General features: G+C 40.3%; 3 protein-coding genes across 15 annotated transcripts; 1 reads left to right on the top strand and 2 right to left on the bottom strand.

The window, feature by feature from the left end:
* Positions 1-8,832: 8,832 nt before the first annotated feature.
* On the bottom strand, positions 8,833-26,854 carry tbc1d7 (TBC1 domain family, member 7). Of its 10 annotated transcripts, none has more exons than XM_073023883.1 (8): positions 26,604-26,854; positions 24,959-25,125; positions 23,342-23,422; positions 21,915-22,102; positions 20,783-20,920; positions 19,083-19,228; positions 12,198-12,327; positions 8,833-10,571 (listed from the first exon to the last, which is right to left on the bottom strand). In XM_073023883.1, the coding sequence occupies exons 2-8, from the start codon at positions 25,116-25,118 to the stop codon at positions 10,485-10,487; spliced, it is 930 nt and encodes a 309-aa protein (XP_072879984.1). In that variant the 5' UTR covers positions 25,119-25,125; positions 26,604-26,854; the 3' UTR covers positions 8,833-10,484. The 10 variants fall into 10 exon arrangements, with proteins under 10 accessions (XP_072879984.1, XP_072879985.1, XP_072879987.1 ...); XM_073023884.1 differs by having other exon boundaries at positions 24,959-25,122; XM_073023886.1 differs by having other exon boundaries at positions 25,007-25,125; positions 26,604-26,850.
* elovl2 (ELOVL fatty acid elongase 2) lies at positions 26,832-155,911 on the top strand. Of its 4 annotated transcripts, XM_073023894.1 has the most exons (10): positions 61,154-61,273; positions 69,963-70,011; positions 74,659-74,722; positions 96,032-96,219; positions 104,259-104,336; positions 112,513-112,684; positions 124,810-124,934; positions 129,122-129,232; positions 150,933-151,067; positions 155,293-155,911. In XM_073023894.1, exons 1-10 carry the CDS (start codon positions 61,158-61,160, stop codon positions 155,407-155,409), a joined length of 1,155 nt encoding a protein of 384 aa, XP_072879995.1. In that variant the 5' UTR covers positions 61,154-61,157; the 3' UTR covers positions 155,410-155,911. The 4 variants fall into 4 exon arrangements, with proteins under 4 accessions (XP_072879998.1, XP_072879997.1, XP_072879995.1 ...); XM_073023897.1 differs by lacking the exons at positions 61,154-61,273; positions 69,963-70,011 and adding an exon at positions 26,832-26,992; XM_073023896.1 differs by lacking the exons at positions 61,154-61,273; positions 69,963-70,011 and adding an exon at positions 50,972-51,057.
* Positions 155,912-161,339: 5,428 nt separating this feature from the next.
* LOC140714006 (synaptonemal complex protein 2-like) lies at positions 161,340-224,601 on the bottom strand. Its single transcript, XM_073024679.1, has 18 exons — positions 224,545-224,601; positions 216,158-216,277; positions 213,397-213,460; positions 213,251-213,320; positions 209,974-210,022; positions 197,406-197,470; positions 193,444-193,489; positions 188,373-188,523; positions 188,232-188,284; positions 182,403-182,526; positions 181,995-182,053; positions 172,175-172,253; positions 169,259-169,330; positions 168,778-168,899; positions 166,593-166,684; positions 165,889-165,985; positions 165,742-165,800; positions 161,340-161,406 (listed from the first exon to the last, which is right to left on the bottom strand). The coding sequence occupies exons 2-18, from the start codon at positions 216,275-216,277 to the stop codon at positions 161,340-161,342; spliced, it is 1,389 nt and encodes a 462-aa protein (XP_072880780.1). The 5' UTR covers positions 224,545-224,601.
* Positions 224,602-251,349: the final 26,748 nt, after the last annotated feature.

Below are 251,349 nucleotides of genomic sequence, written 5' to 3'. Positions count from 1 at the left end.
GTGATTCACTAATGATTCATGTAAGATCACTAATAATGCCAACACTATCTCTTCATCTACCTCTTTCAGACCCAGACACCCGGGGTGTAGTCTATTTGGTCTAGGTGGCTTATCTGCTTTCAGCTTCCCAAGCACCATCTCCTTAATTACAGTGACTACACTTGCCTCTGCCCCTGACATTCTCGAATTCCAGCATGCTACTGGTGTCTTCCCAGTGAAGACTGACACAAAATACTTAGTAAGTTTGTCCATTTCTTTTTAATCTATTACTGCCTCTCTGGCATCACTTTACAGCAGCCTGGTGTCCATTCTTGAGACGGCCTATCTACTGATATCTACTATAAACCTACAGACTCTCACAGCTACCTGGACTATTCCTCTTCCCACCCTGTCTCCTGCAAAAATGCTATCCCCTTCTCACAATTCCTCCGTCTCCGCCGCATCTGCTCTCAGGATGAGGCTTTTCTTTCTAGGACGAAGGAGATGGCTTCCTTTTTTAAGCAAAGGGGCTTCCCTTCGTCCACCATCCGCTCTGCTCTCAAACGCATCTCTCCCATTTCCCGCACGTCTGCCCTCACCCCATCCACCCACCACCCCATTCGGGATAGGGTTCCCCTTGTCCTTACCTACCACCCCACCAGCCTCCAGGTCCAACATATAATTCTCCGTAACTTCCACCACCTCCAACGGGATCCCACTACCAAACACATTTTTCCCTCCCCCCTCTTTCTGCTTTTCACAGGGATCGCTCCCTACGCGACTCCCTTGTCCACTCGTCCCCCCCCCATCCCTTTCCACCGATCTCCCTCCTGGCACTTATCCTTGTAAACGGAACAAGTACTACACCTGCCCTTACACTTCCTCCCTCACCACCATTCAGGGCCCCAGACAGTCCTTCCAGGTGAGGCGACACTTCACCTGTGAGTCAGCTGGTGTGGTATACTGCGTCCGGTGCTCCCGGTGTGGCCTTTCATATATTGGCCAGACCCAACGCAGACTGGGAGACCGTTTCGTGGAACACCTACGCTCGGTCCGCCAGGAAAAGCAGGATCTCCCAGTGGCCACACATTTTAATTCCACGTCCCATTCCCATTCGGATATGTCTATCCATGGCCTCCTCTATTGTCAAAATGAATCCAAACTCAGGTTGGAGGAACAACACCTTATATACCGGCTGGGTAGCCTCCAACCTGATGGCATGAACATTGACTTCTCTAACTTCCGTTAATGCCCCTCCTCCCCTTCTTACCCCATCCCTGACATATTTAGTTGTTTGCCTGTTCTCCATCTCCCTTTGGTGTTCCCCCCACCTTTCTTTCTCCTGAGGCCTCCCGTCCCATGATTCTTTCCCTTCTCCAGCTCTGTATCACTTTCGCCAATCACCTTTCCAGCTCTTAGCTTCATCCCACCCCCTCCGGTCTTCTCCTATCATTTCACATTTCCCCCTCCCCCCACTACTTTCAAATCTCTTAGTATCTTTCCTTTCGGTTAGTCCTGACGAAGGGTCTGGGCCCGAAACGTCGACATCGCTTCTCCCTATAGATGCTGCCTAGCCTGCTGTGTTCTACCAGCATTTTGTGTGTGTTGTTGTTTGAATTTCCAGCATCTGCAGATTTCCTCGTGTTTGTCCATTCTTGTCTCTCTTTTTATATATTTCAAAAAACGTTTGATATCCTTTTATATTATTGTCTAGCTGATCTTCTCTCCTTATTACTCTTTTAGTTGTCTCCTGGTGGTTTTTAAAAGCTTCCCACTAATTTTTGCTATTTTAGAAACATAGAAAACCTACAGCACAACAGGCCCTTCAGCCCACAATGCTGTGTTGAACATGTACCTACTTTAGAAATTACCTAGGGTTGCCCATAGCCCTCTATTTTTCTAAGCTCCATGTACCTATCCAGGAGTCTCTTAAAAGACCTTATTGTAACCACCTCTATAACCATTGCCAGCAGCCCATTCCACTCACTCAGCACTCTCTGCTTAAAAAAAATTACCACTGACATCCCTCTGCACCCATTTCCAAGCACCTTAAAACTGTGCCCTCTCATGTTAGCCATTTCAGCCTCCGACTATCCACACGATCAATGCCTCTCATCATCTTATACACCTCCATTAAGTCACCTCTCATCATCTGCCGCTCCAAGGAGAAAAGGCCAAGTTCAACCCATTCTTATAAGGCATGCTCCCCAATCCAAGCAACATCCTTGTAAAATTCCTCTGCTCCCTCCTATACTGAGGTGACCAGAACTGAGCACAGTACTCCAAGTGGGGTCTGACCAAGGTCCTATAGAGCTATAACATTACCTCTCAGCTCTTAAACTCAATCCCATAGTTGATGAAGGCCAATGCACCGTATGCCTTCTTAAGCACAGAGTCAACCTGCACAGTTGCTTTGAGCGTCCTATGGACTTGGACCCCAAAATCCATCTGACGCTCCACACTGCCAAAAGTCTTACCATTAATACTATATTCTGCCATCATATTTGACCTACCAAAATGAACCACCTCACACTTACCTGGGTTGAACTCCATCTGCTATTTCGCAGCCTAGTTTTGCATCCTACCGATATCCCGCTGTAAACTCTGACAGCCTTCCACACTATCCACAACACCCCCAACCTTTGTGTCATCAGCAAAATTACTAACCCATCCCTCCACTTCCTCATTCAGGTTATTTATAAAAATCACGATGGGGTACCAGAACAGATCCCCGAGGAACACCACTGGTCACCAACCTCCATGCAGAATATGACCCATCTACAGTCACTCTTTGCCTTCTGGGCAAGCCAATTCTGGGTCCACAAAGCAAGCTCCCCTTGGATCCCATGCCTCCTTACTTTCTCAATAAGCCTTGCATGGGGTACCATATCAAATGTCTTGCTGAAATCCATATACACTACATCTACTGCTCTACCTTCATCAATGTGTTTAGTCACATTCTCAAAAAATTCAATCAGGCTTGTAAGGCACGACTTGCCTTTGTCAAAGCCATGCTGACTACTCCTAATCATATTATGCCTCTCCAAATGTTCATAAATCCTGCCTCTCAGGATCTTTTCCATCAACGTACCAACCATTGAAGTAAGACTATAATTTCTTGGGCTATCTCTACTCCCTTTCTTGAATAAGGGAACAAAATCTGCAACTCTCCTGTCCCCATTAATGATGCAAAGATCATTATCAAAGACCCAGCAATCTCTTCCCTCTCCTCCCACATTAGTCTGTGGTACATCTCATCCAGTCCCGATGACTTATCCAACCTGATGCTTTCCAAATGCTCCAGTACATCTTCTTTCTTAATATCTACATGCTCAAGCTTTTCCACTGTCACACTTGATTGGTCCTATTTTCTCACATCTTATCCTCTTGCTCTTCACATACTTGTAAAATGCCTTGGGGTTTTCCTTAATCCTGTCCGCCAAGGCCTTCTCATGGCCCCTTCTGGCCCTCATAATTTCATTCTTAAGCTCCCTGCTAGCCTTATAATCTTCTAGATCTCTATCATTACCTAGTTTTTTGAACCTTTCATAAACTTTTCTTTTCTTCTTGACTAGATTTTCAACAGCTTTTGTACACCTCAGTTCCTGTACCCTACCATCCTTTCCCTGTCTCATTTGAACGTACCTATACAGAACGCCATACAAATATCCCCTGAACATTTGCCATATTTACCTGAGAACATCTGTTCCCAATTTATGCTTCCCTGCCTTATACCTTATTTCCTCTTACTCAAATTAAACACTTCCCTAACTTGTCTGTTCCTATCCCTCTCCAAAGGAGATAGAATTGTGATCATTATCTCCAAAATGCTCTCCCACTGACAGACCTGGCACCTTCCAGTTTAATTTCCCAATACCAGCTCAAGTACAGCCTCTCCTCTTGTAGGCTTAACTACATATTGCGTCAAGAAACCCTCCTGAACATACCTAACAAACTCCACCCCATCTAAACCCCTTGCTCTAGGGAAATGCCAATCAATATTTGGGAAATTAAAGTCTCCCACCACGCAGCACCTATTATCATTACACCTATCCAGAATTCATCTCCCTATCTGCTCCTCGATGTCCCTATTACAATGAGGTGGTCTAGAAAAAACACCCAGTAGAGTTATTGACCCGTTCCCATTTCTAACTTCCACTCAGCGACTCAGTAGACAACCCCTCCATGACTTCCTCCTTTTCTGCCGCCATGACACTATCCCTGATGAGCAGTGCCTCGACCTCATCTTTTGCCTCCCTCTCTGTCCCTTCTGAAACAGCTAAAACCTGGCATTCTAAGTAACTATTCCTGCCCCTGAGCAGTTCCAAGTCTCCGTAATGGCCACAACATCATAGCTCCAAGTACTGATCCATGCTCTAAGCTCATCCGCTTTGTTCATTATGCTTCTTGCATTAAAATAGACACATCTTAAACCATCAGTCTGAGCGCATCCCTTCTCTATCACCTGCCTCTCACACTGTCTCCAAGCTTTTACTTTTTGTGAGCCACAGTCCCTTCCTCCGTCTCTTCAGTTTGGTTCCCAGCCCCTAGCAATTCTAGTTTAAGTTCTCCGCAACAGCCATAACAAACCTCCCTGCCAGGATGTTGATCCCCTTTGGATTCCCCCTCCTTACCAGAAGAGAATATTTTGTATTCTCTCGCATCAGTTTTTTTTGCTTCTTTGACATCCTTAATCAGCCACAGTTGCCTCATCATCCTTTCAGAATGCTGCTTCTTCTTTGGAAAGAACTGATTCAGCATCTTTTGATTTACTCCCAGAAACTCTACTGTCAACCCTTGCAGTCAACTTTGGCCAGTTCCTCTCTCATGCCTTTAGTTACCTTTAATTAGCTGTAATACCAATACAACTGATTTTGTATTCTCCCTCTCAAACTGCAGGGTGAATTCCTTCATATTTTGATCACCCAAGTTCTAAGTGTTCCTTTACCTTAATCTCACTAATCAAATCTGGTTCATTACACACCGCATTCTAGAATTGTCTTTTCCCAAATGGGTGCGACCACAAACCATCTCATATGCATTTCACAAATTCCTTCTCTTAGAATTCAGCACCAACCAGGTTTTAAAAATCTATCTGCATATTGAAATCCTCCTTGACCATCATAGCATTCCTTTTTTACCTGCTATTTTTATCTTGCATTAACTTGTACCTCACATCCTGGCTATTGTTCAAAAGCCTGTACATGACTCCCATTAGATCTTTTGTTCTCGCAATTTCTCAACTCTATATATTGTCAGCCTTCATGAAACTTTGTATGCATGAGACCGTCAAACACTAAAAGAGAAACTTCATTACTTCAGGATAGGGATAGTGTGTTTCCATTCTGTCACCATAGAGCACTATTAGCTCTGAACAATAACATGTGAGACTTTAGCAGTTTCATTAGGCCTTAATAGTGCTAGTATAATAATACAAATGTTGAAAAGTCAATCACATTAGTGTATAATAAACTCCTGGGTGATTATTCCCACAACTATATATTTTCTTTTTGTAGATTACAAATGGTAAAGAGCTTTTAAAATTTGGAGATGCATGATCTACAATGACCTATTCCATTTGGTTGTCTTGGGTGACAAATATGCAACTTTTCCTTTAAGTTCCAGTTACAAACCATCACAACTAGCCGGCACCATGTTTAAAGTGCTGTTTACGCTGCATTCAAATCTGCATGTCCAAAAGGCGGTTATGGTCCTAGTGAATACAAACACTCTTCGCATCATGTTTTTCATACTTTTATTTATCAATCTTGACAGTCTGTCCATAGTATTGGCTGTGTTTTTCATTGCTCTGTACCACTTCCTTGTTGGTCTTCCTTGAAACCAGGGATGCAATAGCTTAATTCTATAACTGCTTCCTACATTTCTGTTCTGAAACCACTGTATTTTTGTTGAATCTGGAATATCAGCTGCCAATATGAACACTTCTACTAATTACTTGGACACTGTAAGTATAAATGTTTCACAATAAATATTTTAACATACAGTCGGCAATGTTCTATATTTTCATTCATCAGCTGTGCCTTTGCGTCATGAAGTTCAAACACATGCTAACAGTTCTCAACATTTACTTAAGCATTTTTGCTTAAGCTTAATAGTGGTTTCAGTCAGACAGACCATGCGGTGACTGGAACTGGTTGCAGTACTCTAGTCTGGCCCAATCAGACCTTAGCAAAGTTCAGCATAACTTCATTGTTTTTGCAATTAGTACCTCTATTTATGACACAAGATATTATTTGCTATTCTCAATGTCACGCAGTTTAAAAGACTGATCTTCCAAACTAGTGAAACAGTTTGCACTTTTGCATTAGAGCTTTAAGTACAGTATCCAGTATCAAATAGGAGTAGATAAATATCCGTTTTGTTCCCCTAGATTAGCTAAACCTTTTCAATACCTATGGAGGATCTAATTACAGCGTACTCAGCTTCTAAATAACATTCATCAACTGCTATAGGGACATTGACAAATTGTCAGTGCAATTAGATAAAAATCAGCTGTTTCTGTCAGATCTTCAAGTAATCATAAGGTCAGTTGCTTTTATGAATTATGTAATGGGGAATTAAAACAACATGCAAATAATATTTTCTCTTGAAGGTCATGAACAAAATATGTCATTGTCTTGGAAACATTAACTGCCTGAACTCTTGGCTTCAAATTTCTGATCTCACTTGAAAAGTTTTTCTGCAGTGTAACAGAACCACAATTTCTCTTCTGTGATTTAGCCTGGGTAAGCATTTCTTTTAAGTCAAAATACAACCACTATGCGGCCTGACTAGTGTCTTATAAAGCTTTCAGCATTATCTCCTTGCTTTTATATTCTATTCCCCTTGAAATGAATACCAACATCACATTTGCCTTCTTTACCACAGATTCAACCTGTGAATTAACCTTCTGGGAGTTTTGCACAGGAACTCCTAAGTCCCTTTACACCTCTGATGTTTGAATTTTTTTTACCATTTAGATAATAGACTGCACTATTGCTCCTATTACCAAAATGCATTATCATACATTTTGCCAACACTGTATTCCATCTGCCACTTTTTTGCCATTTCTTCCAATTTGTCCAAGTCCTGCTGCAATCGCATTGCTTCCTCAGCACCCCCCACCTATCTTTGTATCATCTGCAAACTTTGTCATAAAGCCATCAATTCTACTTAATCATTGACAAACAATGTGAGAAGTAGGGGTCCCAATACTGACCCCTGAGGAACACCACTAGTCTCTGGCAGCCAACCAGAAAAGGCCACTTTTTATTCCTACCTCCTATCCATGCCAGTATCTTTCCTGTAAGACCATAGGAGTTTATTTTGTTAAACAACCTCATGTGAGGCACCTTATCAAATGTCTTCTGAAAATCTAAGTAAATGACATCTATTTCCTCTCCTTTGTCCATGCTGCTTGTTACTTTCTTGAATAATTCTAACAGATTTGTTAAGCAAGATTTTCCTTTACAGAAACTATGCTGATTGACTTATTTTGTCATTAGTCTCCAAGTACCCTGAAACCTTGTCCTTATTAATAAACTCCAACATTGAGGTTAGGCTAAATGGTCTATTATTTCCTCTCTTTTGTCCTTCTTCCTTCTTAGAGAGTGGAGTGACATTTGCAATTTTCCAGTCCTCCAGGACCATGCCAGAATCAAGTGATTCTTGAAAGACCATGACCAATGCAACTGTTACCTCTTCAGCAACCTCTGCAGTGTAGTCTATCTGGTCCAGGTGACTTATCCACCTTAAGACCTTTCAGTTTGCCTAGCACTTTTTCCTTTGTAATAGCAATGGCACTCAATCCTGCTCCCTGACACTCACAGACCGCTGGCATGCAGCTTGTGTCTTCCATAGTAAAGACTGAAGCAAAGCACTTATTAGGTTCATCTGCCATTTCTTTGTCCCCTACTACTACCTCACCAGCATCATTTTCCAGTGGTCCAATATCAACTTTCATCTCCTTTTTATTCCTTATATAACTGAAAAACTTTTAGTATCCTGCTTTATATTATTGGCTAGTTTGCCTTCATATTTCACTTCCCTTCTTATAGCTTTTTAGTTGCCTTTTGTTGGATTTTAAGCTTCCCAAACATCCAATTTCCCACTCACTTGACCATGAGTTGTCAAGTCCTTGAAAGTGAGTCCAAAGGTTATGGAGTCAGTTCAATGTTGAAGTGAGATAAGTTATTCACTATTCACACTGGTTCAGAGGCCTGACGGCTACAGGGTAATAACTGTTCCTGAACCTGGTGGTGTGGTACCTAAGGCTCCTGTACCTCCTGCCCAAAGGTAGTTGTGAGAAGAGAGTGTGACCTGAATGATGGAGTCCTTGATGATGCATGCTACTTTCTTGTGGCAGCACTCCTTGTAGATATGTTCAATGATGGGGAAGGCTTTGCATGAGATGGACTGGGCTATACATACCCACACATTGTTCCATTGCTGAGCTTTGGTGTTTCCATAGCAGGCCATGACGCAACCAGTCAGAATACTCTCCAAACGCAAAAAAATCTGCAGATGCTGGAAATTCAAGCAAAACACACAAAATGCTGGTGGAACGCAGCAGGTCAGGCAGCATCTATAGGGAGAAGCGCTGTCGACGTCTCGGCCTGAAACGTCGACAGCGCTTCTCCCTATAGCATACTCTCCACTTAGCCTCTATAGAAGATTGTCAGTTTTAGATGACATACACAAACTTCTATGAACGTAGAGGCGCTATTGTGTTTTCTTTGTGATGGCACTTACATGCTGGTCCCAGAACAGATCCTCTGATGTAGCTTTACTGCCCTTGCAGTGCATATGTACAGCGAGTTAAACACCTTCTCAAAATACACCCAAGACAGAAACTTCCTTCAAGGTATTTAATCAGATCTTACTTGTGAAACTGCAGAAAGTTGAGTAAAATGTGTATTAAATTCAAAACAAAATCATAGCACATCTGAATATACTATCAATTATTCTCACAAATGTTGTTAACCAAGACAATACACATATGCAATACTCCGTAACTACACCATGTAAAGAACAGTAAACTCACGGCACAATATCTTAATAACAATAAACATAATACTTCCTTCAAAATCTATCTGCTAAATCTTCACTAATATTACCAAAAGATTCAGATATTGCTGTTTCAAAGGCAAATAAATACAGAATGGAGATAGATGTCTTTCACTGTGTGCTTTAAATTGAATCAGTTAACTTACACAGGAATTGGTATAAATAGCTGATGTAAAGGAAGTGATGTTCATACAAAACAAACTGCACCTCCAGAGGCCAGAACAATTGTAACACCAAGGAATTTAAAGTTACTGACCCTCTCCACCTCTGATCCCCTAAAGGATTGGCTCATGGACCTCCGGCTTCTTCACCCTGTGATCAATAATCAGGTCTGTACTTTTGCTGATGTTGTGAGAGGTTGTTGCTATGGCACTATACAATTTCCCTCCTATGTATTAATTTGTCACTAGTTCGACAACAGTGGTGTCATCAGCAAACTTAGACGTGGCACTAGAGTTGTACTTAGCCACACAATCATATGCATTAAGTAAGTAGAGAAGGGTGCTCAGCACACAGCTTTGTGGTGTACCTGTGCTGATTGTGATTCCTTGTGCCCCGCTAAAGACTTCTTATGTTTAAGATTACTTCAGCTCCTTTCTTTCCCACACCATTTTAGAAACTTCCAACACTACAAATAATGTCCTTCCATCTAGCATTCCCTATTACAACTGTAGAGTCATACAAGCACAGAATAGGCCATTCAGTCAGCTGGTCCATGCTGAACAAAACTTCTATCACATTTACAGTATTTGGGCATATTGCTTTAAACCTTTTTTTATTATGCACCTGTCCAAGTGTCTTTTAAATGTTAATGCACCCTCCTCAACCATTTCCTTTGGTAGCTCATTTTATACAATGACCTTGTCTCTGATGTTCCCATTAAATCTTTCCCCTCTCACCTTAAAACTAAGCCTTCTAATTCCTGTTTCCCAATGGTTGAAAAAAGACTGTGTGAATCAGGCCCCTTTTTTTATTCACCTCAATAAGATTACCCCTCAATTTCCTACATCAATGAATATTAATATTTATATTTATGCAGCAATCTGCCAACTAATGCCATACAATAAATATATTATCTATTTTTAATAATGTTCGATGTGGAATGATAAGTAATTACTGTTTCTAGTGAGAACTTTTAAACAGTGCCAATGATTTATTTGTTACCTCCATCTGGAAGTTTAAAGGGGGGTGTGAGACAGGGTCTTCATTTTCAGTTGTCAAGTAACTGCAGTATTACCAATATAAGTCTTCTTCAATAAGGTAGGAGTTAGATGTTGACATCCCAGAGTGGAACTCAAACCTACAAGCTTCTGTCTGAATTGTGAAGCGCTATAGCATTGTCTTGTATATTTAAAAGTCCGTTTTTCAAATTTTGAACAGTCATTTTAATAAATTACTGCATAGAAGAAAATAATCAATCTTTTTCATTCACATTTTAATTACACAGAGTGCACAGGAGTCCCAACATGTTTATGCCATAAATCAATGGCTTTGCTGATGATCGCATCTGTGTTCTCCTGTGGTATCTAAGCAAACACATAAATAGCACATCATTAATATGAGGAAAAGTAGTCATACTAACAGCATTGAATCATTATAGAATGGTCAACCCATGGGTCAAAATAAGGTATCTGAAGAAAAATCTGAACAATGTTCTTATTACACTTAATTATATTGTATAGTGACTAATGCAACATCTTCTGTTTATAACTGTAATAGGAAAGATTACAAATATAAAAAATGAGGTAAAAAATAAACAATTTAAATAAAGAAAATGATATAAGGGCAAGATATATTGATGCCTCCACCTGCCAAACATCAAACAAAAACTGAAGCAAAGCATAAATTGCCTCGCATTTGTTTTAGAACATCAGACAGAATAGACAAAATTCAAAGTAAATTTATTATCAACCTACATATATATTACCATATACAACCCTAAGATTCATTTATTGCGGGCATTCACAGTAACTACAAGGAACACAACAGAATCAATGAAAGACTGTACCCAATAGGATGGACAATAACCAATGTGCAAAAGACAACAAACTGTATGAATACAAAATGAGGGGGAAAAAACAAAATAATAAAAAATAAATATGCAATAAATATCAAGAAAATGAGTTACAGAGTCCTTGAAAGTGAGTCCATGGGATGTGGGAACAATTCAGTGATGGGGCAAGTGAAGTTATCTGCACTCGTTCAAGAGCCTGATGGTTGACGGGTAATAACTGTTCCTGAACCTTGTGGTGTGGGTCATGAGGCTCCTGCACCTGCTTCCTGATGGCAGCAGTGAGAAGAGCATCTGCATGGTGAGGTCCTTGATGATGGATACTGCTTTCAGTGATAGCACTCTATGCAGATTTGCTCAATGGTGGGGAGGACTTTACATGTGATATCCACTTTTCTAGGTTTCTCCATTTAAGGGCATTGGTGTTTCTATACCAGACTGTGATAGAATGAGTCAATATACTCTCTACCACACAGCTATGGAAATTTGTCAAATTTTTAGATAACATGCTTAAATCTTTGCAAACTTCTCAGAAAGTAGTGGCACTGCCATGCTTTCTTCATAATGGCACTTATGTGGTGGGCCCAGGACAGTTCATCTGAAATGATAACGCCAAAGAATTTAAAGTTGTTGACCTTCTCTACCTGATTCCCTGATGAGGATTGATTCATGAACCTCCACTTCCTTCCTCTTGAAGTCAATAATCAGCTCTTTAGTCTTGATGACATTGAGTGAGAGGTTGTTGTTGTGGCACCACTCTGATATGCCACTGTAAATTGATCCTAATATGCAGATGATTAGTGGAATCTTATAGTGAGTTGATCAGTATGTGGGGAGAGCAGGTTACAAGTAAAATTGTGGAGAATGAGATGGCTCAGAACCAGCACTATGTCATAAAATAATATACTAATACAAGCTTCTAAAATAACATATGGACCAATTAATTCAATAAATCAAAAACAAAATCAAATAACTGAGATCTCAAATAGAAATTAAATAACAAACAGTGCTAGTCAAAGGCATTTTTATTAAATAATAATATTCACAAAACAATAACTGCATCTAATTATAGATCTTTCATTACTGGGGAGGCAATTTTCTCAGGAAAATTAGCAAAATGTTTGCTGACAAGTGTACTTACATTAAGAAGGAACTGTGAAATATTTTCTGCTTTATTCATTGCCATTAATTTCATCTTAAAAGTTAATAAGATTTCCATGGCCACGAAGACCAGAATTCTGCATGATCCACTTATGACTTTGTCCCAAACCCTGAAAAGCAAAACGTTATCAAGATGAGAGAATCTTAATTAAAACCTGAAAAATATAATCATAATGCAAAGTACCATGATCCACTGTCCCCTCCCATCAGATTCTCTCATCTTCTGCCCTTTGACACTTTCATCTATCACCTCCCAGGTTCTGACATTATTCCCACTACCCCATCTCTTATTTGCTTATCACCTGCCAACTCTTGCTTCACACCTTTCTCTTCAAGTTTTTGTAAAGAGCTATATCCCCTTTCTTTCCAGATGAAGGGTCTCAATTTGAAATGTCGACTGTCCATTTCCCTCATAGATGCTGCCTGATCCACTGAGTTCCTCTAGCAACTTGTGTTTTACAGAAGAAAATGATTCATAAATTAACATCTCATAAAAAGGAACTGGTCCTGTTAATCTATTTTTGGTGATTGAATTTAGGAATATGTATGATGAACTCTCTCCCTCCCTCTCGCTCATTGCTCCCAAGGGAAGGCACCTGCGTTCTCTCTCTCCGTCAATGCTGTCGCAGGATGGTACCCAAGTTCTGCGTCTGCAGTTTGTGAATTGCACTGCAGTTCAACTAGACTCTTTCGGTTTTTGTGTTTTTATATTCTGTGTTTTTGTTTGTTCTTTCTTGCTGCCGTTCACATGATCTGTTTGTTTTTTGCATGAAGGTTGATGTCCTTGTTGCTGTTTGTACAGTTTGTTATTGCACATGCAGAAGGGTTGATGTTCATGTTGTCATGTGTGAGGTATGATTTTTAATGTGTGAGGGGTTTTGATGTGTTTTGTTTATGGGTTCTATTGTTTTTGTTGCTTCATAGCTGTCTGGAGAAGACAAATCTCAGTTGTGTACTGCATAGATACCTTGATAATAAATGTACTTTGAACTTTGAAAACTATAAACTTTGAAGGGAAAAACCTCCAGTCAGATTAGATTTGTTTATTGTCATGCACAGTAGGATATAATGAAATTCCACTTTTAGATGCAGCTCACAATGTAGAGTATACATGTATCCCTCAATGACTCACCATCAAATGTCCTATGCAGGAAACTGCATTCATGCTGATCTCAAATGAAAAGCTTTGTTTTGCTATCCACTTCAACACCTTCTTTTGACAAATGACTAAATGACTTGACACAAGCAATATCACGTGCCTTTGCATGGTAAGAATTTTAGCATCCAAGCAACCCAATCCGTGTTTGAATGGTATAAAGAAGCTACTTTTCAGAATGGCAAATAATAATTTAAGCAGACCTGCACTAAAGAGAGGCTGCAACTCTTAATATGATTATAACAGAAGGTGGACATTGTAGAAACCAAGAAAAGAGTCTTAAGCATACTGTACATATCCAGGTAGATTTCAGCAACTTTAAATGTCCAAAAAGTTCTGTACCATCATTCAATGAAGAAAAAAAAATACAAATTACCAAGCAATTAACCTCAGTGACATAACAGGTGCTGAATACTTAATTTTGCAGATGTTTTTAATATTTATCACTAGTTACTTTACTTGGTGTGTATAGTACCACTAAAATCATTTCCCCTTCTCAGGCTGAGAGCTATGAAACTTTATTACTGGGAAAGACAGGTTTCTTTGCCACAGTAGATGTTGAAACAGAGGTAGAAAGAAAGAAAATCAGTGGTTGAGGAAAACCTGAAATGGAGTCCCCAAATTCACAAGGCAAGGAGGGTGATACAAAGTGCACCTTATATATGTAAGATACACACATTTTATATCATACATCATAAGAATACACATTTTATGCACTTTTAACCATAGACTATTTCATCACCTTTCTATAGGTGTATATTAATTATCATCTAGCCCCCCAATCTCCATCCTACAGGATAAATGGCAGAAACGCAACAAGCTTCCTTCTGACTTCGCCATGACCATTTCCACAATAGCGTAGAAGACTAAGAACATCACGGAGACACCCTCATCTCCAAGGCCACCTCCAAGCCACGCCCCATCTTGATTTACAGATACCGTAAATTCTGGTGTATAAGCCGAGAATTTGGCCCTAAATTTTGATCCTAAAATTAGGGGGTCGGCTTATACAGAGGGTGCCAACTTTGGAAAAATGAATACACGGAAGACAGGTCATATTTATTGGCTGTTTTTGAGTCAAATTGGTTCTACTGTTGACACATGAATTCTTTGGTTTGTTTAAACTCACATCTAGTGGCTGGAGCACGGACATCAAACCACCGGGGATGACTGCAATGTCCATATTTTCAGCTTTCAATACTGCTTCAACCACCTGATAAGTGCGCTTTGAACATGTCCCAGACGAGTAGTGACTTTTCTTTCCTGACACCTTCGGGACATCGACACCACACCTCTTTAACCCACTTCAAGCAACCTGCTTCGTCCATCTAGCAGCGTTCTTGAATGTAAACAACACCGCACAGGAATTTTCTGAGCAATCTTTGTTTTTTTTTTGTCTCAACACAAGATCACATCTATTCATAAATCGGGTGCACCAAGTTTGCGTAGCTTTGAAATTTTCGCTGACCTCACGGTGTTTTTCATCGCATTTCAACGCTTGAACTCAAATCATTTCTCTGTTAACAATGTATCCAGACAATCGCTGGTGATTCATCCACTCTAAAACTTTTTCTTCCAGTTCTGGCCACTGGCATGTTTTCCCGCGGTTTGCACATTTCATCTTTGGCATTTCCCTCAGCGTGTCCTCTGCATTTCTCCACTCTCTCTCGTTTACACTAATCTTCTTAGCAGCTGCAGAATTGTTTGTTCCTTTAGCAAAATCAACAACCTTCAGCTTGAAGCCAGCATCATGTAAGTTTGACATCAGTGGTGGGTAAATTAATGGAAAGTATTCCTAGAGACGGTATATATAATTATCTGGATAGACAGGGTCTGATTAGGAACAGTCAACATGGATTTGTGCGTGGAAGGTCATGTTTAACAAATCTTACTGAATTTTTTGAAGAGGTTATTAGGAAAGTTGATTAGGGTAAAGCAGTGGATGTTGTCTATAAGGACATCAGTAAGGCCTGTGACAGGGTTCCACACAGAAGGTTAGTTAGGAAGGTTCAATCGTTAGGTATTAATATTGAAGTAGTAAAATGGATTCAACATTGGCTGGATGGGAGATGCCAGAGAGTAAAGGTGGATAACTGTTTGTCAGGTTGGAGGCCGGTGACTAGTGCTGTGCCTCAGGGATCTGTACTGGGTCCAATGTTGTTTGTCATATACATTAATGATCTGGATGATGGGGTGGTAAATTGGATTAGTAAGTATGCAGATGATACTAAGATAGGTGGCCTTGTGGATAATGAAGTAGGTTTTCAAAGCTTGCAGAGAGATTTAGGCCAGTTAGAAGAGTGGGCTGAAAGATGGCAGATGGAGTTTAATGCTGGTAAGTGTGAGGTGCTACATTTTGGTAGGAATAATCCAAATAGGACATACATGGTAAACGGTAGGTAGGGCATTGAAGAATGTAGTAGAACAGAGTGATCTAGGAATAATGGTGCATAGTTCCCTGAAGGTGGAATCTCATGTGGATAGGGTGGTGAAGAAAGCTTTTGGTATGCTGGCCATTATAAATCAGAGCATTGAGTATAGGAATTGGGATGTAATGTTAAAATTGTACAAGGCATTGGTGAGGCCAAATTTGGAGTACAGTTCTGGTCACCAAATTACAGGAAAGATGTCAACAAAATAGAGAGAATACAGAGGAGATTTACTAGAATGTTACCTGGGTTTCAGCACCGAAGTTACATAGAAAGGTTGAACAAGTTAGGTCTTTATTCTTTGGAGCATAGAAGGTTGAGTGGGGACTTGATAGAGGTATTTATAATTATGATGGGGATAGATAGAGTTGACATGGATAGGCTTTTTCCACTGAGAGTAGGGGAGATTCAAACAAGAGGACATGAGTTGAGAGTTAAGGGGCAAAAGTTTAGGGGTAACATGAGGGGGAACAACTTTACTCAGAGAGTGGTAGCTGTGTGGAACGAGTTTCCAGTAGAAGTGGTAGAGGCAGGTTTGATATTGTCAATTTTTTTAAAAATCGCATTTGTTTTAATCTTTTGTACATGATTAAGTCGCAAACTCAATACTGAGTACACATACTGATCCCACCACCCCGTGTTATGTTTTAACGAGATTACGATGGGCGCTAAATGGTTTCACGATTCTTTTCCATTGGAAACCTAATCCAAAATTTCTCTCCCTGAATTATTTATTAAGAATTCGCCTATAACGCTCTACAATGTGCAGGCCTGTTTTCTTAGCAGGTACTGGTTCACAAAATTTCCAGGGTCCGGATCCGGCAAAGCTACCGGCATGTGAGATCTTGTGATCTTTTCTGGTTAAATCAAAAACCTCTACAAAAGGGGTCTGCTTATACAAAGTTAACATGAATAAGTCACTTTTCTAACCTTGAAAATGGGGGTTGGCTTATATTCCGGAATATATGGTAAACATGCTCCTGGATTTTGATTCTGGGTATAAGAAAGTACTCTTGGATCAAAACCTAGGAATGCTTTCCTAGACACAACCCAGCTCAAGGATTGCAGCAATTCAGAAGACAGTTCACCAACATATTGTTTTAAAGCCAACTGCATACAGGCAACAGTTTCAGCATTGTTAATAACTATTCCTTCATTGTGGACAATAATGTGTGTTTTTATATCTAAATAGCAACTCAACTCTTAAATTTCCAAAGTCAATTATTCCTTCCTTCCTTTCTATCTTGCTCTGTTCTTCCATTCCTCAGCCTACATATATAATCAGCTGCAGATTTGTACTACATGATTAAACATAGATAACAAACAGGTACTAATGATCAATGACATAATGAGTTGAATGAACTAAACTGATCAACTGAAACAGAATTGGGTGTAGAAGAAATCAAACTTGAAGGACAACCAAACTAAAAGGAAAGGGTGTAGCAGATTTGACAGTTTAACCTTCAAATCATCAGTTCTCACACCATGGCAAGAGTGAGCATAGCAACAAAACACAAGGTGGTCATCCTGCATCAGCAAGGTCTCTCACAGGCAGAAATTTCATGGCAGACAGAAGCTTCAAAATGTGCTGTCGACCAGAAATGGTCAGCCACAGAAACTGAGTGTAGCAGACAAGAGACACATCAAGCTGACGTCCCTTCTAAATCGGAAGAAGTCCAACACAGCTATCAGCTCTGGACTCACAGAAACCACTTGAATCCAAGTACACTCCTCTATAGTCAGAAGTCCTATTAGAAGTGGTCTTCATGGAAGAGCTGATGCCAAAAAGCCATTCTTCCAAAATGGAAATAAAACCAAGAGACTCACCTACCCTCAATAACACAAGGACTGGGGTGCTGAATAATGGCAAGTGCTCTAAACTGATGGGATAAAATCTGAAATTTTTAGCTCTAACAAGAGGCAGTTTGTCTGCAGAAGACCGGGATGAGTGTCTGCAGCCAAAATTAAAGCATAGAATAGGTTCCCTGCAAGTTTGGGACTGCACTTCTACAACTGGAGTTGGTGATCTGGTCAGAATTAATGGAATCCTCAATGCTCAGATGTACAAGCAGATTCTCATCCATCAGCAATACCATCACGGAGGCATCTGATCACCCAACTTCATTCTGCAGCAGGACAATGACACCAAACACAGCCAAGGTCAAAAAGAACTATCTTCAAAAAAGAACAAGGAGTTCTGCAACAGATGGTATGTCCTCCACAGAGCCCTGAGCTCAACATCATCAAGGCTACTTGGGATTATCTGGAGAGACAGAAGCAAGAGAGAAACCCAAAGTCTGCAGAAGAAATGTAGCAAGTTCTCCAAGATGCTTGAAACAATCTATCAGCCAATTTTCTTGCAAACATGCATAACTGTGTACCAAAGAGAACTGATGCAGTTTTAAAGGAAAAGGGTGGTCACACCAAATATTGACTAGATTTAGTTTTTTTACTATTTACTACTCTTTACAGTTTTTTTTGATATTTAGAAACTTCTCATTTCATTATTCTGAGTCTTTTGCACAGTAGTGTGCCTCACTTTGTTAGTAGCATTCCAGCTATCTTTCCAGCAAGACGAAGAATGAACTATGCATGATACAATAATGGCATTAGCTGAAGCATTAAACATCTCAACTAAAGAGAATAAAAACTTCTCTTCTTTTGTGGGGGGAGGGGGATTTGGGAGCCAATGTGCCTGTTCCATTTTTGTTCTTTTTTTTGCGGGGAGGGTGGATTTGGGAGTTGATGATCATGCTGCCTTTAATTTCTTTTTCTTTCTTGGTCTCAAGGCTACCTGGAAAATTGAAGAATTTCAGAGATGTATACTTTGACAATAAATGAACTTTGATCTTAAAACTGAGTTCAACTTCTCTGCATGACTTTAATACGTACTCTAAGTGACATTTTAAATATAGAATTAAGGAAGATTATATGGCTCTCTCCATTAACACCACAAGAGGATTAATTTCTCACTCATCTGTGGATAGTCTTAGGATCTCACTATGCACAAATAGCTACAACAACTGACGGTCACTATTCTCCAATTTCTTCATCTAGAAATATAAATGTCCTATTCTTTATGAAAGCAAAACTGTATTTATTGAACAGCATATTAGTTAGCATTAAATGGATTTCACCATGAGCTTCTTGAAAATTACCTTATGAGCTCACAATCGACATTAAACACAGAAAACATCTGTAAAGTCAATATAATAATTATTTTGCTACATCTCTAATAAAGTAGTATAGGTATACTCTTATTACAAAATTGAGTGCCTACCTTTGAAGGCTTGACTCAGGTAAATAGCCTGCAAAACAGTGTGTGAACCACACATCATAGGGGAGCTTATTCATGGCTGAGCAGGTTTTAAGATGAGCAAGGAGTTTGCTGTCTTCTAGATTCAGGTACTTTTCAAGGCTCTTTGGCTGCACCATTGATTAAAAAAAATAGAAATTATCAATCATTAATTTTCTTCCATTAAGGTTAAAATTAAAGGGTTTAGTTCCCTATTTCTACAAAAGTAAAATACCCCTGGTAGTGGAGACACAAAATAAAAAAGAAAACGCTAATAATATACAGCAAAACTTGAAACACCTTTGGAGAGAAAGACCTAATACTTCAAACTGTTAAATTTGCATCAGAACTAGGAAACAGTCCTGCCTGTTACAAGCCATGCATGCTCACTGCTACAAATTTATATTTCTAAGGATATGTCAGAATTGATATGCTACCTCAAACTATCCCAACCAAATAGAATCACAACTGCAATACTGCACAGGAAAAGGCGATTCAGCCCACTAAGCCTGGGACAGTTTCTAGTAAAGCAATATCAATCCCAGGAGGCCTGTAAATTATTTTATTTCAGGTGCCTATTCAATTCCTTTCTGAATATCCACACTACTCTGATTTAGCTGGTGTCACCTAACAAAAGCCTATGTGCGTGTCTTAATATCCTGACATTGGGAAACATTCAAAGATATTTGAAAGAATTATACTGTTACAAAATTAATTTTAAAATACATTTCTTTTAAACAATTTAAAACTTTTAATGGAATTCAATGAATAAAAATATATAAATTACTCTTTTATTTATTTAGCTAAGTACCTGCTGTTCCTGTCCTTTCAAATGAACAGACCTTGTGATCACGTTTTAGCAGGCAGTACAACTGCTAGATAAATCGTGGATCTTGGAACGCCACAGGTGTATATTCTACTCTTAAAATTGAGTAGCAAGCAACTCTTGAATATTTCTGAGTTAGGAGGGCTCAAATATTACCTCAGCATGTGCAGATCTCCATCGCTCTATACTTAGAGAATATGAGGCAATATTCATTGCACTTCAGAAAGATGACCAGAGATCTGAACAAATCTGGTTGGTATTCCTAAAGCTAAAACCTGGTGTTAGCTGGATCTCACAATCCTAATTTGGTGGACTACATGATAAATCTCATTGTGTCAGAACTGTTGGCATATCACTCAAGAACTCCTCAAGGTTCTAGTGTAAGCACATAACATATACACAGCTGCACTATTTGGCAAGTAGTATAATCACATTAAAATATGTGCTTATAATTTGCAATTAAAAATGGAAGCAAATTGATACCTATGCTCCTTTCTCCAATTTCACAACTAATATTTCACAACGTTACTTTCACCTGACAGAATAATCAGGATCTTGATTAAACATCTCATCAGAAACTTCCAACAATGCCTTAGACACATTGCTTCCAACTATGACAATTATTGTGCTCAGTCATAAAGTTTAACAACATATTTATTAAAACAACAGCAATGTTTACTGACAAACAAAATCATCCCGTAAATTCTCCTTTTGCTTTTGGTTGTGAAAACAAAGATGCAAGCTCAAAATGCAATGCACTTTTCATCACTTTTCATTCTTAATCACTGCTGCTTATTTTATAGCATAAAGGCCATTCTCTGCTGTTATCAGCATTTACAGTGGTTATCATGTTACTTACCAAGTGAGGCAGTGAATCTCCATATTTATTATTAAATTGCTTCACAAAACATTTAATTAACCAATAGGCATCAACATCATTTTCCATCATCTCTTCCATTGCTTCTGCAATTGCAATTAACATTTTGTCCTCGGGTCCCTGAGATAAAAAAACAAGCTTACAAAAAGTATTCAAATATTATGTGAAAGGGATGCTTATTCTCATCACTGCAGGAAAATCAAGTTAACAAAATAGTATTTCTTTTATTTCCTGTCATGATATTCACAAAGCTAAAAAGCCTACATTTATAGTATATATGGTGACAACAATCCTGAGATCTACCTTGTAACTACTTATTTTTATAGCAGGATGCTCTCAGATTGAACTGAGTCAGAAGAATGACAAAACCTAGACCAGGGAGAAGGGACTGGCTTAGTTTTCTTAACATCACTTTGAGACACATAGATACCTGATATCTATTACCCAAGGTTAAAATGGCAAATACTAGAGGACATGCATTTAAGATGAGTGGGCTGAAAGGTTTCAATACAGCTCACTGCCACCTTTTACAGTGAAAATTAGGTAGGACAATAAGTACAGGCCTTGTGAGAGATGCCTAGATCTTGGATCAGTATTTGTATTGAAGCCCAATACCTTAGCAGCTGGCTACCTAAGGCTGTTTATGAAGCAGACTGAAATAATTATGCATAATTAATTTTTGATATTGAAAATATAATGCCAAAAGCTAGAAATTAAACAAAGTGTATCAGAATAAATATGTTAACAAATTTAACTTCCAACAAGATCATAGCTTTTTTTAATCAACTCTTTCTGCAAGACACATCACCAGCCTCCCAAAGCAACTAAAGTCATCCACCACTTCCCCTGAAATACATTTAGGAAAGGAACCTGTATAAGTTTGGGGTAATCTTTGAATAACACTTATAAGCACCATACAAACCATTTAAACAGAAACAATTATTTTTATATTCTATAAAACAAGAATGCTATATGACATAGATTTTAAACTTTATACTTTAAACTTTGTAAATATGAGTCAGTGAATCAACTGCTTAATTTTTAAAACTACCTTTCCTGACTTTTGCTGTCTCCAAAAACTAAATGTTATGTCAACAGTAGAAATACAACTGACCAGTGACTGAGATGGACAGCGTGGCAGAATTCCAGACTCTAACTGATACATTCGGAGGTAAACCCAAACTTGTGGTGTGGAATCCTGAACAAAACGGATAACTTGCAATGCTTGCAACAGGTCCTCATATTGTTCTTTCCGAAATGTTGCTACAGCAGCATGAGATTCATAGTGAGGAGGGAGAATACCTTTGAAGGCATGGGGTAAATATTAATTACAATGCTACAGATGAAAATATTCCCAATCCAATATTCACTTCTCACAGCTCAATGTTCTGTCTGTCACACAATAAAACAAGCCTCACTTTAACCAATTTATTCCATTGCATATTTAAAATAAAAATGGCTTTTATCATAGACGCAAACAGTTTTTCTTTTCTTCAGTAGACAAATGAAAAAAAATAAATGCTCTTTAATGCAATGCTGTCAGAATGCTTCAGTGATAGGACATTTGTCTTAAATTACAAGGCCGTGGATTCAAGCCACAATCTAGTAAACTAAGCGCATTATTTCGGATGATTAGTCACTGCAGAATTTTAGAAGTGCTACATCTTCTGGGGTGCTATGTTTCAGAATGAATCAAGGCCCTTTCTGGCCTCTCAAGTGGGTGAGAAACACATCTTGTCACTATTAATAAATGCAGTTTCTGGCAATATCTATCTCCCTGAGGCAAATGAGTCACATGAGGGAATCTCACTACCTATCCTTGATATTCAAGGACATTACCATCTCCAAATTGACCATCAACAACACCCAGGGGTCATCATTGATCAGAAGCACAAATGAACCTACCACTTAAATACCACGCCTAAAATAGAAGAGCAGAGGTTAGGTATCCTGCAACGTCTGAATGATCTCCTGACATCTCAAAGTTTTTCCATCACCTGCAAGGCACAAATCAGGAGCAGTGCTAACCAATCTTTTGTGCTGTAGGTTTTCTATGTTTCTATGAAGCAGCCCATATCAAACACCTTAACCAAACATTCCCTCTCACTGGCATAGAGCGGCTGCAAAATTCTGCAAAATGTACGGCTGCTTATCATCATAGCTTCTCAGCACCTTCCAATCGTTCAATCTCTATTATCATGAAGGGCAAGGGCAACAGGCCAGTGGGAGCACCAGATCGTGCAAATTTGCTCCACAACACAGAGTTGGAGTTGTAATACCTGTCCTTTGTCATCACTGTATCTAATTCCTGGAACTCCTAGCCCAAGCACTGAAGAAGTCTGTATATTAGAAAGACTGCATTGTTTCAAGAAGGTGGCTCAGCAGCACCTTCTCATGGGCAATTTAAAATGGGCAATAAATCCTAAGCTTGCCAGTGATAACCAGATCCTGAGAAATAAATTAATAAAACTTGACATCCTGAGTGATTATTAAAGATATAATCTTGCCATTACATCCTACAATAAGATTACTTAAACATACCAAGCAATACTTTCCACACAAGAGTGCGATACATGGTTGGGAGAGGATAGCGTTGAGCAAAAGTGCATAGCTTCTCAAGATCTGCAAAATCAATATGTAAAACTTCTTATTTTTAAATTTTAATGGAACCAACATACAAGTGTGTAAAGCTCTACTTGCTAACCCATAGATACATTATTAATTTCCGCTAACTTGCAACACATTACACTGGACAACAAATTTTTTCAAAAGTGTTGCTTCCTCAAATTTTTTTTTGTTTATGATTGACTGCTTGAAGATGAACACAAGTATAATTTCAGGCTACTTGTATTACGTAGGAATTTGGAGAAACAACAAATTAACTTTTTTTGAATATAATGTGTTTAATTGCATAATGGTGCTGATGCTTTTAAGTTAAGAATATTTTATTAATGATTTTCATTTGTACTCAGTATCTGAGGCTTCTCGCTTAAGTGTCCAACAATAATTCGCCAGCATTGATGGATTCCAGTTGCCCTGGTATCTTTTCTCCATGACTACAATGTCCTGGTGAAATCTTTCACCATGCTCGTCATTAACAGCACTAAGATTTGCAGGGAAGAAGTTTAAATGGGAATACAGAAAATGAATCTTTAGTGACATGTTGCATTTCATGGTTTTATATGCTTGAAGCATGCTTTCAACCAGCTGCATGTAGTTTGGTGCTCTGTAGATGCTGAGAAAAATTTCAACAACTTCCTTGAATGCCTTCTATGTGATTTTCTCCAGTCCCACTAGAAATTCTTCAAACTGCCTGTCATTGATGATGTTTGATTTGTGGACCAACAAAAATGCTTTTCTTAATCTTGGCATCAGTTATTCTGGGAAGCATCCGTCTCAAATATCAAAATCCTTCATAGAAATTTTTGTGTCTGGTGATAGCAAATTCCACCTTTACAGTCTTGAACCCAATAATTGTTACTAAAATCTGTCTTGTCATGCAGCAGCCGCGCCGCTTAAGCATGCCCAAGCACGCCTGGACAAGATAGGAAACTTTCCAGCTTACATAGTAGGCAACAATTTAATTGACTTGAATTGTGAATTGAAATAATAAACATAAGTTTGTTTTAAAAATGTTGCATGATAGGGAAATTTCATGGTGATTTTCATTATCAGTAACCCAAAATTCATAAGATATACCTATAAGTATTGAGGAAACAAAATCTTTGTTGTCCGGTGTTATCAGAACTATGAAAAATATTTCAGTCATTTCCATTTTTTTCAAAAACAGTTTTATAACTGTCCTGATAAAGGCCTCGGCCCCAAACAGCGACTATTTATTCCCATCCATGAATGCTGCCTGACCTGCTGAACTCCTCCAGCACATTGTGTATTACTCTAGATTTCCAGCATCTGCAGAACCTCTTGTGTTTATAATAGTTCCACTATATTCCTAGCAGTGAACTTATTTATTTTATAACCATTTCTCATGTACCAAGGGCGCACAACAGAATTAGTAAGTCAAAAAATCTACATTTCACACAAACTTTTCAATCAATTTCATACTTCATAAAGTAAATCTGACTGAATTAGACTTTGCAGTACCAACAATGCTTTCTGTTGTAAATTTTATTTCAGCATTTTGTTAATTACCAGTACCTAGAGTTAGCAGTGCAACAATGAATATTTTAAAGTCTCTTATTATACCCAATGGATCGTCCTTCAGCAGGATCTCAAGCGATTTCTTCTCTTCAACACCACGGAACCCAACCTTTTCATAATAGTGAGAACGGAAATTCCTCTGAGGATCCTCAGCCATTTTTCTACTGACAAAGAGACTAGAGTCATAGAAAAGTACAGCACAAAACTAGACCCTTTGGCCCATCCAGTCCATACCGAACCATTTAAACTGCCTTCTCCCATCGAACATGGGACTATGGTAATCAGAGCCAAAACTTTCTACCATTATCAAAACAGGGGGAGACAATGCATTTTCAATGAGAAATTTAACGTTACTTTTGTATATGGAAATGTATATGAAAATGTTAGTGCTGTATTTCCCAAATAAAATCTTCACAATGTCACCAAAATCTACTAAACAGGACATTTTATTGTTGAATAAATCATACAGGGATGCATTTAGAAGAGATAGCATGAGTCTCCCTGTAGAGTTAACTTTAATCCACCAAGAAAGACAAATAACTTAGAAGGAAAAATAATACTTGAACATTGTACAAGAGAGGAACTGATGGGCAAAGGTACATTGTTCCCTGAAATGGAGAGAATAAGGTGGTGAAAGTCATTGGTATTCCTGTCTTCATTAGTTAGGGCATTGAGTGCAAGAGTCAGGATATCATGTTATGGTTGTACAAGACATTGGTGGGACCACAGTTGGAATATTCTGGCTAAATCTGGTTGCCTGGATATAGAAAGGATAGCATTAAGCTGGAAAGGGTGCAAAGATTCACAACGATGTTACCAGGACTGGTGGGTTTGAGCTATGAGACACAGGATGGACTGGGTCTCTTTTCACTGGAGCACAGGAGAGGCTGAAGGGTGACCTTATAAAGACTTTTAAAATCATGAGAAGCATATTTAAGGTGAATGGTTAATCTTTTTTATTGGGGAGGGGAATCTAAAAATAGAGGTACCAGATTTAAAATGAAAAATCTTAAATCCAAGGAATAACTTCTTCCACACAAAAGGTGGTGGGTATACGAAACAAACTGCCAGCATAAGTGGTAGAAGTGGGTATGACATTTTTAGAAAGCTATCTACCAATGCAAGCAAATGGGTCGAGTGGGGTAGGCAACTTTGTCAGCATGGATGAACTGGGCTGTATGTTTCTATGGTTTTTATAACTTCATAAATTCTCAAAAATCTGAGAATAAATCAGAACGTGCTGTCAACCCAGTCAAAATCAGCCACTGAAAAGTACAGCAAACACACAGAGAATGGCTGAGTACACGGGTGCACAAACACTGACAGGTTCTGCATATACCCGCACACGCAGTGTAAGCAATAAAGAGGTTTGCATGGACACGCTCACATCACACAGCGAGATGGGAACTGCACACAGTGATGGAGTCATACGCGCAGACACTCAGTAAAAAAGGTTTTCTACATTCACACATACAGCGACAACGAAGTGGGGGGTGGACTGCGCACAGTGAAGTAGTCTAAACAGTGTCGAACCATCAGTAGCCTCCTACACTCGGTACAGACCCGTCAGTACGGCGATGCCCAGGGCAGTGTGTGCACCGCCCGTGCCACCTGAAAAGCACACGACCACCTCTCTACTCACACCGAGGACCCACCACTGTCTGCCACACCAGGCCGCAGTCCTTCGGCCTGACTCGGCGATCCAATCCCTCCCGCCGTTTCCCGGTCCACCGACGTCACCGAGTCTGGAGGAGTTCGGGCGCGCGCCGACCAGGAAACAAGGAGAATCGCGTGGAGCGGCGTGCGCGTGCACGAAATTGGCGGGTCGGCTAGGCTTCCTGGTAACGAGCCCGCGTTCGCGCGCGGAGAACCGCAAAGCGGGTGGTTCCAGGGCATGATCGGGTGCGTGCGCGACCGGAAGTTATTCGACACTGCTGCCTCGGGGGTTAAAATCTGCAGGAGGAAGGAAAGTAACACCGATGAATTATATAGAACGGCAGTGGCTTTGGGGAGTAATGAATAATTCGAATGGTACGTGTTTCGAGCTGGAGGAATGCAGAATCAAGCGGAGTTGGTTGGAGCAAGGACTGAGCCTGCTGTTGGGAGTTGCTCTCAAGCGGGGTTGGTGGTGCTAGAGGCAGGGAGTGAACGACAGATGATATTGGGTGATAGGAGTTTTACAGAGGAAAGTGACTGGCAAGCTTCTGGGAATCTGAAAAATAAACGACAAATCGAGGATTGTCATCCAGTGGTGAAGGCGGTAGACAGTGTTACGTTTTGCAATTCCAAAACATTAAATTAATTCGAAGGAAAACGTTGGTGTAGGTAAAGTTTACTTTAAGCGAGGCGCGCACGTATCACGTGGTAGCGCGATGGCGTTTGCAATTCACGTAATTTTACATATATCCCGTTATTAATTAACAGACAAGGAAAAGTTAATCATATTAGAATATTACTAAAATAGTATTTAAATATTAAATACACAACACTCCTACCTGTTGAGCTATAAACTCTAACTCAATATAGATTGCATCTCAACTATATGCATAGTATAATCTATAGTACAACCACCATATACGGCCATCCACAACATAGTAAATTTTAAATTGTCTCATTCAGGCTTAAAGATTTACTCGTAGAGAATTTCTTGCTCTTCTGGGATAACGTCTTTCCTGAAAGCGGGGGTGGGAGGTGCCGTAATACTGCTTGGCGTTGAAACTTGTGAATGAAATAATCTGGTTCTCTGGTCTCCTTGGTGGTTGTAGAAATTGACTGACACGGTATAAAGTGGTTCTGATCGCTGTAGCCAACTTTCTTCTCTATCAGTTGACATTCTGCTCTCCTCAACTGATTGATGTGGCGTCTCCAGGTGATATCAGACTCAATCTCCACTATGTAGGAGAGTGGTCCAGTTCTGTCCTTAATTATTCCACGTGCCCACTTTTGATCACCTCTGTAGTTCCTGGCCAGGACTTTGCCCAGGAGTAAAACTCCTTGTTTGAGGGGCCTCCAATTTGTCACAGCTGTTTGTCCTACATACTCCTGAGATTGGATTTGAGGAGATCCAAGCGTGAACGTGAGGGATGACCCAGAAACCGGCCTATGCAAGGAGGAAAATGGCAGACTTCTGCTTCAGTGTTGGTATAGTGTGCTCTGCTGACAGTGTGTTCTTTAGACTATGGACAAACCTTTCCACAAAGCCATTTGTAGCTGGGTGTTATGGTGCAGATATGTCTTATCCCATTCATTTTTAGGAATGATTGAAGCTGTTCTGTCACAATCTGTGGTCCGTTGTGTCACTAAGTGTTCCTGAGCACTAGTCCTTGTGAAGAGGCTTCTCAAGCAATCAAAAATGTCAGAGGCAATTGGGAACACTCCTGGCCACTTTGTAGCTGCTACCAAGAAGTTTGTGCCTGTGAACGGTCCTGCAAAATCCATGAACTCCTCTGCCAGGGCAATGCTGGCCATTCCCAGGGGTGGAGAGGTATTGCTCTTGGCATTTTCTGGACATGTTGCCATCCCCTACAGTACATGACAACCTGCTTGACTGCTGCCAGGCCATCAGCCAAAGTTTCAATCCAACACTTCCATTTTAACCACACCTAGATGACCAGCATGTAGCTCCTCCAACACTTTAACTCTTGGTGTGGATAGTACAACAACTCTTAATCCCACATAAGGCAATCCCCCACCCCCATCAAGGGCAATTCCATTCTGCTGCTGGTAAAATAGGAGAAGTGGGATTTCCGTTCCATATTCCAGCCATTTTGGGTGACTATGTAGGCCTGAGACAGTGGGGTGTTTTCTCGTTTCTCTTTGGATCTTCTGTGCCATAATAGGCAGACTTTTGATTTGCATTAGGGAGAATACATAAAGAGGAGTGTCTTTCTCAGTAAATTTTTCAGGTATTTCCATTTCCAAGGATAAACAAGACAATCCACCAGCATTTCCATTATTATTTATCCTCTTGAATTCTATCTTGTAACTGCGTCCGCCCAGAAACAGAACCCATCTCTGTATACATGCCACTGCTGTTAGTGGAACACCTTTCTGTGGATTGAAAATGGACAGTTGTGGTTGATGATCTGTAACAAGGGTAAACTTTCTCATACAAGTACTGGTTGAAACATTTCACACCCAAACCACACTCAAGGCCTCTCTGTCGATCTATGTAATTTTTCTCTGCAGTGGTAAGGGAACATGATGCAAAGGCAATGTGACATTACTGCACGTATATCATAAGGCCCCAATAATGCTGGTCCTTCTGTTTTTACAACATACGAGCTCAATGTGGCTTGTTGGTTGACGTGTTTCACTGTACCAGAGGAATTATCCAGTATGAGTTCTTTGTTGAATATCTACAGGCTTTGTTCAGTACCTTTGAAAAGCCATTCAAACTCATTTTGTGGAATGACTAACAGCTGAGCCAATCTCCAATCATTTTAATTAATTTGCTGTTCACTTCTAGCATAAGCTATATTGCTTGTCTATTGTTAATTTTGACAATGTTAATCTCAAGGCTACACAATTCTGCATGACTCTAGTCATTATCAGATTTTTCATTAGCAGAATGCAAATTAGTACTCTTTTTGAAACTGCCACTTGAACTTTTATCTTTTTCTCTTCCTTGTGCAGTCCATTTATTTTTGTCTGCCCAACATGCTGTTTGCATGTGTCCAATTTTATTCCATTTTCTGCAAATTTCACTTTACAATCTGCACTTGTTTGGCATATGTGAGCCCAAGCCACAATGGTTAACAAAATTTGTTCAGCCAGGCCAGTTTCTGTTTAGAGGATGCATTCTAGTTCACACTCACTTTCATTCCTGACTGTAACTCAATTGTGTTTCTGTATGTGGTTTCCATTCAAACAGCGATTTCCACTGCATGTTTGAATGTAAGCTACGCTTCAGTTAGGAGCCATTTTGGAATGCTTTATTTTAAGATTTCACAAACTAAACAGTTTCTCAGTGCATCATTAAGCCCATTTTTAAACTGACAATACTTAGACAATCTCTTCAATTCAGGCACATGCGCTGAAATGGACTTCCCTTCTTGTTGATTCCACTTATGAAACCTAAAGTGTTCTGCAATTAATAAAGGCTTTGTTTCTAAGTGCATTACTTTGACAATATCACCAAAGCTCATTGCTGCAGGTTTGATTGGAACAATCAGACTTCAAATCAAACTGCGTGCCTTTAAACCTAATGCACTTAACAAAATTAACACTCGCTTCTCATTGGTTATTTCATTTGCTGCAAAATATTGTTCCAATAGCTCAATATACATGAGCCAATTACCCGTTGTGTAATCAAACTCATCAATCTTTCAGATGTATCCAGCCATTTCTGAATTTTTTGATGATTATGATCACCCAGAAGTCAGTCTGTATGAACCTTGAGCTCTTCTGTTTACAGCTTTTTTCAAAAAAGAACTCGATCATGTCCTCCTTTCCGAAGATTGACTCTTTACATGCTGAGCTGTTTCTTTTAAATTCAAACTTTCTTACAGTATTTTATTTGAACATCTCGCTCTGCTTCAACAGGTCAGTAATTGTCTCAGGTTCACTTTAAAAAATCCTTGTCAACAATGTTATGTTTCATAACTTCAAAACTTTAAATCTACTTCAAAGGAAAACATGGGAGTCTGGGAATAGAGGTGTACTTCAAGTTCACTTTAAGTGTGGTGCACATGTATCACTTGGCAGCATAATGACATATGCAATTAATGTATTTTTACATGTAACCTGTAATTATTTAAATGAACAGGAAAGTTTAAACAATATGGATATATACAAGATTATAAAATACACAACAGGCAAAACCAAAGGAAGAAAGAGTTTGAGGTTTTGTTGAGTTTTGAATGTGGACCTGTTTCTAATATCAATCAAATTAGGTTAACAAAGGATTTGGGAAAAAAAAAGCAATAGGAGATATTGTGTTCACAAAACCTTTAAGAGATTTGTAAAGATAGTAAGCAATGTGACAAACCTTTGGTGTTAGAAGCTATGCAAGGAAGCTTTGGGGAGTAATCTCTGGAGTGCCTCTCGAATCTAGAATCTAGATGCATCCATGGACCAAGTTAAGAGTAATTTAATCAGGGGAAAAGTTGTAGACCTAAACATTTAAAAGGGTTTTGTGGTGGAGTAAGAACAAATAACTTAATAGTGTTGATTAAATTTTATGGGAAAGATGTGGCTAGATAGGGTTAATTTTAAGATATATGAGTTTGAGTTCCCCCCCCCCCCCCCTTCCACTGGGATGTTTCCTGTGCCAAAAGTTTAGCCATGTAACAGCTGCCTGTAAGGATAAAAAGTGGTGTGGTAGGTGTGAAGAAGAACATGATTATGGAAATTGTGGATAAAGTGTTAGGCTAACATGTAGTAACTCTGCAAGGTAACATATGTAGGTCTGTCTATACAGGGTGCCCTGTATACAAAAAAAAGCTGTAGAAGTGCATGCAGAGTGCTCAGGTGGAAATGGGCATATAATTTCTGTAGAAAATACCGAAGGCACCTATTAAATCGCAGAATACTGATAGATTAAGACCATAAGACAAAGGAGCAGAAGTCGGCCATTTGGCCCATCGAGTCTGCTCTGCCATTTTATCATGAGCTGATCCAGTCTCCCATTTAGTCCCACTCCCTCACCTTATCACCATAACCTTTGATGCCTTGGCTACTCAGATACCTATCAATCTCTGCCTTAAATACACCCAATGACTTGGCCTCCACTGCCGCTCGTGGCAACAAATTCCACAGATTCACCACCTTCTGGCTAAAAAAATTTCTTCGCATCTCTGTTCTAAATGGGCGTCCTTCAATCCTTAAGTCATGCCCTCTCGTACTTGACTCTCCCACCATGGGAAACAACTTTGCCACATTCATTCTGTCCATGCCGTTCAACAATCGAAATGTTTCTATGAGGTCCCCCCCTATTCTTCTAAACTCCAAGGTGTACAGTCCAAGATCAGTCAAACATTCTTCATATGTTAACCCTCTCATTCCTGGAATCATTCTAGTGAATCTTCTCTGAATCCTCTCCAATGTCAGCACATCCTTTCTTAAATAAGGAGTCCAAAACTGCACACAGTACGCCAAGTGAGGTCTTACCAGTACCTTATAGAGCCTCAACATCACATCCCTGCTCCTATATTCTATTCCTCTAGAAATGAATGCAAACATTGCATTCGTCTTCTTCACCACCGACTCAACCTGGAGGTTAACCTTAAGGGTATCCTGCACGAGGACTCCCAAGTCCCGTTGCATCTCAGAACTTTGAATTCTCTCTCCATTTAAATAATAGTCTGCCCATTTATTTCTTCTACCAAAGTGCATGACCATACACTTTCCAACATTGTATTTCATTTGCCACTTATTTGCCCATTCTCTCAATCTATCCAAGTCTCTCTGCAGGCTCTCTATTTCCTCAGCACTACTGGCCCCTCCACCTATCTTTGTATCATCAGCAAACTTAGCCACAAAGCCTTCTATTCCATAATCTAAATCGTTGATATACAATGTAAAAAGAAGCGGCCCCAACACGGACCCCTGTGGAACACCACTGGTAACCGGCAGCCAACCACTTTATTCCTACTCTCTGTTTCCTGCCAATCAACCAGCGCTCTATCCATGTATGTAACTTCCTTGTAATTCCATGGGCTGTTATCTTGTTTAGCAGCCTCATGTGCAGCACCTTGTCAAAGGCCTTCTGCAAATCCAAATACACAACATCCACTGCATCTCCCTTGTCTAGCCTACTTGTAATTTCCTCAAAAAATTGCATTAGTTTTGTCAGGCAGGAATTTGCTTTAAGGAAACCATGCTGAGTTCTGCCTATCTTGTCATATGCCTCCAGGTACTCCATAACCTCATCCTTGACAATCGACTCCAACAACTTCCCAACCACCGATGTCAAGCTAACAGGTCTATAATTTCCTTTTTGCTTCCTTGTCCCCTTCTTAAATAGCAGAGTGATATTCGCAATCTTCCAGCCCTCCGGAACCATGCGAAAACCTATTGACTTTTGAAAGATCATTGCTAATGCCTCCGCAATCTCCACAGCTAGTTCCTTTAGAACACGAGGGTGCATTCCATCTGGTCCAGCAGATTTATCTACCCTTAGAATATTCAGCTTCCTGAGTACTTTCTCAGTCGTAATTGTGACTGCGCACACTTCTCTTCCCTGACACCCTTGAGTGTCCTGCTGATGTCTTCCTCAGTGAAGACATCTTCTCAGACATCAACTGCTGATGTCTTCCTCAGTGAAGACTGATGCAAAGTACTCATTCAGTTCCTCCGCCATCTCTTTATCTCCCATTACAATTTCTCCAGCATCATTTTCTATCGGTCCTATATCTACTCTCACCTGTCTTTTACTCTTTATATACTTGGGAAAAGCTTTTAGTATCCTTTTTGATATTACAAACTTTGTATTTGCCAGCTTCCTTTCATAGTTCATCTTTTCCCTGTTAATGACCTTCTTAGTTTCCTTTTGTAAGCTTTTAAAAACTTCCCTTGTTGCATCTTGTCACGGTTGCATCCTTTTTCCATTCAAAATGTTCTTCTTTTTTGGAATATATCTGTCTTGCACCTTCCTCACTTCTCGCCTAAACTCCAGCCACTGCTGCTCTACCATCCTTCCCGCTAGTGTCCCTTTCCAGTCAACTTTGGCCAGTTCCTTTCTCATGCCACTGTAATTTCCTTTACTCCACTGAAATACCGACACATTGGATTTCGGCTTCTCTTTCTCAAATTTCACAGTGAACTCAATCATGTTATGATCACTGCCTCCTAAGGGTTCCTTCACCTCAATCTCTCTAATCACCTCTGGTTCATTACACAATACCCAATCCAATACAGCTGATCAACAACAAGCTGTTCTAAAAAGCCATCTTGTAGACACTCTGCAAATTCTCTTGCTTGAGATCCAGTGCTGACCTGATTTTCCCAATCCACTCGCATGTTAAAATCCCCCACAATTATCATAACACTGCCCTTCTAGCAAGCCTTTTCTATTTCCTGTTGTAATTTGTAGGCCACATCACTGCAACTGTTAGGAGGCCTGTATATAACTGCCATCAGGGTCTTTTTACGCCTGCAATTTCTTAGCTCAACCCATAAAGATTCTGCACCTTCCGATCCTATGTCACCTCTTTCTGATGATTTAATATCATTTCTTACCAATAAAGCCACGCCACCCCCTCTGCCGACCTGCCTATCCTTCCAATACACCGTGTGTCCTTGGACGTTCAGCTCCTAGAGACATGCATCCTTTAGCCACGTCTCAGTGATGGCCACAATATCATACCTGCCAATTTGTAGCTGTACAACAAGATCATGCACCTTATTCCTTATGCTGTGTGCATTTAAGTATAACAGCTTAAGTCCAGTATTTGGTACCTTTTGTTTTGATTGCACTGCAACTCATCCCAATGGCTGAAAATTTGCTCCATCGCCTGTCTGTCCTTCCTGACATCTTTACTGCTCACTATCTTAGATTTATTTCTGTTTTCCCCCTCCTCCACTCTATCATTCTGGTCCCCCTGCCAAATTAGTTTAAACCCTCCCTAACAGCTCTATTAAGCCTTCCTGCCAGGATATTGGTCCCCTTCAGGTTCAGATCTAGCCTGTCCTTTTTGAACAAGTCATACTCCCCCCAGAAGAGATCCCAATGATCCAAGAATCTGAAGCTCTGCCCCCGCACCAGTCTCTCAGCCACACATTCATCTGTCTGATCCTTCTATTCTTGCCCTAGCTAGCACATGGCACAGGTAGCAATCCTGAGATAACTACCCTGGAGGTCCTGCTTCTCAGCTTCCTTCCTAACTCCTCTCTTCAGGACCGCCTCCTATCCATGTCATTGGTACCAACTTGTACCAAGACAGCTGGCTGCTCGCCCTCTCCCTTCAGAATATTCTGGACCCGATCCAAGACATCACGTACCCTGGCACCTGGAAGGCAACACACCATGCGGGTATCTCTATCAGGCTCACAGAATCTCCTGTCTGTTCCCCTGACTATGGAATCCCCTATGACTACCGCATTCCTCTTCTCCCTCCTTCCCCCCTGCACAACATCGCCGGGCTCAGTGCCAGAGACCTGGTCACCGTGGCCGTCCCCTGTCAGGTCATCCCCCTCAACAGCATCCGAAACGATATACTTGTTGCTGAGGGGGGCAGCCACAGGGGTGCTCTCCACTATCCAGGCATTTTCCTTCCCTCTCCTGACAGTCACCCAGTTTTCTGACCCCTGTAGCCTAGGGATGACTACTTCCCTGTAGCTCCTGTCTATCACCTCTTTCCCTAATAAGCAGTAGGTCATCAAGCTGCAGCTCCAGATCCCTAACACGGTCTCTGAGGAGGTGCATCTCGGTGCACCTGGTACAGATGTGGCCATCAGGGAGGCTGGAGGTCTCCCAAGATTCCCACATCTGACACCCTGAACAAAGCACTAACCCTGCAGACATGTTACCTAATTCCACAGGAATGAAACAAGGAAAAATAAGTCTACTCACCCACTTACCTCATCAAACACACAAACTTTTAAACCGTTAGCTCGTACCGTTAGCTGTGTGAGCCCTGCTGTTCCTCCGTCTGTCCGGGCCGATTCACCAAGGGGAGAAAAAGACCAACTCCTAAGCTAATTAGATTAATTAAAGGACCTTACCCGGCCTTAACTGACTGGGAGCAAGCTCATCCTCAGCCTCTGCCCGCCAAAGCCCCGCAAGCCAAAGCCTTCCTACTCTGTCTTCCACTACTCCATCGCCCACTACTACATCACCCGCTCTGTTAATCTGTTCACTTTTTAAACTCTCCCGCTGCTTCAGAGGCCGACTTTCACGCACTTGCGCAGTCGTGCCCCGTTCAAACTGCCGAAGAAATGACTTTCCCCCTCTCAATCTGTTCGCTTTTTAAACTCTCCTGCTGCCTCAGAGGCCGCCCTTGACGCACTTGCGCAGACATGCCCTGTTCAAACTGCTGAAGAAATGACCTTCCCCCTCTCAGTAAGAGCGGTCAGTATGTAAAGTGCATGATTGTATAATAATGATTCGATAATTGTTGATAAACTGAAGTTTGTCACTCACACGCCAGATATGGTAAATCATACAGAACAAACTGAATCAAATTATATTAAAAGCTGCCGAAAAATATCTAGAGGAAATACTTAATTCTAAAATATATTAATGATGCTTTATAAAGAACAATGACACTTTACAAGTTAATAATGTTCAGGTTAAAAAGGAAAGTTCTTGATGGTTTTTCTAATTTTACAATAGAACACTAGAAGACTTGGCTAATGGTCATAAATTTCAGAAATTTATTGAAGATTTACCAAAAAAATCTGATGTTATATGAGTACGGGAAACAACACACACAAAATGCTGGTGGAACACAGCAGGCCAGGCAGCATCTATAGGGAGAAGCACCTCCCTATAGATGCTGCCTGGCCTGCTGTGTTCCACCAGCATTTTGTGTGTGTTGTTTGAATTTCCAGCATCTGCAGATTTCCTTGTGAGTACAGGAAACCTGGTTGAAATCTTGTCTAAGTTTTAAGGTACAAGTTTATGTTGATATAAGATGTGATCGGACAATGGGTAATGGAGGAGGAGTAGCTACCATTGGCAAGTAAACAATAGCACATAGTGGGAATAAAAGGGGCCTTTTTTGGTTGGCTGCCAGTGACTAATGGTGTTCCTCAGGGGTCCATATTGGGATGACTGCTTTTCACATTGTTTGTCAGTGATTTAGGTAATGGAATTGATGGTTTTGTGGCAAAGTTTGCATATGATACAAAGATAGATGGAGGGGCAGGTAGTGCTGAGGAAGCAATGTGATTACAGCAGGACTTGGACAAATTGGAAGAATGGGCAAAAAAGGGCCGATGGAATACACTGTTGGGAAATTTATGATAATGGATTTTGGTAAAAGGAACAATAGTGCGGACAATTATCTAAATGGGGGGAAGGTTCAAATATCAGAGGTGCAGAGAGACTTAGGAGTCCTCGTGCAAGACTCCCAGAAGGTTAATTTACAGTAAAGAAGGCAAATGGAAAGTTGGCATTTATTTCAAGGGGAGTAGAATATAAAAGCAAGGAGATAATGCTGAGCCTTTATAAGACACTAGTCAGGCTGCACTTAGAATGTTGTCAACAGTTTTCGGCCCCATGTCTCAGAAAGAATGTGCTCTCATTGGAAAGAGTCGAGAGCAGGTTCATGAGGATGATTCTGTGAATGAAGGAGTTAGGATCTGAGGAGTTTTGGTAGTTTTGGGCGTATGTTCATGAAGTTTAGAATAATGCAGGGGGATCTCATTGAAACCTATCAAATGTTGAAAGGGCTAGATAGGATGGATGTAGAGGGCAGGGCTGGATTCTCAATATTCCTGGAATTCAGTGCTTTAAAAGGGATAGAGGGGGGAAGGGGAGGAGGGGTGGCATTACTGGTCAGGGATAATATTACATCTACAGAAAGGGTGGGTAATGCAGCAGGATCCTCTTTTGAGTCAGTATGGGTGGAAGTCAGGAACAGGAAGGGAGCTGTTACTCTACTGGGGGTATTCTATAGGTCCCAGGTAGCAGCAGAGATACCAAGGAGCAGATTGGGAGGCAGATTTTGGAAAGGTGCAAAAATAACAGGGTTGTTATCATGGGTGACTTTAACTTCCCTAATATTGATTGGCACCTGATTAATTACAAGGGTTTAGATGGGACAGAGTTTGTTAAGTGTGTCCAGGATGGATTCTTGTCACAGTATGTTGACAGGCCGACTAGGGGCAATGCCATACTAGATCTAGTATTAGGTAACAAACCGGGTCAGGTCACAGATCTGTCAGCGGGTGAGCATCTGGGGGACAGTGATCACCACTCCCTGGCCTTTAGCATTATCATGGAAAAAAATAGAATCAGAGAGGACAGAAAAATTTTTAATTGGGGAAGGGCAAATTATGAGGCTATCAGGCTAGAACTTGCGGGTGTGAATTGGGATGATGTTTTTGCAGGGAAATGTACTATGGACATGTGGTCGATGTTTAAGGATCTCTTGCAGGATGTTAGGGATAAATTTGTCTTGGCGAGGAAGATAAACAGTGATAGGGTGAAGGAACCATGGGTGACAAGTGAAGTGGAAAATCTAGTCAGGTAGAAGAAGGCAGCATACATGAGGTTTAGGAAGCAAGGATCAGATGGGTCTATTGAGGAATATAGGGTAGCAAGAAAGGAGCTTAAGAAGGGGCTGAGAAGAGCAAGAAGGGGGCATGAGAAGGCCATGGCGAGTAGGGTAAAGGAAAACCCCAAGGCATTCTTCAATTATGTGAAGAACAAAAGGATAATGGGAGTGAAGGTAGGACCGATTAGAGATAAAAGTGGGAATATGTGCCTGGAGGCTGTGGAAGTGAGTGAGGTCCTCAATGAATACTTCTCTTCAGTATTCACCAATGAGAGAGAACTTGATGATGGTGAGGACAATATGAGTGCGGTTGATGTTCTGGAGCATGTTGATATTACGGGAGGGGAGGTGTTGGAGTTGTTAAAATGCATTAGGACGGATAAGTCCCCAGGCCCTGACGGAATATTCCCCAGGCTGCTCCACGAGGCAAGGGAAGAAATTGCTGAACCTCTGGCTAGGATCTTTATGTCCTCGTTGTCCACGGGAATGGTACTGGAGGATTGGAGGGAGGTGAATGTTGTCCCCTTGTTCAAAAAAGGTAGTAGGGATAGTCTGGGTAATTATAGACCAGTGAGCCTTACGTCTGTGGTGGGAAAGCTGTTAGAAAAGATTCTTAGAGATAGGATTTATGGGCATTTAGAGAATCATGGTCTGATCAGGGACAGTCAGCATGGCTTTGTGAAGGGCAGATCGTGTCTAACCTGTTCTTTGATAGAGTTCTTTGAGGAGGTGACCAGGCATATAGATGAGGGTAGTGCAGTGGATGTGATCTACATGGATTTTAGTAAGGCATTTGACAAGGTTCCACATGGTAGGCTTATTCAGAAAGTCAGAAGGCATGGGATGCAGGGAAGTTTGGCCAGGTGGATTCAGAATTGGCTTGCCTGCAGAAGGCAGAGGGTCGTGGTGGAGGGAGTACATTCAGATTGGAGGGTTGTGTCTAGTGGTGTCCCACAAGGATCTGTTCTGGGACCTCTACTTTTCGTGATTTTTATTAATGACCTAGATGTGGGGGTAGAAGGTTGGGTTGGCAAATTTGCAGACGACACAAAGGTTGGTGGTGGTGTAGATAGTGTAGAGGATTGTCAAAGATTGCAGAGAGACATTGATAGGATGCAGAAGTGGGCTGAGAAGTGGCAGATGGAGTTCAACCCGGAGAAGTGTGAGGTGGTACACTTAGGAAGGACAAGCTCCAAGGCAGAGTATAAAGTAAATGGTGGGATACTTGGTAGTGTGGAGGAGCAGAGGAATCTGGGGGTACATGTCCACAGATCCCTGAAAGTTGCCTCACAGTTAGATAGGGTAGTTAAGAAAGCTTATGGGGTGTTAGCTTTCATAAGTCGAGGAATAGAGTTTAAGAGATGTGATGTAATGATGTAGCTCTATAAAACTCTAGTTAGGCCACACTTGGAGTACCGTGTCCAGTTCTGGTCGCCTCACTATAGGAAGGAAGTGGAAGCATTGGAAAGATTTACCAGGATGCTGCCTGATTTAGAAAGTATGGATTATGATCAGAGATTAAGGGAGCTAGGGCTTTACTCTTTGGCGAGAAGGAGGATGAGAGGAGACATGATAGAGGTGTACAAGATATTAAGAGGGATAGACAGAGTGGACAGCCAGCGCCTCTTCCCCAGGCACCACTGCTCAGTACAAGAGGACATGGCTTTAAGGTAAGGGGAGGGAAGTTCAAGGGGGATATTAGAGGAAGGGTTTTCACTCAGAGAGTGGTTGGTGCATGGAATGCACTGCCTGAGTCAGTGGTGGAGACAGATACACTAGTGAAGTTTAAGAGACTACTAGACAGGTATATGGAGGAATTTAAGGTGGGGGATTATACAGGAGGCAGGGTTTGAGGTTCGGCACAACATTGTGGGCCGAAGGGCCTGTAATGTGCTGTACTATTCTATGTCTATGTCTATGTTTACTATGGTGAGGGTATTCAGAATAGATGCCACAGCCTCAAAATTGAGGGACAACCCTTTAAAGCAGAGGTAAAGAGGAATTTTTTTAGCCAGAGAGTAGCAACTCTGTGGATTGCTCTGCCACAAATTGCAGTGGAGGCCAAGTCTGTGTTTATATTTAAGATGGAAGTTGATCATTTCCTGATCTTTCAGGTGTATGGAGTTGAGTGAGATCCAGGATCAGCCATGATGGAGTGGTGAAGCAGACTCAATGGGCATAATTCTGCTGTTCTATGGTCTTATAGATCTAGGGAAATTTGAGTTGTTTATGGGTTAATTGTGGTTGAAGTTTAGGGAAAGAATAGATATTGCATTTTTAACACCTGGTATTGGAAAGTGTGAGTGGAAATGGGAACAATAAGGTGATTATGGTGTGGGTTTATAGTATAGGAAACAGATCCTGGAAAGGTGTAATGATAACAGGTTAGACGTTGAGTGCCAGGTTGTTGCTGTGGCACCATTCCACCAATTAGCGTATCTCACTCCTGTACGCCCCCTCATCACCACCCAAGATTCTACCAATAATGGTTGTATCATAAGCAAATTTATAAATAGTATTTGAGCTATGCCTAGCCACACAGTCATGTGTATATAGAGAGTAGTTTGTGAGGACAGCATTGGGAGACTTTCTGGAAGGAAATTGTTTGGTGTGCTTGATCGATGGTAGGAGTATAGGGATAATGTATTAAGTGTTTATAACTGGAAAGTGCATAATGACACAACAGTGGGGAGTGATCATTTTCCACTATTTGTGCAATGAGAATAGATGTGTAACTAAGGACAGGTTCTCATATCACCAGATGTAACTTTAAAAAGGCAGTTTGGGATGTATTTGATGATCTATGTGGAAGCAGATTTCCTGATCATTTGGTTTTTGAGGGTATCAACTTGTAACAACTCTCCCTCTCCCTCGTCCTCGTCCTCGTCCTCGTCCAGAGCTGCAAGGCAGGGTTAGGCTAGGTAGCAGCATTTTCAATTATGTGGGCATGACAGGCCGAAGAGTCACATTCTGTGTCAGAAATTTGATTCTATCACGCTATATTTTGGCCACAAGTCAAGCCAATTGCGATCCCTTTTCTGTATATATCCCTGCTTAAGACTACTATATTCTGCTTTATGTTAACAGTCAGTGAACCCCCACGTTCTTATTTTGCCCTCACTTTCTTTTATTCTTTCCCGACTTCCTTTTTATTCTTTCCCTTTCACCATTCTTTATTCTGCATTTTTCCGATTTATTTATTCGTTTTATTAACCTTCTTCCAAGAGTACCTCTCAGAATCAAGGATGCCCTGCTTTCATTCCATTTCTATGGGTGATTGATAATGCCAACGTGAGATCTGCAGACTCTACTGCATATTGAACTTAAGGTACTGGGGGAATTTGGGGCTTATTCTGTTATTCACACTGGCATTCTATGCCCCTTCCCTTTGTGTTTTCTTCATTTTGAACAGTCATGAGCTGGGGACTCCCATATATTGGTAAAAGTTCTAAAACTTTTTCAAGCAGGGCTTGACAATTCCTTACAGCATAAAAGGAGGATATTCAACCAAGTGAATCTCTTTTGGCTGTAAGAGATCCCATTCATAGAGTAACACCACATGCAAGCAGGCCCTTCAGCCCTGCATGTATACACTGACCAAGATTCCCAGTGTCACAAGAGACTGCAGATGCTGGAATCTGGAACAATAAACAATCTGTTGAAGGATCTCTTGTTTGAATTTGTTTGAAGGGCCTTGGCACGAAACATGGATGATTTACTCTTTTCCATAGATGCTGGCCTGTGGAGTTCCTCCAGTATTTTGTCTTTGTTGATCTGTTGAAGGAACTTGGCAGGTTAAGATCTCACTTCTCCATTTCTCAGTCCTAATGCTGATTTTTTTTTTAAACTGAAGAGTTAGTATTTTCTTTCCTCCCACACATGCTACTTGACTCACTGTGTTCCTTCTGCAAATTGTTGATCCATTGGACTGCATTCAGCCCACATCCCTCTAAATCTTTCCTATCCCACATACTTGTACAAATGTACTTTTACTATTGTTATTGCTCCTGTGTCAACCATTTTCTCTAGAACACATTCCATATACACACCACTCTGCTGGAAGTTGCCCCTCAGGACCCTTTTAAATCCATTCTCTCCCACCTTGTACTTATTTCCTCTCTCTCTCACCTTAAACCTATTCCTCCACGTATTTTCCTTTAACTCGCTGCACATCCCACCTTCCGATTGCTGCACACTTGGTGGAGCACTTTACAATGGGTAACCTGCTACCAATCTCTGCATCTCTGTGCTTTGGGGGAAAACTAGAGCATCCAGAAGAAATTCACAGTCAATGGAGAATGTGGAGAGTAGAGTGCACAAGGTGACTTCTGGAATAATGTGTAATGTAGTTATGTTGGCGTAGTTTTACAATAAATTTTTTGCTATTCAAGTGCCAAAAATAGAAGTACTCTCTTCACAGGTGATTCAAATTGGGTGTCTCCATGGTGAATACAATATTTTGCAGGTGGCATTGGAGCTCTATCACACTTCCTGAAGTCAATCCTGCTGATCTTGTGTTTGCCTTTGTAAGCTGTTGGATCAGGGACTTTCATGATGCTTCAAAATATCTGAGTTACCTCCATGTAGATACTACATACACTCAGTGGCCACTATAGCAGGTCCACCTGTATCTACAGTAATAAAGTGACCACTAAGTGTACATTCATGGTCTTCTGTTGCTGTAGCCCATCAGCTTCAAGGTTCATCATGTTGTCTGTTCAGTATGCTCTTCTGTTTGAACAAGTCTGGTCACCCTCCTCTGACCTCTCTCATTAACAAGGTATTTTTACCCATAGAACTGCCGCTTAACTGGATGTTTATTTTTTGTTTTTCACACCATTCTCTATAAACTCTAGAGAATGTTGTGGGTGAAAATTCCAGGAGATCAGCAGTTTTTGGGATACTCAAACCCCATCAGGCACCAATAGCCATTCCATAAGTCAGAGTCATTTAGATCACATTGAACCTCTTGACCACACCCGCATGCTTTTATGCATTGAGTTGCTGCCACATGATTAGTTGATTAGGTATTTTCATTAACCAGCAGGTGTACCTAATAAAGTGGCCACTGAGTGTATTTTCTCAGCCAAATAATTTTACAGAATCGTCAAACAATAGAACAACACTTTTTCACATGCAATGGTTAAAGCCCAAGTTACCTGTTCTGGTTTTGTTGTGGATTGTGATCGGATACACTGTACTTGGAGGAAAGAAAATGCAATCAGATTGTCTCGTTTTAATTAATTAAGTTGTAATCTGTAGATTCAGAAGTCCAATGAGCAGAAGATTTGGGCAAGAAGGCAAATGGGGAAGTGAGTTGAGTGTGTCAGAACTGACATGAATAAGGATCTGGGAGAGACTTGAAAGCAGATTTGATAAAGAGAGGTTGAAAAGAGGAAGACTGATAGGAAAATTATTGAAAGTTGAGTGTGAAAGATGAGGAGAATGGGGAATGCCTCCTTTTTCAGAGCTTGGAGTGTAACAGTGATGTGATGATTAGGAGCAATAGCATGAGAGGAGCAACTAATGAAGCAATAGGAATTTCATTGGAAAGCCCAAGGAAGGTTTTTGAACTGAAGACTAAAATTGGAGGACATTTCATCACCTGGTAGATGAGATTTAAATAAAAGAAAATAGCTTAATTGGTTGGATTGAGTTGTTCTTAGATCTTGGCAATTTGCTTGCAAACATTTCATCACTATGCAATGTGACATCATCAGCTGATGATTGTGGTGTGTCCTCTGAACGCTTGGCCTTTATATGGTTTTCAATCAATTGATTGGAAGTCATTTTGGAAACACTGTTGTGATGTGGGGAGAAACTCTCGTCACTCTTTGGCTGTGTGGTGAACTTCACACGTTGTGATCTGGAATTTTGCCTGCATTGGCTCATAAGTAGGATCAAGATCTACATGTTTGTTTACAGAATTGTTTGCGGAAAACCACATTTCTAGAAATTCTCTTTTATGCCCCATGTTTGCTTGCAGTAGACTTTCACCGATTACACCGTTGAATTTTTACCACTCTTGATCTTCATTGGCGGAGACTAAGGAAAGTTGGTCATGCTGCTTTACAGTCAGTTGATGCACCCAAATGCACATAAGAAGAGCTGTATCAAAACTTTGTTCCAAAGAGCAGAGACACAGCGGAACTAAAGATAAAGAGGAGAAACATCTCTTTAAAGTATTTGCACCAACCAAGAAGCAACCAAATGGGTTGTCCTTCCATACATTTGAAATATCTTGGAAATGACAACTCAACTGCTCCATGAACATAGATTTTCAGTCACACACAAACCAACAGCAATGTTGAGTAGAGTACTTTGCAGACTAAAAGAACTACCCAAGCTATAAGACAAGACTAATGTGGTCTACAAAATCCAATGTGGGGGCTGCAGTAAATATTACATCAGCAAACTGGGAGGAAACTATCTACAAGGATCCATGAACATCAACTGGCTGTTAAGTGGCATGATCAACTCTCCCTGGTCTCTGCCCATGGATCAACAGTGGCAATGTCTCCTTTTATGGTGACAAAACATTTGCAAGTAAAATGCCAAGACTGAAGAACAACTTAACCCAACTTTCAACTACCAGAGCAACACATCTTCTGAATTATTTCCATAGCATAAATTTTCAAAGCTGCTTAAAAGTAATGGGTTTGGAATGGCAGAGGTACAAATCCGAACATCCTTGCTCAGTGAACCTATCCTGACTCCCAGAGTAATTCTGTCATTCCCATTCTCCCATTTACTTCCTCTTAATCTATTTTATTTATTTATTTGTTTGTTTGTTTGATTGATTTAGCAGTACAGCACTGAATAGGCCCTTCCGGCCCTTCATTTCATGCTGTCCCAGCAACCCCACAACCCTGACTAACCCTAACCAAATCATGAGACAATTTACAATGACCAAATAGCCTATGTGATATGTGTTTTGACTGTGGGAGGAAAGCAGAGCACCCAGGGAAAACACACACATCCCATGGTGATGACATACAGAGACTCCTTAGAGAACAGCACCAGAAATAAACTCAGAACTTCAGGCCATAATAGCATCATGCTAACTGCTGAGTTACTGTGGCACCCAGTTGTCTTCCACTGCTCCAGCAATTCTCCTCTGATCAATAGGTATTTTATTGATCCCAAGGAAATTGTAGTGTCACAGTAGCATTACAAGTGCACAGATATACAAATATATAAATATTAGAAGAGAAGTAAGAAAGAATAAAAAATAAGTTACATCAAACAGTCTAACAGGAAGGGGTCATCACTTCCCCGCTGTAGGTTGACTCATTATAGAACCTAATGGCTAAGGGTAAGAATGACCTGGTATGGTGCTCTTTAGAGTAACACAGTTGTCTTAGTCTATTACTAAAAGTTCTCTGTTCAGCTAGCAGAGGGTGAGAAACTTTGTCCAGAATTGCTAGGATTTTCTATCACAGCCTCCAGTGTCCAGTTTTACTCCTATAACAGAGCCAGCCTTTATTGAGCCTGTTGGCATCACCTGTATTGATGCCATTTCCCAGCACACGACCACATAGAAAATTGTACTGGCGACAACATACTAGCAGAACATGTGAAGGAGAAGCCTGCATATTCCAAAAGATCTCAATCTTCTCAGGAAGTAGAGATGACTCTGGCCCTTCTTGTACACATCCTCTGTGTTGGTGCTCCATTCGAGTCTGTCATCCAGGTGCACCCCAAAGTACCTGTCGGACCTCGGCACATCCACGTCCTCACCATCAATAATAACACAGAGCAGTGCAGGCTTAGTTTTCCTAATGTCCATCACCATCTTATTTGTCTTGCTGATAATTCAGCTTGCACCATTTGACAAATTTCTCCACCAGGGCCCTGATATTCATCTTCCCATCCTCCCTTTATACACCCAACTCTTGCTGAATCATCAGAGAATTTCTGCAGATGATGTGACTCAGTGTTGTATCTAAAGTCCAAGGTATACAGGATAAACAGGAGGGGAGCCAATACAGCCCCCTGCGGGGCCCCAGTGCTGCAAATACCCATGTCTGACACACACAGCTCAGAAGCCTGTCATCCCACACCCCTCCTCCCCATCAGTTTACAGTAGCCAAATAAACTATCAACCAATATGTATTTGGGATGTGGAAGAAAATGGAAGCAGCTGGTGTAAGCATGGTCACATGGAAAATGTGCAAAAATCCACACAGGCAGTCCTGGAGATCAGCTCGAACTATGTGGCAGTACTAATCTCTACACCACCTAAATTGCTTATCCCCTTATATAAATTGCAGAAATTTTTTGGATACAGTTTCAGAGTGTATATGCAATTTAAAGATTGCTCATTGATGTTTTTCACCTATTCATGCCAGATATTTTAAAATTACCTGTGAAATTTTGTTAATTATTGGCAGAAATGGTTTAGTGTTCAGTTACTTTTGCAACTTGTATGCAAAGCTATTAGTTTCTAATAAATTAATGTAATTTTTGTTGTAATTGTGTTCCTTTGTTTTTCTTATGAATGCTGCTTATCTGATACTCTGATGCAGGTTCAGAAAGCCAGGTAATGTTAGAGATCTAGAAGATTATAAGGCTAACAGGAAGGAGCTTAAGAAGGAAGTTAGGAGAGCCAGAAGAGGCCATGAGAAGGCCTTGGCAAGCAGGATTAAGGAAAACCCCAAGGCATTCTACAAGTATGTGAAGAGCAAGAGGATAAGACGTGAAAGAATAGGACCTATCAAGTGTGACAGTGAGAGAGTGTGTATGGAACTTAATGAATACTTTGCTTAAGTATTTACTATGGAAAAGGATCTTAGTGATTGCAGTGAGGACTTTCAGCAGTCTGAAAAGCTTGAACATGTAGATATTAAGGAAGAGGATGTGCTGGAGCCTTTGGAAAGCAACAAGTTAGATAAGTCACCGGGACTAGATGAGATGTACCCCAGGCTACTGTGGGAGGTGAGGAAGGAGATTCCTGAGTCTCTGACGATGATCTTTGCATCATCAATGGGGACGGGAGAGGTTCTGGAAGATTGGAGGGTTGCGAATGTTGTTCCTTTATTCAAGAAAGGGAATAGAGATAGCCCAGGAAATTATAGAACTGTGAGTCTTACCTCAGTGATTGGTAAGTTGATGGAGAAGATCCTGAGAGGCAGGGTTTATGTACATTTGGAGAGGTATAATATGATTAGGAGTAGTCAGCATGGCTTTGTCAAGGGCAGGTCAAGCCTTATGAGCCTGATTGAATTTTTTGAGGATGTGACTAAACACATTGATGAAGGAAGAGCAGTAGATGTAGTGTATATGGATTTCAGCAAGGCATTTGATATGGTACCCCATGCAGGGCTTATTGAGAAAGTAAAGAGGTATTGGATCCAAGGGGACATTGCTTTGTGGACCCAGAACTGGCTTGCCCACAGAAGTCAAAGAGTGGTTGTAGACGGGTCATATTCTGCATAGAGGTCAGTCTCCAGTGGGGTGCCTCAGAGATCTGTTCTGGGACCCTTACTCTTTGTGATTTTTATAAATGACCTGGATGAGGAAGTGGAGGGATGAGTTAGTAAGTTTGCTGCTGACACAAAGGTTGGAGGTGTTGTGGATAGTGTTGAGGACTGTCAGAGGTTACAGCAGGACATTGATAGGATACACAACTGGGTTGAGAAGTGGCAGATGGAGTTCAACCCAGATAAGTGTGAGGTGGTTCATTTTGGTAGGTCAAATATGATGGCAGAATATAGTATTAATGGTAAGACTCTTGGCTGTGTGGAGGATCAGAGGGATCTTGGGGTCCGAGGCCATAGAATTCTCTAAGCAGCTGCACAGGTTGACTCTGTGGTTAAGAAGGAGTACTGTATATTGGCCTTCATTAATCATGGAATTGAATTTAGGAGCCGAGAGATAATGTTGCTGCTATATAGGACCCTGGTCAGACCCCACTTGGAGTACTGTGCTCAGTTCTGGTTGCCTCACTGCAGAAAGGATGTGGAAGCCATAGAAAGGAAGCCATAGAAAGGAAGCCATAGAAAGGAAATTTACAAAAATGTTGCCTGGATTGGGGAGCATGCCTTATGAGAATAGGTTGAGTGAACTCTGCCTTTTCTCCCTGGAGTGACGGAGGATGAGAGATGACCTGATAGAGGTGTATAAGATGATGAGAGGCATTGATCATGTGGATAGTCAGAGACTTTTTCCCAGGGTTGAAATGGTTGCCACAAGAGGACACAGGTTTAAGGTGCTGGGGAGTAGGTACAAAGGAGATGTCAGGAATAAGTTTTTTACTCAGAGAGTGGTGAGTGTGTGGAATGGGCTGCCAGCAATGGTGGTGAAGGCGGATATGATAGGGTCTTTTAAGAACGCTTTAGGTAGGTACATGGAGCTTAGTAGAATAGAAGGCTATAGGTAAGCCTAGTAATTACTAAGTTAGGGTCATGTTCGGCACAACTTTGTGGGCCGAAGGACCTGTATTGTGCTGTAGGTTTTCTATGTTTCTATGCTGCTGCAAGTAAGTTTTTTTCATTGGACTTGTGTATATGACAAACTCACCTTTGACTTTACCATTGGAATTAATGTTCCTTTTCTGTCTACATGTCCCATCTTTGCCTTCAGATTACCCTCTTCCCTTCTCTTGGGTCACATCCTATATAATATCTGGCATGAAAACTTCACAAACGATATATATTCAAAGCCAGTGGAGTCGATTCAGCCCATCAAGTGAATGCCAAATCCCAACAAAATGTGCAAATCAATCCTTTTCCTCCCCTTCTATTTCTGTACAATTATCTTCTCTCACTTACCTACCAATTCCTGTTTGATTGTTTTTCTTTTGCCAATTGCCTGCACCAGGGGTGAACTTACTGTAGGTAATTAGTTAACCAAATTGTTTTAAGCACAATGGAGGAATTCCTGCAGTCACAGGACTATCATGGAAATTTCATGTGTACAAGCTTTCCCTTGTTACGAGCACCCAAATTACGAATACCTCTACACATGAACGAGCTCCCATTATGTTATTACATTCAAAAAGCCAATGATCATTCCTATGAACAGCAAAACTAATTTTTCTTCTCTCTTCACTTTCAGAAATTGCTTATTATTATGTTGTGTTTTGATACCTTCATGACATACAATGGAGGTGTGATTACCATATTGAGTGATTTTGTGTATTTTCTGAACTACGGACAAATTTGTCTTATGGACATTAGTAAAAATGGAATCTGTTCATTACCCACAAATAGGCTACAAGTCATCCCTATTCCTGGTTCTTATGGTATAATCACTCGGATTGGGTAGTTTTTGTGTGTTTTCCCATTTATAGACAAATGGAACACATTTGTTGAGTAGGGATGGAGTATACAGCACCCAAGATTGGGACTGAACCCAAATGCCAGGAGCTAGCTGCACCACCCATCTGGACCCTAAGATATTAATGAACAACATAGTCATAGAGATTGTTGCACCATTTTCCACTTCAACAATGAGGAACATACTTTGATACTTATCGTAGCCTGACCTATTTTATTCTTCACACATTTCCATGAATTTCTCCCTCATCAACATACCACAGTCAATTTGCAAGGGCCCATTACCTTTGGGATGTGGGAAGATGTCTGTATGGTTAGGGGGAGAATGTGCAACCTCCACACAGACAGCACCAAAGGTCAGAATTGAACTAGGATCTCCTGAGTTCTGAGGCAGTGGCTCCACTAGTTGCATATAAATTAAACCTCCAGGAATGTTTCCTACTAGCTGACAATGCTGCCAATTTATGACTGAATAGTTTAGCAGTACATTGCTGTATCTATCTCTATTCATCCATTCTGTGTGGGCATTCCAAGAAATGGTACAATGTCGACTTGTACAGAATTGAAACAGGCCCTTCCATCCATCTGGTTCATGCTAAGAAGTCTATCCAAAAGAAGTTTATAGACCTAAGGCAACTCCATCATAGGCACAACCTTCCTCACCATTGAGGACACCTTCAAGAAGTGGTGCCTAAAGAAGGTGACATCCATCATTAAAGACCCTCACCGTAGGAGACGTGCCCTCAGTTTATTACCATCAGGGAGGAGGTACAGTGGAACAAAGACCCACACTCAACATATTGGGGACAGTTTCTTCCCCCTCCATCATCAGATTTCTGAACGGTCCAGGAACACTGCCTTGTTGGTTTTTTGTCTTATATCTTTGCAACATAGTTGCCCAAAACAACAAACTTCATATCATACAAGACAGTGATAATGAACTTGATTCTGTTATCCCTCTAAACCTTTCCTATGCTAAACCTGTCCAAATGTCTTTTAAGCAGTTTAACTGTGTATCTGACTGTACATACATGTATACAAAACAATTAAATATACGATTTTAGTGTTTGAGCAATATCGTCCCACATTTCCCATCTTTATTGCTTGTACATTGTGACAGAGACGCAACATAAAGAATTGTACTCTTTTGGATGTAAGAAATAAAATAAATACAAATAATTGTACCTGTTTCTTCAACTTCATCTGAAATTAAAACAGAAAATGTTTAAACTTCTTTAGAGAAGGATCTTAGCCTCTCTAAACTCTCTATATAGACGCTGCCTGACTTGCTGGGTGTTTGCAGTTTTTCAGAAATGACTGCAGCTGGGCTGACAAATCACCAAACACATTATTTATCTCTGATTCTTTGCTTTCCTATGCATGATACACTGAATGCATACTCAGCACCCATTACAAGCAGAGCCCGGAATCAGCGCCTTGCAGCCTCCCTGCTCCTTTGCGAGCCCTTGGCAGTGTGCGCGCGCGCATGTGTAGCGGACGCCACTCGTTGCCATGGAGAGAAAGGATGTCTTGACCAATAAGGAATTGGCCGCCCGGAATGCTGTCAATCACCTTGTCGGCTTGGTGGTCAGACGGAGAACCGGTGAGCTGTCCGGCGTGCATGCAAGGTAGCAAAATGATCCAAAGAATCCCGGTAAGACTTATATGGGTGCATCTTTACCAATGCACACGTTTTGGATCAGATTCGTTCATAACGAGTTGCTGTTGCATGTCCCTACTGTTCAAATAACGTATTATTTGGTGACAGCTTTTGTCTGAATGTTGGTAGTTTCCTCAGTTTCCCCAAGTAAAACCATGCTGGAATTTTCGGGATGTGACCTTTTATGCGCGATTTTGCCTCTATCGGCGCACTGGAAGTGAACTGAGCTTTGGTGGGTGAAATACACAAAGGAATCGACACCGTAAAGAAGCTTAGATTCGGAGCTTTACTGATCACACTGATCATAAAATTTAACAAATGTTATATCATGTTTGCTGACAGGCAAACGGTAGGTGTTTAATTGATGTTTGTTTCGCAGTGATACAATTCATAACGGGGGGAAATCCATCAGTGAAAAATAAATACAATTGTGTTTAACTGACGTATTAACTTGATACCGCCTCCACCCCCGTCTCTTATTCCTATTCATTGTGAGTTAAACATCTACGCCCATTGATTTTTCAGTTACCTCTGAATAAATTTTAAAGAAGGAAAAGCCAAATGAAATCTCAGAATGCAAAGCCGGGCACGTTTTAGTGTCAGCGCTTTGCCCAAATGAATAGAAGTATTTCGTCATAATCAATGCAGTAAGTGACCCACATTTCTAAAGGCGGACCGGGGACATCTGAGCGTCCAGCTGGCTGGCGTCTCTCTCACTATTGTTTTTTTTTTGTTTTGTAACCCTGTACCTAATCGGGATTCTAGTTACAGCATTGAGACCAGCCATGCATTGCAAATAGCGTAACATGGTATTCGCCCATTTGATTGATAAATACGAAATGACTTTCGTGCCAGCTGCAGAGCAGAAATGGATAGTGGTAGCAGGCAGCGCAGTTCAAAAATCAGAACTCTGAAAGAGCTCGGGGGCCGAGCAGTATCATATGCCCGATGACCGTTTGTAAATTGGGACCATCCCTATCAATTCGAGGACGATTGTCATAAATGTTTACATATATTTTACATCCACAGATTTTGCTCGACTCTTTGGTTCTAACAGCACTGTCGAGGTTCTAGTTTCTGCAGTCTCTTTCACTTTCATGCATCCGCACTATGGAACACACGGTTGCTGGGAAATAACTCAGTGCTACCTGACATAAATGGATTCAGCCCAGTTCATCACGGGTAAAGCTCTCACAACCAGTGAGCACATTTAGCTGAAACACTGTTGTAAGAAAGCAGCATTTAATATCAGAGATCCCTTCCACTCATGCTATGCTCTTTTATTGCCGGTGCTATCAGGTAGGAGGTACAAGAGCCTCAGGACTGGCACCAACATGTTCAAGAACAGTTTCTACCCCACAACCATCAAGCTCTTGAACAAATGGGTCTTGCCCTTCCATTGAGATGTTCCCACAATCAATTATCTTAATTTAAGGACTCTTAATCTCATTATTTCATATTCTTGTTATTACTGTATTGCTATTTATTTATACTTGCATGTGCACAGTTCATTGTCTTCTGCACTCTGGTTGATATTTCAATGAAAATGTTCTGATTACTATTCTATAAATTTGCAGATTATGCCCACGAGAAAATAAATCTCAGGGTTGTATATAGTGACATATATGTAATTTGATAATAAAATTTACTATGAATTTTGAGCAGTGTACAAATAATGAGAGCATCTTCTGAAGGCTACCATATGGTGCTTCCTCATTCCTTACTTGAAGCTTCTTTATTTTAATCTAACCCATCAAATCCCACTCACCAACACTTGAAATCCCACCTACTTGAGTGTCAAAGATGGAAGCAAGATATCTGATTTTTGTCTACTGAAAGCTTATGTTTCCTGAATCTCGAGCTCTGTTCTTATCCATACAAGTGAAGTAAATCCCATCTCAATAGTGGAAAGATTTTGGATGTCAGCATATCATGGTTTGTCTAACTAAATTTCTGGTTCTAGGATGTTGGTAGAACAGGATTTAGTGGTGGCAGGGCTGTTAAATGTCAAGGGGCATGATTAGAGATGGACAGTGCCTGACACCTGCTTGACAAAGACTTTTCTTCCACTTTTTAGCCAAAGCCTGAGTGTTGCTAACTTTTGTGAGTGAAAACATGTATCTGACCACTTGACAAATGGAACTCAACATGTACAATCCTTGAATGATGGTCCCTGTTTCGGACCTTATGCTGGAGAAAAAATTGTTGGTGGAGCAGCTGTTGATAATTGGAACTGTGACTTTGCTCTAATGATCTCCTGTAGGGATGCCATGAAGTTCAGGTGATTGACCTTACCCAACAATAGCACATTGTGTTGGGGATAACTTCAGCCATCGGAGAGATTTCCCTGATTCTTATTAAATTTAATTGACAGCAATGGCAATTATACTCAATTCAATACTGGCATGTGACTTTTTTGGCTGTAATTAGTGATGAAACCAGCTGTTCCTGGCAGCACCCAAATTGACAGGAGCAACCAAATATTGGTGAATTATATGCCTCTTAAAACTGACAACACCTTCTGTCACTTTCATGTCTGAAAGAAGCTTGCTGAGACTGAAACTTGTCAGATTGTTTTTTCCTTTCTTTATTGATGGGATGTACCTGGTCAATTTCCACATCGTTAGATGACTATCTGTGTTGTTGCATTGGAACAGAGGTATCATTTTATCAAGTGGATAGAAAGCATTCTTAAAAATATTAATGCAAGTACTATAGGAGCTGGGAGTAAATGCTGAACATACTTGGCAGATTAAGCAGCGTCTTTGGAAGGTATTCTAGCTGGATGAACTTTGATTGTTAGACCTTATTTGAAATGTGGTGCCCAGTTTTGCATACCTCATTATAGGAAGGATGTGGAAGCTTTAGAGCAGGTGCAGAGGAGGTTTACCAGGAAGCTGCCTGTTTCGGAGAGCAAGTTTTATGAAAATAGGTTGAGCTATGTAGAGCTTTTCTCTTTTGAGCAAAGGAGGTGAAGAGATGATGAGAGCCATAGATTTAGTGGACAGCCAGAGACTTTTTCCCTGCGTGGAAATGGCTAATACAAGGGGGCATTATTTTAAGTTGATTGGCGGGAAGTATAGGGGAGATGTTAGAAGTAAGCATTTTTTCACAGAGAGTGGAGAATGTGTGGAACACCCTGCCAGGGTTGGTGGAAGGGGCTTTTAAGAAACTCTTAGATAAACACATTGATGATAGAAAAATGGAGTTTTAAGTATGAGGGAAGGGTTCGATTGATTAAAAAGACAGCATAACATCATGGGTCAAAGGGCCTGTACTGTGCTTTAATTTTCTATGTTTTTTAAGTTAATCTCCCTACTCCAGAAGGCCAACACACCCCATTTTTCTTAACAACCCTATCAAATTGCATGGCAACTTTGAGGAATCAATGGATGTGGACCACAAGATCCTTCTGTTCCTCCACACTGCCAGGAATCCTACCATTAACCCTGTATTCTACCTTCAAATGAGGCTTTACAAAATGAATCTGTGTTCTATGAAATTTCATGCAGCAGAGACTGTGCACAGGCAATAATGTAATCTTCACAAAATTGAATCGAGTGTTCAATAACCTTAATAAAAATTGTCTTTCACATTAGTTCCTCAATCTGTGAATTCACATCGAAAGGTATTGTATAGCACCAAGCACGTTAATATTTGCAATATCATCTTGCAGAGCTTTGCTACTAATCCTGATTAATAAGACATGAATATCTCGTGATATGATAGCAACAGGTCATCTATCCATGGTGGATAGTGAATTCTGCCATTGGGGATGTCTAACCTAAAAAATAACATTACTCTCCTTGCTCTATGTGGAGTTTTTTGTTTATTACCATGTTAGTTATATTTTATTTTCCTTTGGACTTCTTACTACTGCATCAGAAAGATTGTAAGCCCATTCAGGTAGATATAGAAGGATTCCATGCTATTATTGGTAAAGTAGCAAGGAGTTCTTCCGATGTTTTGGCCAATTAGCTGCTCATTTGCCTTGCCTGCTATGAGTTGTTCCATGTTGTGCACAGTTTGGACCAGTCTTAATGCTTGGAGATTGTACTGAGCACTATGCTCACAAGCTCGGTAACCCATGCAGGGAGATTTTAAAGGTAAAAATAGCTCTTCATCCTCACAAAACCTGCCTTTAGCATTCATTGCAACACAAACAAAAAGTTGGAGAAGCTCAACAGATCAGGCAGCATTTATTGAACTGAATAAACAAGACTGGAAGGGGGAATATGCCAGAATAAAGAAAGTGATGGGAGGGGAAAGAGGATAGCTAGAAGGTGAAGCCAAGTGGGTGGTAAAGGGCTAAAGAAGAAGGAATCTAATAAGAGAGATAGCATCCTTTACCAAAGTCCTATGGTGAGAGATTTACGGGAACGTATAACTCATTAAGTGCAGGAGACTTCATTTCAGTTGCTCCTGAAAGCTTTAACCCTTGTCCACAATGAAATCTGCAGTAAGCTTCCATAAGGCTAATCATGGCCAATAACTTGCACTGAGCTGCAGTGCATTTCTTGAGCAACTCATTCGTAAGGCCAGTGATGTTGTGGGGGTGGAACTGGACTCTCTGATGGTGGTGTCTGAAAAGAGGATGCTGTCCAAGTTGCATGCCATCTTGGACAATGTTTCCCTAATGTACTAATGTACTCCATAATGTACTGGTTAGGCACAGGAGTACATTCAGCCAGAGACTCATTCCACGGAGATATAACACTGAGTGTCATAGGAAGTCATTCCTGCCTCTGGCCATCAAACTTTACAACTCCTCCCTCGGAGTGTCAGACACTCTGAGCCAATAGGCTGGTCCTGGACTTATTTCCACGGCATAATTTACCTATTATTATTTAATTATTTATGGTTTTTATATTGTTATATTTCTACACTATTCTTGGTTGATGCGACTGTAACGAAACCCAATTTCCCTCGGGATCAATAAAGTATGTCTGTCTGTCTGTCTGAAAATGCTGGAGAAACTCAGCAAGTCAGGCAACAACAATGGAAGGAAATAAACAGTCAACATTTTGGGCTGAAACCCTTCATCAGTACTGAGCCCAAAATGTTGACTGTTTATTCCCCTCCATAGCTGCTACTTGACTTGCTGAGTTCCTCCAGCACTCTGAGTCTGTTGCTCAAGATTTTCAGCATCTGCAAAATATCTTGTAGTTATAGTACATTCCTTGTTTGCCTGTGAACTATACACAAAACAAAGGTGATTTAATGAAAATGTTCTAAACTCAGAAAAAAATTCCCTGCTTCCTGGGATCATAGTGAACCATTAAGATGCACAGCATGGATACGAGCCCTTCAGCCCACTGACTTTGTGCTGACCTTCAAGTAACTATTTACAATAATTGTACTTTATTCTATTCTCTCTAATTCCCCATCAGCTTCCCAGAAACCCCCCTTCCCCTCATATTCCAGCACTAACCTACAGTGGTAGGTCAACTTACAGTGACTGACTACCATCCCACAGGTCTTTGGCATTTGGGTGCCAGCTGGAGCACCAAGAACATGTGGAGAACATGCAAACTCCACACAGACAGACAGAGGTCAAGATTGAACCCAGGTCTCTGACACTGAGGCAGGTGCTCTTCCACCTATGCCACTGTGACACCAACATTATATAATGGAAGTACAGTAGGTATTTAACATCTATCTTATCCTCAGCTTTCCCTCCTCAAATGTATCTACATATGCACTGCCTCAAGAAGGCAACATCTGCCAGCAAAGATCCTCACCATCCAGACCATGCCATCATCCTGCAACTTCCATCAGGCAGGAGGTACAGAACCCAGAACTCCCACACTACCAGGTTACTTTCCTTGAAACAATTTGCGCAACTGTAATCACTTCCTCAGTAGAACAATACTAAGACAATGCATTGTACATTGTTATTTTTGTTCCAATTGTGTACTTTCGTGGATAATTTTGTATAATTTATGTTTATTTGTGTTTTTCTTGTGAATGTCTGTCTAGTGCTATGTACTTTTGTTGCTAATGTAAGTTTTTCATTGCACCTGGAAATACATGTACTTGAGATTATGACAACAAACTTGACTTTGAATTTAACAGGGCCTTCAGTTTCAATTGCACTGTCAAGAGGAGGACCCATTTCTCCTGCCTGTGAGTGGAGGGGTCCCTCCAAGTTGTTACAATCATAAGAACTTTAGTCAAAGGATATGAAAAAGGTTTTTTTTTAACCAAAGTATTACAAGGAAGAACTTTTCTAGTTGACTTGTAGTGGATGTGTTTTGTTTGTGGACAGCATAGGGGAGTCTTATCAGAATCAGGTTGAACATCACTGGCATGTTGTGAAATTTGTTGTTATGCAGCAGTAGTACATTGTAATTTGCAGTTTTTATTATTATGTATTGCAATAAGAAATAGATTCAAAAAGAAGATTAAATTAAATGTCCTGAAGATAGGTCTAGCCCAAAACATCAACTCTTTATTGATTTCTGTTACTGCTGCTGAGTTCCTCCAGCATTTTGTGTGTGTTGTTTTAAATTAAATGTAGAGCACTCCCATGAACTTGAAACGCTCAGTCTTTCCACTTCTGATCCCTTGATGAAGACTGGTGTGTGTCTCTCTCGACTTCCCTTTCCTGAAGTCCACAATCAATTCCTTGGTTTTATTGATGATAAGTGCAAGGTTATTGCTGTGATCTATCTCACTCCTGTATGCCTCACACAATGATAGGGAAGGCATCAGGGTGCTGGTTTCATGCCTGTTGCTTATTGAAGTACACGTGGTTATAATTGTGGATTTCAGCTGTGGTAGTCCTTAATGGGAATATTTCATGATTTCCATCGTAGCTTCATGCAAACAGTAGCACTTTAATGGTGCCATTTCATTGTAGTTCAAAGTGTTAAAAATATAAGGTCAAGGATTTCTTTTGTTTGTCAATGCATCCAGCTGTGGGGATTTATTCCTGGAGGTCACCTCGGTTTTTTGCACTTCCTTTGCTCTGTGTGCCTCAACACTGGAATACAGCCCCCTTGCTCTCTACCTCATTTATAAGGACAGTGAGATCAAAATCAGAGAAAGGTCGTGGGAGAGGCGTTCAGACTGGTAGATGTTCCTTCCTTTAAAATGCCTCACTCTCTCAGTCATCCATACGATCACAACTGTACATTTGCTGCAGTGCTGTGCCCAGTAAAAGAACAGGTTAGAGCCCTGATACAATTCAGCACAGAAGTGGTGGCAGTAATTATCAAAATTTCCATTTATAGCTCTCCTAGGCAGAATCTGATACTCTAAGCATACCTATCGATTTGCACTAGGATTGCAATTGATCTAACTTCAATTCTGCAATAGGATGGATTAAATTCACAGCGTGGGATCAGCTGTCAACTGGAATTGATCCCATTTATGGCCAAATGAATTTTATAATGAAAGCACTTTACTTCTTGAAGGGTTTCTTTGTTATTTCATGATCCAGTTTTTCTTTTAAACTCTGTAAAATGCCTGGAACTTTGACCAAAGTTTGGGCTCTTTGCTTAATGCTTTGTTGATTGTCATTGTGATTTGCTACTCAGCATTTGAGAAAGCTTTCCTTCAGGCCAGTTGTACACACTCAGCGATTCATTGCTGGCCTCAAAACCCAGGTCATAATGTGATACTAAGGTTCCAAACTGCTGGAAACTAGCAAGCAATGCCTAAACATTGGAAGGTGACAGTAACTCAGATAACCACATGTTATAACAGTGGTGTGCAAAGGAGCGACTCTGAATGCACAATATGTTGAACCTTGAAGTAGGTGGACTACAGTAGCAGAAGACCACAAACATACACTCAGTGGCCACTTACCTCCTGTGCCTAATAAAGTAGCCATTGAGTGCATTTTGCATTAGGATGAACAGTTTACAAAGATATTTTAATTATGTTACGCTATCCCTTATTGACTTTTTCACTGCTACTCTCTATGAATCTTTTAGGTTTACCGCTATTTCAAAGCAGTTTGTTAGTCAGTAGATAATGTTTCTATGAGGAAGTGTTCTTTAGTAAGTCTATTTTTATGTCTTCTCATTGGTTATCCTGCCAATTTAAAATACTAAAGCCTGGCTTTATTTGTCACATGCACACCAAAACATACAGTGAAATGCTTCACCCACGGCAACAACCAACATAGTCAGAAATGAGCTGAGGACAGCCCACTTTAACCCATGGATTTTTTTCTGTAAACATTTCTAAATACCTATTAGGACAACACTTACCTGTTTTCTTCCGGATATGACCAGTGACCCAGATTGCTTCTGTTCCCATTTTCACATCATTTCCTCAGAAGTCCTCCCATGAACCAAACTTTTGAAAATCAGTCTAAAACTTTCATATTGGGCTCTGGAATCATTTTAGGTCTGATAATTGATGGTAGTGGTTAGCGCGATGCTATTACCACTCAGGCCATTGGAGTTCAGAGTTCAATCCCAATGTCCTCTGGAAGGAGTTTGTATGTTCTTCCTCGTGGAATGCATGAGTTTTCTCAGGGTGTACCGGTTTACTCCCACTGTCCAAATACATACCAGGTAGATTAATTGGTCATTACATCTCTAAATTCTGTGAAGGACTTGAGATGTTAGGAGTGAAAGGATTACCATATGAGGAATGTCTGACAGCACTTGGGCTGTATTCCCTGGAATTCAGGAAAATGAGGGGGGATCTCATTGAAACATTTCAAATGTTAAGAGGCCTGAATAGATTAGATATGACAAAGTTATTTCCCATGGTAGGGGAGTCTAGGACAAGAGGGCACGACTTCAGAATTGAAGAATGTCTATTTAGAACAGAGATGCAGAGAAATTACTTTAGTCAGAGGGTGGTAAACCTGTTGGATTTGTTGCCACGAGCGGCTGTGGAGGCCAAGTCATTGGGTGCAATTAAGGCAGAGGTGGATAGGTTCTTGATAAGCCAGGGCATCAAAGGGTATGGGGAGAAAGCAGAGGAGTGGGGATGACTGGAAGAATTGGATCAGCCCATGATTGAATGGGGAGCAGATTCGATGGGCCAAATGGCCTACTTCTGCTCCTGCATCTTATGGTCGGCTTAAGAAAAGAGTGCAACTAAATGACTGTAAACGAACAAAATCAACACAGGTCCCTAGTGCAGATAATGGATTGCCATCATACAATGCTTTCGATGATTGCATCCTCCAAATCTTCATTTTCATTGTAACATTCAAGATGATTGTTGACCCCTTCATAATTCTTAATTTCTTGAAGTAGTGAAATTGTTTCATTTTCACTCCCGGCCATTTCTGGCATCTCCAAGCCTGAATGCTTGAAACGGCAGTGACTAAAACAGTTCTGAATGATCTTCCTGCCTCACTGATTTTGAACACAAATACACATAACTGATGCTATTTAAAAACGGATATCTTTAAGCACAGTGTAGTGTCACACAAGTGCATGCAACTGACGCTGGACATTAGTTAGTTGATGTATGTTCGGCAACAACCTCCTGCCCCATTTAAGCGGTATATTGTCCCAATTAAACAAAGGAAATCCTTGCTATTTTCTCAATTTAGTTCTTGTTCTTTAATGATTGTCACAAATAAATGGCTGCCAAATAGTTTATTTGGGACAACTATGGCCAATTAACCATAATCCACTAACAAGAGAAAGTCTGAGATTCTGGAAATCAAAATAATACACACAAATTGCTGGAGGAACTCAGCAGCCCAGGTAGCATCTGTGAAAAAGAGTACACAGTAGACGTTTCAGGCTAAGACCCTTCATCAGCTTAAAACAAATATCATCTTCAGAGTCGAGGTGCAATAACCTTACTTGAGAGCAGAATATGTTGCAACTACACTTCAGAAGGACAAAAGTATATTTGCTAGAGTGCAGACAAGGGTGCAAAATGTAAAAAGGGGTCATCTATAAGGGACAGTTGGAGAATCTTAAGTTCAACCTTATAGAAAAAAAGACAAAATGGAACTCCTAAAATAGAAAGCCTTACTTTCTACTGATCTCTGTCAGCTGTGAACAGGTTGCATTTACAAGTTTGCTTAATTGCTTCCTCATGGTTATCATTCACCAAGCAATTCAAAGCTACCAATTACTGCTTGGTCCAATGTTTCCATTCCAGCTTGCATGTCAATGACAGAGAAATATATAATGCACCTGACTACTGCTGTATGGTCCCTCATCTCTAATGTACTCCACAGCAGGCATCTACATGCAGAACAAGCTACTGTTCCACAGCCCAGGTGAAGTGTGTTTTATATTCTTTTATATTCAGATATTCTCTGTGTGGAGTTTGCACATTCTCCATGTACTATATGGGTTTCCTCCTGCCTCTTGGTACCTTGTACCTGTTCCTGTACCCTCCCAAATCCAAAGGAATGCTGGTTTTTAAATTGCTTCTATTTTATAGGGAAGTAGTGGAATCTGGGAGGTTTTGATGGTAATGTGGGCTGAGTGGGATTTATGAATGGGTATGTGATGGTCAGTGTGCACTTGGGCTGAAGGACCTGTGTTGCTTTGTTTCTATGAAGAGTAATTGGAATGGATTCAAATTAGCCATAAAATCTCTTTACTTATAAACCAGCCTGACCTATCTATACCTATATTGGCTTCCTTACCCATATGCGTTAACCTCCACCTAACCAGCCTCCATACCCCCTTATTACCTGTGGTCTATGCTTCAACTTGGGCACCTCATTGGAAACCCACTTAATATCCCCCAATGAGAACCTCCTCAAAACAACTAATTTCCACCTGATCATGGCCTTGTGAAGTGTAAGGCCCCTCAGAGGCAAGTCTTACAGAAAGACCGAGTCGGCGAAACCACCACCTCTACCTGACCTCCTGGCCAACTTGTCTGTTGAAGAGAATGTTTTTGGATTTATCTGACATTTTAAGGGTAGAAACAGACTTAACATAATATTTTAAATAATTGGAAATATAAATCTAACATACTGGAAAACACTTTGAAATGATGTACTGATATTAAAGCACATAAATCAAAGAAATTGTTTGACACTCCCTCACAGGTTTTTCTCTCCACTGAAATAAATGGATTCACTGAAATGATTTTAGGTCTAACCTAATGTAGATTAAGCAGGCACCTTGTGTAGAGTCATATAGCACAGAACCAGGCCCTTTGACCAACTGTGCATCCATCAAATGCCCATCCGTACAAATCTCAGTTACCAGCACTTGGCAATTCAAGAGCTCATCCCAATACTAAAATGAATGTAAGAGTATCTTCCTGTATCCAGAATGTTTCACATTACAGCCACCTTCTGGGTGAGAAAAAGAATCTCAGATAACCTCCAGCCCTCTTCCCCTTTGCCCTTTGATCTTGGGCATTTCCATTATGAGGGAAATTTATCTCCCACTATCCATCTTATGTATGTCCTATATTATTTTGTATCCATCTATGAGCAACGTTTAGCCTCCCCTGTTCCAGTTAAAACAAACCCAACTTATCCAGTCTTTCTTCATAACTGAAATATTCCATAACTGTCAGCTCTGCCCAGATTGCACTTTTGGCCCAACACTGGGTGATTATGCTCAGCTAATGGACTGTACAGGACGTTCATCCTCAGACTGCAGGGTACTTGTGAGCAGTGATTATTTGTGCAGATTTTTGCATCTGCTGCGTTCTGCGTAGTAGTACTGACCATCCTCGTAGTTAGAGCACCAAATGCCAGCAGCATGCCCATCTCTCCTGAACTGTGATGTCTACACAGGTAAATGGATTATAAAGTTCAGCTTGGACTTCCACCCTTCTTTCTGATTAGTAACAGTTGTGGAGTTATACAACACAGAAAATGATTCTGTGGCCTTAACATGGCCATGGTGTCCACAATGTGCTTCCAAGCAATGTCCAAACAGAAACCTGCCTGGGCAAACAAATTGTGTTACTATTGCTCACATATACCAGACCAATGCAGGTTTAAAGGCGAACCTTGCACAAAATGCGTCAAAATAGGACACATACAAAGAGCTTGTCAGGCAGACAAAAATAATGGACTGCACAGGGAAGAGAAAAAGATAAAAAGTCAAGTTACAGTTTCAAAAACAAACACTGATCTGCATGCTGTTGATGAAAAATCTGATAATGATGAGAGTGACACAGGACTGGGTAGCCTTAATATTTACAGTATAAGAACTAACAGGAGACAAGTAATATGGCTTGCCCCAGAAGCAAACAGCAAATTAATAAAAATGGAAAAGACACTGGCTTCACTGTTCCAGTCATTCCACAAAATTCAAAAGTATTTCAAAGACACTGAAATTAAACCTGCAGATATCCAATTTATACTGGAGGAAAGATAACTCCTGTGGGAATGACATTTGTAACAGAAAAATACAACAACCAACAAGACGCGTTGAGCACATTGAGCTTGTATGTGGTAAAAACAGAAGGCTTTGATTGGCTGAGACAACTTCAACTTGATTGGAGATCCATCCATCCACCATTTGCATGCCACGTCCCCTGTAATAAAGTCAACTGAAAGCAAATTAAGAAAGTACTGGATGATGCCACAGGAGTGTTCAGGATGACATTGGAAAATTCAAACATATCAAGGGAAAATAGTGTTAATTGAAAATCCCACACCCAAATTTTTCAAAGGACATCCAGTTCCTTATACCGTCCTTGTTAAAATAGGCGGTGAACTAGATTGCATGGAGGCTGAAGGACTTCTTTCCAAAGTTGAATGGAGCACATGGACAACACCAGTGGTTTCAGTACCCAAGATGAATCGATTTGTTGGGATCTCTGGTGATTTTAAGGTCACCATCAGTCTAGTACTGAAAGTAGATCAATACTCTCTGCCCAGAATAGAGGATATCTTTGCAAACCTTTCTGAGGGAAAACACTTCAGAGGCCTATCTACAGATAGAGATGAAAGAATAGTCCAAGAGTGTTGCTCACCATGAACGTGAACTCTCACAAATAACTTTATCGCTGTCATAGTCTTATTTTTGGAGTAACACCTGCACCTGCACTCTGGCAGAAAGCTCTGCAAGCTTGCCCAGGTTACTCATTGTTACTTGGATGACATCATTGTTACAAGGGAGGATGACAAGGAACATCTCCAAAATCTCAAGACAGTATTAAAAAAGATGCAAAGATTATGGGCACATGGCAACAGGTGTAAATTCTTTAAACCAAGTATCTCTTACTGTGGTCACATCATTGACACACAAGATTTATGCAAGTGCGCTGAGAAAAATTCAATCAGTTGTGGATACCCCAAGGCCAAAGTGCATGTCATATCTGTTGTTCTTTACAGGATTTGTTAATTATTATAATAGGTTTCTGTCAAACCTGGCTACTCTGCTCTACCCCTTGAAGTCAGTACTGCAGATCAGGAAGAAATGGCAATGAACAAAAGAGTGTGATCTGGCTTTCAAAAAGGTAAAGGAAATGGTGACATCAGACATTATAACCATATAACCACATAACAATTACAGCACCGTAACAGGCCATCTTGACCCTTCTAGTCCGTGCCAAACGCTTACTCTCACCTAGTCCCACCAACCTGCACTCAGCCCATAACCGTCCGTCCCTTTCCTGTCCATATACCTGTCCAATTTTACTATAAATGACAATATCGAACCTGCCTCTACCACTTCTACTGGAAGCTGGTTCCACACAGCTACCACTCTCTGAGTACAGAAGTTCCCCCTCATATTACCCCTAAACTTTTGCCCCCTAACTCTCAACTCAGGTCCTCTTATTTGAATCTCTCCTACTCTCAATGGAAAAAGCCTATCCACGTCAACTCTATCTATCCCAATCATAATTTTAAATACCTCTATCAACTGCCCCCTCAACCTTCTACGCTCCAAAGAATAAAGACCTAACTTGTTCAACCTTTCTCTGTAACTTAGGTGCTGAAACCCAGGTAACATTCTAGTAAATCTTCTCTGTACTCTCTCTATTTTGTTGACATCTTTCCTATAATTCGGTGACCAGAACTGTACACAATACTCCAAATTTGGCCTTACCAATGCCTTGTACAATTTTAACATTACATCCCAACGCCTATACTCAATGCTCTGATTTACAAAGGCCAACATACCAAAAGCTTTCTTCACCACCCTATCCACATGAGATTCCACCTTCAGGGAACTATGCACCATTATTCCTAGATCACTCTGTTCTACTGCATTCTTCAATGCCCTACCATTCTTCCATACCATGTATGTCCTATTTTGATTATTCCTACCAAAATGTAGCACCTCACACTTATCAGCATTAAACTCCATCTGCCATCTTTCAGCCCACTCTTTCTAACTGGCCAAAATCTCTCTGCAAGCTTTGAAAACCTACTTTATTATCCACAATGCCACCTATCTTAGTATCACCTGCATACTTACTAATCCAATTTACCACCCCGTGATCCAGATCATTAATGTGCATGACAAACAACATTGGACCCAGTACAGATCCCTGAGGCACACCACTAGTCACCGGCCTCCAACCTGACAAACAGTTATCCACCACTACTCTCTGGCATCTCCCATCCAGCCACTGTTGAATCCATCTACTTCAATATTAATACCTAACGACTGAACCTTCCTAACTAACCTTCCGTGTGGAACTTTGTCAAAGGCCTTACTGAAGTCCATATAGACAACATCCACTGCTTTACCCTCGTCAACTTTCCTAGTAACCTCTTCAAGAAAATTAAATAAGATTTGTCGAATATGACCTTCCACGCACAAATCTTATGTTGACTGTTCCTAATCAGACCCTGTCTATCCAGATAATTATATATACCATCTATATATAATATATACCATTATATATGCAATGGAAAGTATACTTTACATTAATTTACCCACCACTGACGTCAAACTGACAGGCCTATAATTGCTAGGTTTACTCTTAGAACCCTTTTTAAACAATGGAACCACATGAGCAATACTCCAATCTTCCGGCACCATCCCCTTTCTAATGACATTTGAAATATTTCTGTCAGAGCCCCTGCTATTTCTACACTAACTTCCCTCAAGGTCCAGGTCTCAGGACCTGGAGATCTATCCACTTTTATATTCCTTAAAAGCGCCAGTACTTCCTCCTCTTTAATCATCATAGTTTCCATAACTTCCCTACTTGTTTCCCTTACCTTACACAATTCAAAATCTTTCTCCTTATTGAATACCGAAGAAGAGAAATTGTTCAAAATCTCCCCCATCTCTTTTGGCTCCGCACATAGCTGTCCACTCTGATTCTCTAAGGGACCAATTTTATCCCTCACTATCCTTTTGCTATTAATATAACTGTAGAAACCCCTTGGATTTATTTTCACCTTACTTGCCAAAGCAACCTCGTATCTTCTTTTATCTTTTCTAATTTCTTTCTTAAGATTCTTTTTGCATTCTTCATATTCCTCGAGCACCTCATTTACTCCACACTGCCTACATTTATTGTAGATATCTCTCTTTTTCCGAACCAAGTTTCCAATATCCCTTGAAAACCATGGCTCTCTCAAACTTTTAGCCTTTCCTTTCAACCTAACAGGAACATAAAGATTCTGTACCCTCAAAATTTCACCTTTAAATGACCTCTATTTCTCTATTACATCCTTCCCATAAAACAAATTGTCCCAATCCACTCCTTCTAAATCTTTTCGCATCTCCTCAAAGTTAGCCTTTCTCCAATCAAAAATCTCAAGCCTGGGTCAGGTGCTATCCTTCTCCATAATTATATTAAAACTAAAGGCATTGTGATCACTGGAACCAAAGTACTCCCCAACACATACCTCCATCACCTGACCTATCTCATTCCCTAACAGGAGATCCAACACTGCCCGTAGAAACAAGCTGGATGATCTCAGCAGGTCGGGCAGCATCCATTGAAATGAGCAGTCAATGCCCAGCCTGCTGAGTTCATCCAGCTTGTTTGTACATGTTGATTTGACCACAGCATCTGCAGTATACTTTGTGTTGTCCAACTCTGGCCCTTCTCTAGTTGGTACCTCTAGGTATTGCTGCAAAAAACTATCCTGCACACATTTTACAAACTCCAAATCATCCTGCCCTTTTACAGAATGGGCTTCCCAGTCTATGTGTGGAAAATTGAAATCTCCCACAATCACAACCCTCTGCTTACTACAAATATCTGTTATCTCCTTACAAATTTGCTCCTCCAATTCTCACTCCCCATTAAGTGGTCTATAATACACCCCTATAAGTGTTACCACACTCACACTTATACTCACACATTGTGATCCACATCATCCAGTGAAGCTTGCCTGTGACACCTTGCCTTATGGTGTCAGTGGGGGGGTCATGTCACAGGTTATGAGTGATGGAAGTGAATGCTCCATAGCCTTTGCATCATGTTCTTTTGCCACCTCAGAGAAAGTTACACGCAATTGACAGAGGCTTTGAGTCTGGTTTGGGGTGTGAAACATTTTAACCAGTATTTGTGTGGGAGAGAGTTTATCCTCATTAATCATCATCAATGCCTAGTGTCTATTTTCAGTCCATAGAAGGGTGTTCCACTAACATAGCAGTGTGAATGCAAGATATGCTCTATTTCTTGGTAAACAGAATTACACGATCATATTAAAGAGGACAACTAATCATGGAAATACTGATGGATTTTCCCGTTTATCCTTGGAAAATAGAATACCTGAAAAATTTACAAAATAGGCCACTCGTCTTGATGCATTCTCTCTTAACACAAATGGAAAGTCTCCCTATTAGGGCTGAGATAATCCAAAGGGAAACTGGAAAACACCCCACACTGTACCAGGTCTACATGAGCACTCAAAATATTTGGATTGTGCAGCTGGAACTCCAGTTCCCCCATTTTTATTAGCGCTGGGATGAACTTGCCCTTGACAAGGGTTGTCTTAGGTGGGGATCGAATGTTGTTGTACTTTCCAATTTGAGAACTAAATTGTTGGAGAAGCTATGTACATACAAAGCTTTGTCTGGTGGCCTGGGATATATCAGCAGATCAAGCCGCTCAGCATGCATTGTTTGGGATGCCAACACATTGGGAAGATGCCAAGAGCTGTGCCTTTCCATCCCTGGGAATGTCCTGCATTGCCCTAGCAAAGGATTCATGTGGATTTTGCTGGATTATTCATGGGCAGAGATTTCTTGGTAGTAGTGGATGTAGATACAAAATAGCCAGAAGTGTTCCTAATAGCCTCCACTACAACCTCACACACTGTTGATGTGTTGAGAAGCCTCTTCTCAAGGACTAATGTTCCAGAACACTTAGACAATGACAATGTTTGTTGTGGAACAGTTTCAGTCATGCTTGAAACTGAATTGAATACGACATATTACATCTGCAACATACCACCCAGCTACAGATGGTTTGGTGGAAAGGTTTGTTCAGAGTCTAAAGAAAGCAATGCAAGCAGTGTCAGCAGAACACACTGCATTAACACTGAATCAAAAGCTCGCCAACTTCCTTCTTGCCTGTCACAATTCAGCACACTCCACATCTATAACTCACCAGCTATGCTGTTCTAGGGTTGTCCCTTGCACTTCTTGGGTTTCCTCAAACCCAATCTCAGAAGGAGTGTGCAGGACAAAAAGTTGAGACAACTTGAAGGCTCCTCAAACAAGGAAGTTTGATGTTTCACTCCTGGACAAGCAGTCCTAGTGAGTGACTACAGAGGTGATCAAAAGTGGGTACTTGGAAAGACTAAGGACAGAACTGGAAGACACTCCTACAGAGTAGAGATTGTGTCTGATAACATCTGGAGATGACAAGTTGATCAGTTGAGAGCAAAGTTGAGAATAAGAGAAGAAAGGTGCCCAGAACTGTCAGAGCCACTTCCTGCAATCCCAGAATCAACTCCTACAACCACCACAGAGGAAGCTTCCAGAGCCTGAGATTGTTTCACAACCCCAAGTCTCACCTATCAAGCAGAGTGATTCCCCTTGTCAGGAAAGATGTTATTCCACAGGAGTAAGAAATCATCCACAGCGATTAAATCTTTTGGCCTGAATGGGACCATTTGAAATTTACTATGCATGGAGGAGTGTTGTGTATTTAATATTGAAGTAATATTTGAATGAATAATATGGTAAATATAATGTTAAAGCATGCTTTGTTTACATAATTATGGATTACATGTAAAAGTATGTTAATGTTATACGTCATTACGCCACTACATGATATGCATCACTAAAGTAAAAACAAAACTAGGACACACATTCCTGACTCCATGTTTTTGCTTTCAATTAGTTTTATTTTAGAGTTACAAAAAATAATAGTATCCCTCTATCAATAACCTTAACTCTGCCATCTAACTACACTAAGGGTAATTTTAAGTGGCCAAGTAATGTAGCATGAATTCCTTTGGCTCAGGAAGGAGCATTTAGCCCACTAATTCCATGCCAACCATCAAGTATCCATTGACACTGATCCCATTTTATTCTCTTCATATTCCCATCAATTCCCTTCAAATTCTACCATTCACTGGCATACTAGTGGCAATTTATTACAGCCAGTTAATCTGCCAGCCCTCATGTGGAAGGAAACAGGAACACCCAGGGGTGGCCCAGGTGGTCACAGGAGAGAGGGTCCAATCTTCACATAAACAGTACCAGAGGTCATGATTGAATCTGGGTCTCTGGAACTATGAGCTCCTTATATAAATGCAGCACCATACATTTTGTCATTATGACACTAAGCCTGATTTGATAGCACACTTTAAAAATGACATAGAAATCGAACAAACCATCAACTACAAATTCTTGACATGAAATTCTTGTTCTGGTCTGGCACTTTTCTACTGCATCATACTGAAGTATTCACCTTTCCATAATCTTTTCATTACCTCCTGCAATCACTGCACTTTCGAGTGCACCATACATCAGTGTAGAATATCTCAGCGATCAAAGGCAATGTCTACTTTCAGGTTTATTGCACTAATTTTCTTGTAATTCTGTTTATTTAACCAGACACTACAAGTATTCTGTGCCTCCTCTGAAGCTGCACTTGGAGCTGAAGGTATGAGGTACATTGTAAGCAACCACTTAGGTTAAATTTTTAAATAGTTAGAAAATCAAGAGGCAAGTGGACAAATTAGTTACTACATTTTCTTCTCCTTGGCATGATAGCTTTAAAAATTTGCTCAGTGTGAGACAACATCTTTGAAAACTGCATTCTGCAGATCAAGATCATATTAAAGATGGATTTATTCAAGGCTGCATTTGCATATTCTTGAACAAACAGTTTAATAGCAGCAAATTTAATGCAATTCCCAATGCCATGCCATTTGTATAGTTCTAAGTAGCAATGCTGGGACACGTGGTGGGAAATCCTTTGTTATCCACATGATCTGTGACAGAAAGGACTGCCTTGTGCAAATTAATCCCAGACTTGGACTTGTCTACAAGTTGGAGAATTGCCCAGCAGAATCTTTGACAACCAACACAAAGTCTTCATTATATCGTAGCAGCATTCCAAAGTGCCAGAGAGCTTTCTGTTAAATTTATTAAAAACCTGTTGTTCACTTGTTTATAGAGTAGCTAGTGACCCTCTGAGGTAGTATAAAAGTGGGAGGTTATAGTAAACCAGATTATGAGCCTGCTAGAGGTATTATTTGTGATTGGTCAAATTCAGTCTCATTTGTCAGCTGTTATTTTTAAATTGAATGTTTACAATTAACAATCTTATGACGGCTGTTTAAAGGTTTATAAATGAAGGCTCTTGGCCCAAAACATCAGATATTCATTCATTTCCATAGATGCTGCCTGGCCTGCTGAGTTCTTCTAGCATTTTGTGTGTGTTGCTTTGGACTTACAGCATCTGCGGTCTTTTTTGTGTTTGTTATTTACCACCAATTCTGACTGGTAATAAAGAGGACGTTCTGTAACAACAGACTGTCAAGTAGCCATTAGAAGTTGCACTTTAAAAGTTACAAGATATGGAAGTGGTTTTTATACTCCAGGCAAACACAGAGACTCAATGACATTTTGTGTTTTGTGGTTGTTTTGAAGGAGTATATCCTTGTTGTCTATTACAATAAGGCCTTTGGACATTTATGAACTAATTCCATAATAATTTGGAAATAACTCTGGGTCAATAGTTAACTGGTGGAATCAGACTTAATCCCAAGAAGGCTGAAAAGCCAGAAGGTAACCCAAAGCGCCAGATGCTGAAAACTATCCAAGTTACCACAAATAGTTTTGTGTGTGGTTATTAGTGAGAACAACATTGAGCTCAGCACTGAGGCCCTATGAAGACAGAAAGCCTTCTGAGAACTTGCCTCTCTAAGCTTGTATATGAAGTTGAGAAGTACCCTATGGGCCCAATTCCAACAGAAGGAGAATTTACTTTTTGATGTTTCTAATATTGAAAAAAACTTCCAGATGAATAACATGATGTTTCAACCTTTCTCACACCAGTCCACCAGCCACTCCACTTCCTCTCTATACTCCAACTCATCATTGTTGTTGATGAGGCCAACCACTGTTGTCATCTACAAACTTGATCTGAATCCTGAAAAAGTCATGTGTCAGCAGTGTGAACAGCAGCGGGCTGAACACACAGCCCTGGAGAACACCCATGCTCAGCGTAATGGGATTAGAGACTGACTGTGGCCTTTCTGTTAAGAAGTCCAGGGTCCATTTATAGAGGAAGGCATTGAGACAGACATAGTAAAATTGTCTTTATTTTTGCTGTGAATTGTGATTGTATTTGTGTCATTAAATGATGGAATTCGAAGAGTTCAAACTGCTGTTACAATCTGTTACAATCTTACTTTTCCTAAGTAGCATAAACTTAACATGCACGTTAATGCATTTTTTCCTATAGTAAAATTTCTATAGTAAATTACTAATTACTATTTACTACAGTAAAATTGGATAGTAAAATTACTATCCAAAAAAGTCAAACACATATAGCAGGCCCCTTTTGCCAAAAAGATAGCATTTCCCCCCCTTATATGGAGTGATCTAGCTGAAATTTTTGATAAGAAAATTGGTTGGATGCAACAGATACAGGCAAATTGTTTGGTCTAGTGACATATTCAAATGAGGACAATAGTTTAAAATTTAGGAATTTATTGTCATAAACCTAATCATTGAATGTTGGAAGATTGTGAATCACAATAAAAAAGCAACAACTGCTGATAATACCCAGCAAGTCACACTGCATCTGTGGAGGGAAATACTGTTGAAACCATAACTTTGTTTCATTCTCTACAAATATTGGATAACATGCTGTTTTTGTTTCAGGTTTGCAAAATCTGAAGTATATGATTTTTGTGCTTTGAGTCACTTTGCCTGATTAGAAACATTTCTGTTGGGGGCAGAGGCTTAAGGAATGCCTGTTTTTGTACAGGAAAATTTTGAAAGCTTTCAATAGAGCTCTGTGCACTGAGATGTAACCAATCAATTCCTATATTGAGGATATCATACCCCTTCAGGAAAACCATTATTAGTATTGTTTTCAAACTAAAACAGATAAATCGTATATTGCGACAGATTTTACGGTGAGACACAAAGCATGTTTCATGGAAAAGGTATACAAAAGTTCCTTCAGCGTCATCTAACAAGTTATTTGAGGCTCTCTTTTTTAAGGCTGTCCCAGCCTTTAGGCTGTCCAGTAACATCATTGATACTGCTTGGACAACTGACTGAGGCAATTTGTTTGAAAACTCTATCAACTCTTGTATGCATCTTTGAGCTGGATACAAAATTCAAGATATAACCCTGAAGTATCATGTCAAGTGGTTTATTCATAAAGGTTGCCTAAGGCACTTCCATAAATCTTAAAAGAGTTAAAAGAGTGCATGTTTCACCATCTTACAGTGGTACCAGAAGTGGTTCACCTAATTTTCCCTCTTTACTCCTTCAGCCTTTGGAGAGTCTATCATGCATGCTGTGACATGAAAAAACATCTTGAGAGACACAAACTGATGAATTAGAAGCAGGTGCAGGCTACTCAGCCCCTCGAATATATTCTGTCATTTAATAAGGTCATGGCATATATACTTGCCCTTTGGCCCACAATGCTGTGACGAACATGTACATACTTTAGAAATTACCTAGGGTTACCCGTAGCCCTCTATTTTTTTCTATACACAACTCTACTTTTTTCTATTACACAAAAAAGACTATATTTCTTTCCCTTAAAAATACTGTTTCCCATGCACTTTGAAGAAGAGATTTCCAAAGAGTAATGTCAGAAAAGATTTCACTTAATCTCTTAGATGGACAGTCTCTTATTTTTAAACAATAAGGCCTAGTTGCAGATACTGTCACAAGAAGAAGCAGTTTCTCCACATCCAGCCTGTCAAGACCCCAGCATCCCCATGCTAATTCACTCTCACTCTTACAAATTCCAGCAGAGGAAGTCCAACCTTTCTGCATAAGACAACCCACAAATTTCACATATTTGTCTGGGAAACTTTCTCTGAATTGCTTCCAGTGGATTAACCTTCCTTAAACAAGGAGGCCAATACATATTCCAGATGTCCTATATCTATGACCTATATATTTGAACAATTATCTCTGTACTTTACTATTTCAATTGTCCTGCCAATAAATAATAGCATCTGTAAGCTGTCTGAATTTACTCGCTACACATACTACTTGAAAATAATCTACTCAAGACACACAAGCTCTGTATCACAAGCTCTGAAATCTCTTACCATTTTGATTATAATGTTTAATTTTTATCTTTCTTCTCAAGATAAAAATGTTTTGTTTTTATGATAAATGTGAATTCTATAGGATTCAATGAAAAACTCTCCATAGGAGAGGAATGACAATGCGGGACTATGGTAATGATTGACTTAAAATCTTTGAATGTAATTATCCATGTATTTTTAATATTTTAACCATTCTAGGTTTTATTATGTTAAATAAAATAAATGCTTTTAAAAATGTTAACTGTTTGAATGGCGTTTATAACTTCAAAATATTTCTGACATTTTGAAATTTTTTAGAGTTCTGGATGACCCCCCCCCCCCCCCCACCCCAGGCTCTACTTTCCACCTTTATACTCAGCACTTGTGCATAGGGCTAACTCTGACTGGCCTCCCCATTCACTCCCAGAGATTGCAGAAGGCCAAGGCACTGGACAGGACCCACCATAAGTGATTTCGGGTGACAAGTTCAGAATGGGAGAAAAATAGATGTTTAGCATGACTTTTCTTTGGAGATCACTGCCCAGTTCACTGCTGACTATGAATTCTTGGACCTTGGGACACTGAACCGTGACACCAATTGTTGTTCACAGTTTGAGATTGTCAAGACCAAGTAAGGTAGATTATGGATTTACAAGAAAGACTTTTTCAGTGTCCTAACTAACAGGATGGCTATCTCTCACTTGCAATTAACTGTGTTCTTATGTCTTAGATTGGCCATAGCTGAATATTTATTTCTGCTGGGATTCCCATTCACAGAATACTAAACAACTCTTCATAAGTTGCACATAATTGCTAATGTCATTATGATTAAATATAATTCTAACATTTAGGGTCCACAGAGCTAGTTGGTTAATCGGGCCATGGATTAGAGTTGCACTGGAAATTAATTTTACTGTTAATGTTAAAATATTGAATATTGCGGCTTCATTTCATTTTGTCTAAGTTTTAAATTTAGACTTGAAATCTCATTTATAAGGTGTTGTAAATATTTCTTCCAGAACCATATCAAAACCTTCGACAAACATGTGAATTCCTTTGTGGACTACTTGTTTGGAATTAGAGGTAAGTCAGTATTATCGGAATGAATTCTGGTAGTGTGTAGGAGACTTGGTATGAAATATGAATGAGGATTTTCAGAGATGCAAGTAGAATTTGTGTGTATGAATTATATATACTGAAGTGGATCTCTACATTGACTAAGATGCAAGATTTTGTTTTGTATTTAACTGACTTAGACTTCTGTGGAACAAAGGTGCTTAAGTTATTGTAAATGCTGGAAAGACTTCAGGGAGGCAAGAGCTGGGTCAGGATACCCAGCCCCTGACCCACGGTAATGACTGCAGTATTTGTGTGTTTGGTCTAGTTCAACCTCAATTCGATCAGGGTGTTGATGATGGGAAGTCCCACATCACCAAATGCAAGTACAGCTACATTCTACAACTATCAGGCTTTGCCTCTTGTATTACTATGGACTTGTCTTTGATTATGTTTTTGATTTGCTCTAATGTTTTGCACAATATTTTTTGATTTTCATTGTCTAATATAATATGTATAACTTATGTTCTTTATGTTGTTTGAACCTATGATGCATCAGCAAGCAAGTTTTTCACTGTACTTGTACTTCACTGTGCTATGTACTTGACAATAAACTTGATTTAGACCATAAAATATTGGAGCAGAATTAGACCATTTGGCCCATCAAGTCTACTCCAGCATTTCACCAGGGCAGTTCCATTTTCCCTCTGAGCCCTAATCTCCTGCCTTCTCCCCGTATTCCTTCATGCCCTGACTAATCAAGAATCTATCAACCTCAGCCTTAAAAATACCCAATGACTTGGCCTCCACAGCCACATGTACCAATGAATTCCACAGATTTACCACTCTAGCTAAAGAAATTCCACCTTATCTTCATTTGACTTGATGGAATGCTCAGTGATGGTGGTTAGATCTCACAGATAGGTAGTTAGAATCTCACTTGTTAAGAATAATCTTCTATGGCAGAGGAATCTTCTTTTCAGCCTTCATCTGTATGTCGTTTAGCTGCACCTGTGTTCATGCCATGAATTATGAGTTGATTTGGATTTGGGCCACTTCTGACCTAGTTATGGAAAGAAAGCTGAAGATGATTGGGACAAAGAACCTCTGCAGTGCTTCTCCACTTTTTTGTCAACACCAGCACTACCAATTGAATTATTCAGTCTCTCTTGGACTCCACTCTATCACAGACAACCCCTCCATTTTCTCCACCCCTCCCCTTCTCTGCAATTTTCAATCTACTTGGGGTCTTACTTTTCCCAGTTCTGATGAAAGATTTCAAACATGAAAAGTTAACTTTGTTTCTGTCTCCACAGACATTATATAACCATTTAACAATTACAGCATGGAAACAGGCCACCTCAGCCCTTCTAGTCCGTGCCGAACGCTTACTCTCACCTAGTCCCACTGCACTCAGCCCATAACCCTCCATTCCTTTCCAGTCCATATACCTATCCAATTTTACTTTAAATGACAATACCGAACCTGCCTCTATCATTTCTACTGGAAGCTCATTCCACACAGCTACCACTCTCTTGAGTAAAGAAATTCCCCCTCATGTTACCCTTAAAATTTTGCCCCCTAACTCTCAACTCATGTCCTTTTGTTTGAATCTCCCCTACTCTCAATGGAAAAAAGCTTATCCACGTCAACTCTATCCATCCCCCTCATAATTTTAAATACCACTATCAAGTCCCCCCTTAACCTTCTGCGCTCCAAAGAATAAAGACCTAACTTGTTCAACCTTTCTCTGTAACTTAGGTGCTGAAACCCAGGTAACATTCTAGTAAATCTTCTCTGTACTTTCTCTATTTTGTTGACATCTTTCCTATAATTCGGTGACCAGAACTGTACACAATACTCCAAATTCAGCCTTATCAATGCCTTGTACAATTTTAACATTACATCCCAACTCCTATACTCAATGCTCTGATTTACAAAGGCCAACATACCAAAAGCTTTCTTCACCACCCTATCCACATGAGATTCCACCTTCAGGGAACTATGCACCATTATTCCTAGATCACTCTGTTCTACTGCATTCTTCAATGCCCTACCATTTACCATGTATGTCCTATTTTGATTATTCCTACCAAAATGTAGCACCTCACACTTATCAGCATTAAACTCCATCTGCCATCGTTCAGCCCACTCTTCTAACTGGCCTAAATCTCTCTGCAAGCTTTGAAAACCTACTTCATTATCCACAATGCCACCTACCTTAGTATAGACTGCATACTTACTAATCCAATTTACCACCTCATCATCCAGCTCATTAATGTATATGACAAACAACATTGGACCCCGTACAGATCCCTGAGGCACATTATACTGTCATAGATCATGAAAACAGGCCCTTTGGCCTAATTGGTGCACGCTGACCAAGCATCCTCCTTGCTAGTCCCAAGTTGCACACATTCAGCCCTTTACTCTCCATGTACATATCCAAATGTGTCTTAAATGTTGCAATTGTAACCACTTCCTCTGGAAGTGTACTCACCCTTTATGTAAAGAAATTAATTCTCAGGTCCCTTTTAAATGTCCCTGCTCTTAACTTGTATCTGCGCCCTCTAGTTTTGGACTCCACCCTGGAGAAAAGACCAAGTCTGTCCAGTTTATCCATATCTCTCATGATCATCTAGAATTCTATGAGGTCATCTATGTGCAAAGGAATAAAGATCCAGCATGGCCAACCTCTCTCTGTATCTCAAGCCCACTAGTCCAGGCAGCATCCTTTTAAATCTCCTCTGCACCCTCTCCAGCTTGACAATGTCTTTCTTATAATAGGGTGACCAAAACTGGTACACAGTGCTCCATGTGTGATACCGCAAACAACCTGTGTAATAGCACATAATGTCCCTATTCCTAAATGATGCCATGACTGATGAGGGTCAGTATGGTAAGCACCTTCTTCACCACCCTGTCTCCTTGAATGACTGTCTTTAGTGAACTGTGCAATTGTACGCTCAGGTCCCTCTGTTCCATAACACCTATCAGAGCCCCTGTGGCACCCCACTAGTCACAGGCCTACAGTCAGAGAATCAAATTAGACAATCACCTTCTGCTTCTTATCATCGAGCGGATTCTGAATCCACCCTCACTAGTTCCCCTGGAAACCTAATTTTCATGCCTGTCTTGTGGGACCTTGTCAAAGGCTTTACTAAGGTTCATATAGACAACATCCCTAGCTTCCCATAAAGTTCAGGGGTGCCCTTGGTCAGGCCCTGAGGATTTGTCCACTTAACTCTTCCTCATAATATACATATGTCCCAAGACCTGCTGAACATATTCAGTATATCCTGTTTTTGATTTTTGTTTTCCATAGTACTGCCCTGGATCTGAGATAGTTAACCTCCAACAAGCACAACTATCCTTCTTTTGTGCAGGGCAAGACACCAAATAATGGAGAGCTTTCTTCTTGCTGCTTGTCAATTTCAGTTTCATTAGGCTCCAGTTGTGCTAGATTTGGTCAAAGGACTGTCTCTCCTCACATCTGGAATTCAGGGAACCAAATGATTTTACACTTCTGGTGCCTTCATATCCTTTGTCTTGCAACGTGGAAACCGAACCTTCAGCCCAATATGGTAAACAACCAAGTAAGTCAAAGGCTGAGCACTCAATGGCAGTGGCTGAACTTTTGACTCCACACAGCTCTTCTTTTGTTTCTAAAAACACAGGGTGGGATTGTTATGGATGGCTACAACCTGCATAATACCTGCAAAGCTCAGTTATCTGGGGCAAAGCAATCTGTTTACTTTCTCCTCTGCTCACTGACTGGAATACTTGCCTTCTCCATACATCTGAAGTGCAAACCCCAGTCCAGTAATTCGGTAAAGCATCTTTCTAAATAACTCTAAGATGTCAGCACGTCAGGACAATAACATGCATCTCTGTGTCACATGTCTCAAATACTGGGAGAAGAAAGTTTCTGTAGGAAAGAAGAGGTAAGTTTCTAGTTTTGGCAGAGGTTTACAGACAGTGCCTTACCTGATCACTGAACAGCTGAACCAGTTCCACACCATGAACATTAAAACCTTGCATTTAATAGTCTAGAGATGAAGGCTATATTGAGCATCAGATGTGGGGGTGAAGGTGCTGTAGAAGTGGTTGTATTTCCTAGGGCAGGTCCGGTGGTTGGTATGTAAGGTTTTGGAGCCCTCATCAGCTCAGTCACGTTAAATGTTGCCCACAAAATTTTAAACTGGAGAAATGTGTTCTGAAATTCCACAACCTGCAGGAAGACAAGATCAGCTTCTGAGTGACCTGAACACAGCTGAGGGAAAAGATTGGGGAACATTAAAACAGTATAGCAATAAAAAAGCAGGAAGTTTCTTGGAACTTCATACATTGGTTGAAGTTCAATGTATATATAATATATATGAATGTTGCAGGCAGCTGTAAGGAGTGAGGGATATTAGAGATGGCATTGTTCATACACCAGGGCAGTCAAGGGTCTGGTATTTTAGGTAACCATCAGATTGGTATGTGATGCACAAATAATTAGTCAAAATATTCCCAAATAATGATTGTTTTCTCTGGCTCAAAACAGTCTTGTCGTTCAATCCTTTCGTACAGGAGCTGTATTACTCCTCATTCAAAAGGATTCTTCTTTTCCAACTTTGGAAATATAAGATATAAATTAAAGTTGTTTTTTTTTCATTACATCTGCAAGACAATTAAAGGGTAACTCTGCTCATCTTCTCTTGACAGCAGGAGGCTCTGTAAATATGCCAATTGTAAGTGCCGTCTGGAGCAGCAGGTTGTCAGCTCCTCAGAATGGCGCTGCCGGTGGATAAAAACACTGTGGCTACCACTGTTTTGGTGTAGTGGAGAGGTTTTTAAATATATTTGTATCATTATGATGTTTTGCTCTTAGGGTCGCTTGCCAGGTGCTCAATGCATGGTAATCTTATAATGCAGTTATCAGGCACATTCCCATGGTGTATAGACAGACCATGTAGGATTAATCTGGTGAATATCAACAGTAGTAGATTTGAGTAAAAATATAAATCGCTAGAGCATCAGAACAATGGATTGGAATGTATTTTGTATTCATTCATGGATGTCTTGTTCATATATCGTGAATTATTATTCAATCACAACATACGTCGGTGATATTAAACCTGATTCTGATTCTGTCAGTGTCGTTGTCAGGTCATCATGGCAGGGTTCCTAAGTGTCTCTTAAAAGGGCCCTTTTGTTAGGCTCTCTTGAACCAGTGGTGAAGGTACTTTCATAATGCTGACATGTGGGAAGTTCCAGGATTTTGACCCATAGATGATTTTTCGAAGATTTTCACAGTCAGAATTTATTGTCATATGTACAGGTAGTCCCCGAGTTATGAACGTCCGACTTACGGACAACTCGTACTTACGAACCGAGGAAGGAGAATGCCATCTGCCATTTTAAGTCGGATCGCTACGCTGTCCGCCATTTTAAGTCATTGCCGTTGACACTGTGTTGAGTGTGTAACTTTGTATTTGGCTTAAATTTTTCTTAGCAAGATTCACCCTGACTCCACCACCCCCCCCCACCCCCCCGTTCCGGTCAGCCAGTGGTGTAGTGAGTTCAGCGCTGGGCTCAAGAACAAGTTCAATCCAATGACAGACCGCTCCCGTGCCGGGTTGATGTCGATCCAGTGACTCCCATACCATCCATGCCAGGTTGATGTCAAGCGCGCAACTCGACCTCGTAAAAAAAAACACAGCCACCTCCAGTTTAAATTCCCATGCGGAATATTGTGGAAGATCAAATACCCAAACCCAGCACAGCCCCCAGTTGTCCCATTTAACCTGGCTCAGTGCGGTGGAGTTTAGGACCCAGGGAATTCAGTGCGGTGGACCTCAGGAGCCGGCAGAGCTCGGGACCCGCTGCCCGCAGTGTTTCTGTTCCATTGATGGGAAGTGATCGTGATTGAAAATAAAGTGGAAATAATAAAGTGTTTGGAAACAGTTGAAACGCCATCGGTCATTGGAAAAGCGTTAGGTTACAGTCGGTCAACAATCAGAACAATTTTAAAGGATAAAGTGAGAATAATGGAGCATGTGAAAGGCCCTGCCCCGATGAAAGCTACAATTATTACTAAGCAACACAGTGGTTTAGTTAATGGAATAAATACGTTTCTTAAGTGTTTTATATGCATAGAAAGGTAAAATATATACTATATGCTAAGACAAACGTTTGACTAACTGATGCTAAATAATACCGGATGTACTTGTTCCGACTTACGTACAAATCCGACTTAAAGATGGACTTGGGAACTGAACTCGTACATAACCCGGAGACTTTCCGTACATCATATGTATGTAGAGTAGCAACAAAAATGTAGTTAATACAGCATCAGCGCATAGCAAGCAGTATATGCAGTATTCACAAGAAAAAATATTATGCAATTTTTGCAAGAAAGAACACAATCATTAAAAAATGTATTTTTTTAATCCAGTGCTGATATGGGGGAATCATGCAGTACAGTCCCAGTGCATTTTTTGCTCTTGTTTATTTAGCTAATGGAGTTTATTGGTCAAGAGGTGCTAAGGAAGGAGTCTTGCTGAATTATTGCAGATAACTACCTGCGTCTCAATATCACCAAGACCAAGGAGATGGTGGTGGACTTTAGGAGATCTAGGCCTCATATGGAGCCAGTGATCATTAATGGAGAATTTGTGGAGCAGGTTAAGACCTACAAGTATCTGGGAGTACAGTTAGACGAGAAGCTAGACTGGACTGCCAACACAGATGCCTTGTGCAGGAAGGCACAGAGTCGACTGTACTTCCTTAGAAGGTTGGCGTCATTCAATGTCTGTAGTGAGATGCTGAAGATGTTCTATAGGTCAGTTGTGGAGAGCGCCCTCTTCTTTGTGGTGGCGTTTTGGGGAGGAAGCATTAAGAAGAGGGATGCCTCACGTCTTAATAAGCTGGTAAGGAAGGCGGGCTCTGTCGTGGGCAAAGTACTGGAGAGTTTAACATCGGTAGCTGAGCGAAGGGCGCTGAGTAGGCTACGGTCAATTATGGAAAACTCTGAACATCCTCTACATAGCACCATCCAGAGACAGAGAAGCAGTTTCAGCGACAGGTTACTATCGATGCAATGCTCCTCAGACAGGATGAAGAGGTCAATACTCCCCAATGCCATTAGGCTTTACAATTCAACCGCCAGGACTTAAGAACTTTTTAAAAGCTATTATTAATGCTTTTTGAGATAGTGATTTAGATGCATATCATATTTTTTACTGAGTTAAGTATTGTATGTTATTAGTTTTGCTACAACAAGTGTATGGGACATTGGAAAAAAAGTTGAATTTCCCCATGGGGATGAATAAAGTATCTATCTATCTATCTATCTATCTATCTATCTATCTATCTATCTAACCCTGGGGTCAGAGCATATTGCCTGGAGGAGAGTAGTAAGAGTAGATATTTAAATATTTCAATCACATGGCCTGCATAGTGTGGAACAATTTAATCTGTAGATAACGTAGTTTGGTCACCATTTCTCTTATGAACCAGAGGCATGAAGTTGATCTGTCGCAGAATGAGTATGTTATTCCTGCCTAAATCCAAGTGCGTGCCAAATTATTGAGCACAAACGCCTGTAAATGCTGAGTCAATTCAAATGTTTAAGTCAGAGTTCCATTAATTGTTTTTACCTGAGGGTATTAAGTGGTTCACAGCAAAGTAGTCTGGATGTTGTGGAGGTGTATGATCTAAATACATAGCAAGATAAGAGCTGTTTAACCTCTAATTCCCAATTTGTATTCAGATACTGAAAACTGTTGGTTTAGATGATATTGGCTGATAATTCTATCACAAGAATAACTCGGATCATGATGTCACAGAATCATACAGATTTGAAACAGCCCCTTCCATCCGGCATGTCCAAGTTAACCATCGAGTACCTATATGGCTGGACTAAGTTGTGTCTAAGTTTCTGGGGTATTAGTGCATCCAGATGAATTCCATCTGTAGAAACAAAAAAGGCTGGAGTGGAAACTAAGCTGTTCTAAAACTGAATAAAGGTTACGTCCTTCACTCCAAAAGTAATAACACAAGCACCACTACAGTATGAGGAGACTTTCAGAAGGTGGGGCCCATGCTCTCTTGAAGTTAGCAGAAGAGATAAATTCACTGAAATGTACAAACCACTTAAGCAATTTGATAGGGTCATGGAGGAGTTGATATTTCCCCAGTCTAGGACTAAGCAGCATAGTTTCAACAATAACAATAATTGAGAATAGCTTAAAAGGATATTTTTTCACCCTGGATTGGGGAGCATGCTTTATGAAAATAGGTTGAGTGAACTCAGCCTTTTCTCCTTGGAGTGATGGAGGATGAGAGGTAACCTGGTAGAGATGTATAAGATGATGTGAAACATTGATTTTGTGGATAGTCAGAGGCTTTTTCCCAGGGCTGAAATGGTTGCCACAAGAGGGCACAGGTTTAAGGTGCTGGGGAGTAGGTACAGAGCTGATGTCAGGGGTAAGCTTTTTACTCAGAGAGTGCTGAGTGCGTGGAATGGGCTGCCGGCAACGGTGGTGGATGCAGATGCGATAGGGTCTTTTAAGGGACTTTTAGATAGGTACGTGGAGCTTAGAAAAATAGAGGGCTATGGGTAAGCCTAGTAATTTCTAAGGTAGGGACATGTTTGGCACAACTTTGTGGGCCAAAGGTCCTGTATTGTGCTGTAAGTTTTTTTTATGTTTTTCTATGTTTTCTATGAATCTGGAATTCTCCATCCAGTTGCTGAGTATATGCAAAACAGAGATACATTGATGGAATCAAGCAAGATGGATTCAGTGCAGGAAAATAGTGCTGAGGTAAAAGATTGGCATTGAATGATGTTGCAGACATAAAGAATCATAACCTCTTGGTTCTATTTCAAATGTTTTTATGTTTCCATGATTCAGCAGCAGAAAACAATAACTGAACTGTCCGCACCATGTTTTTCAAAGTTCAAAGTATTTATTTTAGAGCTTGTTGCACATAGGATGTGGAAATAACCTCCCATCTATCACTGCAAGTTTTGGAATATTCCTAATATAGTGCTGGAAATATTTATCCCTGTTTAGGGAACACTTTTCATACAGTTGACATTCTGGTCTAATGTCAATGCTGAGATTCCTAATACACAAGACCTGTTTTTGAATACTAGGACAGAGTGCATTCATAGAGAAAACACTGCTAAATGGGACACAGAGTCCTCAGCATGCTGTACCATTCAATAAAATAATGGCTGAATGAAACTGCTCTCAATTCCTCTTCTGAGATAATTCTCTATAGCCCTCAATTTCCCTGATTATTCAAAAAAATTATCTTAAATGCTTTGATTGAATCAAATTGTCTTTATTTCTTACATCCTTCACATACATGAGGAGTAAAGATCTTTACCGGATGGTAGCAGCTGGAATAGATAGTGGTCGGGGTGAATTGGGTCTCCAATGATCGTACGGGCCCTTTTTACACACCTGTCTTTGTAAATGTGCTGAATCACTCTCTGCAGAGTTCTGCAATTAAAGGAAGTACAGTTCCCATACCAGGCAGTGATGCAACCAGTCAGAATGCTCTCAACTGTGCCCCTGTAGAAAGTCCTCAAGATTTGGGGGCCCATGCCAAACTTTCTCAACTGTCTGAGGTGAAAGAGCTGCTGTTGTGCCTTTTCACCACACAGCTGATGTGTACAGACCACGTGAGGTCCTCGGTGATGTGGATGCTGAGGAACTTGAAGCTGTTCACCCTCTCAACCCCAGAACCATTGATATCAATAAGGGTTAGCCCATCTCCATTTCTTCCTGTAATCCACAACCAGCTCCTTTGTTGTTGCGGCATTGAGGCAGAGGTTGTTTTCTTGACACCACTGTGTCAGAGAAATGATTTCTTCCCAGTAGACCACCTTGTTATTGCTTGAGATAAGGCCAAGCAATGTAGTGTCATTGGTAAATTTAATTTAGTAAATTAGAGCTGTGGATGACGACACAGTCATGGGTATACAGAGAGTAAAGGAAGGGCTCTTGTATTGAGATCCAGAGGGGTGGAGGTGAGGGAGCCCACTCTTACCACCTGCAGGTGATCTGACAGGGTGTCCAGGATCCAACTGCACAAGGCGAGGTCAATGCCGAGGTCTCTGAGCTTCTTGTCGAGCCTGGATGGAATTATGGTTTTGAATGCTGAACTGTAGTCCAAGAACAGCATTCCTACATAAGCTTCCTTCTTCTCCAGATGTGTAAGGATGGTATGTAGAGCAGTGGCTATTGCATCATCTGTCGATCAGTTGTGTTGGTAAGCGAATTGTAGGGGATCCAGTATGGGTGGTAGCAAGATGCAGATGTAATCCTTGAACTGCCTCTCAAAGCATTTGCTTATTATTGAGGTGAGTGCGACAGGACACCAGTCATTCAGGCATGTTACCTTGGTCTTTTGTGGTACAGGGGCAATGATGGATAATTTGAAGCAGGAGGGCACTCTACACTGGGAGAGGGAGAGATTAAAAATGTCAGTGAACACACCTGCCAGTTGTGCTGTGCACATCCTGAGTACTCGTCTTGGGATGCTGTCCAGTCTCACAGCCTTGCGACTATCCACTCGTTTGAAACATCTGCGTACCTCAGCCTCAGAGATGACCAGATTGCAGATCTAGTCTTTATAGCTGTCTGGGGTAGAAACTACTCTCTGTGTTTTAAATGACAGGCTCTTTATCATAGAATATAGAACCATACAGCATAGGAACAGGCCCTTCAGCTGGAAAAATGCATGGCCATGCACTTTGGTAGTAGAAATAAATGTGCGGACTATTTTCTAAATGAGGAGAAAGTCCAAGAATCTCAGAAGCAGAGGGACTTGGGAGTCCTTGTGCAAAACACCCTGAAAGTTAACTTGCAGGTTGAGTCAGTGGTGAGGAAGGCAAATGCCATGTTAGTGTTCATTTTAAGAGGTCTAGAATATAAGAGCAAGGATGTGATGCTGAGGCTTTATTGGGTACTTCAGTATTGTGAACAGTTTTGGGCCCCTCATCGTTGAAAAGTTGTGCTGGCATTGGAGATGGGCCAGAGGAGGTTCACAAGGATGATTCCAGGAATGAAAGGATCCAAGGAACGTTTGATGGCTCTGGGTCTGTACCCGCTGAAATTCAGAAGGATGAGGGGGATCTCATTGCAACCTTTCGAATGTCGAAAGGCCTAGACAGAGTAGATATAGAAAGGAGGGAGAGTCTAGGACAAGAGGGCACAGCCTCAAGATAAAGGGGCGCCCTTTCAAAACAGAGATGCGGAGTAATTTCGTTAGCCAAAGGGTGGTGAATTTGAGCAATTTGTTGCCACATGCAGCTATGGAGGCAAGGTTATTGAGAGTATTAAAGGCAGAGATTGATAGGTTCTTGATTGCACAAGGCATCAAAGGTTATGGGGAGAAGAACGGGAACTGGGGTTGAAGAGGAGGTGGGAAAAAAAAGGATCAACCATGATTGAATGACTCAATGGGCCAGATGTCCTAATTCTGCTCCTATGTCTTATGGTCTTATGGACTTCACCATGTGATATCATGCTGAACTAATTAAGCTAATGATGCCTAATTAAACTAATACTTTCTGCACATTGATCATATCTCTCCATGCCTTCCCCATTTTCTGTACATAATCATGTGCCTACCTAAGAGCCGTTTAAATGCCTGTAATCTACCTCCACCACTGAAATAAAAATAGAAAGTGTTGGAAATATTCAGCAAATCAGGCTGCATCAGTGGAGAAAGAAATAGAGTTAATGTTTCTTCATCTATAAAGCATAAGTCAGGAGTGTGATGGAATTCTCTCCACTTGCCTGCATCAGAGCAATTAGTACAAGCCTCAAAAAGTTGAAGACCATATAACCATATAACAATTACAGCACAGAAACAAGCCATCTCAGCCCTTCTAGTCCGTGCCGAATGCTTACTCTCACCTAATCCCACTGACCCGCACTCAGCCCATAACCCTCCATTTCTTTCCTGTCCATATACCTATCTAATTTTGCTTTAAATGACAATACCAAACCTGCCTCTACCACTTCAACTGGAAGCTTATTCCACACAGCTACCACTCTCTGAGTAAAGAAATTCCCCCTCATGTTACCCTTAAAATTTTGCCCCCTAAGTCTCAACTCATGTCCTCTTGTTTGAATCTTCCCTACTCTCAATGGAAAATGCCTATCCACGTCAACTCTATCTATCCCCCTCATAATTTTAAATAATTCTATCAAGACCCCCCTCAACCTTCTATGCCCCAAAGAATAAAAACCTAACTTGTTCAATCTTTCCCTGTAACATAGGTGCTGAAACTCAGGTAACATTCTAGTAAATCTTCTCTGTACTCTCTCTATTTTGTTGACATCTTTCCTATAATTCGGTGACCAGAACTGTACACAATACTCCAAATTTGGCCTTACCAATGCCTTGTACAATTTTAACATTACATCCCAACTCAATGCTCTGAATTATAAAGGCCAACATACCAAAAGCTTTCTTCACCACCCTATCCACATGAGATTCCACCTTCAGGGAACTATGCACCATTATTCCTAGATCACTCTGTTCTACTGCATTCTTCAATGCCCTACCTACCATTTACCATGCATGTCCTATTTGGATTATTCCTACCAAAATGTAGCACCTCACACTTATCAGCATTAAACTTCATCTGCCATCTTTCAGCCCACTCTTCTAACTGGCCTAAATCTCTCTGCAAGCTTTGAAAACCTACATCATTATCCACAATGCCGCCTTCCTTAGTATCATCTGCATACTTACTAATCCAATTTACCACCCCATCATCCAGATCATTAATGTATATGACAAACAACATTGGACCCAGTACAGATCCCTGAGGCACACCACTAGTCACCAGCCACCAACCTGACAGTTATCCACCACTACTCTCTGGCATCTCCCATCCAGCCACTGTTGAATCCATTTTACTACTTCAGTATTAATACCTAACAATTGAACCTTCCATGTGGAACCTTGTCAAAGGCCTTACTGAAGTCCATATAGACAACATCCACTGCTTTACCCTCATCAACTTTCCTCGTAACCTCTTCAAAAAGTTCAATAAGATTTGTCAAACATGTCCTTCCACGCACAAATCCATGTTGACTGTTCCTAATCAGACTCTGTCTATCGAGATAATTATATATACCATCTCTAAGAATACTTTCCATTAATTTACCCACCACTGACGTCAAACTGACAGGCCTATAATTGCTAGGTTTACTCTTAGAACCCTTTTTAAACAATGGAACCACATGAGTGATACACCAATCCTCCGGCACTATCCCCATTTGAAATATTTCTGTCAGAGCCCCTGCTATTTCTACACTAACCTCCCTCAAGGTCCTAGGGAATATCCTGTCAGGATCAGGAGATTTATCCACTTTTATATTCTTTAAAAGTGCCAGTACTTCCTCTTCTTTAATTGTCATAGTTTCCATAACTACCCTACTTGTTTCCCTTACTTTACACAATTCAACATCCTTCTCCTTAGTGAATACCGAAGAAAAGAAATTGTTCAAAATCTCCCCCATCTCTTTTGGCTCCGCACATAGCTGTCCACTCTGATTCTCTAAGGGACCAATTTTATCACTCACTGTCCTTGTGCTATTAATATAGCTGAAGAAACCCTTCGGATTTATTTTCATCTTACTTGCCAAAGCAACCTCATATCTTCTTTTAGCTTTCCTAATTTCTTTCTTAAGATTCTTTTTTACTTTCTTTACATTCCTCGAGCACCTCATTTACTCCATGATACCTATATTTATTGTAGATCACCCTCTTTTTCCAACCAAGTTTCCAATATCCCTCGAAAACCATGGCTCTCTCAAACTTTTAACCTTTCCTTTCAACCTAACAGGAACATAAAGATTCCAGACCCTCAAAATTTCACCTTTAAATGACTTCCATTTCTCTATTGCATCCTTCCCATAAAACAAATTGTCCAAATCCACTCCTTCTAAATCCTTTCACATCTCCTCAAAGTTAACCTTTCTCCAATCAAAAATCTCTACTCTGGGTCCAGTCCTATCCTTCTCCATAAAAATATAAAAATATATTCTTTAGAGAAAGGTAATAAACTGTAGTAAAATAAAGCTCAAAATATTTATGCACTATTTCTTGTTACTTTTGGGCGGCTGAAGCATTTGTCTGTTTTAAGTACTAGGCCCAGTTTGCTAGATAACTGGATGTCCAGTAGTATAAAATGATTGTGGTTGCTAATATTATTTAGATGAATTGTATACCATTCATACTTAAGCTAATTTTACTGATGATATAGCTGAAGAAATGCTGTAAAGTTTAAAATAATTATATTTTTAAGTTCCTTGTTGTCCCACAAGAATGTCTTTGTCACTGCATTCATACTTCAACATGTGTTGCCCCAATGTGCATAGTTTGAAAGATGCGTAAACCTCAAAGTGCTTTGGTAGTTTGTTTTTTAATTAATTCATACAAGGTGGGCATTTGTTAGCCACTCCTACATGTCATTGAGAAGGATTTGAAGAACTGTTGTCTAGAACCATTGATTGGTATATCCATAGTGATGTTAGGTAGGAAAATAAAATTTAAAAACTGCAGATACTATAAGTCTGAAGTAAAAACAGAATGCTGGTAACATTCAGCTGGTCAGGCAAGAAGAAGCTGTCATCATTTTCAGTCTGTGATCCTTTGTCAGAACTAATGGTAGGGAGATGCTAAATTTGGGCTCATTATCCATGTCCAAGTCATGATACAGTATGACTGGAGTGTCAACACACACAAAATGCTGGTGGAACGCAGCAGGCCAGGCAGCATCTATAGGAAGAAGTACAGTCAACGTTTCGGGGCGTGACCCTTCGTGCCTGGTCTAGTTACCTTCTCAAAAAGGCTGCCCTTTGGATATTGGTGGTGGAGTTTTCAATGATGTTAATGCCATTGAATGTCAAAGTTATTTGGTTGAATTTTGTAGTGATGCTGATTGTCTGTCGTGATCAGTCCAAATGAGCTTGTTGCACTCAGACACTAACTCAGAATCAAGTTGAATATCACCGGCATATATATGTTGTGAAATGTGTTGTCTTTGTGGTAGCAGTACAATGCAATACATTTTAATAGTGGAAAACTGTGAATTACTGTGTGTGTGTGTGTGTGTGTGTGTGTGTGTGTGTGTGTGTGTGTGTGTGTGTGTGTGTGTGTGTGTGTGTGTGTGTGTGTGTGTGTGTGTGTGTGTGTGTGTGTGTGTGTGTGTGTGTGTGTGTGTGTGTGTGTGTGTGCGCATGCATGCGTGTAAAATTAAGTAATTAGTACAAACATAGAAATTTATTAAATAGTGAGGTAGTGTTCATAGTTTCAGTGTCCATTCAGAAGCTGTTCCTGAATCATTGTGTGTGCCTTCAGGCTTCTGTACCTCTTTCCTGATGGTATTAATGAGAATAAGGCAGGACCTGGGTGATGGGGGGTCCTTAATGCTGGCTGTCGTCTTTTTGAGGCATCAATCATTGAAGATGTTGTGGATACATGGAGGCTAGTGCCCATAATGAAGCCAGCTAAGTTTCCAACTCTCTGCAGCTTATTTCGATCCTGTGTAGTAGCCTCTCCTGCCCCCCCCCCCCCCCACTCCCATACCACAGTCAGTGATGCAGTTAGTTAGAATGCTTTCCACAGTACATCCGCAGAAATCTGTCTATGTCTTTGGTGACATACCAAATCTCCTCAAACTCCTAATGAAATATAGCCACTGTTGTGCCATTGTTGTAGTTGCATCGACATGTTGGGTGCTGGATAGATCTTCAGAAATAATGACACCCAGCAACTTGAAATTGCTCACTTTTTCCACTTCTCATTTCATTTTCATTTTTAATCTTTTTTTATTGATTTAAAAATATATAAAGACAAATACAAATCAGAGGAGAAGTTATATCAAATACATATTCCAATGGAAGTACAAATAACAAAAAGGAGTAAAGGAGTGTACACTGCCAAAATCATATATAGTATAATATTGAGCTCCTCAATATCCAGAATTCCTATTAACAATTCAAAAAAAAATCAAAAATTTCCATTATTAAGAAAAAGAAAAAAAAAACACTAAACTAACCTAAAACAAACAAAAAAAAAAGAAAACTGGGCATTCCACTTGAGGATATAATTTTAAAAAAGGGGATCTTTCCAATACAACAAAATAGTTCTCCTAGCCAATAAAGATGAAAAAGCTATAATACATTGAGCAGAAGCAGAAACATTTCCTGCTTCCTTCAGAATGATCCCAAAAATTGCCGTAAGTGAGTTAGGTTGTAGGTCCAAACCTATGACTTTGGATAACATTCTAAAAACATCTCTCCAAAAATTATTTAATTTTATACAAGACCAAAACACATGAGTTAAGGTAGCCACCTCAGCATTATATCTATCACAGGTGGGATTTATATTAGAAAAAATATGCGCTAGTTTATCTTTTGACATATGTGCCCTGTGCACTGCCTTGAACTGAATCAAGGAGTGACGGGCGCAAATGGATGAACTGTTGACTAAGTAATACATTTTATTCCACGTTTAACCTTATCATTAGACATCATTTGTAAATTCATAAGCCATTTATATATAATGGCTATCAATCCTTTTTGAGATGGTTCAAGCTGAAAAATAACATCTATCGTATATGGTAAATGAGCATTAAAGGTCTTATAAGTTCATTAAAGGTCTTATAAAATTCCACTGTATAACCATCTGGTCCCAGTGCTTTCACTAATTGCATAGAGGATATAGCCTTGGCTATTTCCTCTTGTTTGATAGGTGCATCTAGTACATTAATATCTTGAGTAGAAACTGTAGGTATATTTAATTTTTGCAAAAATCTATTCATAATAATAGTATTATCAGGGAATTCAGATTTATAAAGATTAGAATAGAAATCCATAAATATCTTATTAATTTCAGAAGGATCTAATGTTTCAGTTCTATCTGATCTGTGCATTTTCAAAATCTGTCTTCTGACCATATTTACCTTTAACTGACCAGCCAACAGTTTACCTGATTTATCCCCAGATATATATAAAATTGACTTTTAGTTTTTAAAATTTGCAGCTCAATGGGGAAGGTCAAAAGCAAGTCATATTGTGTTTGGAGTTCAACCCTTTCCTTATATAGGTCTCCACTAGGTCTTACTGAGTACGCTTTATCTATCTCTCTGCTTTATTAGTAATCACTAAAAGTTCTGTTTTGGTTTTCCTTCTTAAACCTGCTGAATATGAAATTATTTGTCTCCTAATAAAGGATTTTATTGTATCCTATATAACCAAATTTGACATATCTTCAGTTGTATTAAGTTCAAAAAATATAGAAATTTGCTCCTTGATAAAATTAACAAAAGCTGGATCCTGTAACAATACGGATTCAATCTCCACTGTGACATTTTCAAAAAATTATCAGAGAGCTTCAGGGTTAATTTCACAGGCGCGTAGTCCAACAGCGCAATAACGTCATACGCACACTCGTCAACAGAACATAACAACCGTGTATCTAGAAAAAATAATCAATTCTTGAATATTTATGATGAATGTGTGAGAAAAAAGAAAAATCTTTGTCATTAGGGTGTTTACATCTCCAGATATCGACCAAGCCATATTCTAAAAGAAAAGAATTAATACTGGCTGCTGCTTTATTAGGAAGCAACGGATTGGTTGATGACCTGTCAATCGCCGTATTAAGGCAACAGTTAAAGTCACCGCCCATGATCAACTTATATTCATTTAGATTCGGTAGCTCAGAAAAAAGCTTCTTAAAAAATTCAGGACTGTCTGAATTAGATGCGTAAACACACACCAGAGCTACCTTTTGACCTCATAATAAACCAGTGACAATTAAATACCTTCCAATCGAATCAGTTACAGTATTAAAGTGTACAAAAGATATTTTAGAATTAACAAAAATAGATACCCCTCTAACTTTATTTGTTGATAGGGAATGATATAAAGGTCCCTTCCAAAATTTAAAAAAGCAATCTTTATCCTGTCTCCGTACATGAGTCCCTTGCGCAAAAATAATATCCACCTAAAGTACTTCTAATTTCATAAAAATCTTTTTATGCTTAATAGGATGATTCATGCAGTTGAAATTCCAAGAAATTATATTAATTTTATTAGCATCCATATTCAGAATTTAAGTTAAAGTTTTAAAAAGAAAGCTATTGCGCAAGTGCACCCTAGATCCAGAAAAAAACCGCACAGACTTGACAGGAAGTGACGTCATGTTTGATAGAAAATATAACCTCTCAAGATTGCCCAATCGAGAAAACAAAACTAATCTAATAGCCCCACCCACCGAATAGTAGTGACCCAGTTGGCGGGCCACAAGCTAAACCCTTAACCCCATCCCCCATTTTGCAGCTCTATTCACAAAGTATGTTACCCCACCGATTACAGACATAATAAAAGAGATGAAAAAATTTCAAATACTGTAATGTTATGTCTAACAATAATTAAAACGTGACTAGTGATGGCAATCTTAAATTCATCTGAAGTGTATGAATCATATATTCAGAAAAGAATAAATCCAACAAATAATATATTACAACTAAAGTTTTTTTAAGAGAACTTACAACTCGTACAAAAAAAGTGAATATATATATATATATATACCAAATCCTGAGCTATATTAATATTAAAACAAACAAAAGAGAGAGGAAAAAAGATTAAATTAGACTAAGTCGTGTGTGAACATCCATAAAATGGAAAATAGGTTTACTTCAAAGCAACTACGCATATTATTAACAAATAAAAAATTTTTTTAAAGGATTAAATCAACCAAGTCCTGTACGGACATCCATAAAGCATAGAATAGACTTTCCTCAAAGTATCTATAAACATCTCCCAGCTCAAAATTACCTGTTCAAGTTACAATCGGAATAGTTTTAAAATTTTTAATAAACTCCCACCCTTCACTTGGAGAAAGAATCCTCTGTGGCTAAGAATCAGGAGGAAAAATTATCAAGTGGGCGGGGTAGCGGAGCGAAGGATGGCAGTTTATTTTATACAATTCAGTCATGACTTCTTTTTTCCTTCTTTCGGCAAAAATCTCAGGAGGAAAATCTTCCAGTATACGAATTTCAGTTGAATTGTAGATCAGTTTCCTTCTTTTTCTAGCCTCTTGGAGTATGACTTCTTTGGTCGTATAATAATGGAAGCAAAGTATGAGTGGTCGTGAACGCAGTTCCGATGACCGCCGAGATCTCGGAATTCTGTGTGCTGTGTCGAGGACAGGATTCACTTCAAGGATCTCATTAAAAAGTGAATACAGTATATCAGAGAAGAACTTTAACAGGTCACCAGTTTCAGTATTTTCAGGCAAACCTAATATACGTAAATTCCTCTGGCACGCTCTGCTGTCTAAATCAATCATTTTTTCCCTCGTTTTTGATAATTCCAAGGTAACTTCATTAATTTTCTTTTCCATAGATGACATCTTCAATTCTTGGTCGTTGATAGTTTGCCCAAATCATTCCTGTTCCCTCTCGATTCGATGGGTAGTCTGTTTGAGCATCTGAAATTGAAAGTCCAAATTCTTCAGAGATTCTTGAACAGTAAAGATGGATTTTTCAAGCTTCCTGTTAGCATCTGTCAGTTTATCAATTTTAGTGTTAAGCGAACCAAATTCAGATTTCATATCTTGTATTGAAGAGAATATTACTGTTAAAGTAACAGGTTCCTCCGACTTCTTTATTTGTTCCGTTTGTTTCATTTCGGGAAAAGACTTGCCGCTTCTCAATTCAATACCAGATCGACTTCCTGCCATCGTAGTTAAGTCATAAATCCTTCAACAAAAATAATGAATCTTCAAACTTAAAATGAATCTATCAGTGGAATGTAAGATATAAAAAAAAGTGGAGCCATGATAGAAACACATCTCACTCCATTTGCTGCAAAATGGAGTCTACTTTCCACTTCTGCTCCCTCTATGAGGACTGGTGTGTGTTCCCTTGACTTACCCTTTCTGAAGTCCACAATTAATTCTTTAGCCTTATTGACTCTTACCTGAGGAACTGCAAATGCTATTATAAGCATTATGTAATTTCCAGTGAACATCCTTATTTCTGGCCAGACATTGGAGTGACAAAGCAGAAGCAGTTTTCTCCCTGTAGGCCAATCATTTCCTTCAACTATTGCACTTTAGAAAATAAGGCTGAGCCTCAGATAATGTTTCTGCCTTTGATTTTATTGAATTTGGAAATCTGCTAATTCAGCAGTTGGTATTAATGCTGTGATTTTGAAATAATCACAAAAATTCTATTAGATTGGTGACAGAAAGTGAAGATTCAATCAGATAAAGCAAAGAATGTCCAGCTATGTCAGTGGGGTGATAAAGTTATATTTTTATTCTAATATGTTCCATAATGGTAATGCCCTGGGGTGTGTTGTAGATCAGAGAGATCATGCCATTCAGGTACATGGTTCCCAGAAAGTGGAGTCACAGATATACACGGTGTTAAAGAAAGCTTTTAGCACACTGGCCTTCATCAGCCAGGGCTGCATCAAATATAGAAGTTGGGAGATCATGGTGAAGTTGTACATGATTCTGGTGAGGCTATACTTGGCATATTGTGTTTAGTTTTTGCCATCTTGCAATAGGAAAGATGTTGTTAAATTGTATTGACTGCAGGAAAGATAAATGCACCCAATTTTTTTCCGAGAGTTGGGGAATCAAGAACTAGAGGGTACAGCTATAAGATGAGAGGGAAAAGATTTAACAGGAATGAGAGGAGCAACATTTTACTTAGAATGTGGTACATAAGCAGATTGAGCTTTCAGAGGAAGTGGATAAGTCAGCCACAGTAACAACATTAAAAACTCTGTTGGATAGGAAAGGTTTAGAAGGTTATGGGCCAAATGCTGGCAAATGAGACCAGTTTGGATGGGCATCTTGGTCACTCTGCTATGTGCTGAACTGAGGCTGGGAGCTTGCTCTGGCTGCTCTGGGCTTTGTGTCTGCGGGATCTGCGACAGTTACTCTGCTATGTGCTGAATTAAGACTGAGGCTGTGGGCCTTCTCCAGCTGCTCCAGTCCGTGTCTGAGGACTCACTTTCATACTAAATGCTATTTGATTATTTTTATTGTTTGCACAGTTTGTTTTTTTTCTCTTTCTCCCTACACATTGGGTGTTTGTCGGTTTTCTTTTATGGGTTCTTTTGGGTTTCTTGTTTTGTGGAGATGAATCTCAACATTGTATAATGTATACATACTTTGAACTTTGAACATAAACAAGTTAGGCCGAAGATCCTGTGTCCTTGCTATACGATTCTATGAACTTAACTGTAGTTGCAAGACATGATGATGACTTTTCTTTTTCATTTTCAGATCCCAGGGTTAGAGGCTGGGCTTTGCTGGATTCCTATTTACCCACACTCTTCCTTACACTATTGTATCTATCCACTATATGGCTAGGCACAAAGTATATGAGGGAAAAGCCTGCCTTCTCCCTCAGGGGTCACTTAATCTTGTACAACCTTGGAGTGATGCTTCTGTCTCTATATATGTTTATTGAGGTAAGCTTTTACATATTATCAAGTATTATAAATTTAACTAACTGCAAGAATTTTGTTATTGTTACTTTAGAATTATCACAGAGTGAATCTTAGCATAAATTTCACATAAAAAACAACTTATCTTTAATAGTACATTGGTCTACAGAGTTATTTTGCTTAGAGATGAGTGTAGGAAAATAGCATGGATTCAGAACTTGGTCCAATCCAGTTTTTAGTTATTTACATGGTAAAATATCAAAGATTAATTTACAGTAATTGTTTTTCAGAATTTATTGTTTTGGTCTCATTAGTTTTTGACGAAACTGGTTTGTGTTGACAAAGGCACCACTTGGTTAATGAGGAATCAACATGTTCTCTCATAATCAAGCTTGTTTACAGTTTATATGTGACCAAAGCATTTGCATGAAGAGTAATTATGATCACAGTCTACACTGTTAGAATTTTTCAGTTTGTTGAGCTGAAATGGAAGGTGCTCTGCTTTGGACTGAAAAAAAATAGATTTTTTTTTTCATTTGAAAAGAGTTTATTTATCCTCAAGGTACACCATGTTAAAACTTTGTTCATAAAATTTGTAATTGAACAATTACCTGTCAGTATTTTCTGCACCAAGTGTATCAGGAGACTGGCTTGCAATATTTACAATATATCAATAAGGCATCAATGTTTCATTCCTAAACATTCCATTCCCTGGTATATTGGAGAGAGTCTAGGCCTCAGTGTGATTGGTTGATTGGATCATTTACTACAGATGTGATAGAGGGATGCATAGCATGTATACACCAATTTGGCACAGTTCATTGCATGAACCTTAGAACACACACAACCATTCATTCACACCATCACAATGCACTGTAGTTGCAGTTTGTACCAGCTACATGATGCGCTACAGGAACTCATCAAAACTCATTAAACAGCATCTTCCAAAGTTAAAAGGACAAGGGCAGCAGAGGTATGTGAGCATCGTTGCCTGGAAATTGTTCTCCAAGCCACACTATCCTGACCTGGAAACAGATCACTATTCCTTCAACATTGGTGGGCTAAAATCCAGGAACACTATCCATATCAGCATTGAGGGTATATACATACCTGAAGGACTGCAGTGGTTCAAGAAGGCAACCCACCTTCACCTTCTCGGGAGCAATAAAGGATGGCAGTTAAATGCTGGTTCAGACTGTGAAGCTGACATCCTAGAATGAACAAGAACTGCAGTGTATCACTAAGGGTCAGATGCTTACAAGCTGAAAACCACAATCACTACAATAGCTTCAGGCAATGTTGCATAAAGTAGGGATAACTGACAACAGAAAAAACGATGGAAAGTTGAGATGAAAATCATCGCAGTCAAAGGAAACCTAAAAGTAGAGGCAATGCTACAGGTTATGCAGAAACTGTGGAAAGAGTAGAGAACAGGAAGGGCTCAATAACTCTACTGGGTGTGTTTTTTTATAGACTTCCCAATAGTAACAGGGACATCGAGGAGCAGATAGGGAGACAGATTATGGAATGGTGTAATAATAACCTAGGTAAAATCATAATTTTCACAGCATGGATATGACCTATTAAAGAAAGTGTAAGTGGGTTCCATCTGGAAAATAATTGTTTCATCATCCATTAAAGGAACTACATTACCTTTATAAAGATCTTTATATTTTTTAGTAATTATAATATCTAAATATTTAAAAGAATTAACAATTCTAAGTGGAATATCGTTATATATAAAAACAGGAGCATTTAATGGAAACAATTCACTTTTCTTTAAGTTAAGTTTATCTCCTGAAAATTTTCCGAAATCATTTAGTATTTCCAAAAGATTAGGAATAGATTCTTCAGGGTTCAAAATATAAACCAAAGGATCATCTGTGTAAAGAGAAATCTTATGTATGGTCCCATTTATAGAGATATCATGAATATTTTTAGCTTCATGGAGTATTATGGCCAAAGGCTCCAGTACAAGATTAAATAATAAAGGGCTTAATGGACATCCCTGTCTAGTACCTCGTGAAAGTGAAAAAAAGAGGACCTGAGATTATTAGTAATAACAGTAGCAGTAGGATTCTTATAGATCATTTGAATCCACCTATTAAAATTATTATCAAAGCCAAATTTTTCTAATACCTTAAACAGATATGTCCATTCGACTCTATCAAATGCTTTTTCTGCGTCGAGAAATAACACATTGGGGTACCTTAGATAGTGATGAATATATAATGTTCATCAATCTCCGAACATTGGAGAAAGAGTAACAGCCTTTTATAAAGCCTGTTTAATCCATAGAGATAATTTTAGTTAAAATATTTTCCAAATGGTTAGCCTTTATCTTAGAAAGAATTTTTTCATCCACATTCAATAACAAAATATGTCTATATGATGAACATTCAGTAGGATCTTTATCTTTCTTAAGGATTAAGGAAACTGAAGCTTCATAAAAAGAAGAAGGTAAATTACCCTTCTCAAATGATTTATGAAATATTTCCAAAAGATATGGAGAAAGTAATTTTTCAAATTTTTTGTAAAATCCTACCGAATAGCGAAACTCCGCCTCCTGGTTACGGACGTGTAAGACACAGCCGCTTCTTGTCCGCCTTTAATCTCTCCCTTTTCCAACTTAAACTTTGAAATTTCAACTTCATTCAGTCGGATCTGTAGAATAACAGTTAAAATTATAGCTACTCTCAGAAGCGCCAAAAGAAATCCAGACCCGGGCAATGGAAAGCCCAAAAAAGCTGATGAATTCTCGGAGGAACCCCCCTGAGTAAAAAGGCTAGATTCTCAAACCAGCAATATCAGCATTGAGATAACTCAACTAAAAGAGAAATTTGAAGGAAAAGTTGACTCTTTATGCCTTGATCTTAAAGAAGTTAGTCAAAATGCTGCTGACCTTTCTTCTCATTTGGAAAAAGCCTGACAACGGATCGTTGATCTCAAAGCTTGATCACATCGGAAGAATATTCGAATTGTTGGATTAAAAGAGAAATCAGAATTGGCCGACACACTGGATTATTTTGCAAAAATGTTTCAGTCTTTATTTCCAGAGGTTTGTTTACAGCCTTCAGATTTCGAAATGGCTCACTGGATCGGCACTTTTGGATCAAGGTAAAAACAGACATATTGTTGTGCGTTTTCTCTGCTTCAGAGACAGACTATTATTAAGCTTGCAAGAAAAAAAAGACTTTTTCAGTATCAGAATTCAGACATTTGCTTTTTTGAAGATTTTCCACGTGAAATTGTTAAGAAGCGTGCTGGATTTGCATCGGTTATGAAATCAGCGTATGAAAAAAGCTCTTCCCACTGCTTAAGTATCCAGTGAAATTAAGGCTTTTTGTCAAAAAGTCTGGCTTTCATGTTTTTGATGATGCAGTCGAAGCATTGAGTTTTATTAATTCTTTATCCGACGCATCCGATGATGAGTCTGAAGCCTGAAGCTTGAATGATTTATAACGGCTTGATTGTCTCGCGGTGTAAAGAGTGATGAGATTGGAAGATCTGATAGTTACAGAAGCCTTTACCTTAAAATACATTTTTATCTTTGAAAAAGACTGGTTTGGATGGCTTCAATTTCAGAAGACATAGAGGGAGAACTGTTGATAGACTGTAATAAGTTTGAACCATTTAGAATTTTTTTTGCAACATTTAAATGAATTAATTGGATTTTTTTTGTTTCGTATGCTTTTGTAAAGATTTTTTAAAGTAATTATTTGGATTTCTTTATGTTTTAAAGATAGACCAGACAATTTAAAGATGGAGATTATTTTTCTTCTGCGCAAATATTTCAAGAATTGTTTTGGATGTGTTTTTTTACCTTATCTAATGTTATGAAGGTTACTTTCAATTGAAGGTCGTTTTGTTTTACAAGAAAAACACTTTCCTTCCAAGTTAATTATATTGAGATATATGTCGACTGTAATGAGTTTTATGTTCAGTAGAGGGAGACTTTTTTTTCTTTTTACTTAGGTAGGCAGAGTTTGCATTTGCCTTGGGGTTTTCCTTAATCCTGTCTGCCAAGGCTTTCTCATGGCCCCTTCGAGCTCTCCTAATTTCTTTCTTGAGCTCCTTCCTGTTAGCCTTCTAATCTTCTAGCTCTCTATCATTAGCTAGCTTTTTGAACCTTTCATCTTCTTTTCTGCTTGACTATATTTACAACAGCCTTTGTACACCATGGTTCCTGTACCCTACCATCTTTTCCCTGTCTCATTGGAATGTACCTACACAGAACTCCACACAAACATCCCCTGAACATTTAGCACACTTCTCTGTACATTTCCCTGAGAACATGTGTTTCCAATTTGTGCTTCCAAGTTACTGCCTGATAACCTCACATTTCCCCTTACTCCATTTAAACGCTTTCCCAACTTGTCTGTTCCTATCCCTCTCCAATGCTATAGTAAAGGAGATAGAGTTGTGATCACTATCTTCAAAATGCTCTCCCACTGAGAGATCTGACACCTGACCAGGTTAATTTCCCAATACCAAATCAAGTACAGCCTCTCCTCTTGTAGGGTTATATACATATTGTGTCAAGAAATCTTCTTGAACACACCTAGCAAACTCCACCCCATCTAAACTCTTCACTCTAGGGACATGCAAATCGATATTTGAGAAATTAAAATCTCCCATCACAACAACCCTGTTATTATTATTTCATTTTAAAAATCTTTTTATTGATACATAATCTTCTACAGCTGTAAAATGATACAAAACTTCAATATATATAAAGAAGAAGAATCATTGACCGCCAATTCATATTTATATAAAATAAAATTGGAAGGAAACCATATAAATTAATTCAAATTAAATGATAATATTTGACAAAAGAACCCCATCTTCTCTCAAAATCAAAAAATCAAATCGAGGATCAAAAATTCTAATTCTAATTTTTTCTAAACTAAGACATAACATTACTTGAGAAAACCATTGAATTAATGTAGGACAGAGGTATCTTTCCATTTCAATAAAATAGCCCTTCTTGCCAACAATGTAACAAATGCAATTACATGTTGGTCTGAAGATGAAATACCCTGAATATGATGCAGAACTATTCCAAATAGAACAGTCAATGTATTACATTGTAAATTAATTTTTAGAGCTTTAGAAATTGTAGAAAATAAAGATTTCCAAAAAGATTTTAATGAAGAACATGACCAGAACATATGTGACAAAGTGGCTACTTCAGTTTTACACCTATCACAATAATTGTCTATGTTAAGAAATATTTTGGATAGTCTCTTCTTTGTTAAGTAATAACTGTGAACAATTTTAAATTGAATTAAATAGCACATATCGAAGAAGAATTGACCATTTTCAGAACTCGCGACCAATCTTCATTAACAAAGGTCATATTAAGTTCTCTCTCCCAATCTTGTTTAATCTTTAGTGAGAGGTTATCTTTTTGTAGTAAAAATAAATTATAAATTCTACCAATGGAACCTCTTACTAAAGGATTCATATTCAAAATAGTATCCAACAAATCAGATTCTTGCATATATGGAAACTTAGATAAGTATTTTTGTAAAAAATGTCTAACCTGAAAATATTGCAGAAAGTGTGTATGAGAGAGAGATTATTTCCTAATTAACTCTTCAAAAGTCATCAATCGACCATCACAAAATAAATCTTCAAAAAAACAGATCCCCTTATTTCTCCATAAGAGAAAAATGGGATCAGTTATTGAAGGTTTAAATAAACAAATTTCAATATAAGGAACTAGACAATTTTAATTGTTTAAAATTAATAAAATTGCGAAACTGAAACCAAATTCGTAAGGACTATTTAATAACAGGGTAAAGATTTAAATTTGGAATTTTAGAGAGTTGTAAAGGTAATGGAGCTCCTAATAATGAGGTTAAATGAAATGGTCTGATAGCTTTTAATTCCAAATCAATCCAAGCCAAATCAATCTTATTGAGCCAATTTAGCCAAAAACATAATTGTCAAATATTAACAGCCCAGTAATACAATCTTAAATTAGGAAGTGCAAGTCCACCATCTTTTTTAGATTTGTAAATGATACTTATTAATTCTTGGTCTTTTATTGTTCCAAATAAAGGACAAAATAATAGAGTCAATTTGATCAGAACATTTAGTTAAAAAGATAGGTATATTTTGAAAACTTTAAGTAATTATCTGGAATTTTTTACGTTTTAAAGATAGATCTGATCATTTAAAGATGGCGATTGTTTTTCTTCTGTGAAAAAAAATTTCAAGAATTTTTTTGGACGTGTTTTTTTTCCTTATCTAATATTATGAAGATTTTTTTCAAAACTGAAGGTTGTCTCTAATAACTCTTCTTTTCAACTCAATTGTAATGAGATGTATATCTGGAAGAGGGAGACAGAGATTACTCTTTTCATTTTTACCTTCTATTTAGGCAGGTGAAGTTTATAATTGCTTTTCATGCGTTCTTCGGGGCTTGCGTCGATTGATATAGACTTATTTCCGGGCTTTGTAGGTAGGGTGGGTTTTTTCCTTTTTTCTTTTCTTATTTTTTATCCCCATTATTGAATTCCAGAGCATTTGCAAATTATTATTATTGTTGTTTATCTCCGCCATTCTCGACTAACTTATCCTTACATGTGTCTAACTACTTTTTTTTGGATACAAAGTCTCATGATGATATTCAAACAGTTAAATGTTCTAAGTTGGAATGTCCATGGTTGGAATCATCCTATTAAGCATAAGAAAACATTTAAAACTATTAACCGATTTCAACCTGATATAATCTTTGCACAAGAGACACATATCAGGTTATGTGATAAAAATCGATTTTTTTAATTTTGGAAGGTTTCTCAGTTTCATGCAAATTCTCAAAGTAAAATTAGAGGTGTTTCCATTTTTATTGATTCCAATATTCCTTTTAACCATGAGGATATTATAGCTGATATTAATGGCAGAGTTTTGATTGTTAAAACAATTTACAACAGGAAAATTGTTTTGGTTAATATATATGGACCAAATGTTGATGGTCCCTCATTCTTTAAAGCTGATTTTGCTCTATTACCTGATCTAAATGAATGTATGTTATTAATGGGTGGTGATTTTAATACTTGTTTAAATCCTTTAATAGATAAGCTATCATCCAAACATCAACTCCCTAATTGGTTCTGCATCACTTATTAATTCCTTTTTAATTGATTATGGCTTAATTGAAGTTTGGAGACATACGCATCCTAGTGATAGAGAATATTCCTTTTTCTCACATGTTCATAATAAATATTCGAGAATCTACTATTTTACAGTCGACCCTCAACTTCTAATTAATGTTCAGAAATGTGAATATGATGCAATTGTTATCTCTGATCATGCTCCCTTACACCTAATATTTGTGTAATGTTGTAATGTTGAAACAAAGATGTTGCTTCTACAAGACCACCTTGGTGTTTTCCAGAACATTTGTTACAAAGCTCAGAATTTGTTGAGTTTATTGAAGCTCAGATAAAAGATTTTTTTCTCTTTAATAATACAGGAAATTACTGAGCATGAAATTCAGAAAGCTATTTTATCAATGCAATCAGGTAAAGCTCCTGGACTTGATGGTTATTCAGTGAGATTTTACAAAAAATTTGAAAGATTACTTTCTCCATATCTTTTGGAAATATTTCATGAATCCTTTGAGAAGGGTAGTTTACCTTCTTTTTATGAAGCATCTATTTCCTTGATTCTTAAAAAAGATAAAGATCCTGTTGAATGTTCATCATATAGACCTATTTCGCTATTAAATGTGGATGCAAAAATTCTCTCTAAAATGATGGCTAATCGCTTGGAAAATATTTTAACTAAAATCATTTCTATGGATCAAATGGGCTTTATTAAAGGCCATTATTCTTTCCCTAACATTCGGAGATTGATAATATCAAAATAAATAAAATCTTCCAGTCTTGTACCACCCTAATTCTCACTTTAGAAGGATTACTTGTTTTTCTATCTGTCCCAAGATATCATTCACCTTTGAAGAGTCTATTAGATAGGCTGTAGTAGTTACTGGGTGTGCATTTGTAAAATTGTAAATTTTAATTGTAAAAGTGACAGATTTCTGTTCCTTACAGTTGATCTTGGCGAGCTGGGAAGGTGGATACAACCTGCAGTGTCAGAATCTTCACAGTGCTGGGCAAGCCGACATTCGGGTGAGACCAAATTAAATTCTGACAGGGAGGTAATGTTAGACATTAGGCAAATTACAGTGGATAATTGGGATAATTTTGGCCCAATTAAGTGGTTTCCCCAATTAGCCAAAGTTTCATAGAAAAAGTTATAAAGGTATTTTTTAAAAAAAAAGACAAACTACTATTTAACTGAATAACAAATTGGGTATAATACAGAATAAATAAGAATACTACCAATCTACTACAGTACTATAAAACTCTGTATTGCTTCTGGATAGTTATTAATGGAGGAATTCATCCAGTGTACATGGCTGTGTTTTTTTGATTGACAATATATAAACAAAATTAGTGCATATAGCATTGACACTGAGCACACAAGGTGAAACATACTCTCCAAAGTATCAACACACACAGAGCAGCTGGACCAGATGGCATACCCAGGGAGGAACTGAGGGGTTGCTCTGACCAGCTGGCGGAGGATTTTACTGAAATCTATAACCTCTCTCTGTCCCATACATTCCACAAAACATCAACCATTTGTCCCAAAGCAACCAGTGGTAACATGCTTCAATGACTATAGACTGATTGCACTGATCCATAGCTGCCAAGTGCCTGGAGAAAACAGGTTATGTTCCACATTAAGAACACCATTCCCACTATTCTGCAGCAGACCAGTTTGCCTATAAGGCAAACAGATCAGCCACCTCCAAAGCTATCCACACCATTCTGGAACACCTGAAGCATAAGGACACCTACACCAGAATGTATCTATGAATGTTCTCAATCATCCAGGTCATTTGCTGAGTGTTTGTTCAGTTACAGACTAGAAAAACTTAAACAACGGGCAACTGTTGGCTCTCGCGCAGAAGGTCTTAAGTAAAAAAAAACAAATACTGAAGCATATGGAGGCAACCGACAGAGAGTTCACGGACTGTATGACCCGGCTGACAACGATCATTGAAAAACTGACTAACTCTGTTGCATTAATAAAGCACTTTGTTAAATGTGTAAATCATGTCTGCATCAGTATTATCTTGTATTTCCATACAATGTTACATTAAGCTGTTACACATCTATTGTCAGAGAAGTACTTGCATAAATAGGTAAACCACCTTCATACGAGCAAGGACAGGAAACAGGGCAAAGTAAGTATACTTATTTATTCAGTAAGTTATGGGTCAAAGTATTTGGCAAGTGCATTTCTAACTCTTCTGGCTTCAGTCTTGTTGTCGTCTGTTCTGAAATTGTTAGGTTGCGTTCAAGAAAACAATAAAATGGCGCGCTGCCGTCTGACAGCGTTTTCAGATTTCTCCGGTTACCCCGTCCACACTGATCTGCCCAGGTGGTGTTTTCAAAAGTACACACCCTGGAAAGCGTTTCTGAAAAGCTCCGGTTTCAGGGGACGAAAACGCTGTTTTAGTGTTGGTTTGGGATTTATCCGGTGTAGTATGTATGTAGCCTGAAAAACTCATTCCTGATGGGTGGGGTACAACACCATCTATCAGCTACTAACATCCTAACATCTTTACTCTGCCATCTCCACAACAGTTCACACCGTGATTCGTGTAAAGATAAAACTAATAACCCTCTCATTACCTCTACGACTCTTAACGACCCTCATGTGATTGCTAGACCTAAAACAAAAACTACCCACCATGGATCAGAAGTCTCTTGGATGAGTGGTGAAACATCTAGACAACACAGCGAGTCCAGTTGCCTTAATTTACTACCACTTGCTACAGCAGAATGCTTTTTATTGACTATATTTCTGCCTTCAACAGCATACCCACCAACAAGGTGACCATGATACAACACATTTTGAGACTCAATACATTAATCTGTAACTGGATTCTATACCTTATCAATCACTCCCAGACCATTTGAATAGGCAAGTACACATCAACCTTCCTAACCCTGAAAAATGGTTAACCGCAAGAATGTGTATTGAGCCCTCTCCTTTACAATCTTTTCATCCATGACTGTGCCCCTGCTGATGCCATCAACTCCATTTCAGGAAATCAAGAAGATATGAACAAGCTCCACTACTCACAAACAGTGAAACAATGGAAGGCATCTCCAGCTTTAAATTCTTGAGAGAGAACATCACAGAGGAACTCTCTTGGATCACCAGCACTTCCTTGATAGGAATTTATAGAGCAAATTAGCCCCAAAAGCTGCTGGTAAACCTTTATTATTGTATAATTGAGAGTATACTGACCTACTGTATGACAGTATGGTCCTCTAGCTTCAACAAGATTGACCAAGAAGCACTTCAACAAGTGATCAGAACTGTAGAGAACATTATTTGGACACAACTATCAGATATGGAAACCATCTACAACTCATGATGTCTGTGGCTGGCTTGCAAAATTGTAATGGACTTTTCCCATCCTTGTAGCTACTGTTCAATCTCCTACCAGTTGGCTGGAGATACAGAAATATTTCTGCATGGACATCCAGACTGTAAAAAACAGCTTTTTCTCCAGGGCTGTCATGAAATTGAACATTTTAGAGTTGTTTGTTTTTAATTCAATTATAACTTAGATGTCACTTTAAATAACTTGGATGTTATTTTAAATTTAGTCGTTGTGTTTTTAGTAATTGAATTGCCTGCATGATGTTTTGCACTGAATGGAGCAGCATTGTAATCTCATTGTCCTCAGTAATGACAGTGAAGTTCTAACTAATACACTGCCTCAAACAATGCTTTCAAGATGATTGTTGATACCTTCAAATTATGTAGTTTCTAACTTGAAGTAGTGAAATCATTTTATTTTCACTCCTGTTTCTGGCATCTCCGAGCCTTGAATGCTTGAAACCACAGTGAGCAAAACAATTCTAAATCATCTTACTGCTTATTTTGTGCCAAATATCAGTGATAAAAATCACTGCTTTTTGAACACAAACACACACAATTGGCACTGTTTTAAAAATAACTGTTTGCTCTAAGTATGTTGTAAGTGTCCAAAAGCAACACATGTTCACATGACTGATGCTAGTTAGAAACTATTCGGCAACAATCTCCTGTCCCAGGTAAGTGGCATAGTGCCCTAAATAAACAAAGGGAATCCCGACTATTTTCTTGATTAGTTTTTGTTCTTTAAGTGTTGGCCCAAATAAGTGGCTGCTCTGATTAACTGATTGCCCAATTAAATGAATTCCACTGTATTTTTTTTTAATCATTTGAGGTAGTCCTCTCTTTCCACCTGTAGTCACCTCAATGCAAGAAATTGAATCCTTTAATGGAGCACTGAAGCCATTATCCTTGAAAATCAAAAGCACTGCATTTGCTGGAAATCTGAAATAAAATAGGTGAAAGCAGGAAATACTTGGCAGGTCAGGCTGCACCTGTGGTTAGAGGAACAGAGTCAGCGAACCTTTTTCAGGATTGGGAAGAAGACAAAATATGCCCGTTAAGCTGAAGAAAGCGTAGGTGAAGAAGGTGTCACTATAAAACCAGAGTGATAATGGGGATAGACAACTGGCCAATGAGTGAATAGTGGGTGAGAATATGGGCAAAAGAATGTAGGAGTAATGAAAAGCAAAGCGGGAAGAAGTGCCCAGCAGGTCAGGCTATGCATATTCTTGTCACGTTTTGTATCCTTGCTGTGGTCCTGCCCTCCAGTGATCCAAGTCATTGAACTAGAACAGACCCATCATATATTCTAAAAGCGACCCTCTCCAAGCATCAGTTAATTATTTGGAGGTGGTGGGAAAAATGCAGTTGGACATTCTAGTTTATCAGTGATATTTTTGATCAAGTGCTTAATAGTTTAGCCTCACTCTGATTGTGAAGGTGGTAGGTTTGGTTCACAATACATATGTGGTTGAGAGTTTAGTATAAGAATTCATAAAGTCAGAATGCACATCTTCCAAGGAGAATTGATTGAGGCTTCCATGTTCTGATCCAGTTACTTTCAGCTTTTTGAACTGCTTTATTATGAGGTTTCAGACAGGTCCCTGATGTTGATATGTCTTGCTTCCAAGTAGGAGGTGAGTTTTAATTAAAAAGCCAGATTAATTGACCGTCTTGATGCCCTTAATTTAGATGGCTTTTTGCATTGCTTCAATGTACCAGAATTCTCCTGGCCAAGGGCAGCTGTTTCAAAGGAGGCAGACAATGCTCAGCCACACAGATGGATGCAACTATGCAGAGAGAAAGAGGTTTCCCCAGGCAGTCCACTGTTGAAGGCTACTCTTGATAAGATAACTCAAAAATACCTAAAAGGGTCACCTCTCCACTCAATTCTTCTTGAAAGATGACATACATTAAAATATAAACACAAGAGATTCTGCAGATGTTAGAAATCCAGAGCAACTCACAGAAAATGTTACAGAAATGCAGCAGCTTAGGCAGTATCTATAGAAATGAATGAACAGTTGATGTTTCGGGCTGAGACCCTTCTCCCTGATCAACTGCTTATTCATTTCTGTAGATGCAACCTGACCTGCTGAGATCCTCCAGCATTTTCTGTGTGTTGCTATACATTAAAATAGGTAGTAAGTAGACTGTAAAGAAGGTTATCAAAAATTGCAGGGGGATCTTGATCAGCTGGACAAGTGGGCTTAGAAAAGACAAATGGAGTTTAACTCAGATAAGTATGAAGTGCAAGTCTTACCCTGATTAGGCCTTCTAAAGTTTTCTTGCATGATAGGGCTCTGGGGAGTGTTGTAGAACAGATGACCCAGAGTTTAGAAAGATAATTCCCTGAAAGTTGAGTCACAGGTAGATGGTACTGAAGAAGGTTTTTGACACACTGACCTTCCTCAGTCAGGGTATTGAGGATAGAAGTTGGTGTGGTTGTAATTTGGATGAGGCGACATTGGAGGACAAGTGTAGTAGCACAGGGGAACATTAACCTACAGGTCCCTCTCCAAATCACACAGTATCCTGAAGGGAAATTGTATTGCTGACTCTGAATCTCCCTATCCAACAGAAGCATCTTCAGTGGAAGGATGGCAGTGGTTCAAAAGTGGCTTTTCACTACCTTTCCAAGGGAAGTTGGAGAGGAGCATTAGATGCTGGATTGGCTATTGAGGTCCAAATACTGTAAAAAAAGAAAAAAAAATCAGATAATTTGACAGCCTCCACAGCAATTATTAATTTTTGATGCATGACTTATTGATATAATTTAGATTCTCAGATACTGTAGTGAGATTTAAACTTGTTTGTCCTATTGAATCACTGGCTTTGATTTCTCTATTACTAGTCCAGCAGCACAGCTTATCTTGCTGCAAAAGTCCCTTGATCATCACTTGTTTTGTTTCAGTCAGTCTTCTGTTGTCATATAGACGACTGAACTTCTGTACAGCAACCTCTATTTGTACAATTAGCAAAATGAGTTAATCAGAAACATCTCTTTCAATTCAAATATAGGTAACTTTAAAATGTAAAATGTGATCATGTTATTTAAACCTTTTTCCTTTCCAGAGTTCCTTGTTTGAGCAGTCTGAATTAGTAATTGATCCAGACCGTGATGCACAGGTTACATAGAAACGTAGAAAACCTACAGCACAATACAGGCCCTTCAGCCCACAATGCTGTTTCAAACATTACTTTAGAAATTACCAAGGGTTACACATAGTCCTCTATTTATCTAACACCATGTACCTATCCAGGGGTTTCTTAAAAGACCTTATCGTATCTGTCTCCACCACCGTTGCCAGCAACCCATTCCACACATTGACCACTCTCTGCGTTTTTTTTTAAACTTACCCCTGACATCTCCTCTGTACCTACTTCCAAGCACCTTAAAACTCTTGTGCTAGCCATTTCAACCCTGGGAAAAAGCCTCTGACTATCCACACGATCAATGACTCCCTTATACACCTCTATCAGGTCACCACTCATCCTCAATTGCCCCAAGGTGAAAAGGCCGAGTTCACTCAACCTATTCTCATAAGGCATGCTTTTCAATCCAGCAACATCCTTGTAAATCTCCTCTACACCTTTTCTATTGCTTCCACATCCTTCCTGTAGGGAGGCGACCAGAACTGAGCACAGTACTCCAAGTGGGGTCTGACCAGGATCCTATATAGCTGTAACATTACCTCTTGGCTCTTAAGCTCAATCCCACGATTGATGAAGGCCGATGCACCGTATGCCTTCTTAACCACAGAGTCAACCTGTGCAGCAGTTTTGAGTGCCCTATGGACTCAGACCCCAAGATCCCTCTGATCCTCCACACTGCCAAGACTCTTACCATTAATACTATATTCTGCCATCATATTTGACCTACCAAAATGAACCAATTCACACTTATCTGAGTTGAACTTCATCTGCCACTTCTCAGCCCAGTTTTGCATCCTAACAATGTCCTGCTGTAACCTCTGACAGCTCTCCACACTGTCCACAACAACCCCAATCTTTGTATCATCAGCAAATTTACTAACCCATCCCTCCAACCCATCCAGGTCATTTATAAAAATCACGAAGAGTAAGGGTCTCAGAACAGATCCCTGAGGCACATCACAGGTCACCGACCTCCATGCAAAATATGACCCGTCTATAACCACTCTGTACCTTCAGTGGGCAAGCCAATTCTGGATCCACAAAGCAAGGTCCCTTTGGATCCCATGCCTCCTTATTTTCTCAATAAGCCTTGTATGGGGTACCTTATCAAATGCCTTGCTGAAATCCATATACACTACACCTACTGCTCTATGTTTAATCACATCCTCAAAAAATTCAATCAGGCTCGTAAGGCATGACCTGCCTTTGACAAAATCACACTTGCTATTCCTAATCATACTAAGCCTCCCCAAATTTTCATAAATCCTGCCTCTCAGGATCTTCTCCATTAACTTACCAAACACTGAAGTAAGACTCACTGGTCTATAATTTCCTGGGCTATCCCTACTCCCTTTCTTGAATAAGGGAACAGCATCCGCAACGCTCCAATCCTCCAGAGACTCTCCCATCCTCATTGATGATGCAAAGATCATCGCCAGAGGCTCAGCAATCTCCTCCCTCGCCTCCCACAGTATCCTGGGGTACATCTCTTCCAGTCACAGAGGCTTATCCAACTTGATGCTTTCCAAAAGCTCCAGCACATCTTTCTTAATGTCTATTTGCTCAAGCTTTTCAATCCGCTGTAAGTCATCCCTACAATCTCCAAGATCCTCTTCTGTAGTGAATACTGAAGCAAAGTGTTCATTAAGTACCTCTGCTATCCCCTCTGGTTCCATACACTCTTTTCCATTGTCACAGTTGATTGGTCCTATTCTCTTATTTCTTATCCTCTTGCTCTTCACATACTTGTAGAATGCCCTGGGGTTTTCCTTAATCCTGCTCGCCAAGGCCTTCTCATGGCCCCCTTTTTCTCTCCTAATTTCATCCTTAAAATCCTTCCTGCTGGCTTTATAATCTTCGAAATCTCTATCATTACCTAGCTTTTTGAACCTTTTGTAAGCTTTTATTTTCTTCTTGGCTAAATTTTCAACAGCCTTTGTGCACCACGGTTCAAGTACCCTACCATCCTTTCCCTGCGCATTTGAACATATCTATGCAGAATGCCATGTAAATATCCCCTGAACATTTGCTATATTTCTGCCGTGCATTTCACTGAGAATATCTGTTCCTAAATTATGCCTCCAAGTTCCTCTTGTAACTCTCCTCTGCACTCTCTTGATAGTATCCTCATTCTTCCTGTAATGAGGTGCAGAAAGTGGGGTCTGACCAAGGTCTTATATAGCTGTATAATAGAGAAGCTGAAGTTGGCGCCTAGCTGATACTTAATAATTCTATCAAAAACATTTATAATTTTAAAGGAGAAACTTTCTGTCAATAGCCGGATTGGTAATATAAGCCATTAATTTAAGAGGCTTGGTAAAAGAACAAGAGTATATTTCCTACTGTAGTGATCAAGAATGCACAATCTGTAAATTTGGCAGAAATGCTAGGGGTTTTTCTAAGATGCATTATTGGAAAGATCGCTGTTGTGTGGAAAGAATGTGGAAACAGGTGCATTAGATGTCTTTCAAAGATGAGCGGTAAGATTCTATGGTCTTTAGCCGTCCTATCATTGTTTTGTTCAGTAGACAATTCATTATTGCAGTGAGTAACAAAGTACCACAGTAGACAGAAGATCTGACAATAATAATCATCAAAGAGAACAAAAATAAAGGAAATAAAGGAAGTTAGGTTGTATGCATCTCAGCACAGGGGATCCTAAATGTTTTCACCTTTACCTTGCAGGTGGCCAAGGTGCTTTGGTGGTACTACTTTTCTAAAGCTATCGAATTTATGGACACAATATTTTTTATCTTGCGGAAGAAGAACAGTCAAATTACCTTTCTTCATGTGTACCACCACGCAACAATGTTCAACATCTGGTGGTGTGTTCTTAACTGGATACCTTGTGGTCAAAGTAAGTGAGTGTTGGCAAACTAACTTGGGTGTGATGCTAATTTGCCTGTAGTGGTATTTTGGATAAAACACTTGTACAAGAATTATCTATAGTAGGTGGGTTAATTGATCCAGCACTCCCAAAGCAAAATATTGCAGAAATAAAATCCTGAATCGAAAATATAAATGCTTAGCAGGTCAGACAGCATCAGTGAAGAGAAGAAGAAAACAGGAGTTAATGATTTGTCTCCAGCAGTATAAATTCAAATCTCACCGAGGCAGCTGAGGAGTGAAAATTAACAGTATCATTGACCAGCAAACTACCATATTGTTTTATAAACCCATCTGATGTTCACCTTTATCTAGTCTGTCCTATATGTCATTCCCATACCTATTACAATAGTGGTCACCAACCTTTTTAAGCCCGAGATCCCCTACCTTGGCCTTAGTGAAAGGCAAGATCTACCTACTAAATCGTTCAGAGAAAAAACAGCTCAGATTGTACTTCCAACTTGAGGCCTTTTATTTGGGCTAATTGTATTTTAATGACATAAAATGCTTTTGTCAAGTTTTCAAATTAACCAAGGAAACACTGTAACTAGCATATCAAACAGGCCACAGCGGCATTGAGCTCATCCAATAATGCCTTGAAAAAGCGCTGCTGAAGCGCTTTTGCTCAAATCAAGTTTATCAGTTTACCACTTTTCTCATTGCATGAGAAAAGTCCATGACCTTCCCAGCCAAGGCCTGCTGATGATTCACACAGTGATAATAGTCAATAGACACTAGGTGCAGAAGTAGACCATTCGGCCCTTTGAGCCTGCACCGCCATTTTGAGATCATAGCTGATCATCTACTATCAATACCCGGTTCATGCCTTGTCCCCATATCCCTTGATTCCCCTATCCATAAGATACCTATCTAGCTCCTTCTTGAAAGCATCCAGAGAATTGGCCTCCACTACCTTCCGAGGCAGTGCATTCCAGACCCCCACAACTCTCTGGGAGAAGAAGTTTTTCCTTAACTCTGTCCTAAATGACCTACCCCTTATTCTCAAACCATGCCCTCTGGTGCTGGACTCTCCCAGCATCTGGAACATATTTCCTGCCTCTATTTTGTCCAATCCCTTAATAATCTTCTATGTTTCAATCAGATCCCCTCTCAATCTCCTTAATTCCAGCGTGTACAAGCCCAGTCTCTCTTACCTCTCTGCGTAAGACAGTCCAGACATCCCAGGAATTAACCTTGTGAATCTACGCTGCACTTCCTCTACAGCCAGGATGTCCTTCCTTAACCCTGGAGACCAAAACTGTACACAATACTCCAGGTGTGGTCTCACCAGGGCTCTGTACAAATGCAAGAGGATTTCCTTGCTCTTGTACTCAATTCCCTTTGTAATAAATGCCAACATTCCATTAGCCTTCTTCACTGCCTGCTGCACTTGCTCATTCACCTTCAGTGACTGATGAACAAGGACTCCTAGATCTCTTTGTATTTCTCCCATACCTAACTCTACACCGTTCAGATAATAATCTGCCTTCCTGTTCTTACTCCCAAGGTGGATAATCTCACACTTATTCACATTAAACGTCACCTGCCAAGTATCTGTCCACTCACCCAGCCTATCCAAGTCACCCTGAATTCTCCTAACATTCTCATCACATGTCACACTGCCACCCAGCTTAGTATCATCAGCAAATTTGCTGATGTTATTCTCAATGCCTTCATCTAAATCGTTGACGTAAATTGTAAACAGCTGTGGTCCCAATACCGAGCCCTGTGGCACCCCACTAGTCACCACCTGCCATTCCGAGAAACACCCATTCACCGCTCCCCTTTGCTTTCTATCTGCCAACCAGTTTTCTATCCATGTCTTCCCCCCGATACCCTGAGCTTTGATTTTACCCACCAATCTCCTATGTGGGACCTTATCAAATGCCCTCTGAAAATCGAGGTACACTACATCCACTGGATCTCCCCCGTCTAACTTCCTGGTTACATCCTCGAAAAACTCCAACAGATTAGTCAAGCATGATTTACTCTTGGTAAATCCATGCTGGCTCGGCCCAATCCTATCACTGCTATCTAGATATGCCACTATTTCATCCTTAATAATGGACTCTAGCATCTTCCCCACCACCGATGTCAGGCTGACAGGTCAATAGTTCTCTGTTTTCTCCCTCCCTCCTTTCTTAAAAAGTGGGGTAACATTAGCCATTCTCCAATCCTCAGGAACTGATCCTGAATCTAAGGAACATTGGAAAATGATTACCAATGCATCCGCAATTTTCAGGGCCACCTCATTTAGTACCCTAGGATGCAGACCATCTGGACCTGGGGATTTGTCAGCCTTCAGTCCCATCAGTCTTCTCATCACTGTTTCCTTCCTAATGTCAATCTGTTTCATTTCCTCTGTTACCCTATGTCCTTGGCCCATCCATACATCTGGGAGATTGCTTGTGTCTTCCTTAGTGAAAACAGATCTAAAGTACTCATTAAATTCTTCTGCCATTTCTCTGTTTCCCATAACAATTTCACCCAATTCATTCTTCAAGGGCCCAACATTGTTCTTAACTATCTTCTTTCTCTTCACATACCTAAAAAAGCTTTTGCTATCTTCCTTTATATTCCTGGCTAGCTTGCGTTCGTACCTCATTTTTTCTCCCTGTATTGCCTTTTTAGTTAAGTTCTGTTGTTCCTTAAAAACTTCCCAATCATCTGTCCTCCCACTCACCTTAGCTCTGTCATACTTCCTTTTTTTTAAAGCTATGCAATCTCTGACTTCCTTTGTCAACCACTGTGGCCCCTTTCCCTCCTTTGAATCCTTCCTTCTCTGGGGGATGAACTGATTTTGCACCTTGTGCATTATTCCCAAGAATACCTGCCATTGCTGTTCCACTGTCTTTTCTGCTAGGCTATCCATCCAGTCAACTTTGGCCAGCTCCTCCCTCATGGCTCCATAGTTTCCCCTGTTCAACTGCAACACTGACACCTCCGAGCTGCCCTTATCCTTCTCAAATTGCAGATAAAAACTTACCATATTATGGTCACTACCTCCTAATAGCTCCTTTACTGCAAGATCGCTTATCAAGTCCTGTTCATTACATAACACTAAATCCAGAATAGTCTTGTCCCTGGTCGGCTCTCGTACAAGCTGTTCCAAGAATGCATCCCGTAGGCACTCTACAAACTCCCTATCCTTTGGTCTAGCACCAACCTGATTCTCCCAGTTCACCTGCATGTTGAAATCCCCCATAACTACTGCGACATTACCTTTGCCACATGCCAATGTTAACTCCCTATTCAACTTGCACCCAATATCCATGCTACTGTTTGGTGGCCTGTAGACAACACCCATTTGGGTCCTTTTGCCCTTACTGTTCCTCAGTTCTATCCACACAGACTCTACTTCTCCTGACCCTATGTCCCCCCTTGCAAAGGACTGAATCTCATTCCTCACCAACTGGGCCACTCGGGGAAAATCGAGTCAATCCAGGGAAAATCGGGTCATTACGGCACAGTGCTATAAAATCAACGCGCACACCATGCATTGCTAGGGCTCCATCAGTAGTAATTGCTACCAGTTTATGAATGTGGATGTCATTTTCACGGAATTTTTTTTAACTCATTGTAAATATCCTCACCTCTTGTTCTCTCCTTTAAGTGCAAAAGAGTGAGGAAGTCCTCCTTTGTTGTAAGATCCTGGAAAGCCATTCTGACAAATACAACAAGCTGAGCTGTTTGCATTACATCCAGGGATTCACCAAACTGCCATGAACAATATTCACAGAGTGACCAGTCCTTTAACACTGTCGATCCACGTCCTCTGAGCAGCATGTTTGCTTGGCCTTCAACCCCGATTTCAGCTCCTCAACTTTCCTGGTATTGGTAAACTTACTGAGACACTAGTATAAGTTTCAGGGGTATGCAAGCTAATTACACGACTGTTTTTATTTCCCATTTCTTGTACATTTGGGGAATGTTGGAATTTAAAGTGGGAGAAGTGTTATAATGTGAGTATTAAAAAGATAAGTTAATACCAATTAGGATCATGGTAATATAGCAATACTCCCGCTACAGAAAGCTGTTTGTAAAGAGAGATTGTTTCCGGGGTTGCGGGGTTTTCCTTCCGGTCTTTTCTGCCTGGTGCGCATCAGTGAAAATCTCTGTATGCGAATATCGTTTTACCGTCCTAGATAAAGTTGTTCCTTTTGGGCATGAAGTTGTCAAGTGGTCCTTTTTCAAAGTAGAAGTTACTACATATTTGCATCAAAAGGTTTATCAGGCATAATGTATTTGTGTATTTATTTTTCTTTTTTTTCGGGATCTACTGGGAACTTCTCAAAGATCGCGATCAACTGGTTGGCGACCACTATATTACAATATACGTAATTGACCCTTGGGAAATGGTTTTACAAGATAATCAGTTAAAATCCAATTCAGAATGGACAATAAATAGTCTGCTTTGCAATGATATTCATCCCATGAATAAAAAAGGGATATTTTTTCATGAAATTCTTGTCTTGTGCTTGGTTCTGGTGTTTTCCATTTTGGCTGACATAGAGGGACTGTGCAAGAGATTCATAAGAGGGCTTCAATTCCAGCCATTCTAACCCACATTAGTTACTGAGACCTACTGAGGGTGATGCAACAGTTTGCAATGCTGCTTCACAGCTCTAGGTTCAATCTTGTGCTTACAGTCTGTGTACCGTTTTCTGTGGGAATGTTAATTTCCGTAGATGCTTTTTATTATTTCTTCATTCCTAAATGTGCTAGCTGATTAATTTGTTACTCAAAGTGGCATCTCAATTAGATATTGCAAAAAAAGAGAAATATATGGCAATGTGAGAGATTAAGCTATGGTGCTGCATCTCAACAGCCACATGGATGGGAAACATTTAGCGGGAAATGGTCCAAATGCAAGCAATTGATATTACATTAGATAAGCATAGATGAGTTAGTTTAGAAGGTCTGGTTACGTGCTCTATAATGCTAAGAATCTAAGGAATTAAGAAGTGGGGAAATTGAAGTGAAGAGCTTGCTCTTATGTTTGGCAATAAATGAAAAAATGTTCTAATTACATCATAAGTACACTATGTCGATTCCACTTGGAGGTGGTAGAGGGCTTTCAAATAATAGAATCTCATTGACTATTTCAACTGGGGGAAGAGCAGTTGCACATTGCTATGTACATGCAAAGCAAGAAAACAACTAAATATCATGCAAAGCAAGAACCTAACCAAACCAAAAATGTAATATGAAAGTTGGCTGGCCAATCATATGAAAGAGGATACCAAAAGATTTTTCAGATATGTAGGAGGTGAGAGGTGAGAGTACTGATGTCAGACCACTAGAAACTAATGCAGGAGAGGTAATAATGGAGGACAAAGGAATGGCAGATAAATTTAATAAGTATTTTGGGTCGGTCTTCACTGTGGATAACACTAGCAGTATGCCAGAAATTCAATGGTGTTGAGCAGAAGTGAGTGCAGTTGCTGTTACTGAGGAGAAGGTGCTTGGGAAGCTGAGAGGCCTGAAGGTAGATAAGTCACTTGGATCAGATAGACTACACCCCAGGTGAAAGAGGCTAGTTGAAAAGATTGTGGAGGCATTAGTAATGATCTTTCAAGAATCTCCAGATTCTGGAATGATTCTGGAAGACCAGAAAATTACAAATGTCACTGCACTTTTTAAGAAGGCAGAAAGGTTGAAGAAATTATAGGCGAGTTTGCCTAAACTCAGTGGTTGGGAAGGTGTTGGAGTACATTATTAAGGATAAGGCTTTGGGGTACTTGGCAGCACTTGATGAAATAGGCCAAAGTCAGTTAGGTTTCCTTAAGGGAAAATTTTGCCTATATTGGAATTCTTTGAGGAAATAATAAGCAGGATAGAGAAAGGCGAGTCAGTGGATGTTGTATACTTAGATTTTCTGCAGGCCTCTGACAAGGTGCCACACATGAGGCTGCTTAACAAGATAAGAGCCCAAGGTATTACAGGTAAGATACTGGCATAAATAAAAGAGCAGCTGATTGGCAGGACACCAAGAGTGGGAACAAAGGAAGCCTTTTCGATTTGGCTGCTGATGACTAGTTGTGTTCCACAGAGGTTCATGTTGGGACCGCTTCTTTTCACATTATATGCCAATAATTTAGGTGATGGAATTGATGGCTTTGAGGCTCAATTTGCAGACAATGCGAAGATAGGTCGAGGGGTGGGGGGTAGCAATGAAGCAGGTAATCTGCAGAAGGACTTAGTTTGGGAGAATGAGCAAAGAAGTTGCAGATGGAATACAGTGTCAGGAAGTGTATGGTCATGCACTTTGGTAGAAGGATTAAAGACATAGACTATTTTCTAAATTAGGAGAAAATTCAAAAATCAGAAGTGCAGAGGGTCTTTGAAGCCATCATGCTGGATTCCCTAAAGGTTAACTTGCAGGTTGAGATGGTGCTAAGGAAGGGAAATACAATTTTAGCATGTATTTCAAAAGGACTAGAATATAAAAGCAAGGATGTAATGCTGAGGCTTTCTAAGGCAAGGGTCCGACCATAATTGGAGTATTGTGAGCCGTTATGGACCCTTTAACTAAGAGAAGTTGTGCTATTATTGGAGAAGGTCCAGAGGGAGTTCATGAGAATGATGCTGGGACTGATAGGGTTAATGTATGTGGAGCGTTTGATGGCTTTCGGCCTATTCTCATTGGAGCTTAGAAGAATGAGGGGTATCTCATTGAAACCTATTGAATATTGAAAGGCCTAGATAGAATGGATAAAACATAGAAACATAGAAAACCTACAACACGATACAGGCCCTTCAGCCCACAAAGTTCTGCCGAACATGTCCCTACCTTAGAAATTACCAGACTTACCTATAGTCCTCTATTTTACATCCTGTACCTATCTAAAAGCCTCTTAAAAGATCCTATTGTATCCGCCTCCACCACCGTTGCCAGCAGCCCATTCCATGCGCTTGCCACTCTCTGTGTAAAAAAACTTACCCCTGACATCTCTTCTGTACCTACTCCCCAACACCTTAAACCTGTGCCCCTTGTGGCAACCATTTCAGCCCTGGGAAAAAGTCTCTGACTATCCACACGATCAATGCCTCTCATCATCTTATACACTCCAAATGCTCATAAATCCTGCCTCTCAGGATCTTCTCCATCAACTTACCAATCACTGAACTAAGACTCACTTGTCTATAATTTCCTGGGCTATCTCTACTCCCTTTCGTGAATAAAGGAACAACATCTGCAACCCTCCAATCTTACAGAACCTCTCCCATCCCCATTGATGATGCAAAGATCATCACCCGAGGCTCAACAATCTTCTCCCTTGCCTCCCACAGTAGCCTGGGGTATGGAGAGAATGTTTCCTATATTGGGGGAGTCTAGGACCAGAAGGCGCAGCCTCAGAATAGAGAGACATCCATTTTAACAGAGATGAAGAGGAATTCCTTTAGCCAGAGGGTATTGAATCTGTGGAATTCGTTGCCACAGACGGCTATGGAGTTGAAATCATTCGGTATATTTAAAATGAAGGTTGATACGTTTTTGATTGGTCAGGGCGTCAAAGGTTACAGGGAAAAGGCAGGAGATTAGGGTTGAAAAGGATAATAAATCAGCCATGATGGAATGGCAAAGAAGATTTGATGGGCTGAATGGCCATATTCTGCTCCTATGTCTTGGTCCTAAATCGCAAGCCTGCAGAGTTGGCATTTTCCCCAGAAATTTATGGGTGTGTGAAGAAAAATCGTTGCCTTATTCACTTAATGATCAGCCACTGCACTACCAAAGAAAAGCTGACTGAACATGGAACAGGAACAGGCTCATTTGGCCCACCATTGCTGACCGTGACACTAACAAACTGCACATTGTCTATATCCCTTGATTCTCTGCCTATCTTGTTTGGGTCAGGTCACAGATCTCTCATTGGGTGAGCATCTGGGGGACAGTGATCACTGCTCTCTGCCCTTTAGCATTATCATGGAAAATGATAGAATCAGAGAGGACAGGAAAATTTTTAATTGGGGAAGGGCAAATTATGAGGCTATAAGGCTAGAACATGCGGGTGTGAATTGGGATGATGTTTTTGAAGGGAAACGTACTATGGACATGTGGTCGATGTTTAGGGATCTCTTGCAGGATGTTAGGGATAAATTTGGCCAGGTGAGGAAGATAAAGAATGGTAGGGTGAAGGAACCATGGCTGACAAGTGAGGTGGAAAATTTAGTCAGGTAGAAGAAGGCAGCATATATGAGGTTTAGGAAGCAAGGGCCTATTGAAGAATATAGGGTATCAAGAAAGGAGCTCAAGAAGGGGCTGAGGAGAGCAAGAAGGGGGCATGAAAAGGCATTGCCACTAGGGTAAAGGAAAACCCCAAGGCATTCTTCAATTATGTGAAGAACAAAAGAATGACAGGAGTGAAGGTAGGACAGATTAGAGATAAAGGTGGGAAGATGTGCCTGGAGGCTGTGGAAGTGAGCGAGGTCCTCAATGAATACTTCTCTTCAGTATTCACCAATGAGAGGGATCTTGATGACGGTGAGGACAATATGAGTGAGGTTGATATTCTGGAGCATGTTGATATTAAGGGAGGGGACGTGTTGGAGTTAAGAATACATTAGGACAGATAAGTCCCCGGGGCCTGACGGAATATTCCCCAGGCTACTCCACAAGGCGAGGGAAGAGATTGCTGAGCCTTTGGCTAGGATCTTTACGTCCTTGTTGTCCACGGGAATGGTACCGGAGGATTGGAGGGAGGCGAATGTTGTCCCCTTGTTCAAAAAAGGTAGTAAGAATAGTCTGGGTAATTATAAACCAGGGAGCCTTTTGTCTGTGGTGGGAAAGCTGTTAGAAAGGATTCTTAGAGATAGAATCTATGGGCATTTAGAGAATCATGGTCTGATCAGGGACAGTCAGCATGGCTTTGTGAAGAGCAGATCGTGTCTAACAAGCCTGATAGAGTTCTTTGAGGAGGTGACCAGGCACATAGATGAGGGTAGTGCAGTAAATGTGATCTGTATGGATTTTAGTAAGGCATTTGACAAGGTACCACACGGTAGGCTTATTCAGAAAGTCAGAAGGCATGGGATCCAGGGAAGTTTGACCAGGTGGATTCAGAATTGGCTTGCCTGAAGAAAGCAGAGGGTCGTGATGGAGGGAGTACATTCAGATTGGAGGGTTGTGACTAGTGGTGTCCCACAAGGATCGGTTCTGGGACCTCTACTTTTCGTGATTTTTATTAATGACCTGGATGTGGGGGTAGAAGGGTGGGTTGGCAAGTTTTCAGATGACACAAAGGTTGGTGGTGATGTGGATAGTGTTGAGGATTGTTGAAGACTGCAGAGAGACATTGATAGGATGCAGAAGTGGGCTGAGAAGTGGCAGATGGAGTTCAACCCGGAGAAGTGTGAGGTGGTACACTTTGGAAGGACAAGCTCCAAGGCAGAGTACAAAGTAAATGGCAGGATACTTGGTAGTGTGGAGGAGCAGAGGAATCTGGGGGTACATGTCCACAGATCCCTGAAAGTTGCCTCACAGGTAGAAAGGGTAGTTAAGAAAGCTTATGGAGTGTTAGCTTTCATAAGTCGAGGGATAGAGTTTAAGAGTCGCGAGGTAATGATGCAGCTCTATAAAACTCAGGTTAGGCCACACTTGGAGTGCTGTGTCCAGTTCTGATCGCCTCACTATAGGAAGGATGTGGAAGCATTGGAAAGGGTACAGAGGAGATTTACCAGGCTGCAGCCTGGTTTAGAGAGTATGCATTATGATCAGAGATTAAGGGAGCTGGGGCTCTACTCTTTGGAGAGAAGGAGGATGAGAGGAGACATGATAGATGTATACAAGATATTAAGAGGAATAGACAGAGTGGACAGCCAGTGCCTCTTTCTCAGGTCACCACTGCTCAATACAAGAGGACATGTCTTTAAGGTAAGGGGTGGGAAGTTCAAGGGGGATATTAGAGGAAGGTTTTTCACTCGGAGAGTGGTTGGAGTGTGGAATGCACTGCCTGTGTCTGTGGTGGAGGCAGACATACTAGTGAAATTTAAGAGACTACTAGGCAGGTATATGGAGGAATTTAAGGTGGGGAGGTTATATGGGAGGCAGGGTTTAAGGGTCAGCACAACATAGTGGGCCGAAAGGCCTGTACTGTGCTGTGCTATTCTATGTTCTATGTTGTGCCTCTTAAATATTATATCTGCTTTCACCATCTCCCTGACATCACAATCCAGGAAAATAAACTTGTAAATCTCCTTCAAACTTTCTCCTCTCGCCTAAAACTTATTATTTAACATTTCCACTGTAGAAAAGAGAATGACTATCTACTCTATCTTTCCCTCTCATAATTTTATATACAACTATCAGATTCATGCTGACTCACTGCATGATTTTCATATTGAACACTAAGTGATGTAAATCAAGATCAGTCTATGATGTTGGCTCGGATTAGATTGTTTGAAGATTTTGAGAGAATTTCTCAGGTTGGTACTTTTTTTGACTCCTCAATGAGCTACTGGAGTCACTGCCTCACAGGTGTATTAACTTGGGTTCAATCCTGACCGTGGGTGGTGTCTGTGAAGAGTTTGCACGTTCTCCTTGTGATATCATAGATTTCTACTGGATGTCCTGGTTTCCTTCCAAAGCTGTGGGGGTTGGTAGGTTAATTAGACAGGGAATGCATGGAAGATAAAATGGGATTGGTGTGAAGAATGTTTGATGGTCATTGTCATCTTGGTGGATCAAAGAACCTGTTCTTGTAAAATAATATTGTTTAATATGGTACAGCAAGTTTGAAATGTCAGATGAAGAAATTAATATGTAACCCTTGATTTTATAAATAGAGCAAGTTGTTCTTTAAAAGAATGAGACACTAGTATCATATACATTTCTTAGGAAAGGAACCTTGGCAAGCAGATGGAGGAAGTTTATCAGTATGATGCCAGAGATCAGAGATATTGACTATCTGGACTAACTTCAATAACCTTGACTTTAGCGGAACAATTAATTGAAGGGTGACTTAATAACAGTTTGCTAATTAGGAGATAGAGATTAGTGAAGCGTACAGATGGAGAGATTTTTTTGATAGAATTTAACTATGAAATGATAGTTGAAGCATATTCACAATAAATTGGTTTATTTTCTCATGTGCAGTGAAAAGCTTTACTTTGTAAACCATCCATGCAGCTCATTTCATCGCATCACTACCACAAGGTAGTACAAGGGAAAAGCAATAACGGAGTGAAGTGTTACAGTTAGAGAAAGTATAGAACAGGCAGACAACCATGTCTGGCCATGACAAAGTGCACTGTGAGGTTAGGAGTCCATCTTGACAAAAGGTTTATTACAGCAGGATTGAAGCTGCCTGGTACTGTGTGTTTTCCAAGTTTTTATTTCATGTACCTGATGGGAGGGGGAAGAAGAGTGAATGTCAGGGTGGTGGTTCTTTGATTATGTTTGCAGGTTTACCGAGCCCAAAGAGGGGATGCATGTTTCCATGATGCGGTGAGCTGTGTCCACAAACTTGCCTAAGTGACAGGTATAGAAATACAAGGGATTGCTGGAGTGGACTATACATTTAATTCTATCTTACCATTGGCACATGTCATTTCTAATGCCAAGACCCTACATTTGAACTGCCTCCTGATACTTTTGGATGTTTACAGTACATTGGTCAATTTTTTCATGGAATATCCTTTGGATATTACTATGATAAAGGCACTGCAAAGCTTTCTTTATATTAAAATCAACATTACACTTGAGCTACTGGTCTGGACTACATTGCTCTTCCATAGAGAACTACCATTGAGCAGGTCAAGTAGGTTGTTGGTTCACTCTCAACTTCCATGCCTCTACTTTGGATACCAAGGAGGAAATAGAGGTCGGATACCAGCACTCCTGACCCTCCAACCACTGCTACTAGACTTAGTCCAGAAGCAGTAAGTGCACAATCTGAGCCTAGAGGACCAGCATCACTATCGCACCTGGCCCCTCAGCTTTACAGAGATGTCTGAAGTAGCTTAGCCATGCTCATTTGAATTTGGTTTACTTCTTGAATTGCTAATGTCAAGTGCCTTGGCTCATTCATTCTTAATGTTCTCTTTAATTAATTCCTAGGAAAAGTATTATACCTCTGACTTATTTCTGTGCAGGTTTCTTTGGTCCTACATTGAACAGTTTTATCCATGTTCTAATGTACTCCTACTATGGCCTGTCCACTATTCCATCCATGCAACCATATCTTTGGTGGAAGAAGTACCTTACTCAGGCACAGCTGGTAAGTGTGAATGTCTTATACATGTATGGTGAGAATTGTCATTCTCATCGCCCTTATGAAATGGCAATGAGCCACCACAGCAGTGAGTTACTATTGCAATTCCAATGAGAGAGAAGAGATTTCAGGCATTTGACTCAATGTTGATGAAGGAAACTGACATATTTCAAACTCAGAATGGATTTCGTTGGAGTCTGGATGGTAGTGGAAGTATTTGTTCACTGCCCTTATCCTTCCAAGTGGTGGAGTTTATGGGAGAGGGAATTAATTAATGTTTGCATATCACTGAAGCCCATCACTAAGGACCCCCATCAGCCAGGACATGCCTTGTTCCCATTGCTACCTTCAGGAAGGAGGTGCAGCAGGCCGGAGGCACTCACTCAATGATGCAGTTACAGCTTCTTCCCCTTTGTCATCCAATTTCTGAATGGACATTGAACCCACAAATACTACCTCACTATTTTTTATATATACTAATTATCTATACACACACACATATATACATATATCATACACTGTAAATATACTTTTATTTTCTCTACATTGTACTGCTGCCACAAAAACAACCCATTTCACGGCATATGCTGGTGCTTTATCGTATAGATAGTCCTCATTGCAGCACAGTACATCAGCTGTGTAGAGTAACATAGTGCAGAACCAGGCCCTTTATTCCAGCTGGTCCATGCTTCCTAATATTTCCTCTTTCCTACAGTACATTTGGCTCATATTCCTCTGAATCTTTCCTATTGATGTACCTTCCCAAGTATCTTTTAACCACTTCCTCTGTACATTCATTCCATATACTAACTAGCCTCTGGCTGAAGAAGTTGCCACTGCTGTTCTTAATAAATGTCTCCCCTTTCACCTTTACCCTTTGCCCTCTAGTTCCTGGTTCTCCAATCCTGGGAAAAAATCTGCATTGACTCTCTCTATGCTTCTCATGTTTTTTATGCACCTCTATCAGATTTCACCCCCCTCCACCATTCTCCTACACTGTAATGAAAAATGTCTCAACTTGTTGAAATTCTCCATAATTCAGCCTCTTCAGTCCTGGCAACATCATCATAAATCTCCTCTGCTATCTTCCTAAGAGAGTTTTTAAGAAGCTTTCTGGTATCTTTGCTATAAAAAAGTGACTGAACAATATATTCCAAATGCAGTTTCACAAGTATCTTGTACAATTGCAACATAACATCCCAATTTCTATATTCAGTGCCCTGACTGATGAGGTTCAGCGTGCCAGTAGTATTCTTCATGACCATGGCTACCAACAATGCCACTTTTAGAGAACCTAGGTCCCTCTGTTCTATAACATCCCCTGGGTCTTTACTGTTAACTCTGAATATCGTACCCTAATTTGTCTTCCCACAATGGAACACCTCACACTTACCCAAATTAAACTTAATTTGTCATTGCTCTGCCACTGGCCCACCTGATCAATACCCCGCTATAAATCCTGATAACCATCTTCACTGTCTGCAACACCACCTTTTGTTGTGTCATCTGTAAACTTACTAACCATGCCTATTACATTCCCATCCAAATCACTGAATTAAATGATATATAGCAATGGGTCTATCATTGTCCTGCGGGGAATAGCATTAGTCATTGGCCTCCAGTCTGGCAAAACAAATTTTTACTGTTTCCTCTGCTCCCTACCATCAAGCCAATTCTGTATCCACTTAGCTAACTCTCCCTGGATGTCATGCGATCCAGCTTTTCTTACAAGCTTATCACGTGGAACCTTATCAAAGGCTTACTGAAATCCATATTAACTATACCTAACACCCTGCCCTCATTAACCTCTGGTTAGTTCAAAAAGCAATCAAATTCTTGAGACACAATCTCCTATGCACAAAGCTGTGGTATCAATCCCTAATGAATCCCTTTCTTTCCAAACGTTTGTAGATCTTACCCCTCAGAATCCCCTCTGGTAGCTTACCTACCACAGATGTTAAGATACAGGTCTATAGTTCCCAGGTTTTTCTTCTTAAATAAAGGCACAACATTAGCCACCCTCTAATCTTCCAGCACTTCAGTCACACTAACAATAATCCATACAGTATATCTTACCCAGTGCTCCCACAATTTATCCTCTAGCTTCCAATTTGTATGTACGTACCTCATCTAGCCCTGGAGATTTATCTACCCTCAAATACTTTAAGACACCTGTACCTCTTGTGATATAATGCAGACTATCCCCAAGACAACCCACTAACCATCTCAAGTTCTGAAGTCCTTCTCTTTCTCCATGGTTAAAAAGAGAGGAGAAATAGTCTTTGAAGACCTCATGCAATTTTTGTGGCTTTGAGGAGCTCTATTTTCTCTCTGTCTCTGATTACTCTTTTCCCCTTAGTATACATAAAATCTTTTTAGATTCCCCTTGGTCTTCTCTGCCAAACCTATCACTTACCCATTTGTGCTGCTGTAATTTCCTTCGTGTATATTCCTGCATCCTCTATATTTCAGGAATTCATTTCATTCCATACCCAGTACCTGATCTGTGCCCCTCCTTTTTTTCTGACAGACCATCTAAATCTCTTCATTCAGCCTTGTCTTTCAGTCTAAAAGGAACATGCAGATCTTAACCTCTTTTACAAGCCTTCCAAGTGTTCAGATGTCCCTTTCCTTGCAAACAACTTACTCCAATTAACAGTTATGTTCCCAATACCATCAAAATTTGATTTTATCTGTTGACCATTCCATAAGAAATTTAAAACTAACTTAACAATGATGAGGAGAAAAAGGAGGAAGTCATGGAGGAATCTCTCCGGGTAGAAGGTAGGAACTGGAAGGGGTCAATAACTCTACTGGGTGTTTTTCTACAGACACCCAATAGTAACAGGGACATCGAGGAGCAGATAGGGAGACAGATTCTGGAAAGCTGTTAATAATAATAGGGTTATTGTGGTGGGAGATTTTAATTTCCTAAATATCGATTGGCATCTCCCTAGAGCAAGGGGTTTAGATGGGGTGGAGTTTGTTAGGTGTATTCAAGAAGGTTTCTTGACACAATATGTAGATAAGCCTACAGGAGGAGAGGCTGTACCTGATCTGGTATTGGGAAATGAACCTGGTCAGGTGTCAGATCACTCAGTGGGAGAGCATTTTGGAGAAAGTGATCAGAATTCTATCTCCTTTCCCATAGCATTGGAGAGGGATAGGAACAAACAAATTAGGGAAAGCATTTAATTGGAGTAAGGGGAAATATGAGACTATCAGGCAGGAACTTGGAAGCATAAATTGGAAACAGATATTCTCAGGGAAACATACGGAAGAAATATGGCAAATGTTCAGGGGATATTTGCGTGCAGTTCTGCTGTTTGAGTACTCCTGTTTGAGTACTGTTGGGGGGGGGGACAGCCTACCTGGGGGAAGCAACAGTGGCCATGCCTCCAGCATGGAGTCTGGCCCTGTAGCTCAGAAAGGTAGGGAAAGGAAGAGGAAGGTAGTAGTAATAGGGGACTCGCTAGTTACGGGGTCAGATAGGCGATTCTGTGGATGCAATCAGGAGCCCCGGATGGTAGTCTGCCTCCCTGGTGCCAGGGTCTGGGATGTTTTTGATCGCATCCAAGATATCCTGAATTGGGAGGGTGATGAGCCAGAGGTCGAGGTACATATAGGTACCAGTGACATAGGTAGGAAAAGGGAAGAGGTCCTGAAAGGAAAATATAGGGAGTTAGGAAGGCAGTTGAGAAGAAGGACTGCAAAGGTAGTAATCTAGGGATTACTGCCTGTGCCACGCGACAGTGAGAGTAGGAATGGAATGAGGTGGAGGATAAACGTGTGGCTGAGGGATTGAAGTAGGGGGCAGGGATTCAAGTTTCTGGATCATTGGAACCTCTTTTGGGGCAGGTGTGACCTGTACAAAAAGGACAGGTTACACTTGAATCCTAGGGGGACCAATATCCTGGCAGGAAGGTTTAATAGAGCTGTTAGGGAGGGTTTAAACTAATTTGGCAGGGGGATGGGAACCGGAATGATGGAGCAGAGGAGAGGGAAAACAGAAATAGATCTAAGGTAGTGAGCAGTAAGGATGTCAGGAAGGACAGGCAGATGATGGAGCAAATTTGCAGCCACTGGGATGAGTTGCAGTGCAATCAATGCAAAAAGTACCAAATACTGGACTTAAGGTGTTATACTTAAATGCACGCAGCATAAGGAATAAGGTGGATGATCTTGTTGTACAGTTACAGATTGGCAGGTATGATATTGTGGCCATCACTGAGATGTGGCTGAAGGATGCATGTCTCTGGGAGCTGAACGTCCAAGGACACACGGTGTATCGGAAGGATAGGCAGGTAGGTAGAGGGGGTGGCGTGGCTTTAATGGAAAGAAATAATATTAAATCATTAGAAAGAGTTGACATAGGATCGGAAGGTACAGAATCTTTATGGGTTGAGCTAAGAAATCGCAGGGGTAAAAGGACCCTGATGGCAGTTACCTACAGGCCTCCAAACAGCTGCAGTGATGTGGACTACAGATTACAACAGGAAATAGAAAAGGCTTGCCGGAAGGGCAGTGTTATGATAATTGTGGGGGATTTTAACATGCGACTGGATTGGGAAAATCAGGTCGGCACTGGATCTCAAGAGAGAGAATTTGTAGAATGTCTATGAGAGATGGCTTTTCAGAACTGCTTGTTGTTGAGCCTACTAGGGGATCGGCTGTACTGGATTGGGTGTTGTGTAATGAACCAGAGGTGATTAGAGGGATGAAAATGAAGGAACCCTTAGGAGGCAGTGATCATAACATGATTGAGTTCACTGTGAAATTTGAGAAAGAGAAGCCGAAATCCAATGTGTTGGTGTTTCAGTGGAGTAAAGGAAATTACAGTGAGGAACTGGCCAAGGTTGACTGGAAAGGGACACTAGCGGGCAAAGCAGCGGTCGCTGGAGTGTGAGAAGTGAAGAAGGTACAAGACAGATATATTCCAAAGAAGGAGAAATTTTTGAATGGAAATAGGATGCAACCGTGGCTGACAAGATAAGTCAAAGCCAAAGTAAAAGCAAAGCAGTGGGCATACAAGGAAGCAAAAAATAGTGGATAGAGGATAGAGCGGGTTTCTTATAAATTCCTCCACGTCCATCTTTGCTAGTTTTCTGTCTGGCTACCTGCGTACCCAGATTCAAGTTTGGACTTACAGCCTGATTCACTGACCCTCCCCTTCGGTTTCAAATCCCGGACGAGCCCCCACTTGTTACATTCCCAGTAACCGGGTGACTTACCAGCAAAGATAGAGAGGTCCGCTGAAGTCTGATGGTACTATTTTCAAACGTTTTTATTTATAAAGGGGCACAAACGTATGGTTAATACAAAACATTCAGATCATATACATCATCAAAACTCAATCTAAAGCACAGGTATAGTAATAATCAATCAGAAATAAGCTCTATCGTTGTCTAGGGGATAATACTGAGTCCCAATGGAATATAAAAGTCACTCATAAATCTGCAGGCCTTTCCGTTTGGGAACCGCTGGCATTTCACGTGTTGGAGAGAGAGGATTGGTGAGAAAAAGGAACACTTGCCCGTCGTCTTTGCGAAGCAAATCCCGGTTGTTAGTTAAAACGGTTTTCCTTTGGTTTCAGACACAGACTCCCGATCCGGAATCTAACGCACGTGGCTTCCTTCAAAATGGCTTCCCGCTCCGACGGGAAGCGCTATCGTGTCTTCTTCGTGTGTCTCCTTGGTGCGTCTGAGGGGCCGCCTCGGCAGCCCACCTTTTTATCGGGACTTGCAGGGTTGTAGCTGTCAATCAGGGTGGGGTGTGGCAATCTTTCCCCATCACCCAGCCCACGTTGCCCTGAGGGTTTGCACATAGTCCAGTCCCCATTTCACAAAGGTGTCTCCAAGAGACAATGGCTATGTCCATGGCTTTTGTCTGGCTGAGAGGCCAGGCCACATTCCAAACCTTAAGGCTTCTCTCTCTCTCTTGCGATTCTCACAAAGGAGGGGGCTGGGGTAGGTTGGGGGAATGGGCAAAGAAGTGGCAAAGGAATTACAATGTTGGAAAGTGTACAGTCATGCAATTTGGTAGAAGAAATAAACAGGCAGACTATTATTTAAATGGGGAAAGAATTGAAAGTTCTGAGATGCAACGGGACTTGGGAGTCCTCGTGCAGGATACCCTTACCGTTACTCTCCAGGTTGAGTCGGTGGTGAAGAAGGCGAATGCAATGTTGGCATTTATTTCTAGAGGAATAGAGTATAGGAGCAGGGTTGTGATGTTGAGGCTCTATAAGGCACTGGTAAGACCTCATTTGGAATACTGTGTGCAGTTTTGGACTCCTTATTTAAGAAAGGATGTGCTGACATTGGAGAGGGTTCAGAGAAGGTTCACCAGAATGATTCCGGGAATGAGAGGGTTAATATATGAGGAACGTTTGACCGCTCTTGGACTGTACTCCTTGGAGTTTAGAAGAATGAGGGGGGACCTCATAGAAACATTTCGAATGTTGAAAGGCATGGACAGAGTGGATTTGGCAAAGTTGTTTCCCATGGTGGGGAGTCTAGTACGAGAGGACATGACTTGAGGATTGCAGGGTGCCCATTCAGAACAGAGATGCGAAAAAAATTTTTTAGCCAGAGGGTGGTGAATCTATGGAATTTGTTGCCACAGGCGACGGAAGCCAAGTCATTTGCTGTATTTAAGGCAGAGATTGATAGGTATCTGAGTAGTTAGGGCATCAAAGGTTATGGTGAGAAGGCGGGGGAATGGGACTAAAGGGGAGATTGGATCAGCTCATGATGAAATGGCGGAGCAGACTCGATGGGCCGAATGATCGACTTCTGCTCCTTTGTCTTATGGTCTAAGGTACGTTCCAATGAGACAGGGAAAGTATGGTAGGGTACAGGAACCGTGGTATACAAAGGCTGTCGTAAATCTAGTCAAGAAGAAAAGAAAAGCTTACGAAAGGTTGAAAAAACTTGGTAATGATAGAGATCTAGAAGATGATAAGGCTAGCAGGAAGGAGTTTAAGAATAAAATTAGGAGGTTCAGAAGGGGCCATGGGAAAGCCTTGGTGGACAGCATTAAGGAAAACCCCAAGGCATTCTACAAGTATGTGAAGAGCGAGAGGATAAGACGTGAGAGAATTAAGACCAATCAAGTGTGACAGTGGAAAAGTGTGTACGAAACTGGAGGAGAAGGCAGAGGTACTTTGCTTCAGTATTCACTACAGAAAAGGAACTTGGCGATTGTAGGGATGACTTACAGCAGACTGAAAAGCTTGAACATGTGGATATTAAGGAAGAGGATGTGCAGGAGCTTTTAAATGCATTAAGTTGGATAAGTCACTGAGACTGGACTAGATGTACCCCGTGCTTCTGTGGGAGGCAAGGGAGGAGATTGCTGAGCCTCTGGTGATGATCTTTGCATCATCAATGGGGAAGGGAGAGGTTCTGGAGCATTGGAGAGTTGTGGATGTTGTTCCCTTATTCAAGAAAGGGAGTAGAGATAGCCCAGGAAATTATAGACCAGTGAGTCTTACTTCAGTGGTTGGTAAGTTGATGGGGAAGATCCTGAGAACTAGGGTTTATGAACATTTGGAGAGGCATAATATGATTAGGAATAGTCAGCATGGCTTTGTCAAAGACAGGTCATGCCTTATGAGCCTGACTGAATTTTTTGAGGATGTGACGCAACACATTGATGAAGTTAAAGCAGTAGGTGTAGTGTATTTGGATTTCAGCAAGGCATTTGATAAGGTGCCCCATGCAAAGCTTATTGAGAAAGTAAGGAGGCATGGGATCCAAGAGGACATTACTTTGTGGATCCAGAACAGGCTTGCCCACAGAAGGCAAAGAGTGGTTGTATCAAGATGTACAAACAAGCTGAATGAACTCAGCAGGTCGGGCAACATCCGTTGAAATGAGCAGTCAATGTTTCGGGCCGAGACCTTTCGTCAGGACTGAAGAAGGAGGGGGCAGGGGCCCTATAAAGAAGGTGGGGGGAGGGTGGAAGGTGCCAGATGAAAAACCAATTAGAGGAAAGATCAAGGGGTGGGGGAGGGGAAGCAGGGAGGGGATAGGCAGGAGAGGTGAAGGAGGAATAAAAGGGGAAAGCACTATGGGTAGTAGAAGAAGGTAGAATCATGAGAGAGGTGATAGGCAAAGGGATCAGGGGGTATGGAGAGAAAGCAGGTACAGGGTTCTGAGTTGGATGATCAACCATGATCATACTGAATGGCGGTGCAGGCTCGAAGGGCCGAATTGCCTACTCCTGCACCTATTTTCTATGTTTTTTTTAGAAGAGGAGGCAGAGTGAAAGTGGAATGATGGAAGGGAGAGGGACGGAATTACTGGAAGTTGGAGAATTCGATGTTCATACCAAGGGGCTGGAGGCTACCCAGACAGTATTTGGGTAGCCTTCAGCCCCTTGATATGACAACACCTCATATACCGGTAATTCCCTCCCTTCCACTTTCACTCTGCCTCCTCTTCTAGCTGCCTATCACCTCTCTCATGATTCTGCCTTCTTCTACTACCCATAGTGCTTTCCCCTTTCATCCCTTCTTCACCTCTCCGGCCTATCACCTCCCTGCTTCCCCTCCCCTACCCCTTGATCTTTCTTCTGATTGGTTTTTCACCTGGCACCTTCTACCCTCCCCACTCCTTCTTCAGTCCTGATGAAGGGTCTCAGCCCGAAACATTGACTGCTCATTTCAACGGATGCCCAACCTGCTGAGTTCATCCAGCTTGTTTGTACGTCTTAATTTGACCACAGCATCTGCAGTGTACTTCGTGTTTACTAAAGAGTGGTTGTGGATGGGTCATATTCTGCATGGGGGTCAGTGACCAGTGGGGTGCCTCAGGGATCTGTTCTGGGATCCCTACTCTTCGTGATTTTTATAATGACCTGGAGGAGGAAGTGGAGGGATGGTTAATAAATTTGCTGATGACACAAAGGTTGGAGGTGTTGTGGATAGTGTGGAGGGCTGTCAGAGGTTACAGCGGGACATTGATAGGATGCAAAACTGGGCTGAGAGGTGGCAGATGGAGTTCAACCCAGATAAGTGTGAGGTGGTTCATTTTGGTAGGTCAAATATGATGACAGAATATAGTATTAATGGCAAGACTCTTGACAGTGTGGAAGATCAGAGGGATCTTCGGGTCCAAGTCCATGGACACTCAAAACTGCTGAGGTTAAGAAGACATATGGTGCATTGGCCTTCATCAATCATGGGATTGAGTTTAAGAGCCGGGAGGTAATTTTGCTGCTATATAGGTCCCTGGTCAGACCCCACTTGGAGTAGTGTGCTCAGTTCTGTTCACCTCACCACAGGAAGGATGTATAAAACAAAGAAAGGATGCTGAGGAGATTAACAAGGATGTTGCCTGGATTGGGGAGCATGCCTTATGAGAATAGCTTGAGTGAACTTAGCCTTTTTTCCTTAGAGCAATGGAAGATGAGAGGTGACGTGATAGAGCTGTATAAGTTGATGAGAGGCATTAATAATGTGGATAGTCAGAGGCTTTTTCCCAGGGCTGAAATGGCTAGCACAAGAACACAGAGGAGATGTTAGGGGTAAGTTTTTTTTTACACAGAGAGTGGTGAGTACTCCATTCTCAGTGGTGAGAATGGGCTGTTGGCAACGGTGATGGAGGTGGATATGATAGGGTCTTTTAAGAGACTCCTGGATAAGTACATGGAGCTTAGAAAAATAGAGGGCTATGGGTAACCCTAGATAATTTCTATGATAAGGACATGTTCAGCATGAAGGGCCTGTATTGTGCTGTAGGTTTTCTATGATAATATCCCAGTCCAATATATTTATTCATGACCTGAGTTCATCCCCCTATGAAGCCTCTTGCATTGAAATGAATACAATTTTATTATGTAGTCTTTCTCTTCTCTCTGCCATGCTGCTGAGTGTTTTGTCTGCTGTCCCCACTGGCATTGAACTCTTGTCACATCTTGCAGCCTCCCATTTTCCTCTGATTTGGATCCCTACTGGACCTTGTCTCTTTTTCTGTCTCTGTCATTTGAGCCAATGTGCATGATGATTTCCGGCTGTTCACCCTGAGAATATTCTGAAGCTGCTCAGAGACATCCTTGACTTTGGCCCCTTGAACTTTTTCTTGTGGTTACTCAATTACCTGCAGTCTGCAATCATCGCATGTATCTCTGACTGTCAACATCCTGGACGATCTGAAGTGCATCCAGCTCTGGCTCCTTAAAGCAGTCAGCAGGGAGTTGCAGCTGGACATACTTCTTCCAGATGTAGTCCTCAGAGACACTGGGAGTCTCCTTTCTCTCTACATCTTGCAGGATGAATTTGCCAGTACCCTAACTGCTAACCTGATGCTTTGTAGAAAATTAAAGTTGCAATACTGGATGGGGTGTCTATCAAGCAGGTTGTTTTGCCTAACATGATGGTATCTTCACCCTTTTAAGAACTGAAGAAGGGTCTTGGACTGAAACAGTAACTGTTTATTCATTTCCATAGATGCTGCTTGACCTGCTGAGTTCCTCCAACATTTTGTGTGTGTTGCTTTAAGTTTCCAGCATCTGCAGACTGCTCGTGTTTTTGATGTTGATCTTGAGTTTTGTTGGAATTACCCTCATCAAGGTAAGTGAAGAGTATTGTCATACTCTTCATTTTTTCCTTGAGGATTGTGGAAATCAGATCAGTCACTCACCATGGAATATATTGAAGTGACAGGCTCAGTAAGTTCCCAATAAATGACATTTATGTTCACAAAAGAGTCACTGAAAGGGTAGTAATCACAGCCATTCCCTAAATTGCCTTTGAAATGGAAGTCACCACCTTCAACTGCTTCAGTCCACTTGCTAAATCAGAATCAGAATCAGGTATAATTATACCTGCAAATGTCGTGAAATGTGTTGTCTTTTGTGGTAGCGGTACGATGCCATACATAATGATAGAATAAAACTGAATTACAGTAAGTATATATACATCCATTAAATAGGTTAAGTTAAAATAAGTAGTGCAAAAATAAGTAGTGAGGTAGTGTTCAATGTCCATTCAGAAATCGATGGCAGAGGGGAAGAAGCTGTTCCTGAATTGTTGAGTGTGTGCCTTCAGTCTCCTAAACAGTGAACTAAACATCTTACAAAATCATTTCAGAGGTAGTTAAGAGCCAAACACTGTAGCCAGCGAGTAGAAAATGTGCACTGTCCAGAATAGATACGGTGGCAGCTTTCATTCCTTAGGGAACCAGATGGGCTTTCACAACAGTCCCTTGACTCCATTACTGATACTTGTATTTGCATAGCACCTTTCACAATCTGTATACATTCCAAAGTGACCAGTTAATTACTTGAAATGTCATTTTTGCAACATAGTCTCTACAGAATAAGGTTTTATAGCTGACACAGAGAAATGAACTCAAGTAATTTTAACATAGTAGTTTGGCTACCTCACATTAAGCTAATAGTTGGGGAAAAGTTCCTCTTTGAAAGGTGATTGAGACAGATTATGAGATCCTAATTAGTGGGCAACATCTCACCCATAAGGCAGGACAGGGTGGAGTTCGAGTCAATATCACAAATACATGTCTGATCCTACTTAAATCCCACACCACTCTCTCAGTAAGACAGTTCCCGCTGAGCCAATATATAGTATAAAGCTGAAATTGGGAGCAGCCGTTATTTATATAATTTTATCAAATGCTCAAGTTAACATTAAAGAATGCATACAGTATACAAGCTGAAATCCTTACTCTTTGCAGACATTCACAAATCCCAAAGAACGAATGACAGAACATTAGAACCCTTCACCCCTCCCATGCATTCACAAACCCCAAAGAATGAATGTTAGAACCCTTTACCCCTCCCATGCACAAGCAGCAGCAAAAGCATCAACTACCCCCCTCCCCACACCCACCATGCAAGCAATAGCAAGCTCCCTGAGACCATGATATAGAGTCCATCAAAAACCACTGCCCATCCCAACACTTCACCATTTGAACAGGCCCCTTCTCTCAGTAATGAGGCAGAGAGAGATATTGCTCCTGCAACAGCGAGCGGGGGAAGCCACCAGCTCACTCTTTCGATGTTGGTCTGCAGTGTTGCTTATTCGAGTTCCCTCTACTCAGAGCCAACAGACTCATGCACCAATAGAGTGCAGAGGCCTCCAACAGCTATGTTCGCTGTCTCAATAAAGGGAAACCTTCAAACCTTTCCACAATAGGGGCTGTCTCCCTCCCATAAACAGCTGTCCTGCAGTAATCTTCCCTCACATCCTCTCAAGGTAGTGATGTATAATCAACTGACTGGTTAAATCCTCCTCCAGGGACAAGAGAAATACATTTTCATGGCAACTTCATTAGGTACTCCCTGTACCTAGTGTTGCCACTGACCTGTGGTCTACTGCTGAAGTGCATCCAATTCAAGGTTTGACCTGTTATGCATTCAGAGTACTCTTCTGCACACCACTGTTGTAATGTGTGGTTATTTGAGTTACTGTCACCTTCATGTCTGCTTAAACCAGTCTGGCCATTCTCCTCTGACCTCTCTTATTAACAAGGCATTTTCACCCACAGATCTGCAGCTCACTGGATTTTTTTTTAGTTTTCTTTCACACTTTTCTGTGTAAATACTAAAGACTGTTGTGCATGAAAATCCCAGATCAGCAGTTTCTGAGATACTCAAACCACTCCGTCTGTCACCAATAATCATTCCATGGTCAAAAACACTTGGATCTCTTTTATTCCCAGTTCTGACATTTGCTCTGAACAACAGTTGAACTTCTTGACTATGTATGTATACTTTTATACATTTAGTTGCTGCCACAAGATTGGCTGATTAGATTTTTGCATTAACAAGTAGGTATACCTTCATTTCATTTTCATTCCATTTTAAATCTTTTTTATTGATTAAAAAATATATAAAGACAAATACAAATCAGAGGAGAAGTTATATCAAATACATATTCCAATAAAAGTACAAAAAAAGGAGTGTACACTGTCAAAAACATATATGGTATAATATTGAGCTAATCTATAAAAGGAACCACAACTCCTCTTAACAATTCAAAAAATACTTTCTATTATTATAATATTACATTATTATTATTATTATTCTATTATTTCTATTATTAAGAAGAATTTTTTTTTAAAGGGTAAAAATCCTTCCGGTCAAATCTGAAACATCACAGAGAAGAAGAAAAAAAGATTACCTAAAAAAGTGGAAAAAAGTAAAGAAAATTTAAATCATATGAAAATATTGAATGAAAGGTCGCCAGGTTTGCTCAAATTCAAAAGATGTATCAAACGTCCGTCTTCTAATTTTCTCCAAGCTTAAACACGACATAATGGAGGAGAGCCAAAAAAAAAAAACAGGTAGATTAGTATCTTTCCAATACAACAAAATAGCTCTCCTAGCCAATAAAGTTGAGCGGAAACATTTCCTGCTTCCTTCGGAATGATCCCAAAAATTGCCGTAAGTGAATTAGGTTGTAGGTCCAAACCTATGACTTTAGATAACGTTCTAAAAACATCTCTCCAAAAATTATTTAACTTTATACAGGACCAAAACATATGAGTTAAGGTAGCCACCTCAGCATTTATATTAGAAAAAATATGCGCTAGATTATCTTTTGACACATGTGCCCTGCGCATTACCTTGAACTGAATCAAGGAGTGATGGGGGCAGATAGATGAATTGTTAACTCAATTATAAATTTTATTCCATTGATCATCTGAAAGTGACTCCCAAAGTTCCAGTTCCCAAGCACGTTTAACCTTATCATTAGACATCATTCGTAAATTCATAAGCCGTTTATAAATATATAATGGCTATCAATCCTTTTTGAGATGGTTTAAGCTGAAAAATAACATCTATCATATTTGGTAAATGAGCAAATGGGTAATTCGGTAATAAATCTTGTAGAAAACTCCTAACTTGTAAATATCTAAAAAATTGTGCGTTAGATATATCATATTTATCCACTGGCTGTGAAAAAGACATTAAACAATTCTCTAAAAACAAATCTAAAAAAGTTTTTATTCCCCTAGTTTTCCCTATTAAAAAGGCCTTATCCAGAATTGATGGTTTAAAAATAGTTAAGATGGATATTACTAGAGAGTACAAAGTTATTTAAATCAAAAAATCTGCGAAGCTGAAACCAAATTTTTAATGTGTGTCTAACAATGGGTCCAACCATGAAGGACAATCTTGACCATCTATACCGCAAATCCAAAAAGTAATATAACGAATATTAATTGCCCAATAGTAAAATCTAAAGTTTGGTAATGCCAATCCTCCATCTTGTTTTGATTTTTGCAATAAAGGTTTACTCAATCTAGAACTCTTATTATTCCAGATATATGACAGGATCATAGAATCTATTCTATCAAAGAATGTTTTCGGGACCAAGGATGGAACAGCTTGAAACGTATATAGAAATTTCAGTAAAATTACCATTCTTACAGCATATATTTGACCAATTAACGACGTCGTCATAGGCAACCATTTAGAAAGCATTTGTTTTGTATATTCAATTAGAGGAAGAAAATTATACTTATATAAATCTTTGACAGGTACATGGAGGAATTTAAGGTGGGGGGTTATATGGGAGGCAGGGTTTGAGGGTCAGCACAACATTGTGGGCCGAAGGGCCTGTAACGTGCTGTACTATTTTATGTTCTATTAAAATTCTTAGTAATTTTAATACCAAGATAGGTAAAGTAATTTTTAGCAATATTAAATGGTATTTGATCATAATATTCAGAATAATTATTAATAGTATGTAATTTACTTTTATGTAAATTTATTTTATATACAAAGAAAATACTGAATTCAGCGAATATGGATATCATAGAGGGAATAGATTTCCTAGGGTCTGAAATATAAACTAATTAATCATCTGCGTATAATGAAACCTTATGTAATTTATCCCTTCTCTTAGTACCCTGAACAGTGTTAGAATCTCTAAGAGCAATAGCAAGTGGTTCTAAAACCAAATTAAATAATAAAGGGCTAAGAGGGCAACCCTGACAAGTTCCTCAATATAATCTAAAATAAGGAAATTTTTGATTGTTAGTTATAACCACAGCCATCAGGGCTTGATAAATCAGTTTGATCCAGGAAATAAATCCTGGACCAAAGTTAAAGCTCTCCAAAACCTGAAACAAATAAGGCCATTCCACCCTGTCAAAGGCTTTCTCTGCATCAAGAGAAACAACACATTCAGATTCTTTGACTGAGGGAGAATAAATAATATTAAACAAACTTCAAATATTAAAATGTCAATACCTATTTTTAATAAATCCAGTTTGATCATTTGAGATAAGTTGGCAAAAATTCTCGTTTATTAGCTAAAATTTTAGAGAGAATTTTAAAATCCACATTCAATAGGGAAATTGGTCTATAAGAGGCACATTCAGATAAATCTTGTCCTTTTTTTAGGAATCAATGAAATTGATGCCTCATAAAAAGTTTTCAGAAGATTCCCAGAAGATATAAAATCAGTGAAAGTCTGACAAAGATGTGATGTAAGCATTTCATTAAAGGTCTTATAAAATTCCACAGTATATCCATCTGATCCCGGTGCTTTCCCTAATTGCATACAGGATATAGCCTTGGCTATTTCCTCTTGTTTAATAGGTGCATCTAGTACATTAATATCTTGAATAGAAATTTTAGGTATATTTAATTTCTGCAAAAATCTATTTATAATAATAATATTATCAGGGAATTCAGATTTATTAAGATTGGAATAAAAATCCATAAATATCTTATTAATTTCATGAGGTCTAATGTTTCAGTTCTATCAGATCTACGTATTTTCAAAATCTGTCTTCTGACCATATTTGCCTTTAACTGACCAGCCAACAGTTTACCTGATATGTCCCCATGTATATTAAATTGACATTTAATTTTTAAAATTTGCTGCTCAATGGGGAAGGTCAAAAGCAAGTCATATTGTGTTTGGAGTTCAACCCTTTCCTTATATAGGTCTCCACTAGGTCTTACTGAGTACGCTTTATCTATCTCTCTGCTTTATTAGTAATCACTAAAAGTTCCACTCTGGGTTTCCTCCTTAAACCTGCTGAATATGAAATTATTTGTCCCTTGATAAAGGATTTCATTGTATCCCCTATAACCAAATTTGACATACCTTCAGTTGTATTAAGTTCAAAAAATATAGAAATTTGCTCCTTGATAAAACTAACAAAAGCTGGATCCTGTAACAATACAGGATTCAATCTCCACTGTGACATTTTCAGACAGACATACTTTATTGATCCTGAGGGAAACTGGGTTTCATTACAGTCACACCAACCAAGAATAGTGTAGAAATATAGCAATATTAAAAAACCATAAATAATTAAATAATAAGTAAATTATTCCAAGTGGAAATAAGTCCAGGACCAGCCTATTGGCTCAGGGTGTCTGACACTTCGAGGGAGGAGTTGTAAAGTTTAATTAATTTCAAAAAATTATCAGAGAGCTTCAGGGTTAATTTCACAGGTGCGTTATCCGACAGCGCAATGACATCATACTCACACTCGTCAACAGAATATAACAACCGTGTATCTAGAAAAAAATAATCAATTCTTGAATATTTATGATGAACGTGTGAGAAAAAAGAAAAATCTTTGTCATTAGGGTGTTTATATCTCCAGATATTGACCAGGCCATATTTTAAAAGAGCTAATACAGGTCGCCGCTTTATTAGGAAGCAACGGATTGGTTGATGACCTGTCAATCGCCAGATTAAGGCAACAGTTAAAGTCACCACCCAAGATCAATTTATATTCATTTAGACTTGGTTGCTTAGAAAAAAGCTTCTTAAAAAATTCAGGACTGTCTGAATTAGGTGCATAAACACACATCAGAGCTACCTTTTGACTGCATAATAAACCAGTGACAATTAAATACCTTCCAATCAAATCAGTTACAGTATTAAAGTGTACAAAAGGGATTTTAGAATTAACAAAAATAGATACCCCTCTAACTTTATTTGTTGATAAGGAATGATAAAGGTCCCTTCCAAAATTTATAAAAGCTATCTTCATCCTGTCTCCGTACACGAGTCCCTTGCGCAAAAATAATATCCGCATGAAGTGTTAATTTCTTTAAAATCTTTTTATGCTTAATAGGATGATGCATGCCATTCAAATTCCAAGTAGTAATATTGATTTTATTAGTATCCATATTTAGAATTTAATTTAAAGTTTTATAAAGAAAGCGCAAGCGCACACTAGATCTAGAAGAAAAAAAAACGCCCAGACTTGACCGGAAGTGACGTCGTGATTGATAGAAAATGTAACCTCTTAGAATTGCCCAATCGAGAAAAAAATTAATCTAATACCCCCACCCCCCAAAGCCGGAATAATAGCGACCCAATAGGCAGGCCACAAGCTAAACCTAATAACCCTTAACCCCATCCTCCATTTTGCAGCTATATTAACAAAGTATGTTTACCTCACCGAATCCAAACATAAGTGATGAAAACATTTCAAATACTGTAATGTTATGTCTAACAATAATTAAAATGTAACTAGTGACGGCCATCTTAAATTCATCTAAAGTGTATGAATCATATATTCAGAAAAGAATAAATCCAAGCAAATAATATATTACAACTAAAGTTTTTTTTAAAGAGAACTTACAAGTTATACAAAAAAAGTGAATATATATATAAAAATAAAAAACAAACCAAGAGCTATATTAATGTTAAAACAAGCAAGAAAGAGGGGAAAAAAAATTAAATCAGACCAGGTCCTGTGTGGACATCCATAAAATGTAAAACAGGTTTTCTTCAAAGCAGCTATGCATATATACCAATTATTAACAAATAAAGAAAAGGATTAAGTCAACCAAGTCCTGTACGGACATCCATAAAGCGTAGAATAGACTTTCCTCAAAGTATCTATAAACATCTCCCAGCTCAAAATTACCTGTTCAGGTTACAATCGGCATAACTTTAAAATTTTTAATAAACTCCCACCCCTCATTTGGAGAAAGAATCCTCTGTGGCTGAGAATCATGAGGAAAAAATTATTAGACGGGCGGGGTAGCAAAGTGATGGACGGCAATTTATTTTATACAATTCAATCATGACTTCCCGATATTTCCTTCTTTCGGCAAAAATCTCAGGAGGAAAATTTTCTAGTATACAAATTTCAGTTGAATTGTATATTAGTTTCCTTCTTTTTCTGATTCACTGACCCTCCCCTTTGGTTTCAAATCCGGGACGAGCAACCCACTTGTTACGTTCCCCAGTAACCGGGTAGTTTTCCAGCAAAGATAGATGGATCCACCGAAGCCTGATGCTACTATTTTCAAACGTTTTTATTTATAAAGGGGCACAAACGCATGGTTAATACAAAACATTCAGATCATATACGTCGTCACAACTCAATCTAAAGCACAGGTATAGTAATAATCAATCAGAAATAAGCTCTACTGTTGTCTAGGGGTAATGTAGATATATATTGTTTACTGGATATTTAAAAGTCTTTTTGCGGTCACTGCAGTTCCACCAGCTGCCGTCGGTTGTGGTGTCGCGTTGGTGCACTTTTGTTAGAAAGAGAGAGAGAATGAAACATTTACCCAACAGGTTTTCCAACCTGTAGGAGGTAGTCGGAAGTCTCGTTGGGGAATGGACTCTCATCCGTGGCTTCCCCTGTAGCTAGGCCGTTCTGCCGTGGTGAGGTCGCCAATCCCAGGCAAGGGAAGGACGCACACGAACCCCACCACCGGCTGTCGCTCTCTAAACGCAGTCGCAGGAATTCTCGCGTATCTTCTGGTGCGTCTGGCGCCCCGCCTCGGCAGCCCACCTTTTATCTGGACTGGCAGGGTTGTAGATGTCCATCAGGGTAGGGGGGCGAGGCAATCCTTCCCCCATCACCCATCTCACATTGCCCTGAGATTTTGCACGTAGGCCAATTCCTTATCCCACAAAGGTGTCTAACAAGACAATGGCTATGTCCGAGGCTTTTGTCTTTTTGAGCGACCAGCCCACTTTGCCCGAGGGCTTTACACGTGGTTTTCATGAGACAATAGTCAAAGAGTCGCTTTATTCTGCTTCCCTGGGGAACATGGTCTTCAGCACGTCTCCCTCTCTCTCTTGGGCCATTTGACCCCCCCTTGACTAGGGCTCTTGCGAATCTCACAAAGGAGGGGGCTGGGGTCATAACACCTTTTTCTAGCCTCTCGGAGTATGACTTCTTTGGTTGTAGAATAATGGAAGCAAAGTATGAGTGGTCTTGGACAAAGTTCCAATGAACGCCAAGATCTCGGAATTCTGTGTGCTGTGTTGAGCACAGGGTTCACTTCAAGGATCTCACTAAGAAGTGAATACAGCATATCAGAGAAGAACTTTAACAGGTCACCAGTTTCAGTATTTTCAGGCAAACCCAATATACGCAAATTCCTCCGGCACACTCTGCTGTCTAAATCAATCATTTTTTTCTTCATTATTGATCATTCCAAGGTAACATCATTAACTTTCATAAATGACACCTTCAATTCTTGTTCTGAATAGTTCCTGTTCCCTCTCGATTTGATGGGTAGTCTGTTCGAACGTCTGAAATTGAAAGTCCAAACTCTTCAGAGATTCTTGAACAGTAAAGATGGATTTTTCAAGCTTCCCATTAGCATCCGTCAGTTTATCAATCTTAGTATTAAGTGAACCAAATTCAAATTTCATATCTTGTATTGAAGAGAATATTACTGCTAAAGTAACAAGTTCCTCCAACTTCTTTACTTGTTCTGTTTGTTCCGTTTCGGGAAAAGTCTTGCCGCTTCTCAATTCAATACCAGATCGACTTCCTGCCATCGTGGTTAAGTCATAAATCCTTCAACAGAAATAATGAATCTTTAAACTTAAAACAAATCAATCAGTGGAATGTAAGATATAAAAAAGTGGAGCTGCAGTAAAAACTCATCTCACTCCATTTGCTGCAAAATGGAGTCTGGGTATACCTAATTAAGTGTATATTACTGTGATGCACCATCAATAACTCACTCTGAGACATAAGAAGCGAGATATCGGCTTTTATTGACTGGAAGAATGAACAATACTACATCCTGGAGAATGAGGCTGGGCCCAGGCCTCAATCGCCTTTATACAGGGGTCTGTGGGAGGAGCCACAGGAGCAGTCCAGACAGGTATATGTAGTTCACCACATACTGAAAAGATTAAGGCCTAGATAATGGATTGCTCCAAGAAACAACACAACAACTTACAGCCTCTCTTTCCACCACCAGGAATATCCACACTCTATCCCTCCAGTACCAAGGGAAACCCACATCCTTCCTGCTGATACATGGTATTCAGTCATAGCCCCGCTGAAAGATCTACCTTTGTTTGAGTAGGCATAAGCTCCTTTTCCTTCTATAATTCAATTCAGTTAGATCTTTCATATTGGCAAACTCCCTTTGTTTCTAGTCCTGCATGAACAAAATCATCAACTGTCAATTTCGCTCCACAGATGCTGCTTGACCCGTAAAGTTCTGCCAGCATTTTGTCTATTGCAGCAGAATGTAGCATCATGTCCCAAGAGCACCAGACTCAAAAACAGTTACTTTCCCCAAGCAGTAAGGCTGATGAATGTCTCCACCCACTAACCCAGCACTCCACCACTACTTTATCATCAACTTGCATACAGACACTCCTGTGCCTAATGTCACTTTAGAGACATACAATCAATGTGTATAGGCTAGCTTGTGTTCTTTATTTTGAGAATTTTTTTTGTGCTGCATCAGGTCTGGAGTAACAGTTATTTTGTTCTCCTCTACACTTGTGTACTGGAAATGACATTAAACGATCTTGAATTTATAGTAATAGAGAGTGCAGTGCAAGGCAGGTTGGGAGATCAGGATCTTTGATGAGAGGTCCATTCAAATTTCTGTCAGCAGTGGCATAGAAGCTTTCCTTAAGCCATTCTCTCAAACTCTCATCTTTCATCTGATGTGAGAGGGGTGAAGAAAGAATGAACTAGGTAGTGGGGGGTCTTTGATTGTGTTGGCTGCTTCCCAAGGCAGCACAAAGTACAGAGTCAATGGAGAGGTGGTTAGTTTATGTGACGGATGGTGCTGTATCCACAAATCCCTGCAAATTTCTTTTGCAGTCTTGAGCACAGCAGTTGCTATACGAAGCTCTGATGTATCTGGATAGAATGCTTTCTGTGGTGCATCTGTAAAAATTGGTGAGGGTCATCAGGGACACAAATTTCTTATGTTTTCAGATGTAGTAGAAGTGTTGGTGTGGCTTCCTGGCCGTGCTGTCAGTGTGACAGTGTTGATATATACATCTAGGAACATGAAGTACTCAACCTTCTCCACATCAGGAAATGGACAGAGACTATCAAAGTGAGGCAAAGCAGCAGTGAGGACCCTATACAGATTACAATGGAGGCTCTCTTGAGGCAAATTAGAGTGGATAAATCCACAGATATTCCCTCAGACCTGTGGGAGGCTAGTGCAGAAACTGCAGAGATAATTAAAACATCTTTAGTGAAGGTTGAGGTGCCAGAAGATTGAAGGATAGATAATATTTTCTGTTGTTGAAGAAAGGCTCTGAAAACAAGCTAGCAAATTATTGGCCAGTAAGCCTGACATCAGTCATGGGCAGGTTACTGGAAACTATTGCAAGAGATCAGATATACAAGTATTTGGATAGATACCTAGGGACTGATTAGGGATAGTCAACATGGTTTTGTGTGTGGTAGGTCATGAATAACCAATCTTACATGGGGTTTTTCCAAGGACGCTCCCAGGAGAGTTGATGAAGGTTGTTGTCTACATGGAGTTTGTTGTCTACAAGGCTTTTGACAAGGTCCCACCTAAAGTTGCTTAGCATTCAGGATGAGGTAGTAAATTAGATTAGACATTGGCTTCACAGAAGATCATGAGATATAGGAGCAGAATTGAGCAGTTTGGCCCATTGAGTACACTCTGCCAGTTCATCATGACTTATCCCTCTCAGTCCCAACCTCCTGCCTTCTCCCCAGAAATTGGTTGTGAGAAGTCAGAGAATGATTGTAGATGCTTGCATTTCTGACCAGAGGCCTTTGACAAATGGTGTGCCACAGGAATCAGTGCTGGGTCCGTTGTTCGTCATCCATATTAAATGATCTGGATTTGCAACTTTTTGGATGACATCAAGATTGGAGGTATATTAGACAGCAAGGCTGTCAAAACTTGCAGTGGAATCTGGACCAGCTAGAAAAATGGGCTAAAAAAATGACAGATGGAATTTAATACAGACAAGTGTGAGGTATGACACTTTGAGGACAAAGCAAGTAGGACTCGCATGATGAGTAGTGGGGCACTCTGAGGAGTGCAGTGGAAAAGGGATCTGGGAATACACATTCTTAGTTCATTAAAAGCAGACAGGGTCATAAAGAGAGCTTTTAGTATATTGGCCTTCATAAATCAAAGTATAGAGTGTAGGAGTTGGAGTGTTATGTTGAAGTTAAATAAGACATTGGTGAGGCCTAATTTGGAGTACTGGGTACAGTTCTGGTCACCTACCTTCAGGAAAGATATTAATAAGATTGAAAGAGTGTAGAGAAAATTTACAAAAATGTTGCCAGTACTTGAAGACCTGAAGTATAAGGAAAGGTTGAATAGGTTAGGACATTATCCCCCAGAGTGTAGGAGAATGAAGGGAGATTTGAAAGACATATACAAAAATGAGGCGTAGAGATAGTATGAAAAGCCTGCTTGCACGTTCCCTGAGGTTGGGTGAGACTAGAACTAGAGGTCATAAGGTAAGGGTGAAAGGTAAACTGCAAAACAGAACATGAGGGGGAACACTCAGAGGGTGGTGTGCGTGTGGACATTGTCATCAGGATTGTTGATGTAGATGACGAGCAACAATGGATCTAGCACTGATCTTTGCGACACACCACTAGCCATAAGGCTCCAATACAAAAAGGACAGGTTCCACTTAAACTCAAGGGCACCAATATCCTTGTGGACAAGCTTGCGAGAGCTGTTGATGAGGGTTTAATTTGGCAGGGGAATGGGACCGATGCGGTAGGGCAGAGAATGGATATACAAAAGTAGATTCAAGGTGTAGGGAGAGTGTGAGGAAGGATAAGCAGATGAGAGAACTAAATTGCAGTCAGTGGGATGGGTTAAACACTTTGGAAAAGTGAGGATAAAGTGAAGGGGAAGGAAAGTTATGAAAGTCTACAGAATAAACAAAAAGTGGGGGCAAAATTGAAAGGGTGATAAATGCAGGACTGAAGGTGTGATATTTAAATGCAAGTAGTAACGGAATAAGGTAATGATCATCCAGCACAGTCAGAGATTGGCAGGTACAACATTGTGGTCATCAGAGTCGTGGCTGAGGGAAGATCATAGTTAGGGGCTTAACATCCAAGTATACACATTGTATCAAAAGGGCAGGCAGGTATCCAGAGGGTGGAGTGACTCAATGTTTAAAAAAAAATTGAAATCAAATCCTTGGAAAGAGGTGACATAGGATCAAAAGATAGAGATTCCTTGTGGAGAGTAAAGAACATGCAAGACCCTGATGGAAGTTATATACAGGACTAACAAGTAGCCACTATATATGGGGTACAAATTACAAGAAGAGGTAAAAAGGGCTATGTTGCAATAACCATGGGGATTTCAATATGCAGGTGCACTGGCTAGGGGGGGAAAAAATCAGGTTGGTACTGGATCACAAGAGAGGGAATTTATTTTTTAATACCTACAGTATGGCTTTTTAGAGCAGCTTGTGGTTGAGCTCACTGGGGAAAACAATTCTAGATTGGGGGTTGTGTAATAAACTAGATTTGATTAGGGACCTTAAGTTGAAGGAACCCTTAGTCGGCAATGATCATAATATTATAGGATTCACCCTGCAGTTTGAGGGGAAGAAACTAAAATCAGATGCACCAATATTACAGCGGAATAAAGGGAACAACAAAGAGACATGAGAGACGAGCTAGCCAAAGTTGATTGGAAGGAGACACCAGCAGGGAGGACAGCAGAACAAAAATGGCTGGAGTTTCTGGGAGCAATTTGGAAGGTGAAGGAAAATACATCCTGAAGATGAAGTAGTATTCTAAAGGGAGGATGAGGCAATCATGGCTGACAAGGGAAGTCAAAGAGTGTAAAAGCAACAGAGAAGGCATATCATATAGAAAAAGTTAGTGGGAAACTAGAGGTGTGGGAAGTTTTCAAAAATCAACAGAAGGCAACTAAAAAGTGATAAGGAAAGAAAAGATGAAATAGAAAAGCTGGCAAATAATATAAAAAAGGACCACAAGATTTTTTTAAGATCAGATATATAAAGAGTAAAAGAGAAGCAAGAGTAGATATTAGACATAATGGGAACAAGGAAATGGCAGATAAATTGAATAAATATTTTGCATCAGTCTTCATTGTGAAGGACACTATCAGTGTGCCAGATGTTCAAGAGTGTCGGGCAGAAGTGAATTCAGCTGAAATGTACTTGTTTGGGCTTGCTATTCCTACAGTAATCTCTTTTCCTGACCTCAGAATACTTAAGAGCAGACCTCAAGAAGCAATTGACCCTGAAGTGGCAGATACTGTGACAGCTTGCCGAGCTCAAGGCCTTTGAAACAATTTTAAAAATCTTTGATATTTAGTAATTTGAAAACTGTTTAATAGATTTGTTAATAAAAATAAAAGTTCTTCATACTTGTTATAAATCAATTCGGAACATTGTCAGTTTTGCACTTACCTGTTCAGACAAAGTTGGTGACCCCACTCAAATGCACGTGTTCCTGCTGTAATGTTAGTCATCACAAGTAAAAAAAAACAGAGAAGATGAACACATTGCAACTGTCCTCACAATTGAAGGTGTTTGTGTTTTATCACTGGACTGGGTGCCTAACCCAACGGGAAGGCTTGACTTGGGTACATATGATCGGGCCTTTATTACAGAGGTCAGGTGAAATTTCTTTACCTAGCAGGTTGTGCACCTTTGAAATGCTCTTCTCTAGGTAGGCACGGATGGATGAAATTAGAAGATTTTTGGAACATGGGAGAATTGAAGAATATGGTGGCAAGGTGGGAAAATAGCCAGTCTCACTGAACTCTGCAGTAAGTGTGAAGGATTCAGCACCTACTACTTTTATCTCATGATCCAGTCCTTTATTTGCCTGTTCTAATGCTAATGACATTGTCTGAAAGCTCTTGAGAGATAAAACCAATTGACTTCTAGGCAATGTAAATGCAGGTTTTTCTCATGAAAAATTTACTTTCATACATAAGGCACACTAGGGAAAGCTGTAAATTCAATAAATGAAACAGATCTTGCACAATATGAAAGATGAGAAAGTCTACAGATGCTGGAAAGCCAATGCAACACACACAAAATGTGGAGGAAATCAGGTCAGGCAGCATTGATGGAAATGAATGAACAGTCAACTTTTTGAGCCAAGACCCTTCTTCAGGACTGGAAAGGAAGGGAGAAGATGCTAGAATAAAAAGGGGAAGGAGGATAGCTAGAAGGTGATAGGTGAAGCCAGGTGGGTAGCAAAGATAAAGATTGGAGTGGAAGGAATTTGATAGGAGAAGGGAGTGAACCGTAGGATAAAGGGAGATAGGAGTGGATCTAGGGGGAGGTGATAGGCAGGTAAGAGGAGCTAAGAGGCCAGAGTGAAAGGGGGGGGGGGAGAGAAGGAGGGAAATAACTTTTTTTTAAACTGTTAGTTGGAGAAATCTATACCTGTGCCATCTGATTGGAGGTTACTCAAACAGAATATAAGGTGGTGCTCCACCCTGAGGGTTGCCTTATCTTGGCACAAGAGGGGGCCATAGACCAACATGAGATACAGGAATGGGAATCAGCATTAAAATAATTGCCAACCAGACTTTTTGCACAATGACTTCTGGGCCAAGTCTGAACTGAATAATTTACTAAACCTAATCTTATAAACTAATTATACTTTGTGTTATCAGAAGCACCTATCTGTGGACATTGTAAACCTGAATTCTTGCGCGAGTGAATTGTATGAACTTAATATGTATTGATAAAGAGCTGGCAAAAACTTGTGTAACCGATATTTGTTTACATTTTGACATTTGGCTCCCCAGGTACAGTTCGTGCTCACAATTATCCACACAATGAGTGCAGTGATAAAGCCTTGTGGATTCCCCCTTGGCTGTTTATTGTTCCAGTCTTCTTATATGGCTACATTGGTCATTCTGTTCATAAATTTTTACAGGAAGGTAAGAGGAAATGTTAATCACACCCTTGTGAAAGTTCTTGTAGCCCATGGAAAGCTAAATACAATTTATAACATTTGTGTATTTTCACTTTTATTTTGCTGAAGTGATAAGAAAATACTGTTTAGAACACTCACATTGGTTTAAAAAACTACTTTTAATAGTACAATTGAAACAGTCTTGCCTTGAGCCAGTAACAATACAATTCAAAATTCTCAAGTTCTCTGTAGATTTACTATCTTTGTAACACTGTTCTAAACTACCATCCCAAATCTCTGCATTCCTCCCTTCCCAAATTGTTTCATATATCTAATTTTTCACCCAACCACTTTGACACTCAATGAGGTAGGTTACAATCTCTACTAACATTGAACACTTAGAACATTTTGCATTTTGGGTGGGATATATAGATCTAGCTTCCCTTCAGTTCCTTGCTGCCACATTCATTCCTTTCGCCCAATCCAATCCTCAAGTGCTCTGGGGTGAGCAGCTGAACAGGACGACATTTGATCAAGTCAGTTCCCAGGCAAGGAATGGGAACCAGTCCCAGACTGTATTCTTCTGCCTGTCAAGAACCAACATTGTCCCCAGTAGTCCTGTACAGTGAGCCAGTGGCCACACAATAGGTAGGAAATCAAACCAAGCTCCATCTGTCAAAGAGTGCCATCTCCCTCTCCCTTCCCTCACCTCCCACTGTGCCCTCATCATCCTGTCCAGTTACTCCATCAGATAGCACCAATAAAAACCACTGCAATTCTGAGAAACTGTATAGTTGGTAGGTCAGATAAGCATACTGTATATCATGGAACATGTCTGTAAAATGATTAACAATCTGTTGCTCAGCCATAGACACATTCATAGAGCTCTTTAGTTCACCCATTTCGTGCTGAACTAATTTTCAGTCTAATCTCATCAACCCACACTTGGACCATAACCCTCCATTTCCTCCCATCCATGTACTTATCCAAAGTTCACTTCAATGTTGAAATCAAACCCATATCTACCATTCCGCTAGCAATTCATTCCACACTTTCAACACCCTCTGAGTGAAGAAGCTCCCCCTCAGATTCCCTTTAAATATTTTATCTCCAGTTCTAGTCTCATCCAGCCTCAGTGGAAAAGCCCAAAGCATTTGTCTCATCTACAATACCTATAATTTTGTATACCTATCAAATTTTCTGCCTTTATTCCCTCGGGTGTAGAAGAAAGTCCTAAACTATTCAACATTTCTCTATAACCCAGGTCCTCAAATCTCAGCAATATCCTTTTAAGTTTTCTCTATACTCTTCCCAATCTTACTGAAAACTTTCCTGTAGATAGGTGACCAGAACTGCACACAATGTCCTAAATTTGGCCTTACCAACATCTTATACAACTTAAAACATAACATTCCAACTCCTGCACTCAATACTTTGATTTATAAGACCATATGACCACAAGACAAAGGAGCAGAATTAGGCCATTCAGCCTATTAAATCTGCTCCACCATTTCATAATGGTTGATCCATTTCCCTCAACCCAATAGTCAACTCATTGACTAATCAAGAAACTTTCAACCTCTACCTTAAGTACACTCAATTACCTGGCCTCCACAGCCCCTGTGGCAACAATTCCCACATGTTCACCATCCTCTGGCTAAAGAAATTCCTCTGCTGTTCTAAATGAATGTTCCTCTATTCTGAGTCTGTGCCCTCTGGTTCTAGACTCCCCACCATAGGAAACATCACCTCCACATCTACTCTATCTGGGCCTTTCAACATTCAATAGGTTTCAATGAGATTCTCCACTCCCCACCCACTTTCTTCTAAATTCGAGTGAGTACAAAGTATAGGCCAAGAGCCATCAAACGCTCCTCATCCAATAACCCTTTCAGTCCTGGAATCATTCTTGTGATCCTCCTCTAGACCCTCTCCAATGTCAGCTCATCCCTTCTTAAACAAGGGGCCCTAAATTGCTCACATTACTCCCAAGTGAGGCCTCACCAGTGTCTTATAAAGCCTCAGCATTACATTCTTGCTTTTATATTCTAGTCTTCTTGAAATGAATGCAAACATTGCATTTGCTTTCCTCACCACCAACTCAACCTGCAAATTAACCTTTAGGGAATCCTGCACGAGGTCTCCCGACATTGTATTCCACCTGCTACTTCTTTGCCTTTTCTCCCATTTTGTCCAAGTACTCTTACAGCCTCCCTGCTTCTGCAACACTTCTTGCCCCTGCACCCATCTTCATTTTGTCCACTGACTTAGCCACAAAGCCATCAAGTCAGTCATCCAAATCACTGACATACAATTTAAAAAGTGGTCCCAACACCTATCGCTACAGAACACCACTAGTCACCAGCAGCCAATCAGAAAAGACTCCCTTTGATTGACACTTTTTGCCTCCTGCCAGTCAGGCATGCTCTATCCATCCGTACTGTTATCTTTCCTGTAATACCATGGGCTCTTAACTTGGTAAACAGCCTCATTGTGGCACCTTGTCAAAGGCCTTCTGAAAATCTAAGTACACAACATTCACTGATTCTCCTTTGTCTATCTTGCTTGTTATTTCTTCAAAGAGTTCTATCAGATTTGTCAGGCAAGGTTTTTCCTTAAAGAAATCACACTTACTTTGGCCCATTTTATCATGCACCTCCAGGTACCCTGAAACCATATCCTTAAAAATAGACTCCAACATTTTCCCCAACCACTGAGATAAGGCTAACTAGCCTCTAACTTCCTTTCTTTTGCCTCCCTTCCTTCTTGAAGAGTGGAATGATATTTGCAATTTCTCAGTCTTCTGGAACCATTCCAGAATCAATTGATTCTTGAAAGGTCATTACTAATGCCTCCATGAACTCTTTCAGAACCCTGGGGTGTAGTCCACCTAGTCCAGGTGACGTAGCCACCTTCAGACCTTTCAGTTTCCAAGTACCTTCTTCCAAGTAGTAGCAACTGCACACGCTTCTGCACCCAACACTCTAAGTTATGGCTATTGCTAGTGCCTTCCACTGAAGACTGATGCAAAATACTTGTATTCGTCCGCCATTTCCTTGTTCGCCATTCATCCGCCATTACTACCTCTCCAGCATCATTTTCTAATAGACCAATGCCTACTCTTGCGTCTCTTTTACTCTTTATGTGTTTGGGGAAAAAATCTTCTTCCTAGTAATTGCAACTGCATTCACTTCTGCCCCCTGACATTCCCGAACTTACAACATATTGCTAGTGTATGCATGTGTCAAAGTGCTAAAAACTCCTTAGTGTATGAGAGGCCTGATAGTGGCAAGATAGTTGTCCTTATATCTGGTGGTACATGTTCAAACTTTTGTATGTTCTGCCAGTAGGAGAGTGAAGAATCAAGAATGACTAGGGTTGGAGGAGTCCATGACTATGTCGACCACTTTCCCAAGGCAGCAGGAAGAGTCAAGAGTTCATAACACATACACGCAGAATTAAGCTATTTGCTCAAGTTTGCTCTGTCATTTGATCGTGGATAATTGATTTTTCTTCTCAACCCCATTCTTCTGCCTTCCCTTTGTAACTATTACCATCCTTACTAATCAAGAAACAATCAACCTCCACTTTAAATGTACCCGATAACTTGGCTTCCACAGCCAATTGTGGCAACAAATTGATTCATGATCCACTGACTAAAGAATTTCCTCCTCATCTGTTCTAAAAGGAACATCCTTCTATTCTGAGGCTGAGCCTGTGATCCTGGACACTGCCACCATTGGAAACATCCTCTCCATGTCCACTCTGCCTTTCAATATTCAATAAGTTTCAGTGAGATTTCTGTCCCCACCCACCCCACATTCTTCTACACCCAGGCAATAAGGATGCAGGCATAGAACCATCAAACACTCCTCAATAAGGGGAAGCTAATTTGTGCATAGAACTAGGCTGCGTTCATAACTTCAATTTATCGCCGTCTTGCACCAGAATGCTTACCAACCTCTGGGTCATCTATAAAACTTGAAGATCATCAGTGACTTGTCAAATATCCTTAGTCTTCTGAGGAAGTAGTGGGTTTTTTTGTGGCTGGACCAGGCTTAATGATCGGTGATATTTACACCTTACAACCGGAAGCTCTCAACCATCTTCAATGAACAGATGTCACCATTAAGATGTTTTGAAATTGCTTGGCAGCTAAAATATTTTGTTATTGCATTATTATTACTACACACAAAGTCAGTAACCGTGACTAATTTAGTAATGCTCATTCCTTCCCATTTTGTCCACAGGCATACAGCAAAACACAATGCAATGGAAAGATCACCCCTGTTCTGGGAGAGTTAAACAATGGGCTCTACAGTGGCCATGTAAAGACCAATGGCAGCATATCCATGAAGGAGGATTAATATTAGTACAAGAGCAAAGTACTACTACCAAGTTGTATTTGTCTCACTGCTGTAGACTAGAGCTAAAAATGCAAGTGAAACTATTATGGTTTGATTAAAGGTTTTCTCATTATACACAATGCATAACATTCAAATTTAAATAATTACATTCCAGATCCTACCTCAGTCTTAAAAGAATTTGCTTCACTCTTAAAAACATTTAAAATTAAAATGATCTAATTACTCGCTTCCCCAGTTTTCAGTAAATGCAGCCAATTTTACAGGAAGTTTGTAGAACTACCTTACTATGTATCTAGAACTGAAACATAACTTGATTACAACTCAAATTTCTGAATTTTTTTTATCTAAAGTTGTTTTCTCCATCTTTAGATTGACTTTTCTACTTGATGTTTAAAATCTTTGAATGCAGAATTTTTGCAAACGTAAACTTTTTACTCTTTGAATTAGCTGTTTGTATAATCATTTTAAAATGTTTAATAAAAACTCAACATCACTAATTATATCGATAAGAGTTAAAGACAACTTCACTCTGATGGTAATGTGTGGGGAACAGATTGGAAAACTGAATATTAAGGCAGTACATCTTGCAACAAAACTATTACAACAGATTTATAGCTGGAGGTAATGAAGACCAACTTGACTATCTCTGAACTGCAATTTAAGCATAACGTAGTGGTTTATTCATCATCAGTCAATCTGGTAACTGCTCAGTCCGTGGGAGAGATCAGATTCTGCAGCACTCCCTTGTGGCAGTCCAGAACATGGGGAGATGTTTGGTGTGACTTATCCATGAAAGCACTAGTTAGCAACATTACAGTCTAGCAGAAGTCAGCATCGCCTACTCCTGGCTCAAGTAGTCAAGAATCAGGGAATGACTGCTGAAATTGGTTATAGGTTTTCATGCTCATATCAGGAATTATAATCTAAGGCTACAGACAGCACAGAGTGGGTCCTTTGAGCCACACTGCCCCAGCAACCTGCAAAACCCAGATTACCCCTAACCTAATCACAGGATCATTTACAATGACCAATTAACCTAGCCAGTCAGTCTTTGTAATTATGGGAGGAAACCAGAGCAGCTGGGGAAAACCCACACATTCCACAGAGAGAACGTATCAAGACTCCTTACAGAATGATGCCAGATTTGAACTCCAAACTCTGGAACGCCCTGAGCTAACTCCTGCACTACTGTGGCACCCAGGCTTATCCATCTACTGAATACAGGAATGCCTTTTTTTCCACTATTACAAAATTATGCCAACTTAGCTGGACAATTGGATGTCCAAAGAGAAACAGAATTTACAGTCACAAAAGGCCAATCTGGAAACTTTGAAGTGGATTCTTAAATCTTGACTCTGAACAGCAGAAGCAGCCCAAAATATTTGGCCACATTGCAGTTATAGAAATGGCGGAAGAGCAAAATGTTTAAAAAATTCTATTAAAATTCAGATGTCTACATACTTGAGGAACTCAAAGGAAATTTAAGACCAAAACTATTTCCTTCTATTCAAAACATAATCTAACAAATGTGTCCCAAGTTTAAAAAAGTCTTGATCTCCTATGCCACTAGATTAGTATCTTGCCTTGAAGCCCAGGTAGGAGCTTATGTAAAACACCTACCATATTAAAGGGAACTAATTCTGCTGTCCAAACTTGGAGTCTTGTATGCAAGGAGCTTCTTGGACAATCCCAACACTAAAGAGCTGAATGCTACTTTGATGTCATAGCTCTGGAACTCAAAGCCTTTGGTGTTGACATCATTGCATTGAGCAGGAGACAGCCAGTTTAAAGTACAAGGGAACAGAAGCCAACTGGAAAAGGGGCATGATGTACATTGAGTGAGATTCATGTATTGGAATGACACAATAGCCTTACACTTGTAGCAGAAATTCACCATTTTACAAACTACTAACTGACCTACCACTGCTTCCCACCCCACTGGTGCAGAGTCTACATTCCCACCTCGGGGCTTCAAAACTAGAAGAAAATCCAGCCACCATTGATCCTGAGGGACTACCCAAGTACAGAAGGATCACTACTCATAATTCATCCCAATGATCTAGGCACAATATCAAAATTTGCAGAGGGTAGAAAGGTAAATATCCAGAGCTTGTTGCAAGTAGGAAGATGCTATTTCCCTTCAAGGAGGTAGGAATTTAAAGTAATTGATGCAAAGGTTAGTGAAGAGATTGGTAATCTGTTTATAGCTTCTATCAAAACATTCATGAACTAAGCAACAGATCAACAGTCTTGTTGCCTATGCACTGTTTTATTTAGTTTTGTTCACCTTTCATTTCTGAGGACAATAAACTAGTGACCATCAAATTTGAAATAATGTTTAAAACCAAAACTATAGCTGCTGTCGACGTGAAATAATAATAAAGCACAAGGGAAAATCTTCAACTCAGCTGGTCCACAAATAGAGGAACACACCGAGAAGGTTCCTAGACAAAATGTTAACTATTTCTCAAAATAATTAATGTCTTAGCCCCACAAATCCGTCACATCTTCCTATCTCAGAGTTTCTACTACTCATGGAACTCAATTAATCCTAGTCTCATTCTACCCAAATTAGTAGTGGGGCATCATTTACCTTTATTTCCAGAGCTCGCCCTCTAACTTCTCCATAACATGTAAAGGATGAAGAATTCTACCAAAGTTTGCACATGTAGCAAACCACTTTGAACAGATTTTGGCTCAAGTCCTAACTAGTCATTTGGTGTCAGACTTTACCTCAATGCTCCCATCAGATCTCTGGGTATGTAACCATATTAAGCAGAGGTGGTTGCTGCAAAGCAGAAGCATGTAGTGTGCATCAGGGAGGTAGATTTTCATATTGTGGTCTACCTCTCCTATTACCCTTATAACACGATGGAAAAGTTTGTGCAAAGTTTGTTGTCGTTTGCACATCGGCTGTTTGTCTGCCCTGGGTGTGGTCTTTCACTGATTCTATCATAGTTCTTGAATTTACTGAAAATGCCCACAATAAATTAATCTCAGGGTTGAATACGGTGAATGTACTTTGAACACTACATGCTCAGAGGTTTAACAAGGGAAACCCAACACCAAACCAAATGACCAGGGAGTCATTGCCTCACTACCAACGATTATATTAAACATACATTAACCCAGTTTAGCAATGGATAGACCACAGAGTGCAGGATAGAGGAGAAGCAAGTTTGCCAAGACTGGAGTGCAGGGTCCTCTCATTTGTTCACCATTGTACAAGCAATTTAGGCACCAACAGCACTATTCTAAAAATTCCAGATGGGGCAGGGAGAGGTGTGGATCAATGAACACAAATGCGTCATTTCACAAGCTGAAATGAAGAAACTGGCAAAATAGATGCACAAATGGAAAATTACCTTTCATTTACATAGTTGCTGCCTGACCTGCAGAGTGAGTGTGTGAGTAGCTTTGGATTTCCAACATCCGCTGATCTTCTCATGACGGGTACAGAACAGGAGGTCTGTGACTGAACCTGGTATCTGCCAATATGGGGCATGGGAATTCCAGTGCCAGTGCTTCACATTCAAGTTGTGAGAGCATTACATTCAAGTCCTAGAGCACCCCCCCCCCATTAGTAGCCCACCCTGGGCAACCCACTGTGGACGTGGACATGTGCGCAGATATCTGAACTGACTTCAGAGGTTTGGGTGGTACAAGTATAGCTGCTACCTTGGAGCACTAAACACCCAGTTTCAATCCTGACCTCAGCTGCTGTCTGTGTGGAGTTTGCACACTCTCCCTGTGACTGTGGAGGTTTCCTCCAGGTGCTCTGGTTTCCTCCCACATCCCAAAGACAGGAGTTAATCAGCCACTGCAGGGTGTAGGTGAATGGTAGAATCAGGGGGAAGTTAATCTTTTTTTTAAAAAAACTCACTAATGTAGGATTAATGTAAAAAGAGGCAATAAATTTTCACTGATTAAATGGGCTGATGAGGGTATATTTCTGCACTGCAAATGTCTAATCTCTAAGCCACATGGCTCCCAACTATGTTATAAGCAAGAGAAAATCTGCAGATTCTGGAAATCCAAGCACCATGCACAAAATGCTGGGGGAACTCAGCAGGCCAAGCAGCATCTGTGGAAGAGAGTTCGGTTGACATTTCAGGCAAAAACCCTTCATCAGGACTGGAGGAAAAAAAAGATGAGTAGAGTTAAAGGATGGGGGGTGTTGGAGGAGAAATAGGTGAAACTGGGAGGTGGGTTGAAGTAAACAGCTGGGAAGTTGGTTGGTGAAAAATATACAGGGCTGGAGAAGGGATTAATCCAACAGGAGAGGACAGAATGTCATGGAAGAAAGAAGAGGGGAGGAGAACCAAAGAGAGGTGAGGAGATCAGGTAAGAGGGAAAAGGGGATGGGCATTACCAGAAGTTCAAGAAATTGATGTTCATGCCATCAGGTTGGATGCTACCCAGACAGATTATGGATTCTCCAGAATATGGAGAACATGTTGTTCCTCCAGCCTGAGTGTGGCCACATCATTGCAGTAAAGGAGGCCATAGATAGACATATCAGAATGGGAAATGGAATTAAATTGGATGGATAATTGGAGATCCCACTTCTTCTGGCAGATGGAGCATTGGTGCTTGGTGAAGCTGTCTCCCAATTTACGTCGGATCTCACCGATATACAGGAGGCAGTATATGGACACAGTATATGACCCAGACAGACTCACTGGTGAAGTGGCACCTCACCTAGAAGGACTGTTTAGGGCTCTGAATGGTAGTGAGGGGGGAGGTGTAGAGGCAGGTGTAGCACTTGTTACGCTTGCAAGGTTAAGTGGCAGGAGTGAGATCAGTGGGGAGGGATGAATGGACAAGGGAATCACGAGGGATTGATCCCTGTGGAAAGCAGCAAGTTTGGTGGGGGGGGGGGGGTGGTGATAAGAATGTGCTTGGGGGTGGGATCCCATTGGAGATGGCATCATTTCCAGAGAATTGTGCTGGACAGGGAGGCTGGTGGGGTGGTAGGTGAGGACAAGAGAAACCCTATCCCTAGTAGGGTGGTGGGAGGATGGGGTGAGAGCAGACATGCGTGAAATGGAAGAGATGCAGTCGAGGGCTACATTGATGGAGGAAGGGAGCCCTTTACTTTGAAGGAGGATATCTCCTATGTTCTAAATGAAAAGCCTCATCCTGAGAGCAGTTGTGGCAGAGGCAATGGAATTGAGAGAAGGGGCATTTTTACAAGTTATAGAGGGGAAGAGGAGTAGTCCAGGTAGCTGTGAAAGTCCGTGGGTTTATAATAGACATCAGTAGATAAGCTGTCTCCTGAGATAAAAATGAGAGATCTATCTTATAACAATGTTTTACAAGGACACTGGGGAAATAGAAAGCTTGCACCAAAGTTAGAAGATCAGCCAGGATGTTTTACTACATTGTAAAATATTTCTATCCCCTTCTCTGAATTCCCTCAATCTCCTTAACATCCAGAAATCTGTGGAGCGCTATTTTAACTAATTTGCAGCATGAGCCTCTCCAGCCCACCTGGACAGAAAATTCCAAGTTCAGCATCCTCAATATGAAATTTCAGTGCAAAAGCCATCTTCCTTTATACCAACTTATGCCTCCTGGTTCCAGAGCCCTTGGTCAGGGAGGCATTCTCCTTGCAACTGATTTTAATAATATTGTCCCTCATTCCTCTAAACTTTACAAAACACTTTCTCCCCACAGAGCAAGTGGAAATTTTATTAAATACAGTAACCAACAGATCACTCATTTTGGAACAGGAGGAATAGATTAAATTTCACCTCAGTTAAACAAATGAAAGCTCAATATTGACACTTAATGACAATACCTTCACTTTGAACCATACGAACTCAAAAATTATACAGGAGAAATACAAGTGGCAAAAATGCTAATTCTATTAAAGTCCCAGGCCATGGATTTTTAACTACAGCCAAATGGGTTTCATTACACATTCCTCATGGCAAGTCACATTCATTTGGATACTCCTGGTTTATCTTCTGAGATGAGATCAACATATTCATTCTGTCAATGAAATAAAACAAAAGTGGAAACAAGTACTGCAACTTAACATTTACAAAAGACAAGGAGAATTGACCAAGGGAAGCTCAACACAAGGACCTGTAATCATCCACACCCCCTCCCCCCACTGGCACACTCCGGTGAAGAGTGATTGCAAATCCCAACTACCTGGACAAAAGGAATGACCTTCTGCTGTAATTTTGGTTTTTTTTTTTATTTCTTAAGGTTCTAAAGCCAGCATTCTTATATATTATTTACAATCTAGATATAAATCAATCTTTGTCAATTTCTTCACTGAAAATTGAAGAAATCCCATTTAATTCATAGGGATTCACACCCAAGGTACACTGCATACAGATAAATGTTGGGCGAGACATTTCACCAGGTAAAGAACACACACTGCTTCATCCAATCTTTCATTTCCAACCCCTCCCCCACAAACGGGGCAATAATTCTCAAAAGGAATTTAGAAATTGGTCAAATACAGCCCATGTTTTCTCAATTCAGTCTGAAATATAGACTATTGAGAAGCTTTCTGCAGATGCCAAAGACACTGAAAAGATACAGGACCAAAATATCAAAAACCTAAATGAAACTTTTAAAATAATGAGGGGTCTATTTTAGATTTTTCAATCCTCTAACCTCAATTTTTATTGAAAATGAGGGACATAGTCTTTTCACCAGGGTATGTGAGCACAAGTTTATGAGAGAAGGGAAACTTAAAAGGATATCTGAAGGTCAAATTCCTTGACACACACACTGATAGAGATAGTTACAATATAGTACTTGGTTAAGAAAAGAGGGATATTGACCCAATGCTGGCCAATGGGATTAGCATGGCTGGCATGTATTGAGTGGGCTGAAGGGCAGTTTTTCTGCTGCGTGAGACTATGCTTTTATGATTTATTTATTTTTAAAACACACACAAATATGCACAGATTTAATAACTGTTTCTCAGCCTGTTGATGTGGTCCTGAACCTCTTGTTCACTACTTTTTGTCTGCTTTTTTTCCATCCAAGGACATTGGTGTTTCCATACCAGGCCATTAGACAATCAGTCAATCTACTCACTACCATATATCTACAGAAATTTGTCAAAGTTTTAAATAACACACTAAATCTTGGCAACTTAAGCATTGGCATTGCTGTGCTTTCTTTGTTATGGTATTTACATGCTGTTTCCAGGACAGATTCTCAGAAATCATTACACCGAAGTATTTAAAGTTGCTGACCATCTCCACCACTGATCCCCTGATGAGGACTGGCTCAAGGACCTCCAATTTCCTCCTCCTGAAAGTCAATCAGCTTTTTTGTCTTGCTGACATTGAGTGAGATTATTAGTGTGGCATCACTCAGCCAGATTTTCGAACTCCATCCTACATGCTGATTTGTCACTACCTTTGACTCGGACAATGACAGTGGTGTCATCAGCAAACTGAAAATACAGCATTAGAGTTATGCTTAGCCTCACAGTCCCAAGTATAGAGTAGACAGGGGGCTTGTTGATAAGAAAATAGAAGATTCAGTTGCAAAAGGAGGCATTGAGGTCTAGGTCTTAAAGCTTATTAATTAGTTTCAGGGGATGATAATACTGAATGCTGAGCTGTAGTCAATAAAGAGCATCCTGATGTATGTGTCTTCTCTGTTCAGATGCTCCAGAGTTGAGTGAAGAGCCAATGAAAAGTCATGTGCTGTAGACCTGTTGTGACGGTAAGTAAATTGGAGTTGATCCAAGTCACTTCTCAGGCAAGAGTTGATGTTTCATCACCAACCTCTCAAAGCACTTCATCACAGTGGATTCAAGTGCTACAGGGAGATAGTCAGAGGCAGGCTACCAAGTTCTTAAGCACTGGTATAATTGAAGCTTGCTTGAAGGTGGGTACCCCAGACTTCCAAAATGAGAGGTTAATCTCAATGAGCACTCCAGTCAGTTGATTAGTACAGGTCTTCACTACTCAGTCAGGTAACCCTTCTGAGCTAAATACTCTGGTTTCACCCTCCCAAAGGATGCTCTCATATGGTCTCAGAATCTGAAATCAGTGTCATTGGGGACTGTGGGAGTTCATAAAGATGCCATCAACTGTTATTAACAGTTATCCAGTCTTAGGCAATCTTCCCCTGCAGAGTATTGCTGATGCACCATCAATAACTCTCGGAGATGGGAGGTGAACGATAGGCTTTTATTAGCAGCAAAAGGGACCACGACATCTTGGAGACTGAGGGAGGAGCAGTGCCTCCAATCGCCTTTATACAGGGGTCTATGGGAGGAGCCACAGGAGCAGTCAGCAGAGAGGCGTGTCCAGACAGGTATACATAGTTTACCACAATTGCCCCTTTCTTCAACCCCCTCTCATTCCTTTCCATCATCCTCCTTTCCCCATCACTGAATTATTTATCTTTGTACCACAACCCCTCTTACACATATAATTTACCATGGCCTCCACCCCTCTGGTTCTAGTTCCATTTGCCATACCCTCCCAAAGGCTCCCATAATCTTCCTTACTTAGATTCCAGCACAGATGGCCCTTTGTGTTCCACCTCATCTCCCTCCAGCAGCTGTCTCTACCTTTATCCTTCCTTCAACTCCATTTCCCTCATCACCCAACCGCCAACTCTAACCCTCCCCTCCAGCTCACTCTGCACGTCACCGTTCACTCCTCAGTGGTCCACCAATCAGCTCCAGTAACCCATCTCACCCATTTCCTTCTCTTTGTACTCATTTATCTCCTTTCCCCACTCAAACCTGATGCAAGGTTTCAACCAAAAACATTAACAATCCCTTCCCCCTCAGAAAGATGCTGCTCAACCTGCCATCTTCCTCCAATAGATATTTGATGGAAAAATCACCTATTTTGCACAACACCTTCAATTATTCATTTAATATTTTTCCAAAAAATGGCAAGGTTACCATTTACTGCCCAACTCCTAAATGGCTTTTTAAGTTTCTCACAAGTCATTTAAGTGGACTTTGCTGGACTGAATGAGAACTGCACTTACTACAGGGATGTTCCCTGGACTTGGGGAGCCTGAGTTACAATGAGAGGCAGTGTAGACTAAGACTTTAATTCCAAACATAGGAGAGGGGGTGAACTGATAGTGGCATGCAAGATATTGAGGGGCACAGACATAGTGAAAACAATATTTTCCCCCTCAGGTATGGAGTGTTTAAAACAAGAGGTTAAAAGTGTCAGATCAGAGGCAAGAAATTTAAAAGGAACATCAGGCAGATTTTTTCCACACAAAGGTGGTGCATAGTTGTACTGAGCTGCCAGGCTGAGGCAGGCACATCAGTAACATTTAAAATCCATCTACTTCTGTAGATGGATGGGTGAAATTTAAAGGGCTAAGGCGCCAATGCAGGCAGATAAGACTAGCTCGCTGAACAAGTTAATCAGAATGGACAAGATGGGCCAAAAGGCCTGTCTCCACTGTATGATTCTATGACTCTTTCAAGGATGTCAGTAGATCTGATGAAGATTTACAATAATCCGGTAGTTTATTTGTGGTCACCTCTATTCAGTCTTCCCTTCCTCAGATTCCACAGTGAGATTTAAATTCTGTTGTATTGATTGTTAGCACAGAACCCTGGGAGAACATTCTGACAACTTAATCTCTGCACCTCATTCTAAAATCTGAATCCCTATCCTTTATTCAAATCCAACGGAGCCTTGCTCACACCATCTTCAACCTCTCTAGACTTCAGGTGGTCATACATCCACCATTTCTTTCATTCATCTTTGGGGAACTTCTTCAAACTCAGTAATTCCCCTCTAGGTTTCTTTTTACAAATCACTTAAAACTTAAGGATGTTACCAGGAATGCAGTGCAAGTTATTGAGTGAAAATCCGAATGACCTTTTAGAGGATTGCAAAATCACTAGAACAGATAAAGTCAGTCTTTATCCCAGGTGAGAGGTGAAAGATTTAAGGGATCCAAGAGAAAAACATTTTCCACACAGATGGTTGTATATGTATACGCATATGCATAGAGAGGGAGAGGGAGAGGAAGATGTAGAGGTGGGACAATTACAATGTTTAAAAGACATTTGTGCAGGTACATTGATAGAAAAGATTTAGAGCAGGGGTTCCCAACTTGGGGTTCATGATCCCCTCTATTAATGGTAAAGTTACATGGCATAAAAAAGGTTAGGAACCTCTGATTTAGAGACATATGCACCAAACAGGACTAGCTTGAACACATTCAGAATGGACACATTCAGCCAAAGGCCTGTTCCTGTGGTGTATAACTTTGAATCTCTCTAGGTAAATTAAAAACATGGTTATGTGCAGAGAGAAAAATGGGGACAAAAAAGAAAATCACAAACACTCTTAACTTTACCTTTGCTGCCACTTCTCATAAAACTGTGATAGCATCATAGACTGCTGCTTCCAATGGTTCTAGTTTTGGACAGGGGGGAAAAAAAGGACATTTAAATGATAGGAGCGAAATTGCAAATGGGTCATTAAAAACAAAATGCTCACATACAAAATTTTCTTCCAAGTTTTTCAGAGTTTGCACATCTTCCTCAAGGTCCTTCAGATCGTTGTCAATAATTGATTTATACATGCTCAATTTCTGTAATCTTTCAGGAAAAAAGTTAAGACGTTATACACAGCAAAATACACATGAAAAATTATCCTGCTTGAAAATTAAAGTTCTAAAACTACTGTATGTTACTACTTTTACTGCACTAGTCAAAATAATCTGATTGGTACCACACAACACTGGTGTAGAGAACACTGAAGCACAAGCAATGGTGGGGGTTTGATTCCAACATCCAATTAGTTCAAGATTGCTCGTGCCTTTGGTCCCAAATGGTTGAGTGTCTTCATTTCCTTTGCTGTCAAAGCAAAGAAGTAGCATTTACCGGTACCTCTAATGAAAGTGAAACATCAAGGGTGGAAGAGAATGAGTAGACTGGGAGGCAGACTCTAGTCCTAGAGTGAGAAGGTGGGAGGAGGTTGTGTAAGTATAGACACAATGGGCCTCTTGTGCCAAAAGTAGATGCCCTATTATGAAATTAGTCCACAAGGCACAAATAATGGACAAGTTTCCAGCAAACTGACAAAGATTACCAAGAATACATTCCAAATTAAACAGTTTATAATCCAATAACTATTTTGGAAAAATTCATGTACAGAAAGGTGCTACAAATGACCATTAACAGTCTTGTACAAAGCGGTCCAGACCTATAGGTGTGTATTTGTCTCATCAGCATAGCAAACTTTTCAGTAGATTGCCGGGACTGCCTGGTGTATTGCTCCATGTTCCTGTAACAAAACTAATCAGAACATTTCATTAATGAAATCACAGTATCACTTAGAGGATACAAGGTCATCACCAAATCTAAAATGGAGAAATTCTTGACATTTATCACCGATCCCTTACAAGCTAAGTATTTAGTCTAATACAGTAGGGGAGGCCTCTTGGTCCATCAGTGCCATGCCTAATCCTTAATGTTACACATTTATAGAGTGCCTTTCACAACCAGTGAGAGAGAATAAGTACACAAAACATCAATTCCAATTCTTCTTTAAAATCACATCACAGGCCACAGTTTGTCAGATTCTGGAACCACCAAGGATGCTTCAGGATTTGTGGATTCCAGGAGTAGAGGGAAGCTTAGATCAGCCACGCTCATATTGAATGGCAGGAACTCTTCCTGCTCCTATTTTGTGTTCTTCCATGTACCTAGCTGGCTTCTACACTGGCAATAATAGCAGTACAGAGGGACATATATAACCTTTCATCCTCATGCCATGTTAGATCAGTGTGACCCTTGCTGGAGTCACTCTATCCGTGACCTTCTCAGCTACACACCATCCCTCTGCAATATCAAGTTGCACATGTTCATTACTCAGATATCACAGCAACACCACCACCATTGACTTGTTACCCAGTCCACCTCCAGGACCACAAGAGCAAACATTTCCCCATCTAAACACTGAGAATCATAAGGACATTACTTTTGGCTTTTATCTAGAAACTTAGTACATTCTTCTATTTGGCCGATCTGAAGCAGCCTTTATTTCAACCTCATTTCATCTGCATTAATAAGACCATCCATTTCATCTCTTAACTATCACCTGCTTCCAGCTCATCTCACACCTGGAGCTGCCAAAACCCATATACTTGGGCTTTACTATTCCAAGGGCTCCAAATTAACCTGCTACTTTTCTCTATTGCTACCCACATTAACCCCCCACTACAGTGCTCCTACCTTCACTGTCTTTCCCATTGCATGAGCCTACCCCTCACCACTGTGACTTTCTAATTGCTCCACTATTTCTGAAACTGACAATGTCTGGAGCCTATTCCTTTTAGGCATTTGACTTAACAGTTCATTGTGTACCATTATTCCTTGATTTGCAGAAAAACCGAAAATATCCCTGGAAAATATTCTGAAGTTATTTGTAAATGGAAAAAGGTGGGTAGTAAATATCATGGGCATTTCAGTATGATGCATTCTTTTTAAGATTACATTATTATTTTGGAGATTGGTGCATTTTTATTAAAGGAAAATAGAGTCTGGTGTTACAGCAAGAATTCATAAGGAATGTCTATATCTTGGTTTTACATAATGTTTGATAGATCACTATTGTGAAGTTTCTGGGGAGATGTTACTGTGTTAAAGGCTCTACACAATTGGAGGTAATGTGATGCACAAATCAGGACTAATCTACATCTAGAGTAACATCATGCACCCATCTGCAGTTTGCCAGATATGGCAGTAGCTCAGCTCACACCTTCAAGTGAGATATAGCCAAATTGCTACATTTGCACATCATAAAGAATTCTGGAAAAGGGGTGAGGCAGTAGGAAGTCTCACAGAAACAATGATAATTTTAGATTTAATTAGCATGTAACCACATAGCATCCTTTTGAAGCAGGGAACTAGAGGACAGGTAAAGCGCAGTGAAGTTTGATTAAACAGAACTAGCAAATGTAGGATTGGTGTAAATAAACGTTTTAACCATATAACCATATAACAATCACAGCACGGAAACAGGCCATTCCGGCCCTCCTAGTCCATGCCGAACTCTTAATCTCAACTAGTCCCACCTACCCGCACTCAGCCCATAACCCTCCACTCCTTTCCTGTCCATATACCTATCCAATTTTACCTTAAATGACACAACTGAACTGGCCTCTACTACTTCTACAGGAAGCTCATTCCACACAGCTATCACTCTCTGAGTAAAGAAATACCCCCTCGTGTTTCTGTTGACCTGTTTCCATGCTTTACCAAGCCACCTTCAGATCTGACTGCACAGATCTTGCATGTTTTGGTCACTAATAAATTAATGTCACTAAATGTGATAAATAAATGTGGTCCTTAAAATTTTCATATCCTTGTCAATTAAGCAACTTTACCGTCAATTCCTGCTTCATTCTTTCAGTGAATCCATGTAGTGTAGCACTGAGGTTTCCATCGAGCAGACTTCCATCTTCCATCTCTTTAGATCTCTCAGCATTCTGTTCCATTTCTTCTTGCTCTAGTCAACAAAGAAAACTGCTCAAGGTCCTCACTTTGAGTTCAACTCTCAGATTCAGCTCTTCTCAAATCAAGTAGAAAGGGGCTCAATAGTTGAAAACAAAATTATGACTCAATATCCATTTTGCAATAGATATTTAAAAATAATTTACATGGGTTAATTCAATAAAATTGCTGCATTTATGTGCTCCAAAAGATCACTTGCTCCTTTTTTTTTTGAGGAACTCTACTCTGCTCAAGGTTAAAGGACTCATGAACCTTGGCATTCTTACAGAACCAGATTGCTAAGATGAAACAGTTTTTTTGGCATTTCTCAGCTAAGGTAAACAGATTCATTTATAATGTGGAGATGGAGTTTACCTTCATCCATATTGATAGAATCATTGTAGTACTCAGTGAAGGGAGAATTTGCAGACTGCTGCCCCACATCACCTGTAAAAATCAAAATGGAATAAGCACAGAACTTCAGATGTTCTCATCATGAGCTTAAGCTCATGTTCAACATCAGGAGGCAGCAATCTGGAGCTGAACACTGGTGAATGATGTACATGATAATAAAATGAGATTATAAATGATGGTTCAGTCCCTTCCCATCATCATGTGAGGCTTCACACATTCTCTACTTCCTCAGCTTCTTGTTCCCTGGCCATGATCACCTAATTTGCACTATGGATGTCTAGATCCAATATACTCTATCCCCCCAACAAGGAGGCCTTAAAATCTCTGCTTCTTTCTTGACAACAGACCCAATTAGTTCCTCTCCTCCACCTCTCTCCTCCATGAGATGGAACTCAGCACCCATGCTGAGCTTGTCAATTTCATCAAATTTGTCTCCAACCTCCACCCTGCCCTTAAATTCACTTAGTTTATTTCTGACTCCTCTCTCCTTTTTTTGATCCACCTCCATCACTGGAGACAAACTGTCTACCGACATCTTTCATAAACCTACCAATTCCTATGGCTATCCTACCTATACCTCTTTCCTACCTGTATGCTATTAAAAAAGTGCTATTCCCTTTTCTCAGTTCCTTCATCTGTTTTCCCAAGATGAGACTTTCTTTTCTAGGACAGATGCCCTCCTCTGTTGCCCTTAAGGCATTTATTTAGCTTTATTACATTTTCGCTTTAGTAATTTGTTTGTAATTATTTTCTAGTTAAAGTTAAGGTTGATAGCTACGTTGCAGTTGTTGGAAGTAAATTCATTGTTTGTGATGTATCGCAGCATGCTGCGATGATGTCACACCCGGTTTCGCCGTGTCTTGTGGGAAAATACCGGTTTGGAGAAACGGGAAGGCGGGGGCTTGTGCGTGCAGGATCAGCGCGAGAAAAGTTTCATTCGACGCACTAAGAAACATCATAGAAGCAACTCCGTAAGTTCATAAGACAATCGATATGTTGAAGTAAAAAAATGGTAACACTGATTCTGTTAAAAGTAATGACGGTTGATAAAGTTTATTTTCTTGTGCTATTGAAAGCGTTGCTGGATAGTTTGTGTTGAAGTGTATTTAAAGTTGTTGATGGCATAGGTAGGTTCTGACTATGTTGTACTTTAATGAGACTAATGTAATATAGTTTGTTGTAGTTTTACTTTTACAAGTATTTATGATGTAAATGTGATGCCAAGAAGGAAACAAATACTGTATATATTTTGTATTGTTTTATCAACAGGTTTCACCATATGTTAATGTGGAAGAGTGAACAGTAAATGGTTAATCTTACTGCGATCCTTGCCTTCAGTGACTACAGTTTAACTCTGTGTTTAGTTCAGAGTTTCTACACCTGCACGAGAACTCTACACCTCCTATTTCAAAAGAACAGGGTTTCCTTCCTTCACCATTGATGCTGCCCTCACCTACATTTCCTTTATATCCCAGTTAAACGTGCTTATCCCATCTTCCCGTTGCCTTAACAGGGATAGAGTTTCCATTGTTTTAATATACCACCCCATGAGCCTTGATGTCCAATACATCGTTCTCTACAACTTTCACCAACTTCAATGGGAACCTACCACCAAACCTGAACCCCCACTCTCCACCTTCTGCAGGAGTTACTCCCTCAGTGATTTACTTGTCTATTCATCCATCCTGGCACTCAACTCTAAAAGTGGCGGAAACACTACACTAGCCCATTCACCTCCTCTAGCTCATTCAGGGCCCAAAATAGTCCTCCTAATAGTCCTCTTCATATGCAGTCTCTTCTACATTGAAGAGACCTGCCATAGATTGGGAAACTACTTGGTCAAGCACCTCCATCCAGTAGAAGTGAAATTACCCAGTGACCAAGCATTTCAAATCCTATCCCCATTCCCATTTTGATGCTTTGGTCCATGGCTTCCTCTTCTGCCATGATGAGACCACGTTTTGCTCCTCCAACCTAAGCTTCACTCCATCTAGGTAGCCTCCAACCTGAGGGCATGAACATGAGTTCCTCCAACTTTGGGAAATTTTCTCCCCCTTCCCAATTTTTCATTCCCAACTCTGGCCCCTTTCACCTTCTTCTGGTATCCTTCTTCCTTCCCCTTCTCCCATGATCCATTTTCTTCTTCTATCAGATTCCTTCTCCAGCTATTTGCCTTTCCACTGATCATCTCCCAGCTTCACCTGTCTTCTATCTTGTCCTCCTCCCCCATCTTATTTTCGCTTCATCTCCCTTCCTTTCCACTCCTGAAAGGTCTCAGCCTGAAATGCCAACTGTTTACTTACCTCCATAGATGCTACCTGACCAGCTGTGTTCTGCCAGCATACTGCATTGCTCTTTATTTCCAGCATCTACAGAATCTCTAGTGTTTACAGATGCTGATCTTCAGTTGTGAATTTGCCCATCAGTGATCCAGAAAATAGTCTGCTGGGATATTGGCTTTGTACCACAGCAAACAGTGGGAAGTAACCATGAAAACTTTTCTTTAAAAGTATCTGAAAGTTTAACTTTCTGGATACAAAAATAAAGTACAAAAAAGGAGTAACGAGGTAGTGTTTATGAACCTTGCAGAAATCTGATGGAAGAAGGGAAGAAGCATTTCTGAATCATTAGGTCTGGGTCTTCAGGCTCCTGCAGTTCATCCAATGTTCCCAGGAACACGTGGTATCATTTGAGTGCATCACACCCACACTGTGTAGACAGGCAGCTCCAGTATATACACTTGAAGCCCTAATCTCAGCATGCAAACCTTGGGTAGAAATTTGTTTATAACCCTCTAACTAACTGCTGGAGTTGTATTGAAAAAAAATTAAGCTAATCATTTTAGCCCCTCTGAATCCTAACCTCTGGAGCAAATACCTTTTGTTCCTTCATTTGCTGGAATCTGTCCTTTTGCGGATGTCCCACGAGGGATCTTAATCACGGGTGACATCATTTTCTAATTGATGACAAATAGCAAAAGGCAGTAAGATGCAACCACTGAGCACACACAGCTTGATAATACTTTAACCAACTTACTATTCAAATGGTTAGATACATCTTATGCAAATTACTAAGAATTATAATGTTTCATGGGTGACCTCAGTCACATTACCAGTTAGGGAGATACACATACTATAGTCTATTTTTCTATAGCACACATTTTTGAGCTTCAACTTAGAAAGATAAACTAAACTAGGTTATTCAGTCTAGAATCACCAGATTTATGGAGCTTTTATTGGGGTATAGTAAAAATTGAGATATGGATTACTAAAAACCTCAATTTAAGACAGCTTCCAATTCGTCAGACAAATCCTTCAAAGACCAATACAAAATGAAACATTGTGGTGCTCTACTTCAGTTGTAGAGTTAATATATTAATATTTATTAGCTTCATATCCTATGGCATTACAGGAAAGATATTTGCATGGATAGAGGAATGGCTGATAGGCAGGAGGCAGCAAGTGGGAATAAAAGGGGCATTTTCTTCGGTTGGCTGCGCCAGTGCCTAGTGGTGTTCCTCAAGGGTCAGTATTGGGACCATTGCTTTTCACATTGTTTGTCAGTGATTTAGATAATGCAATTGATGGCTTTGTGGCCAAGTTTGCAGATGGGAGATGCCAGAGAGTAGTGGTGGATAACTGTTTTGTCAGGTTGGAGGCAGGTGAGTAGTGGTGTGCTTCAGGGATCCGTACTGGGTCCAATGTTGTTTGTCATATACATTAATGATCTGGATGATGGGGTTGTAAATTGGATTAGTAAGTATGCAGATGATACTAAGACAGGTGGCATTGTGGATAATGAAGTAGGTTTTCAAAGCTTGCAGAGAGATTTAGGCCAGTTAGAAGAGTGGGCTGAACGATGGCAGATGGAGTTTAATGCTGATAAGTGTGAGGTGCTACATTTTGGTAGGACTAATCAAAATAGAATATACATGGTAAATGGTAGGGCATCGAAGAATGCAGTAGAACAGAGTGATCTAGGAATAATAGTGCATAGTTGCCTGAAGGTGGAATCTCATGTGGATAGGGTGGTGAAGAAAGCTTCCGGTATGCTGGCCTTTATAAATCAAAGCATTGAGTATAGGAGTTGGGACGTAATGTTAAAATTGTACAAGGCATTGGTAAGGCCAAATTTGGAGTATTGTGTACAGTTCTGGTCACCGAATTATAGGAAAGATATCAACAAAATAGAGAGAGTACAGAGGAGATTTACTAGAATGTAACCTGGGTTTCAGCACCTAAGCTACAGAGAAAGGTTGAACAAGTCTTTATTCTTTGGAGCATAGAAGGTTGAGGAGGAACTTGATAGAGATATTTAAAATAATGAGCGGGATAGATAGAGTTGACGTGAATAGGCTTTTTCCATTGAGAGTAGGGGAGATTCAAACAAGAGGACATAAGTTGAGAGTTCAGGGGCAAAAGTTTAGGGGAAACACGAGGGGGAATTTCTTTACTCAGAGTGGTAGCTGTGTGGAATGAGCTTCCAGTGGAAGTGGTAGAGGCAGGTTCTGTATTGTCATTTAAAGTAAAATTGGATAGGTATATGGACAGGAAAGGAATGGAGGGTTATGGACTGAGTTCAGGTCAGCGGGACTAGGTGGGAGTAAGCGTTTGGCAAAGACTAGAAGGGCCAAGATGGCCTGTTTCCGTGCTGTAATTGTTATATGGTTACATGATTCGAAGATAGGTGGAGGGGTGGGTAGTGCTGAGGAAGCAATGCGATTGCAGCAGGACTTTGACAGCTTGGAAGAATGGGCAAAAATGTGGCAGATGGAATAGTTTTGGGAAATGCTGTCATGTGAGAAATGCTGTGATTGGACTACAGTTCAGCTTTCAACACCATAATTCCTTCCAGCCTCGACAAAAAGCTCAGAGACCTTGGCCTTTACCCTACCTTGTGTAGCTGGATCCTAGACTTCCTGTCAGATCACCTGCAGGTGCTAAGAGTGGGTTCCCTCACCTCTGCCACTCACTACAGGTGCCCTTCAGGGCTGTGTACCAAATGACGGAGCAGACCCAATAGGCTAAATGGCCTCATTCTGCTACTATGGCTTATATTCCAAGTGTTCCAAGATAACTCCCGAAGAAAACTGAGACCTGATGATAATCTGTCTCTCATCTTTCAGTTTAAACAAAATTGGACAAAACCAGCATCTAGTAATCACTTTATAAAATGTTGATGAAAAATATTCTAATTTTCATAGGCTTAGTAACTTAATTAAAATAGCAGACTAAACCCTTTGCAAACTTGTATTTTCAACTCTTAACTGTACCAAAGTGACACATTAGCCAGTAACACACAAAAAATGCTGGAAGATCTCAGCAAGCCAGGCAGCATTTATGGAGAAGAGTACAGTCAACATTTCGGGCTGAGACCCTTCAGCAGGACAGGCTGGCTGATTTCACTCAGTCTTTTTCAATCTTTTTATTAATATCAACATGATAAGATTAGTAAATAGATAATGGGATTACAAACTTACAAAATTAAAATGAACATAAGGATACACAAGCAATAAGTACAATATAGTTAAGTCTTCCCAAATCATGAATGATACAAATGTCATATAAACGAAACAAAAAAAAAACTAGGTAAATCATGTTGAAAAAACAGAAAAGAGGAAAAGAAAAAATATTAATACCCTAAGAAAAACTAAACTAACCACCAACTAATTAAAGAAAAAAATTTTAAAAATGGGCTGTTTATAGTATCTATAAAAAAATTACAAAATCATCAGTGTCCCCAACTCCGATCCTAATATATATATTAAAAAATCAAAACCGGAAAAACAAATAGGATTGGAGCAGGGTCAAATTACATCATGTGAAAATATTGAATAAATGGCCTCCAAATCTTTTCAAGTTTAATAGAAGGGTCATATACGACACTTCTAATTTTCTCCAAATTTAGACATAACATAGTTTGAGAAAACCAATGAAATATGGTAGGAGGATTAATTTCTTTCCAATTCAACAAAATAGATCTTCTAGCCATTAATGTAAGAAATGCAATCATCCGACAAGCAGAAGAAGATAAATGGATTGACTCCATCATTGGTAAACCAAAGATTGCAGTAATAGGATGAGGTTGTAAATCAATGTTCAGTACCGTGGAAATAATATCAAAAATGTCTTTCCAATATTTTTTCAAAAGTGGACATGACCAAAACATATGAGTTAAAGCTATCTCAGAATGACATCTGTCACATATAGGATTTATATGGGAATAAAAATGAGCCAATTTATCTTTGGACATACGAGCCCTGTGCACAACTTTAAACTGTACCAATGAATGTTTAGCACATATAGAGGATAAATTAACTAATTGGAGAATTTTATCCCAATTCTCAATAGGGATAGTAAAGTTAAGTTCTCTTTCCCAATCATTTTTAATCTTATAAAAGGCCTCTGAACGTATTTTCATAATTATATTGTAAATATTTGATATTACACCTTTCTGAAAAGGATTTAGTTCTAACAATTTCTCCAAAATACCCGAAGAATCAAGATTTGGAAAGGTAGGAAGTACAGTGTTTAAGAAATTCCTAATCTGTAAATATCTAAAAAAAAAAATGAGATCTGGGCAAATTATATTTATCAGATAATTGTCCAAAAGACATAAAACAATTATCCAAAAATAAATCAGAAAATCGTAGTATTCCTTTAGTCTTCCAAGCTGAATAAGCTTGGTCCATAATAGAAGGATGAAAAAAGAAATTGGATTCAATAGGAATTGCTAAAACAAATTGATTCAACCCAAAAAATTTCCAAAATTGAAACCATATATGTAAAAAGTGTGTTTGACTATCGGATTGTCAATTCGTTTATGCAATTTAGAAAGAGCAAAGGGAAGAGAAGTCCCTAAAATAGAACCCAATGAAAATCCTTGTACAGACTTAGTTTCCAGATTTACCCAATGAGGGCTAGGAGATAAATCCCAATCCCTTAACCAACATTTCAAATATCGAATATTAATTGCCCAATAATAAAATCTAAAATTAGGCAATGCCAATCCACCTTCCTTCCTTGCCTTCTGTAAATATCTTTTACCTAATCTAGGATTTTTGTTCTGTCATATGTGAGGAAATTTGTGAATCAACATTGTCAAAAAAGGATTTCGGAATAAAAATTGGTACCGCTTGAAATATATACAAGAACTTGGGTAAAATAATCATCTTAATAGCATTAATCCGACCTATCAGAGATAAAGACAATGGTGACCATTTAGTAAACAAACATTTAATAACTCCTTATGATTTTTTGTAATTTTAATCCCCAAGAATATAAAAAAAGTCATTAACTAATTTAAAAGGTAAATTTCCATACATTGGAACCTGTCTATTTAAGGGGAACAATTCACTCTTATTAAGATTCAATTTATACCTGGAAAAATTACTAAACTGAGCCACCAATGATACAACTGCAGGAATAGATTTCTCAGGATCAGAAATATATAATAACAAGTTATCTGCATATAATGATAACTTATGTATATCCATCCCGCGAGTAATACCAAAAATGTTCTGTGATTCTCTAATAGCAATTGCCAAGGGTTCTAAAGCAATATCAAATAATAATGGACTAAGAGGACAGCCTTGCCTGGTACCCCGAAATAAACGAAAAAAGAGAGATCTTTGATTGTAGTAAAAACCGAGGCTACTGGAGTATGATATATCAATTTAATCCAGAATATAAATGTCAGACTAAAATTAAACTTCTCAAGCACAGTAAATAAATATGGCCATTTAACTCTATTAAATGCTTTCTCCGCATCTAATGAAATGACACATTCTGAGGTGCTGCGTGAAGGAGTATAAACAATATTCAATAATCTCCTAATATTGAAAAAAGAAAAGCGATTTTTAATAAAACCAGTTTGTTCCTCCGAGATAATTTGAGTTAATACCTTCTCCAACCTGGTCGCCAGTAACTGGAAAAGATCTTGGAATCTACATTGAATAAGGATATTGGTCTATAGGATGCACAGTCAGTAGGGTCTTTATCTTTTTTCAATATTAAAGAAATGGAAGCTCTATAAAAAGATTGCGGCAATTTGCCTAGTCTAATTGCTTCTTCAAAAACCCTGTATAACCAAGGAGAAAGAGTAGAGGAAAAACACTTTAAAAATTCCACTGTATACCCATCTAGACCTGGTGCTTTCCCAGAATTCATAGAGGAAATAACACCTTTAATTTCTGCATCTGTTATAGGAGTTTCTAATATTAAAAGTTCTTCTGATGATAATTTTGGAAAATTAAATTTCCCAAGAAAATCATGCATGGTATTATCATGAGGAAATTCAGAATGATACAGGGAGGTATAAAAATCTTGAAAAGATTTGTTTATCTCATCATGGTTAACTGTCAGTTCACCATTCTGTTGACGAATCTTAATAATTTGACGTTTAACCAAAACATTTTTCAATTGGTTAGCTAACAGTTTACCCGATTTTATCACTATGTATATAAAAATCAGTTCTGGTTTTCATTAATTGATTTTCAATTGAAGATGTAAGTAATAAACTGTGTTCCATTTGAAGCTCAACCCTTTGTTTGTAAAGCTCCTTACTAGGAGCAATCGAATATTTCTTGTCAATTTCTTTAATCTTATCAACCAATAAAAGAGTTTCCTTCTTAATACGTTTTCTCAAACCAACAGAATAGGAGATAATCTGTCCACGTATATATGCTTTAAAAGTGTCCCAAAGTATTCCGCAGGAAATTTCATCCGTAGAATTAGTTGAAAAGAAATCAATCTGTTCCTTCATAAATTTAATGAAATCCGGATCTTGCAGTAAAGTAGAATCAAATCGCCATTGTTTAGTACTAGAAGCTGTGTCCATTAATTTAATAGAAAGTTCATTGGAGCATGATCAGAGATGGCTATAATGTCATAATTACAACCAGTTACAGATGGAATAAAACGAGAGTCAATGAAAAAATAGTCAATTCTCGAGTAAGAATGATAAACGTGAGAAAAATGAAAACTTTGTCCTTAGGATACAGAAATCTCCAAATATCGAAAATTCCATTATCATTCAAAAAAGAATTGATGTAAGTGGCCGACTTATTTGGTAAAGTCTGAATGGATATAGATCTATCCAGCAAAGGATTTAAACAGCAGTTGAAGTCACCACCCATTATTAACATATATTCATTTAGATTAGGTAGAGAAGTAAATAAAGACTTAAAGAAATCAGGATAATCCACATTTGGAGCATAAACATTAACCATAGCAACCTTCTTATTAAAAAGTAACCCAGTAATTAACAAAAATCTACCACTCAGATTCTAAATAAAATTGTGTTGAACAAATGTAATAGAGGAGTCAATAAAAATTGAAACTCCTTTTACTTTGGCATTCGAATTCGACCCCTCCAAAACCTTAAAAAACATTGATTGTCCTCTTTCCTCACATGAGTTTCTTGTACAAAAATAATATGCGCATTCCGTCTTTGGAATACTTTAAAAATCTTTTTCTGTTTAATCGGATGGTTTAAGCAATTAGTATTCCAAGAGACAAATTTAATGGTCTGAGCCATATTTCTAAAATCAACCTTTTGGTATATAAAGAGTTAACCAAAGTTAACCAAAGATTTCAACTCATGCACCCAGAAGAGGACCAAAAATAAGGGGAGGACCCGGAAATGATGACACGGCGGACATTTTAGTAGTTTGAAATCAGCCCAAATGAAAAAAACTAGAAAAACTAATAAAAAGAGCAATAGAATTAGAAAGGAACCTCCCACCCACCACCCATGAAAAAGAGATCCCCCCGAGCCTAAAGGAGGCCAGGAAAAAAAAGTGAGACTAAATCTACCCCCATGTCTCCAGAAGGCAACTCCAGATATATAAAGGAGAAAAAAAAATCCACCCAAAATCCTAAAAAGTAATTAACACTATACTAAAACAGACTTCTTAATATAATTGCAAGTTAATAAAAACAAAAAAAAACTAATAACTTATAAATCAGGTTTAAACCCGAACAAATAAAAGTTAGGATGTGATAAGAAAGGCATTATAGGAAGACGACGACAAAAAAAAGGCGAAATTTTAAAAAAAGCAAGAAATATTTTAGAAAAGAAACTGCCATCTTAGTTACACAAAAAATGAAAGATATATATCAAAACGTTAAAAAAAAATTCACCTTCCAAGGATTAATAATAATGACCAAAAATAAATTACAATGGTTAAAGTAAATTAAAAAGATTAGTACATCGATAAAGAAAAACTTTAACTGGAATATTAAATGTAAAATAAACCTACACCAATAACCAGAAACAAAATCTGGTTTTAGAAACAAAAATTATCTTGTAACTATCAAAACCATACATTTATTAGAGATGAGAATCCGAAGCAGTAGGATAATTCTCATCCAGAAAGCTTCGAGCATCAGATATAGAGAGAAAAACACGCCGTGGTGCATTCGAAGGCGAGATTCTAAGTTTCGCAGGGTATAAAAGCGCTGGTTTTAGGTTTTTCTCATAACATTTGGACATCAAAAGTTTAAAAGCGAGCTGCGCCTTCATCACTTCTGGGCTGAAATCCTCCACAAGCCAAAATTGGAATTCTCTCAATTTAACCATCCCTAAACGCCGAGCCAAACGAATAAGGTGCTCTTTAACATGCACCTAATGAAATCGAACAATTACAACAGGTGGTTTAGATGAAGAACTTGGTGATCGGCGCATAATTCTATGGGCACGATCAAGTAACGGAGGGCTATCTGGGAATACAGAAGGGAACGCATCCTTTAAAAGTTGAGTGAAATACTTCGAGGGGTCCCGTTGTTGGATACCTTCCGAGAGACCAAATATGCATAAGTTCTGTCTTCTAAACCGATTTTCAAAATCGACACTCTTGGCTTTAAGTATTTTCAACTGTTTAATTGCCGAAGATAATTTCTGCTCCAGTTTCTCGATTTTCAAGTCTCACTTCCGAGCATCCTCTTGCAAAGTTGCGATTAGAGTTTGATGCTGTTTAACTTCATGATCAATCTTATCCAGAGAATCCTGGAAAGCCTTTAAATCTTCTTTGAAAGTTTGTCGTTGTTCTTCAAATTTTTCATTCAAAAGCTCCAATAACGTATCATAAGTCAATTCAGTACGCTTAGAATCAGTCTTTTTTTTTCTTTCCATTGCCGTTAGAATCTTTCCCAGGGTCTCGCCCTTTAGATCTTAAAGCCATTTCAGTACTCATTTCTTCAAAATTCACAGTACCCTCTTAAAGTCCAAAAAAGTAGCAAGAATCTTCTGGTGTAGGTAAAAATAAGTTAAATAAGGGTGATCATAGGTTAAAAAAGTAAAGGTTATGGAGCAAATCTAAAACAGTGCTCACTCCATGAGCGTCTCCTGGTGACCTTCTCCATAGATGCTGCCTGTCCTGCTGAGCTTCTCCGGCATTTTGTGTGCGTTGCCAGCATCTGCAGACTTTGCCTTATTTGTGACATTTACCAGCAATTACTCACTGAGCAAACTTGGATTCCACCAGGACTCATCAGCCCTGGGTTCAATGGGAGCGTTAATCTGACTTTGGCTGAAAGTGCTGCTGGAAGAGTCACTGTCCTTGGTGTGAAGACAACACTTGTCAGGGTACACCATCAAGAAGTCAGAGAACTAATGAAAGCCTGACATTAAACTCTCAGCAAGTATGAGGGAAAGTGTTTGTACACATTGCAGTATCAGGCAAGACTCTCTTAGCAGCATACTCGAACCATTGTACACAAGGAGACACTGACTGCACCACTCTGGAAATACCATCCTACAAGTGAATGGTAAATAATGTCTGCTCCTCTGATCTTTTGGGATCACTACAAGTGATGCTCTGTAGCCTGATCAACAAGAGAACCTCATTCAACTTTAAAGATTAGCCACTCCTAATCATCTAGTTATTTGCAACAGCTTGGCATATGCAAAACATTCTATTATAATGCCAAAAATACCAGTGGAGCACCTTGAAATGGACATGAAATATCAAAGGCGTAGCATGTCCAACACTGTCTACCTCTTTTCCTCTTTCTTAAGCCAAGGTTATTAAAGTAAGCTGTCCTTGCAATCAGGGTGTATGGGGTGTCTAGGGAGGGTATCCCCACCTGGTGCTCAGCTCTCACCTGTGGCTCCAAGTAGCTGTAACACGCGCAGCGGTCACACCCTGGTAAACCGTCTCAGCAGATGGGCCAAACCAGGTTAAGGAAGCCGACGGGTCCTCGACCCTCAGTGAGGTAGAGGATTTGCCTATCCCAGTGTGTGAAGTCTGGCCCTGTCAGATGGAGTGGAGGAGACTGATTAATGGTCCAATGGTCAAGGCAGGCAGGCAGGCCAGCAGTGTTGGTGGAGCACTAAGAGCACGACAAGGCAGATAGACATCCTGGTCATCCACTGCAAGAGCTGGTGATCTCTTTAAACTCAACTGGCAGAAGGCAAAGGCAAATCACCGCTATAACCTGCTGAGTATATGATTTCCCAACATGTCAGAGCAGTGTGGAGGGAAATCATCTGCCACTGGAAATTCCAGATGCTACCTAAAGCGAGTACTTGCAATCAATAAAGTCAGCAAATGCTCGGTTGATAATTCCATGACAAGCATGCCGCTACCAAGTTAGTAGCATTGACTAGACTAAATGACAACACAAAATACCAAGATTCCTGGGGAATCCAATGGAGTGAATCAAAGTTTGGAGAATGGCCAAATACAGATTCCTACCTGGTGAGAGACAGGTGGAGTCAGTAGGTCCTGGCTTATCCCAGATGAGAACTCAGGAGCTGGAGAAAATAAATACTCAACGTCAGCAACATTATTTTTCAGCCAATCACTTCCTCCCCCCCCCCCCCCAACCCTGTACCTCAACATCAAAAATTGGACCCCCAGTTCTATACTTAAAAACAAAAATCCATGAATTACAGGTCTGTCTTCACCTCAGTACCACAAGTCTCCCATCCTCAACTATGCAGTATTTATATCCGTACTTTAGGATACAATATAACCCATTACAGTTATTCTCAATGCAGAACCATATGTACAAACTTTACATATTACCTCTATTGCATTAACAGTGAGTTATTGAGCTGGGCCTTCAAAAGAAGAACAAATGCAAACCCTGAAAGATCTTACTCTTGATCTTCTTCACTTTTGAAGTATCTGATGCTTGAAAATCAGTAAATTCTGAAGTGGCTTGTTCACTCAGAGGAATATTATCTTCTTCTGAAGGTATTTGGAACTCCTTACTCAGAGTTACCTTTAGCCAAACCAAAAACGGAAAGTTATGCAACTTAAATTTCTTTATTACAAATAGCCAAACTGAATAACAATGTACCTAATATGTACATTAGGTACATATTAGATATATCATTAAATTACTCAATCTAGTGCATTTTATATATATTATAAATATATATAAATAAATAAAAACTGGACTTGGGAATAGGTGACAGTGTTTACTGCCCACCTATTAACACCCAAGATGCAATATTGAATCCTATTGTTGATCCAGAACAATCTTTCCGACAGATGAAGAAACAGCAATATTTCCAGTGCAGGATGAGATGGACAGTAATTTGGAAGGGCTCCTCAAAAATGAGACAATCTGCAAATGCTGCAAATCCATAGCAACACACACAAAATGCTAGAGGAACTCAGCAGGCCAGGCAGCGTCTATAGAAAATAGTAAATCAAAGTTTCAGGCAGAGACCCTTCTTCGGGAAGTGTGTTTGAAAACGTGTCAGAATAAAAAGCCTCGTATCTGCCATCACTAGATATCAAGACTCATCTGTAGGAGGTTACTGCCTGGAATAAAACACTAACACCAAATCAAAAGTAGAGTGGATAGCAAGGAGTTGGACTGTTAGCTCTGTCTTCTTTTCAAGGGAGTTTTCACTCAGACAAATAAGGTTATTTGTGTGTTAACGTCCCTTAATGCATGAAGGAAGATACCAAAGGCTTGACAACAGAGTGATTTCCTTGCTCTGTTTTGATAGAAACATGTAGCAGCATTTCATTTTTTTTTTGATGTTTTTTTCCTGTTTACAAACAGACGTATTGAATCCAAGCCACTGAGATCAGCCTTGATTTTGGAACCTTGTAGTGGCAACTGGATGCAAGGCAGATGGTACTCTCCTTGCCACTCGATATGCTCAGGAAGTGAAAGAAATTTGCACGTCCCCTTTAATACTCACCAGCTCTTGTAAGATGCACTATAGAGAGCATCCCATCAGGATGGCAGCTCTCTGCCAAGGCCTCAAGAAACTGCAGAAACATTACAGAAACTAGCCTCCTCTCCATGGACTCTTCCTACACTTGTTCACTGCTTTACTGAGGGACTGACATACCCAACCCACCACATACGTTCTCTTCTTCCCCGTCCCATCAGGCCAAAGATACAAAAGCCCATCAGCACATATCACCAGGCTCAAAACAGTCTCTATCCTGCTGTCATGTGACTATTGAATTATTCCATGGTACAAGATGCTCTCTTGATCTCCAGTCTACCTTATCTTGGACTTGGACCTTATTGTCTACCTGCATTGTGCTTTTTCCATAACTTCAATACTTTATTCTGCATTCATAAGAACAAGAAATAGGGGCAATAGTAGGCCATCTGGCCCATCAGGCCCGCTCCATCATTCAATAAGATCACGACCGATCTGACCCTAGATTCAGGTCTACCCACCTGCCTTTTCCCCCTTAGTCCTCAATTCCCCTACTATGCAAAAATCTATCTGTCTTAAATAGATCTGATGGGGTAGCTTCTACAGCTACCCCTGGCAGAGGGATTCCACAGACAGACTACTCTGGAAAAAGCAATTCAAAGTAAATTATCAGAGTACATTTTATCAACTTCCTCATCTTTTCAGTCCTAAATCTACATCCCCAATAGCTGTCTGTCTGACATACAAGGAAAAATCTGTTTCTACAAGATCCCCTCTCATTCTGAATTTCAACACGAATAATCCCAGAAGATTCAATCTATTCTCATAAGCTAATCCCCTCAGCTGCAGGATCAATCTGATGAACCTCCTCTATGTTGCCTCCAAAGCCAGTAGGTATTTCCTCAGATATGGAGAACTGAACGGCACACAGTATTTCAGGTGCAGTCCTGTACCCTGTAACCTCCCCATTTCAAATTCTATCCCTCTAGCAATGAAGACCAGCATTCCATTTGCCTTCTTGATGGCCTGTTGTACCTGCACATCAACCTTTTGTGATTCATGCACAAGCACTCCCAAGACCCTCTGCACAGCAGCATGCTACATTTTTTCACCATTAAAATACAAGCTGATCTATTTTTTTCCTTCCTAAGTGGATGACTTCACATTTACTCCATCTGCCAGATCCTTGCCTATTCACCTAACCCATCTTTGTCAGCACTGACCTCGTGAAACTCTTCTCACCACTGACTGCCAACCACAGAACACCCATTTATCCCAACTCTCCGCCTTTTAATGGTTAACCAATACTCCATCCATGCCAATAGATTACTCCCAATTCCATTCACCGTTATCTCATGGAGAGATTTTTGTATGACATCTTATCCAATGTCTTCTAGAAACCCAGGCATACAACATTTACCCATTTCCCGCTATCCACTGTGCTGGTCACCCCCCTCAAATAACTCCAATAAGTTTATCAAACAGGTGCTGCCCTTCCTGAATCCATGCAGTGTTTGTCTAATAAAACCATTTCTATCCAGATATCTTGCCATTTCTTCTTAATGATATCTTCAAGCATTTTCCTGACTACAGCCACTAAAATGGATGACCTCTAGTTACCTGCCTTTTATCCTTTTTTAGACAATGGCATGACATTCACTGCCTTCCAATCCACCAGGACCTGCCCAAAATCCAAAGAATTTTGGTGAGTTATCACAAACATTGGTTCTCTAACTTCTGCCATTCTATTCAGTAGCCTGGGATGCATTAATCAGGACCAGGGGACCTGTCTACCTTTAGGCCCAATAATTACCTCAGAGCTACCTCTTTAGTGATAGTATCAAACTCCTCAACTCCCATTGCACGTTTTTTTTTCCCTCAAGTGTTGCTTCCTCAATTTTTTTTTTTGTTTATGATAGACCATTTGAAGCTGAACACAAATATAATTTCAGCCTACTTGTGGTGGTGGTGGTCATCCATCTGTCTCGAAGGACAATGGGTGCTGATCATCTTCATAAGCCTGGGCAGAAAGTACGGAGATCCTGAGATGCCCAATCATCAAGATCCCTCTCTTAGCCAAAGTAAAGCTTATGAAGCAATATGTTAGGCAAATAGCTTGGCTGCAGGAGCTACTGGAAAGATGTTCAATGATGTCCAGCCCCTTTAGGGGATCCACTCCAGATTTGCTTTCTGGGTTTACTCCTATAGCCTTTGTCTCTCCTGAGGCTGCCCACAAGGTAGTGGGGCTATTTACCCATAGCTGGGGATCTGGATCATGAGTACCAGGGTATGTCCCACCTTCTCCCCATCCTCTGTAGTTCAACCTACTGTATCAGATAGGAATTTGGGGAAACAAAAAAAATGAACTTTTATTGAATTTAATCCATTTAATTGCATAACTGTGCTGCTGCTTTGCAATAGTTCAAGTAAGATCTTTTTTTTTTGATGATTTTCATTTGTATTCAATGTCTGAGGCTTCTCATTCCAACAATAATCAGCCAGCACTGATGGATTCCAGTTGCTCTGACACCATTTCTCCATGACCGCAATGTCCTGGTGAAACCTTTCACTGTGCTGGTCATTGACAGTGCCAGATTTGCATAGAAGTAGGCTAAATCAGAATGCAAAAGATGAATCTTTAGTGACACGTTGCACTCCACGGTTTTGTATGTTTGACCATGTTGTCAACCACTACACTGCATGTAGTTTCGTGCTCTGAAGTTGCCAAGAACGTTTTCAACAACATCCCCAAATACCTTCCATGCGATTTTCTCTAGTCCCACTAGAATTTATCTGAATTGCTCATCATTGATGACCTGTTTGATTTGAGGACCAATAAATCAATGCCTTCCTGAATCTTAGCATCAGTTATTCTGACTTGAATTATGAATTGAAATAACAAATATAGGTGATATTAAACAAAATGTATGTCAGGGAAATTTCATGGTTAGTTTCATGATCAGCAGCTCAAAATTCATAAGATATATCTGAAAGTATACAGGAAGCAAAATCTTTGTTGTCCAGTATAACATCCCCATTTAGAATGTTAGACATGCCCTCCACCATGAAGCCCAACACAAAATAGTCATTTAAAACTTCAGCCAATTAGTTCCACCTTCATCTCACATGGGAACTTCATTCATTTTAAACACTTGTTCTGCTTTATCTAAGGTTATTGCTACCTCAATGCACGGATGTGATTAAGTCTGTACAGATGGCATGTAAAACAATTTTTCACTTTACCTCAGTACATGTGATTATAATGAACTGGTTTAACCAACTTACACAGCAAATCCTACACAATGCTATGATCCTAGCTTAGTGGTCACCAACCAGTCGATCTTTGAGACGTTCCCAGTAGATCCCGGAAAAAAATGAAAAATACACAAATACATTATGCCTGATAAACCTTTTGATGCAAATATGTAATAACTTCTACTTTGAAAAAGGACCACTCGACAACTTCATGCCCAAAAGAAACAACTTTATCTAGTATGGTAGAATGATATTCGCATACAGAGGTTTTCACTGATGTGCACTGGACAGAAAAGACGGAAGGAAAACCCCGCAACCCCGGAAACAATCTCTCTTTACAAACAGTTTCTGTAGCGGGAGTATTGCTATATTACCATGATCCTAATTGGTATTAACTTATCTTTATAATACTCATACTATAACACTTTTCTCCCCCTTTAAATTCCAACATTCCCCAAATATACAAGAAATGGGAAACAAAAACAGTGGTGTCATTAGCTTGCGTACCCCTGAAACTTATACTAGTGTCTCAGTAAGTTTACCAATACCAGGAAAGTTGAGGAGCTGAAATCGGGGTTGAAGGCCAAGCAAACATGCTGCTCAGAGGATGTGGATCGACAGTGTTAAAGGACTGGTCACTCTGAATATGTTTTCATGACAGTTTGATGAATCCCTGGATGTAATGCTCAGCTTGTTGTATTTGTCAGAATGGCTTCCCAGGATTTTACAACAAAAGAGGACTTCCTCATTCTTTTGCACTTAAAGGAGAGAATGAGAGGTGAGGATATTTACAATAATTTTTTTTTTTTTTAAATGTCCGTGAAAATTACATCCCCATTCATAAACTGGTGGCAATTACTAATGATGGGGCCCCAGCAACGCACGGTGGTTTTATAGCACTGTGCTGTAATGACCTTGATTTTACCGACTTCCTGGATTATCACTGTGAGATTCATCAGGAGGCCTTGGCTGGGAAGGTCGCGGACTTTTCTCATGTAACTGGTGGTCAATCTGATAAATTTGATTCGAGCAAAAGCGCTTCAGCACCGCTTATTCAAGGCGTTATTGGATGAGCTTGATGCCGCTATGGCCTGCTCGATATGCTAATTAGTGTTTTCTTGTTTGGATTAATTTGAAAGTTCGATAAAAGCTTTTTATGTAATTAAAATACAATCAGCCCAAATAAAGGGCCTCAAGTTGGAAGTACAATCTGAGCTGTTTTTTCTCAGTGATTTAGTAGGTAGATCTTGCCTTTCACTAAGGCAGGGCATCTCGGGCTTAAAAAGGTTGGTGACCACTATCCTAGATGATGCTACTTCTGTAAATACTACTAACTCCTGAACAAACTAGGAGTACTCACGCATGAAAGAAACCAGTGACATTGAATCAAAGCAAATGCCAGCCTCCAGATATTATCTCTGTATAATAAGTCAACTGCTCTATCAATACTTTGGTGACAATTGGAGGACCAAGGTAAGAAAACCCTTCAATTTCTTTCAGTAAAAGTACCAATTTAAAAATAAGGCAATTGTTTCCATACCTCTCTTTCTTTCTGCTCCTTGCCTTCACTAGATTCAAGAAACAGTGGTAAAACTTGTGGACAGAAAGAAAAACAAAGCATCAGCTTTGCAAACAAGGATGTACCAAAGTGCACAAAAGGTTAGCTAATAATCAGACAAACCTCTTAGGACGGATGACTTCCTTTTCTTCTGTTTGCTGTAGTCTGCAATACGAGGGAAATCTTTCTTTTGGGGCATTGACAGCCAACTGTGCTCAGAGCCTTCACTACACGAATCTTCCGTGAAAACCTTCTTCAGATCACTTTTTCTGTGCTAATGTTACAAGACTGATAGTTAATTAGGAATACACACCTCAAAATGCTCCAACGCGAGTTCAGTGACCCTCAATGGGACATTGTTGTAATTATTTATCTGTAACCAGATATCTTATCCAATCTGTAGAAAACACCATGGTACATAATTAAAGAGGGCCAAGAGCTGCTCAGATTATTAACATGGTAGGTAAATTATTGGACTCTTGAAAGAGGCATGGACAAACAACTCAGAACTTCATATCCTGCTGCAGAAATGACAAATTTAAATAACCTGGAATATTTCTAAAGCTGGTCTAAGTACAAACTATCAGATCGGGGTTCCCAGCCTGGGATTCATGGACACCTTGGTTACTGGTAAGATTCTATGGGATAAAAATAAAGTTGGGAAGCCCTATATTAGATCAAAACCCCTTCTGGTATATCAATGCAAAACTGGAGCATATGATGTAGTTGCTACACTTCTGAAAGTACAGGGCTTCTAAATATTGAAAAGTGGTTATTGGTGTAATTATAGGGTTCAGGGATTTTAGTTTCACCAGATTATTCAAGAAGAACCTTTTGCATGCAGAAAGTTGAAAGGAGATACAATGGAGGAATTTAAAATCGAGAATAAATAGAAATAGAAACTATTCTTCAATGGATAATTGGAGGAAGCTCCAAGAATATCCATACCCTCAAAGATGACAAGCACAGCATATTACTGCTGAGGGTGAAGTATTTACAAACAGCCAGTAGTGCCAAATAGATATCCTCCACTATCTCCTTCATCCCATTTCCACCATCAAAATCCTCACCATCACAAATTCAATTCAAATCATCCCTTGTGATATTAAGAACTGAGACCTCTTGATAAAGCAAAGGTTATGGGATCAAGAAACATCCAAGTTCTTGTACTGAAAACATGCACTCCAGAATAAACTGAGTTATTGCAGTATAGTTCCAATACATGCATCCATTCAAACAAACTATGTGGGAGATTACTTGGGTTGATCCTATTCAGAAATGTACAAATCCTGTCCAAAATTATGGCACTGTCTACTTAAAAGCATCAACATGATAGAAGCTGTCCTTGACAATGGCCTTATACAACACTTACCCATAAACCCACCCACTGATATCCATTTTGGGTTTCACTCTGATCCAGATTCACAGCCTTGGTCCCAACTTAATCAAAAGAGTTGAATGCTAGAGTCAGCGACTTCCCTTTCTATCACGACACTTTAGTAAACTAAAATCAATAGGTTTCAAGGGGAAAATAAACACTCTAGTGGAATAACACCTTGCACAAAAAATTGTTGTGCAGGTTGAAGGTTTATCATTCCAGGCTCAGTAAAGCACTGTAAGGGTTCCTCAAGGCCATAACCACTTACAGCTACAACCTTCTTTTCATCAGTAGGTCATAACAGATGCTTGCATAATGTTCAACTCCTCAAAAGATGAAGCAGTCCATACCTGCATGTAACAAGGACAAGGCGAGATTGGGGTGGGAAGTGGCAATTCACTCTTAGTTTCTACTCCAATGCCAGAAATTGGATCTCCAATGACAGTCTAATCACCTAACTTTGACATTCAAAGATATTACCATCTCCAATACAATCATCTTCAATTTCAGGCTGTCATGATTGACAAACTCAGATGGACCAGCCACACAGGTCAGATGTAGTTTCTTATCAGAGGAGAAATTGGGCGTGGCTTGGTCTGAATTAATTCAATGTCATGGTCCCTTTAGCCTCATTTTCACCATGCCATGCATTATCAATTTGGTGGAACAACACATTGCTAGATCAATTTTTGTTTAGTTGAGTGCATTTGTATGTTAGCACATTACTTTGGGCCTGAGGTAGTGCAGTAATGATAGACTTTCATTTCTTTAGGCTATTAGAAAAACTGATTTATTGATTTTGTTTTGCAAGATACAAGGCATTAGGTTTTATTTATTTATTCAATTTAAATTAAATTTTCTTCCAGTTTAAGATGGCACCAGTGGAACACAGTAATGACTTACTGGCAGCAAACAAAACTACTGATTACTTTATCACACTTGTTCTAGGAAATGTTCACTGCAATCAGTAGCCTGTAACTTCCCTTTCAGAGCTCAGCTTTTGAACTGCTTATACAACCTGGCATTTTTGCATTGTGAACTGAAGTCCCAAAGGTATAGAACGGTTGCAGCATAGTGTGTTTTGGTTGAATCAAAGCAGCAGAACCCAGACTTAACAACAGGGAACAAGTAAATGTTTGGCTATTGCTGGAGTGTGCTTGGAGCCAATTGGAGGTGGCAGATCTGAGGTGAGATGTATCCAAGGCAGTGGGGCCCAGCCTCACTAACAAGGAACAAGCCTACATTTGACCAATTTACATGTCAGGCCAGATTGAAAAGGTTGGTTATGGGCCAAATCGAGGCGGTGGGGCCCAGACCTAAAGGCATATTGATGTGGCAGGACCTGGGTCCCAGACTAAGGAATGACCCGCTGTTTGGCCTATTTAAACGCTGGTCCAGATTGAAAATTTTGGTGTCGGGGCCAGAGGAGAGGGACAGTTCAGTTCAATGCTCGAGGTTTACTCATCTCTGCACTGAACTGAGGCTGAGGCCTGCAGCTAACAGGTTCCTCAATCAGCTGTGACTGTCTTCATGGCTGTGGACTCACTTTCATGAATTTCAGTTCTTTGTTATTTGCTTACTTTTATTGTTTGTATGGCTTTTTTTCCCTGCACATTGGGTGTTTGACAGTCTTTTTAATGAGTTCTATTGGATTTCTTTGTTTTGTGGCTGTCAGTAAGAAGAAAATGTACTTTGAAATTTTCCATTAATATGAACAGGATTTGAACTTGTATTTGGATCATTACTCAAGACCTCTGGCATTCACACTAGGACCAATTATCAAGTACCACTGGATTGGGAGATACCCATATTAACTGAATCTTCCTTCCCTGGCACTTATTCCCCAAGCTCCTGACCACACACACTCAAGGTAACATTCCATTTTCACAAAAGTCACATCAATTATTTCTTAAGCTCCAGAGCTCAAGTCAGGAATTTCATTAGCCAGAGGGTAATGAATCTGTAATTCATCACCACAGGTAGTTATGGAGGCTGATTAGTAAGGGTGTCAAAGGTAACAGGGAAAGGCTGAGGTTGGGAGGGAAAGCAAATCAGTCATGATGGAATGGCAAAGCAGACTCAATGGAGCAAATTTTGCCAAATGGCAGAATTCTACACATATGGTCTTATCAAGTAACTGGCAAAACTTCCTACACACTGTGGCCTTGAGTTCCCAAATAAAATGGGATGTATGCTGTATCCACTTGCTACACCCTGGTTAAGATTGTTACTGCTACGCTGCAGGCATTTCATTTCAGCAGTTCCACAAGAGCGGTCTGTTCTGTTTTCAGCCTGTTTAAGTTTGAGCTAAGATAAGGGGCTCTGTTGTTCAACTTAGGAATGTGGTGCCAGCCAATCAAAATGGTGGAATTAGAGCAGGTTCTAGAGAATTCTGGGCAGAGAGATTTTTGCAACAGACGTTACCTGGGTGGGTCGAGGTCTTTTTGGTAGGAGCTAAGAGAGAATAGGAGAAAAGATGGCTGAGGATGTGGTCCCTGATGCACATGGAGATTTATTGAGATGAATGGTTTTAGGGAGGAAGGACCAATTCTTCCGTGGGAAAGCCCATTTGTTTGAGATAGATTTCGAGCAACATTCAGAAGGTGGTGTGCTTTCATGCAGACCAAGAGTCCAGCGTGCGAGTTAAAGACAACTTCAAGATGAGCTCCAACTTATGTGCACATTGGACTGTAATTATGATGGGTCCTTTTATTCCCCCCCCCCCCACTTCTTTAAGAACTGTTTGGTTACGTCAACATTCTTAAATACACTTCCTTAGTAATTTCTTGCCTATTGTCTGTTATTTCTTGCCGACGGGGAATTGCATGGGAGCAGGAAATTACACAGCATTCACACAAATCAGAGCTTGGATGGGCAAGACATCCCACCCTCATGGGTTTGGTGAGCATTGTGGTTTTCTCACAGCTGAGTCCGGTGGCCGTTAGTGAGGGGCTAATGAGCTGCATCTCTAGAGACAACCAGTAAAAAAAAAAGTTTCATATTATATCCACAACATCATACTATCATAGTCAATAGACAAATCTTAAACTCAGAATCTGACTACAAACACCAACTTGTTACAAACTGATGACCAAAGCACAGAGGTAAACATGCATTAGTTTAACAAAATAGTGTAAATAGTAGCTCAAACTTCATCCAAATATGCCTCTATTCCCATCATTTTATGGATTAAAATTCTCCCATGTTCCATTCCTGCCTCTGCATGTCTTTCAGTTGAAGAAAACATCAAATTAGACAATTTCAATAAGCAAATGTGGAACTCTACAAAACTTTTCCTAAAATTTTCAGCAAGATTCAACAGTTAGCACTTAACCCTTTGTCATTTTCTAAAAAAATTAAATGTACAGATTTACTGCCTCTGCATTCATGAAATAGCTATGTAATACATCACATCTGCAAACTGCATAGGAAAGATGATCTCAACTTTTGGGAAGACCATGATACAATAAGCCACAGTTGTCTACAACAGTAGGTTAACAAACTGCACTTATCTGTTACTGCTACACTATTTTCAGCATTCTATTTTCCTTGATATCACATGCTCCCTGTAATCTGGTTACATGCTTGATAGCTATGTTAATCAGTGATTCATACTTCATATGGTCTCCCTGCTCCTCTATTCAATTGCCCTGTAATGGAGAGCATTTGCCAAGAAGCCTTTATTAAACACCTAATGTACTTAGGCATGGTATAAACTGACTGGACAACATGGACAGAATTTACTCTATGTTGGTACATTTGACAATAAAAACCAATAATTTCAACATCACAAACTCAGTACAAATTACATCATACCATTACTTTCTTGCTTCTGCTCCTTCCCTTACTTGCTGCAGTTTTTCTGAAAAGTAGATGAAAATGTAACAACAGAGTTTAGGGAAACACCAGTAGATGGATTTTTTTCAAGTCTTTTCAGAGATTCTTCAAAATATCAAAACTTAAAATGATTAGAAGTCCCCAACATTCTCTTTTGCTTAGGGACCTCAGAGGTGGGCCTCGTGTCCAAGATGCAGAAAGACAGGATAACACAAATATCATTTGACAATTAACCAATAGTTCTCACATGTAATTTAGTGCACTTGGAAGAATTTGAAAAGGTGAACATAGACCCTGATGTGGTTTGGGAATACCAATGCCTTTGAGCAAAAAATCCTACAAAAGATAATGGATTCGGCCCACATCACAGGTAAAACCATCCCAACCATTGAGCACATCTACATGAAAAGTTGCCGTATAAAGTCAGCATCCATCGACAATCTTCCCCACCCAGGCCGTGCTCTTTTCTTGCTGCTGCCATCAGGCAGAAGGTACAAGTGCATGAAGACTCACACCACCAGATTCATGAACAGTTACTACCCCTCAGCCAGCAGGCTCTTGAACAAAAGGGGATAACTATACAGATTCTATTTCTAGTGTTCCCACACCAATGGTCTCACTTTAAGGGCTCTTATTTTGATATTTCATGCTCATTATTTATTTACATTTGCACAGTTTGTTGTTCATTAATCCTGTTTACAGTTATTATTCTATAGATTTGCTAAGCGTGCCCACAGAAAAAAAAAGAATCTCAGGGTTGTATGTGGTGACATATATGTACTCCAATAATGAATTTGAATTTTGATGTTACCTCAAAGATTCTAGTGATAAACTAATAAATGAAAATAGGATTGATATTGAAGTCAATCCAAAATTGCCTTAGTGACATGAAAAAGAAAAGCCTTTGCAATGGAAGACTGTTATCTGGGAGGTTTCACATGCTTAGTACTTGGCCGCTCGTGTTTTATGGGATACATTGACAAATGGGAGTAAATTTAATGAGTAATTATCAAGAGGCCAGTAAATAATATAGGGAAAATGGTCATATTGTTGACAGGAGAAAAGTTTTTAAATTGTCAGGATATTGATGATCTGAACAATGGCAAATGGAATTTAATCCAGAAAAATGGGAGGTATTAGACAATAGATGCAGGAGTAGGCCATTTGGCCCTTTGAGCCAGCACCACCCTTCAATGTGGTCATGGCTGATCATCCACAATCAGTACCCTGTTCCTGCCTTCTCTCCATATCCCTTGACTCCACTATCTTTAAGAGCTCTATTTAACTCTTTTTTTGAAAGTATCCAGAGAATTGGCCTCCACTGCCTTCTGAGACAGAGCATTCCATAGATCCACAACTCTCTGGGTGAAAAAGTTTTTCCTCAACTCCATTCTAAATGGCCTACCCCTTATTCTTAAACTGTGGCCTCTGGTTCTGGACTCCCCCAACATTGGGAGAATGTTTCCTGCCTCTAGCGCGTCTAATCCCTTAATGATTTTATATGTTTCAATCAGATCCCCTCTCATCCTTCTAAATTCCAGTGTATACAAGCCCAGTAGCTCCAATCTTTCAAGATATGACAGTCCCGCCATCCCAGGAATTAACCTCGTGAACCTACGCTGCACTCCCTCAATAGCAAGAATGTCCTTCCTCAAATTTGGAGACCAAAACTGCACACAATACTCCAGGTGTGGTCTCACCAGGGCCCTGTACAACTGCAGAAGGACCTCTTTGCTCCTATACTTAACTCCCCGTGTTATGTATTGTACCTGAAGGTATAACAAATCAGAGAAGATTCAATAAATGGAAGGTACTGAATGCTGTGATGAAAAGGGGACCTTCGAATGCATATCCAATGATCCTTGAAAATTAACAGCTCAGGTGGTTATAAAATATAAAGCATTCCTTTCGTCAGGGCACAGAATACGAGAGCTGGGGGGATAGATTATACTAGAACTGCATACAAAACTCAACAGATCACCATTTGAGAACCATCTACAGCTCTATGTCAGACAACAACAAAGCTGCAGATGAGATTCAAGAGTTGACTGTATGGAATGGAAAGCTAGATGTTGCTGAGGCTGGGGACATTTGCTTTGGAAGTTTGGATGATGAGAGGAAATTGGAATACCTAGAAAACAGTGAGAATGTGGATCCAATAATTGGCTTTGTGACATGAAGGGATTATGGCTTTGCTATTGGAAGGCCATTATCAGTGGGGGTTCCACGGAGCCAACTTCTTGGTTCCTTGCATTTGGAGAATGTTCAAACTCTACAAAGGCAACGTTGAAGGTCAGAATGGAAACCTGATCACTAAAACTCTGAGAAAACACAGCTAACTGCTGCATCACTAAGCCACCCTACTTATGTCAATCACCTGGAGGAAAGGAAAGTTAGATATTATGATCCAGTCACACTATTGGCAGTGGAATTATGAATGGAACCAAACATGGTCTAATCAGCAAAGTCCTAACACAGGTTTAAAAGAGAAGTGACAACACCAACCTAGGCACCAATAAACCGCCTCACTTTGCTGTGAAAATAACTGGACTTAAATCCTGATGAAGGGTTTCGGCCCAAAACGTCATCACTACCTCCTCCCATAGATGCTGTCTGGCCTGCTGAGTTCTGCCAGCATTGTGTTTTTATTGGACTTAAATCATATTTTGATACAACTCAGAAATATTAACGGTCTCTAAGTACTGTGGGGAAGAGAATAGATTTAGTAGTTAAGGATTCAGTAATTGCTCAAGACAAAATGGTCAATAGTAGATGAAAAGTAAACAGAAGACACTGGAAATTCTCCAGTTTTTCTTCTTGTCTAAGTACAGATTTAACATTCCCCATTCATCCAAATCCATTTTCTTTTATGTAGTTTATACTGACAGCACATGCAAATCACAAAGTTTCTGCTAATTTTCCTGCATTAGACTGTAAAAGACTTGCATATACTTAGCACCTTTCAAACCTAGATACCTTACACCTAATACAGTCAGCACTCCTTATCCACAGGGGATTGGTTCCGGGACCCCCCGAGGATACTAAAATTCGCAGATGCTCAAGTCCCTTATTTAACATGTATCGGTGCGGTGGTCTTTAGGACCAGCGGAACCCCAGACTTTACTTAACATGGCTCTATGCGGTGGACATTAGGACCTGGCAGTGCAGCTCTGAATCCACTGTGTTTCTGTTCACGAAAATAATCATGATCGCGATTGTGGAAGTAATAAAGCGATTGGAAAGAGGTGAAATGCCATCGGTCATTGGAAAAGTATTAGGCTACAGTCGGTCAACGATCGGAACAATTTTAATGGAGAATGTGAAAGGCCCTGCCCCAATGAAAGCTACAATTATTTCTAAGCAACACAGTGGTTAAATTATTGAAATACGTATGTTTCTTAAGTGTTTTTTATATGCATAGAAAGGTAAAATATGTACTATATACTAAGAAAAACGTTTGAATAACTGATGCTAAATAATATTGGATGTACCTGTTCCAACTTCAAATCTGATTCAAATCTTCAAATCTGAATCCTGAGACGGACTCAGGAGTGGAACTCATTCATAACCCGGGGACTGCCTGTACTTTTAAGTCATTTCTAGATTACTTATAATACCTAATACAATGTAAATGCTATGTAAATAGTTGTTGTATTGTTTAGGGAATAATGACAAGAAAAAATAGTCTGTACATGCTCAAGCAACGAGTGCTGGAGAGAGAACTTCCGGGTTTTCCCGATTCGCGGTTGGTTGAATCCGTGCATACAGAATCTGCGGATAAGGAGGGCCAACTGTAATATCTGGAGTTGCAGATAATATACAATTACTCCTTTGCTTTTGTCACATTCAATAAAGTAAACATTTTTACCAGTTATTTCGTTTTCCCTCTACACTCATAATAGAACTTCTCAAACAGCACTAAGGAACACCAAATGACTTACACATTTTTCTCTTCCCCAGTCTGAGAGTTTCTTTTCCATAGGATCTTCCTCTTTCTTTCACTGATCTACAGTTCCATCAGATAAAACACAGAATGTTGCATCCAAAATATCAAAATGATTACCCAAAAAAAAGTTAATACAGTTGCTGGAAACACACAGGCTGTCAGGAAGCATCTGTGAAGAGAGAATCACAGCTGCACTGAAGGCCTAACCTTTCATTAAAAGTGTTTTATGCTGTCAGGGTCAGTTCCCTAGGTCGATACCAATGGTAAAGCAAGGGATATTCTGGGCCCATGATCACCGATAGCAGCTTAATACATTTCTGCTGCTGCTGATAGCCCACAGAAATTCATTGACACCTAGTTCTGAGTTCACAGATTGACCCTATTTAGCACAACTTATTACCACATGAAATGCAAACTCGCATAGCTTTAAACACTCTACTGTTACGTTCCCCAGTAACCGGGTGACTTACCAGCAAAGATAGAGAGGTCCACTGAAGCCTAGTGCTACTATTTTCAAACGTTTTATTTATAAAGGGGCACAAACGTATGGTTAATACAAAACATTCAGATCATATACATCGTCAAAACTCAATCTAAAGCACAGGTGTAGTAATAATCAATCAAAAATGAGCTCTATCGTTGTCTAGGGGATACTGAGTCCAATGGAATATAAGAGTCACTCAAAGTCTGCAGGCTTCCCCGTTTCGGGAACCACTGGCATTTCACGTGTTGGAGAGAGAGAAAAGGAACACTTGCCCGTCGTCCTTGCGAAGCAAATCCCTGCTGTTAGTTAAAGCGGTTTTTCCTTTTGGGTCCAGCCACAGACTCCCGATCCGGAATCTAACGCACGTGGCTTCCTTCAGAATGGCTTCCCGCTCCGATGGGAAGCACTATCGTGTCTTCTTCGTGTGTCTCCTTGGTGCGTCTGAGGCCCCGCCTCGGCAGCCCACCTTTTATCTGGACTGGCAGGGTTGTAGATGTCAATCAGGGTGGGGGTGAGGCAATCTTTCCCCCATCACCCATCTCACATTGCCCTGAGGGTTTGCACGTAGTCCAGTTCCTTATTCCACAAAGGTGTCTCCCAAGACAATGGCTATGTCCAAGGCTTTTGTCTTGCTGAGCGGCCAGCCCACATTCCAAACCGTAAGGCTCTCTCTCTTGCGATTCTCACAAAGGAGGGGGCTGAGGTCATGACACTACATTCACAAAAGTCTCTCCATCAATAAGTTAACAATACTGGACTCAGGTTCTTATTTTCAAATATCCAATTGCCCAAGGTGGCCAGGTTCCTTCATCTCTGATGCACTTTGGTATCTAGATGATTCCTACCCCAGATGCTGCCTATGGCAAAACCCAGTTCTAGGGTCCATTCATGCCATTAACTGCAGCAGTATCACCCCACCACCTTTTCTAACATCTTGGTCATCTCCTCAGCTTCCTGTACTAGACAAGTTGAAACATTAGCCACCTAAAGGTTGGAAGGTCAGAAGCCAGCACAGGCAAAAATGAATACACGAACTTCAATCTGGGTTCCTCCCCGTAGGTTACAGCAATGGTTTCATCCCTATGGGCCTTCAGTAAGCAGCAAGCTGAAAATCTGACATGCCTGCAGCTGCTGAAAAATCCACCCTGCAGGTCTTCATAAAGAAAAAGAAACTTGTACAAGGCCTCTACAACTGAACAAGTCACAGGTTCACAACTTGAGGAAGATGTTCCAACAATTACACCCCCTAACCTGGAAACAGAAGCTGGGAGAAGGGTGTCACGTTCCACCTCATGTCATAACCAGGACTCTGCATATCTCCAGCGTGAGACAGTTCAATGTCTGATAGCATATGGATTTTTGATGCTCCAATTCTAATACCTTTCCAGCCAGCATTCCGCTTTCTACAAACGAACTTTCACTAAAACTTTGCTGCCCACATCCCATCTTGCACCACCCTACTCATATGTCAGCCCCACATGCTTTCTACACCAGTTCCCTGCCCATCATAATTTTAAAAATTTCTCTAGGAGGCCTACATTGCAACAGATAAGCCTGGATAAGATCTCACATTGCACACTGAGGCAGGTTTAATCAAAAACAATTGGTATAAGCGGGTAATTGTCAGAGTACTTTAGTAATTGTAAAGGGCTGTTTGCAAAGGGTTTCTGTGGGCTTAGTGCTACATCTTACTTTTCGCAGCACATATCAATTATAAAAGAAAACAATTAACACATTTGCAAGGAACACAAAATAGCAGTAGTGATTAAAAGTGAAGATTATAGATTTAGGCTACATCCACACCTGACCGGATAATTTTGAAAACGCCAGTTCTGCATAAAAATGATAGGCATCCACACTATGCGTTTTTGAAAATTTCTATCCACAATGAATGGGAGATTTCGGCGAATCTCCTCCTCCTGCGCGTGCGCAGGACACATCTTTCGAAAACAAGCGACATGTTTGGTGTCGAATCTCACCGTAAAAGTGCGCGTTTGTGTAGTTACAGACTAAAAAAAAAACTTAAAACGACGAACAGCTGTTGGCTTTCATGCAGGAGAACTTAAAAGTAAAAAAAAAACAAATACTGGAGCGTACGGAGGCAACCGACAGGGAGTTCACGGACAGTATGACCCAGCTGACAACAAACATTGAAAAACTGACTAACTCTGTTGCATTAATAAAGCCCCTTGTTAAACGTATAAAACATGTCTGCATCAGTGTTATCTTGTATTTCCAAACAATGCTGTTACACATCTATTGTCAGAGAAGTACTTGCATAAATAGGTAAACCACCTTCATACCAGTAAGGACAGAAAACAGGGCAAAGTGAGTATACTTATTTATTCAGTAAGTTATGGGTCAAAGTATTTGGTGAATACATTTCTAACTCTTCTGGCTTCAGTCTCGTTGCCGTCTGTTCTGAAATTGTTAGGTTGCATTCAAGAAAGCAATGAAATAGCGTGCTGCCGTCTGACAGCATTTTCAAAAGTCTCCAGTTACCCCGTCCACACTGATCTGCCCGAGCAACATTTTCAGAAATACCCACCCTGGAAAGCATTTCTGAAAAGCTCCGGTTTCAGGGGACAAAAACGCTGTTTTCGTCTCGATGGAGGGTAAAAATGAAGAGAAAAAGTTTTGGTTACAGATTTATCCGGCATAGTGTGGATGTAGCCTTAAGGAAGACATTGAATGGAACAATACTAGATTGCAAAACAAGTCATTCCAGACATTTTTATTTCAGGAAAGTCAAAGAAATAGGAGCAGAAGGATTCAAGAGTGCACGTCCACAGACACTTCAATAGCAGCATGGCAAAATGATAAAGGTGCAAAGTAAGACATCTTACAAAACACCTTCCATTATTAACAAACTTTGAATACAAGAGCAGGGAGCTCATGCAAAAAAATGGGATGAATGAATGATTATGATGCAGCTAACAAACAGCATTACAGAGAGCATGGAATCAGTCATACAGCACAGAAGTAGAATCTTCAGACCATGACATCCATGCCAACCATCTACACTGATACCATTTACCCATATGTTGTCCATAGCCAGCTATGCCTGCGGGACACAAGTGCTTCTCTAGATTTTGCCTCAAGAAGGAATCTGCCTCAACAGTGCATTCCATTTCCAACTAAAGGTCTTCATCAGATCCGGACCTGTGGCTCAGAAGGGTAGGGAAAGGAAGAGGAAGGTGGTAGTGGACTCTTATAGTTAGGGGACGCAGGAAAGAAACTCGGATGGTAGTTTGCCCCCCCAAGTGCCAGTGTCCGAGATGTTTCAGATCGCGTCCACGATATCTTGAATTGGGGGGGGGGGGGTGAGGAGCCAGAGGTCGTGGTACATATAGGTACCAATGACACAAGTAGGACAAGGGAAGAGGTCCTGAAAGGAGAATATAGGGAGTTAGGAAGGAAGTTGAGAAGCAGGACCGCAAAGGTAGTAATCTCGGGATTACTGCCTATGCCACGGTGACAGTGAGAATAGGAATAGAATGAGGTGGAGTATAAATGTGTGGCTGGGGGATTGGAGCAGGGATCAGGGATTCAGATTTCTGGATCATTGGGACACCTTTTGGGGCAGGTGTGACGTAGACAAAAAGGACGGGATGCACTTGAATCCCAGAGGGACCAGTGTCCTGGCAGGGAGGTTTGCTAAGGCTACTGGGGAGAGTTTAAACAAGAATTGTTGGGGGGTGGGAACTGAACTGCGGAAAAGGCGGCTGGCTCACAAATAGAGAAAGCTTGGAGACAGTGTGTGAGGGAGGATAGGCAGGTGATAGAAAAGGGATGCACTCAGATGTACGGTTTGAGATGTGTCTATTTTAATGCAAGGAGTGTTGTGAACAAAGCGGATGAGCTTACAGCGTGGATCAATACTTGGAGATATGATGTGGTGGCCATTACAGAGACTTGGATGGCTCAGGGACAAGAATGGTTACTTCAAGTGCCAGGTTTTAGATGTTTCAGAAAGGAAGGGAGGGAGGCAAAAGAGGTGGGGGTGTGGCACTGTTGATCGGAGATAGTGTCATGGCTGCAGAAAAGGTGGACGCCATGGAGGGATTGTTCTACAGAATCTCTGTGGGTGTAGGTTAGGAACAGGAAGGAGTCAATAACTCTACTGTGTGTGTGTGTTTTTTAAAAAAATAGGCCGCCCAATAGTAACAGGGATATCGAGGAGCAGATAGGGTAACAGATCCTGGAAAGGTGTAAAGATAACAGTTATTATGATGGGAGATTTTAATTTCCCAAATATCGATTGGCATCTTCCTAGAGCAAGAGGTTTAGATGGGGTGGAGTTTGTTAGGTGTGTTCAGGAAGGTTTCTTGGCACAATATGTAGATAAGCCTACAGAAGAGAGACGGTACTTGAATTGGCATTGGGAAAAGAACCTGGTCAGGTGTCAGATCTCTCAGTGGGAGAGCATTTTGGAGATAGTTATCATAATTCTATCGCCTTTAAAATAGCATTGGAGAGAGATAGGAACAGACAAGTTAGAAAAGCGGTTAATTGGAGTAGGGGGAATTATGAGGCTATCAGGCAGGAAATTGGAAGCTTAAATTGGGAACAGATGTTCTCAGGGAAAAGTACAGAAGAAGTGTAGCAAATATTCAGGGGATATTTGTGTGGACTTCTGCATAGGTACGTTCCAATGAGACAGGGAAAAGATGGTAGGGTACAGGAACCATGGTGTACAAAGGCTGTAATAAATCTAGTCGAGAAGAAAAGAAAAGCCTACAAAAGATTCAGCGAGCTAGGTAATGTCAGAGATCTAGAAGATTATAAGGCTAACAGGAAGCAGCTTAAAAAGGAAATTAGGAGAGCCAGAAGGGGCAGGATTAAGGAAAACACCAAGGCATTGTACAAGTATGTGAAGAGCAAGAGAAGTGAAAAGAATAGGACTTATCAAGTGTGACAGTGGGAAAGTGTGTATGGAACCGGAAGAAATAGCAGAGGTACTTAATGAATACTTTACTTCAGTATTCACTATGGAGAAGGATCTTGGTGATTGTAGTGCTGACTTGCAGCAGACTGAAAAGCTTGAGCATGTAGATATTAAGAAAGAGGATGTGCTGGAGCTTTAGGAAAGCATCAAGTTGGATAAGTCGCTGGGACTGGATGAGATGTACCCCAGGCTACTGTGGGAGGTGAGGGAGGAGATTGCTGAGCCTCTGGTGATAACCTTTGAACCATCAATGGGAATTCCCGAGGATTGGAGGGTTACGGATGTTGTTCCTTTATTCAAGAAAGGGAGTAGAGATAGCCCAGGAAATTATAGACCAGTGAGTCTTACTTCAGTGGTTGGTAAGTTGATGAAGATCCTGAGAGGCAGGATTTATGAACATTTGGAGAGGCATAAAATGATTTAGTTAGCATGACTTTATCAAGGGCAGGTCATGCCTTATGAGCCTGATTGAATTTTCTGAGGATGTGACTAAACACATTGATGAAGGAAGAGCAGTAGATGTAGTGTATATGGATTTCAGCAAGGCATTTGATAAGGTACACCATGCAAGGATTATTGAGAAAGCAAGGAGGCATGGGATCCAAGGGGACCTTGCTTTGTGGATCCAGGACTGGCTTTCCACAGAAGGCAAAGTGTGGTTGTAGACAGGTCATATTCTGCATGGAGGTCGGTGATCAGTGGAGTGCCTCAGGGATCTATTCTGGGACCCCTACTCTTTGTGATTTTTATAAATGACCTGGATGAGGAAATGGAGGTATGGGTTAGTAAGTTTGCTGTTGACACAAAGGTTGGGGGTGTTGTGGATAGTGTGGAGGGCTGTCAGAGGTTACAGCACAACATTGATAGGATGGAAAACTGGGCTGAGAAGTGGCAGATGGAGTTCAACCCAGATAATGTGAAGTGGTTCATTTTGGTAGGTCAAATATGACGGCAGAATATAGTATTAATGGTAAGACTCTTGGCAGTGTGGAGGATCAGAGGGATCTTGGGGTCAGAGTCCATAGGACACTCAAAACAGATGCGCAGGTTGACTAATTAAGAAGGCATGCATTGTATTGGCCTTCATTAATGTGGAATTGAATTTAGGAGCTGAGAGGTAATGTTGCAGCTATATAGGACCTTGGTCAGACCCCACTTGGAGTACTGTGCTCAATTCTGGTCACCTCACTACAGGAAAGATGTGGAATCCATAGAAGGAGTGCAGAGGAGATTTACAAGGATGTTGCCTGGATTGGGGAGCATGCCTTATGAAAACAGGTTGAGTGAACTCAGCCTTTCCTCCTTGGAGCGACAGAGGATGAGAGGTGACCTGATAGAAGTGCACAAGATGATGAGAGACATTGATCATGTGGATAGTCAGAGGCTTTTTCCCAGAGCTGAAATGGCTGCCACAAGAGGACACAGGTTTAAGGTGCTGGGAAGTAGGTACAGAGGAGATGTCAGGGGTAAGTTGTTGTTTTTTTTTGTTTTTCTTTACTCAGAGTGGTAAGTGCGTGGAATAGGCTGCTGGCAACGGTGGTGGAGGCGGATACGATAGGGTGTTTTAAAGAGATTTTTGGATGGGTACATGGAGGGCTATGGGTAAGCCTAGTAATTTCTAAGGTAGTCAAGTCACTTTTTTATTGTCATTTCGACCATAACTGCTGGTACATTACATAGTAAAAACGAGATGTTTTTCAGGGCCATGGTGTTACATGACACAGTACAAAACTGGACTGAACTATGTAAAAAAACAACACCAGACTACGGACCTACCCAGGACTGCATAAAGTGCACAAGACAGTGCAGGCATTACAATAAATAATAAACAAGACAATAGAGCAGTAAGGTGTCAGTCCAGGCTTTGGGTATTGAGGAGTCTGATAGCTTGGGGGAAGAAACTGTTACATAGTCTGGTCGTGAGAGCCCAAATACTTCAGTGCCTTTTCCCAGATGGCAGGAGGGAGAAGAGTTTGTATGAGGGTGCGTGGGGTCCTTCATAATGCTGTTTGCTTTGCAGATGCAACGTGTAGTGTAAATGTCTGTAATGGCAGGAAGAGAGACCCTGATGATCTTCTCAGCTGACCTCACTATCCGCTGCAGGATCTTGCAATCCGAGAGGGTGCAATTTCTGAACCAGGCAATTATGCAGCTGCTCAGGATGCTCTCAATACAACCCCTGTAGAATGTGATGAGGGTGGGCGGGGGGGGGGGGGGGGAGATGGACTTTCCTCAGCCTTCGCAGAAAGTAGAGACGCTGCTGGGCTTTCTTTGCTATGGAGCTGGTGTTGAGGGACCAGGTGAGATTCTCCGTCAGGTGAACACCAAGAAATTTGGTGCTCTTAACGACCTCTACCAAGGAGCCATCGATGTTCAGCGGGGAGTGGTCGCTCCGTGCCCTCCTGAAGTCAACAACCATCTCTTTTGTTTTGTTCACATTCAGAGACAGGTTGTTGGCTCTGCACCAGTCCGTTAGCCACTGCACCTCTTCTCTGTAAGAAGACTCGTTATTCTTGCTGATGAGACCCACCACGGTCGTGTCATCGGCAAACTTGATGATGTGGTTCAAGCTGAGTGTTGCAGCACAGTCGTGGGTCAGCAGAGTGAACAGCAGTGGACTGAGCACACAGTCCTGGGGGGCCCCCGTGCTCAGTGCGATGGTGTTGGAGATGCTGCTCCTGATCCGGACTTACTGAAATCTCCCAGTCAGGAAGTCTAGAATCCAGTTGCAGAGGGAGGTGTTCAGGCCCAGTAGGCTCAGCTTTCCAATCAGTTTCTGAGGGGTGATTGTGTTGAATGCTGAACTGAAGTCTATGAACAGCATTCGAACGTACGTGTCTTTTTTGTCCAGGTGGGTTAGGGCCAGGTGGAAGATGATGGCAATGGTGTCATCTGTTGAGCGGTTGGGACAGTACGCAAACTGCAGGGGGTCCAGTGAGGGGGGCAGCAGGGTCTTGATGTGCCTCTGATGAGCCTCTTGAAACACTTCACGATGATGGATGCGATTGCAATGGGTCGGTAGTCATTTAGGCAGGACACTGAAGACTTCTTTGGCACCGAGACGTTGGAATGGTGGCGCTGCTCAGGGAGATGTTGAAGATGTCAGTGAGAACATCTGCTAGCTTGTCTGCACATCCTCTGAGCACTCTACCAGGAATGTTATCTGGTCCAGCAGCCTTCCGTGGGTTGACCCTGCACAGGGTTCTTCTCACGTCGGCCACGGTGAGACACAGCACCTGGTCATTTGTAGGAGGGGTGGACTTCCTCGCTGCCACATCATTTTCCACCTCAAAACAGGTGTAGAAGTTATTCAGTGTATCTGGGAGGGCAGCATCACCCGCACGGTCAGGTGATGTTGTCCTGTAGTTGGTGATGTCCTGGATGCCCTTCCACATGCTCTGTGTGTCGCCGCTGTCCTGTAAGTGGCTGTGGATTCACTGGGCATGTGCACACTTTGCCCCTCTGATGGCCCGGGACAGTTTGGCCCTTGTTGTTATTAGGGCTGCCTTGTCACCTGTTCTGAAAGCGGAGTCACAGGTCCTCAGCAGTGCACACACCTCCGCGGTCATCCATGGTTTCTGGTTAGCACATAGTGATGGTCTTGGACAGAGTAACATCATCAATGCACTTGCTGATGTAGCTGGTCACTGATGCCGTGTACTCCTCTAAGTTGGTAGAGTCGCCTTTGGTTGCAGCCTCCCTGAACATGTGCCAGTCAGTGTTCTCAAAGCAGTCTTGAAGAGCAGAGATGGCTCCTGCTGGACAGGTTTTCACCTGCTTCTGAACTGATCTGGAGCGTCTGACAAGCAGTCTGTATGCTGGAATTAGCATAACAGAGATGTGGTCTGAGTATCCGAGGTGGGGGTGGGGCTCTGCCCAGTACATGTCGGGGATGTTTGTGTAAACCAGGTCCAACACGTTCTCCCCCCTCGTTGCAAAGTCCGCATACTGATGGAATTTGGGGAGCACTGACTTAAGGTTTGCGTGGTTAAAATCACCGGCGACAATAAACAGCCCATCAGTTCTGCAGTTCACTAATAGCCCCGTACATTTCACAGAGTGCTTCCTTAGCATTAGCACTGGGGGGAATGTAGACACCGATTAGGAGGACAGTGGTGAATTCCCGTGGCAAATAAAATGGTCTGCATCGAACAGTCACAAACTCCACTAGTGATCAGCAATATCTGGAAAGCAGCACAGAGTTCTTGCACCATTCTGTGTCAATATAAACACACAAACCACCACCGCGGGTCTTACCAGAAAGAGCTGCATCCCCATCTGCTTGGAACAAGGCGAGCCCATCCAGCTGAACGGTGGCGTCCGAAATTCTATCAGTGAGCCACGTCTCAGTAAAAACATACACACAGCAGACTCGGTACTCCCGCTGAGTATTTCGTTGGAGTCGGATGGAGTCCAATTTATTGTCCAGGGAGCGGACATTGGAGAGCAGAATGGACGGGAGAGCTGGTTTGCTTTTGGCCTGGCACAGACCCCTGCCTGCTTGCCTCGCTTCCGCTTCCTCACACATCGCTTACGATGTCCCCATCTCCGGCCACCAGCATCAGGCAACTCCCAGGACTGTAGGCCCAATCCCCTAAGCAAGCCAAGGTCACGTAACTTAACCAGCAGATCTTCATGAAGGTTTGTTTTTGGGCGATCTCTGTATTGTAGCAGTATCTGGCGATGGTAGTCACTCTGTTATCTATTGCCCTAATCAAAAATTGTCTCAAAATTAAATTAGAAAATTAAATTAAAGTAACACCAGGTCTGAAAGACCGCTGCTACTGTGCCGCGCCGCCTCATGGGACATGTTCGGCAGAACTTTGTGGGCCGAAGGGCCTGTATTGTGCTGTAGGTTTTCTGTGTTTCTGTCCCCTCTAATCCTCTTTGCAGAAAGTCTGATCATTGGGCTGTGCTTCTACTCCTGCATTTGGAAATACTGAATACCACAGCACTAGTAATGAGGACCAAAGAAGTATGGCCAAGGAGGCACAGGAGCACTTACAAGACTGCTTTGAGTCAGTGGACTGGACTGTATTAAAGGATTCATCTTCGAGTCCAAATGAGTGCACCACAGTTGTCACCAACTTCATTAAAACCTGATGAATGTGTACCAACGAGAACATACTGTACATACCTGAATCAAAAGCCATGGATGAACCAGGAGATTCATAGCTTGCTGAGGGCTAGATCTGTGGCATTCAAGTCTGGCCACCCAGGATAATACAAGATGATGGGTATGTCAGATGGAAGGTTATCTCAATAGCAAAAGAACAATTCCAGTTGAGGTTGGAGGTAGAATCAGATATACATTAGCTCCCACAGGGTTTGCAGGCAATTACTCCTTACACAGCAAAACTTACCGTGCATGGCAGTGATGCTCCACTCCTTGATGATCTCACTGCCTTTTGTGCTCACTTTGTAAGGGAGAGTACGAGGATCCCTGCAGCACCTGATAACCCTGTGATCTCTGTCTCAGAGGCCAACGTCAGAAGGACTTTCAAGGGAGTGAAAGCTTGCAAGGCAACAGGCCTTAATGGAGTATCTGGTAGGGCTCCAAAAACCTGCACCAACAACAGGCAGATGTGTTCAAAGACATTTGCAATCTCTCATTGCTACAGTCAGAATTTTCCACCTGCTTCAAAGGGCGACAATCATACCAGTGCCCAAGAGCTGATTTAATGACTACCATCCAGTAGCACTCACATCTACAGTGATGAAGTGCTTTGAGAGGTTGGTCATGACTAGAATCAACTCCTGTCTCATCCAAAATCTGAACCCACTGCAATTTGCCTATCGCTACCTTGTTTACATCAGATGGCTCTTCACACTACCTTGGATCATCTGAACAATACTAATATTTGTGTCACAATGTTTGTGACCAATATTGTGTCACAATCATTCCTATAGTTCTGATCTAAAAGCTGCAGAACCTGGGCCTCTTCTGTACCTTTCTCTGCAAGTGGATCTTGACTTTCTCGCCAGAAGACCACAATCTGTGCAGATCAAAAATAACATCTCTACCTCTCTGGTGCACCAAGGATGTGTGCTTAGCCCACACTCTCCTCTCTACATCCATGACTGTGTGGCTAGGCACAGTTCTAATGCCATCAGCAAATTTTCTGATGACACAACTATTATTGGCAGAATTTCAGATGGAGATGAGAGGGCTACAGGAGCAAGATATATCAGCTCGTTGAGTGGCATCACAGCACAGTAAGACAAAAAACTGATTGTGGACTTCAGGAAGGGTAGGACAGGGGAACACAAACCAGTCCTCAGGAGGGATCAATGGTGGAGAGAGAGAGCAATTTCAAGTTCCTGGATATCAACATCTCAGAGGATCTATCCTGAGCTCAACGTATCGATGGCACAACAGCGGCAACATTTCATTAGGAGTTTGAGGAGATTTGCTATAATCACCAAAGACAGTGCAAATTTCTACAGATGTATTGCAGAAGCATTCCAACTGGCCTGATATTGGGGGGGGGGGGTGGAGAAACGGGGCTATTGCATAGGATCAAAATAAGTTGCAGAGAGCCTTAAACGTAGTCAGCTCTATCATGGGCACTCGTTTCCATAGATTCCAGAACATCTTCAGGGAGTGATGACTCAAAAAGGTGGTTTCCATCATTTAGGACCCCATTACTAAGGACATGCCCTCTTCTCATTGCTAACACCAGGGAGGAGGTACAAGAGCCTGAAGGTGCACACTCAATGATTCAAGAACAGCTTCTTCCCCTCTTCCATCCAATTTCTGATTGGACACGAACCCATGAACACTACCTCACTAGCTTTTTGCACTACATATTTAACTTAAATATTTAATTAAAATTGACCATACTTACTTTAATTCAGGTTATTATGTATGCATTGTACTGCTGCTGCAAAGCAACAGATTTCAAGACATATGCCGGTGATATTAAACCTGATTCTGAATTGGCTTTTCTCAGTTCTGACAGTCTTTGACCTGAAGCAAGAACCATTGCTCTGCCCCAAAGATGCTGCCTGATCTGCTGAGTGTTTCCAATGTTTTATTTTTATTTGTCAATCATACAAGATGAAAATACCAAGCAACCAGGAGACACAAAGGCAAAATAAACTAACCACCACATCAATTTGTTTGCTCACCTGTAATTTCTCTGCAGAATCAGAGGTTTCAAAATCAAATACACTTTCCCTTGTAGGAAACAAAAAAGATGATGATTTGATTTCAGTGCATTTTCACCCAACTGTTCAAAGTAAATTTACTATCAAAGTACATACATGTCACCATATACAACCTGGAGATACATTTCTTGCAGGCATTCATAGTAAATACAAGAAACAATAAATGAAAGTCTGCAGACAAAAAACAACCAACTGCAAACATAGAAAGACAACAAACTGCAAATATAGAAAAAAAAAGAATAATAAATAAACAATAAATAGAGAACATGAGATGAAGAGTCCTTGAAAGTGAGTCTAAAGATTGTGGGGACAATTTAGCAATGGAGTGAGTGAAGTTATCCCCTCTAGTTCAAGGGCCTGATGACTATAGGGTAATGTATGAAATGTAGGCCTCTGTTAGTCTCAATAGATCATGGATTTGCACCTTGAAAAGTTTCCAGGGCGCAAGCTTAGGCAAGGCTTTTTTAAAAATATATATATATATAAATGGAAGACCGGCAGTTGCCCAAGCTGCAGTCTCCCCTCTCCACACCACCAATGTTGTCCAAGGGGAGGGCATTAGAATAGGGTAATCCGGTGGTGTGGGTCCTGAGAATCTTGTACCCTCTTCCTGATGGCAACAGTGAGAAAAGAGCATGGCCTGCTGAATGGTGGTGGTCCTTGATGATTGTCGCAGGAAAGCAGCGTCCATGCTCAATGTAGATGTGCTCAATGGTGGGAAGGGCCTTACCCACGATGGACTGGGCCATATTCTCTTCAAGGGCATTGGTGTTATCCCTTATAAAAACAAACTGCATTCATTTATTGCATCTTTAATGTACTGAAGTGATTCAAGACTTTACAGGAGGACCTTGGGCCAAATTGGTCTCAATTTATACAGAGTAGATCAGGTCAAGAAAGATGAACTTCAATGAAGCATTTATAAAGGAGCATCAGGGAGAAGAATTTCTGATGATGAAAAATCAGGTGGCAGCATGGACTGCAAGAAAGATGCACCAGCTAAGTGAACAGGCAAGGACCTAGTAGACAGACTACAACAGCAAACTGTTGAGAATTAGAAAGGCAGATTGAAATCTGCTGGTGTATAGAAAGAGCTGGTTATTCCCAAATGAAAAATCTCTAAATGCAACAGAGGGCAGAAAGCAAGAGCACTAGCTTTTATTGCAAAGGAATTGAGTAATGCAAAGAGAGATATTTTTGTACAGTTATCTAGGCTTCTGGGTGAGTGTTGATGTTGAGTACAGGTCTGGCCTCTCTCCCCAATGAAGGGATTCAACTGCAGCAAAAGCCTCACTGGATCAATAGCTGGGATGGTGGCATTAATATATGAAGGGAGAATAAGATTGTTTTACTACATTAGAAAAATTAGCGGTAAGGAAGATAAAACTTTTTTTTAGGGTCTTAGCAAGGTGGATGCAGAGTTGATATTTCTCCCTGTGCTGTCAAGAACTGGGAGGCGAGGGGGGAGGGGGTGCACAGAATCAAAATGTGGTCAGCCATTCAGTGTAGATAGGAGGGCTTATTTGCCCCAAGGGCAGTAAAATATTAAATTTCACTTTTAATTCTCACCCTTCCCTCATCTTTCCACCTCCACACATCTCAACAGTTTTCTGCATTTCATTGAATATACTAAAGTTGACGAATACCCAAATCCATGCTCCACTTCAATCCACACAGCACCTCATAATCTGCTTTGGAATGGACCCTTTTCCATTCTCCCAGATTCCAATAAAATCACTTTCCGTATTTGCACTATTGAAGTTCTTCCATTACCCTCACCCAAAGATTCTCTTCCATCACAGCTGACTGGACCTCCAATTCTCAGTTCCATTTCTTGCACCTCTCAGAATTGCAATAGTGCTTTCCCTTCTTTCTAACCATTTTAGTCCCCTATTCAATCCGTCAGCTGCATGTAACATGCTTCCAAAAACATCTAGCTCTTCCTTCCCAGCAGACAGATGGACTGTTCTCCCTGGAACATACCCCTCCAACTATCATTTCCCTCATGTCCACCCACAGCACGCTTCTCTGCAAGTGGGGGGCATCATAACCCTAGTCCTCGAATAGCAAAGCTCAAAGAACTAGTAGAATTCAGTAGTAGTAGTGTTCTTACTACTCCACTCAGTATTCACACTGATCAGTTGTCCTGCTGCTGAAGCCTCCGTTGGTCAGAGTTGTCCATCGATATTGCATCCTAACTGTCTAGATATGCAAGCCAGGGCAGTATAATATGGAGAGCAGGCTGTTGCCCACGTAGCAATCTCCCCCTCTCCATGCATCTGATGAACTTAAAGGAACAGCAGAGACCAATACAGTTTGGCACCAGCAATGTTGCAGCAGTTGCCAGTCAGTATTAAACCTTAGGGACTCCAGCTCCGAACTTCCCTCCCTCAGGATTTACTCATAAAGCCTTCTCCATGAGTGGGCATAGCCACCAGGTAGCGGAGGTTTGATATCGCAGTGTTCTTTCTCTTGGATGAGCTGCCAACCTCGGCTGATGAGTCCCATCTGCTTGAAGCAACTGGCTTTAAGGCACCAGTAACCTGCCCCTTCTCTGGTCAGTAGAAACTGTTCCCCTGGGCTTAGTAGCTAAGCCACACATGAAGGCCAGTTGTCTAACCAGTACAAAAACAGCAAGACTTTCCCATTCAAGTGTTGACTACTTCAAAAGCCACTCACATTTCTGTACTTCTCTTTTGTATTCCATTCTCTTCTTCCTTATGATCCAACTTTGGCATTGAACCACCAACACATTTCCTTTTCAATCTTTGTACAGTTAAACACAATCCTTCAGTCTAATTAATTACAGAAAATGTGCAAGAGCTTTCTTACTCGCCCAGATGTTGGCACCCTTTGATATGTTATTGGACATGTGCTGCTCTGCTTTGCAAGTTGCAGACCATGCATGCTGTTACTCAAATTGCAATGCACACATTTCAAAATCTAACGTACAAGTTGAAATCTAACTCAGAAATGGGCATGACCTACTTGAATCAAAACTACAAAAGAGGCTTATTTTGTTTATGCACAAGAAACTGAAAAAAAAACTCAGGGAGTATACATTTCCCTAGGCATCACTTCTATATAAAAAGAAAGTCTGGTCTGCTATCTTCACCATTAGATACCACGTGTTTCTCAGCTGACAGACGCGAGATCACTGACAAACAAGGGCTGATCTTAGATTGCTGTACTATGCCCAGCCCTGTAGAAAACAACAGCACAGATGTTAGATACTTACAGGAGGTTACTTTTTGTTCTTTCAGGTTGGGCAGTCAAGTTATGTTGTATATCTGAAGTCTCCATCTCTACTGATAAAGGGGAACATATGTAAAAAAAAAAGTATTTTGCAAAAGGGGAACAAAATACAAGCTAAAGAATACTAACCGGTGTCCTCCACCATGGAAATTTGCTTCAAATCTGGTTCCATTTCCATAAGGGGAGTGATAGCCTATTAAAATATTTGGCAGAAATATAAGTTGTTAGAATACTTGTCACTGAAGATCAGAAGTAGATTTGTAATGTACAATGCACAACTAAAGGAAAATCTGTAAAGTCTCCCAAGTGAAAATGGACTTCTAGGAACAATTCGTTATTAAAGAACTTAAAAAAAAGTCAAAGCATTGACATCATTCACATAGATCACAGTTGATCTTTCACCTCAAATTACTCTCCTGCACTAACCCTATACACTGGTTCATTTAATATCTAAAAAACTAAATATCTTAATATCTAAAATCAGTAGAAACAGAAGCTTGTCATGAAAGGACATAGCAGAATATACATCAGTTACAGATATGGGTGGAGGAATAGCAGATGGCATAGATAGATGGCATAGTAGACAGTCTTGTTGCTTAGGGTAGCAATGTGAAATGCTTGAGGACATTCTGTTGGAAAGAGTGCAGTGGTTCATCCCCATCTACAGGCAGTTAAATTAACAGTTTATCATGTTTCTCATTTTCCATTGGCTAAGTACCCACATGATGCAATTGTTTTAATTATGTAGCCTATTAAGTAGTTTATTTCGAAGGAATTTTCCTTATCAATGATAAACCTTGATGGATTTTTCCAGAGGTGCCATCTTTATTTTTTGTCTTTGCATTCTTTGCCATTCATTTACCTCTTAGCATCATTTTGCATCTCTTTATTTAGTTTGCTTCATTAGAATTAAAACTGCTCATCATTCCTGACTCGAGGATCAGAAATTAAACAGATCCAACAATACATTCAATGTAAGGGGGGGAAAGTTTCAAAGAGATGTCTGGGGCAAGCACTATTAAAAAAAAAAATGGCAGTGTTAGGTGCCTAGAACAGGCTGCTTGAGATAGATGTGCCTAGTGGTGTTTAAGATAGACACATAAATGGGTGCAGAGAATGGAAGGGTATAGATCATGTGCAGACGGAAGAGATTTAGTTTAACTTGGCATCGTATTTGACACAAAGGGCCTGTTCCTGTGCTGCATTCTTCAAAATTAGATTCAGATTCACTGATTCATTATGAAATTTGTCATCAGCTATACAGTGTAAGACAAAAATTACTATGTTAGAGTTAATGTGTCATTCAGAAACCCAATGATTAAGGGAAAGCTATTCTTAAAATGTTGTGTGGGATATCAAGCTCCTGTACCTCCTCCACAAGGAGAAGAGGGCATGTCCTGTTCACCCTGTACACATCAGACTTCCAATATAACTCGGAGTCCTGCCATGTGCAGAAGTTCGCTGACGACACGGCCATAGTGGGGTGCCTCAAACTACCTGCGTCTCAATATCACCAAGACCAAGGAGATGGTGGTGGACTTTAGGAGATCTAGGCCTCATATGGAGCCAGTGATCATTAATGGAGAATTTGTGGAGCAGGTTAAGACCTACAAGTATCTGGGAGTACAGTTAGACGAGAAGCTAGACTGGACTGCCAACACAGATGCCTTGTGCAGGAAGGCACAGAGTCGACTGTACTTCCTTAGAAGGTTGGCGTCATTCAATGTCTGTAGTGAGATGCTGAAGATGTTCTATAGGTCAGTTGTGGAGTGCGCCTTCTTCTTTGTGGTGGCGTGTTGGGGAGGCAGCATTAAGAAGAGGGACGCCTCACGTCTTAATAAGCTGGTAAGGAAGGCGGGCTCTGTCGTGGGCAAAGTACTGGAGAGTTTAACATCGGTAGCTGAGCGAAGGGCGCTGAGTAGGCTACGGTCAATTATGGAAAACTCTGAACATCCTCTACATAGCACCATCCAGAGACAGAGAAGCAGTTTCAGCGACAGGTTGCTATCGATGCAATGCTCCTCAGACAGGATGAAGAGGTCAATACTCCCCAATGCCATTAGGCTTTACAATTCAACCGCCAGGAGTAAGATATGTTAAAGTGCCGGGGTTGATTGTATTTAATGTATTTAAGTAAACTTCTTAAGAACTTTTTAAAAGCTATTATTAATGCTTTTTGAGAGAGTGATTTAGATGCATATCATATTTTTACTGAGTTAAGTATTGTATGTAATTAGTTCTGCTACAACAAGTGTATGGGACATTGGAAAAAATGTTGAATTTCCCCATGGGGATGAATAAAGTATCTATCTATCTATGTCTGAATGATGAAGGTCCTTAATGATGGATGCTGCCTTCTTGAGTCACACCTTTCGAAGATGACCTTGACAACAGGAAGGGTTGTGCTGTGATGGAACCAGTTGAGTCAACAACCCACTACAACAGGCATTACAACCTAGGGTCCAAGGGCCCCTTGCTTAATTGTATTGGTCAATGGCATAAAAAAAATTGGGAACCCCTGCTCTACAACCTCTTGTTCTAGGTCTGTCTTGTGCTAGATGGACTTTGTAACAAAGGTGCACTGCCCTACATCAATGGATCTTATTCAGCAACATCCAGGTCCATCTGAATGTTTTCAAATCACTGACCATTTCAAACAAAAATAATTGAGTTGGTGATTTCATTTTCCCTACACATTATATTCTATCATCAATTCACATGGCCTGTCGATATCCTTATAAATCAGGGGTCAACTCATTATGCCCAAAATATTATCCACAAGAGAATGAGATGCTGTGAGGGTCAATTTAATTCTATGTCCAATGAAACATGAACACTTACAGAAAAGCCTGGCTGAAAACAAACTGCCCAAAACTCAGCAAAACCTCACCTTTAATGACTTGTGCTCTCTCTCTGCATCACTGTGGTATCTCTGTTCTTCATGTTGCTTCTGCCTAATCCGTCTGTCAAGTTCTCCTTCACTGGCAGTTGAATTTTCACCATGATTCATCTATTTAAACAAAGCAATTTTAAATCAAAGCAAAATGTTATAGAATTACTACAATGAAAATCAAAAATCTTGTAGTATTAAGTAATGTACCTTTAAATATTGACAGGAATTTCTGTAGGTACAGATCATTTGTAATGTACCATGGTATGAAACCCATTCATCGGCACATTCCTTGAGGGAGATTGGTATCTAAAATACCACAGAGGATGAAGAGCTTCACCACAAACACAGCAAAGCTAATTTCATCACTGATAACCCTCTCATTCAGTGGATGTCAGGAATGGCCTTTACATACCAGTCTCAACATCCACAAAGCTGAAATTAACTATAAAAATTCCCATTCTAAACAGTTGCTGTAAGAACACAAAATTGGATCTGCTGTGACAAATGCTTTCCAAAGTGTACAGGAGTGAGATGGAATACTTGTACAACTTCACCACTTGTGAAGCTCTTCTTGATCAATGACAAAGCAGCTTGCTTGACTACCACCCCTCCACCATTATAAACATTCAATCCTCCTCACCAGTGCACAGTGGCTGCTCTGTTGCAATTGACCAAGGTTTCCTCAGCAGGGCTTTTGGAGCTGCACCTTGGTAATTTGCTACACTACATATTGTAGGTGGGCCATGTTGTATCAGTGGTGGAGGGACTGACAACGGCTCCTTTGTCCTTGACGGGATAGCTACGTATTCATTCATTCCACAGTACAGAGTTGGCAGAGTGCTGGCTTATTTGGTATATTGTGAGCAACTCTGGACCCCACATCCAAGGATGGAGGATCCAGAAGAGTCTTACAAAAATGATTCCAGGAATGAAAGGCTTAACCATAAGTTCTGCATCTATACTAAATGAAGTTCAGAACTAATGAATATTGAAAGACCTGGATAGAGTGGTTGTGGAGAGGATGCTTCTACTAGCAGGAGAATCTAGAATCCAAAGGCACGGCCTTAGAATAAAGAGACACCACTTTAAAACTGAGATGGATGATTTTCTTCAGAGGGTGGTGAATCTGGGGAATTCATTGCTACAGGGGGCTGTGGAGGCAAAGTCATTTTGTGTATTCAAGGCAGAGATTGATATAGCCTCAAGGATCATAGGGAGAAAGTGTGAGAATAGTGCTGAAAAATATCAGCCATGATTGTTTGGGGAAGCAGATTCAATGGGCCAAATGGTCCAATTCTGCTACAATATCTTATGGTTGTATGTGACCTGCAAAAACCAGAAAACTCAAACTTCTGCCTGGAGCAGAATGATGCCCACTGGCCTCCAGCAAACAAACATAATTGTGAGAGAATGCAGTGCTGTAAACTGGATGGATATCAGAATCAGTTGTATAGAACACAGACCCTTCTGCCCATCATTTCAATGCTGTCTATCCTATCCTATCTGCATGCATAGCTATATCCTTCAATGCCTTCTTAATTCAGTGCTTGTCTAAATGCCTCCTAAACTGTGATTGCACCCAATTCCTTGCCCTCTTTCAGTAGCACTTTCCAGATATGAACTCTTTTTAAATCTTTTTATTAATTTTTAAACAAATATAAGAAAAGACAACATTGATTTCAAAGAGCTTGAGTGTACATAATTAATAGGCTAGAATACAAATACAAGCAATTAATAATTTGCATATAATAGTCTCCCAAACTCAAAGTAGGTTGCAAAAAAATGGAAAAATAAAAAACAAAAAAACTAACCTAACCGACATAGGCTATTGCATCATATCAAATATACACAGTAGTGTCAATAACTCTGCACCTCTATCCAGACAATTAAAGATGAGAAAAAGGTTTGGGAAAGGTCAGTTTAAACGTATGAAAATCTTGGATAAATGGTCTCCAAGTTTCTTCAAATTTGATCAAGGGGTCAAAAGTGACACTTATAATTTTTTTCTAAACTCAAACAAGAAATAGTTTGGGAAAACCATTGAAATGCAGTTGGAGGATTAATTTATTTCCAGTTCAATAGGATAGATCTTCTAGCCATTAATGTCACAAATGCAATCAACCGCCAAGCTGAGGGGTATAAATGACTGTTATCCAACAGGCCGAAAATTGCAGTGATAGGATGAGGTTGCAATTTGACATTCAAAACTGTTGAAATAATGCCAAAAAAAATCTTTCCAGTAATTTTGCAAACAAGGACAAGACCAAAACATATGAGTTAATGAAGCAACTTCAGAGTGAAATCTGTCACAGCTTGGATTAACATGGGAATAAAATCGAGCAAGTTTGTCCTTGAATTGTATTAGGGCATGTTTGACAAAAATAGAAGAGTTAACTAACTGTAAAATTTTCTCCCACTGCTCTGTAGGTAAAAGACAGCGGTGAAGCGGGGAAGATTTGAAAAGGACACAGCCTTATACAGCGGACAGTGGAGTGAGCCAGGAGCAGAGTGAGGGCTTAAGGGCTTTGGCAGAAACGGGTGAAGCAAGGTAGGTTTAGGTTTCAATTGTTCCTGTTATTTGAGGAAAGGGGAAGTATGAGTGTGAGGGCAGCTTGTTGTTCTCGGTGGCGGATGTGGGAGGTCCTGGAAACTCATAGCCTCCCGGACGCCCACATCTGTGCCAGGTGCGCCGAGCTGCAGCTCCTAAGGGACCGTGTTAGGGAACTGGAGCTGCAGCTCGATGACCTTCGTCTGGTCAGGGAGAGTGAGGAGTTGATAGAGAGCAGTTACAGGTAGGTGGTCACACCAGGGCCACAGGAGGCAGACAGGTGGGTCACGGTTAGGAGGGGGAAGGGGAAGAGTCAGGTACTAGAGAGTACCCCAGTGGCTGTACCCCTTAACAATAAGTATTCCTGTTTGAGTACTGTTGGGGGGGGGGGGGGGGGACAGCCTACATGGGGGAAGGCAACAGTGGCCGTGCCTCTGGCACAGAGTCTGGCCCTGTAGCTCAGAAGGGTAGGGAAAGGAACAGGAAGGCAGGAGTAATAGGGGATTCGATAGTTAGGGGGACAGATAGGTGATTCTGTGGACACAATCAGGAGACCCGGGTGGTAGTTTGCCTCCCTGATGCCAGGGTCCAGGATGTTTCTGATCACGTCCAAGATATCTTGAATTGAGGGGGGGGGGGGTGAGGAGCCAGAGGTCATGGTACATATAGGTACCAATGACACAAGTAGGAAAAGGGAAGAGGTCCTGAAAGGAGAATATAGGGAGTTAGGAAGGCAGTTGAGAAAGAGGACCACAAAGGTAGTAATCTCAGGATTACTGCCTGTGCCACGCGACAGTGAGAGTAGGAAGAGGTGGAGGATAAATGTGTGGTTGAGGGATTGGAGCAGGGGGCAGGGATTCAAGTTTCTGGATCATTGGGACCTCTTTTGGGGCAGGTGTGACGTACAAAAAGTATGGGTTACATTTGAATCCTAGGGGGACCAATATCCTGGCAGGGAGATTTGCTAAGGCTACTGGGGAGACTTTAAACTAGAATGGTTGGGGGGTGGGAATCAATTTGAAGAGAGTAGGGGAGAGGAGGTTAGTTCACAAATAGAGAAAGCTAGTAGACAGTGTGTGAGGGAGGATAGGCAGGTGATTGAGAAGGGCAGTGCTCAGACCAAAGATGTAGGGGAGAAGGAAGAAAAAGATAATAAAGTTGATCGCATTGTAAATGTAGATAATCAGAGGAAGAGGTGGAGAGTTTCTTAAATGCATCTATTTTAATGCTGGGAGCATTGTAAGAAAGGTGAATGAGCTTAGAGCATGGATTGATACCTGGAAATATGATGTTGTAGCTATTAGTGAAACATGGTTGCAGGATGGGTGTGATTGGCAACTAAATATTCGTGGATTTTGTTGCTTCAGGTGTGATAAAATCAGAGGGACAAGAGGAGGAGGTGTTGCATTGCTTGTCCAAGAAAATATTACAGCTGTGCTTTGGCAGGATAGATTACCGGGCTGGTCTAGGGAGACCATTTGGGTGGAATTGAGGAATAGGAAAGGCGTAGTAACACTTATAGGGGTGTTTTATAGACCACCTAATGGGGAAGCAAGAATTGGAGGAGCAAATATGTAAGGAGATAGCAGATATTTGTAGTAAGCACAGGGTTGTGATTGTGTGAGATTTTAATTTTCTACACAGACTGGGAAGCCCATTCTGTAAAAGGGCTGGATGGTTTGGAGTTTGTAAAATGTGTGCAGGTTAGTTTTTTGCAGCAATACATAGAGGTACCGACTAGAGAAGGGGCAGTGTTGGATCTCCTGTTAGGGAATGAGATAGGTCAGGTGACGGAGGTATGTGTTGGGGAGCACTTCAGGTCCAGTGATCACAGTACCATTAGTTTCAATATAATTATGGTGAAGGATAGGACTGGATAGTTGAGATTTTTGATTGGAGAGAGGCTAACTTTGAGGAGATGCAAAAGGGCTTAGAAGGAGTGGATTGGGACAATTTGTTTTTAATGGGAAGGATGTAATAGAGAAATGGAGGTCATTTAAAGGTGAAATTTTGAGGGTAGAGAATATTTATGTTCCTGCTAGGTTGAAAGGAAAGGTTAAAAATTTGAGAGAGCCATGGTTTCCAAGGGATATTGAAAACTTGGTTCAGAAAAAGAAAAAGATCTATAATAAATATAGGCAGCATGGAGTAAATGAGGTGCTTGAGGAATATAAAAAAATGTTAAAAGAATCTTAAGAAAGAAATTACAAAAGCTAAAAGATACGAGGTTGTTTTGGCAAGCAAGGTGAAAATAAATCCGAAGGGTTTCTACAGTTATATTAATAGCAAAAGGATAGTGAGGGATAAAATTGATCCTTTAGAGAATCAGAGTGGACAGCTATGTGTGGAGCCAAAAGAGATGGGGGAGATTTTGAACAATTTCTTCTCTTTGGTATTCACTAAGGAGAAGGATATTGAATTGTGTAAGGTAAGGAAAACAAGTAGGGAAGTTATGGAAACTATGATGATTAAAGAGGAGGAAGTACTGGCACTTTTAAGGAATATAAAAGTGGATAAATCTCCGGGTCCTGACAGGATATTCCCTAGGACCTTGAGGGAAGTTGGTGTAGAAATAGCAGGGGCTCTGACAGAAATATTTCAAATGTTATTAGAAACGGGGATTGGTGTATTGCTCATGTGGTTCCATTGTTTAAAAAGGGTTCTAAGAGTAAACCTAGCAATTATAGGCCTGTCGGTTTGACGTCAGTGGTGGGTAAATTAATGGAAAGTATTCTTAGAGATGGTATATATTATACGGATAGACAGGGTCTGATTAGGAATATTCAGCATGGATTTGTGCATGGAAGGTCATATTTGACAAATCTTATTCAATTTTTTGAAGTGGTTACGAGGAAAGTTGATGAGGGCAAAGCAGTGGATGTTGTCTTTATGAACCTCAGTAAGGCCTTTGACAAGGTTCCGCATGGAAGGTTAGTTAGGAAGGTTCAATCGTTAGGTATTAATATTGAAGCAGTAAAGTGGATTCAACAGTGGCTGGATGGGAGATGCCAGAGAGTAGTGGTGGATAACTGTTTGTCAGGTTGGAGGCCGGTGACTAGTGGTGTGCCTCAGGGATCTGTATTAGGTCCAATGTTGTTTGTCATATACATTAATGATCTGGATGATGGGGTGGTAAATTGGATTAGTAAGTATGCAGATGATACTAAGGTAGGTGGCGTTGTGGATAATGAAGTAGGTTTTCAAAGCTTGCAGAGAGATTTAGGCCAGTTAGAAGAGTGGGCTGAAAGATGGCAGATGGAGTTTAATGCTGATAAGTGTGAGGTGCTACATTTTGGTAGGAATAATCCAAATGGGACATACATGGTAAATGGTAGGGCATTGAAGAATGCAGTAGAACAGAGTGATCTAGGAATAATGGTGCATAGTTCCCTGAAGGTGGAATCTCATGTGGATAGGGTGGTGAAGAAAGCTTTTGGTATGTTGGCCTTTATAAATCAGAGCATTGAGTATAGGAGTTGGGATGTAATGTTAAAATTGCATAAGGCATTGGTAAGGCCGAATTTGGAGTATTGTGCACAGTTCTGGTCACCTAATTATAGGAAAGATGTCAACAAAATAGAGTAGAGGAGATTTACCAGAATGTTACCTGGGTTTCAGCACCCAAGTTACAGGTAAAGCAGGTAAAGGCTGAACAAGTTAGGTCTTCATTCTTTGGAGCGTAGAAGGTTGAGGGGGCCTTGATAGAAGTACTTAAAATAATGAGGGGGATAGATCGAGTTGACATGGATAGGCTTTTTCCATTGAGAATAGGGGAGATTCAAACAAAAAGACATGATTTGAGAGTTAAGGGGCAAAAGTTTAAGTGTAGCACGAGCAGGAATTTCTTTACTCAGAGAGTGGTAGCTGTGTGGAATGAGCTTCCTGTAGAAGTAGTAGAGGCCAGTTCAGTTGTGTCATTTAAGGTAAAATTGGATAGGTATATGGAAGAAAAGGAATGGAGGGTTATGGGCTGAGTGCAGGCCACTGGGACTAGGTGAGTTTAAGCGTCGGCACAGACTAGATGGGTCGAGATGGCCTGTTTCCATGCTGTAATTTTAGATGGTTATAAGGATCTTCAAATTATGAAAGGTCCGAATCTGTAAGCTAATTATTAGCTTAAAGGAAAAAAGCCAAAACAATAAAGAGCCATTAAAAACGGATAATAAAAATACAATACATTAATCAGCTCGTGGTAGAAAGGTGCTGTTCCTCGAGAAATCTTTGGGCATCAGCTGGAGATTTAAACAGCCGACGAGAATCATCGGGAAGAACGACTCTCAGTTGCGCTGGAAATAACAACACTTGTTTGTAGCCTTTCCAATAGAATTCCGACATAACCGGTTTAAAAGCTATTCTTTCCCTCTGAACTTCAGGTCTATAATCTTCCAGAATACGAAACTTGAAATCTTGAAAGTTGATCATACGCTCAAATCAGGCGATCTTTAATATGAGCATAGTGAAGCCGGAGAATGACTGGCCATGGTTTCTCACCTGGAGCTGGTTTTAAGCGAGAAATGTGGTGTGTGCAGTCGATCACTGGAGGGTATCCAGAACATCTGAACCGAAAACATCCATTAAGAATTTAGAGAAAAATACAACCGGATCACCCTTTTTAACATTTTCCGGGAGCTCGATTATCCGCAGGTTCTGTCTTCGAGATCGATTTTCAAGATCAATGATTTTGAATTTATAACATTCCAACAGTTGAAAAGTCAAAGACAGCTTTTGTTCCAAAGTTTTAATTTTACGATCTCTCTGGCGAGCGGCATCTTCGAGAGCTGAAATTCTTGTCTGTTGTTGAATATTCGATGCAAGTGATTGAAGACTTACGTCGACCGTCTTTAAAGTTTCATCAAGCGAAGAAAACTTTGGGGCAAGTTTATTCTCCAGTCTCTCAGGTCTCATCCATAAGTTTCCCGATTGCGTCCAAAGTTAGTGGTTCTTTAGTCAGTTTCGCTTCTTTAGCTTCTTGTGATTTCCCAGCTATTTTGACGAGTTGAAAAATAATTTAAAAAGTCAGAAAGTATTTCATAAATATCAACCCCTTTAGTGTAGGTATAAATAGGTCAGTTAGGGGGTGATTGCAAAAGTGTGTGCAGGCAGAATGTACTTACAACGTGGTAGTTTTTGGATGAGCACTGAGTGACCAAAATTGAGGCTACAAAGCAAGTGCTGCTACATGGGGGTCAGACTGTTACTTGATGGTCAATATACACACACTAGGCTAAAAAGCCCATCTGTCGACACTTCAACTGGGTAATTGAGCCCTGAAAGGGGTCATTTTTAAGATGAGTTGAAGTCAACAGATGAAGCCTGGAACAAAACATATTTAAATACAAGAACAACAAGGCATGGGTTCAAAGTTCAAGGTCAGTATAATCAGATAAAACCCACAACTGAGAAAGAACTGAAATATTGAATGAAAACTTGGAGAGGCAGGGTATGATAAAAGAGTAGGATAACTTGTTACTCCTCTTCAGCATATTTTTTAAAGTGGCAAACATATTACAAATTTGGCAATCAAATAAGAAATCATCATCTTCAAAGTAAAAAAAAACATAGCATCAACACAAGGGAATGCGGAGTCCCTTCATGCCTCAAAGGGAAACTAGGAGATCTATATTATTTGTTCCTGTACCATACAATTCCAAAATGAAAATGTTTCTAAATATTTAAACCAGTATCTCTAAATATTGAAAAGGCACATACATTTGACAGGTCTGTGCATCTTGCCCTTCCTCTGAAACCTCCCTTGTAATCTCATCTCTCCATCACAACATTAAATCAGTTGATCACCTTCTCAGAGGTTTTGATTTTGTTTTGTTTTTTTAAATACCTCTTTTGCAGCAGTGTCCAGTTGAGGTTCCTCAGAAGGCAAGGCCAAGTGCTGTAATTCAAGTGTCTGCAGAAGTGGAGGAGACCTTCAACTATGTGAACATCGGATATCTCCCACCACCACACCAATAGTCTAACAAGGAACATGCAAAATACTTTAAGACTTGCCAGCATCATCTCTTCGCCATACACCAGCTTAGCCGCGTTTAGGATATCAAATGTAGAGTCAAAATATATCTTCACTTTCTTTCCTTCCCTTTTATTAACCAACAGTGTCTTTTTCAAGTTTATAATAAGAATTGCAGCACTCTTAACTTCTGAAAATTTGAAAATAATGCATTTTAGAACTACTCCATTAGCAAATCTATGGCACATAGGAGGAAACCATTGCTAAACAACCAAAAACAAGTTATCTTATTTATCTCACTACTGCTCTCCATGCAAGCTTGTGTCCACACTGGCTGTCATGTTCACATATTGACAATAGCCTGATTTAGGAACAAAGGTTGGCTTCTGATGCTGCATCCATGACACAGCCCTTTAAACCTAACAAGGGTGATCTTAAATCTTTCTTTACCTATAATCTCAACCAGCCTCACAAATTGCATCACCCTTGAAATCTCCACTTCTGTGGCAGTCTTGTGTGAGCGCTTCGTTACTCACACAGTCCAGGTTTCTGCACCATCCAGCTTCTGTCTTCACCTTCAATGTCTTCCACCCTCCCCCCTTTTACCCTTTCTTCCCCCTTCTTTATCTGTTGCCACAACACCCACCTGCCTTCTAACTCTATTCCTTGCCCCATCTGCCTGTCATATGTCATCGACCCACTGATGACCTATTAGTCATTTTCCTTCCTGACCCAGTCCTGATGCACTGTCACAACCCATAATTTCAACAATTCCCTCTTCACCACCCCTACATGCTGTTCAACCCACTGAATTCCTCCACCTTTAGGAATGCACAAATTTCTCCACAACTTTCCTGCATGGAACTTCCGAAGTTTTAGACATTCGCACTATTCCACTGGATCCTTGCCTCAAATTAGTGGATCAAAAACATCCCACATATAGAGACAATTAATAGAATATGTCATGCACTTTTAAACTTTAAAATATTGTATTACCTTCCACAGTAAAACTTTTGACTTCTGCATACGATAAGCTTACTGTCTCCCAGAGGTCTGTCTAGAAAAAAAATATTCTAATTCAGCTTTACACAGAATTGCACATTAATTCATGGTCTGATGTGATTCGTCCATTCTGTTCTTGAACTAATTAACAAAATCCTAATTTCTCTACTTTAACAATATTATGACCAGATTGCAGTTGGCAGGGTGCACCCAATCTTCCACCACTGGAGTTACCATTGGGGACCAGAGGAACAGAAAAGGTGGGGGAAGGGGCGGGAAGGACCCAAGTGGAGCAGAAATATGTTTTGGTTGGGGGGGCGGGGGGGAAGGTGAAGGAGGACCCAAGTAGAGCAAAGAAGGTGGAGTTGGGGACAAGGATGGTGTTTGTACATGGGTGTTGGCCATATCTACAACAGCAGCCTGTTCCATTTGAATGGGATCACTGTGGAAAATAAATAAGTTTCACTTGTTTCATCCTAACACTGCAAATTTTAGTCTTATATATTTTAATACCTTAAATTATTTAACCTAAAGGTTTGTGAATAACTGTCAGCCATTTGAAAATAGTTCAAAAGTCTTCAGAAGCCAAATATCAAAAGCAACATCTGGTTAATTATGGATGAAACTTCATGAATATCCCTTTCAAGACTTCCCTGCCTCTTAGGGTGAGGATGGCACAGAGTTCAGTCCACTGCATTCTGGGAAGATGTCATAAAGGAGATCAGATCAGTAAACAGTACATTTACTGTTTTTTCACAAAGGGGTCAAAGCAAACTTCAAGTTCAGCCCAACATTTATCAGTGGGAGAAAAGTAGCTTGTGAGCAGTATGTTAGAGGGTTTGGGTGAAAAGGGGGCATCAATTGCAAAGTTTAGTTATTGCACAGATGTAATGGGCACATTTCAGTATTTTGCAATCAGATTGGTCAAAAGACACATTATTTTCACATGTAATAGAATGCCTACACAGAAGGGATTCATGCTGATTTCCCTATAGAGTAATCTCATTAATCCCATTCTCCTACATCACCCTTCACCCCGACCCTGCAACTCTAACACATGCCCAACATTGTCACCTTTTTTTGCTGCCCATCTACACTAAACAACAATTTATGGTGGTCAATTATACACGCCTTAAAATGTCGGATACTAGGAAGAAACCAGAGGTTACAGAGGACATGTATATTCCACATTGGCTCAGATGATCGCTTCTGTAGGCAGCAGCATGAACAGTTACAACTTCAACCCACCAAACTTCATAAAAATATTTTTATTGGGGTGTTTACATTCATACCTCACCATCTTGAGCATCATCTTTAATAAAAAATGTCACGCTGCGACTTCCCAGGTTGAAATCAATCCAGAAGTTCTCCAGTTTAACATCAGCTGGCTTCTTCAACTGCAAGGTCAAAGGTCAAAGTGGTGCACTTGTTGACAATTTGTTAACACATCTCCCAACAATTACATGCACTTACTATCACAAAGTACCTGTACAAAACAAAATTACCATTTTGCCACACTAGTAAGAATTGCATTCTGTACTTTTCAGGAGATCTGGAAGGGTGATGCACACCCTCCAAGAATATTCTTTCCCCAGGTAAGCTGACCAAAATGGTTGCTTAGCTGTAGTACTCAGTACTAGGGTGCAGTCCGCCCAGGACCTCTGGTACTTGGGTGCGGTTCACCCAGGAAATGTAGAATTGTAAAATGTCTTTGCTTCCATACCAACTATGTCATGCAAGAAAAATCTACTGACCATTTGCCTTCTTTACTGCCTGCTACACCAGCATATTTCAAATCTCCAAGTATGGGAACACATGCCAATCATCAATAAATAAGAGTCTTGTTTTTCCAAAGTAGATAACTTTACATTTATACATGTTTCTGCAAGTTGCCATACATTTTTCCTCTCGTTCACCTTGCCTCAAAATGATTTTGATTTCTGTGTTTACAGTACAAAAATAGGATTGTAAGGAGGATGCAAACTTAGAAATATTACATTCTGCTCTCATCCAAAACATTGCTATATAATCAGGAGCAGTTCAAACCCAATGTGAATCCCTGGACCCCATTAGTCACAACCTACCATCCTGTAAAATACTCATTTATTCCCACTCTATTCTCTCTTCAATATTCAACACATTACCATAATTTAATTCTGTAGACTTTTTAAAATGCCTCCAGAAAAATGCACCACATCCACTGGTTCTCTTCCAGTTATGGCAATGAATCCCAACAGATCTGGGAAACACTATTTGCCTTCCTCAAATGCATGCTGATTCTGTCTAATCTCTTAGATATTCAAGTGTCTCATCACCACATTCGCTATAATAGACTCCAGCACTTTCCCTCTGATTTTAGGCTAACTAACTTACAGTTCCCTATTCTTTCCCTCTTACATATAGCAATGAACCCCTCTGCAGGGTTACAGATGTAATCCTACAAACTGAAGAACTGTTCCATCATCTACAGAGTTCTGGAAGATTGTACAGCCATCAAGTTCATTGACTTTCAGACCCATTTACCCCTGCAGTACATTTTTGTAACAAATACTAATTTCCTTTAATTTCTCCTTTTCATTACAGTTTTGACTCCCAAGCATTCCTGGGAAGTTGTTCCACATACAGAACCAAAGCATTTGTTTAATTTTTTTCCCAGTATTTAATTCCAGTGTACAGCAGCACCACACTGAAATATTCTGAAACATGCCCTATGAGTTCCTAAAAGACTGCAATTCCAGCTATAAGACCATAAAACATAGGAACAGAATTAGGCCATTTGGCCCATAGAGTTTGCTCCACCATTCAATGATAGCTGATCCTTTTCTCCCGCCTCCTCAGCCCCACTCCCCAGCCTTCTCCCTGTAACCTCTCATGCCATGTCCAATCAAGAACCCATCAAACTCTGCCTTAGTACACCCAATGACCTTGCCTCCACAGCTGCCTCTGGTAACAAATTCCACAAGTTCACCAGCCTCTTGATAAATAAATTTCTCTGCATCTGTTTTAAATGGACACCCCCCATCCTGAGGCTGTGCCCTCTTGTCCTAGACTTGCCCACCATGGGAAATTTCATTTCCACATCTACTCTGCTTAGGTCTTGTCAGATACATCTCTATTTCACAACTGTGTAATACACTGATTAGATCACAAGAGTACTTATTGCAGCTTTAGTAGCCCCCAAGGAAAGTGTAATCAATTAAAACACAAGGATTTCTAGGAATTAAACATCTACTTCAGTATTAGCAGCCTGGAGGGGCCAAAATATCTAAAGCCATTTAGAATTCTAAAATTGGTTAGCCAAATCATAGAAGCCCAGCATATCAAATCACAGTGATTGTCTCCATTCCTAGAGAGTCACACAAGTGAAAACAGACTACTTGGATTGCAGATTCATGTTGTCTCTGGAAATTCCTAGAGTGATTCACCTTCACATTCCAATAAGAACCTAGCAAGGCACAGTAATCAAACATGCCCCAGCAACCACCATTGTCACATACTCCCAGAAATACCATGTTTAATAACACAGCTTACAGGAAGTCCTAACCCAGTACTAATTTTTACATTTGAAGATTCAACACTTCCACCTTCCCAACAGCTTCAGAAGATTCTGACCAACACTTGACCAACCCCAGAATTTCATTCCCAAACCTCACCACAAAGGTTTAGCAAACTGTTCCTGACCACCATCTTTACATGATTTGCAGGATGGTATTGGGTTTAGACAATATAGTGTTGCTTCAAGGCCAACAGTCCAAAACCTTATTGGGACCATCGAAGGAAGATGCCTCAATGGCCAAGCCACAAGTGGAGATCAGACCTTTACAGCACTGTTAGTGGAAATGGGGACTGGAACTTAGTCAAACATAGGGCCAAGCTCAGTAATAAGGCACCGATGATAGAAGAATATGTATAAAAAGAAATAATTGATCCTGGGTCTGGTGTAGCACCATTTGACCATGGCTGCACCAGGGGGTTCACAAGGATGAATAACTTCAGTACAATCTGGACCAAATTTCTCTGAACGCTGCAAGAATTGCACTTTTGCAGAATATCTGGTCAGACCTCCAGAATGTCCAAGAAGAGTGAATTGTTTCACAGGAGATCAGAAACCAAATGCTAAATGTATTTCACAACTGTTAATTTCACAAGGTCTGAAAGACTAGTTATAGATACATACCGGAGACAACATCAATTGCTTTTCCAATAGTTAGATCTGGTTTCAATTCTAATTACAGATTTAAAGATAAAGCATTATTACCTCATTCAGATCAAGGAAAGCAGAGTTACATGGATAGGTGTAGACTCTAAAACCAAATGCAAGATTAAAATGAGTAAACTCATAACCTAAAAAATTACCCTTCCTGATCTTGCCATTTCTCACACAAGTCAGATTTAACAATTTACTCATCAAATACCCACCAACATCCATTACTTCAAAGTGACACAGCCTCATCATTTATGTTATTTATATTTTGGGGCAAGTTGGTGGTGGAGGGAGAGGAGGGTTAGAAACAGAAAGCGCAGGAAAAGGAAGAATACACTCAAGGAAACAGATATAATCCATCCACTTTGCCTCCTAACTCCTCTAGCACCACTCCCTCCACCGCATCATGCTGACAAATTTCCCAGAGAGATTTCAGGATTCCTTTTCATTCAGGAATCATATGCAAATATGCTACCAATTAATTGAACTCATTTGCCAAGAAAAAAAAACAGTAACACCTTTTGTCAAACATCACATCAGCCAATGGTTTTCTATGGAGTTTGGTTTAGTTGACATTTCTTCAGCCTGCAAGTTCATTCTTAACTAGTGCCTTAAATCAATCGAGTATATTTCAATTCAACAAACTAAGCCATTCACTTCAAACGTCACAAGTTTAAAATGCTCATAACATTGAAGTCACAAAGCATGTGCATGAGAAACATCTTGTCCTCATCCCACCACAGTAATACTAAAGATGCACAAAGTAAAACTCTCAACAGACCTGAACTTCCTTTTCAAGTTGAACCCAATTACATAGGAGGCATCTAAAGAGATCTTCTGATGTCGATAGGAATTACTTTTGCAGTTAGGACCCATTCAAAACCATTGATAAGAGTCAACGTCAGGTCCTTGAAGTATTAGTACACAACACTTAAAAACTAGTTAGATATTTGCATTAACAATCAAGTTTATTGGCTGGTGTGTGACCACTTTGATCTAATGCTCCCATAATATTAGTCCCAGTGATGGTTTCATTCCCAGTATTTCCATTCAATAAAGAGGAGGAAGAACTATTTCCAACCCATCATTCCCAATTGCAGGAACTACCTTGCATGGATAGTCTTAAAATAGCAGAGATCAAAAAGGAAAACACCACACATACCATAACTTCCAGATTCAAAACAAGCACTCAATAGGCTATTGCAGAGAGAGAACTAGACTTGCTATTTTAGGTCAATGCCCTTTCCCCTGAACTGCTGAAGTGGACACAATGGTGGTTCTTGGAATACAAAAGTATACCATAGATATCAATGCTACAGCAGCTCAACCAAAAGGTCTTTAAACAAAAGGGAATTTGTACAATGAGAGAAGAGTAACAACAGCTTGAAGTTTGACAATCAACTGTGCATCCACGTGAGACGTAGCTAAATAAATTAAACTCAGGGTAGGCGGAGAGCAGAATTTGAGACCACTGGAAAGTGTGCAGAGGAAATTCATCAGGATGTTGCATTTCAGTTGTGAAGACAGAATAGATCCATTTTATCTAGAACACAGGAGTCTACAGGGTTGAAGAGGGGGAAAGGAAATTAAGGCATCCAAAATGAGGGGTATTGACCAGAGGAAACATTACCCCATAGCAGAGGTGGATAAAACTAGAGGACTGAATCAAGGAAAGAAAAGAGATAGGAGGGGAGATCCTTCTTCATGCAGAGTGCCAAGTACCTGGAATTCACTGCCTGAGACAGTTGTTAAATCTGAGTCACTGACAGCTTTAAGTGACTAGATGAGCATTTGAATTACTTGGTTATGAAGGGCTACAAACCAAGGCTGTATATTAATACCAAAGAGTTCCCACTGGCTGACATGGAAAGGTTGGGTCAAATGGCCCATTTCATGCTATACAATTTCATGGCTATGACAAACCATCTTGAAATGGAGCAGGTGGTGTACCTGTGCAGGAAGCATGCCAAGTTCCATGTATGAGGTGCTTATCCTGTAGGAGAGAATTTGGGAAGTAGGGCAGCCCCAGTACATGTTGGTGAAAAAGTTAACTGAGTTATACCTGTTCAGGTATCACCAAAGTCTCAAGTGCTTACATTTAAATTGTCTAAACTCAATATGCAACAAATGAGCTACAGATTTTTAGACCTAAACAATTGGCAGAACCAATGCTAGCCACGTGTTCAATTCTGCTATCCACAAAACTAAATTTTATATTCAGCTTAACAATGGTAAGATGATTTTAATAAAATAAATTGTGCAAAATAAAAAATCCTACCTTGTTTTATTAATGAGGCTAGCATTCAATTGATTGAGAAATTTTCTACAGTCCTTCAAAGTAAAACAAAGGTAGTTTAGCAATAGTTCAGAGCAACAGAAGTGTGGACAACTAATAATCAGTAAAGCAAAACAATGGTTTTCCTCCAGCACCGAGATCACACTTAAGCCAATTGTGGGGGATTTCTCCACCCACAAAAGCTGCATTTCACAAATTCTACATTTTTTGTGTCTGGGATTGTTTGTCAATGTTGACACTTCCTAAATGCTTCCATTCATTTTACCAGATAACCTCATTTACAGTTTGTCCCCATACATCAACCTGGTTCTATCCTATCAGACAAAGTCTTTCTCTCTTCACAAGCCCACCCCCCCCCAATCATCCTCCCAACAGTTCAATGAGCTCCTTTTCTCTCCTTTCCATTTCTAACAAGCTTCTCCACCACAACAAGGTGACAATCACCATGTTACTGTTACTGTTGTGTCATTGCTTTCTGCTCATAACCAAAATGTTTCCAATCCTTAATTGTGCCCATTCACTCTCAATTCAAGCAGCACAAATGTGTAGAATTTAACTTCATTATCGCAAAGGCTACTAACACTTGGGCACTTTACAGCAAAGGAAGAGCACATTCAAATCATTGTATTTTTACTTATCAACTCATTGAAATATCTTTTTCATTTACTTCTCAATACCTTGTATCTAGTCACTGAGACCATTTAAGCTGGTACACTTACTGTCTCAAATTCAAAATCTTTAATTTGCATGAAGGCATTGGCAATCGGTTCACTAAACCATTTGTAAACAAATGTCTCTCTTATCTTCCCATCAGACATTCGGCACAGGGCTTCTGAAATGGCTACTTGAATTTCATAGTCTAGTTTTAAAAGTAAAAAATGAAATTTGTTAATCTACGGTCGACAGATTATCTCCCAAGTCACAGAGGTACAGATAGAACATCCCAAGAAAAGTGATGGCCATTCATAGCTTAGATCAACTAAAACTTGAAAAATGGCAAGTACAGACTAAATACATCAGAGCATGAGAAAGACAGAAAAATGCAAATTAAGTTTAATCAGAGAAGTTGTAGCTATGTACATGAAAAATTCAATTAAACCATATTTGAAGTATTGTGTGCATTTCTAGTTGTCCCATTATAGGAATAATAGAGGCTTATCCAGATGCCACCTGGATTAGAGGTCATGAGCCACCAAGAAGAAGCTGGACAAACTTGGGTCATTTTCTCTGGAGTGTCAGAGGCTGAGGGCAGACACAATAGCTTATAAAATTATAAGAGGCGTAAAATGCCAGACAGTACCTCCCTCCACCCCTGGCAAAAAGGTAGTGGTGTCAAATATTAGAACACCATGCATTTAAGGCATAAAGGGCGGGGTGGTCAAGAGGTTAAAGGAGATGTGTAGCAAGTTAATATAGTTACCTGGAATGAGGCAGAGGTGAACAAAGATACAACAGTAGTGCTTAAGAGGCTATTAGACAAATGGAATAGAAGGATGTGTCATCTACAGGCAGAAGAGATTTCATTTAATTTGGCAGGTTCAGCATAGACATCATGTTCTATGTACAAAGTGATACTGAAGTAAAAGATCAAAGGTCAAATGGGAATAGACACCCAAACTTATCGGGCATGAGTCGTAAAGCAAAAGGAAAATGTTGAGAAGGTGCTTCATGAAGCATTTAGAATCCTGGACTTCATCAAATGCAAGGTGCTGATTTGGAATTATTTTTTTTTTCTTACAAAATACTGATAAGCCTACTGTATCTAATCCTTAACCTAAAAGTACCAAAAAAAGGTTTATAAAATATTTGTAAGGAACTCGATTTCTAGTCATGTAGACAGACCAGGATTGTTCTGCTTGAAACAGACATGATAAAAGCATGCAGAATTATGATCCATTTGGTTGTGGTTGAAGAGAAACTATTCCATTATAATAGGCCAAAGGAACACAGATTTAGAGCAAGTCTCTCTCCACCAGCGCACCCCACCCACAACACAACTAGGTAGGATTTGGATGCACTGCCTAAAAGTTCTGGATGAATGTGCAATTGTGGCCTCCATAATAGTAACTCAATAAGTAAACGAGGGCACAATATTTTGGGGGGGGAAAGTATCAGGAAATTGGATTGACAGCACTAATGTAAAACTTCTAATGGGCAAAAGGGCCACATCTTCTACTGTTAGAAAAGTTATAATTCCACTGGCAAGAGAAGATCTACAAAATGTTGGAAGTCAAAAGTAACTCACACAAAATGCTGGAGGAGCTCAGCAGGCCAAAAGAAGAGTATGGACAAGAGTAAACTGTCAATGTTTCAGCCCAAGACCCTTCATCAGGACTGGAGAAAGAGAAGAGATGAGGTCAGTGGGGGGGGGGGGGGGGGGGGAAGAGAAGTACCAGGTTGTGGGTGATAGGCGAAACTGGGAGGGAGTGGAGGGGTGAAGTAAACAGCTGGGAAGTCAATTGGTGAAAGAGACAACGGATTGGAGAAGGGGGTAAGCTGATAGGAGAGGACAGAAAGGGCATGGAAGAAAAGGGGGAGGAACACCAGAGGGAGTTGATGGGCAGGTAAGGAGATGGAAATGGGGAATGGTGAAGTGGGGGATGAGGCATTACCAGAAGTTCGAGAAATCAATGATCATGACATCAGGTTGGAGGCTACCCAGACGGAATACATGGTGTTGCTCCTCCAACCCGAGTATGGCCTTAACGTGGTAGTAGAGGCAGCCATGTCAGACATGTTTAATCTGATCAAATTCCCCCTTCTCCAGTCCTTTATCTCTTTCACCAATCAACTTCCAAGCTCTTTACTTCATTCCTCTCCTGGTTTCACCTACCACCTTGTACATCTTCCTCTGCTACCCCCACCCTCTTACTCTGATATCTCTTTTCTCACCCCCAATTCTGATGACGGGTCTCTGCCTGTAAAATCAGCTGGTCACTCTTTTCCATAGGTGCTGCCTGGCCTGCTGAGCTCCTCTAGCATTGTGTGTATTATTGTGATTCTGCTGTTTTTAATCACAGGTAAACTAAACTAAACAGCAAGAGCTAGAAGTAAACTGCTCTCAGCTGCATTGATCAAAACATGCCAAAACAGCTGAAAGGCCTTATAAAAGAATAGAACCAGTGATCACCTTACATCAAAAAAAGTGCACCAACAGAACTGTTAACCCTTAGCAATGCAAGTAGTACAAACCTTTCTAAATTTGTCAGACTCAATGACAAGATACAAGAGGTAGTGCAGATGCTGGAAATCTACAATAACACACACAGTCTGCTGGAGGAGCTCAGCAGATCAGGCAGCTTCCATGGAAATGAACATACAGTCAACAATTAGGGCTGAAAGCCTTCATCAGGACTGGAACGGAAAGTGGAAGAAGTCAGAATAAGGTGGAGGGGAGTGTGGATAAGTAGTACAATGTGGCAGGTGATAGGTGAAGTAGAGAGCTGGGAAGTTGATTGGTGAAAGAGGTAAAGGGCTGGAGAAGGGCAAATTTGATAGATGACAGAAGACCATAGAAGAAAGGGAAAGGGGAGAAGCGTCAGTGGGGGTTGATGGTCAGGTGAGAGGTAAACAAGAATGCAGAATGCGTACTAACAGAAGTTCAAGAAATCAATAACTAATATATTACAGTTGTCAACAGGTTTGGATTAGGGTCTCAAGTGCACTTGGAAGATTATTCTTGCATATGAAATAGAGTGGAGGTGTTTTGTGCAGGGATTTGAATCCAAAGATGCTGGAATTTCTAATGGAAGGCATTAGGAAATACAAAGACCAGGATAATATGTTCAATAGAAGATGGTCTACAATAGGTAGTGATAGAAGAGTTCCATTTTGTCATGTTCTGTGTTATTCTGCTGAGCACTGTAGACATGCAAATATTGGCACTGGAATGTACGGCAACCCTTGCAAAATTCCCCTAGAACATCCTTGGATGTGTTGGCTGTTAATGCAAATGATGTTCCTTGATATCAAAACCAGGAAGCTGAGGTCATCATGGAAATACTTGAAGAGGGGAACCAGGGATTTGATGAACATGTAGAACAAGGACCTTCAGAGCAGCACAAAGTTGATGATGCTTCAAGGATGAGAGACAGAGATTTAAGCAAATGCATTAATAAATTGATGTTCTTACCACCAACTTCCAGAATTGTTTTTGCCAGATCAAGCCTGCAAATGCAATAGTCACAAATCATTCTGATATTCAGAGCAACTATTAAGCTCCTACTTGATGACTCATAACTATGATACAAACTTAGTACCCTCCAGGCCAGGGATTCATGGGCCCCTTGCTTAATAATATTGATGCATGGTATAAAAAAAGGTGCAAAGGTTAAGATGGGGCAACATTTGTTAGCTGTGTCAGGAAGGATTCCTGACACAGTAATATGGTCAGGCTGACTGTGCAGTGGAAGTTAAATGTTATTCATATGTCACTCAGTTAGCCACACCTACATGGGAGGAGGCCACATACTGTACAAGCAGTTTTATCAGTAAGTTTCAGTTCAATATACTGCATGCTGGCCTCCTGGTATGCTCTGCACTCTCCCACAATGTCGAAAGCAACATGATGTAAGAAAAGCCATACAAGGTCTGATGCCAAGTAATTAATCTGGTCAGGTGACAGGCAACCATTTCTGATATAATGAACACAACAGCCTTACCTTTAGCATAACCATACACAAGGGCAGACATTATGGGTACAGTTTGGGAGGATAAATTTGAAACAGATCTTCTCAGGGAAATGCACAGCAGAAATGTGGAGATTGTTTAGAGAGCACTAGCATGGGGCTCTGGACAGGTTTGTCCCATGGAGGCAGGGGAAGGATGGTATGATAAGGGAGCCATAATTGACAAGAGGTGAAACTTTTAGTCAAGGGTGGAAGGAAACCATATAACAATTACAGCACGGAAACAGGCCATCTCGGCCCTTCTAGTCCATGCCGAATGCTTACTCTCACCTAGTCCCACCAACCTGCACTCAGCCCATAACCCTCCATTCCTTTCCTGTCCATATAACTAACCAAATTTACTTTAAATGACAATATCGAACCTGCCTCTACCACTTCTACTGGAAGCTCGTTCCACACAGCTACCACTCTCTGAGTAAAGAAGTTCCCCTCGTGTTACCCCTAAACTTTTGCCCCCTAACTCTCAACTCATGTCCTCTTGTTTGAATCTCCCCTCTCAATGGAATAAGCCTATCCACGTCAACTCTATCTATCCCCCTCATAATTTTTAATACCTCTATCAAGTCCACCCTCAACCTTCTATGCTCCAAAGAATAAAGACCTAACTTGTTCAACCTTTCTCTGTAATTTATGTGCTGAAACCCAGGTAACATTCTAGTAAATCTCCTCTGTACTCTCTCTATTTTGTTGACATCTTTCCTATAATTCGGTGACCAGAACTGTACACAAACTCCAAATTCGGCCTCACCAATGCCTTGTATAATTTTAACATTACATCCCAACTCCTATACTCAATGCTCTGATTTATAAAGGCCAGCATACCAAAAGCTTTCTTCACCACCCTATCCACATGAGATTCCATCTTCAGGAAACTATGCACTATTATTCCTAGATCACTCTGTTCTACTGCATTCTTCAATGCCCTACCATTTTACCATGCATGTCCTATTTTGATTAGTCCTACCAAAATGTAACACCTCACACTGATCAGCATTAAATTCCATCTGCCATCTTTCAGCCCACTCTTCTAACTGGCCTAAATCTCTCTGCAAGCTTTGAAAACCTACTTCATTATCCACAACGCCACCTATCTTAGTATCATCTGCATAATTACTAATCCAATTTACCACCCCATCATACATATCATTAATGTATATGACAAACAACATTGGACCCAGTACAGATCCCCGAGGCACACCACTAGGTACTGGCCTCCAACCTGACAAGCAGTTATCCAGCACTACTCTCTGGCATCTCCCATCCAGCCACTGTTGAATCCATTTTACTACTTCAACATTAATACCTAATGATTGACCTTCGTAACTAACCTTCTGTGTGGAACCTTGCCAAAGGCCTTACTGAAGTCCATATAGACAACATTCACTGCTTTACCCTCGTCAACTTTGCTAGTACCCTCTTCAAAAAATTCAATAAGATTTGTCAAACATGACCTTCCATGCACAAATCCATGTTGACTATTCCTAATCATACCCTGTCTATTCAGATAATTATATATACCATAATCGAAGAATATTTTCCATTAATTTACCCAACACTGACGTCAAGCTTACAGGCTGATAATTGCTAGGTTTACTCTTAGAACCCTTTTTAAACAATGGAACCACATGAGCAATACGCCAATCGTCCAGCACCATCCCCGTTTCTAATGACATCTGAAATATTTCTGTCAGAGCCCCTGCTATTTCTACACTAACTTCCCTCAAGGTCCTAGGGAATATCCTGTCAAGACCCGGAGACTCATCCACTTTTATATTCTTTAAAAGCACCTGTACTTCCTCTTCTTTAATCATCATAGTTTCCATAACTTTCCTACTTGTTTTCCTTACCTTACACAATTCAATATCCTCCTCCTTAGTGAATATGGTAGAAAAGAAATTGTTCAAAATCTCCCCCATCTCTTTTGGCTCCGCACATAGCTGTCCACTCTGATTCTCTAAGGGACCAATTTTATCCCTCACCATCCTTTTGCTGTTAATATAATTGTAGAAACCCTTTGAATTTATTTTCACCTTACTTGCCAAAGCAACATCATCTTCTTTTAGCTTTTCTAATTTCTTTCTTAAGATTCTTTTTACATTCTTTATATTCCTCGAGCACCTCATTTATTTTATGCTGCCTATATTTATTGTAGATCTCTCTCTTTTTCCGAACCAAGTTTCCAATATCCTTTGAAAACCATCGCTCTCTCAAACTTTTAACCTTTCCTTTCAACCTAACAGGAACATAAAGATTCTGTACCTTCAAAATTTCACCTTTAAGTGACCTCTATTTCTCTATTACATCCTTCCCATAAAACAAATTGTCCCAATCCACTCCTAAGTCCTTTCGCATCTCCTCAAAGTTAGCCTTTCTCCAATAAAAATCTCAACCTTGGGTCCAGTCCTATCCTTCTCCATGATTATATTGAAACTAATGGCATTGTGATCACTGGACCCGAAATGCTCCCCAACACATTTCTCCAATCACCTGACTTATCTCATTCCCTTACTTAAGGGTTTGGAAGCAAAAAATCAGGCAAAGTTCTTGAGAATTACAAGGCAGCCAGGAAGGAGCTTAAGAAGGGACTTAGGAGAGCTGGAAGAGGACATTAAAAGGCAAGAGCCTCAGGGATAAAGTGGGGGCAAGGTGCCTGAAGGTGGAGGAGGCAAGGGAGGTTCTTAATGAATATTTGGCTCAATGTTCATCTTAGAGAGGGACCTTAAGGAATGCGAGATAGAACAGGCTAATGTACTGGACCCCATTGAGGTTAAGAAAAAGGCAGTGCTGGAGCTTCTGAAAAAGCATTAGGATAGACAAGTACCCAGGGCCAGACAAGATATTTTCCAGGTTACTCTGGGATGCAAGGGAAGAGATTGCTGTTGCATTGGTAAGAACACTTTTACCCTCCCTAGCTACAGGATTGGCGGAAGGCAAATGTTGCTCAATTATTAAAGTAATAAAAATATTCCTAAGAATTATAGACCAGTATCTTATGCCAGTGGTGGGCAATCTACTGGAGATGATTCTTAGAGACTGGATTTGGCAGGGCATAGTTTGTTTTTGTTTTTTAAAAGAAGGGATGGTCAACATGGCTTTGAGGGGCAGTTGATGCCTCATGAGCCTAAATGAGAATTGAGGAGGTGATAAAACAATGACAGAGGTAGAGTGGTGTATGTGGTGTAGATGGATTTCAGTTTAGCTTTTGACAAGGTCCTGCATGGAAGGCCTGTCCAGAAATTTATGAGGCATGGGATCCACATTGATTAGGCTGTATTGATTCTGAACTGGCCAGCCCATAGAATGAGGTGGTTTAGTAGATGGAGTACATTCTGCCTGGAGGTCAGTGACTAGTGGTGGCCTTGCTACTTGTCATTTTTCTAAATAACTTGGAGGAGGAAATGGAGGGGTGGGTTCATAGGTTTTCAGATGACAAGTTAGGTGTCATGGGTAGTGTAGATGGTTATCATAGATTACAACAGGGTGCAGATTTTGGCAAAGTAGTGACAGATGGAGTTTGATCTGGAAACGTATAAAGTGATATACCTTGGAAGATCAAATTTAAAGATGAAATACAAGGTCAATGCAAGATCCTTAGCACTGTGGAGGAACAGAGGGATCTTGGTTTCCAAGTCCATAGATTGATCAAAGCTGCAGTGCAAGCAGAGTGGTTAAGGCAGCAACTGGTGTGCTGGCCTTCGCTAGCCGGTGGATTGAGTTCAAGAGCAGTTACATTGCAGTTCTATAAAACTCCATTTAGATCAGGCAGAGTATTGTGTTCAGTTCTGGTCACCTCATTACAGGAAGAATGAGGAAACTTTAGAGGGAGTTCAGAGGCGATTTACTAAGGTGCTGCTTGAAATAGAGGACACCTTATGAGCAAAGGTTATGCAAGCTAGGGCTTTTCTCTTCAGAACCATGGAGGATGAGAGATGATTTGAAAGAAGTGTATGATTATGAGACATAGATAGGTGCTGCCTGTCCACTGTTTCTCCTGGGCAGCAATGATCAATAACAAAGGAAATCCATTTAATGTGAGTGGAGAAAGGTTTAGAGGAGATGAGGTACTTTTTAAAAAAAAATTAATACTCAGTGATGCACTATCAGGGGTGCTAGTAGAGGTTGATACAAAAGGGACATTGAAAATACTCTTATATAGGCATATGGATGTCAGAAAAATAAACGGTTATGGGCCAGGCACAAGGGAAGCTTTAGTTTGATCATGGAGTGAGTTTATATAGGTCAGCACAACATACTGGGTCGAAAGGCCTGTACTGTTCTATCTTGAGGTGCAGGAAAATGCCACTCAGTCAACAGGACTGTCAACAGAGAGCAGTACACTTTACAAATCAATACCAAGATTACTTACACAAGAAAATCTGCAGATGCCAGAAATCCGAAGCAATGCATACAAAATACTGGAAGAAATCAGCAGGCTAGGCAGCATCAATGGAAAAGAGTAAATAGTCGACATTTCATGCTGAGACACTTCATCAGGACTCATTTCCTGGCCTGCTGAGTTGCTCCAGCATTTTGTGCATGTTGCTTTGAACAAGTTTATTTATTCATTTGCTTGGGAAATATAGGCCAAGAAGTTTCCCCAGTCTTCCCTTAGTTCCCTGGAATCTTTCCACAACCATCTGGAAACCAAAAACCCCACACAGGCCATTGTCAACAGCCTCACACAGAATGTAACTCCCGTCTTAAAATGGAGCTCAACTCCTTGACATTCAGACTGATATATATGTACATAATTATTAAAACACTTACATTAAATCTTGCACTTCTTCAGAAGAGTAAAATTTTATATTCCCCTTTTTGAAGATTAAATCAAGCAATGAATTGAAGGTTCTTATAGCCTACAAGAAGCAGAAAATATAGTCAGTTTTACTTTTTAAATAGAAAACTCTTTGGTAGAAGGTGGTATTCTTACCTCCAGACGGATACTGATTTTAAGACGAAAATCAGTCACTCCATTGCCTATTTGTAAAAGAAAACTGTCCACAAGTTCTATCCGACCTAGTAAAACAAAAGCAAGTAAGATTTATAAGTTAATTCTTGTTTCCAGATAGAAAACTCTCAGAGGCTCAGAGAAGATCTGAATACATTTTGATTGCAGCACTGTTTACAAATGCAACAAAGAAGTTACTCTAAACCCAAATCTTACAAGGGTGCTTCTAGAAGTTAAAGGCTCAACATTAACCAAGGCAGACCTGGAACATTTTATCTTCAGTATCTCAAAGGAATGGGCACTTGCCCCCACTTGGTAGCCTGAACTTATTGGCAGAAACCAAAGGATGAACTGAGATTCAGCCACGAGGTTTTAGTCTCAATTTGTCATCTTCTCAAGTTTGGACCTTCACCAATATTTACAGTTTAACTGAAAGACTTGAGAAATTTAGGGTACAAGTAGCCCCTAATTCCTAAAAAAGGCAACTTTTCTTCAAGATTGCAGCCATTATATTACAGCTTACCTCAGACAAAGATTAGAGATTTTTTAAAAATTGAAGCAAGATCACAGTAACAATGCATGAACTTCACTCTCCTCGGCAAATTATATTCACTTCAATCCAATAAATTTATACAATCTACATAGCATATTGCAGATCTCAGGAGACCCACAATCAACTTCAATCAATAAAGCAAACACAAGAAAATCTGCAGATGCTGGAAATTCAAACAACACACACAAAATGCTGGTTGAACGCAGAAGGCCAGGCAGCATCTATAGGAAGAAGTACAGTCAACGTTTCAGGCCGAGACCCTTCATCAGGACTAACTGAAAGAGATAGTGACAGATTTGAAAGTGGGAGGGGGAGGGGGAGATCCAAAATGATAGGAGAAGACGGTGGGGGGGGGGGGGAGGGAGATGAAGCTAAGAGCTGGGAAGTTAATTGGCAAAAGGGATACAGAGCTGGAGAAGGGGGAGGATCAGGAGACAGGAGGCCTAGGGAGAAAGAAAGGGGGAGGGTAGCAACAGAGGAAGATGGAGAGCAAGCAAGGAGTGATTTGAGGGGGACAGAAAGAGAAAAAAAGGAAAAAACAGAAAAAATAAATAAATAAAGGGATGGGGTAAGAAGGGGAGGAAATGTATTAACGGAAATTAGAGAAATCAGTGATCATGCCATCAGGTTGGAGGCTACCCAGGCAGAATATAAGGTGTTGATCCTAAGGTTGGATTCTAAAAACATCAGTCAAGCCTTTAACAGCACTGTACCTTGATACCTTGGTTGCATGCCATCTTCAGATAAGATTACCAAGATCAGGATTTTAAAAACAGTTTGGGCATACTCAGCAGATATAATACAAAATTATAAAACAGTATATACTAGCAATGCCATTTTAAATGCAAAATTATTCTGCTGTCACTATAAACAGCCTATACTGGCTACTTTTGCAATCTTATGAAAAACCTGCTGCCAAACCACAACCAAGAAAATCCACAAATGAGTTTGCTATTCTGAGGAATGACCCTACCTTCATTGCTGTACTTGCAAATTGCCTGTGGGGGGAGGGGGAAGAGAGAGACAGATAAAATAATTGTATGGATTTTCAGGTACAGTATAAATTGTCTGTTAAATGCAAGTACTTACTATTATAGTGTCAAAAATATCTTCAACCAAAATCACAAGCGACTCATTCGATTTCAATTCTGTGATTTTCAAAAACTCCATAGCACGTTCAAACCATAGGAGCATGTAGAAAAATACAAGAGACTTCAGTACTTCAGGAACTAGCATTTGTAATTTCCAATTATATAATAATGCTATATTTCCTACAATTGGTTAGCAAGGCACAGTATCTTAATATACTGTCAGCGATCACTGCCATGTTATGGAATAACTGGATCTAGTAATAGAGTTGCAACAAATAGCAATTTGATTGGTCATCCAGGAACATTGAAATTTGAGACTGTAATGCAAGTACTCAAATCAGTATTCAAGAAATGGGCCAATGATTCACCCAAGAATGTCTAAAGATCATCCAACTGTTAGGTGGGAAGTTCTCCTATACAGAATCTGTCTAGGAGGTACAAGGGGAGAACTGTCACAACCGATGGCAATGGATATTATTTATGAACCACATTAAGATACATTGAAGATACTACCACTAGACACAGAGATATTTATACATCCAATGTTGAATAATGTTGAGAGATCAAGTAGTTTTAGTAATTGTATCTGTGAATAATGTCTCAAAAGACAAGGGATGCAATGCCTTGTTCTCTGGCCTCTACCATGAAACAGAAGAGGTCAAATATATTTGCAGAGGAAAATAGTAGCTGGCCTTCTGGTATTCAAAAAAAACATTTGAAGAGAATAGACTGCTACTGGAGAAAAATAGTCTAAAATATATGTAGGCTTCCAAACATGAAGGTTCTGAGATTTAATAGCAGTCAGGGAGAGGGAAGAGAAAGTAATTCACTTCCATGCAAGACTAATCATAAATACTGTACTGAAGCTTAAAAGGAGTCGTGCTTCGAATTTTGCCGGGAAAATTGTTTCTACTTACTTACTATTTCATATACTTTACTCTTTAAGATGACTCACTCCCCAAGCTCAAATCTGCATGATCCAAAGGGCTAAAATATTGTAGATCTAATGAGCAAATCTTGAGCCCCTTGCCTGTGAGGATATACCTTTTCAGAGGGGATGCACAAAACTTAATACATTATGAAGTCTGATTAAAGTTCTGTGCAAGATAACTTTCTCATCCTTCCAAAGCCTTTAGACAAACCAAACATCAATTAGGATTAGATTAGATCTATTTTTTTTTTAAATTTCAAGATACCACAAGATACCATCAGTTGAGCACTGATCCAGCCCAACAAGTCTGTGCTGCCCATGATGTTATAGAACCATGTTTAGGTAACGTAATTTAGTGCACACACATAACCCACCGCTACACAGTTCTTAAATGTTCACTACCGCCTTCCATGGCATTTGCTTGAATATATGATCATAACTCTACTCACCTAAATTATTACAAAAATGATTTGGGGCAGTTGTTAGAAATAACCTTCAATAGAAACTACCCAGTGCATTTTTAGCACATTCACAATAACTCCCATAACAACTGATGTTGTAACTTGCAGTGGGGCCCAGGCCCGAGTGGAGACTGAGGCCAATGTTCAGCCATTGTTGGAGCAGACTTGGAGATGATTCAATACGGCAGAACTGAGGCAAGGCAGTGCCATGGCAACTGGGCCCGAGCCCAAAAAAATGACCCACTGTTTGGCCAATTCATGCGCCAGGCCAGATCGGAAAGGTCAGGTGCAGGCCGAATCAAGGTAGTGGGGCCCAGGCCAAGAGCATATTGAAGTGACAGGGGCCAGGTCTGGGAGTCAGGAATGAAACACTTTGACCAATTTAAGCATTGGACCAGATTGGAAAGGTCAATTGTGGCCTGAATTCTGGCAGCAGGACCCAGGCCTGAGCTGGCAAGCTTGGGTTCGAGAACGAGGAGCAACCCAAGGTTTAGCCTAATTAAGTGCCAGGCCAGGTTGAAAAAAATCTAGTGTCAGGGACAAAAGGAGAGGGGCAGGTCAGTGTTCAGATCATTGCTCCATGGAGTTTACTCATCTCTGCTGAAACAAGGCTGTGGCCTGCAACTAATGGACTTCTGGATAGGCTTCACAGCTGTGGACTCACTTTCATGAATTTCAGTTCCGATATTATTTACTTACTTTTATTGTTTGCATGTTTTGTCTTTTTCAGCACACCGGATATATGATTGTCTTTTTTTTCCAAAACTGTGTTCTATCAGTTTTGTGGCTGCCAGTAAGTAGACGAATCTCAAGGTTACTTTGATAATAAATCTATTTTGAACTTTTGGTTTTACTTTTCTGTTCAAAACACACTAAATGATATTTGCTGTCTTCAATTTCACAGGTCGAATTCTCAGCCTGAGAGCTTTGCAACACTGGCTATTGATGATAGTTCTAAACAGAACTGCTCAAGTTAAGCACACACAGAAATCCTCTGTAGGGCTGTCAGATTCATCCTACAGATATGCCCACTGAGTCCAACAGCCTTGCTGAGATTCCCCACAATTTGGCTGGGGAAGTGGTCTCTTAGATCCTATGACACGGCAGACCTTCTGTAACTTCTGCCTGATAAGATGATAAGAGAATGACATGGTGAGGGGGGCCCCCTTGATTACACTGGCTGCTTTCCCCTAGTCACCAGGAAGACAGAGTCAATGGAAGGAGGCTGATTTTTGTGATGGACTAGCCTGCACTCACAATTCCTTGCCATTTCTAGCCCCAGCTTTGTGCAAAGGGATGACGAATTGTCCAGCAACTGCACATAATCTGCATGTTGCATTGGGATTCTTAACATCCACCCAATTACACAAGTTTGAGGGACTCAGCCTAATAGCTCAGCCAAGTTGGCACCCTGGCGATGCATATCCTCAAGATGAACTGAAAGAGTTCTGCAACATAGAGACAAGAGCAATGCAATCTTTACTGACTTAGGTATTTCAGCCTGAATGTGAAAGTAGCAGAGCAGGAACATTACTTTATGAATTCAACATTTAATTTCTAGGTAGGAGTTTCATTCTGCTGTTGAGACAAGATCAATTACCAATTAGCTGACTCAATATGACAACCTGTAAGACACCTTTATCCAGTTTAGTCTTACAGGATCTTTAGCATGGATTGCAATATTAAAGTTCATTTATTATCAAAGAATGTCCAAATTATACACCCTTAAGATTTGCTTGCTCAGAGGTAACCCAAAATAATCCAATTAAAGAAAAAAAGAATTAAAATAAAAAAGACCAACACTCGATGCACAAGATAAAGAAAAAAAATTACAAATCATGCAAACAATTGAAGTGAACAACAGCATTCCAAACCAAAAACGAGTCCTCAGATCCAAACCCCGGATTTAACTTTAAATGCACCCTAAAGGAACTTTCCCTTAATACAAGGAAAATGAGAGGTGAAATACAAATTTAATAATGTTCACATTCCATGAAAGTAATAAAAAAAATCTCATTATTTTCAATTCCAGATGTATGCATGATTAATTACAACAGTCATTCAATTAACCCCATCACAAAATACAAGCAACAGATAAGCCACCTACTCCAGACAAGTTATAAAGGAAGCTGGTTAAGTATACTTATCTTCTTAACAAGCCCATGTTTAATTAAGTCATTTAGACCATCACAGTCCTCCTTGCAAAATTTCTGCAACACTTTTAGTAGCAGAGAGACATTCAAGAACTGATTTTTGTCCATTTCCTATAAAACAAACATCACACCAAGACCAAAATGAGCCATTAGAATTAGGTTACAGGCTTCTGTAAAGAGTCCAGGAAAGGTGCCATACCTTGTGAGCTAACTGATTGAGCTTGTTGAGGAACGGCTTGTTGCATTGCTGAGGTGGATATTCACTTTGGTCTGATAGAAATTCCCTCAAAGCTTGAAATTCATTGTTATTGAAGACACCCTCGATAAGAGAGCACAACTGCAATACAGTAAACTTACTAATTTTAATTCAACCAACAGAGAAAGCAATACAATTCCAGAACAATAGTCAAGCACACTGTTTAATCCATATAAAAATCACAATGCTACAGTGTTCAGAGTCTATAAATTTCCACTAGCAAAGCTCAGCCCCAACAGTCACAAATCCCTACACACAAGTTTGACTTCCACACACCCATAAGACCCAAACGGGACTTACTCAGGTAGGAGCTGTAGGAACCATGCATCTGTTTTTGTTCTGCATTGTATTCTGAATTGCACATTTATCACGGTAGCTAGTCACATGAGTGGGGGGGGGTCGAGAATGTAATAAAAGTAAATTGAATATGTCATGTATTCATGCTGTTAATGGTAGCTGGGGACTGACAGATGTATCTTTTGCTGACTGCTCAATCATGCTTAGCTTGGGCACACTTAAATTTCATTGCCTCAAGGTTGTACAATTACTAATAAAGAATCAAATAAAGGATTCAACTTTTGAAGCAATGGTTACAGGAGTGAGAGTGCATCATGCAAGTATAACGAATCTGTAGGGTCTCTGTTTTGATTGATCTCTGCAGGCAACTTGGAAGCATTGAGCCAGAGGACCTGTTTCATTGCTGTAGACCTCTAACTTTAATCAATAAATCAATAGCCATGGTCATGCAACAAGGAATCACTACAATTTAAGAATGGCTTGGTGCCATGATCAATATAATAGTAATGAAATAATCCTGTCTTGTTGATGGTGTCCAAGAAATAAAAAGGTAGCCAGGAATTCAGAAAACTTTGTCTTTCAATATGAATATTTGAAACTACTCTAATCTGCAATTCCAGGTGATCTGAATGGTTTTGACTGAAAGACTATTTTCAAAAGCACTGCACCAGTGTTCTCAGTTAAACTGTTTTATAAATTATTGGTTGGATCTCAGCTACTATATTTCTCCAATCCAGGCCAGCACACTTTGGAAGATAAGATGGGCCAAACATCGGCAAGTCTGCCCGACAAAACCGGGAATCTGAGCCAGCATAGATTAGTTGTGTTTAAGGGCTACCCCCATGCTGCATGACCCTCTACTAAATCATCTTCCCCAAAGTTATTGAAGAGATTACACTGTAAAACATCAAAACTTCCACAGATGCTGGAAATCCAAAGCAACACACAACATGCTGGAGGAACTCAGCAGCTCAGGCAGCACCTATGGAGATGAATAAACAGTCAACATTTTGGGCTGACACCCTTCATCAGGACTAGAAAGAAAGGGGGAAGATGACCGAATAAAAAGGGGGGTTGTAGGGAGGGGAAGAGGATAGCTAGGTGATAGGTGAATTCAGGTGTAGGAAAGGAAAAGGGCTGGAGAGGAAGGAACCTGATAGGAGAGGTGAGTGGACCATAGGAGAAGGGAAGGGAAGGAGGGGATAGGGGAAGGTGATAGGCAGGTGAGAAGAGGGAAGGGGCCGTGGTACAAGAGACTAGGGATGGCATGTCAGAAGTAGTACGAACTTGGGACTGTTCTCCCTGTTGAGTGAACCAATGCATAAATACACCAGAGTAAAATAGGTTTGATAGTTTTTCTTTAGTAGAGTTGCTTCTATTTTTTTTTTAAATAAAAGAGACAGAAACCAAACATGGTGGCATTAATTAGTAAAGGCCAAAACAGGACCAGCAGGTTACTAATTGACAAGTATGGGATGGCTGCAAAATTAAAATCAGTCAATAAGGCCAAATTTTTCAATTGTATTAAAAAATACAAAGACCCTTCTTCAGGACTGGGAAGGAAGAGGGAAAGTGTGAGAATAAAAAGTTGGGGAGAGGGGAAGGAGGATAGCTAGAAGGTGATAGGTGAAGCTGAGTGGGAAAGGTAAAAGACTGGAGAGGAAGAATTCTGAGAGGCGAGGAGAGTGGACCATGGGAGAAAGGGAAGGAGGGGCACCGGAAAGAGGCGACAGGAAAGTGAGAAGTAGTAAGAGGCCAGAGTGGGAAATTAGAAGAGGGAAGGGGGAGGGATTTTTTTTTTTTTTTTTTTTAAATGAAATCAATGTTCTTGCCATCAGGTTGGAGGAATATGAAGTGTTGCTCCTCCACTCTGAGAGTGGCTACATCGTGATACAAGAGACGGTCATAGACTGACATGTGGGAAATGGAATGGGAAAAGGAATTTAAATGGTTTGCCACCAGGAAATTCCACTTTTGGCAGATGGAGCAGAGGGGCTTGACAAAGAGGTCACCCATTTTAAGATGAGTCTCACCAATGCAAGAGTACTGGATACAACAGACTACTCCAACAGATTTACAACTGAAATGTTCCCTCGCCTGGAAGGACTGCTTGGGGCACTGAATGGAGGTGAGGGCAGGTGTAGCACTTCGGCCACTTGCAGGGATGTGCCAGGAAGGAGATTAGTGGACAAGGGGTGAATGGGCAAGGGAATCATGGAATGATCCCTGCTAAAAGCTGAAGAGTTGTGGGGGGAGGGCTGGGGGGTGGTCAGATGAGGTAAAGGTCTGTTTGGTGGTAGGATCCGTTTGGAGATTGCAGAAGTTGTGGAGAATGGTATGTTGGTTGTGGAGGCTCATGCAGTAGTAGGTTAGAACAAGTGGAACTCTCCCTGCTACAGTAAACGTGACTAGACATGTACAATGTCTATAATGGTGGCAAAAATGAAACAGTTGTGGAAAGAAAGCATACCACAAGTTCTTTTTTAAATGGCATTTCTTCATTTCTCTTCTTTACTTGCTTGATGGTTTTTCTTCCTTCAAAAAAAAGTTTACATTCACACATTATACAATAAAACAATTAAATCAGTGATAGATGAACCAGATATCCAATTCTACACACGCACATTCTTCTTTTTACACACACTTCCACCCCCACCCTCCAAAAAAAAAAAAAAAAAATTACTTTAAGTACTGACAATGGCAGATGCTCGGGGAAGGAAATTTAACAACTCTTGGAAGGGCACTTATAATAGTTGGAAGTACAGCCATTACTGTTTCAAAGATTGTTACAGGGAATGCAAAGGGGATTTCCATACTACCTGGCACCATCTCCACCTCCTCAAAAAGCCTTTTTGTACGAGTCCACTAAATAAAATTTGAGCCCATGGTATTACAGGACAGGTACTAGCATGGATAGAAGATTGGCTGACTGTCAGGAGGCAAAGAATAGGAATAAAGGTGTCCTCATGCATGATTCCCTAAAGATTAACTTGTATGTTTAGTTTGTAGTAATGAAGTGAAATGCAATGTCAGAACTCATTTCAGGAGGACTAATTATAAAAGCAAGTGTGTAATGTTGAGGCTTTGTATGTCATTGGTCAGGCTGCATTTAGAATATTGAGAGCTAAACTACCACAATCTTTTTATGAAGCTTCTATTTCTTTAATTCTTAAAAAAGATAAAGACCCTACTGAATGCTCATCCTATCGGCCTATATCCTTGTTGAATACGGATTTTAAGATTTTTAGTAAAATTTTGGCTATTAGATTAGAAAATATATTACCTCGAATTATTTCTGACTGGATTTATTAAAAACCGCTATTCATCTTTTAACATTAGAAAATTAATTAATATTATTTATACCTCTTCATCTAAAATACCAGAATGTGTCATTTCTTTAGATGCCAAAAAAGCATTTGATAGAGTCGAATGGCCATATTTATTTAATACAATGCAACATTTTAATTTTAGTTCAAAATTTATATCATGGATTAAATTAATATACCATAAACCCCTAGCTTCGGTTTTTACCAATACTCAAAGATCACCTTTTTTTCAGCTATTTTGTGGTACAAGGCAAGGTTGTCCTTTAAGTCCTTTATTATTTGACATTGTTTTAGAACCCTTGGCTATAGCTATTCGTGAATCACCCAATATTTTCGGTATTACCCGTGGGGAGACGACGTATAAGGTATCATTATATGCGGATGACTTGTTATTATATATATCTGACCCTGAAAGATCTATTCCTGCTATTTCTTCTTTGCTCGCTCAATTTAGTAACTTTTCTGGTTATAAA

This window comes from Hemitrygon akajei, chromosome 20 (assembly GCF_048418815.1).
Source record: "Hemitrygon akajei chromosome 20, sHemAka1.3, whole genome shotgun sequence".
NCBI classification, from domain to species: Eukaryota; Metazoa; Chordata; class Chondrichthyes; order Myliobatiformes; family Dasyatidae; genus Hemitrygon; species Hemitrygon akajei.
This window is presented reverse-complemented; position numbering and strand designations above follow the sequence as displayed.

Bases quoted from the DNA above. Each gene is read 5' to 3' on its own strand.
- LOC140714006 (XM_073024679.1), bottom strand. From the start codon at position 216,277: ATGAATCATGGTGAAAATTCAACTGCCAGTGAAGGAGAACTTGACAGA. The intron at 213,321-213,396 runs GTTAGTATTCTT...CCCCTTTATCAG, and splicing joins TTCCATGGTGGAGGACACCG to TAGAGATGGAGACTTCAGAT. The intron at 169,331-172,174 runs GTATTTGCTCCA...TGATTTTTACAG, and splicing joins AGCAAATGAAGGAACAAAAG to GTGATGTGGGGCAGCAGTCT.
- elovl2 (XM_073023894.1), top strand. From the start codon at position 61,158: ATGTCAATGACAGAGAAATATATAATGCACCTGACTACTGCTGTATGG. The intron at 104,337-112,512 runs GTGAGACCAAAT...TTTACCTTGCAG, and splicing joins CTGGGCAAGCCGACATTCGG to GTGGCCAAGGTGCTTTGGTG. The intron at 129,233-150,932 runs GTAGGTAGAGGG...TTGGCTCCCCAG, and splicing joins TGTATCGGAAGGATAGGCAG to GTACAGTTCGTGCTCACAAT.
- tbc1d7 (XM_073023883.1), bottom strand. From the start codon at position 25,118: ATGGCTGAGGATCCTCAGAGGAATTTCCGTTCTCACTATTATGAAAAG. The intron at 23,423-24,958 runs GTACTGGTAATT...TTGATTTTGCAG, and splicing joins TGTTGCACTGCTAACTCTAG to ATCTTGAGAAGCTATGCACT. The intron at 12,328-19,082 runs GTAGGCACTCAA...TTTGCTTTTCAG, and splicing joins CCTGAGTCAAGCCTTCAAAG to GGTTTGGGACAAAGTCATAA.